Source organism: Notamacropus eugenii, chromosome 2, assembly GCF_028372415.1.
Source record: "Notamacropus eugenii isolate mMacEug1 chromosome 2, mMacEug1.pri_v2, whole genome shotgun sequence".
Lineage (NCBI taxonomy): Eukaryota > Metazoa > Chordata > Mammalia > Diprotodontia > Macropodidae > Notamacropus > Notamacropus eugenii.
This window is the reverse complement of record NC_092873.1, coordinates 89,370,220-89,589,440: the sequence shown is the minus strand read 5'-3', so window position 1 is coordinate 89,589,440 and position 219,221 is coordinate 89,370,220. Positions and strand designations below refer to the sequence as shown.

At 43.6% G+C, this 219,221-nt stretch overlaps 7 protein-coding genes, 1 long non-coding RNA gene and 3 pseudogenes across 32 annotated transcripts; 5 read left to right on the top strand and 6 right to left on the bottom strand.

Annotated features, from left to right (window-relative positions):
• Positions 1 to 32,133: 32,133 nt before the first annotated feature.
• On the bottom strand, positions 32,134 to 53,083 carry LOC140525953 (gametogenetin-binding protein 1-like). 4 transcript variants are annotated; one of them, XM_072641770.1, is made up of 7 exons: positions 52,443 to 53,083; positions 51,705 to 51,823; positions 51,153 to 51,247; positions 50,670 to 50,826; positions 35,521 to 35,660; positions 33,912 to 33,962; positions 32,134 to 32,471 (listed from the first exon to the last, which is right to left on the bottom strand). In XM_072641770.1, exons 1-7 carry the CDS (start codon positions 52,889 to 52,891, stop codon positions 32,421 to 32,423), a joined length of 1,062 nt encoding a protein of 353 aa, XP_072497871.1. In that variant the 5' UTR covers positions 52,892 to 53,083; the 3' UTR covers positions 32,134 to 32,420. The 4 variants fall into 4 exon arrangements, with proteins under 4 accessions (XP_072497871.1, XP_072497873.1, XP_072497874.1 ...); XM_072641772.1 differs by having other exon boundaries at positions 51,153 to 51,244; XM_072641773.1 differs by lacking the exon at positions 33,912 to 33,962.
• On the top strand, positions 37,571 to 37,971 carry LOC140523623 (small ribosomal subunit protein uS8-like; annotated as a pseudogene).
• BAK1 (BCL2 antagonist/killer 1) lies at positions 47,873 to 68,366 on the top strand. Of its 4 annotated transcripts, none has more exons than XM_072641778.1 (6): positions 47,873 to 47,967; positions 61,391 to 61,459; positions 62,661 to 62,796; positions 64,073 to 64,216; positions 66,234 to 66,414; positions 66,628 to 68,366. In XM_072641778.1, exons 1-6 carry the CDS (start codon positions 47,919 to 47,921, stop codon positions 66,730 to 66,732), a joined length of 684 nt encoding a protein of 227 aa, XP_072497879.1. In that variant the 5' UTR covers positions 47,873 to 47,918; the 3' UTR covers positions 66,733 to 68,366. The 4 variants fall into 4 exon arrangements, with proteins under 4 accessions (XP_072497879.1, XP_072497876.1, XP_072497877.1 ...); XM_072641775.1 differs by having other exon boundaries at positions 47,960 to 47,984; XM_072641776.1 differs by lacking the exon at positions 47,873 to 47,967 and adding an exon at positions 56,964 to 57,105.
• Positions 68,367 to 70,319: 1,953 nt separating this feature from the next.
• LOC140522758 (dnaJ homolog subfamily A member 1-like) lies at positions 70,320 to 114,980 on the bottom strand (annotated as a pseudogene).
• Positions 114,981 to 123,462: 8,482 nt separating this feature from the next.
• Positions 123,463 to 124,325, top strand: LOC140522757 (guanine nucleotide-binding protein G(I)/G(S)/G(T) subunit beta-2 pseudogene; annotated as a pseudogene).
• Positions 124,326 to 130,189: 5,864 nt separating this feature from the next.
• On the bottom strand, positions 130,190 to 136,603 carry ZBTB9 (zinc finger and BTB domain containing 9). 2 transcript variants are annotated; one of them, XM_072641768.1, is made up of 3 exons: positions 134,895 to 136,603; positions 133,939 to 134,407; positions 130,190 to 133,411 (listed from the first exon to the last, which is right to left on the bottom strand). In XM_072641768.1, exon 3 carries the CDS (start codon positions 133,380 to 133,382, stop codon positions 131,994 to 131,996), a length of 1,389 nt encoding a protein of 462 aa, XP_072497869.1. In that variant the 5' UTR covers positions 133,383 to 133,411; positions 133,939 to 134,407; positions 134,895 to 136,603; the 3' UTR covers positions 130,190 to 131,993. The 2 variants fall into 2 exon arrangements, with proteins under 2 accessions (XP_072497869.1, XP_072497870.1); XM_072641769.1 differs by lacking the exons at positions 133,939 to 134,407; positions 134,895 to 136,603 and adding an exon at positions 133,559 to 133,871.
• A 54-nt stretch (positions 136,604 to 136,657) lies between these two features.
• On the bottom strand, positions 136,658 to 169,098 carry SYNGAP1 (synaptic Ras GTPase activating protein 1). 12 transcript variants are annotated; one of them, XR_011974163.1, is made up of 20 exons: positions 168,796 to 169,096; positions 165,235 to 165,356; positions 162,892 to 162,997; positions 156,342 to 156,433; positions 155,829 to 155,950; positions 153,541 to 153,694; positions 153,259 to 153,357; positions 151,198 to 151,827; positions 150,863 to 151,007; positions 150,480 to 150,624; positions 148,896 to 149,132; positions 148,518 to 148,719; positions 148,096 to 148,274; positions 147,561 to 147,602; positions 146,095 to 147,175; positions 145,678 to 145,851; positions 143,489 to 143,700; positions 142,208 to 142,298; positions 141,214 to 141,293; positions 137,387 to 137,506 (listed from the first exon to the last, which is right to left on the bottom strand). XR_011974163.1 is itself a non-coding variant. In XM_072641744.1 (19 exons), exons 1-19 carry the CDS (start codon positions 168,860 to 168,862, stop codon positions 137,360 to 137,362), a joined length of 4,041 nt encoding a protein of 1,346 aa, XP_072497845.1. In that variant the 5' UTR covers positions 168,863 to 169,097; the 3' UTR covers positions 136,658 to 137,359. The 12 variants fall into 12 exon arrangements, 11 of the variants coding, with proteins under 11 accessions (XP_072497845.1, XP_072497855.1, XP_072497848.1 ...); XM_072641744.1 differs by lacking the exon at positions 141,214 to 141,293 and having other exon boundaries at positions 136,658 to 137,506; positions 143,489 to 143,694; positions 168,796 to 169,097; XM_072641754.1 differs by lacking the exon at positions 141,214 to 141,293 and having other exon boundaries at positions 136,658 to 137,506; positions 168,796 to 169,042.
• Positions 169,099 to 171,715: 2,617 nt separating this feature from the next.
• Positions 171,716 to 173,447, top strand: CUTA (cutA divalent cation tolerance homolog). Of its 3 annotated transcripts, none has more exons than XM_072641765.1 (7): positions 171,716 to 171,945; positions 172,182 to 172,298; positions 172,523 to 172,728; positions 172,848 to 172,907; positions 172,997 to 173,042; positions 173,137 to 173,186; positions 173,292 to 173,447. In XM_072641765.1, the coding sequence occupies exons 2-7, from the start codon at positions 172,257 to 172,259 to the stop codon at positions 173,392 to 173,394; spliced, it is 507 nt and encodes a 168-aa protein (XP_072497866.1). In that variant the 5' UTR covers positions 171,716 to 171,945; positions 172,182 to 172,256; the 3' UTR covers positions 173,395 to 173,447. The 3 variants fall into 3 exon arrangements, with proteins under 3 accessions (XP_072497866.1, XP_072497867.1, XP_072497865.1); XM_072641766.1 differs by having other exon boundaries at positions 171,733 to 172,034; XM_072641764.1 differs by lacking the exon at positions 171,716 to 171,945 and adding an exon at positions 172,025 to 172,152 and having other exon boundaries at positions 172,252 to 172,298.
• A 119-nt stretch (positions 173,448 to 173,566) lies between these two features.
• On the bottom strand, positions 173,567 to 179,584 carry PHF1 (PHD finger protein 1). 5 transcript variants are annotated; one of them, XM_072641763.1, is made up of 15 exons: positions 179,498 to 179,584; positions 177,818 to 177,991; positions 177,601 to 177,682; positions 177,386 to 177,481; positions 177,099 to 177,202; positions 176,813 to 176,961; positions 176,530 to 176,625; positions 176,301 to 176,369; positions 175,903 to 176,026; positions 175,742 to 175,809; positions 175,464 to 175,568; positions 175,163 to 175,355; positions 174,741 to 174,835; positions 174,419 to 174,499; positions 173,567 to 174,218 (listed from the first exon to the last, which is right to left on the bottom strand). In XM_072641763.1, exons 2-15 carry the CDS (start codon positions 177,974 to 177,976, stop codon positions 173,930 to 173,932), a joined length of 1,710 nt encoding a protein of 569 aa, XP_072497864.1. In that variant the 5' UTR covers positions 177,977 to 177,991; positions 179,498 to 179,584; the 3' UTR covers positions 173,567 to 173,929. The 5 variants fall into 5 exon arrangements, with proteins under 5 accessions (XP_072497864.1, XP_072497860.1, XP_072497862.1 ...); XM_072641759.1 differs by lacking the exon at positions 179,498 to 179,584 and adding an exon at positions 178,823 to 179,122; XM_072641761.1 differs by lacking the exon at positions 179,498 to 179,584 and adding an exon at positions 178,823 to 179,122 and having other exon boundaries at positions 174,419 to 174,496.
• Positions 179,585 to 180,110: 526 nt separating this feature from the next.
• On the bottom strand, positions 180,111 to 185,765 carry KIFC1 (kinesin family member C1). The gene is made up of 11 exons (XM_072641758.1): positions 185,677 to 185,765; positions 184,277 to 184,411; positions 183,887 to 183,986; positions 183,578 to 183,631; positions 183,278 to 183,334; positions 182,660 to 183,060; positions 181,447 to 182,214; positions 180,932 to 181,222; positions 180,764 to 180,837; positions 180,537 to 180,612; positions 180,111 to 180,292 (listed from the first exon to the last, which is right to left on the bottom strand). The coding sequence occupies exons 1-11, from the start codon at positions 185,719 to 185,721 to the stop codon at positions 180,248 to 180,250; spliced, it is 2,046 nt and encodes a 681-aa protein (XP_072497859.1). The 5' UTR covers positions 185,722 to 185,765; the 3' UTR covers positions 180,111 to 180,247.
• Positions 185,766 to 188,779: 3,014 nt separating this feature from the next.
• LOC140525951 (uncharacterized) lies at positions 188,780 to 190,290 on the top strand. The gene is made up of 2 exons (XR_011974167.1): positions 188,780 to 189,081; positions 189,385 to 190,290. It is a non-coding gene; the product is annotated as an uncharacterized lncRNA (long non-coding RNA).
• The last annotated feature ends 28,931 nt before the right edge of the window (positions 190,291 to 219,221 follow it).

The following is a 219,221-nucleotide window of genomic DNA, read 5'->3' as shown; positions in this document are numbered from 1 at the left end:
GCAGAATCTTCCAATTGCAGGGCCGCCCCAAGACTACTTCGAATGCACTCCCTTCTCCTTCTCCCAGTCCAGGACTGTCCCTCATCGTCCCCTGGGTAGGACGCGCTGGCCAGGCCCCCTGTAAATCACTTCATCCGGCAAAAACCTGAAAAGATCTTTTATTGCAAAATATAAAGTCCTCGGCTTGGGGTGTGGAAGGGAAATAGAGTAACAGGGTGGGTTTTGTTTTCTGCATTTTTTTTCCGCTTGGGATTCCTCTACACAAAGCAAAAGAATCCAACTTTCGAATCTGTTCAGTTTCTCCCTCTCCTTGGAGCCGGGTGAAAACTCTCCCTCTCTCCTAATTCCCCAGCTCCTCCCTCCGCCCCTGCTCCCCGCCCCCACTTACACACACACACACACACACACACACACACACACACACACACACACACACACACACACAAACACACACACACACACACACTCTCTCTCTCTCTCTCTCTCTCTCTCTCTCTCTCTCTCTCTCTCTCTCTCTCTCTCTCTCTCTCTCCCCCTCCCTCCCCCTTTCTTCTTCTCAGAAAACTACTTTTGCTCTTTAGTATTAATGTGCTGCAAACAATGACATGGGTATTGTGCTAAACCCATGCACTGCTAGGTTCTTGCCCTCCAGCATAGGAGGCAGAGCTGCTGTGTGAGAAAAGACACATTCTCGAACACGCGCGCGCGCGCGCACGGGTACTCGATCACTTACAAGTCGGTGCACCATGCACGAGTACCCGTCACTCTGTAGGGAGAGTTTACAATCACTTAGCTTTGTTTTCTGTACTTCGTTATTTATTTTCCTCTCTTATTTGACTTCCTGAGGCGAGGTAACTACTAGACCGGCGACTTTCTCCAAATTCACCTCTTCCTGCCCCTAGGGAGGCTTATTTACAGAGAAAAGGGGAGCCCTGGAGGAGGATTCTGAATGAGGAAGAGGATGGATGGAGGGGCTACCCCAGAGTTACTGGACAGCTTGGAAAGAAGCTCCCTTTCCAAAGGATAAAAGATGAAAGCAAGCGGCTGAGTTGGGGAAGGCCTTTAGAGGAGTGCCCTGCTGGACAAAGACTCAGTATTGGAAAGGACTTTAGATACCACCTACTCCCACCTCCTCATTGAGGCTGAGAAGTGGGAAATTATTTTCTATTGCTTTTGGTTCCAAAAAGTCAGTGGGAATCTGATACTAGAGCCCCCAGTTCAATGTCCTTCCACTCTGCCAAGTTGTTCCCAGGGCCTTCCTGTTCTAAATTTGAGATTCACAGGCTTGGGAGTTTGGGTACACTGCAGGCTCAGTTTTATTGAAGTAGATGGTAGTAAGACCACTTGACCTCCATGATACCGTATCAGAGGCTGGAAAACCTCTTCCAAAAAATATCTCCCTCATTGATTGTTGCTGTATTTGAATCCTTTTTCCAAATGTCTGCCTTAAGAGAACAACTTCAACTTTGGCAGCCAACCTAGGAGCAAGATCCTGCAGAAATGGCACAGTAGGTGACTTCTCAGATTAGGTGGAGCCTAAAAGGGGAGGATATAGGTAGGGCTTACTTCTTGGTTCTGGGTACCACTAGAGGTAGTTGGGTAGGAAGGGAAAGGGAGAGAAAGGAGAGTCTTGTTGGAGAAATGTAAAATTTTAAAATCAGTTTGGTTTTTTTTTTTTTTTAAGACAATGCAGTAGACCAGAAAAAGTGTTGATACTGGAGTCAGGAAATCTGAATTTGAATTCTTGCTCCTATACCAAATGTATCACCTTGAGACAGTGCGTCCCCTATGAAAATTTTTCTGATTCTCCCCTCCTCCATTCCAGCTAGACTTGATTCTTCTTTCTCTCCCAAGTCACTCATCCTTCTCCAATCAATCAACAAGTATTTCTTAAGAACCTTCTATGTGCCAGGCACTGTTCTAGACTTTGTCAATATAACAAATAAAACAACCCCTACTCAAAAGAAGCTTACATTCTAATGGGGTAAACCACAAGTACCTATATAACTATGCAGAATAAATACAAAGTCATTCAATACAAGGTAGTTTGGGAGGAGGAGTATTAGGTGATTAGAAAAAAAAAAGATGATTCTTAAGCTAAACCTTAAAGCTTTGGAGAGAGAGATTCTATGAGGCAGAAGTGAAGATGGAGGACTTTCTAGGCATGATGCAAGAGACTGAAATGGGAAGTAGGAACAAAGAGAAGGCCAGTTTTTCTGGATGGCAGTGTGGGAAGGAGAGTAATGTACAGTGATGCTGGAAAGATAGTTTGGAACTAGGTTGTAAAAAACATTAAAAGTTAAACAGAGGAGTTGATATTTCATCCTGGAATCAAAAGAGAACCACTAGAATTCAGACAATGGGGGAACACATGGTTATATCTGCACTTAAGGAAAATCACTTTGGCATTTGTGTGGAGGTTAGACTAGAATAGCGGACAGATTTGAGGCATGGAGCCCAGTTAGGAAGGCATTATAATAATTTAGGTAATAAAGTGATAATAGCCTGAACAAATGTGGTATTTGTATGAGGAGAAAGAGGGTTTGGATGTGAGAGATGTTATAAGGACAGAAATGGCAAGGTTTAGCAGCTGGTTCCATATATGGATGATATAAGGATGATACCAAAGTTGCAAATCTAGAAGACTGCAAGGGTGGTGGTGTCTTTGACAGAAACAGGGAAGTTGGTAAAGAAGAGTGACTCTGGAGGAAAAGATAGTAAGTTCTGTTTTGGACATGTTGAGTTCATGATGTCTTCTGGATATCTAGATTCTTTTTAAAGATATTTTAAATATATTTTTATTTATTTCATTAAATATTTCCTAACTACATGTAAAAAAAATTTTAACATTCATTTTTTAAAATGTTGCATTCCAAATCTTTCCCTACCCCTTGACAAGGCAAGCAATATAATAATGATTATGCAGGAGAATTTGTGCAAAACATATTTCCATATTAGTCGTGTTGCAACAGAAAACACAAAAAAAAAAAATAAGAAAAAAAAATTTTTTAAGTATGCTTCAGTTTGAAGCACCCAGAGGTCATCTGTTCTCTCTCTGGAGGTGGATAAAATTTTTCATCATAGAGTTGTCTTGGATTATCATCTTGAATAGAGTAGCTAAGTCTTTCACAGTTGACCACTGGACATCCAGTTTCAAATATCCAATAGTCAGTTGGTGATGCCAGATTAAAGTTCAGAATAGACTGAGACTAGAGATATAGATCTGTGCATCAGCAGCACAGAGATGTTAGTTACACCTAAGAGAGCAGATGCGGTTACAGAGAGACATAGAAAGATGAAAGAAAAGAGAAGAGAAAGAGAAGAGAAGGAAGCTTACATAGAGCTTTGAAGAACACTCATAGTTAGGGGACACGATATGGACCATGAACCAGCAAAAGAGACTGAAAAGGAGCAGTTAACCAGGTAAGAGGAAAACCAGGAGAGAGCAGTGTCACAAAAGCCCAGAGAGGAGAGAGTATCCAGGAGGAAGAGGTGGTCCACAGTATCAAACATAGTAGATAGATTGAGAAGGATGAAGATTGAAGTGGAAAAAAAAAAACAACAACCTGATTTGACATTAAGAGAAACTTGGTAACTTGGGAGAGAACAGTTTCAGTCAAGTGATGAGGTAGGAAGCCAGATTTCAAAGGTCTGATAAGTGAGTGAGACGAGAGGAAGTGGAGGCTGTGAGTAGACATAGCCTTTTTCTAGAAATTTGACTGTGAAAGGGAGGAGAAGATGGGACAATAGTAGGGTCTAGTTAAGGCTTTTGCTGTTTTTAGGATGAGGGAGATTTAGACATTTTTGAAGGCAGAAGGAAAAGAACCAGCAGATGGAGAAAAGGTGAAGATTAGAGAGGGGATAATTACAGTTGTAATCTGGAATTGAGAGATAAGGGAATTTTAGGGAGCATCAACATGGATGTTGAAGTCACTTCATATAAAAACAAGAGTTGGGGAGGAGAGGAAGGTGGTGAGCCAGGAGTTGAACTCCTTGAGAAAGGAGGGAAAGTAACTAGGGGGAGCCTATATTACAACAGCTCTCATGATCTGAATTGGGTATAAAATGTTTGACACTGGGAACATCAAAGGAGGACAGGTTTCTGAGTGAAAGCAATACAAAAGAAGTCTGAAAACAGCTATGGGGAGCAAATAGTTCTCCAGAACCTGATTTAAGACCAGTGTGGTGGGGGTTGTATGAGAAGGTGCAACCTATGATGGAGAGATGGAAATATAGTGTCATGGAAGACTGGAAAGGAGCCAGCCAGATCTTAGTAAGAGCTAGTAGACGGAAAGTTAGTAAGAGAAAGAGGACTAGGGTGAAGGGAAGTTTGTTCACAATGGAATGGGAATTCCTACAGTCAAAGTGGAAAGGATGAGTAGGGTTGCAGTAGGACCCAAGTAGGTTTGAGAAAGAGAGGGATGAGAGAACAGGAGGTGAAAGGTCAGGATTGTTTGCTCCACCGATATCTCTTTATCCCGTTCTAACTTGGGCTTTAGCTATTGATAGACCTGTCTCTCTACTGATTAAGACATAACAACTTGAGGACAGCTAGATGGTGCAGTAGATTGAGTGCTAGACCTGGAGTCAGGAAGAATCTTCTTCCTGAGTTCAGATCTGGTCTCAGACACTGTGTGACCCTAGACCAGTCACTTAACCCAGTTTGCCTAAGCGTCTTCATATGTAAAATAAGCTGGAGAAGGAAATGGCAAACCACTCCAGTATCTTTGCCAGAACCCCAAAGGGGGTCACAGAGGCATACATAATTGAACAACAACCAGAACAGACATACTATTACTTTTGAACTTTATATCTCCCTCAGCATCTACGTGGTATAACATCCATCATCGCCACTTGATAATACTTTATTTGTATAAATTGTAACAAGGAGAAATAGCAGAGGTGGAGAAAAGTAGATCAAGTGTAAGGAAACAAAGTTATTTGCCAAGTATCCACTACACATTGATTAGAGCTCTAGAAGCTAAGGAGTTTCTAAGTTTGAAGGACGTAGAAGAGAAATAGCTTCTACCTCCCCTTAAAGGCATGAGCTGGTTACAAGGAAAAGTCTCAGCATTTAGAAGTGTCCAAAAATGGAACAGGCTGCCTCCTGGAGGATTGATTTCCCCATCAATGAAGGTATCCAAACAGATGCTCTTTAGGAATGTAGAGGAAATTCATATTAAGGTAGGGGTTGAATTAGATGGTCTCTGAGGTCCTTTTCAGCTCTGAAGTTCTTTGACTGTGATTCTTTGAGTTAAAGGGCACCTCTGCTCATCAGCCCTACCTCCCCACTCATAAGAAAGGGACCATACCAGTATCCAGGACCAGCAATAAGCAAAGGGGGCAGGAGCTGGAGAACTCTTCACTCCCCACAGCTGCTTTCAGACTTTTTTCTTGCTGCTTTCACTCAAAAACCTGTCCCCCTTCAATGTTCACAGTGTCAAACATTTTACAGCCAGTTCAGATCACGAGAGCTGTTGTACTATAAGCCCCCTCAGGTCACTTTGCATATTCATTGTTATTGCTGCTGGGGGGGGGGGGGGTTGGAGGGAGCGATTCATAGAGGTGTCCAGAAAATCCAGATGCCTCCCCAACCTAGGGAAGTAGCAAAGGGCCCCAAAACATCATGTGTTGGCAAGGACAATGGACTTGGACATAGGAGAGAGTGGGTTTGAATTCCCACCACTGACGCAAAAGATTGTGTGACACTGGGCAAGTCCCTTGGCCTCAGAGAACTTCAAGTTCCTCAAATGGAGATGATATAAATCATTCACAGGATTATGGGGAAGATGAAATGAGATGATGTCTATTAAATGCTTTTCAACCCTTCAGTACTCATTGATGTGGGTATTACCTCCAACAGTGCAGATTGCAGCACTCTTATCATCTGGTCCAGGCTGTCCAGGAAATCCTACTGAACAAGCTGGAGGCCTTTCTTCACATCTCTTGACATTACATGGACTGCAGTGGAGCACTTAGTGGGCTCAGCGTCAGCTAGATGGTGTAGTAGACAGAATGCTAGACTCAGAGTCAGGAAGACGTGAGTTTTATATATTTCAAATTCATCTTTAAAGAACTTAAAACTAATAATGACTTTCTTCCTCCCTCTCCTCCAGAAGACCAGAGAGTCCCACAGACAAGTAACTTTATGCTTACTCCCTGAGGGAGTGATAATACAATCTCACATTTCTCTAGCACCTTGAAGTTTGCAATGTACTATGGTTATAACTGGAGGAGGAGAACAGGCAGGTCAATAGCCTTCAGGAAATTGCAAAGCCCCTTTAATGACCCCAAACTTCACTGAAAACCTAAAGTCCTTCCCTTTAATCTCAGTATTCTACTGGTAATGTATATGGTGGCTGACCATGGAACACAGTGATTAATAAACACTAATTAAGCACTGACTGTGTGCCAGTCTCTGTGCTGGGGAAACAAAAAAAGCCAAAAGAACTTCTACCCTCAAGGAGTCAGCAGTAATAAACAGGTAGGTTCAAGATAGGCATATACAGACTAGAAGGAAGTGAACCTTAGAGAGGAAAGTTCACATGACCAGGGAGGAACCAGTGTCCAGAGTATTAAAAATGAATTCGGACAGTGGAGAGGTGCATGGTGTGAGTAGGTTGCAACAACAGAAAATAAGGAATTTACAGCAAAAGATGTCATAAAGGAAATGGATGAGTGACAAAAGAGGGGCTGGTGGCATAGCAAGAAAGACAGTAAGTGGCTAGCCAAAATACTCCCCTGGCATCTTCACAGTGGCCCCCAGCACCACACCCCAGTTGTGTGAACTCCCTCCCCACGGCCAGCTCATGGGATAATATGAACCAAAGCCCCACCAGATTCATCATTAGAGGAAACATCCAAATGGCTGAGATTAGAGATCCATTTCAGTATGCCCAAAATAAGCCAATGAGGTGGCTGGGGTTATTATTATCCCCATTTTATGGATGGGGAAACTGAAGCTCAAGGAGATAAAGTGACTTGCCCAGGGTCACCCAGCTAGCAGGTGCTGCAGACAGAATCTGAACTCAGATCTTCCAGACTTCAAGTCTAGCACTTCTCACAGCACCAAGAAAAGACACACTGGCTTAGAAAGCCAGTCCCAGCCCCTTGGCATCACTGGGGTGAAGAGGGCTGTGAAGGCTGAGGGTGAGTTGTGGGAAGTGGCAGTTCTAAAGTGGCAGTCTTCTCTTTTTTTCCCACTTAATAGTATTTTATTTTTCCTAGTTACATGTAAAAAGTTTTCAACATTCACTTTTATAAGATTTTGAGTTCCAGCTTCTTTCTCCCTCCCTCCCTCCCTCCCTCCCTCCCTCTCCTTCCTCCTCCCCAAGAAGGCATGCAATCTGATATAGGCTGTACACGTACATTATATTAAACATATTTCCACATTAGTCATGTTGTGAAAGAAGAATCAGAACAAAAGGGAAAAAGTGGTCATCTTCTCATTCCTTCCTCATATCCTCCTTGTATTCTTCCTCTAACTCATTCTGAGTTTCATCTCATTGGTCAGGCTGTCTCTGCTTCCTTCCCCATTCATCCTTCCCTCCCCCCCCCTCCCACCTATAGGGCTATCCTGGTAATCCCCTTTGGGGTGCTCCTCCCTTTATCCCCAAGAGCCAGACACTTCTGTTGCTTGAAGCAAGCTATGAATGCCAAACTCTTTTTCCTCCCCTTCATGAGACACAGTGGGTAGAGCACTAGGTCAAATCCAGTCTCAGACACTTACTAGCTGTGTGATCCTGGGCAAGCCACTTAACCTTCTACTTCAGTTTCCTCAACTCGAAAAGTGGGCTAATAATAGCACCTACCTCCCAGGGTTGTTGTGAGAACCAAAGGAGATATTGGTAAAGTACAGTGTCTGGCATGTAGTAGGCACTTAATAAATGCTTTCCGTTCCTCTTTCCCTGGCTCAGCCTTGACCAGGCTGGAGTCATGGGAAGGCCAGAGCACCCAGTGACTCAGTGTAATAACAGCCAGCAGCAGTCATCCCCAGCCAGCACTGGTGGGTGGGGTCCAGCCCAGACCTCGGCCTTGGGCTCCCAAAGAATTCCTTCCTTATGCCATAAGAGACCTTGAGCTGGCAGGCAGGCAAATGCCCAGGCCCATAGACACCTCCTCTCAGCATGGTATTGTGGAAAGATCCCTGACTCTGCTGCTTATGACTTGGTTAACAGTGGGACAGTCACTTCCTTTTGAGCCTTCATTTCCTCACCTGTAAAATGAAGCTCCAAATCCAATAAGATACTTTCATCAGCTCAGGATCTATGCCTTTGATGGTTCCATTGGATGCCCTGCCCTCCCAGCTTGATTTTGATTTTTTTTCTTTTTCTAATTAAAGGGGCCATTCCTTGACTATTTCTTAAAAAGGCTTATTCACTGAATGGGCATTACTTCACTCTAAGTGAGTACCTGAAAAAGCCTAAAAGGGCCAGAGTCTCCTATTGCATCCTGGGCCATCTCCAGTCATCCTGATGAATATCTGGTCACTGGATCCAGATGGCTCTGGAGGAGAAGTGAGGCTGGTGACCTGCACAGCCCTTCCTCACTCAAAACAAAGTCAACTGCAAGTCATGTCATCATCGCCCTGATGTCATGATCCTCTTTGAAAACGAAGAACAAACACATCCAAAGACCAGCCTATTCCTCTAACCAGAGTTAACCAAGCCTGGGGAACTTTTTTCTTCCCCTTCATGAGATATAGTAGAGAGAGCACTGGGCATTGAGTCAAGAAGATCTGAGTAGAAACCCAACCTTAGACACTTACAAGCTGTGTGACCCTGGGCATGTTGCTTAACCTCTGCTTCCTCAGCTAGAAAGGGGGGATGATAATAGCACCTACCTCCCACAGTTGTGGTGAGGATCAAATGAGATATTCATTAAACCCTTAAGACTAGTTAGCCCTAATTAGTGTCTGGCACATAGTTGGTACTTATTAAAGGCTTTTGCCTTCCTTCCTTCTCTTCAGCACTTCCAGCTTTACTGTCTGATAGCTTATTATCAGAATTTCTCCCTCCACCAATGCCAGCTCATTTTGTGTGTATATATATATATATATATATGTATATATATATACACACAAAATGTATACACATGTACATATATGTGTATGTGTGTATACAGATACATATATGTGTATACATATATATGTGTGTGTATCTATGTGTATACATATATATGTGTGTCTATCTATGTGTATATACATATATATGTGTGTGTATATATATATATTTCCTTTTCTGGGAATATGGAAAATCTTTCTATAGTACTAATAACATCTGGTTTACATGCCACTTTAAAATATACTAAGTACTTTCCTCACAACATCACTATTAAATAGAAAAGGAATGAATATCAAATGGTAAAAATTCATGCACTTGTTCACAATAGAAATGGGGAAAGGCAAACAGAACAAACACATGCTTGTTTGGAGAGCAGTGATAAGGCTGCTGTCATCAAACATTCTTTGGTCCTCAGTTTTCCAGTCTGTAAAATAAGGAAATTGGACTAGATGAGCTCCAAAGTCCCAAGCGACAGTAACAAAATTATGAGATTTATGAAGCTTCTCTCCTAGCCTACGTCCTAATCCTCCCTCTATCAGTCTGTCTGTATTATCTTATACACACACACACACACACACACACACACACACACACACACACACACACCTTCCACAGTCTATTCTGAAGAGTTAATTCTGTACTTGATGAAGTCTAATAAAACTATCCCACCTTGCTGGTCTGAGATTTCTGGACTGAAGTGAATCTGCTATCTATGAATAATTTAGCAGGAAATAACCAAAATCCCTCACTCCCTTGCCCTCACAACCCTGTTCTTCCAGGATTATTCCAAAATGAAAGGAGAGGGAGTATAGAGGGGGGAGGAATATGAGATGCTACACCAAGAACCAGACTCAGTGACTGCCCTAAAAGATTATGACTGTGCCCCTCCCCCAGCAGGCTGGCCAGGGCACAGGCAATTCTGCAGGGACAGGGAGAGAGAGAAAGGGCTGCTGTTCCCTCTGGATCAGAAGAGACACTGAGGCCCTTGTCCTGGGGCAGAGTATAAGGGGAAGGCAACAGTTCCAGATAGAGGGGGAAGGGTTCCTGAGCAGATCTGCTCCTTTTCCCCATGGACCCCTTCCCTCCAAGAAAATTCCCCACCTGTCTATACACAATGATTCTCTAAAATATCCCCAAAGACTGAGTGTAAGGTTACATTTCAAAGGCCCAAACCCCAAGAGTCAAAAAGTGATCTCAGATTCTCTCAGCAAGGGGGAAACTGTTCTGTATGATAGGGATCTAGAGTCCCTGCCCTGAGGAGCCCCCTCAGGCTGATAGAGGAGACATAGTCTTTACCCCCAGAGAGTTTTCCAGTCTGATGTAGGAGATACAGTGCCTGCCCTTGACTGGGACAGCTCCAAGGCTGATGGGGGAGATAAGCTGTATCTACAAGAAGGAAAGGGAGAAGGGAAGGGAATGGGAACATTTTCAAAGAAATAGAAAAATAAGTTCCCAAGGCCCATATTGCTAACTGAAAGCGTAGATTGGAGTTGAGGGAGAAGGGGTGCCTGAAGAATGTGAGTTTAGACCTAGGTCTTTGCATTAGAGAGAGACCTACAGGAAATCACATGGGTTCTTTTGCTTGAAATCTCCTCTTCCTTGGCTTCCTTGGCTTCCTTCCAGATTCAACAAAAATGCCACCTTCTGCAAAGATCCCTTTTCTGATTTCTCTTAATGTCCTCCCTCTCTTGACTGTCCCTCCAAGAAGGTGGAGCATGCACAGCAACCACACCAGGTAAACCTTCTCTGAAAGGCCAAGGCCTCAAAGCCATTGGTGAGTTAGGGGAAATCGACCCCAAGCATGTGAAGACTTCTCCAGTAGAATGGGTGGACGAGAACAATTTGTTCCAGTGGCTGTGAAATCGGCTGAATCAGGAGCTGTGGAGGGCTTAGAGCTTGGTCAGATATCAAAGATGACAAGGTCATCCACTGAATCCTGGACCATCTGCAGTTGTCCTGACTCTTATCTTGCCACTGGAATTTGATAACTATGGAAGAGAGAGTGGGACTGACAATTTTGTGCAACTCTGCCTCACTTAAATCCAATTCATGTATGAAGACAACACCTTGTGGTGTTAACGGTCCTCTTTGAAGCAAAGAATGAACAACATTGTTTCCAATTGTTCCTGCACACATTTTGTTTGAACATGTTTGAATGTGGCTCCCCCAGTGAGACTGGAAGTTCCTCAAGGGCAAGGGGTGCTTTTGCCTTTCTTTTTAAAAAAAAATTCATCACTTAGTGCAATAACTGGTGTGTAGCAGCTGATTAATGAATGCTTCTTGAATTATTTTTGCCAGCTTTTTATCAGAGAATCTTAAAGTTAGAAAAGACATAAGAAGTCATCCAGTTCAACCTGTACCTGAACAAGAACCTTCTCTACAACATTCCTAACAAGAACATCTCATCCTTGTGCAGTTGATTTTTGGAACATATATTTAACATTTTACATTTATTTATATGAAATTAATTCTAATTAGATTTGGCTTGTTGCTCCAGCCTAAGCTACCTTTAGACCTCGATATTTGTCATTCAGCAAATTACCTTTCCATCACAGTTGAGTCTTGTCCCCAGATTTGATAAACATACCATCATGGTCTTCATCTAAATCACTGACAAAAAGTGTTGACTAGTACGGGGCTAACAAGAGGGCTCTGTGACCCTCCAGGGGAGACCTGCCTCTGGAGGATTTTGTTGTTCCCCCATTTACCATCATTCTTTGATTATGGTCATTCAGCCCGTTCTTAATCACTTTAATTTTATCATTGTCTTAGCCGTATCTCTCTGCCATGTCCACCTTAGCTCCACATTCTTTTCGTTGGCTACAAATCACATGTACAGACTATGGACCACAAGATACACAGGAAAAGATAATTACCAGTTGTAATGGGAGACTGGCCAGTGGCTCCCCAGAGAGGCAGTTATGGTGTAGTACATATGAAGCTGATCTTGAAGTGAAGACCTCTGACATCCACTGGTCTATATGCTGGGCACAACCTCTTGGTCCCTTAAGTAATTCTCAAAAATGAGTTACAGACCAGACGCTGATCTACTTGCAGAGACCCTTCCTCATTAGAAGTTCTCTGAACTAATGAAATCACAGATGAGGTTCAAAAATAATAGTAATGATAATAATAGCTAACATTGATAAGAATGTTTACTATATGCCAGGTGTTCTTTACAAATCTGATCTCATTTAATCCTCACAAAATCCCTGGGAGGTAGGTACTATTATTACCCTCATTTTACAAATGAGAAAACTGAGGCAAACAGGAAGGTTAAGTGACTTACCCAGAGTCATACAGCTAGAAAATATCCGAGGCCAGATTTGAACTCAGGAAGTCTTCCCAACTCCAGAACCAGTGCTCTGTGCACACTGAGGCATCTAGCTACCTCTTTAGAACTTAAAAGGATTTATTAAATCATTATTGTGGGCCCCTTTCCTTAAGGAGATTACAATCTAATGGGGAAAACAGCACACAAAGGGGAGCTGAAAAATGGGGGCAGGGAATAAAGGAAAAATGGTACTGAAGTCTGAAAAATCAGAAGCAGAGCCAGGAGACTGAAGCTTGGCCAACCTGGGGCTGTCTCCAAAATGGAGGCCATGGTGGGAATCCACCAATGGGAGAAGGGAACCAGCATGGTGGAAAGAGGTTCCAAGGTGAGAAGGTCTTAGGCACTGAGGGCAGTGAGAAGGCAGATGAATCATGGGTAAAAATGAGAAGTAGTAAGAAGAGCTAGGATTTGAAACCTGGTCCTCTGGATGGAATCTGGTGTTACTTCTGGGACACCTATCTGTCTCTCTTCCTATGTCACAGATGTCTGGGATTCAAGTCCCAATGGTGCTATACTTTCATGACCTTGGGCAAGTTACCTGATCCTCAGTTTCCTCATTTGTAAAATAGGGTGGGGAAAGGAGATACTTGTAGTATCAGTCTCACTGAGTTGTTGCAAAGAAAACTTTGTAAAACTTGAATAACTCTAGAAATATGAATGTTATAGAGTGTTGAAATGGTTCAAGGGAGAGAAATGTTTGATAGGGTCTGGTATCATCATTATAGGAAAGTCTAATAGAAGATACTCCATATGATCTGGCTCTGGGAAAGAAGGAATGGGAAGCACTCATCTAAGTGGGAGGGGGGAAAAGTAGGTTTTGGGACATTGTTCACGGGGATTAAGAGTTTGGTTCAATCATTTCCCTATTTCTTTCTTCCTCACTATTCCAAGTTTCCCTCACCTAGGATTTCCTGAATCTGACCTCAACCATAAAAAATTTAATATTAATTTGTTCTGCCAGGGTACCCTGGATCAGGATAAAAGTGGAACTTGCCCAGGATTTCAGGATTTCCCTGAAATCAAAGGCAGACCCACAGTATTCTCCACTGATTTCCTAGATAGGAGAAGAGAATGGTAGAATAGACAGATTAATCATTTCCTCTCTAACTAAGAAAAACTGTGTGGTTTATACATGGTCTCAGGGGTTTCCCCACCTCAACTTTGGTTCTCTCCTGACCTGACCTGGAGTTGAAGGAGGCTGATGAGAGACCACGATAGGGTATAGTTAGCCAAGAGGAAGAGTCATAAATTATACTTTTTGGAAAGACGTCATAGAATCATGGGCTCATGGGAAGGTGAATGGGTTTTTGAGAAGAAGGTAAGAGGAAAAAGAATTAAAGGGAAAAGTAGAGAGGGCCTTGGTTAGGGCCCCTTGGAGGAGCGGTCCATAATCTGAATGATTTGAGGAGCACTGGAAGGGTCTCTCCCAAGTATCTCCCCAGATGCTGCTTGAAATGCCACCATTAGCAGCTTGTTCCTTGGGTTAGACATTATCCTCTCCAACTGACTCCACTTTTAAATTAATAGTATTTCATCCATGCATACTACTTTGAAATTTAAAAATACTTTTCAGACAACAATCCTATAATGTAACACAAATCTTATTAACTATTTTACAAATGAGGAAATAGACTCCAAATCAGATGCCTTAAGAGATTCACCTAGAGGCAAACTGCTAGTGATCATTGGAGCTCTCCCTTTAATTCAACTCTTTTGATAGCAAGACTTTTCACACTGTGTCTGTAATACTCTGGGAAGGGATAACACATTAAGTTGTTAACATCCCAGCAGGTTCTACCAGAATCAACAATTCCAGAGTCACCAAGTCTCCAAAAACCAGCAAGTTCTTGCTGTGTTAGACAGGGGTCCTGTATCCAGGTCAAGGACTCCAAGGGGCCACAGAGGGAAAGGCCAGAAGACTCCTGAAACAGACACCAAGAGGTTAGCTTAGACAATTCCCACCCTCTATTGGAGGCTAGTGGACTTTCAGGTTCTTTTGTGAAGCCTACCTGTTATTGTTTTGAGTCATGTCTGATGCTTTGTGATCCCGATTGGGGTTTTCTTGGCAAAGATACTACAATGGTTTGCCATTTCCTTGTCCAGCTCATTTTACAGATGAAGAAACTGAGGCAGATAGGATAAAGTGATTTGTCCAGGGTGAACTTGTCCAGTTAGTGAAATGTCTGATGCCAAATTTGAACTCAGGAAGATGACTCTTCCTGACTTCAGACCTGGCACTCTGTGCACTATGGCACCACCTAGCTGCCATCCTAAATCCCCAGTTCCCTACACCACTCCCATCCCCAGTGTGACAGTGGTCAAAGGGAATGACTCATCCTGATGTGGGTAGGTGACCTGGGGCAAATCTCTCTTGTTGGCCTCATTTTCCTTTCCTATAAAAGGAAGGGGTTGGAATAAGAGAGCAAATTCACATCTAAGTTCTGCTACTTATAGCTACATTGTTGGTGGTGATCCTTCATTCTCTCTATCAGGGAGGTGATGCCATGACATGTAAATGAATTGGTTTTAATTGAGGGAGGGTTGTATAAAGTCACCAGCCTCACTTTGAGGTATCGAATAAATCCCTTTCCTTCTCTGAGCCTCAGTTTCTTTGTTCAAAGAAGGAATATGACTTAATGATATCTAAGAACATTGAATGTCTTGGACAGAACAAATTGGCAGAACAAATTAATATTAAATTTTTTATGGTTCGGGTCAGATTCAGGAAATCCTAGGTCAGGGAAACTTGGAATAGTGAGGAAGAAAGAAATAGGGAATGTCCACTAGCCTCCAATAGAGGGTGGGAATTGTCTAAGCTAACCTCCTGGTGTCTGTTTCAGGAGTCTTCTGGCCTTTCCCTCTGTGGCCCCTTGGAGTCCTTGACCTGGATGCAGAATCCCTGTCTAACACAGCAAGAACTTGCTGGTTTTTGGAGACTTGGTGACTCTGGAATTGTTGATTCTGGTAGAACCTGCTGGGATGTTAACAACTTAATGTGTTATCCCTTCCCAGAGTATTACAGACACAGTGTGAAAAGTCTTGCTATCAAAAGAGTTGAATTAAAGGGAGAGCTCTAATCATTGGCATCCAATGTCTTGGACACTGAATGTCTCAGAGACACGATAGATGGATTTCTGGGATAGAAGATGAGGGTAGAGAGATAGGAAGGTAGGGAGGTGGGCCAAGTGAAAAGAAATGGGAAACCAAGGATTTCAGCTACTTCCCAATCTTGCTAAAAGGAGCCAGAAGTAATTGAAGCACCATGACTCAATGGAAAGAGCACTGATGGTGGAGTTAGAAGACCTGAGTTCAAATCCTGCTTCTGAACCTTATTACCTGTCTGACCTTGAAGAGCAAAGTCCCTCACCTCACTAGGCTTCAGTTTTTTCATATGAGAAGGTTGAATTAGATGGTCTCTGGGGCCCCTTTCAGCACTTTCTGATGCCCTAAAATTTAGGAGACCCTTTTTTTCCTTACCTTGAATCATTTTTTAAAAATTTATTTTGTTTTTAATTTATGAAATAAAACAAGCATTTCTATAACATAACAGAATAAAAATGGCTGCCTATGAAACTGCAATGTATAACTCACTATTCCTTTTAAAATATTTAATAAAGTTATCATATAAATATAATTTTTCCTCTTTTTTCTTCCCCTCTCTCCTCTATCCCTAGAGATGGCTACCATTAGACACACACATATTTGTGTGTGTGTGTACATATATGTGTAAAAATCATTTTATATAACCTTTTATTTATCAGTTCTTTTTCTGGATGCAAATAATGTCTTCCTTCATAGATCCTTTGTAGTTAATTTGGGTATTTCCTTACCTTGAGTCCTGAAGAGTGATATGGAGTGACAGAAATGATTGGCAGAACTCAACAGTCAGTATTTACCAAAAATAATTTTTATTTCTACGGCACTTTAAGGTTCAAAAAGTACTTTCCTCGCTTAAAATTCTGGAGGAAGATAAGCAGTACAGTGTTAATTATTCCCATTTTACAGATAAAGAAACAGAGATAGAATTAATTTGTTAACCCAGGGTCTCGGAGTAATTCAGGTCTCCTGACTCCAAGTCCATATATACTGGACCACACTGCTTCTCATTAAACACCTACTATATGCCCTGGTTTATGAGCCAAGTGCTATGGAAAGAAGCCCAAGATGTTGGGAACCTGGTCCTTTTTGACAAGGTTTTGTCAACCTAATTGGAACAGAAAACATTGACACAGAAAAGGATAACCCAAGTGCATACTAAGTACCTTCAGTAAGGATGTGAGATATTTAATGCATTCCTTCTGAAAAAGAGAGGGGCAGCAAGCACCAGCCCTGGACCAGGAGGATCAAATTTGGACTTAGGCACTTACTAGTTTTGTGGTTCTGGGCAAATCATTTAAATCTGATCTCCTCAAAAACAAACAAACAAAAAGCTTACTTTAAAAAGAGACGGAAATCACTATGGGCTAGGAGAGGTATATGGCCCTGCCTGAGGTTGTGCCTGCTTGGTTTGGGAAAGGTCACTATGCCTTTGAAGTCAGAGACCAAAATGAATAGGAAGAGGCCCTAGGCAGCCTGGGCTGCCTCTCTGACCTGTATTTGGGCGAAGAGGGAGCCTATCAGAGACTGAAAGTGCTGGATGACCCTCCTAATGAGTGCCAGAGTCTCTCTGGAGGCCTTTGCTAGTCTCCATCTCTTCTCTCCACCCATCCTCGCCACTGCAGTGATGATCTTTCCTCCAGCTCCTCATTCCAGCACACCCTGGCCTGACCCTCCCTTGCCTCCTTCCTCCAAGCCCCACCTTTCTGTTCTCCCTTCTGTCTTTGAGTTCCCCAGAATTCTGCCTGGCTTTCTCTTCAACCCACACCCTGCTGCCACCCTCTTCCCTCTCTCCCCATTAGCCAGGGCAGGGTGAGAGCAGTAGGGGTGACATCCTTTCAGTCTTCCTCCCACCCAAACAGGGTGGGTCTGACTGTTAAGCAGCTATTGTAGGGCCCTGTCTTGCCTCTCCTCCCCCGGGAATGGATCTGATTGGTGGATCCACGAATCTGTTCCTGTATCTCCTGTGGGCGCTTGTCCTGAATACCAGAGTTGTCTCTAATTGCGGTAACCCTAATTCATTCATTTTTCATTGTATTTCGCATATGCTGAGTAAGGGCCTGCTGAACAGAATCCTGGACTCTGCATAGTGCATGCAGCAGGAAGGGTGGAAGGGGAAAAAATTCAGGTTGCCAACGATCTGATATATAGAGAGGGATAACATCAGAGGGTTATGGAGTTATTTTAAAGGAGGAGAGCTCTGAGGTATAGAGACAGCTGTAATGCTTTGCAAAGAGCACTACTCTTGGAGTCAGGAGACCCAGCTTCTAGTTTAAGTCACTGCCACTTAATAGGTATCAGTGTGATGATTAGCAGGTCACTCTACTTCGGAGCCTCAGTTTCCCTCTCTGTAAAATAAGGGTATCTGCCTTCTCTCTTTTACAAGATTTTTTTGGATGAACAAATGAAACCTGGGCTATAAAGCGCTCTGCCAAAACTCAGAGCATTGTATAAATGTGATCAATACTAATATTATTGCTGAAAGGCCGACCAAGTTCCCAGGAGGCCCAGTTCTGACCTCATTTCTGTTACTCAGTGTCCATGGTATAAGGGCTCAGAGAAGAAAAGAAAGGGATTGTAATGACAGGTTCCCAAACACTGGAAAACTCTTTCCCTTTCCAGTTGCTCATGCTCATGACCTTGCCTCTTTTCACCTGTTCTTCCTAGCCCAAATCAGGTGCCACCTCCTGATGCCTGCCTTCCCAGACAACTCCAGAACTCACTTAGACATTTTAGTGTTTGCTTACACGGTATTTGAATTTAGTGCTTTGGTGTTTGCTGTTCTCTTATTGTATGTGTGTGTCTAGTCTCCTAGCTTAGAGAAAGAGCTCTCTCCTTAGAGATGAAGTCTTTTTGTCCTTTTGGACGTCTTTTGCATCTTCTTTTTTAAGTGTACCTGTTTTCACATCTGCTAGAATGTATGTTTTCTTCATTTCTGTCTTTGTTTCCTTAGCCTACAGCACTTGACTGCCATATATCAGGGGCCAGCCTGCTCCTCTCTTGCCTGTGCTTCTCACTCTCCAGACTTCAGCTCCCATGCTCACCCTGGAACTTTTCTCCCCCTTCTGGCCCCTTTCTCTCATTAGTGAGTTCCTTCCAGGGGGCTGGGCTTCATTTTGGGAAATGGGTGCAGGTTGGGCATGTTCCATTCCCCTCCCAGCTGTGCTTCTGACTCTCTGGACTTTTATACCGCACCCCAAGCAGGTACCTTCTCTTTCCCCTCCCTTTCAGGTACTATCTTCCCTCCCACTTAGAATATAAGTTTCTTGAGGGTAGGGATTGGGGTTTTTTTGCTTGTATTTCTGTCGTCATTGTTACTGTTCAGTTGTGTCCAATTCTTCATGATCCCTTCTGGGGTTTTCCTAGCAAAGATACTGGAGTGGTTTGGCATTTCCCTCCCCAGCTCATTTTACAGATGAGAAAATTGAGGCAAACAGGGTTAAATGACTTGCCCAGGGTCATATAGCTACTGTCTAAGGCCAAGCAGAACCCAAGTTCTCCTGATTCCAAGCCCTTTCCTCTATCTGCTGTGCCACCTTGCTGCTCTAATAGGGACTCAACAAGTATTTCTTGATTTGAGTTGACTTAAAGTCTGTGTTTGACCCTGCAGGGTTTCATGACTTTAGAGAGGCCCGTGAGAGGGGAAAAAGGAGGAAAGGGAAGGGAAGGTAGAAGGGTCTTTCAGCAGATGGAAGAAACATGCCGTCACTCACTACTCAGAGCCCCCTCCTCTCTTCCCTGTCTCAATTCCTTAATCCCCAATTGTGTCCTGTGCAGATGGTTTAGAACCTGCTGGATAAGACAATTCCTGAACCTCAAAGAGGGAGGAGGGAGGATGAGTTGTTCAAGCAGGTGCTGGATGGTTGCTTGCCAATCAATTATGTTGTAGAAGGAAGTTTTGATCAAGCACATGTTGGATTAGATGACTTCTGAGATCCAGCTTAGTTCTGGAATTCTTAATTTCCATGGGAGGCCTCAAAGGGAGGAGAGGCTGAGCCTGGGCCTCAGTGCAAACATCTGCCCCAGAAACAAGAGAAGGAGAGAGGTTCTGAAAACAGACTCGAAGGAGTTTCTTTCTGCCTGATGGGCTGGCCTCTAAGGTTCACTCTAGGGCATAGGGCTGGGCCTAGCCAGCTGTTCCATTTGGAGGACTGATGGGAGAATCTGGAGCCACGGGCTGAGCCTTCAGTAGGGGGTGAGAGCCAAGTGTGCAGTTCAGTTCAGTTCAGCAAACATTTATTAATTTCCTACTGTATTCAAAACACGATGCCAAGTCTGAGAGCTGATAAAAAGTTTAAATAAATCAAGGTCCCTCCCTTCCTGGAGTCGAGGGGAGCGGGGGAGGTGGAATAAACAATATTCCATTATAAGTGAGTTACAGAAAGACAAAGCAAAGGGCTGGTGTGGGCCAGAGATTGTTACTAATAATGGGCATCAGGTAGAGCTTCATGGCATCTGAGCTGGACTTTAAAACATACAAAGAAGGGGAGGGAGGGCATCTCAGGCAGAGGGAGGTTGGAAAGCTCAGCATTTTTAAGAAATGTAAAATAGTTCCCCCACACTCCCATTTTCATGCTGTACCCCATGCCTGGAACAGTTCTCTCCTCATCTCCATCTGCTGGTCTCCCTGGCTTCCTTCAATTTCCCCTTGTGTGAGAGCCCTTTCCTACTCCCTTCACTGAAAGTGACTTCTGAGATCACCTTCCATCTCTGCTTGCCTATTGCCTCCCTCCTTTGAATGTGAGCTTCCTGAGGATGGGGAACCACAATTTGCCTTTTTTTTTTGCTTCCCTGTCACTTAGCACAATGCTTGGCACATAATAAGAGCTTAATAAATACCCTTGATCAGTCACTTGACCTCTGGTTGCCTCAGTTTCCTCAACTGTAAAATGAAGATAATATTAGCACCTACCGCAAAGAGTTGTTGTGAGGATCAAATATTTGTACAGCACTTAGCACAGTGCCTGGCATACAGTAGGTGCTGTATAAACGCTCTTCCTTTGCCTTCCCCCATACAGACCATCCTTCGCTAGGATGGGAAAATAAAGATCCAGAAAAGTTAAGTAACTTGCCCAAGGTCCCAAAGGTAGTAAGTGGTAGAGCTGGGATTTGAACTGAGGTCTTTTGAGTACGGACAGATTCATGCCAATAAACCTTGCCACTGGTAGGTCTTACCTCCCGTGGTCTACATATAAGAGGTGCTTACTAAATTTGTTGACAAGAATATGTGTGTGGGAGGAGAGGAGGAGGAGGAAAATGAGAACTAGCATTTTGTAGGCTTTAAGGTCTGTAAGGTGCTTTACATATCTTTTCTCACTTGAATGTATTTGTGAGCATGCCTGGGATATCTAGTTTGAACATGAGGATGCCATGCTGGCACTGAAAGGGTTATAATAGTGAATTAGAAAGAGCCCATTCAGTTCTGAATCGCTTGCTGGCCACCAGTTCCCTCCCCCAGGGGAAGCCAAGCTATTGAGTCCAAAGGAAAGAATACAGGAGCAGGGAGCTTAGATCAAGTGTGTACTAAGGCAAAAAGGAACAATTGGGAGCTGTGTGGAGCAGCTGGGGTGGAGGGCCAAGGTCACAGGGTCAGTACTGAGGGAAGGGGGAGGGACATTTGGCCCATGCTGCACTCTTCAGCAGTGGAAGCCGTTGCTAATGCCTTGGTGTTGGTCCTTTATCTCTTCAGGGGAGTTAAAGGCTGGAAGGAGGCCCACGCTTAGATGACTTCAATCAATCTACTAACAAGTACCTACTGGGTGCTAGGCATCGCGCTAGGCACCGGACATACAAAGATAAAAATGAAATAGGCCTGACCTCAAAAAGCTTACATTCTATAGGGGGAAACAACTTGCCTCCCTGTCTATAGCTGGATCCCTTCAGCGCCTGCTAAAGCCTGTGGACTCCATCTCAGAATGTTTTAAAGTGAAACAAATTCTATTAAAATATAGTTATCAAAGTATTTTTAAAAATAAGTTCATGGGAGCAGCTAGGTGGTATAATGAATTACACACTGTCCTGGGAGTCAGGAGGACCTGAGTTCAAATCCAGCCTCAGACACTTGATACTTACTAGCTGGGTGACCTTGGGCAAGTCACTTAACCCCAATTGCCTTGCCTTCCCCCTCCAAAAAAACCCAATAAGTTCATAGAGCCAAGGTTAAGAACCCCTAGAGAGAGATACCATGCTGTAGTGGATGAAGTGCTAGATGTGAAATTAGGTAGATTTGGGTTTGAATCCATTGGATTGTGAGCTCCTTGAGGGCAGGGGGTGTCTTTTGTCTCTTTTTGTATCCCCAGCACTTAGTATGGCATCTGGCATATTGCAGGCTCTTAATTAACATTTACTGGTTGATGGACTGATGGATCCCACCTCAGTTATATAGCTTCCGTGTGTCCAAGCCTAAGTTTCCTCATCTATTAAAGGGGGTGGTTGGACATGATGACTTCTAAGATCCCTTCTACCTCTAAGTATGATGTACGCAGTGTGTGTACATGTGTGTACATGTGTATGATTACCAGACTTGTGATTTTATCAAAATAGGCAGCTGTCAAAGAGGAAATTCCCTCCACCAAATTAAAGCATTACTCCCTCTACAATTTATAATCTTAAGAATGTTGCCTCAGGCACTGAGAGATTAAGGGATTTGTCGGTGTCGCAGGACCAATTTGTGTCAGAGGCAGGATTGGAACCCAGGTTTTCCTGACTCAAGCTCTTTCCTCTAAACCAAGCTGTCCCAAATGTACAAAATACAATAAATACACAAAATTAATAAAAGGTGATTTAAGGGATCAACACGAAGGGCCTAAACAATGATAAAACGCTTACATGTATCCCTATCATCATGAACAATGAGAGGGACTCTAATTAGACAGAAGGCATAAGAGTGGTTCTATCTACTGATGATCTTAAAAGAAGAATGGAAAGGAAGGGGAAGAAGAATGGAGAAGAAAGAGAGGAAGATTGGGGAAAATTATCTCACATAAGGCACATACAGAAGTCTGTATAAACAAGGAAGATGCAGTTTGGGAGGACAGTTAACCCTTGAACCTCAATCTCATCTGAACTGGTCAAAGGAGAAGAATACACACACACACACACACACACACACACACACACAGTTAGGTAAAGAAATATATTTCTCTTCACAGGGAAATAGGAAGGAAAGGGAGCAGGGAGAAGAGAGAATTGGAAGGAGGGGAGATTGAAAGATTAATACTAAGCAAAGCTTACTCAAAGAATGTACACAAATATTATAACTCTTTCTGTGATGGCAAAGAATTGGAAATTAAAAAGGTGCCCATCAATTGGGGGATGGCTAAACAAATTATGATTTATAAATGTGATGGAATACTATCGGTCTATAAGAAATGATCAAAGAGACAGTTCCAAAAAAGCAGACTGGGAAGAATGGTATGAATGGATGCAGAGTGAAGTGAGAGAAACCAGGTGTACAATCACTTACAATGGTAACACTCTAATAAAGACAGATAGTGAAAGCCCTGGGAATTCTGATCAGCATTGATTTCAGGGGACTAATACGTACTACCTATCTCTCCAGAGAAGTGAATGAATGTTGAGACATTTTTTGGAGGGACATGGCCAATGCAGAAATCCGTTTTGCTTGGCTATTGTGAAGGAAATGTATAAAACCTGTGTGCTTTGAGTTTGGGGGACATCTTCCCAGAAAGAAATGAAGCCTGCAGGGTGGTGCTGAAGCTATCTCAAATGCAAGTGTCCACTTAGGTCCCACATAGACATTCTAATGAAATTGACAAGAGACTTCCAACCCCACCAAGATGACTGCAGGAAAGCAAACCTTGGGGAGACACCAAGGTTACTCCAAAGTTAAGACAGTCTTCCCATCCCCACCCCCTAAATCACCTAAGGCTGAGCAGCCTCATCTGATAAGAGTTCTTTTGGTGCCTAACCTCAAGCTACACTCTATGAAGTGGCTATAGCCACCTGCCCATCTTTTGATGCTAATTAAACTTTTTATCTTCTAACTTTACTTTTTGTGATTTATTGATCCCAGTCTAGGGGACCTAGATATCAGCAATTAATCTGCAGGAGGCTGTCAGGATCTTTGGATTAAATAATCCCCCAACATTATAGATATTTGTAGCAGGAGGTCTTTATGTTTTTTTTAAATTGAGTGTGGTGGGAAGGAAAGAAGGTGGATTTTTGCTGATTGAAAAAAATTTTTTTTTTTTTTAGATGGGGTAAGCTCATTTATTTTACATTTCTTTTTTTTTGTTTGTTTCTTTTTTTTTTATTTTGTAATGTTTAACAATCACTGCCATACAATTGTGATTTTATCCCTCCCACCTACCCCCCACTCCCCCCCTCCCTCCCCACGACTGCATACAATTCTGTATAGATTCTACTGAAAAAAATTTTTTAAAAACTTTAAAAAGAGGTAATTTGAGGGTGAGGAAGGCACTAGCAGTTGGAGCAATCAGTAAAGGGCTCATGAATGATGTAGTGCTTGATCAGAGGTTTGGGGACACTGGGAATTCAAGTCAAACAATAAGCATTTATTAATTGACTACTAGTTCATTGAGCAGAGTAGTGACATGGTTAGTCCTGTACTTTAGGAATATTACTTTGGAATAAGTGTGGAGGGTGGTTTGTACAGGGGAGAGATTTGAGGCTGGGAGACCAATGAGCCAATCAATAAACATTTATTAAATGCCTACTATATGCCAGGCACTGTGCTAAGTGCTGGATCAATTAGGGGGCTGTTTCAGTAGTCCAGGTAAGAGGTGATAAGAGCCTGAACTAGGGTGGTGCCTGTGCAAGTGTGAACAGAAAGGAGAACATTTTTTAATTTTTAATTAATTGTATTTTTTCTCAATTACATGTAAAACATTTTTTTAACATTCATTTTTAAAATTTTGAGTTCCAAAATTGAGTTTGTCCCTCACTCCCTCTCTCCTTTTCCCCTCCTTAAGAAGGCAAGCAATTTAGCATAGATTATACAAGTAAAGTCATGCAAAATATATTTTCACATTAGCCATACTGCAAAAGAAATACAGACCTCCCGTCCCCCCCCCCAAAAAACAAGAAATATTTAAAAAATTAAAAATTCAGATTCCATCAGTTCTTTCTCTAGAGGTGGACAGCATTTTTCACCACAAGTCATTGTATTTATCAGAATAGCTAAGTCATACACAGTTGACCATTGATAAATATCTGGTCACTGGACCAGATGGCTCAGGAGGAGAAAGTGAGACTGGTGACCTTGCCCAGCCCTCCCTCACTCAAAACAAAGTCAACTGCAAGTCATATCATCATCTCCCTGATGTCCTGGTCCTCTTTGAGAATGAAGGACAAACACATCCAAAGACATCCAGTACTGTTATTACCATGTACAATGTTCTCCTGGTTCTCACTTCACTTAGCATCAGTTCATATAAATCTTCCCAGGTTATGTTTTTTTTTAAACTATTCAGCTCATCATTGCTTTTAGTACAATAGTATTCCATCACAATCATATATCACAACTTGTTCAGCCACCTAATTCGTGGGCATCTTCTAGATTTCCAATTATTTGCCACCACAAAAAGAGTTGCTATAAATATTTTTGTACAAATAGATACTTTTCCTTTTTTTTTTAAATCTGAGTACGGTACAGAACCGAGTAGTGGTATTGCTGGGTCAAAGGGTATACACAGTTTTATGGTCCTTTTAGCATAGTTCCAAATTGCTCCAAATAACAGAGTAGTTAGAAAGGGAGGAAGATTTGAAGGATGTTGTAGAGGTTAAGTTCTGGGGCTTTGTTCATGGAGACTTCTCTCCTTTACTTTCCTGTGGGGCCCAGCCCTGAGGTTAATACAATGTCAATTTTAGCTCTAAATTCAAACTTGGAAGAGTAATTCTTGGTGCTTTTACCTTCCAATACTCTGGTTTTCCTCTGATTTCATGGAATTATAAACAGGTAGTAGGACCTATAATTAGAAGGGGTCTTAGAGCAATGATGTCAGTCTCAAATAGAAATGGAGCTGGATACATAAGGATTCCTGCCAGCTGCTGCAATTCTGACTTAGAAAACCACATATCAATATTATCTATGTTCAACTGTATTTTTATTTCTTTTTAAGAATATTTCCTACAAATCTCACTTGGGAGTATTGAATATTTGATGTCCTCTGCCTTAGAGGACATCTACATTAACCCTATTCATTTACAGAGGAGAAAACTCAGCATCAGAGAAGTGAAGTGATTTAAAGTCCCACGGTTAATATAGTCAATATCTGAGGCAAGAGCCTTTCTCCTCTAGGGATCTTTCCAATAGGCCCATAAAATAGTCTTGTCCTTGCAAGACACAGGAGAAAAGAAGAAGAGTCTTGAAGACTGGGCGGCCCCAAGATCCAGAAGTCAATGCCTTTCCCTCTTGGCAGCAGCCACCGTGTAGACAGAAAAAGCAGGTCTGGCTGTTCCCCAGAAACCAAAGGGAATGACTTAGTGGTGACTCAGAGATTGGCAAAGACCAGCCTGATTGATAACCCAGTGTCCCACCCTCCCAGATCCTCTAGCATCAGGGGAGATGAGGATACATAGTGACCCCAAAGTCTTAGGGAAGTTTTAAGCTGCCTTAGACTTTGGTGATACCACATACGTATAGTGCATATATACATATTAATGTATATATTTTCATGTATATTTGCCTTAAATAATTTTTAATGATATTTCCTGTTTCTTATATCTTCATAGTTACCCCAAGTATCCTTCCCCCTCTGCTCCCAGAATTTGTTGTTGTATGACTCTTCATGAACCCATTTGGAATTTTCTTTGCAAAGATATTGGAGTGGTTTGGTATTTCTTTCTCCAGATCATTTTACAGATGAGGACACTGAGGCAAACAAGTTTGTGACTTGCCCAGTGGTATATGGCTAGTAAGTGTCTGAGGTCAGATTTGAGCTCTGGAAGATGAATCTTCCTGATTGCAGACCCAGTACTCTATCCACTGGGCTACCTATCTGCCCGCTATATAAAAAATAGCATTTTTTAAGAGAGGAAAGAAAATCAGCACAACTGAAAAAGGCCAAAAACTTGAGCTGTGTGTAACACTTGTGGACTTCTCACCTCCTCAAAGAAGTGAGGAGGGAGTGGGGGAAATCATGTATTAGTGTGAGTGTGTGTGTGTGTGTGTGTGTGTGTGTGTGTGGCAGGAGTGGTCAAGGGTTGGGATTGGTCTCTGTCCCTTCTTTATTAAGTCTCAGCTTCTCCTTTCTACTAGGTTGTTGCCAAGAATACAAATGCCCCTACCCTCTGCCTTCTTGTCCATCTCTACTGATGGTTCCTAAGCCTAGCCAAGCACATCCTGCCCCACACACCTGTAAGAGGAGGCAGCAAGCATTTTATCAGAGGAAGTGAACAGGATGTAAACTGGCCATGCTACCTGTGGTTGGCAAGCAGGAGGTCCCAGTGCAGACAGCACCATCATCCTGGCCTTGGGCAAGTGGGGATGAGAGGTATGAGAAATAAGTAGAAGAGAGCCATGTGGGTCCTTGTATAAAACCTAAAGGGTCTAGAAATGGTTGGAGTCTGGGTAAGGCATTGGATAACTGGGTATGCCCATCCTCAAGAACCCCTGTCTCTCCTAGCCACAATCCTGATGCTTTTCCTAGCTACTTGGTGTTCTATTTGTCTTGGGAGAAACATGGAGCCTCCTCTAATGTCCCCAAGGAGAAAGAGGGAAAAATCTAGGAGGTTAGGAAGTGTCTTGTAAGAGATAATGGAGGGGCAGTGAGGTGGTGCAGTGAATTGCACACTGGTCCCTGGAGTCAAGAGAATTTGACTGAGCTGTGTGACTCTGGGCAAGTCACTTAACTCTGATTGCCTCCAACAAAGACAGAGAGAGAGACAGAGAGAGAGAATGGAGTAAAAGGAGACAGGAAGTTGGAGGGGCAACCTAGCCCTAGAAAAAATTGTGAAGCCAGAGAAATTTGTCTTCATCCATTTCCATGTTACAGGCAGCCAGCCCTGTATGGTACCAACTCCAACTGTTCCCCTTAATCCAATGCCTTCCTTCAGTCCCAGAGCTTGGCACTACGATGCTCTACTTGCCCTCCTAAAATGTCTGTGTCCTGTATCTCAGTTCATCAGGATCAGGCTCTCTGGACTTTCAAGGTGATAAACCCATCCTCACTAACTAAGGGCTGGAGAGGACTCCACTGCTCCTTTTATCCCAGATTATATCAATATTAACAGAGCTGTAATTAAAAGAACACCTTCCATATAGTGATAAGACCTGGGTACAAGTGTGTACAACCATAGGGCAGGCCTCAAAGCCAATATAAAGCTGGGAAGAAAGGAGTTGAATCTCTTTCATTTGGACCCCAACGCCTTCATATTGACACTCTGCCTTCCACCCAGTTCCTTTAAGACTACTGCCTGATTTAGGGGTATAGGGTGGGATTTGACCTTTCACAAAAAGCTTCATTAAGGGGTTATAGAATCATGGAACGGGATCTCAGAAATCAACTAATCTAAATGGTACCTGAACAGGAAACACCCTTGCCCCCAACAAATAACTATTCAGCTTCTCATGAAAGACAAAGACATCCTCCCCTTCAAATGCAGCCATAGAGAATTCACTGCCCCACTGAAGCACTTTGGGGCTCTATCTGGAAGGTCACTGGGCCTTTCCAAGTGAACCAAGGGAAAACAAGCCCTTGGAAATCAAACTGGTTTTGAGGTGTGCAGTTTCTCACCTATGTATTCTAGATTACCCGTTCCCACTCACTAGGACCTCCTATTGTGGTCTTGTGTGGTCTACCCTAGAAGCACTCTATACCCCAGATCCAATTCCATCCCATCACAAAGTCCTGTGCTAGGTCTCTTTCCCCTCAGGGAGTTGGTTCTTGGCTCTAAGAGAATACAGCCTGCAGCTAATCTGATACACTAATCCTTGTTAATCTTTTAATGGCTAAACTCTCCTAGGTAATCCCTGTTTACAAAAGATAGATAGATAGATAGATAGATAGATAGATAGATAGATAGATAGATAGATAGATAGATAGATAGATAGATAGATGATAGATGGATGGATGGATGGATGGATGGATGGATGGATATAGTTATGGGTGGGGTGGGGGGAGGTTGGAGTAGCTCTCAATTTCTATTCCATTTTTATGTAAAAATGACTCTGCCAGATGTAGAAGGCCTACAAGTGTTGCCAGATGTAGAAGGCCTACAGGTGTGGGTTATATTTAACATCAGATAAATAGACATAAATATATGCATATATGAGGCTCAGTGTATAGAGTGCTGGGTCTGGAGTCAGGAAGACTTGAGTTCAAATGTGGCCTCAGACACTAACTAGCTATGTGACCCTGGGCAAGTCATTTAACCCTGTTTGCCTCAGTTTCCTAATCTGTAAAATCTGTTGGAGAAAGAAATGACAATATCTTTGCCAAGAAAACCCCATGGACAGTATTGATGTCCATGAGGTCATGAAAAGTTGGATACAACTAAACAACAATAGTTACGTGTATATATACACACATACATATATGCATATTAAATATACACATACATATATAATATATATAAGTATGTCTGACTGAATTTTTTCCTCTTATTCCTTTTTTTCTTTTCTTTCCTTAACAAATATTCTTTATTATATGGGATGGCTCTCTTGAAGGAAGAAAGATAAATAAGGGGATTCTAGGCAATGTAAACAAAAGATACCACTAAAAAGTGACTAAAAAATAAAGAGAGGAAAAAGAGAATTGATCTTATCAGATCAATTGCAAACTGGGTCTCTGCAACCTCAGAGAGGGGACAGAGCCGAAGGATCCCTAGAGATGTCCCTGCAAACTACGGCTGTTCTATTCCATTGCATTACCACCTTCATTTGTGAAACTTTCTGTTTTCCAAAGTGCTTTCATATCCATTACCTCAGCTTGATCTTGTCAGGCAGGCGGGACAGGTATGATTATTAACACTGCCTTTTGATTGTGAGGAAAGCAAGGCCCTGAGAGGGAAAGGAGTTTTCCCTAAGTCCCACAGCTAGCCCCTGGCAGCGTCGGGACAAGATTCTAAATCTCCTGATTTCCAGGCCAGTACTGGTCCCACTGCCCCATACTGACTGGTTCCAGTTCCACCTGGAAGGTCCCTGAAATCTCTATCTTCTTGCTCCCTCTTTATTATGAGTGGGAGAAATCAAAGCCCAGAGAAATGACCTAATTTATGGTTTGCCTCAAAGTGAGACCTGGTATCCTAGTGATGATAATAATAGCTAATATTCGTATAGAACCTACTGCGTGCCAGCACCGTGCTAAGTACTTTACAATTATTGTATTAAATCATTTGTGTCATCTCCATTTCACTGACAAGGAAACTGAGGCAAACAGAGTTTAAGTGACTTGGCTAGAGTCACACAGCTACTAAGTATCTGAGGTTGGATCTAAACTCGAGTTTTCTTGACCCTAAGCCCCGGGTTCCATCCACTGTACTACTGGCACCCCACGACTCTCTCATCTCAGCCCAGGGCCCACCCCTTTCTTAATGGCACTGCCATGAGCCAGTCTTGTACCTAAGAAAAGCCCAGGAGTCTGAGTGAGAGAAACAGAACTGTCGTTACCCCAGTTCCATGCATCTTCCAGCTATTCTAACAGGGGTTCTGGGCATGGCTATTCTCCACCTAATCCCTGCAACAGCCTGGGCAAGAGGAGCCTGAAGCCAGAACTGATCCAGGATGATAGAAAAATTCCTCTCTTCGGGGGGCATCTGTAGAAAATGAGTGGGTGGGAAAAGGGGGATTGGAAAGTCTAATCTTAGGAGTCCCTATATCCCCCTCTACCGGGCTCTTACCTCTCCCACCTCCAGCTTTCTCTTTCCAACAATGTTAGAATAATTAGCCAGCTAGGCAATTAAGGTGCAGCTCTGAGTCATCCTGGTCACGGGCTGGGAGATCCCAGGCCCAGTAGGGTAGGGCAGAGAGGGGAGTGGCCCCACTGACTAATGGTGATCCATCCGAATGTAATCATGCAGCCTTCTCCGTTGGCAGCTATGAACAACTGGGAACCATTACAGACAGAGGTTGTTGGCATAGTTTGTCAAGTCTTTTTCCTTCTCATCCAACAGAAAGAAACCATCCAGTCTCTTGAAAGTGAGGTTGGAAGAGGGGTGTGACTCTTCTACTCTGCCAGTGGGAATCTCTTTCCCCAACCCCTAATCAACTCATTTGTCCATCTCTGTTGACTCAGTAAAAACAGTCTCTCTCCCAAAGCAGAGGGCTGATGAATCTGTCAGGCCAGGGAAATGGCAGAAGAACCGGTATTCAGAGCTGGTCCAGACTAGAGTGAACCAAAGCATCATCTCACCAACAGAACAAACTACAACATTTCCTGGTGTCCAGGGTGGGAATGTTGTGGAGCAGAGGTGCTGCCCATCCTGGGATCACTCATAGGAGGAGGCTGGATGTAAATTCCCTGGATAAGGAGCTGGACTTGAAATTAGGAAGACCTAGGTTCAGATCCTTATCAAATATCTGTAAAGTTCATAGTGCTTAGCGTAGTGCTTGGCACATGACAGGCTCTTAATGTTCACTCGGGCACTTGTGTGACCCTTGTGTTAACCCCTCTATGCCTTCATTTACTTGTCTGTAAAGCAAGGGGGTTATCACTGATGTCTATGAATTTCCTGGTTCCTGGAGCGACTTCCCACCTTTCCTCTACCTGACTTAGGGAGAACATCCCATTCTTTTGAAGAAAACTGAGGCTCAGGGAAATCACAGAGCAGCCAACCAGGTTCCTTATTACAGAGATCCAGGAGAGGTCAAGGGGCTGAGGCCCTCTGGTCCTCCTCCTTGCCACTGGCTTAGATGTGTCATTCACATTCTAGGTCCATGGGCCTGAGTGAGACAATCCAGGACCTTCAGGAGACCAGCAGAAAGTCTCCACTTCCACCCTACAGAGGTACATCCTCCCCTGTAGCCCAATAATTCAGGGACCTCTCAGTCTCCTCACTTGGAACCCCTCATGGTGGGCAGGGGTCCTGAAAAATAGCCCCAGCCTAGTCTCCGGGGGCCCAGGGCGGTTTTCCTGGCTTTGTCTCAGTTCTGCCTGGGCAGGAACTTCCTGCTGGAGAATTCCCGGATCCTCCTGGCCCCACCTGTCTACTGTAACCAGAAGAAGCTGGGACTGTAACAGGATCCCCTATGGAGGGTCTGGGACACAACACCTTGGGGACAGGCTTCCCAGGGGACTGTCCTTGATGGTGGGTGAGGGATACCTTACTTGGCATTGTTTATTCTCAGAATCATGAAATTCTGGAGTTGGTAGGAACCTTAGAGGCCATCCATGGCAACCACTTCATATTTCAGATGGGAAGACTGACCTAGTAAATTACAGAGCTAGGACATGAATCTAGGTCTTTTTCCATTATTTCATCCAGCCTTCTTGCCACCCTTTCCCCCATATCCCTGCTCTTAGTTTCCAAATCTGCTTCTTTCCTGAGTTCTCACATTCCCAACCTGGGCTCTCTAAACTTTCTGAAGCCTTGACTACTCCCTTGAGGGCAAGATCAGGGGACAAGATGAATAAACTAAGCAAGAATTTCCCCATGGACCAGCCCTGTTTCAGGAGCCAAGAATGAGGTAAGGAGATCAGAAATTGAGAAGAGATGATATGCAAAGTCAATCTGGATTTTTAATAATACTGACTGAGTCTGCTCGATAAGGGGCACCTTCTGGGCACAAGGACTGGCAATATCAGTCATGTGCCCCAGATGGGAAGACAAACGGACCACGCCACCCAAGCCCATCACATAGACATGGGGAAACAGCCCAACCCACGACACCATCTTCATGGAAGTGCTAGATGGGGACAGGGACACCCTCTCCACCTTTTCATTCCTCCCCCATCTGAGGTGTCTGCAGAGGGAGAGAGCAGACTCAGTGGAACCATGACCAGGTCTCAGTCTGGGGGCCAATTTCCCATTTCATCCATCTCTTCCAGGAGCAGGTGCTGGTGGGAAAGAGAAAGAGGCAAAAAGACTGAAAACTCTCACCTTCCTCCCATGACCCAATTTCCCCATGGCCCTCCTACCAACTCCTCACTTCCCTTTACCTGCTTCTTCCAACCTAGTCCCCCCAAGCTATGTCTTCCCAGTTCTCCTCCCTGCCAATTCTAACCGCCAGCCCAACCTCCCTATTTTCCTGCTGCCTCTTGATTCCAAACCACCCAATTTTATGGAGAGAAATGGCTCCTCTCCCAGTCGTGTAGAAATCTGAATAGTAATAATAAAAACTGACGTTTATATATCAATTTAAAGTTAGCAAAGCACTTTCTACATGCTCTCATTTGAGCTGCACAGCCACCCTGTGAGTTAGAATAAGGGTTAGAAATAGAATTAAGGTTAGAAACAGGATCAACTAAATACGTTAGTTATTATTAGCCCTTTTACAGATGAAGAAACTTCATCAGCCAGATTAAGTGACTTACTCAAGGTAATATAACTTGTAAGCATCATAGACAGGATTCAAACCCTGGATTGAATTCCCCCATAATTCTCTAGCACACAGCAGATAGCCAATGGGGAAGACTTCTGCTGGGATATGAGGCACTGTGTGACTGACTCCTCACCTGCCCCATGCCCCATATCTTCACCTTAATTGCACTGACTCTCATCCTTACCTCATTACTGGAGTGGGGAGCCAAAGTAAGCACAGGGAGGGCAGGTTTATCCTGCCCTTGACACCCAGTATGCTTCTTCTGCCTTTAAAAGGGAAGCACATTCCTGTCCAAGGTCCCCAGTATGCTCCTGAAGCTGAGGACCTTCCTGCCCACCCCACTGCCTGGTATCTCTAAGGGTAGAAGGAGATGAGGACATCACACTTTTAAAAGTCTCCCAAGATGCCTCTGAGGTGGCCCAATCACCCAAAACCACTACTGTATTTATGTCAAGTTGGGCTTTTCCTCCATATTCATCTAGTACTTTTCATACTCAATTAATATCATATGAAGCCTGACCTCCCACCGGCTTAATAGGATTTGTTGAACCATGGCACTGATACTTAAACTGGTGGGGCTGAGGGAGAGTCACTCATAACAACGGAACTTTGCCCAAACACATACATTTGACTAGCACCAAAACGTTAGAGGAAAGCACTAACTCCTTAGGACTCAAGTCAGAGTCTTCTTCAGATGAATAAGGGTAAGAATGATTTTTAAAGGTGTAATCACCAAGATTGGGAAGGGAATTGGCACAAGGAGGAAGGGTCACAACAGAGCCATAACTAGAAATTTTTGGCCCTGGGTAGAAGTGTCAATCAACAGTGTAATTAATTTATAATGCAAAAATAATAAAATTGAGACAAATTCAGTTGAGGATGAATTAGCATTATAATAACCATACTTTGCACCCTTTAGACTTTGCTATCTGGAGATAAAGCCTTTGTTACCTACCCCTAGTTTCAGTTCTGAGTCATAGTCCAGCCCTGTGAATGATAGTGATATCTGGAGGTAGAGAGATTTATGGTTTGTGAGTAAATATGAGAGGCTGTATGTGTGTGTGTGTGTATGTGTGTGTGTGTGTGTGTGTGTGTGTGTGATTTTGAAACTTTTTGTGTAAGGTAAATGTGTATGAAACTCAATGTGAGTTGTTATTAGAAAACAATAGAATCACAGAACTTTAGCAGCGGAAAAGGTCTCATCTTGTCCAAATCACACATTTTACAAAGGAGTAAACTGAGGCCCCTGAGGAGAAAGGAGTGTTACCAATGTCATACAGCTAGTAAAAGCCTGATGAAAACCCTGGTCCCCTGTCTGTCAGCCCAGGACTTTTTCCATTACATTGCAGCTGCCTTCCCGAGAGAGCCTGATTGAAATCTAAAAACTCATCAACAGTGTGAACAAGATCAGTGGGGACTTAATCCCCAAAACTGGAATGGGAGGGCCCTTTTGACATTTTAAGGAGGTAATTTTAAGACAAATGAAAGAAGATTCTCCTTCACTTCACACACCTGTTATTAAATACAGGTAGCTCCCATTATGTCAAGGGTTTATATGCAGAAATAGATTTTTGTTGAATGAATGGATGGATGGATATTGAATGCAGTATTAATGAGCTTTAAAAAGTTTTGAACAGCATGGCACAGTGGACTGGTCAATGACAGTAAGACCTCAGTTAAAATCCTACCTCAGATGCTTACTAGCTAGTTGTATAAATCTGGGTAAGTCACTCAATGTCTCTGTGCCTCAGTTTCCTCACCTGTAAAATGAAGGGGTTGAACATCATAGCCTTTAAAGTATCTTTGATGTCTAAATTTAGGATCCTATGATTCTACACACAAGCACACACATGTGTATGTATGTATGAGTTTAAACTACAAATAACCTTTTAAGAGAAACTGAATTCCACCTAATCCTTAAGGTTGATATCAAGGGGGACAACCAAGATTTCCTGCAGATACTCCTTTGGGACAAGTCTGCCTCGTGGCAATTTCTATGATTTTTGTGTGGGAATATATGAAGGAGTGGAGTTTTCTAAGGCACAGGGCTTAGCACAGTGCCTGGCAAATAGTAGGTGCTTAATAAATATTTATTGACTTACTGAAATAAAGTGAAGTGAATTGGGTCACCCTCAGCTCAAAGAGTCAGAACTCCACCCCTCTACAGATCTTTGACCACCCACGAGTTGGTGTCTACAAATTCTGGTGGAATGAAAGGGGCTATCAGCTTATGTGTAAAAGTGTTTATGTGTTGGGAAGGATATAAGAGGATGCAAGGGCATGCCAGAGCAGGGCCCTTTGGAGATACAACAGGGGCCCTTCAAAAAAGAATTCTCCTCCCAGAATGATTGAGTAGCCAATAGAGAGAAAACAGGCCTCAGGAAGGAAGGGCTAGGCTGGAGGATAGCTGGTAAACCTTCCCTGCCTTGCCTAGAGCATCATCAGGTTGAACCAGAGGATCACCAAGTTTCCTTTCAGCTCTAATATTCTAGGATTCTGGGATTCCTGAAATCCTTGTTTCCTTGATGTCTAGAAGGCAACTAGGCCATTAGACAAAACCATACCTGGCCATCCACAATGCCTGCCTCTTCCAAGGTGACCTCAGGCTGGATCAGAAGTTCTCGACCTTCCTGACCACCTGTCTTCCAGAGCCTAGACTCTCTCTGAACTGCCAGAAGCTTCTTCAGCTCATTCTCCACAAAGCCTAGAGGAAAATGATCACCATCATGATCATTACCACCACCATCATTAAAGTCAACATCATCTTGTATTACTAGCCAAGATGACCATTCCAACAGAAGAGGGTTTACTCATGTTCTACGTACTGCTCCAACAAAGCTTAAAGTTTATACCAAACTGAATAATGATCCAGAAATTCATTGAGAAAGTATTGTTTACCCTAGAAGAGCCCAAAAAATCAGCTCCTACCCCAATGCAAGAGTTAATACACAGAGCTAACCCTATGGTAGTGGTGATGTTGGGGAGTAATCCTCCCAAAGAGGTAGTAACTTGTAGTGTTTAAGGTGGATAGATGAAATAACATTTGTTAAACATGTACTAGGGCAGCTAAGTGGTACAGTGGATACAGCACTGGGTTTGGAATCACAAAGACTTATCTTCACAAGTTCAAATCCAGCTTCAGACACTTATTACCTGTATGATCCTGGGCAAGTCACCTAACCCTGTCTACCTCAGTTCCTCATTTGTAAAATGAGCTGGAGAAGGAAATGGCAAAGCACCAGTATCTTTGTCAAGAAAACTCCAAGTTGCAAAGACTCTTCTCATGAACAGTTGGACACACAGAAACAATTTAACAACAAAGTATCTACTAAAACACTGTGTTAAGTGCTTTACAAATATTTCATTTGATCTTCACAGCAACCCTGGGAGGTAAATGCGCTCATATTCCTCATTTTACAGCTGATGAAACTGAGGCAGACAGGTTAAGTGACTTACTTGCCCACAAATCTAATAAGTGCCTGAGGTCAAATCTGAACTCAGTTCTTCCTGATTCTGAGTCCAGGTTGCCATCCACTGAGCGACCACTGGATAGCCAGAAAGTCCCAGAATGTGTACCTTGGAAACCCTAGGGAATTATAGTAGGAAGCAGCCAGAACCAGTACCATCTTACCTAGACAAATGTAGTGCTATAGTGCTCAGACATGAACAACATGTGTCCAGAGGTTCTGAGCTCCCTAACACTGTCCTGAGAAACCAGGAGATCCATCACTTGGAACCAGAAAGATCTAGGCTATATAACCCTGGGTAAGTAGAGGTTAGTGAAAGATACAAGGCATCCAGGGCAAGACCAAGCAGGGCATATCACAACACCCAAGAGTGTGGCAATGGATGGAACCTGGTCCTGCTGCAGGAACTAAAGCAGGAGAGATGAGTAATTAAAAAAAAAATCATTCAGTATCAAAAATTATTTCAGATCCAACTTCATAAAAACTGCAAGCAGTAATTCCAAGGAAAAAGTGGATTTTCTACAAAGACTAAACTGGAAGACGTGAAGCAAGAAATGAAAAAATTCTAAAGGAAAGAATGGGAAGGAGAATAAATAGTTTAGAACAAAAAATGGCTAATTTTACCTAAGAAATGGACTCCTTGAAAATTAAGTAGAGCAAATAGAAATCATTGACTCCATGAGCAAACAAGAAGTATTAGAACAATATCAAAAGACTGGGAAAACAAAAAAAATGCAAAATATTAGATATCCAAAAAACTGACCTAGAAAAAAAAGAGAGGAAATAATATTTACATACTGTCTCCCAAGTACTAGGCACTGTGCCAATAAGCACTTTACAAATGTTATCTCATTTGAGCTTCACAGCAATCCTGCATCGTAAATACTGTTGAAACCCCCTTTTTTACAATGGAGGAAACTAAGGCAAATAGAGGTTAAGTGACTTGTCCAGGGTCATGCAGTTAGTAAGTGTCTGAGGTTGGATTTGAACTCAGGAAGATGAGTCTTTCTGAATGCAGGCTCAGTATTCTACCCATTGTTTTATAGTAGATAGGTCAAGGAGAGCTTATTTAAGAATTATTGGGTCTGACCTTATCTCTCTGTACTCACCCATCCCACCCTTTTTCTGCGAAACATGTAGTGCTGCCACAATGGTACGCATGAATGTTCTGGCAAATGCTCTCAAAAACATCAACAATGCAGAAAATCAAGGAAAATACCAGGTTCTCATTAGGATGTGCTCTAAAGTAATTGTCAAATTCTTAACTGTGATGATGAAGCAAGGTTACACTGGCGAATTTGAGATCATTGACAATCACAGAGCAGGAAGGATTGTTGTGAACTTCTTGGGCAGATTGAACAAGTGTGTGGTGTAATCAGCCCCAGATTTGATGCTCAATTGAAAGATCTGGAAAAGTGGCAGAATAATGTGCTACCATCCTGTCAGTTTGGGTTTATTGTGCTTACAACCTCAGGACCATGCATCATGGACCATGAGGAAGCAAGATGAAAACACACAGGAGGAAAAATCCTGGGATTCTTTTTCTAAGGGTGTAAAACACACAAATAAAATGCTGTAATGGAAAAAAAAAATGATTGGGTCCCTTGAAAATTATGGTTAAAAAAAGTCTGGAAACTATATTTCAAGAAATCATAAATAAAAACTGCCAAGATCCATTAGAGACAGAGGGTGAAATAAAGATAGAGTCCATAAATCACTTTCTGAAAGGGAATCCAAAGAAAAACTTCCAGGAACATAATAGCTAAATCCAGACCTCCCACATCAAAGAAAAAAAAAAGGTACTGCAAGCATTCAGGAAGAAACACTTTGAGAACCAAGAACTCATAGTCTAGATCACACAAAACCTGAAGGCATCTACCAAACACCACAGGAGCTCTTGATATATAATATTCCAAAAGGCAAAAAAGATAGGCTTACAACAAAAAATAACTTGACCAACAAAGCTGAGTATAATCCTACGGGGGCAAACCCAAAAATAGATCTTTAATGGAATTGAGAACTTTCATATATTTCTGATGATAAGATCAGAGCTGAATAGAAACTTTGAAATACAAACACAAGAATCCAGAGAAACCTAGAAATGATAAATGTATTTGGTCAACTGGAGGAAGCTGTAAGATGATACAGTACTAACATTCTAATGAGAAATACATGCCCCCTCGAGAGCTTTAATATCTTCAAAAGATAGTGAGGGAGATAAATAAGAAAAACAGAGGTCCACATTAGGGAGGGGGGCATTGATTGATTCTATTCTGAGGGCTTAAGAGAGGAAAGAGAAGGAAGAAGAAAAACTATTGTGGACTGGTTTATTGGGGTATGTGAGGAGAGTGGAGGAATCATGGAGGAAAAAGCATTCATTCTTATCTGAAATAAAGGAGACCTGAATATTCATACTAATAATCTGGTGCAAGTATGTAAAAATATATCCAACCCAACATATAAACAAGCAGTGAGGGAAGAATGATTAAGATAGAGGATAATACAAAGGAGGGGAATAGCTGCAAACAAAAACAAGTTTACTGATCCTAAAGAAATAAAAGAGAAGAAAAAAGAAAAATAACTAGTGAGTAGCTTAAAACACTATTTAAACAATTAGGAAATGGTTGAACAAATTGTATGTGAATGTGATGAAATATTATTGTCTCATAAGAAATGATTGAAAAAGTTATTTCAGAGAGTCCTGGGTGATGTGAATTGATCTAGATCAAGTGAGCAGAATCAGGAGAATTTATTTACACCAGATTTCTACCAGATCAACAACATTGTGAAGAAAAACAGCTTTTAGAGACCAGAACTCTTAAATGCAATGAGCATGTCTCCAAAGGACCCAGTAAGCAGCATGATACCCACCTCCTCACTGAGGGATGAGGGACACAAAGCACACAGTGTATCCAAACATTTTTGGATATCGTCATGTATAAATTTCTTTTGTTTGACTATAATTATTTGTTGCAAAGGTTTATTTCACCTCTTTCTTACTCTTAGTTAAATGAAGGTGGAGGATCAGAGGGAAAAGGGAGATTAGCAATAGCTATGCAAAAAAAAAATCCATTGTAATTTTTTTATTAACTCAAAGGAAAAAATAAGAGGAAGTTCAGAAAGCAAAAAGTTCTTTTATATACTTTAAAAAAATACAGTGTGAAAGAGATTCATAGTTTTATATAGAATCTTCAGTGTTCTGATGTGTATTTCTTTTTTTGGTATTTAAATTCAGAATAATTTTTTAAATTAATATTTTAATTATAATATAATACTATTTTAAATTAATATTTTAATTTCAATATAATATTATATTATAATAATATCCTTTTAAAAACTATATAATATTGATGAAACATTGACCCCATCACTCTAAGGCAGCGATGGAAAAGTTAGCACTTTCACTCCACAAAAGAAGCTTGATAGATATTCTTAGCACTTAGATAAAAAACCTACAGAAATGCAGACATCATTTTCCTACATTATAAACAGTAAATAGTAAAAGCTGATAATATGAATGCACCACTGGATTTGTCAAATATAGTTCTGAAACAGTTAAGATCTAAGAGCAGATTCAAAATCTACCTAAGTGATGGACACATGAGCTCAGTCAACAATATATTAGCAAATATAAAGGAGATAACTTAAGACTCTGGATAGCTTTTGGAACTCAAGGGGTTCATGACGGCAATTCAGGACCAGGTCATTGCCATGTGAACCTACAAAGGGTCATCCTAAAGGAGTCTAGACTTAGTAATCAACGAACACTATTCAAAGAAACAGTGGGGCCTGAGAAACACACCCAAGTGTCTAGCTCTTCCCAGATACGTAGCAAAACATGACTTGGTGGCTAGAATTATACATCACAAGCTTGTTACACAGTTCACCGAACTTACATGATTCTTAGAAGAGATAGTGAGGCTGAAAGATTTTGTGCAATACTGCCCCACTTATGCCCATGATATCATCGGTCCTTTCAAAAATGAAGGACGAATCCCAAAGTACGTTTCTCAAGATATCTTGATATACTTAAACTAGATTATTCTTACAGACTCGCCTGTAATTACCTGGACATAATCATGATTCACAAAACATTTGTAATAGATATCACCACACTAAGTATTCAGAAATTCCAAGCTGCCCAGAACAAATAGCTCTTAGTATATAAACACCTGGTCAAGGAGATCAAAATCACATGGGAACAGGAGGAGATTACATATTACTCTTATTGTCTTGTCTGTTGATGGAACTAGACCAAGGATTCTTTCAATGAGCCTGCAGAGAATGAACTTAAAAGTCTAATGTTTGTATGCAACTAGAAAAAGTAGCTATTTTGCCCACTTTTACAAAATAAGTGCCTTTTTTTGAAATAGGAGTTTTCACCGTTATTCTGTGAAATACATCTCTGTGGATTCTTAGGTCCCATCATCTTCCATCCCACCTCTACCAAAATGATAGAGTGGAAAAAGGGTTGGACAGTCCTTTTTTTCCATTGGAGAGGACATGAGATTGTCCTTTCTATAGGACAAAGAATTTAAAAGAATAATAAGCAAGATAGCTGCTTGTTTTAGAATTGTTTCTATCAGAACCCCAGTGAGAAAGATGGGAAAAGTGTATAACAATTTAAAAAAGAAGGGAAAGATTGATAGCAATTACAGGTCAAAGACCATGCCATTAGAGTATCATACTGAATGTAATCAAAAGTGATTTACCTTTGAAGTGATAAAGCCAACAAAATGAAAAGATCGAAGAGTGGATTCCAAAAGTTTTCCCTTGGATGACATTAGCATGAAACTCAGCCAACAATATTTTAACAAAGAAGCATTGAAAAAATGGCTGAGTCATTTGGTGGATTTGATTATAGAAATGGAGAAGTTTATAATGGGCAACTCAGGACTAGGTCACTGTCACCAGAAACTAAAAAGGGGTTATTTTAAGGAGCCCAGACTTTGCAATCAGTACAGATAACCCAGGAAGGAAACAGTGGAGATTACACAACATATCACTGCAGTCTGTAAAAGGTTAACACCTGCCAAATACCTAGCAAGAAATGACCTGGTGGCTAGAGTTATACTTCAAAAGCTCACATTTCATGGAACCTGACAAATTCTCATGTTAGAAATACAACTCTCAAAATGACCTGTAGTTGTCGGCCAATAAAACAGATAAGAGCTTGACCATTATCACAGACTGAATTTCTTCCTGCAATCACTCGGACCTAGCATTGCTCCGTAAAAGCTTAAGAAGGTTTTTAATAGATATTACCATCCCCAATACTCATAATTTCCAAACTGGGTGGGATGAAAACTTTTCAAAATATGGAAGCTATAGAAAAAAATCCAAATCATGTGGAAAAAGGTTGGGATGTACACATTTTCCTTGTTATTCTGCTTGCTGATATGTGATGCTTTCAGTGAGAGCCTGACAGCTTACATCCTAAGTTTTGTGTAACTACAAAAAGGAGTTAATGTATCTACCTATCCAGTAGTCCATAGAAATATATAAGTGTATATATTTGTATGTGTATACACACACACATATATATAGAGAGACAGAGACACACACACATATATAGAGAGAGAGAGAGACACACACACATATATTTAATAATGAAAGTGACATAATGGTAGGATCATTTCTGTCTGAATTCCATTAAGAAAAGATGAGAATATAATAACAGTGGTACTCATAGCAACTTATATTTCTATAACACATTAAGGTTTACAAAGTGCTTTCCTCACAACAACTGTGTAAGAAAAATTATGTAAATACTGTCTCCATTTTATAGAGAACCTGAGACTTAGAAGATGTGATGTACCCTCAGTAATACTGGTGTTAGAACTAGAATTCAAACCCAGATTTCCACACTGTAGACTGGGCTCTTTTTTCCATTGTACCATGCTGGCAGGAGTGGGATGGGTTATGAGGGACCTCTTAGGACTCAATAGAGACAGATTGAAAACAATGGTGAGGAAAAGTAGAGACTATCAGACAGACACGGCCCACCCTCACCTCTCTTAAGTCTGTCCCTCAGGGTTCAGGGACGCCTTCCTCTGGCTCAGGTACTACTCCCATAAGATCCCTCAGTCTTGTACCCCCAGAAGTCTGGAGCTGGAGGGAGTTAATACAGCTAGAGAGTTGGTAATGATGCTGACATTAAGAGACATTTATCCCCTCTCTTTAAGCCAGCCATAGAGTTATCATTCTTGAATACCTGACCCCAAACCCCTCTCTGGTCTCCCCACTTTTATGCCACTCTCCATTCAAACTGTCCTAGGGAAACTTCCTCTAGCACAGAAGACTAGAACTGAGGAGGAACAGGATAAGGATGAAAGGCCAAACTGTCTGAGATCTTCCTCACAAGGAGTTTGGACCATTTGTGTCCATGCCATTGACAGCTGCTTCCTCCATTCCTGCCTAGCCCTAGTATGGAGCCATAGTTCTTGCCCATGATCTTTGACTTCTCCTAGAACAAGCCACCAAGCTATGTAAGCTTGCTCAAATCCCTAATGACCCCTTCTCCTTAGAGGTCTCATTGCTGTTTTCCGCCCCTCCCCCACCAATCAATCCACAAATAATTATGAGTGTGGTCATCAGAGAGTGAACTCAAGTCTATCACTTCCCCTCTCTGAAGCTGTCTCCCCAGCTGTAAAGTGGGTGGATTCAGATGTCTAACTAAGGTCCTGTGTCTTCTCTCGACCACACCCACTGAGGCAGAGGCTGCACAACTATGCAGACAGCAGTGTTCTCCCCTCTCTGGAACGTCAGGGTGCTTGTGATTGAGACCCCTTCTCACACACACATACACACTATGTTCCCATGCTCTCTCCTGCTTCACTGTACCAAAGTGCTCCAAAAGCCTTCAGAATTCAGTATAAAATAAGCTGCTATGCCCAGGGTCCCCAGGCAAACAGCCATTCTGAAACCTTGGCCCAGAGATCCGTGTGACCTCCAGGTCTGGCTTATGACTGCATTGCCTTGTCATGAGCACAAAGTCCTTGTTCTTGCCTGATTAGTGACCTTTGACTCCTCCAGGAATAAGCCAGCTAACTCAATCATTCCCAAAGTTTCCCTTGACGATTACAAAGCATGTAGGAAAACCAGAGGATGGGGCTCAATATATAGTGGATGAGATAGACCCTACGTTGTCCTTTCCCTGGCAGATCATATGTTCAGCAAAGGGATGGGAGGTTTTTGCAGGAGAAAGAAAATAGGACTTTCTTACCTCAACAATTCACACTCATCTGACCACCTCCTGTCCCCTCAGCTGGAGAGGGCTGGGTTAAGATTAGATGCGGAATAGCTCTAAATCACATTTCTAACCTAACCCTGGCCAATACAGCTACTTATTAAAGATTCCTTCAGATTTCAAAACACACACCTACAAATGAACGTCACACCTCATCTTGTCATCTGGTGACACCTTGTGGCAATGATGAGTATTGCCTGCCCCTATTCAGCTCTCAACCGGCAAAACACTAGAATCAGGGGTACAGGAAGATAGTATCTTAACTTGCCTGATTCTGTAGAACCTCCCCACTCATCAAAGGGTAAGTGGTATTCCTCAAAGGAGGACATACCAGAAAATGAGTAGAGTTTCTGATTTGCTTGAAATGATTCAGAGCGACAATTTTGAAAAATTTAGGGATTCTGATCACCCATGATTCCCAAGGATCAAACAGGTGCTCTTCTCTTGATATGTAGAAGTAGAGTGCAGGTTGAATACTTTTTTGGATGGCTAACTCAAGATTTTGCTTCTGCTTGACTTTTCATGTTCATAACAGGGTTTGGGTTTTTTTCTTGCTTTCTAAATGTTGAGAGAGGAAAGTAGGGAGAGAAAGAATGCTGACATAAAATAAAATAAAATAAAATTGAATCAAAAAAATAAAGTGCAGTTTCTTGTTTACCACCCATTTTGGGTGGGGATTGGTGAAAGCCTTAGGTGATCTGAATCATCCTGTCCAGGTGCATAAGAAAGATAAGATAAGGTTTTAGAATTGCATTAATATAGGGAATTCCCCCCATGAGGAAAGCCCCTCCACTAATGAAGGTTGGCACCTTTACTGCACTTTTAGCCTTAAGAGAGCTACCTAGAACAGTGAGAAGTTAAGTGACTTGCCCAGGGTCACACAGTTATCCTGTGTCAGGGGTAGGACATAAACTCTTCTCGGTTAGACCTCTATTCACCATACCTCGCTGCCTCTATAACAACGATAATTGAATACAAATTGAAGGATGTTTTTCAGTCCTCCAACAAGTCCCCTCAGGAGGAGAGGTGTGCGTCAAGATTTATATTTGTGGGGCGGAGCCAAGATGGCGGAGTAGAAAGACACACATACGCTAGCTCCGAACCCACAGCCCATAAAATATCTGTAAAAAAGAACTCCCAACAAATTCTGGAGCAGCAAAAGCCACAGAACAATGGAGCAGATGAGATTTCTGTTCCAGAGGGACCTGAAAACCTGACGCAAAAAGTCCGTCGCTCCCCGGACCGGAGCCGAGCCCAGCCCTGCCTTGGCCACGTGGCACTGAGAGGAGCAGATCTGAGCAGGCTTCAGGGACGGAAACTCCAGTGGCCGCGCATGTCCCTCCACCCACGGGCCCCAAAGGCTGGTGAGAGGGTTTTCTCAGCTTGCCGAGAGGGGAGTGGGGTGCCCCCATAACTCAGGCCCCCTGGGGAGGCAGCAGTGGAGGCAGGAGCAGACAGGGGCTCCCCAAGCAAGCAGAAGCCTGGATCCATTGTTGAAGGTCTCTGCATAAACCCCCTGAGGGAACTGAGTCCTGTGTGGCTGCCCTGCCCCCACCTGAACAGCTGAACTTAGTCTCACACTGAATAGCAGCTCCACCCCCACCAAAAGCCCTAAGGCTGGAAGCAGCATTTGAATCTCGGACCCCAAGCACTGGCTGGGCAGATCTGGAGGCCAAGTGGGTGTGAAAGAGAATACTCAGAAGTCAAGTCACTGGCTGGGAAAATGCCCAGAAAAGGGAAAAAAAATAAGACTATAGAAGGTTACTTTCTTGGTGAACAGGTATTTCCTCCCTTCCTTTCTGATGAGGAAGAACAATGCTTACCATCAGGGAAAGACACAGAAATCAAGGCTTCTGTGTCCCAGCCCACCCAATGGGCTCAGGCCATGGAAGAGCTCAAAAAGGATTTTGAAAATCAAGTTAGAGAGGTGGAGGAAAAACTGGGAAGAGAAATGAGAGAGATGCAGGTAAAGCATGAAAAGCAGGTCCACACCCTGCTAAAGGAGACCCCAAAAAATGCTGAAGAAAATAACACCTTGAAATATAGGTTAACTCAACTGGCAAAAGAGGTTCAAAAAGCCAATGAGGAGAAGAATGCTTTCAAAAGCACAAATAACCAAATGGAAAAGGAGATTCAAAAGCTCACTGAAGAAAACAGTTCTTTCAAAATTAGGATGGAAGAGATGGAGGCTAATGACTTTATGAGAAACCAAGAAATCACAAAACAAAACCAAAAGAATGAAAAAATGGAAGACAATGTGAAATATCTCATTGGAAAAACAACTGACCTGGAAGGAGAGACAACTTAAAAATTATGGGCCTACTTGAAAGCCATGATCAAAAAAAGAGCCTAGACATCATCTTTCATGAAATTATCAAGGAAAACTGCCCTGAGATTCTAGAACCAGAGGGCAAAATAAGTATTCAAGGAATCCACAGATCACCGCCTGAAAGAGATCCGAAAAGAGAAACTCCTAGGAACATTGTGGCCAAATTCCAGAGCTCCCAGGTCAAGGAGAAAATATTGCAAGCAGATAGAAAGAAACAATTCAAGTATTGTGGAAATACAATCAGGATAACACAAGATCTAGCAGCTTCTACATTAAGGGATCGAAGGGCGTGGAATATGATATTCCAGAAGTCAAAGAAACTAGGACTAAAACCAAGAGTCACCTACCCAGCAAAACTGAGTATAATACTTCAAGGGAAAAATTGGTCTTGCAATGAAATAGAGGACTTTCAAGCATTCTTGATGAAAAGACCAGAGCTGAAAAGAAAATTTGACTTTCAAACACAAAAATGAAGAGAAGCATGAAAAGGTAAACAGAAAGAGAAGTCATAAGGGACTTACTAAAGTTGAACTGTTTACATTCCTACATGGAAAGACAATATTTTTAACTCTTGAAACTTTTCAGTATCTGGGTACTGGGCGGGATTACACACACACACACATGCACATACACATGTACACACACATAGAGACAGAGTGCACAGAGTGAATTGAAGAGGATGGGATCATATCTTTAAAAAAATGAAATCAAGCTGTGAGAGAGAAATATATTGGGAGGAGAAAGGGAGAAATGGAATGGGGCAAATTATCTCTCATAAAAGAGGCAAGCAAAAGACTTTTTAGTGGAGGGAAAAAGAGGGGAGGTGAAAGAAAAACATGAAGTTTACTCTCATCACATTCCACTAAAGGAAGGAATAAAATGCACACTCATTTTGGTATGAAAACCTATCTTACAATACAGGAAAGTGGGGGATAAGGGGATAAGCAGGGTGGGGGGGATGATAGAAGGGAGGGCATGGGGAGGAGGGAGCAATTTGAGGTCAACACTCATGGGGAGGGACAGGATCAAAAGAGAGAATAGAAGTAATGGGGGACAGGATAAGATGGAGGGAAATATAGTTAGTCTTATACAACACGACCATTATGGAAGTCATTTTCAAAACTACACAGATTTGGCCTATATTGAATTGCTTGCCTTCCAAAGGGAAGGGGTGGGGAGGGAGGGAGGAAAAGAAGTTGGAACTCAAAGTTTTAGGAACAACTGTCGAGCACTGTTCTTGCTACTAGGAAACAAGAAATACAGGTAAAGGGGTATAGAAAGTTATCTGGCCCTACAAGACAAAAGAGAAGATGGAGACAAGGGCAGAGAGGGATGATAGAAGAGAGAGCAGATTGGTGATGGGGGCAATTAGAATGCTCAGTGTTTTGGGGTGGGGGGAGGGGACAAAAGGGGAGAAAATTTGGAACCCAAAATTTTATGAAAATGAATGTTAAAAGTTAAATAAAAAATAAACAAATAAAAAAAAAGATTTATATTTGTGCCTCTGACAAGGTCTCTCGAGAAGTTGAAGATTTTTCTATTCCTTAGAAAAACTCTGCTGGCCAGAGGTTGTCAAGAAATAGAAGCTGTGAGGACATTGGGGAGAACTGTGTCTCTGCAGACAGGGAAAACTGTGGAGTTTTTAACCCCTCTGCTTCTAAAGGTTGAGAAATATTGACTCCTTGTTCTAGCCAAGAAACAGATGAACAGGGCTACTAGACTTGGAAGCAAACATCTCGATGCTGCCTCTGCTGGTGGAGGAGAGAAGCTACAACAGAATAAGCCTTGACATGTTTTGGGGGACCGTTGGTAGGAACACAGAGACCGCAGGAGTATAATGCTTCCTTCCCACTCTCCACTCCCTGCCTTTTTCTTTTGCAGAAACCTGCTGGGAACATCAAGGAACTTCGGGAAACCATGCTTGGATTCCTTGGACGAGTGAGGTTCGCCCCCGAGAAAGCTTCCTGTGAGTTATGACCACTTGTAAGTGATTGGGAATGATTTCAGATCTTGGAAAAAGAATTCTTTCCTTTTTCTATTCCTCAAAGGTTCTGTACTATTTTCTTTTATTATGAACTGTGTACTCAGAAAAGGGAAGTGAGGTTCAGTATATGGGAGGGGGAGGTCATGCATACATTTTTCCAGGTTTCTCTTCTCAACAAGCCAGAGAACTAAAAAGTGTCTCAAACCTTATTCTGAATCTAATGCTGTTATGCATTGTTTAGCTACAGAAATGGCTTCATAATTGTTAAAGGACTGGAAGGAAGACATATGTTTACAAAGTGCCACTGGTGTGAAGGATGATCGCACTGAGCTGAAAGGATCCTAGATCTAGAAGGATCTTTGATGGCTATCTAGTTCACTCATTTTACAGATGAGAAAACTGAGGCCAAAGTATGGGAAGTGATTTGCCCAAAGGTAGTAAGCCTTGGAAAAGAGATTTGATCTCAGGGTCTTCTGGATTCCAGAACCAGTGTTTGTTTGTTTGTTTTCCCCACTGTACCATGTTGGCACTATGGAAAAAGACCCTGTGGGAAGATGTATATCTGGGGGGTCTGTAAACTTTAAAAAAAATTTTGATAATTATATTCCAATATAATCAGTTTCCTTTGTAATCCTTCTATTTTATGCATTTGAAATTATAATTCTGAGGAGTCCATAGAAGCTTCACCAGACTACCAGAGGGGTCCATCAGAGAGAGAGAAAAAAAGAAACACAGAGAGAAAGGCAGAAAGAGAGAAGAGAGAGACAGACATAAAAAGAGAGAGAGAGAGAGAGAGAGAGAGAGAGAGAGAGAGAGAGAGAGAGAGAGACAGAAAATAAGAACAAGAACTTTTGCTCTAGAGCCTTCCAAATTTCTGGAGATTGTGGGTGGGGGAGAGGAGCAATGAACGATCACCAAAATCCTTGTCTCAAGTTCTTGAGTTTTACACTAATCCTAGCAGTTTTCTTGGCTTGTCTTTCATCATCTGTCTTGACTTACAGTCACATCCATGCCAGACAGGTGTACAATTTGAATTGAAGAAGGGTCATTCCAACTATCCTGTATTTCTCTCCTTTGTACTTATTTAGAATATGAGCTCCTAGAGAGCAAGGACTATTTTTTCTTCTGTTTTTTCTTTTTATTACCAGAACAAAGCCTGGTGGCTTGGCTCATGGTAAGCACTTAACAAATTCTTGATTGGTTGGTTGGTGGGTTGATTGGAGAGATCCACCTCTTCAAGGACAGGCAAGTTGTATCAAATATGGACAGCCAATAGAGTGAAAGAGGACCCTCTTGACCCCTAGAGGGGCCAGGCTTCCAGAAATATGAGCACATGAGTCCTAGACAAAGACATCAAAACTGTACCCTGAAGGCCTAAGAGGAAGTTGCATTTCTACACACTGTTGCCTCAGAGAACTCTGAACTCTGCCTGGCATTTGCTAGAGACACTCAGAGGGTCTGCATTGGATGGGATGAAAATGTTAGGAAGGGAAACATCACCACCCCATCCCTCACAGCCCCAGGAATGTTTGGAGAGTGTGCTAAGTCACTCTGTGGGGAGTGCAGAGGATCTCCATGTCATGTTCCTACCTACCACCCAAGGTGAAGGAGTTTGGTTTGGGCATAGGGTAAGATGGAAGGAAACTGTGCATTCTCCAGGTTGTTGTCCATACGTTCCCTCAAACATCATCCATCCAAAGAGAGGGGAAATGCTCACTATAATAAGGCCTAGAGGTAGAAGGGAGCTTAGTAAGTCTGTGATTTTCCTTATCTTTGCCTAAGATGGGAAGAGGATAGCAGACTGGAAGACACCAATGATGGGAGTTGTTGATAAGTATCCTGGTGGTGAGAGAGAAAGAGACAGGCATAGGGCTAGCTAGGTGGGGAAGTGGAGAGAGCACCAGGCCTGGAGTGAGGAAGATTCCTTTTCCTAAGTTTGAATCTGACCTCAGATACTCAGTAGCTGTGTGACCCTGGGCAAGTCACTTAACCCTCTTTTCCTCAGTTTCCTCATCTGTAAAATAAGCTGGATGAAGGAAATGGCAAACCACTCCAGTATCCCCAAATGGGGTCACAAAGAGTCAACAAGTCAGTCAGAGAGGAAATTGGGGAAGAAGCAGATTTTCTTCATAGGCATCAACAAGTTGAAGAAAAAAGGTAGATAAAGCATCAAGGAACAATGGAAGGAATGTTGGATTTAGACTCAGAGGGCCTGGGTTCTAATCTCAGCCTCACCACCTACCACCTGGACCTCAGTTTCCTTATCTCTAAAGTGAAGGAGTTGCCCTTGCAAGTTTGACAGTTTATGATCTTAGTTCAATCTTGAGGTTTAACCTATGAAGAAAACTGAGGTTCAGAGAGGGAAAGTGACAATAGTAGTTAGCATTTGTACAGTATTTTAAGATTTGTGATATACTGTACAGTCTATTTGCAAAGGTTACGTAGCAAGGCAATATCAGAGCCAGGATTTGACCCTGGTGCTTTGACTTCCAATCCTGTCCTGCTATGTCATACTGTCACCACATGCCACATGGATGGAAAAGTGGGAGATGGAGAGGAGTCTCCTTGAGAGGGGGCTGGAGTCGTTAGGGAATTAGAGAATGTGTGAGAATGCCCTCTGTATCACTCCCTGCTGGTAGGATAAAGGAATCTCTGATGGGAAAGGAAAGGAGGAAGATACTTACCCACTGTGTCAGTAGATTTGAAAGTCTTGTGTAAGGGAGACTGAATAGTAGCAAAACCATGGACGCTGAGACTGAAAGAGCTGTCCTCTTCTTTCTCCCTTTCTTCTTGCTCCTCTACTTCTACATCCTCCTCATTTTCCTGATGGGCCAGACTTTCCTGTAGGGAGAACTGAGGGTATGGGTTCCAGGGGCCCTAAGCTGGAGATGGGAGAAGTCAGGTCCTAGGATTGTGAGTCATCAAGTAAATATGACAGCTCATAGGACAGGTCCCCCATACATGCAGGACAGAACAAAAGTACCCAGAGCTCAGCAAATGCTTGTTGACTAGACTATCAAAATCTGAGGCATAGGGGGAAATGACCTTTGACCTGGGACTCAAACCAAGTCTACTGAGGGGTCAAGGCAACTGTGTGAGTGAGCAGAGGGGAAGAGACGTTGTAAAGAGGGCATTTCCCTTTTGTGCCCTTTCATGGCCCCTCAGACCTTAGCTGTTGCTGGCTTCCGAAGCTGCTTGTACATGTTGAGAAGTCGATTCCATGGGGTTCCCTCAGCTTTTGCTGAGCTCAGTCTAAGGTCTTCTGTGGAGAGAAGTGCCCATCACAGCTGGACAGCTCCCAAGCCAGGGACTGAAGGAGGGAGTAGGGGATGTGGGATATAACAGGATAGGGACCAGAAGTCCTATATAAGTCCTACTTGGGAAAGAAAGGGGTCCTTTAAATTCAGCTACTACCTGTCTTTTTTTAAAAAATCATTTAGTTATCCCTCATTTTTCTACACAAAGCGTGCCCCTCTTCTAATCCACTGAGAGGACAGGAGTCCTATTATTTGCAGTCCTAGGAAATAGGAACAAGATTTATTTCTATAATTTGCCCACTGCTAGTTTTCTGCATCTTTTACCTCTTGGCATCAAATCTCCCCCCATCCTTAGGACTAGAGAGACAGCCAAGACTCCCCCCAAAATGGAAAAGCATACAGAGCAGAAACCTCTAGCCCTTATCTCTTCTCTCCCCCTCCCCACCAGCCATCCCTACTCACTCTGGAGTAGACACTCCTTCTCCTCCTCTGCTGTGAAGGCTTCTGGGCTGATCTCCAAGGACCCCATGGCCATGGGGAGGCTTTCATCATCCCCGCACATGGCTTGGGCAAAATGCCCCCTGATCCCAAAGCACAATTAGCCAACTGGGATGGAAGTGGGGATAGAGGATCATAATGAAAAGACAAGAGTGGAACGGATGAAGGGGAAAGAGCAGAGAAAGCATAAAACACATTCCCTTCTCCCACAGTTGTCCTGCTCCTGTTTAGGGATCCTTTGGTACAGGGATCAAAAGAATTCAAAATTCTCCTAGTGGGGGCCACGAGCACACAGTCCAACTGCACCCAGATTCCCACTTTGTCCATATCTGCCTCAAAGGTCTCTGGTCTTGTGGGGGGGGGGGGGCAGGTCTAAGCAGGGAGCTGAAAAGAGTGCTACACTCCCAGAAAAGGTCAAGAAAAATAAGGATGGTCATTTAAGTCAAGCTAGACCCAAGATGGACCCTTAACTCCTCAGAAACTGTCAATGACAAGCCGGGGAGACTGGACTTTCAGGGCTAGAGTTAGACAAGCTTCAGCAGACTCAGGAAACAAAGAGAAAACTGGAGGGGAAATGGAGAGGTTTAGATTAAATGGCAGAGTTGGTATCCCATTGATAACCAGTTGCCCAAGTTGCCTTGATCTTTAGATCTCATTTGTTCCTCTCAGACCACTCATCCTCAAATCCCCATTTTCCCTTACCTGCCCACAGTCCTCATATCTCCTGAGGCTTCTTCAGTTTCATCATCTTCCTCTTTTTCCCGTTGGTCAGTGGGTAGGTCCTGTCCTGCAACTGCCAGTGCCAGCTTCCCCTCAGGGCCCTGGACTCCATCCTCTTGGAGCTCAGATGGGGCATGGACACCAGAGTCCCCCATCCCCAGCCCTCCTGTGTCCATCTGGTGATAAGATCCTTTGGGTCCTGGCAGGTAGAGGGCATGAGACATCTTGGCCTGAAAGACCATCTCTTCCTGGCCAGGCCCCAAGGCATCTTCTGTGCCCATTAGTGGGATAACATCCTGTTCCCGGCCCCTGCCCAAGACCAGAGCTTGTTCAGGGTCCTGGTGACTGCTTTTACCCCCTACTAGGCTCCGGAAGAAACGAAGCACTGAGGAGCGACTGGAGCTGGGAGTTGCTGGGGCTGGGAGCTCCATCCCAGGTGGTAAAATGAGACAGTGGTTGAATCAAAGAGAAGAAGTAGAAGGAGTTGAAAGATGACTGGCTTCTGCCACACAGATCCAACTGCTTAAGAACTGGAGGGAGTTTTCAAATTTAAACCTCTAACTGGAACCTTCCAGAGATTCTAGAAGTTCCAAGGCATGAGAGTGGGGGAGGGGGGCAAGGATGAGAGGTTAGAGAGAGAGAGAGAAGATTGGAAAGATGAAGGGAGAAAGATAATTAGAGGAATGGAGGGACAGATAGATGATGGATGGAGAGATGGAGGAATAGATACAGACAGAAAGATGATGGATAGATAGATGATAGATTAATTGATGGTGGATAGATGAATAGGTAGATTGATGACAGACAAAGTCATGTAGTAGAAAGAACACTGGATTTGGGAACAGGAGACTGGGTTTGAATCCCATCCTTAATCCCTAACAACCTTGGATAAAATCATATCATTTCTTTGCACCACAGTTTTTCTATCTGTTACGTGGGAGGTACCACTATGACATTAGTACTAATTGTATCACATAGGTGTTATGAGGAAAAAGTTTTCGTAGAGTCATAGATTTCAGAGCTAGAAGATTATCTAGTCCAATCTCCTTATTTTACAGATAAGAAAACTGAAGCCTAGAGGAGAGTAACTTTTCCAAATCATACAGGCACTAAGTAATTGTTAGAATTTTAATTCAGATTCTTTTGTCTCCAAATTCAGTCTTCTTAAAACTTATTTTTAACTTTTTAATTTCAATTTTTAAAAATTTATTGTCTTTTTCCTACTATACTTCCCACTTAACAGATAGGAAAACTGAGGTGCAAAGAAAATGAAGTGATTTTATCCAAGGTCATTAGGGATTGTGGACAGGATTCAAACCCAGGTCTTCCGATTCCAGATCCAGTGTTCTTTCTACTACATGTCTCTGTCTATCATCTATTGATGAGTGCATCAGTCTGTCTACCCATTTAACCATAGGAGTTTTGCTATAACACAGACCCCCCCAGAACTTTTTTCGTTATCTGAAATGGAGAGAAAAATACTTGTATAGAGGTCAGAAAACACACTCCAAGGAGCAAATGTTGAATTTTTATGTTGGAGGACTCAAGGTTGAATCCATCTATCCTACTTATTAGTCAGTTGATGTGTCGGGCACTGTGCTAAGTGATGGGGGTACAAAGAAGCAAAAACACAGTCCTTGCCCTCAAGGAGCTCATATGCTAATGAGGGAGACACATGTAAAAAGTTGTACATATAAGACCTACTGAGTAGGAAGGAAATGCATTTAAGTATTTACCATGGACCAGGCATGGTGCTAAGTGCTTTTAAACATTCAGTCATTTCAGTTGTGTCCAACTCTTCATGACCCCCTGGGTCATCCCTTCTTCAGTTCATTTACAGATGAGGAAACTGAGGCAAACAGGGTAAAGTGACATGCCTAGGGCCACACAGCTACTAAATGTTCAAAGCTGGATTTGAACTCAGGAAGATGAGTGTTCCTGACTACACTCTGTGTCACACTGGCACTCTGTCACTTCACCATTTAGCTGCCCATGGAATATGTAGAAGGGAGTAAAGTGCAAGAAGACTGGAAAGGTAAGAAGGGGGCTAGGTTGCAAAGGGCTTTCTTTAAAAGCCAAACAGACAACTTTGTATGAAGGCAATGGGGAGTCACTGGAGTTTGTTGAAGAGAAGAGGTGACATTATCAGATCTGTACTTTAAGGAAATCTTTTTTGGCAGCAGAGTAGGGGATGGATTTAATGGGTGGTGGGGAACCTGCAGTCTTCTAGGTCCTTGGGTGCGGTCTTTTGACTGAGTCCAAGTTTTACAGAACAAATGTTTTATTAAGGGAATTTGTTTTGTGAAGTTTGGATTCAGTCAAAGGGCTGCCCTTGAGGACCTAAAGGACCACATGTGGCCTTGAGGCTGCAGGTTCCCTACCCTTGGATTAAAGTAAAGAGACATGAAGTAAGGAGGGCAACCAGAATACTATTCAGATAGTCTAGAATTAAAGTGACAAAGTCTGCAGATGGTGGCAGCTATGTGAGTGGAGAGAAGCGGACATATACAGCAGATATTGGGGAGGTAGAAATAAGACTTGGCAACAAACTGGATATGAAGAATGAGTGTGAGGAGTTGGGGGCAACTCAGAGATCGAATGCTTGAATGACTGGGAAAATGGTAGTGTTTTCAACAAAAATAGGGAAGTTAGGAAGAGTTAAATCATAGATCCATACCTCTTCCTCTTTGTGAATGTAATCTCTATCCCAAAGCCCATTGAGATAGGGCTTTCTCATTGGTGGAAATGATGCCTCTGCCCTAATGAGATGAGAGGGTTTAAGCTTTCACCAGTCTCTTTGAGTCCCACTTTGGGGACTCATCAAGCTTTAAGACTTGGAGTGTTGAGTTGCTTAAATCGCTCCTGGCTTCCAGTTCTAAAGGGGAGATGGAAGCGGTCAGCCCAGCTTCAAGCTCTTGAAGGAAAAGATTCTGGAAAGACATGAGAGGAGCAGGCATGAGAGAAGCTTGCTACCCTAGAGGCTTCAAGGACCCTCCCTCTTGGTTGAGTTCCTTCACTCTGTATCATCTGAGTATATATTCTACTATATACACCTTCTCTCATTTCTGTTCCTCTATATTTTGAATAAACAGGTTTCTTTGATATTTGCTACATGAGTTCATTGCAGAAACAGGAGTCAAGACTTGGATATAGAAATGGGGATTCCCTTTCCCCAAAAAAGGATCAAGTAATTAAAAGTTATATCAGACCTGATTATGTCTCCTAGATGAACAGTATTTAAGGGAGGATATAGATATGCATCTAGCCTGGCACCCCCTTTTTCTGAGAAAAACAGAGTGATAGCCCCCAACCTCTCCTGGCAGGAATGAAAGTCTCAAGATAGCCCTGCTTCCCTCTGAGCAGCACCAGGTCATGGTCCTCACCACAGGTGGGCCCTGCTACACATGGGGGCTCTTTCTCCTTACACCATCCATATGATCTGGGCAAAGTATTTAAAATTCTCCCATTTTCCTTGTTTGTAAAGTGATACCAAGAGGAAAACAGAAGAACAGATGAGTTCTCTAAGGTCCCCTCAGCTTCAGGAAGGCTATTATTGTCATAGTAACCATGAATTTAAGTGACTTGCCCAGGGTTATACAGTCAGTATGTGTGGGAAATGGGACTTAATTTAAACCCAGGTCACTCCTGGCTTTGAGGTCAGTTCTCTATCCACCATCCCAGCTTCCTCTACCTATCTCTCTCTCTCTCTCTCTCTCTCTCTCTCTCTCTCTCTCTCTCTCTCTCTCTCTGTCTCTCTTTTTAAAGAGGCAGTTAGAGTTAAGTCACAGGGTCACACAGCTAGTAACTGTCTGGAGGCTGGGTTTGAACTCAGGTCCTCCTGACTCCCGGGCCTGTGCCTGATCCACCTTGCCACCTAAGTAAAACACTTAATAAGCCTTAAAGCATTGTAGAAAATAAAGCACTATTCTTATTACTTTCTCCTACAAAATGATACCACACTTTATTACATAATGCATAATGAGGTCATATCTCATTTATTCATTTCATGCATTCTGAAATGAACTTTAAAGCAATATACGTGTTAGCTATTTTTTTTTAATTATTATTTTCCCTCCAAAACTGGGAGACAAGTACTCAGACTTCTGTCCCCCGCCAGCTCAGGCACAGCTCCGGCCCCTGGAGGAAGGTCAGTAGATAGTGCTGGATCTATTGACTGCCTGAAAGAAGAGGTTTGGAGATGGACTGGGCTGGGGGAGGCTAGGGCTGGGACAAGGAGAAGGGGCAGAAGGCAAAGTCAATCACATATTCCCTCTGCCGGCTTCTCTGACCGGACGGCCTGGGCTGGGAGCCAGGGGGAAGTGGGATGCCACTGCATGGTGGCTGGATGGGCCTTCAGCTCCCTCAGCACTGGGATAGCAGGCTGGAGGCTATCCCAGCAGCCGGACCAAGCCAGCCACCATCAGGGCCCAGCAGCTCTCCGAAAAGGGACCTCTAGAGGGAGCTCCCCAGCCTCCTGCTCAGCTCCGCCTCCGCTCTGCGATTGGATCGGGCTGAGCAGGAAAGAGCAGCGTCTAGGAGCAGGGGATGGCCTGACCCTTTGCCGCTTGCTGTTGCCGCTGCCGGTTCCTGGAAGCCGGGGCCTTAGGGTTTCTGTTCCTGGGGAAACAGGGGCAGCAGTCCCAGGGTGAGTCCCATCCCACCACCCCAATCCTTTGTGACTTGGGATACTAGGCACTGAACCGGGTCCCGTCCACACCCTGTCTGGGATCTCTGCTTAGTTGTAAGAGTTGGAGTGGAACGACCCCTTCCCAGGATATAGGGCTCACCCCTCCCTGGCCCAGGGAGAAGCTCTCCAGGGTGGGCCAGTGCAGCTGACCCCATGATTGTGCCTTTAGGACCCTGCCCACCAGCTATCCTCTGCCTGGGCTGTGGGTTGAGTGGGGGTTTCTTTGGGCAATCTGCCTGACTTTCATACCCCTCTGCCTCCAAACTTGGGGAACTCTGAGAGTTGAGGCCTCCTGGGTCTGTTGGATGGGGAGGCCAAGAAGAAGCAGGGGAGAAACGAGGTTCTTTTTCACAGAAGCCACAGAAAGTCCAGGTTAGTGGGGGCTGAGTACCCCTAGGTGGGCATCCCTCCCCTAATGTCACTTCCTAAGCTGCTCTGAATCCAAGGGAAAAGAAGTGTTGATGTTAAGTAGGGCCATTCTGAGACTCTGGGGCCAAGACGTCTCCTGGCCCCCAAAAGACACTCTTAAAAATCAGAACTAGGCCTAGAGTAGGAAAAAGGGTGGTGTTTCTAGGTACCCACTGAATCTGAAAATGCTCCTTTTGAATCAGCTCCATTGATGGAGTCCTGAGTCCTAGGGCCTTGAGAATGAAAGTATGTCATAGAATCCTGGGGAAACTCTCTGCTCCTCATGGGGTGTCAAATTTAGAGACCAGTAGATTGTGGAGGAGGAGAGAGCCTTATCAGAAGGTGTTTCAAACTTCTCTGAACAGAGTAGGGACGGGTGTGCCAGGCAAAGGTCTGTTTTAATGAGGCCTGACTCTGATATAACTCCCCTGATCTCAATATGCTTTCCAAATAAAATATGTTTCGTTTGGGTAGGTGAGGAAAGTGGTCATTGGAAGGGGAGAAAAACTAAGATTCCCAGACTCCTGGTCCCTTAAATTAGGGTACCTTAGGGAGTGAAACGAGAGGACTCCTAGGCAGTAGACAGAGCCCTGAGTATGATGTAAGAGGACCAGGGTTCAGATCCCAAGTCTATGACTACCTGGGTGCCCTTAGACAAATCCCTTAGATTCTATGGACCTCAGTTTCCTCATCTGTAAAAGGAAGAGTTTAGTTCCCAGCCAGCTCTGATTCTAAGACCCTAAGAAATAAGGACCCTCAGAAATTACAGTTTTCTTGGGTGGGTCCTGGGTCCCCCTATAGATTTGCCCTGGAGGATACAAGTAGGAGGGGATAGGTGAAGCTTTGGTGTAATGGAGGCTAGGGATGAAATAGAGCAAGCTGGGTCATAGAGCAAGGTATAGAGGAAAGACCTAAACTGAAAGTAAAGTGTCTCAATTTCAGGAAATTCTGTCCCTTCCCCCTTTGGGGTCCAGAGAGTAGGGTGCTAAAAGTCAGGGGGAGGGGGAAGAGGAAACACAGGATGAGTGGAGAGATGGTAAGCAGGAAGTTGACAAGGTGGTAGCACAGGTGCATGATGGGTGACATCAGCAGGCCAGGCAGGGTGGGGCAGCATGGGGAGAGCACAGAGAAGCATTTTAGAGGGGTTCTTCCCTTCACCCCATCTATAAGTCTTCCTTGCTCTGGAGAGAAGTTCTCTGATCTGGTTCCATGGGCTACTCTGTAGAGCAGAAACCCCTACCCTTTCATAAGCAGGTTGGTAAAGTGAGCCTGGGTTGTGGAGATGATATTTAGAGCTGGCAGAGGTGCCCTGAGGGCTGAAGGAAGAGGCACACAAACCCCAAGGTTGTTTGTCTTATGTCTTTAAGTCTAAAAGAAATGACTGGACTTGGAATCAGAGGGCCTGGGTTCTGGCTCCATCTAGTTAGGATACTTAGTGCTCATGGGATCCAGGGCATCTCTCCAAGACGCAGTTTCCTCATCCAAAAAAATGGGTGATTATATTTGCCCTGGTTTTTGCACGAATCGTTTGTGGAAACAAGCATTTGTGAACCATCAAGAGATGTAGATAAAGCAGAGTGATGGATTGGGAAGATCACTAAATTTGGAGTCGGGAGAACAGAACTGATTTCAAATCCTACCTTGCTATTATAGGCATCTTTGGACAAATCACTTTCCCTTTTGTGGGTCTCAATTTGTTGTTGGGGTTATATAGTCATTTCTGTCATGTCTGACTCCTTGTGACCCCATTTGGGGTTTTCTTGACAAAGATACTGGGGTGGTTTGCCATTTCCTTCTCCAACTGATTTGACAGACGAGGAAACTGAGTCAAACAGGGTTAAGTGACTTGCCTAGGGTCACACAGCTAGTAAGTGTCTGAGACCAGGTTTGCACCACCTAGCTGTCCCAATAATCCTGTGAGATAGGTGCTATTATTATTCTCATTTTACAGTTGAGGAAACTGAAGCAGACGGAGGTTAAGTGACTTGCCCAGGGTCACACAGCTAATGTGCCCAGATTTGAATTCAGGTAGATGAGTCTTCCTGACTCCAGGCCTGGCACTGTAACCACTCCACTACCTAGCTGCAAAATAGAGGACAGATGATCATTAAGGTTCCTTATAGAACCTATAATCTAAATATGAGCTATTGTTTATTATTTATTCATAATTAACCTTTTTGATTACAAGCATAGGATAAAAATGTGAACATGAGTAGGTCTGCTGGTCCCGAGCATACAGATAGAGGTGATAGGGTAGGTGTGTTTTATGCTAAGTGTTCATCTGTCTTCCCACCTTACCTTTACCCCAGAACCCCCTATCCAGGCCCCTACAGAGCAGTAAGATTTTGTAGGAAGGAAGGTTCCCATCTGCTTATTGGCTGTGTGACCTCGAGCAAGCTACATTAACCTCTTCTCCTAGCCTCAGGCTTTTCATCGTTAAATATATCATAATATATTTCATATCATAATAAATATATCACAATAAAATCATCATAATACCTGCCCTGTCAACTTTTCCAAGTTTTGGTGAGGATCTAGGGAGATATTGTATGTAAAAGGGCTTTGTTATCACTATAGGGGGGAGTTTGGAATTAGGGTTGTAATTTATCCAATCTACCCACCAGTGTCCCTTAAACTTGTTAGTAGTGAGATCTCCAACCCTGAGGATGCCAGTTTTTAGGGCGTCTGACGGAAGTAAATTAGAAACAAGAGTCATCCTTGGGTTACAAAGATCGATATGACATAGGCCCTACTCTCAAAGAACCTGTAATCAAGTTCAACATAATTGGATAAAAGACTTACACACTAATCAAGACAATTAGGTAACACAGACCTGAGTTCAAATCCTGCCTCAGGCACTAGCAAGTGGCTTAACCCATCTGCCTCAGTTTCCTCATCTGTAAAATGATTTAAATAATATTAGTATTATAATGTTTACAATGGTAATATTAAACAATATAGTAGATAACTTATAAATCTGCAAACTAGAAAATATAATACTAAATACTAGTAATCCTAATAATAGTGGTAATAGTAGGACTTACTTTTCAGGGTTGTTATGGGATAAAATAAGATGATATTTGTAAAGCTCTTTTGCAAACTTTAAAGCTGCTAGCTGTCATTATGATCAATAAAAAGGACAGAGGAATAAAGTACTAGGAGAGGGAACAGATTATTACAGTGGTCACTGACTTGGGGGAGGGGGTCAGAGAGAAGGGTGACCCAAGGCAGGATGTGGAGAAGGCCACAACAACATAATCATTAGTATACTGTTATTATCAGGCAAGTACCACACCCCTCCCCCAGCCCCAATTTAGGGACTGCAGCTTCTCTTTGCCCTTCCTTCTGTGCTTCCCCTCCTCCCCCACTGATGTTTACTGGGCTGGAGTGTGATCAAAGCCTTGGAAAGAGAGTTGGAATTTGAATCAGAGGAACTGGGTTCTGCTACTTATCACCTACATGACCATGGGCAAGTCCCAAGAAGTTAACTTCTCTGGGCTTGGAATAGATGACCTCTTAAGTGGGTCCCTTTCAGACCCAGATGTTTTGATCCTCTGCTTTTCCCCCAGCCAGCGTTCCTTCCCCTCCCCCACTACTGGTGGTCTTAATCAGGAGGTTCAGACAGGGGAGTCTGTCTATACAGGTGGTATTGGAGCCACAGATAGGTCTGGGCTAGGTTGGAGATCAGGGGTGCCTCATCTAACACTTTACCATGTGTGTGTGCAGATAGGGTGCAGAGAGTGAATAGTTACAAATCTCTGTACTAGGGACAGACACCTTTGCTCAACTTCATCCTTATTTTTTTCTCTCCTAACATCATCTTCCCCTTTCTCAGGCTGGCATCATCATTCATACATGGCTTCTAGGCAGGTGAGCCGGGTTCGAGCTCCCTCATCTACTGCAGGTAAGAGTATTCCCCTCCCATCCCCTAGTTCTAAGGAATACCTTCTGGGAAAGAAGAGAGAGTTGAGATAGAAGTTGGGGTGAGACGAGGGTGAAGACTGAGGGGGAGCCTGCTTCTCGGCTTTTTTTTAAACCTGCTTTGAGTGCTAATTCCTTAGCTTCAACTTACCGTCCTGTGATGGGGTTGTGGAGTTGGGAAGATGGAACTACAGGGTTTTATCTTTTTGCCCCTTCTATGAGGGGCCAGCACCATGCTGCTGTGAGTTCATCTATTTCATGCATTTCTGTGGTCTCTCGGAAGGGGAAACAATCAGTGGAGCTGGTTCTGGGTCAGAGTCCTGGGGATAAGGGAGGTAACTCTGGCTCTTCAGCATGGCTTCTCTGGAGAGGAACTGACTAGCTGAAGATGAGACAGAACAAACAAACTGACAAAGAAACAAGGAACTGAGAGGCAGCAAGCCACAGGGAAGATGCTCTCTAGATTTAGAGTTTAATCCCAGCTCTGCCACTTGCTGCATATGTGACCTTAGACAAATTCCTTCCTTGCCCTCTCAGAGCCTCAGTTTTCTGGTCTACATAGAGAGAGGGTTGGGACAAGTGCTCAGACACTTTGTGTTCTATATTTTATTGTGTTCTATATTGTGTTATTTGTATTTATTTGTGTTCTATATTGTACTCTAAAAGATAAAAGGATGGCTTTAGGCCCTTGTGGAAGGAATGTTGTTATTGTTGTGTTTGTTCTTCATTGCTGAAGAAGACCATGACATCAGAGAAATGATGACATGACTTGCACTTGACTTTGTTTTGAGTGAGGGAGGGCTGTGCAGGTCACCAGCCTCACTTTCTCCTCCTGAGCCATCTGGGTCCAGTGACCAGATATTCATCAGGATGACTGGAGATAGCCCAAGATGCAACAGGAGACCTTGGCCCCTTTAGGCCAAGATCTATTTGGTACTCACTTAGGGTGAGGTAACACCAATTCAGTGAACAGGCCTGTTTAAGAGGTAGTCAGGGGATGGCCCCTTTAATGAGGCAAAGAAAAATAACTAAATACGGCTGGGAGGGAAGCAGCAACAGTTACTATTGATGATCACTCTTAAGCCAGAAGGGACCAGAGGCTAGGGAATAAGGGTCACATCGGGGAGAGGAGGCCCCCTCTCCCACCTCCCACCTGACCCTAATACTGAGGGTTTGGTTCACAGAGGAACAGGTGGCCCAACAGACTGAAGATGTTTTCCGAAGCTATGTCTACTACCGCCATCAACAAGAGCAGGAAACTGAGGGAGAAGCTGCCCCTGCAGACCCAGAGATGGACACTCTGCCCCATGAGCTCAGCAGGTGAGGGAAGAAGAAGCACAGAAAAGCACTTGCACACATGTGTGCATACACATACATACACATGCACTCACATATGCACACATACACATTCAGTGATGAAATGGCCTTTCTCTAACTGTTAACTGAAGTTGTATGTTATTTTTACTGTATGAAAAGTAATTGTGATATGTATTATTAAATTGTATAGGTCAGCTGGGGGGCACAGTGGATAGAGGCACCAAGCATGGAGTCAGGAAGACTTGAGTTCAAATTTGACCTCAGACACTAGCTGTGTGACTCTGAGCAAATCACTTAACCCTGTTTGCCTCAGTTTTCTCATCTGTAAAATGATCTGGGGAAGGAAATGGCAAACCACTCAAGTATCTTTACCAAGAAAACCCCAGATGGGGTCACAAAGAGTTGGACATGACTGAAATGACTCGACAACAACATTATTAATCTGTAGGAGGGATTGTGGAGAAGTCACTAGAAAGGGACCATGTAGGAAAGAAGGCAGGGTAAACAGAGGTAAACAGGGTAAACAGAACTGATAGACTAACACTGGGAAAGGCATAAATGTTGCCTGATCCCAGAGTCACCCGGTAGATACAGAATGGGAGTAGAGAGAAGATGAACTCTGAAGCCAGAGAAGGGAGGGAGTTGATTTAGGGTACATGTAGACAAGTGGTCATAGGTATGGCCATCTTCAGGGATCATGGCAACTGGTCCCAGGCTGTCCCTAAGGTTCTTTTTCTGAAGACTGTGAATACTGTGATTTTAAGAAATTAGAGAAGAAAGCTTTTTATCAAGAAGAGCCTGCCCAGCCCAGAGACTAGCTTGGTGGCAACCATAGGGGAGGATGGGAAATATTTCTGAGGACCACTAGCTCAGGTAGACTAGAAATTGTAGACTGGTAGAAAGTGAAGAGAGCCTCCACCCTGGTGACCAGGGTTCTACTGGGAAAGCTTTTGCATGTCCTGTGTAGCATATTTCTTTGTACATATTCAGTCACATATACATATACCCCTTCTTTGAATTCTGCTCTTTCTCTTATACCTTTTTCATTCTTGCCCTCCTCATTCATGCAAAACTGTAACATCTCCTCTGCCATCAATCTCCTTCCCCTCCACCGCCAATTTCCAGAACCTTGTTCTCAAAATTTGAACTTCCAAAGTATTTATTTGCAAGGTCAAGTCCTCCGGTTTGGGTGTAGAATTATCCCCAAAGATGAGGAAACTAGGTGAGGACTCTTCTTGTGGCAATCCTGACCACCTCTGTTTTTCTGTTACCACTGCAGCACTGCTGAACAGGTTGGCCGACAGCTAGCCGTCATAGGGGATGACATCAGCCGTAGGTATGAGTCAGAAATGAATGATATGCTACTGCGTTTGCAGCCCACCGCAGAAAATGCCTACAAGTACTTCACTATGATCGCCTCCAGGTATCTGCCTCCCCCAGTTCCTCCAAGGTCACTTTCAAGTAACCTCTTCTTCCTTCCCTTTCTGTGCCCTGTCCAAGTGTCAGTGGCAACCTGTGTCCCTGTGCTGCTTCTGTGCTCTCCTGTTGCTGTGTAGCAACCCCCTCTTTGTAGTCCCAGCCCTTCTGCTGATGAGGGTATGAATGCCAATGTGCACCTGTCACCTGGGAACAGGAAGGGCTGTGTTCCTGGGAGGCTATAAAAAAATGCAAATCTGTTCCTCATAGGAATGTGGTGAGGAAAGCTCTTTGTAAGTCTTAAAAGCTGTATAGAAACGTGAGTAGAGATTGTTAGGAGGGGAAGGGTAGGTGGTCACTTCCTGTGATTGGCTCTATTTTGTCTTCTGTCTTCCCTGAAAAGCAGGGTAGTACAAAGGAAAGTACAGTGCTTGATGTCAGGAGACCTCAGTTTTCATTCGGACTCTGCCACTGACCATTTGTGCGACTTGGGGAAGTCATATCCTCTAATGCTCAGCTTTTTTGGAAGATTGGAAGGTTGGACTGGATGATTCCAATGGGATGATTGGATTCGTTCAGCTCTAAATCCCATGATCCTCTGAACAAGAGTTCCTTCCAGGACTTGTGGGCTAGGGATGGAGTAGGAGGGGATTGCTCTTAGCCTAGTCTCCCTTGTTCCTCAGCATGTGTTGGAAGAACAGTAGCAAGAGAGTTTCAACCCTAAAGACAACTGGCCCCAAAACCCCTCAATTCCCCAAAAATACAAATGAGGCATGAGAGCTGCTGTTATGCTGGATTCTTGGGTCAGGGTTAGCATTACAGTTATAGTTAGGACTAGGCTCATCTTCCTGAATTCAAATCTGGCCTCAGATACTTACCAATTCTTGACCCTGGGTAAGTCACTTCTGTTTGCCTCAGTTTCCTCATCTGTAAAATGAGTCGGAGAAGGAAATGGCAAACCACTCCAGTATCTTTGCCAAGAAAACCCCAAATGGGGTCATGAAGAGTTGGACACAACTGAAATGACTGGATAACAACAAAAGGGCTGCCTCATTCTTCTATTAGGGTTCAGTTTGTGGTTAATGTTAGGAACAGAAGATGTGTGTTAGCCTAGACTCCAGGAGTGGGCAGGGGATGTGTTGTTCAGGGGACTGAGGGTGAGCCATTCCTCATTCCCTGAGGTGTCCCCCTCATTCCTTTCTGAACTTCCCAGGACCTAACCTCCTCTTCTGTCCTCTTTCTCCCTGCTGTCCCTGCGGGATGTCAGGCTAGCAGTGGTTCCTCGGCTTGCAGGTAAATCCCCTTCCCCCTCCCCCTTGATGTTTCAGGCTCTCCTTCCTCCTCTCTTGCCCTCTCTGTTGGACACTCTGTGCTGGGAGGAGTAGCGGGAGTCATCAGTGAGCTAGAAATGACACACAGGTTGAATGGCAGTGGGTGAACAGGAGAGCATCCCCCGACACACGCAGCCTGGGAGGTGGTCCAGCTGTGCCCAGCTGTTGGCCCCTTTAGGGGACCAAGCCCAGATGGAATTCCTCCAGGAGATCCAGGCCCAGAGTTTTTCTCTATTAAAATGTAAATTCCTTGCAAGGAAGCATTCTTTCTTTCCTTGTATCTGAATCCAGGGTACTTGGTGAGTAACAAGCAATTGATAAATGCTTGATTGAGCTATGCGACTCCTCCTCAGACTAAGTGGGCTTGGATGAATGGGGTCTCTAGACTACCTCTGGCTGCACTCCCAAACGGTAAAGGGCTGCTGCACTGAGATCACACCCTTTTGGGGGACCTCTCAACAGTTATGGCTGTCCCACATGGTGGGCTGCTTGCAGTCTCCCCAAGTACTGACAGTCTCTCCCTAACCCCAGGGAGAAGCCTGGGTGGTTAAAGATATGTTCCCCACCTCTGCCCTTCAGGCTGCTGTGGCATACGCCTGGGCCTTCCTCCTCATCTCAGAGGGTCAGGGGGTAGGACTAGTGGGAAAGAGGTGAAAAAGAAGTCACTGACTTGAGGCTTTTTACTCCCCACAGACTATTTGAGAGCGGCATCAACTGGGGCCGAGTGGTGGCGTTGCTGGGCTTTGGCTACCGCTTGGCCCTACATGTTTATCAGAGGGGCCTGACTGGCTTCCTGGGACGCGTGGCTAGCTTTGTAGCCGACTTTATGCTACAACACTGCATCGCTCGATGGATTGCCCAGAATGGGGGCTGGGTGAGCCGGGGCACTAGGGGTAGGGATGGCCTGGGGGGATACAATAGTGCTGGGAAAAAGAGGGAAAGGGACTAGGAGGATGTTTCAGAAATCAGGGTAGAACTCAGGAGGTGGGCCCAGGGTGGGGGCCTATTGAATTCTCTCTCCATCCTCCCAGGTTGCCCCTCAGCCCACTAATCCTAGTATTCTGTGTGATGCCCATCTCATCCCTAGGTGGCAGCCCTGGACCAGTCCAACAACTCCATTTTGTACGTGATGACAGTCTTGGCTGTGGTTCTCTTGGGTCGATTTATTATCCGAAGATTCTTCCAACCCTGACTCCAGGAAAGGGAGGGCTTTCATGAAGACACAAGGCCTAAGTCTCTCCCATCATCCCTTTCCTCCTCCCGGACAAAAAGGATAGCCCAGTGCTACTATAACAAATAAGCTGGGAAGATGGTGGTCACTCCAGGCTTCTTGGCATATTTCTTACCTGGGAGCCAGGAGGTACAAGGTACCATACACTAGGCTTTCAGGGTGCTTTTAGACCCTTCTCTTTGGGATCCATCTCACTGGGTTAGAGAGGAGGCCACAGCTGTGTGAGTGCAGCCTCCTAAAAACATATACACTCACACATACATACACATAGATCCCAAAGATCTATGTGTGTATATGTGTATGTGTACGTATGTACATATATAAATATGATTCCAGAGATTCCTTTGTGTGCATACACACACACATACACACACACACACACACACACACACACACACGCATATCTCTGGGAAACCTCCAAAACAGAACTTTTAACTTCTTGATCCATTTGGAGGTTAAAATTACTTATCTCTGAAAAGAGTTTTTTTTTAATATTTTAGTTTTTTATCATTGCTTAGGTTGCCTTACCTTCCCCTTCTTTCCCCTGCTTCCCTTTCCCCTCCCCAAGACCTAGATGACTCTTGATGGTGGGGGCCTCATGTTAGCCAGTAGTTATCAAGTACAGATACTGATTGGACATACCCCTCCCACCAAGGGTTTGAAAAGCAGGATTAGATTATTAAAGTTGGAAGGGACCTTAGTGGCCATCTAGTCCAGCTTACTCATTTTAAAAAGTGGGGAAACTGAGACTTAGAGAAGGAAATTGATTTAGTCATGGTCTCATAGAGAGTTAGTGGCAGAACTTAGATGAGATTTATAGACTTGTTAAAATTGGAAAGCACCTTAGAGTCAGTTTAATTCAACTTCGTTTTACAGAGGGGGAAACTGAGGTATGGGAGAAGGGAAGTGACTGACTCCCATAGTAAGTTTAGTGTCAGAGCTGAGGACTTAGAAACCATCTAGTACAATCTCTTCATTTTACTCATGGGAAACTAGTCTCAGAAAGGCAACCTGAAGATGTTCCTTACCCTGCTTCCCCCAACTCTGATCTGGCTGTTCTTGTAACCAGCCATTTTCTCAGGATTCTTGGGCCTGTGGGGACTCTACCTTCCCTTACCTCCCAAAAAGGAGACCCCCCAGGGTCCAGCTTGCTTACTTGCTAAGCCTTCACCTAGCTTGCTCCAACCCTGTACTCATCATTGTTTTCTACCCTATTCCCCCATGTTGACCTTGACCCAAACCTTACTACTGCAATTCATTAGATTTTCTTGTACTTCCCTTCCTACCCCACCCCATCCTGGCCACAATAACCACTTAGGCCAAAGACTAGAAAGAACAGGGAGGGAGCTGAGCCCTGATCCTGTGTCTCTACATACCTGTGGATGGGGGATCTCTACAATAATATGCAATTTGTGGGGTACCCTTAAACCCTGAGACAAGAGCCAGATTGGCCCAGGGCATAGTGTAATACCTGGGGTGGGGGTAGGGGACACTGAAAACTCAGCCCTACCCCCTAGTGCTTCCAATTGCCTACCATATGGACAAATTTGAGGAGCACTGTAAGGGTATCTGATAATAAATGTGCAATCCTGCAATTCCTGCCTTGCCGATTTTATACACCTGTTTGAGCACCCCTGTAGGTTCTGTGCTGCCCTTTACCACCACCACCACCACCACCACCACCACTACCACCCCCATGAAGTTCATGAAGACCTCCTGGCAAAGATCCATGGGGGGATGTCCCTGGGTTGATGAGGCGCCAGTTCTTCCGACCACAAGTACATAAGTATTTGAGCTCCAGAGGGCATTAAAAATCACCTAGTCTAGCCCTTTTATTTGACAGAGAGAGAAATGAGACCCAAAGAGGATTTGTCTGGGAGCATGGAGACCATAAGGAACAGATGTGAAATTCAAATTCAAGTCTTGTGATGGGCAGTGTGGTGTAATTTCAAGAGCCCAGGATTTATAGTCAGAAGAAAGACCTGGATCCAGATCTTACTTCTATGCTTAGGACCTGTGAGACTCTTTCATGAAGGGGGAAACTGAGGTACAATATGACCTTCAATTCTTTCCTCTGTAAAATAAGGGGGTTGGAACATGGAATCTATGTTTCCTTCTCATTCTAAAAATCCTGACTATGAATCTAGGGCTTTTTATACTAAATCATATAAATTGTTCATTTCAACAAGACCACTAACTCACTAACTTAGCCGACAACCTTTTATCTGAATGAAGGGTAGAAAGGCACTACTCTAAATGAAAAACCAGGAGGGTCTTTCATATCTCATAGGAAATTCAAATAGGAGGGGACCTTACAGCTCATCTAGCTCAACCCATTCATTTTACAAAAGAAGAAACTGAGCCCCAAGATGGCAGATTAAGAGCCAGGGCTGGACCTTAATTGTCCAGGCTCCCAGTTCAAGATTCTCTTTTTCTCTATCTCACCACTAATTCTTCTTGTGGGACAGCTGAGTGGCACAGTGGATAAAGTGCTATGTATGAAGTCAGGAAGATTGATCTTCCCAAGTTCAAATCTGGTCTCTGACACTGTATAACCCTGGGCAAGTCACTTAATGCTGCTTGCCTGTTTTCTCATCTGTAAAATGGGCTGGAGAAAGAAATAGCAAGCCACTACTATATCTTTGCTAAGAAAACCTCAAATGGGTTTGAGAAGAGTCAGTCATGACTGAACAACAATTATTCATGCCCAAACAAAAGCTAACACTAAAAGTTAAGCCACAGGGCATGATGCACACAACATACTACAAGAACAACTGCCTCAGAAAGCCTAGCTCTGTCCTTTCAGCAATGACTGTCTAATGATCAGAGAGCTCTATCCCAGTAATTCTACTGTTGAGGTATGGGGTATTGGGGATCCCGAAATACCGACATGCCGGGTCCTGCTCAAATGAATTCAAAACAAGTCTTCTTAAAGTCAAAGAAAAACAAAGTTTATTAAAGATTTTCCATACTGGGTTGACCCTTAAGGAGCCTAAGTATTTGTAACGCTTATATTCACAAGCGGGCCAGATAGCATCTCAGCTAGACAGTCTGAGCTGGATTGAATCTGAGCACCTTCATGGAGGTGAGATGGAACTTAAATACAGAAAAAGACTGAGGAAAGCATCCAGGTGTCATCAGGTAGTCGGGAGTCCCAGGGGTGGTCTTGATAGATCAAACCCAGGGAAGATCTTGATGGGAGTGGCTGGTTATAGGATCAAAGGGAGGAATATCAAAAGAATGCTAAATAGAAGACAGGGAGTATCTGTCCTGGGAGAAATGGAAGGGGAATCCAAGGAGCTCCACCAAGGCCAGACTTTGGCAGGGGTGGGGGCTGGGCCCTTCAGACTAATGGGACAAAAGCCCTCCCCACCCAAAGGGAAAAGGTCTTGGCTTGAGCTTGTACCCCATCATTCCCCACTCAAACAGATAAGACCCAAATTCTTTTGTGGGAAGGGGCGAGAGTCTCAGTTTCTAAAATTGCTTCCTGCTGGCAAGGGGTGTAGAGCTGTCCCTGCCTCTCTGGGTCCTGTTCAAGGGGTCAGACTTCAGAACCTGGGCAGTGCCCGGTCGAGTGGGCTGGAGACCTTGGATTCAGTCAGAGGTTGGTATGTAGCCTGGGCTGTCATTTGGAAGTTGATGGTTCGGACCCTGGAGGAGACAAATACAACCAGGATGTTAAGCAAACAAGGACCAAACAGACACAAAAGGGTTGTAACCAGTAGAGGAATAAGAGTAGGGGGAAATAAGGAAAGAAGCCAGGATTCCCATGAAGAGGATGATTTGGGGGCACTGCAGTTATTACGGATTTCTTGCATCCATTGTGCCTTTTCCAAAATATGTTCAGTACAGATCTCTACCTGTCCAGAATTATTGATGTTTGCTAGAGCACACATACCTGCACTGGAGGCAAGCAGGTCATAGGTGCAAATAGGAAATGCTTCCTTGGAACCATTGGTACAGCTGGCCAATGTAAATTTCCGGATATATTTGTAAGCAAGGTGTTGAGATGGAAAAAGTAATCCTTAGAGGGGTAGCCAACATAAAAGAGGTAGCATAGACCTCTGAGGAAGTCGTATTGGGGAGGGGAACTTTTCACAAAGTCAACTTCCACCCTGCCTAATGAGTTTCCCAGTTTGACCAAGGAGTTCTCCTCCCACTTTCAAGGCCAAATGTATTTAAAGTGTCAGGGATGAGGAGAAAAAGGGTTAACACTATGATTGCCAATTCAAAAGGAAACAGTTTCATGAGAGAGAGAAGTAAAAAGAAAAAAAATATTTTCCCTGGAGGGGATTAAAGAAGACTATGGCAAGGTCAAAACGTAGAAGGGCATGTTTGATAGGGGAATTTTTTTCTGTCAGATATCCCCTTTCTTTCCAGATTCCTCCATGGGCATATAGAACATGGAAAACATATTTTGAGTAAGTAAAAACATCAACAGGCCTAAGGTCAGGTACTAAGGAATGGGTTAAGACTCCTAAAACCTGTCCTCTCCTTTCATCAACATACAGAGTGAAAGGTTTTCCTAGATTGGGTAGGGTTAGTGCTGGGGTGGTGGTCAAATTAGTTTTCAGAGTCTCAAAAGCTTTAACCTTGTCCAGACCAGTGCCCTGAGTAGGGTCATAAAGGGGTTTAGCAATAAAACCCAAATCAGGAATCCAGAGACTACAAAATCTAGCCATGCCTAAAAAGAGTGGAACTTGTTTCTTAGTGGTTGCAACAGGAATAGTGCTTTTGCTCTCAGAGGTTAAGGAGAGAGAGGTGGACATGAGTTCGTGGCCCAGATACTTTATGGACTGGCATGCCATCTGGACTTTATTCAAAGAGACCCTGTACCCTCCAGTGCCCAAGAAATTAAGGGCTTTACATGTACAAAAATATTTATAGCGGCACTTGTGGTAGCAAAAACTGGAAATCAAGAGGATGCCCATCAATTGGAGAATGACTGAATAAATTGTGGCATATGAATGTAATGGAATACTATTGTGCTTCAAGAAATGATGAATAGGAAGACTTCAGAGAGGCCTGGAAAAACTTATATGAACTGATGCTGAGTGAAAGGAGCAGAACCAGGAGAACTTTGTCCACAGCAGCAACCATAGAGTTCGAGGATTTTTTCTGGTAGACTTAGAACTTCATTGCAATGCAAGGACTTCAAAAATTCCCAATGGTCTTTTAAGGCAAAAATGCCTTCCACATCCAGAGAAAGAACTATGGAATTCAATTGCATAATGTAGTAGATAATTTTCTTTTGTATTACACTTTGGTTTGTTTTATGATTTCTCCCATTCATTTTAATTCTTCTATGTAACATGACTAAGGTGAAAATGTGTTTAATAGGAATGTATGCGTAGAACCTATATAAATTGTATGCCATCTCGGGGAGGGGTGGGGGACATAGGGGGCAAGGAGGGAGAAGGAGGGAAAAAAAATCTAAGTCATATGGTAGTGATTGTAGAACACAGAAAATAAATAAAATAATAATAAATAAATGAATGAATGAAAGAAAGTAAGGGCTTCTGTGGCAACAGCCAAAGATGCAGCCTGGATGGGGCTACAAATAAGGATATCATGCACATACTGAATTAAGCTACTGCCTGGTTAGTTTCAAGTCCCTTAAATCCCCTCCCAAAGCCTGGCCAAATAAATGAGGGTTACCTTGAAACTTTTGGTGCAAGACTATCCATGTTGGCTGATATGGACTTGATTCCCCAGGAAGAATACATTCAAAGACAAAAATAAATTGTGAGTATTCTCCATTAGGCTTTTTTGCAGGAAGGATTGCAGTGTTACATGGAGATGAACAAGGGACAAGGATTTTATACTTAAGGGAATTTTTCAGTTAAAGGTTGTAGTCCTTCACAGACCTCAGTCTTAATCAGATACTGGCCAAGTTGGGGGAACACTTTAGGGTCTGGGAGGCTAACAAGGGCAGGGGTGGCAGAAGTAGCTTGCCCTGGAATTTTCAGATCCCAAACAATTGGCTCAACTGTCTCCCACACTTTCAAGTAAGCATGGGGAGATCTGGTGAACAGAGGCAAAAGGGAGATTAGAGAAAATTCACTACCCAATTTCACCATCAGGTCCCTTCCCAATAAGGGGGCAGGGCCAGAGGAGGTCAAAAGGAAGGAGTGTTTAAATAACAGATCAAGTAGGCTGGGGAGGGGGTACATCTTCTCATACATTCCTTAGTTTCCCCTTCAATGCCTGGTCAAAGGGCAGGTAGAGTCAGAGTAATTGTTAAAGCAGAGGATTTAGCCATGTTAAAGTGGGTAACCTTACCTTCAGCCTTGTTTTTTGCCCCATGCTTGGTGAGAGAGGTGGAGAAAGTGGGAGCACTGCCAGCACCCAGGCTTTCCTGTTATTCTGAGTCTTGAGAAGATTAGAGGACAGGGTACTGGGGTGCAACTCCACCACTTTTCCAACCTGAGAGACAATTCTTCCTCCAATGTCCCTCTTGGTCACATGGACATGCTTCCATAGCCATAGGTTCCTGGGGTTCCCTCTGGCGGGGCACCCTGGAGGGGCAATCCTTGGACCAGTGACACTCCTTGTGACATCAAAAGCAGGTTTTCCCACTGCCCAAGTAGCCAGGCTTTCTCTAAAGGGGGGCCCTGGAGGGGTACTTCCTAGGTCTTTTCCTGGCCATGGCAGCAGCCAAGAATTGAACATTCTCCCAGTCTCTGGCCCTTCCCCTTTGTTCTCTTTCCTCTGGTGCAACAAGGTCTCTGTTGTTAAAGATTCCAAAGGCCATCTCCGGTAATTGGGCCTGAGGTGTTTGGGGTCCCATTGCCAATTTCTGCAGTTTCCTCCTAATATCTAGGGCAGACTGATTAATAAAATACATGCTAAGGATTGCTGCCCTTTCTGTGGAGTCAGGATCCAAATTTGGATGCTTTTTAATAGTTTCTACTAGCTGGTCTTGAAAAAGGGCAGAGTTTTCCTTTTCTCCCTGAGTAATTTCCCTAACTTTTTGAAAATTTATTTGTTTTTAAAATGCAGTTTTTAGGCCTTCTAACAGGCAAATTACCATACAGTCTCTCTTTCCTCTGTCCTCACTCTTTTGATAATTCCATCCTGGATCACTAGTGGGAACAGCAGCTGCTCCTGGGGGGGTATTTTGTGAGATCAGTGCTAGCCAGTCAATCCCCAAACTTTTGGGCGTGTTCCCATATAGTCCTCTTCTCCTCAATGGTACAGCAGGCAGAGAAAAAGATATGCAGATCATTCCAAGAAAGTTCAGATTGTAGGGGTATGTTGTCCTTATGACCCTCAGTAAACTTAGTGGGGTCTTCCGAGTATTTCCCCAGTTTCTCTTTAACCTGAATAAGGTCTGAGATGGAGAATGGGACATGAGGTGCTGTGGGGGCAGGGGCTTGGTCAGAGAGATAGGAAGTCCTGGTTTTCATGAGGAAGAGGCTGGGGAATGCTGACTGAACTGGATTAGGATATAAAGTCAAGGGATCAGGCTGACAGGGGGAAAGATCAACTGGTACCTGAGGAAGGGAAGGGGTCAGAGGAGGAGATACCTCAGAGAGTATGGGAGTGGGGCCTGAGGCCAGAGTGGATGTTGCCCCAGGGAGAAGGGCTGCAGAGGGAGGCACCTCAGCAAGATCCATGAAGGGGAATGGATCAGGAGTCACCAAGGGAGGAGGGGCCATGGGAGGAGATACAGGATAGGAGACTTGGAAGGTAAATGAGGCAGGAATCCAGGGGGGTTAGGGTAGAGGAAAAGGGAAGGGAAACCAAGGGAAAGAAGGGATAGCCAGAGTTGGGAGAGGTAAGGGAGTGATGGGAGGGGTTGGCGGAGATTGGGGTGGGGATAGGAATTGGGATGGCGGCAACGGAGCTAAGGGAAGAGGTGAGGCTGAGACACAAACGTCCAACTCACCCCCATTGTCTTTTTGTGGGACGACTCTGGCAGAGTCTTACAATCTTTTCTGAGAATGGGATCCTGAGAGTTTGACAAAGGCCATTATGTGGGGTATTTCTATCCATTTTTCCTTTTGGCAACAATATAATTCTAACTGTAAAAGAGTATTACATTGTAAGGTCCCAAAAATGGGCCATACTTCATGGTCCTCCAGGTGATACTGAGACCAAATTGTGTTGCAAAAGAACACCAACTTTTTCTTTTTAAGTTCTTTAAAGAAGCTAAATTTTTTCCAATTTTGTAAAAGACAACCCAAAAGTGAAATTTTGGGAATTGAAGAGGATTGACCCAATACAGGCATGGAGCTAGAAGTACCTCCCTCTGTAAAGGAGGACATGGGAGTAAGCCTTGAAAAAAACAGGAGGAAAAAAAAGTAACTGATGTTTCCCTAATTCCCTAGTGCCCAGGGAATTCAGAGAGTCAGGCACACACTTCCTGATCCTCTATGCTTTGGAACGTGTGCCCAGGTCCTCAGACTCAAACATAGCCACTGGACCAACAACCTGAGAGTGTCAGGCTGGGTGCAAGACAGCCTTCTAGCTGCCTGACCTACTGGAACCTGAGGTCAGGTTCGAAAATCCACTTCCAAAGTGCTTGGAGAGCAAGAAGAGGATAGGGAGAGAGGGAGGCTTACATACCTTCCAGTCTTGGCAGAAGAGCTTGAGAATAGCAGTTCTTCCCAGTCAGGGAACCAAAATGTTGAGGTATGGGGACCCTGAAATACCAACACTCTGGGTCCTGCTCAAATGAATTCAAAACAAGCCTTCTTAAAGCCAAAGAAAAACAAAGTTTATTAAAGATTTTCCATACTGGGTTGACTCTTAAGGAGCCTAAGAATTTGTAACGCTTGTATTCACAAATGGGCCAGATAGAATCTCAGCTAGACAGTTTGAGCTGGATTGAATCTGAGCACCTTCATGGAGGTGACGTGGAACTTAAATACAGAATATGACTGAGGGAAGCATCCCAAGTGTTGCCAGGCAGTCTGGGGTCCCAGGGATGGTCTTGATAGATCAAACCCAGGGAAGATCCTGATGGGAGTAGCTGGTTTTAGGATCAAAGGGAGGAATATCAAAAGAATGCTAAATAGAAGACAGGGAGTATCTGCCCTGGGAGAAATGGAAGGAGAATCCAAGAAGCCTCCCCCAAGGCCAGACTTTCCAGTGCCCTTCAGACAAATGTGACAAAAATCTTTCCAATCCAAGAGGAAAAGGTCTTGGCTTGGGTTTGTACCCCATCACCACTACACATCCACATTAAGATTTACAAAAATACTTTCCTAACAATCTTTGAGCAGCAAGCATTGCAAATTATGATTCCCATTTTCAGAAGAGGAAATAGAGGTGGCTGTCATAGAGTCACCTTAGACAACTATCATAGTTACCTGAAGTCTTTGACTCATGCTCTTCAACCAAAAGTCTCCAACTGATATACTTGTAGTGAGTTAAGACAAATGGAGTCCAGCACATCCATGTGAGCCAAGTCTAATTTCCACCCTCTATAAAGGAAAGTGAGCAGGTAGGTGGTGCAATGGATAGAGTGCTGGAGCTAGTCAGGGAGACTCATCTTCCTATGTTCATATCTGGCTTCAGGTTCTTACTAACTGCGTGACCCTGAGCAAGTCACTTAGCCCCGTTAGCCTCAGTTTCCTCATCTGTAAAATGAATTGGAGAAGAAAATGGCAAAACACTCTAGCATCTTTGCCAAGAAAGGAAGTCATGAAGAGTCTGACTGATTGCACAATAAAGGACAATAATAACAAAGGAAGGCATTGGGAGAAATTTGGTACTTTGCTCTCCAGTTGTGCAGTGAGGGGAGAGGAGAATGAAGGAGGTAGGGTCAGTCAAGGCTTGAGTTAGCAGCACCTAGGTGAGCTTAGAAGTGAAGCTTCCCCTGGGAGAAATGCCTTGTTCCAGGGAGTTGAAATCAGGCTGAGCATCAGATGCGAAGTGGAGATGAAGTATCAGATAAGGCAGTGACCTATAACAATGAAGGAAAACACCAGTAAACTCCTCTATTCAGTCCGGGATTGCACAAGAAGAATTTCAGAAGCTTGTAAACACTTGTGAGGTATTCTGAGCCTGAAGCTAGCAGGCTCCATGTCCAACTGTCTGAGTCTCTAGTTAGGTCCCGTTGTCACTATGTCAGATTTGCATGCATGGTGACTTGTATAGGGTTTAACCCTAACCAATGAGCACATACCTTGGGGCCCTCAAAGACAGCCAGTCCCCTAGAAAGGAAGTGCCTAGGGACATGGAAAAATTTAGTGCCAAGGCAATTGGGCCTGGAAGGGCATTCCAATAGTCATCGGCCTCACCTGGGGGTTGGGGAGACAAGGCAGTGTGGTGTCCTGGGCCTGTTCTTAAAAAACTGTGATCTCATATTCAGGTGAAGCCTGACAGGGCCTCAGCAGGGGACAGAGGCAAGTCCTGGTTGGTGATTGATTGCACAAGAAAAAGGAGACAGAGACAGGGGAAGATCAGCAGCTGTACTGGTCTAAAGGAGATAGAGGCAGAAGCCAGAGATTGTGGCAGAGCAGCAGCAAGAGTGTGGAGAGTGCTGAGGAGACAAGAGCGGGCAGGACCTGCCCACTTCCTCCAGGAGCTGGGGAAGGGATAGAGTCTGACTCTGGCACAAAGTCCCAACCACCAAGGCTGGAGATGTGAGTGTTGCCTCTGTGTGTGCTCTGGGACCCAGGCCTGCTGCAAAACTCTGTTCAGTTCCTACATAGCATGGGTCTCACCAAGTTCATATCCAGAAGCTACTGCCCCGTGAATCCTTATCTCAGCTTCTACTGGCCAGAATCCAGAAAGTTCTCCTGGCCTCCTCAGAAAATCAGTACTGGGCTGGCTATAACTCTCAACCTGGAACGCCAAGAATATTAGGGCTCTGGAAGCCCTTCTAGACCTTTCAAAGACACTGGCTTGTGAAGTTCTACTCTTATCACCACACTTCAATCCCCTCAAGGGTGAAAGGAGCCTTTGATGTCCACAGCTCTTTTTTAATACTTCAGAAGCCAATCAAATATCCTTGTCTATACGACTGGCCTCCTGAAACCAGTTACTCCTCCCTTTCTTCAAAGCACTTTGCTTACACATTATTGTGATTCTCTTGGAAACAAATTTCTTAGCATCTTGAAGAGGTTCTATGAGCTAAGAAAGCTAATGAGGCCTGATCACCATCATCATCACTAAGAGTCAGCCACTGTGCTAAGCATTTTGTAATTATTATCTCATTTGATCCTCACAACAACCCTGGAAGGTAGGTGCTATTATTATCCCCATTTTACAGATAAGAAAATTGAGGCAGGCAGAGGTTAAGTAATTTGCCCAGGGTCATGTTGTTAGTGTCTGGCTTTACATAGAAGATGAAATTTTAGCTAAGACTTGAAGGAAGCCAAAGATCCTTCTTCAGTGCCCAGAGACAGAGATGGAGAGAGGAGAGAGGGAAGGAAGACAGGGAAGGGAAATGGTAGAGGTAGCATGCACTTGAATGGGAACAGATTTAGTGAAGACTTCTCAGGAATGTGGAGCCTTCTCCCTGGAGTGGAGGAGACCTTGGATCCAGGTGTCCATTCCTCCAGAGTCGGGTGATTTCCATATAAAGGTATGTATTGCTTTAGGATCAATGATTCACTAACTCCTCAATGCCTAATGATGTGTATTTTCACGGGCTTTGTAACGTCCAGGAGTGGGAAATTTGAACTGGGTTTCAAAAGGGATTGGTTAGATTTCCCCAAAATGTAAGACCTTGCTTCTCAGCCAATGAGAATAATGGTCGGTGGTGGGAGGGAGATTTTCGTGTCAGGGTCTATATAAAAATGCCATTCTGCTTCTGTAAGCCACCTCTCTACTCCAGCTTTACTGGTGAAGGCACAGCCAGGTCTCTCATGAGGACCGAATAAAGGAGATTTTCTGTTTTTACTTTGAGATGCCTCTGAGTAGTCAATTTGAGTAGGGGTCTTACCATCCCATACACACTGATGGCCTTCCTTGCCACAAAAGAAAAAATTTCTGTTCCCCAAATATAACCAGTGTTTTCTGCACCTCTGATTCTTTGCCATTGTTTTTCCCCATGCCAGAATCTCTTCCCCCCTTCTCTTCCTCAAAGACCAGTTCAAATGCTACCTCCTCCATGAAGTCTTACCCTGTCCCTTTTATCAATAATATACCTTTAGATCTTTGTTTTGCCTCTTTTTGATGCCTAACCCATAGGAATTAGAATTATAAGTTCCTCAGAGGTTGTTTAAGTAATGCTCAATCTGGACAGTAATTTGCTCAGTTTCACAGTGTTAGTAAATGTCAGGATTAGTATTCAAACTCAGGTCTCCTGATTCTAAATCCAGTACTTTTTCCACTCTACCGCACTGTCTTTTTCTACTGAGTTCAATTCAACAAGTGTTCATTAAGCATCTCCTGTATACAGAGACCTCTGCTAGGTGCTGGGGAGATACAATAAGGAGTAAGACAGTCCTCATTGGAGCTTACAATATCAGTAGAAGAATATGTGTGTCTCTAGCTCTAGAATTATTTGTACAAGAACCTCTGGCAAGGGTTTGGGTGGCCACAAAACCCCTGAGATTTGCAGTTCTTCCTAGTGATAGAAAAGAGAAAACTAATGTGAGATCAGCTCTCTAAGAGGAAGATAGTGATAGTTCACTTAAGAGTTACCATGGGAAATTTGTTTGGAATTCTTTAGGAGAGGTGAAAGAAGTGGTGAAGTCATCCCATGGCAACAGCCATTGTTTGTCCCATCTATAGCTCCTTTTTCCAAGATCATGAAAGGTGACTTCTAAATGGACAAGCTGGAAGGTTTGTGACTGTGGGCACTCAATCTGGTCAAAGGAGAAGAGTAGAAAGTTGTGGCATGAGGGTACAAGAAGAGCCACATGAGAAAGAGAAGTGTTTATATTTTTCCAATTATGTGTAAAGACAATTTTTAGCATTCATTTTTACAAAATATTGAGTTCCAAATTTTTCTCCCTCTCTCCCCTCCCCTCTTCCTAAAATGGTAAGCAATTTGATATAGGTTATTCATGTGCTACCATGTAAAACAGATTTCTATATTAGTCACAGTTGTGAAAGAAGAAATAGACCAAAAGGGGAAAAAAAACCCATGAAAAAAATAAAATGAAAATAGTGTGCTTTGATCTACACTTAGACTCTATCAGTTCCTTCTCTGGATGTGAATAACATTTTTCATCATGAGTCATCTTGGATCATTGTATTGCTGAGAAGAGCTAAATCATTCATACTTGATCATCACACACTGTTGTTGTTACTGTGTACAGTGTTCTTCTGGTTTTGCTCTTTTCACTTTGCATCAGTTCATACAAGTCTAAGAAAACAGATCTTTCTTAATCCTATTAGAGAATTTTGATATGTAAAGAAATGGGGCATGGGGGTCAAAATAGGAACCATTTCATAACTACATTTCCAAGTGCAGAATTACTATGAACAAGGACCATAATAAATAAATCTGATTTGTAGACATGAGTCTGACAGTAACAGGATATTCTATTTGTTGTTGCAATGAGAGGAAAAGAGGAAGAAAATGACTCATTTCTTTCTAGCAGTGGTAATGGTAACGTGACGCTATGGTCTATTGGTGAGCAGAGTTGTCGTTCCTTTTCTTTGGTCTCTATTGCTTGTGTGGGTCAACCTACTCTTTCCCAGTTACCCCATTAACTCCTCCCATAGGTTGTGACTATTCTATTTATTCCCTCAGCTTTTCAACTCTGGAGGAATGGTTTTTCCTTCGAACCAGCTTCATAAAGATGGGAAGAGAAAGTGACCAAGGCCTAATTCTTTTTTTTTTCTTAATAGTATTTTATTTTTTCCAATTCCATGTAAAGATAGTTTTCAACATTCATCTTTGTAAGATTTTTGAGCTCCAAATTTTTCTCCCTCCCTCCCTTCCCTACTTCCTCCCAAGACAGCAAGCAATCTCATATAGCTTATACATGTACAATCATTTTTTCACATTAGTCATGTTGTGAAAGAAGACTCAGAACAAAAGGGAAAAAACAAAAACGGAAGTGAAAATAGTATGCTTTGATCAGCATTCAGATTCTATAGTTCTTTTTCTGGATGTGGTCAGCATTTTCCATCATGAGTTCCTTGGAATTGTCTTGGATCATTGCATTGCTGAGAATAGCCAAGTTTATCATAGTTGATCATCACACAGCGTTGCTGTTACTATATACAATGTTCTCCTGGTTCTGCTCACTTCACGCAGCATCAATTCATGTAAGTCTTTCCTGCTTTTTCTGAAATCCCCAAGGCCTAGTTCTCATACCAGTCTCAGCTCATCACAATTTTACTCAGTTAAAGTTGCTAACTCATTACCTAGAAAGCTCTTGGACTAGGTTTTTCCTCTTTATTCTGAGGAACTGTAAAATTGAATCATAAATTCTTTTCACAGTTCTGAGCCCTGGCCAGGGAACAGCCATGGTAAATTTTATCAAAATTGTAAAATCTCACTCCCTCTATCTTTGTCTCTGTCTCTCTCCCATTACTTTTTCTCTACTGCATTTGGATGATAAAAAACATAGATCAGGAAGGCAACAGGTAACCACATTTATCTTAGAAAATCACAGGTAAAGAGAAGGTGAGCAGGAATGGAAACATTATGGAAATAGAACTAATTTTGGGAACAGATTCTGAAAATGGAAAGGTAAAGAGGGAGGTGGGGAATGAGAAGTCATCAGTGCTGGCTCTGGGTGAAGTCACCAAGCAGAGACATTCATCCCTGTCCCTGGAATCTGGTATTGGTGACCTAATGGTTGCAGCTCCCCTCCCACTTTCATGGTTTCTGCCCTCTCATCCCTTTCTTGTCTGATGCTTACTGGGGCTGCTTCCTGACATACCACCTGCTCTGGTGCTCTGTCACGCTCTGATTCTCATTCCAGATCTGTACTCTCTTCTCCTTTCCTTTTTCTTGAAGATAGGATCACTAGCTTGTTATTCAAAATCAGGCCAGATCAGTCACCAGCTCTGGACAGCTTCTCTGGGGCCTGAGGAGGGGAATGCTGGGGATTTCCCTAGTTTCTCACCTCTAGCATCCTCTTAACACACTGAATAAATACTTGTTGAGCAGCAGCTGTATGTATGGCCCTCTGCTAGCTAGACCTGGGCCAGGATTCAAAGGAGTACCCTCAAGAATTGACTTGGTTCAAGCAGCATTTATTCATTGCTTTTGATGTTCAAAGATAGTACTTTGCGAGGTGCTTGGGGGATACAGAGATGAGCCAGACTGCATCTGATGTGATCTGGGCCCCCCAGAAACCCATAGCACCTAGACTCTACCCTTCCTTAACATGCTCAACCTTACACAATAGCTATTCATGTAATTGTGTCATTCCTCACTGCCAGATCCTAAATCCTAAATCTCGGTAAACAAGGCCACAGGGTACTGCGAAGAAAGAAAGAGCCAATTTCATGGAGGAGAAAAGTTGTAAATCATGTCACTCATGCTCAATAGCCTTCAATGGCTCCCTTTTTCTCCATGGAAAAAAAAGTCCAATTTTTAAGTCTGCCCAGTAAAGCTCTTTGTAATCTGGCTTTTGGCCTGAATCTTTCCCAGATCATACCTCCCCACCTCCAACCGCGCCCTCAACTCTGTGACACAGAATTTATTTTGGATATATCTTTACACGCACTTGTCATTTCCCAATAGGCCTAGACCCTGGCACATAGTAGGTATATAAAAATGCTTGTGTATTTGTATCTACCTAGCTTTATCTCTTATTATTTCCTTCCCATTCCAGATGAATTGGTCTACTCTCTGGCTTCCATTCTCCCCACCTTTTCTCATTTTCACAGCATTGAATCATTCAGCCTGATTCCTAGTTAGTTAACTGCTCCATTCCACCCTCTTCCTCCTCCTCCCCCCCACCCCCACCCCCATCCATAACCATAGAAGTCCCTCCATTCCTGCTATTCCTGCGCTACTTTTTTCCCCATCTCCAAGTTAAGTGATCTGTTCTACCCAGATTTCATAGGTTTTGCCAGGAACTCTCTTTGGCCTTGATGTTTACTTTCTATTACAGTAATTTGTGCATTTATCCCTCTTACCACCCCCATTAATCTAAGCATTCTTCCAGCATCTCACTATATCAAAGGACCCAATGCTGGGTCCTGCAGCCTACCTCCGGGTTAGATAATAGGATGGAATTGGGAGGAGGTGGAGAAGAAGGTGGGGGAGAGGCTGGGAAAGAAAGAACTACCGACCTAGTGACTGCCCCGGGTTGGGGCTGGGGGCTGGGGGTGGGAGAAGGGCAGGGCAGGGAGGTCTCCCTCCATTAAATGGAAGAGGCAGGAGGACAAGGATGGGATGGAATGGGGTGGGGAAGCGAGGCGCTTCCATGCTCAAGAATAGGGTCAAGTTCTCATGGCATCTAGTTTCTGCATTTTCAAAAGTATGAAAAGAGACGAATTCATTTGAGGGGCAACTAGGAGGTGAACCACTCAGGACGAGAAAGAAGTCCTACCCAGTCCTTGGGTGCCAAGAAACCCTGGCCTTGGGTGAAGGAGAGATGTGGTGTCTGGAAGGGCAGTCAATAACTTCCTCTGTGTCCTGGGGACATCACTTTTCTGGGCCTCAGATTGAACTCTGTAAAATGGGCTAGTTGGTGATCCTTTACACCTCTGGTATCATACGTTCTGTTCTTGCATCTTTTTTAACGAAGGTCTCGAACTTTCTTTTCAAATACATTATGAAAGTGCAACTAACTATTTTAAACTTCACACTTTTCTGTGCCACCTGGAAATAGAAGGAAAATGCAGAGAAGGGGGCGAAAATATGCCACAAAGGGAGGTTCCATTTATACAGAATATATACAAAGCCAATTCTGGGGCCAGGGTTGAAGGAAAGCTTAGAGTATATAGAACTTTTAATCACTTTTTGTCATTTTAGGAAGGGACTCCAAAGTCAATATCCAAGACTTGACCCCTTTCTGACCTAACACTGGTTCCACACAAAGTTAATAGGGGAACAGGAAAACCTATTCATCCAAATCAGAGAACATATACAAAGAAGAACTGTTATCAGATAATACCGAGTGAAGGAGCTGTCCCATGGAGATGGAGATGATTCAGGTCCATCAAGAGAAAGTGTCCTTGATCTCACCCAAGTGAAAACTCCTCAGAGCTCTTGAAAGCAAGCTGGGAATAAGGACATGATAGGGTCAGCCTCCTTCATCCTCTTTCTGGAAGCTGGAAGTTGGCTTGACCCTATGCTGAAAGACTTGGAGAGTCCTGAAGCAGTACTCCTGCTTTAAAGATTCCAAGGGGTGGGGGAGCAGGGGGCCAGTGCCTGACTGAGAACTGAAGTTCTGGCCTTTAGCCAACTCCATCTGCCCCCCCCCCCCCCCCCCCGCCCCGGCTCCACCAATAAGGAGAGTCTCATACTAATGAGCTTTGGGACAGGAATTATGTATATAGGTTGGAATTTGTCTTGAGCTTTGAAGGGAACTAGGTAGCAATGGATAGCACCTGGACCTGCAGTCAGGAAACCCTGAGTTCAAATTCAACTGCTATCACTTACTAGCTATGCCACTGTAGGCAAGTCATTTAGCCCTGTTTGCCTCAGTTTCCTCATCTGTCAAATCAACTGGAGAAGGAGATGGCAAACCACTTCAGTACCTTTGCTAAGAAAACACCAAATGGGGTCACAAAGAGTCAGACACGACTCAACAACAATAGTGTTCTGAATGAAACAAAGACTGATGGGAAATCAGTCCAGAACAGGGGTTCCTAACCTTTTATGTGGCATGAACCTCTTTTGGAATCCTGTGGACCCATTCTACTAATGATGTCTTTAAAAGCATAAAATAAAATATGTAAGATTGCAAAGGAACCAATTATATTGAAATGTTGCTGTTGTTCAGTCCAACTCTCCATGACCCCATGAACCACAGCACTCTAATGTGGTCCATAGGATTTTCCTGGCAAAGATACTGGACTTATTTGCCATTTTCTTCTCCAGTGGATTAAGGCAAACAGAGTCCCAGGGTCACACTGCTAAGTGTCCGAGGTCACATGTGAACTCAGATCTTCCTGACTCCAGACCCAGAGCTCTATCCACTCTGCCACCTACCTGCCCTAAATATACTGGAGTGATTTGTCATTTCTTTTAAATTGAAATACAGTTAACTAAGAAGTTTGTGTTTTTGTTTTGTAGTTCAAGAATGCCAAACCAAGAACCCCTGGTCTACCAAAATATATTGACATTAGATTGCGAAGAACTTTAAAAGCCAGAAGAGATTACATTTTATCCCAGATGCAAAGATATTATTGGAGCTTCCTGGTCAGGGGAACAATCTGGTCAGGCTTGGATTTGGCCTGTGTATGAAAATGCTAGCTGTTATTATTAAACGAGGAACAGCTTAACTACTCAAAACTCAATCACTTTGACCTTCATCTGGGTATATGAAAGTTCATGAAGTCGAAGCTGAGAGCCACCATCTGTGATATAAACCCCATAGGCAGAATTGAGACGTGCCTTTCTGAATATATCCTACAGGTCTCCAAATTAATGCCAGCATTATCGTTGACTTGATCAAAACTGAGTAGTGATTAGCATGACTGATCATGATGCTTTTGTAAGAACTGAGTTGATTACATTGATTTGGGGACTGTTATTGTATCATTGTATTAGTGGCAAGTAGGTGAATAGAGCTGGGCCAGGAGTCAGAAAGATTTAAATTCAATTCCAGCCTCAGACACTTAATAGCTGTGTGACCCTGGGCAAATCACTCAAGCTCTATTTGCCTCAGCTCCTCATCTGTAAAATGAGAACATAGTGGAGAAGGATGGCAAACCACTAAAACCCCACTGAGTCCATGGGGTCACATAGAGTAGGGCACAACTGAACAACAATTATATTCATGTATACATATGTGGCTGGAACAGGGGGCCCCAACTGAAAAAAAAATGCTGATGCCTTTGTTTGGATGTGTCTTGTCCATGTGGAAATTTTGTTCAATGCCCAGTATCATGGTAATGTCAAGATTCATTTCAATTCAACAAGCATTTTTTTACTTAAAAATTTTTTATTAATGTCTTTTATTTTTATGTCATTTTCATTTCTAAATTAATTCCCTCTCTTATCCCTTTCCATAGAGCCATCCCTTGTAATGAAGAATAAAAAAGAGGAAAAGAAACAGTTCAGTAAAATTAACCAAACGAAAACCAAATCTGACTGCATAGATGGTGATCCACATCTGTGGATCTTTGTACCTTTCTATAAGTAAAAAAAAGGAGGAAGAATGGGATGCATTTTCTCCTCTTATTCTGGGTCAAAGGACAACAAGCATTTTATTAAGGTTTTATTGTGTGTGGCTGCACTGTGCTCAGCTGAGGACATGGAAACAAAAACCAGTGAGTGCCACTCTCAAGAAGCTTACCTGGGAAGAGGGGACGGGACAGCAGAACATGAAGGTGGTAAGTAACACAAAAGGTGATATTTCAAATGGGCAGAAAACTAACAACTTTGGCTCTCTAGGAAGGCTCACATAAAAGGTGACTCTTAAGCAGAGCCTTGAAGGTCACCAAGAATTGCAACGAGTAGCAAGCAGTGAGGAGGGAGAGCATTGGCATGGCAGGAAAAGGAAGGAAAGGGACTAAGTGTATATTAAGCCTCTATTATGAGTCAGGAGTTGTGCTAAGTGCTTTACAGATATCATCTCATTTGAGAGAATGGGATGTGAGAGTTGGAAATATACAAACAGAAATTATAAGCAGAAATAACAAACAGAAAGACTGATAGGGCTTCCAATTGTCTGACCATAGACAGTACATATGTTGTTATCAGACAAAGAAGCACCAAAATCTGGGTTTTCAAAATGGGGGGGTGGGAGGGAGCTTCTTAAAATGGCCTCCCAGAGTCTCATCTGGCACAGGAACCTTCTTCCAAAAAATTGTTGTTGTTGTTGTGTTCGTCCTTCATTGCTGAAGAAGACCATGCCATCAGAGAAATGATGACATGACTTGCACTTGACTTTGTTTTGAGTGAGAGAGGGCCGTGCAGGTCACCAGCCTCACTTCTCCTCCAGAGCCATCTGGATCCAAAAAATAAGCCCCAAAGCAAAACCTCACCTTAGAGTATATATACTCTTTTCCTTGTGATCCAGTACCTCATTAGAAATTAACAAAAGATGTCTGAGGTCTATTAATGGTCGGGGAAGAGGTTTAACTCTTCCCCCTACCCACCGTTAATTTTATATTAACCTTAGAGGCACTTCAAGTATCCCCTTTCCTTAACACTCTTGCTTACTAGATGTGGAAACAATCAATTTTGTCCTTGCTCCTGATCAATCTACTTACCTATCACTATACCCACCATCCCTGTAACTTTTCAAACCCTTACCACTATTTATTCCCCTCTATATGTGACCTCCCCCATTACAATGTAAACTTCTTGGGGGCAGGGACTCTCTCAATCTCTCTCTCTCTCTCTCTCTCTCTCTCTCTCTCTCTCTCTCTCTCTCTCTCTCTCTCTCTCTCTCTATATATATATATATATATATATATATATATATATATATATATATATCTGTCTGTCTCTTTATCTCTCTGTCTCTGTCTCTCTGTCTCTCATTTGTTATAACTCAATATTGAATTATAACCTAGACCCCTAGACTTGTACCAGGGCATTGCAATGGGCATAGGAGTCAAATGGCAGCTTTGTTACCCACTACCCAGTTCAAGGTCACAGATCCAGAGGGGACCGAGAAGAGGATGCAGGCTTTCTGGGGAGGAAAAGGGAAGGGAATATATTCAGAAATAGAAATGATATAAAGAAAAATAAATAAAAATTAAATAAAAAATATTAAAACAAAAACAAAAAACTTCTGTTAAACTAAAACATTGACTATGTCTGAACACATATGCCTAATTCTGCATTTTTTTGCCAAGCATCCATATTCTAAAGTTATAATTAGTTACTGTGCATTGATGCATTGATCAGAGTTTTGAGATCTTGCAGTGTTTTGTTTTGTTTTTATATATGAGTGTCTCCCTCATGTCAATCATCCTCCTGGATCTGCTTTCTTCACTCTGTGTCAGTTCACACGAGTCTTCCCAAGTTTCTCCGAATTCCTCATAGTGCTTATTTCTTTTAGCATTGTCAACAAGCATTTATTAAGCACCCTCTTAGGTGATACCAGGCACATGCTAGGCACTATGTAATGATCCTTCATGACATTTATAGAGTATAATTTGTTCAGGTATACCCCACTCATTGGGTACCCACTTTCCTTCTAATTCTTTGTTACTACAAGAAAACAGTAGCACTTTCCTTTGAATAAATCAGCCACAGGTCTCAAACTTATTATATACCTCTCCTGTCATTCTGTGTCTTTTCCATATCAGCTCTAGAGTGTGCACTTGACCTGGGTACAAATTCATCAAGATAGGCTTTTATAACCATTGATTTAACAGGCTTTGGACACACTAACTGCCTCCTCATACCTCAGGCTGGATCAGACATAAGTCAGATATAAGAACTCTGTGGTAGAAAACCAACTTTTCTCAACTCGAACTCCTCAACCAGTAGCTTATCTTCAGAAGAGCTGTGTTACTCCCTGTGGGTCAATCCTTTCTCTTGGTCAATATCACTTTGACTAAATACTAGGCTTGCTGCCAGTAATTGTAGGCAATTTAGGCAGGAAAGATTGGCTCTGGGCTACAGAAACCACTTCCACATTTGGCCTGACTTCCCAAGGAAGCCCCAGACTCTTGGTTGTGCTTACATTAGTGACCCTGTGCTTTTTTATAGTAGTAACCCTGCCCCTTTTGTGTCACAGATTGACTTCATCTCCTCAGTGAAATCATCATGATTTCTGATGTATGGAATGTAAGGAACTGAGTTTTCATATTCTCACTGGCTCTCCATGGTCAATAATGTATGGTGAACCCATGAAGGAACACAAGAGCTACCCACTTTTTGCTTGTGGCGTGCCAGCTTAAGGTTTCTCGAGACATATATATTATAAGAAATGGATATTTCTCTCTTGTATTTAATAAATAATTATTGTATTAGGACCAAGGTTTTTTCCCTTTTCTTCTTCTTCATCCAAAAACGAAGCAGTGTGGGAAATCTCTCTTAGAGATTTACTCAAGCCAAGCTCTAATCAAACAGTAAAAGTAATTCTAAGTTTGAGCTAATGGATATATAGGAATATATCCATTGTTTACTCTGACAAGTCTAGAAAAATGTTGATTTTCCCTATTTTCAAGACAGGTATATGGAAATTGATGTCTTTTTGACCAATATTTGAGTGACCTAAGTCATGTACCCCAAGAACTTCATTTTAATATAGCCCACACTGGTCTTTGTGTTAACCAGTCCAAGTTGATTGTCACCCCTCAGGAGCACCTTCTCTTTGAAGGACTTATGAACTGTGACCCCACTGCCATTAGGGGTCTTTGTTCTAAGAGAAATGGTCAAATGACCATCCTTTTATTAATAATCTGCTGGTCTTATTTTTTTTTTTTAATGTTTAACAATCACTGCCATACAATTGAGATTTTATCCCCCCCCCACTTACCCCCCGCTACCCCCCTCCCTCCCCACGACTGCATACAATTCTGTATAGATTCTACATATACTTTCCTATTGAGTATATTTTCACTATAGTCATGCTATGTAGTCAGACTAAAATAAATGGTCTTATTAATAAAATGATTAAATTAACCAAAAACTATGTCTCTTGAACCTTTTTAAATGTCCCATATATATTTATATATATGTGTGTAAACACATACATATATATATGTACACATACATACACTATATATATATATGCCCACACATACACACATACATGTGTGTGTGTATATTTCAGTTCTTGTTGCCCATCAATGCTTAATATCAAGCTCCATACCCATAATCTTGAAATTTATTGACAGTATACTCCAAGGCCAAGAACCCCAACTAGTGAATGGGACTCTGTGTCTGTTGTTATTATATTGTATTTGCTAGTCTCCTACTACCAAATATAATGAGCTACTGGTAGTTCAGTTCCTGGTTTAAAATAAAAACAACAACCACCCTGATCCTAAACCTTCCAGGATGCTGTCAGTCTGTGACAAAAAGAGATTGTTTGCATCTGCAAAAGGTGGCCCCAGAGCATATGTGGTCCAACTAATTAAATCTTTTAAAGAGTCTAATCACTCTTCTCATTCTAATGATCTCCCAATACTTCACACCAGAGAGTCTAGGCCAAGTTTCCCTCTTCTACTCTGCTATCTATGGCTTTTCTCAGCTATAGATCCAAAAATTAGATCACTGAGAGGCTTTGCAACACCAAAAGATTTTAGGACTCTGATGGCAATGTCCTTCACAAAGTCCTTCTCCCAAGGAGGACGGGAAGATGTGACCAAATGGTGGACCAATTGGTAACAGTGTAATGAAACTCAACTAGATCTAGAAAATGTATCAGACTAATTCCTGATTGGGAAAATCTAGAAAAAGTCAGAGTCATTTTTTCCAGTTCAGGTCAGTGTAAGGAGACAGACACTGAGGATCGGTTGGGATAGGAATATACTAAGATGAGCACTCCAATAATCAGGGAAAGCTGTGCACCTGAGCAAGAGAAGCTCCAAGACACACATATGGGGCACCCCTAGACTCATATTAAGACATTGCAATAGAGATAGGTGCCAACTGGAAGCTTTGTTACTCACTGTCCAGGATCACAGATCCAAAGTGAGAAGAGGACCTGAGCAGGGAAGCACTGTTCCTGGGTAAGGAAGCCCTGAGTGATGTTTTGAGAAAGGAGGAAGTTCAAAAGCCAGTAGTAGAAATAGAAGCAGCAGTGTGGCTCAATTCCCAACCACAGGGCAGGGTCTTACTTCCAGCATCTACCCCAACCTTCAGAGGAATAACCATGAAAGTCATTTCATATTAAACGGGAATCCATAGTTCTGGCACTCTAAACCAACAGTGCTTTCCAACTGGTAGATAGGAGCTAAATCCAGTAGCAGCCTCCTCTTGCACAAACTCAAACCCAGGTCAGGAATTTCCAGAGCTCAGACTGACAGGGGTGGGAGTTGGGGGTTAACAATCAGATCAGGATTAGGATCTGGATCTGGTCACTTTGGAAGCCTTGAAAGCTTGTAGGTTCATAGCCTACCTTAACACTCCAGAAATGACAACACTCAATACCCCTAGGTCAAAGAAAAAACATTGCAAGCAGGAAGAAAGAAAGAATTTCAGTACCAAGGAGTCATACCATGGATCATATATTACCTTGTAGCCATTACTATAAAGAAGAGGAGAAGTTGGAACAAGAAATTCTAGAAGGCTATAGGCTTACAACCGAGAATAATTTACCCAGAAAAATTGAGTACAATGCTACAGGGAAGGAAATGGATCTTTAATGAAATAAAGGACTTTCAATCAATCAATATTTACTAAGTGCCTACTGTGTGCCAGGCACTATGTTAAGCACTGGGGATGCAAAAGGAGGCAAAAGACAGTGTTTATTTTCAAGGAATTTACTATCTAATAAGGGAGACAACATGCAAATGATACATACAAAGCAAGCTATATATGAGATAAATAGGAAATAATTAACAGAGAGAAGACATTAGAATGAAGAGGGGTTGGGAAAAGCTTCCTGGAGGAGGTGGGATTTTAGTTGAGATTTAAAGGAAGCTAAGGAGATTAGTAATCACAGCAGAGGAGGGGAGAGCATTCCAGGCATGGGGGACTTTCGAGCATTCCTGATGAATAGATAGAACTGCATAGAAACTTTGAAGCCCAAACACAAGAATTAAGAGAAACATAAAAAGGTAAACATAAATGAACAGTGAAAAAGGACCAAGGATAAACTACATTCAAATATGGGAAGATGTGTCCCCTCAGAACTCTATCATCAGAATTCATGGAGTCCAATCAGGCAAGGGAGTAATTCTGTTACATCTTGGTGATCTTAAGAAAAGAATGGAAAGAGAAGGGGGGAGGGGGCAGTGGTAAGAGTAGGGTGAGGAAGAAGTTTAAGGAAAATTATTTCATATAATCAGGGTGCACAAATAGACATCTATATAAAAAGGAGGAAGTTGGGGAAATGACTGATACTTGAAGGTCATTCTCATCTGAACTGGTCAAAAGAAGGAAGATGATGCACATACACACACACACAGACACATACATACCCACACTCAGGTATATATTTCACTCAACAGGAAAATAAAAGGGAAAAGGGAAAAGAGAGAAGGAAAAATTAGAGAGAGGGGCTATTAACGGAGGGATTAGTCCTAAGTAAAATAAACTCTCAGGATGTATAAAAATATTCTTCTTTTTGATGTGGCAAAGACTCAGAGGGTGTGCCTATAAATTGGAGAATGAATTAACAAGTTATAGTATATAAATATGATGTAATATTTACTGTGCTAAACTCTTATCAGGGGATTGATGATGAAACATGCTACCCACTTCCTGACAGAGAAGTAAAAGACTCAGAATGCATAATGAGACATTTTTTTTAAACAAGGCCAATGTGGAAATGTTTTAATGAGTTTTGTTTTTCTTATCTTCCTCATTGGGAGTAGGGGAGGGTGGAAGGGTATAAAGACAAAGATTGGTTGATCTTTAAAATAAAAAAAATATTTCCAGGTACTGTTAAACCCCAGAAACATCTCCAATTCCTGATAATTCTGCAAATATGATCAGGTAAAGAACACTTCTGTTTTCTCAGGCTCAGTATTCTCTTCTAAGATACTATGTGAATCATGTATAAAAGGGAAGGGGTGCTCCAATTAGTGTAAACAAAGGAGACCCAAAGGACTTCATTCAATCAATCAAATATTAAATAAAATTAATAATAAAATGTTAATAAAAATTAATCACCTTAAAAACTAGGTGTGGATAAGTTCTGGACACTTATACTGAATCAATCAATCAAAAATGAAAACTAGGTATGAACAATTCTTTGTCAATTTGAAAAGTACTTTGATTATTGGATGATAGTACAGGAAATATATTGGAAACTGGTTGAAGGAACTTGACCCTCCACTGGGCCTATTTATATTACATTAGACCAGTTTAAAGTAGAGCAGTCCAGCAGTATAATTCCTGCAAAAATTTTCTAGCTGAATAATCCAGCAGCGAATGGATCAAATTTTGATAGAAGGGATTGCCCTGGAGGGGAGGAGACAGGATTGAGTTTCATAGATCACGTGACAACTTTGTGAATTTTGAAAGATTTGAAGATTTGGACTTCTCATCACTGTCAAGAGTAGGGTCCTCATAATATCTGTGGTTGATGACAATGTCTGCACCAGTAGCTGAGATTGCCAAGGACAAATAAGATACGCTGAAGAAAGGATGCTCTAGGCTCCACAAGGGCATTGACCCTCAGAGCCCAGTAGAGAAGTACACCCAAGGGGAAACCTCCTGAGGTCTCCCCCAAGAGAGAAATGGACTTCCAGTAAGTAGGAGCCATGAATTATGCTTTCCACATGTGCTTTGGTCTGCCCTGGATCTTGGGTGTGTCAGAGTGTGCCCCCGATCTGGAAAAGAAAATTTTGTACTGTTCTTACTATAGTAACTTTCTAAAAGCTAATTAACTCTGGCTGGCTAAGTGATAACCAGTGGGAAGCACAATGGGTGAGGACTGATGAGCATCAGTGCTAGAATTCCCAGCCCCTCAGGGTCATCCCTAAAACTTGGAGGGGAGTAGGAATCAACAAACTCCCCTCTGGTGACCTTGCCTGCCCAGAATGAAGTGAGATTTGGGAGAGGGGATGGGGCTGTTACACATATATTTGACAGGAGTTTGACAGGATCAATTCTTGTCAATTGACAATTTTAGACCAGCAGCTTCTAGCTAATGGAATGCTGCCTTCTCCTTCTGTTCTTCTGACATCTTCATAATATAATGAAAACATATGTATAAGTAAACCAACACTCCGGGTCATTTAATGTCACCAACCACCTTTTCTAAGAATCACTAAAAAGTGTCAGGGTCTCTAGAAATCCCTTGAGTCAGAACTCAAATTGATAGAATCTCACTGAACAAATGAAGACTGTCTTCTTATCTTTCTCCACCTTGTAGGGAGCTGATGTTAGCCAGTATGCAAGGAACCTCCAGGGACTGTCACATGTTATTTCAGGTTCAAGCCTTCATACCTAAAAGAAATCCTGAATATGAGAAGTGTAGAAAAACTTTAAGTTATAACTCAGTTTTTATTTTCCGTCATAGTCTACCCAAGAGAGAAATGCTACGAATGTAAACAGTAGTAAAGCCTTTACTGGAAATACAGCTCATATTAGTCATTTCAGAATCCACAATGGGGAAACCTCATGAGAGGAAAGAATACGAGAAAGCCTTCACTAGAGAAATAGAGTCCTTATGGATAGATCAGCAGAGAATCCACATAGAGAGAAAACTATGAATGAAAGGCATGTGGGAAAGCCTCCAAGAGCAATACTGAGACCTTAATTAAGTGTCACAATTGTGAGAAAGCATTCAGATATGTACAGGTAATCTGCATCAGAGAATTCACTGTAGAAGAAAAGCCTTATGAACATGCTAAGAGTGAACCTCTTGAATTGACAACTTAACATATTGATAACCATATGAGAAGAAAAGCTTTTGAAATTATTTGTAATTATTGAGAAAAACTGTCAAAACAATCTTTCTTGTCACTGCTTTGCTCAAAAACTTCAATGGTTTCCTCTGGCCTACAGGATAACATCATTACCATCATCATCCTCAACAACAGCTAGCATTTCTATAGTTCTTTAAGGTTTGCAAAAGGCTTTACAGATATCTCACTTTACTTCACAATATCCCTGGAAAATTGGGTGTTATTGTAATCTCTGTTTTATAGATAAGGAAACTGAGGCAGATTAAGAGGTTAAGTGACTTGCCAAGGATCACACAGCAAATAAGTGTCTGAGGTCAGATTTGAACTCATGAAGATGAGTCTTCTTGACTTTAGGCTTAGCATTCTATCTACTGTATCCCCTACCTGCCACAGAATAGATACTGATCTATGATGGTAAAGGGAGTTTTCTTTTCAGGATTTTCCTCTGCAATGAAATTTCAAGTCTGACCCCGAAGTAAATATGACAGAATTCCAAGTTATAGCTGAAAAACCGTGGGGCTATAGCTTAGTGAGAAGCTAGGAAGGTCTGAAGATGGGAGTTCTGTTCTTAGATAAGTCACTAATTGTTCCATGACCTCAGACAAGTTACTTCCAGGCCTCAGCTTTTCCTTATGCTAAACAGAGTTAATTATATCAACCTTCCCTCCATCAAAGTGCAGCTGGGTAGATGAAACATCTGCGTGCTTGGACGTTTGCAAATTATTTCAAAGGATAACAGTACTATATTAGCATAAGGGCTTGGTATGATTGCATGGTAAAATACGAAGGTGTGTTTTTTTAGATTTATTTAGTTATGAGGGCTTATTTAGCATCGTTGTCCTTTATTTCTTCATCCTTGTTCGATGTTTCAGTTCTCTTTATATCAATTTATCGATCAATATTTATTAAACACTTACTATATATCAGGAAGTATTAGCAATACAAAGGGAGGCAAAAGACAGCCCCTGAGTTCGAGGTGCTTAAAATGTAATGTTTCAGTGTCAACCATCACTGAGTTCACAGAAAGACAAAATTAAGTTGCATGTGTATATTTACTTCTTTCAAAACTTGTGTCACATGCATATAGAAATATACATGGGAACTTATAAACCCAAGGATGCACAGACAAAAGAATATTTTATATCTTCAAAGAAATTCCCTCTCATCCCTCCCTCCCTTCATGGCTCAGAATGCCTATATCAGCTAAAATGATAGTCTCCATATATGTTAACCATAATATCAGAAAGGAATTTCTTAAGTGGATTGGTTTTAAATACAATAAGATAGGAAGAGGGTTAAAGGGTCAATTGAAATTACAGATTGAGGGTATCTGTGTTTCTTTTGTCATTAATGTGACATGATATAACATAACATAGTATATGTCTATAAAATACCAAGATAAGAAAAGCCCCATTATTCAAGATAGTGTCTGGTTCAAGGTGCCTTGTCTTTGGCTCCTGGACAGCTTCACCAGGCCTTGCAGTGGCTGACACGAGAAGGGGCATTTGGGGTTCACTCAGAGAGTAAAGCAAAGCATGTCTGTTATGCCAGAGTATTATGGTAGGTTAAGCTCAGAGCAGGCCAAGCTGTCTCTCCTGATTGACCAATTCATGTTTTAGATCTTTCTCAGGTCTTGGGGGTTCAAAATGGTTTGGGGAGGGGTCTACAGTATTCAGCTCATGCTATAATAGGAGATGGGCAACTAGGTGGGCAATGGATAGAGTTCTGGGCCTGAAGTAAGAAAGGTGCATCTTCCTGAATTCAAATCTGGCCTATGACACTTACTAGCTGTGTGACCCTAGGAAAGTCCCTTAATTCTATTTGTCTTGTTTCCTCAACTGTAAAATGACTTGGAGAAAGAAATGGGAAACCACTCCTATGGTTTCCTAAAAAAACCCTAAATGGGGTCACAAAGAGTTGGACATGGCTGAACAGCATCAGTTATAAGAGATATGAGCCATGAGAGAATGTTTGTAAAGTGCTTAGTACAATGGTGGGAACTTAGAAGGAACTTAATAAATTCTTGTTCCTTCCCCTTCTCCTCCCCCACTCCTCCTCTCCTTCCCCGCCCTCCCCCGCTTCACCCCCCCCCCCGCCCCGTACTCTTTTGCACAGGGTCAGTTGGACCATTCAGGCAACTTTCTCTCTTATGATAAAGATAATCCCTTCTTCCATCTTGGCCCTATCCTATCTAGAATCTGTTATTAAGCTCTTTGCTGCATAAAAGGAAAAAGAGTCACTCATTTCTTCAGGTTACTTTTCCAAAAATTCTGCCAAAGATTCAGAATAGGGGAACTAGGTGGCACAGGACCTGGAGTCAGGAGGACTTAAGTTCAAATGCAAGAGTTCAAATCTCACCTCAGACACTTCACACTCACTAGTTGTGTGACCTTGGGCAAGTCACTTAACCCCAATTGCCTCATCCTGGGTCATCTCCAGTCATCCTGATGAATATCTGGTCACTGGATTCAGATGGCTCAGAAGGAGAAAGTGAGGCTGGTGACCTGCACAGCCCTCCCTCACTCAAAGCAAAGTCAAGTGCAAGTCATGTCATTATTTATCTGATGGCATGGTCTTCTTCAGCAACCAAGGACAAACACACGTGTGCACACACACACACACACACAGATACTGTGTGTGACCCTGGGCAAGTCACATGATCCTGTTTGCCCCAGTTTTCTCACTTTTAAAATGAATTGAAGAATGAAATGACATACCACTCCAGCATCTTTGCCAAGAAATCCCCCAGATGGGATCAGTCAGTCATGACTGTAACAACCAAACAACAAAAGATACAGAATGAAATTAATATCCCATGATAACATTGACCTTAAATTTTATCCTAGTAATCAAGTCCTGTTGTCTTTAGTGCATAAACCCAGCTGTGGCCTAGATCTGAACCTAAACACTCAAGAAGCATTTATTAAGAGTTTACTATATGTTAGGCCCTGTGCTAAACACTGGGGATACAAAGAAAGGCAAAAGATAGTCCCCGCCCTTAAGAAGGTCATTGGCTAACAGGGAGAAAACATGCTAACAACACACAAATAAACTATGTACAGGATAAATCAGAAATAATCAACAGAAGGAAGGCACTAACACTGAATCTAGTCCCTTACTGGTCCAGGTTCAAGTCGTTTAGTTCTCTGAGAAGTAGAACTCTCTGTTAGAGTTTTCCTAGCTACTAAGAACACAGGTACCAGTTCTTTTATCTGTTCCCCAGTTCCTCGTTCTGCTGGTTTGTCATTATCAATTTAAAATCATAGAATTCTGTTGCAAAAAGAGAGAATCCTAATAATCTTATAAACTGATAGAATGAAAAGGAAATTTAGAAATTATCTAGTCTAGTGATTCCCAACCTGTGGGCCACACAAATCCCTGAGAGGCTCTAGAGTTATTTCAAGGGATCTTTGGTACCAAACATAGCTTATGTTTAATTACTAAATAGTAACTTGTTTCTCTTTTACCTAGGAACCCTGAGGGTCTCCCCCTCCCAGTCTGATTTTTTTTTATTTTTATTGAAGGGTCCATCCTCTGAGTAACTACTTAAAAAAGACTATTCATTGAATGGGTATATCTCACTCGAAGTGAAAATCTGATAAGACCTAAACCTAAAATGGTCAAGGTCCAGCCTTGCATCTTTGGCCATCTGAATATCCTGATGAATATCAGGCCACTGGACCCAGATGGCTCAGGAAAAGAAAGTGAGGTTGGAGACCTTGCACAGCCCTCCCTCACTCAAATCAAACTGCAAGTCATGTCATCATCTTGAAGTCATGGTCCTCTTCGAGAATGAAGGACAAACACAACAACATCAACTAGCTTACGTGAACAGAATAAATAACTCTTCATATTACATTTGATACTGTTTTTCAAAAGGAGGGAGATATTATTGTGATTCATTAAATTAAAGTTCACTTAAAATCAAGATTCAGAAACATCTTGACCAGCTAGAATGTTAGGGAAAATTAAAAAGAGAGAGAGAGAAAATTAATGAGGTTCAATAAATCAATCAGCAAATATTTATTGTGTCTGCATTTTTTTCCCAAGAACTATTTGCCAAATACTAGAGATACAGATAGAAAATTGAAACATTCCCTGACCTCACAGAATTTACATTCTTATAGGAGAATAGATAGCTAGAAATGAGACAGCTGGGTAGGGGGAAAAAGGGGGAGATGATGAATCGCCTTTTGGACATATTCTGTGAGAGGTGCCAGTGGGATACCAAGATGAAAATGTCCAGAAAACAGTTGGAAATGAAGGATATGAGCTCAAGAAAGATTGAATCTGTTTCGGAGGTTGTTGCATAAAGGTCATCACAGGAGCAATGAAAGTGAATGGGAAGTGAGAGTGTAGTAGGAAGTGAGAGGAGGGATGAGGACACAGCTATGGGAGACATCCATCCTTAGGAGAAGAATGGGTAAGCAAAGGGGACTAAAAGAAATTATCAAACAGGAAGAAAGAAACTACAAAGAGCAGTGTCACAGAAGCCAGGGGAGAAAACGATATTTAGAAGGAGGGTTAGTGGATTTAATTATGTATTTATTAATTTGGGTAAATTTGTTAATTTATATAAATTAATTAATCTGCATCTACTATGTATAAACAGGGGGCAGTTTATGCAGATGAAATCTGCTTTAGATGGATAACAAGAGCAGCCTTATACAGAAAAGGATCAGTCAGTCGAAAAGCATTTCGTAAGCATTTACTATGTGCCAGGCACTTTGCTAGGTGCTGGAATACAGACCCTGTCTTCAAATATTTTCACCTGAGAGACAATTTGCACATATATAGGTACGTATAAAACCCATACAATACAGATAGAAGATAATCCTGGAGGGAATGAGAGACCCTACTTAGGTCTCTTTTTTTTGGTTAAAGAAAAGCCTTATGTTCTTGAGACTGAGCTGAGGAGGGAATTTATTCCAGACATTGTGGACACCAGTGCAAAGGCAAGGAGGTGGGAGGTGGGGTGTACTGACTTAGAGTGGAATATCTAAAAAGAACAACATGCAGACCTAGAGTGTAAAAGACGAGGAGACAGGGTAAAAAGCTGGGGAGCTTTTTACAGATCAGCAGCCCAACCCATATCATGAGCTTGCTGCAGCCAACAGATCCATGACACCTGGGTGTTCGGCTCTGACTATCCTCCAGGGCACTGTTCAGGGGGGCTCTGGTTTGGTCTCTCCCTTTTAGATCACTTTTTTCCCCTCCCAGGTCCTCACTGTGCTGGAGAAGCTAGGGGATGGAACAGGCCCACATTTACTGTACACTCCTCCCCACTTCCTGGAATGGAGAAAATCTTGAGATGGAAACAATGGTGTGCTGGTAAATGTATAACAACAAGATTTCTAGGGAGAAGGGGAATGTGTATATAATATAACTTTAAGTTTAATCTGCATACATATATGGAAATATATTTTTCATATCTTTACAAGTGTAATCAATATTATATTGCTTGCCTGCTCAAGGAAGGGGAAGGGGTAGGAGGAAGGGAGAGAATTTGAAAGTCAGAATTTTAATAAATGAATGTCAAAATTTTTTAAGTGTAACTGGGAAATTTTAATAAAATATATAAAAATACATTTTAAAAAGTTTAATCTACATTATTAACATTTTCTACATCACTTTCTTCAATCTAGACAATTGAAAAAATAATAAATCAAGCCTGATTTGTAGAGTTTCCTGATTTCTGAGGTGTAAATTTGTTCACACTTAACAATCATCTCCAGGTCAGTTGGTTTGGGCTTATTCCAACATACTATGAGGCAGGAAGGATGAAGACTCATCTCTTGCAATTCCCAGTCAGATATCCCACACTGAGGGATGGAGGCAGGGCCTTATGAGACCCTATATCCCACTCCACCCCATCCTAACCTCCAAAGGCTATTCAGTGAGGCTCTTCTTCCCCCTCTCCTGACACCATATCTGACATCTTTTTCTCCCTAAATCCTCCAGGGTTACAGAGATGAGGTCTCATTCTCTACTCCAAATTCATGCTTCAGAGAAGGAGCCCCACCCTAATTTCAGAAGAGGTATATAGACCGGACCGAAACTCTCCTTCCTGGATGCCCCCCTCTCCTCTGGTAGTACCCTGGTTTTGTGCTTTCCTCTGGCCTTTGCTGCCCTCTAGTGTTGACATAGACATATACAAAAACGCAGAAGCTGGAAGAAACTACATATTCTAATTGCTTCGTTTTACAGATGAGGAAACTGAGGCCCTGAGAAGTGACTTGCTCAAGATTACCAGTCAAGTAAGTGGCAGAGCTAGGACTCACACCCAGGACACCTCACTCCAATTCCTTTTTTCTTTCCCCTGTACCATGCTTTAACCCTCTTTCTTCAAGCCACCTCCATCAGACTCTTCCTCCCTCTAACCCTCTATCCTTTTTCAACTATCATCACTATAATATATCTCCTAAATGCCCTTTGAACTCCTCAGCTTTCTTTCCCTAGACCCTATCCTCAGCCTTATTTGGAGGCTTTGGGGGTGAGATGGGACAAAGGGGTTTTTCAGGGTTAATGCCTCCCCAACTCTGAGTAAGGGTTGTTCAGCGGACATCCACCAAATCTCCCCACTGTTCAAGTCCATTCCATCCTATCTCATCCAATTATATTCCATAACCTTTCCATTCATAGAATTTCAGGTTAGAAAGCCAAAGTTCCTCTAATCCAACCCCTCACATTTGACAGATGAGGTCCAGAGGAGAGAGAGAGTGACTTTCCCCAGTTTATAAGCTAGTTATTCAAGGGTTCATGCCATTCCACATTCTACCATCATCCTATCTAGCCCATTCCATCCAGCTCATGATTTAGCTATGTAGGAAATTGTGTATTAGCTGTGAACTCATGGGAGTGTACTCTCCTTCCAGCATTGCAGATTGCCACATATTCATCCCTACCCATTCTGTGTGACTTTGATGTCTTCCTGTTAATCTGAAACAAGGGATCTATCCAGCATGCTAGAATCGCTCCTCTTGTTTTCTTGTCAGTTTCATGCATAGAAGAAGGAGCACCTGACTCTGAATTCCTTCCCTCCCTTTCTATAGCTGGATGATGTAATCACTGAAAGAGAAGGGCATACAACGTGGTATTGACATGCAAACAAAATGCAGAGACATGTACTTGTCATTCTTTTAAAGCAATGAAGAAGTTTTCTGATGGAATTGGAAGGGTAGATGAGCATTGGCTAGGAAAGGTTGGTCACACCCCCCTGGAGACAGTGGTGGGTTAGTAAGTATTTTAACTACTGATTTGCCCTCAAAAGAGGAAATAGGACACACTTTTAAGTTTAATCTGCATTATTGATATTTTCTCCACAACTTTCTTAAGTCTAGTAGACAATCAACAAGTTTTAGCATTTGTTAATTTCCCTCACGCTTAAAATTGAACAGTTGGCTCAGGGTTAGAACTGGCTCTAGTAAATCCTTTATAAGATTAAGCCTGCTAAGCCCAGTTCAGAAGTTTGAAGCAACTGTTTTAGAGACAAGCTTTATGGAGTGTGACTCTCTGCACTTTTACTAAAGAGCTTTCTCTCCTTCCCTGTGTTAACACTGCCTCTCCATCCCACCCAATCCCCATGGGCCATGCCATCCCGTAGCATAGCTGCTTGTCCAATGGGAGATACTGCTCCTAGTGGGAAGCAGAAACACACTCTTCAGGCAGACACAAACATAGAGAGGCAGCATTCAAGGTAATAAACAAGAATTAAGTCTGGCAGGAGGGAAACAAGTTGAATATAGATTTAAGAGAACTAACCCCAGGAATCAAGAATTGTGCTACAGAGAGGAGCAGTTTCAGGGTGCTCATCACTCATGAGAAATGCTGAGCCTCTGGGGTAGAAGGTGAAGTGTAGAGGCTCCACAAGATGAGATAGAACATTGGGCTTTGCAATACTGGAGGCATGAGTTGCTCTGGTCATCTTTATCAGTACATATATACCTCACCACCAGTATACTCTTAAGTTCATATACACTTTTCCCATTGATACTATGTGTATTTTGGGGAGAGTATTTGTTGTTCAGTTGTTTTCCATTCATGTCTGACTCTTGGTGACCCCTTTTGAGGTTTTTTTGACGAAGATACTAGAGGGGTTTGTCATTTCCTTCTCCAGTTCATTTTACAGATGAGGAAACTGAGGCAAACAGGGCTAAGTGACTTGTCCAAGGTCACACAGCAAGTAAGTGTTGGATTTGAACTCAGGAAAAGCTTCCTGACTCGTAGCTTGGCACTTTATCCACTGCCACTCCCTAGGGAGAGTATGTCTCAGGTTCATAGGGATAATGTTTTATGGTACTGCTCTTACTAACTATACCATCCTAGTTAATGCTTTTGCTGTGAGCTAACTGTCACTTGGCTATCTATTAAAGATAAGCCCACCTGTGAGAAATCCTGGGCTAAATTTTTATGAGTGGGGACCCACAGTGTATTCTTTGACCCTGGGGTTGAAGTTGTCCCTGCAGGGAACTCAGCATGCAATTCAAGTTGGGAATGGTAGACCTAGGAGGTGCACGTAGAAAACTCTGGAACATGAAGAGTCAGTCAGTAAACATTTGAGTTTCTGCAGTGTACTAGGTGTTGTGTTGAGTACTGGGAATGCAGATTAAAAAAGCAGTCCCTGCTCTCAAACACCTTACAATCCACACAGAAACAAGCTGAAAAGGGAGAGAGGAGAGTGCTGGGGGGAAAGAAGGAAAGATGCTCAGAATTCTAAAGGAGGGCAGCTAGGTGGGAAATGAAAAGATAGCTGTGCTCAGAACTCTCCTTAAATGGAAGTTTGGGGAGGAGCTCCCTGTTCCACCTTTCAATCAGAGAGGTATTTCCTTCATGTCATTTCTTCTATCATTCTTCATTTGTCATGCGTTGCAATTGTGTAACAAGTTGTCATGTGTTACAATTATGTAACATGTTTGCGCTTTTAAGCACAATAAAGTTTTATGACCATCTACAATATTTTGGACCAAATAATAATTAATAATAATAATATTTGCAAAGATTTCTGAGTATTATTTAAATTTTATTTTAAATTATTTTGAATTTTTAAAAAATCTTCCTTCTCTACCATCACTTTTTTCCTTATTTCTATAGATTGTGCCTGTCTACCTGTTGTGCCTATGTTCAAATGATCGATTTCAACTTAACTTCATTCAATTTACTTAACAATACTACAGAAAAATCAGCTGAATTAAAACATTTTACTTATTACAGTAACTATAATAATAGCTAACATTTATAGAATATCTACTGTGTGTCAGGCACTGTGGCAAGAGCTTTATAAACATTATCTCATTTGATCCTCAAAACAATCCTGAGAGGTAAGTGCTATTATTATCCCCATTTTACAGAAGAGGAAACTGAGGCAGAGAGGTTAAGTGATTTGCCCAAGAGTCACACAGATAGTCTCTGTGAACAAATAGGAACTCAGGGGTTCCTCTCTCCAGGTCCAGGCTCTATTCACTATACCACCTAGTTGTCCTATATACTATAGTGTGAGGTGCTAATTTTATCAGCTAATTTTATTATGACCTCCACTTATGTGTAAACCTCTTTGGCCCATATCTTATCATAGCATAGCGGGAACCCTATGTTATGTCAATGGAATACCTATTCTGATTTTTTTTTTTAGGCAATCAAGGTTAAGTGACTAGACCAGGGTAACACAGCTAATAAGTATTAGTCCAGATTTGAACTTAGGTCCTCCTGACTCCAGGCCCCATGCTCTATCCGCTTTGCCACCTAACGGTCCATATGCTTTTTGGTCAAGCTTTTGGGTCAATGCTTTTAGTCAAGCATCAAAACTCAGTCTAAGCCCCTGTATAAACACATCAAAACAAAAATACAAGTCATGAAAAAAATGCTCATTGGCTTCCTTACCATAAGGAAATAATTAATAATGTTAAACTGTCTTACACACTAAACATTTTATTGATTTTATTCATTAGCTTTTAAAATTACAATGATTGTTCAATACAGGTAGCTAGGTGACAAAGTGGATGGATCCCTGGGCTTGAAGCTTTCTGAATTCAAATCTGGCCTCAGATACTTACTAGCTGTGTGCCCCTGGGCAAGTCACTAGACCTTGTTTGTTTCAGTTCCTCATCTATAAAATGAACTGAAGAAGGAAATGGCAAACCACTCCAGAATCTTTGTCAAAAACACTCCAAAATAGAGTCATGAAGAATCAGACACGACTAAAACAACTGAACAAAAAAATAGTTAAATATCACACCAAAAACAATAGCAGGTAGTGAGTGTGTTAAAATGAGTGAAGTCCTACGTGAACTGATGCTGAGTGAAATTGGCAAAACCAGGAGGACACTGCATACGATAACAGCAACATTGTGTGATGAGCAACTTTGATAGACTTGGCTCTTCCCACCCGATGATCTAAGACCAATTCCAAAAGACTCATGATGGAAAATGCTGTTCACATCCAGAGAAAGAACTATGGAGTCTGAATGAAGATTGAAGCATATTATTTTCATTTTTGTTGTTTTTTTCTTTCTTGTGATTTTTCCCTTTTGTTCTGATTCTTCGTTCACAATATGACCAATGTGGAAATGTATTAATTATGATTGTATATGCATAGCCCATATCACATTGTTTGCCATCTTGGGGAGGGAGGAAGAGAAAGAAGGAGGAGAGAGGAATATTTGGAACTCACTATCTTATAAAAGTGAATGTTGAAAACTAAAATATATTTTTTTTTCAAAAGATGATTGAAGACCTAGGGTCACTACTGCATACAAAAGCCAGCATTACAATAATGAAGATGTTTGATGTTTGATGTAGAACACTACATCTAGCATTTGTTCATCATTCTTATGAGATTCTCCATCATGATGGCATTTTCCCTTTGGAGATGAATCAAAGTCTATCAGTTGTACTCCATCTATTTCTTCAGTCTCCTCTACTTTCTTTCTTTCAAGCAGTCACTTTTCCAACAAAGATAGCTTATCTGATGAAAGAAAGCCATTTTCTAGAAAGATTAAATTAAATTATTACAATCTCTTTCCCATAAGACTGGTGAAAAATTGACATGCTTTCATTCAGAGTATATTTGCTATCTTTATGTTTGACAATCTCACTAGGATGAGATGCAAGGACTATGGTTGCTATTGTCAAAAGCTGATATTAGCTTCTGAAAATCCTTCAACTAACTGGGTATCTATACTCACGAAAAAGTCCTCACCTCATTATATATATATATATATATATATATATATATATATATATATATATATATATATATATATATATGCATATATATGTATATATATATATATACATATAGCATTATCATTTTGATCTAAAACAATGATAAAATCGCCTGACTCCTGGTCATCATCACCATGAAATATTATCTTCTGAACATTTTTCATGCTTTTGTCAATAGAAACCTCCAGTGTTCTTTCTCCTAAACAATTTTCCTTCCATTGTAGCTTTTACATCTAGCTTAAGAGATGATTCATTGCTCATGCCCTTGGCATTCCATTCAAACTGATTGAATTTGCTGAACCATTCCAGGCCCTATAGGATGAATTTTCATTTGCATTCCAGTCCCTCCACAACTGGGCCAGCATCCTACAGCTCCTTTCTCATCAACTTGTCCTTCATCTTGATCACAATTTATATTCTTTTGCAAAGCCAGTTTTCAGGTTGCACCATTATATAAATTTTCTAGGGTCACCGACAATTGATGAACAACGTTTTTATCTCTCCATTCCCTTTGCATTCTTCTGTCTCCTCCACAAACATTTCAGAGATGTCTGTCAGAGAACCAAAGCAACCACTAGAACCATACTTTTTGACGGCTTGTTCTCCACATTTGTCATATAAGTCCCTTTTCTTTGCCTCAGAAAGCACTTCATAAGCTTGAGAAATCTATTTGAACTTTTCTCCTTCATTTGGATTCCTGTATGGGTGCTCTTTCCAGGCTAGAATCCTATATGCCTTTTTAAATTCTTCTTGTGAGGAATTGGGTTTTACCCCCAAAACATCATAATAAATCATTTCCTTCACCAATTTCTATAGTCAGGGAGCAACGCGGTTGTCAAAATGTCCACTTCTGGGGGTGTGAAAGGGGACTGCCCAGGAGTCCGTTGTTTGGAATGTTGGAGAGAAGGGAAAGAATAAGAAAATAATGCCATCATCTCAACACATGCACTACTTGCTATTGTTTTTATTGTAATATGCTACGATAGCTGAATTTTTAAAAGAAGAAAAGAGGAGGGGGGTGGAATGGAATAAGCTCATATGCAGGAATCTTGGATAGGCAGTGCTACCCTCTGCTTCTCAATGAGTATTCTGGAAAGTTCCTTGTCATTTCTTTTAGTATCCCAGGATGATGTTTATATGGACCTGGTTTCTTGAACCCTAAACGGTAGTTGAGTTCTCTTATGATTTCCTGTTTTATCAAAGGTTTTCAACATTTTCAATATTTTTGTCGTGAAGAGAAAATAGAGGTCAAATTAGAGTTGAGTAATTCTGCCTTCTCTTCCTTATCAATTAACATCATCCCACTCACCCTGAGCCTCAGTTTTGCCCCTTTTCTCATCCTTCTCTTTTCCCCACTATACCTTTAAAAAGCCTCACTGTTCTTAGCTTTTCTCATCAGACCTAGGTCACCCTGAGCTTTGGCATTCCTGACATTATCTTCATATAACTTTGCCATGCTTTTTGTTAGTCATCTATTCTGTGCCCTTGTTTTCATCTTCTGAACAAGCCCTTTAAAGCTCCAAACTGATTCATGAATGCTTTGTGCACTCATATTGATCTCTTTAGGTAATTGTTCCTCATTGAAATGCTTTCCCTTCGTGTCTTCAAAATTTTATTTTTGAGGACCTCTTATCTCTACAGAACTGACTTCCCTTACAGAATTTTTAGGCCCTGGCACAACACTTGTCCTTTCCCTGAAACCTCTGGAGTCTGTTGTCCTCAAATCAAATATGTAATGGACTACATTCTGCTTTTGATTCTACAAAGGAGTGGTGGCTTCTCCCCAAGGTTCAGTAATTTCTACTTCAGTCCCTTGAGGCTCTGTCCTGGGCCTTCCTCTTCCCTTTTGACACTCTTTCAGAGATATTATCAGTTTTCCTTCCTTCTTTCTCTTATCTATGCAGATAACTTACAAATTTATATATCCAACTCTGGTCTCTCTTCTGAACTTGAATTCTGAATCACCGACTGCCTGCTAAAAGGTCTCTCCAATTCAACATGTCTGAGATGGAACTAATTTTGTTTTCTTCAAAACTCATCATTTCCAAACCACGATTCTTCCAGTTAACCAGATTTGCATCCTTGAAGTCTTCCTTTTCCCTCACTCCCACATTCAATAAGTTGCCAAATATTATTGATTATTTCTCAATAAAAGACTAGAGGCAGCTAGGTAGTGCAGTAGATAGAAGGTTGGACTTGGAGTTGGGAAGGCCTGAGTTTGAATCCTGCTTCAGACACTTACTTAGTGTGCAATCCTGGGTAAGTTGATTTACCTCTCTCTGCCTCAGTTTCTCCATATGTAAAATGGGGATAATAATAACACCTACCTCACAGGGTTTTGTAAGGATAAATTGAAACAATAGCTGTAAAGTCCAGTAGACTAGCTATTGTTACTTGTCATCTCAGCATCACAACTATCCCCTTTTCCTCCCAAAGTATAAATATTCACACTGAAAATATAACAATTGGCACACATTGAACCAGTATGAGCTGGCTTCAGCATACCCTGTTATCACATCCTATGTGTAGCACACCATCCTGGATTCACTCACCAAATTCACATCACCACAGACAGACTGGGGCCCCAGAGGGTGACTGCTATTACTTTCAGGATTCTAGTGGTAGTCCTGTGGGTGGCTAATCTCCTAACACTAGCTTGTAAGCTCCTATCTGTACATGTCTTTTTAACAATCACCCAATAGACTCAGTTCTTTTAGCAAAGGCATCTATACAAACAACATTGCAATAACAATAGTTATAAAGCATTTCACCCAAAATTACAGGCACACTCTTCCACAAATATACACAGAGTTTATAGGGGGAGAGAAGAAATGAACCCAAAATACTGAGCTGGCAAAGTAACGTGTAGAGAAGACAGGTGGCCAGGCAATTCACAATTCCAGAACAACAAGACCCTGAAGTCCTTTCTTTTTCTTGAGGGTCCTCATAGAAATCCACTATAGGATACCATAGTATTAGAATTTGGACAAGTCACTCCACTGTTCACTGGTCTGGCTCCTCAAAGTACATAACATCTTGGCTGGATGGGTGGCTTAGCTGGGCTCCTTCCTGGTAGACTGCATCATCTTGGCCAGATAGGTCAGTTTGCTAGTGGATTGGATCACAAAGGTTCTTACTTATTGCTCTGGGTCCTTGACTCTCAGCAAAAGGTGCTAGAGTGTTAATAGTGTTGAGGAAGAAAAAAGAAAGACTACTTTCATCTTCCTAGGTAGATTTTACCAGTTGGTAAAACATCTTGGGGACACTTCCAGGTTCCAAAGGAAGTTGAGAAGCGTAGTCAGAGAAATAAATTACCTGGATGTCTTAGTGTGCCTAGATGATCTTGTCTTTGAAAAGACACTGGAAAAACCTGAGAAAAGATGCCAAAGTTAGTAGCTCATTTCAGGACAGCTGTTCCTTCAGTTACATGTGCTAAAGGAAAGAAACGCAAAGCCAAGGGTCAGTCAGAAACAAGATCCAGTCTTGGGCCCTTCGAAACCAACACATGTGCTTTCTGCCATACTTGAAGCCTCTATTGCTATGGAGTGGGGTAAGGGGTCAAGATTCCTTCCTCCCTCCTCACCCCCACTGGAAGTGTGAGGAAAAGTTCAAGGAGTCCCACCACTTTAAGAGACAGGAAAAGTGAGCACTAGCAGAAAGTGTCTCTCCTTTTTAGATTTACTAAGATGGAAGCTCTTCCTACTTACTGGCCATTTGTCTTAGGGATGGCCCCACCCCCCTATCATGGAGACCAAAGGACCACCCAGAAGCATCTAGTTTTGCTTGCCCTTCAGCAAGAAACATGTCATTGGAAGTGGTCTGATCATGGAGGCACTGGAAGAAACCAGGGTAAAAAGACCAGCTCTACTAGGAAGTGCCCCAGATAGAGCTGGAAATGGGGGGAGAATGGGCTGCCCTGGTTTTCCCATTACTGTATTTACTTATCTGTATGCAGACACACCCCCCAGCAGGAAGTAAATTCCTTGACAATAGGGACTGATTTATTTCTATTTATTTATAATTATTTATTTTTGTCTTTGGATCACCAGTACTTTCATATGGTAGGAACCTAATAAATATTTGTTGAATCTGAATTTTGTATTTAAAAGTAGTTGTATTAATTATTTAATGAGTGGAACCTAAAAAGAAAAAAAATGAAAAAAAAAATCCAACAGAGAAACCAAACACTGGAGAAAGAGACCAGTGCTGGTTCGGTGCAATCATGCCCAGAGAGGGGGCAGCCCATTCCTTAGAGAGTCCATTCTGCACTCCTGTGGCATGGCCAACAATCTCCAACTCTTGACTTTCCAACCTCTAGGGAGAAAGTGGGGGTTGGGGAATATTGTGTGTGTGTGTGTGTGTGTGTGTGTGTGTGTGTGTGTGTGTGTGTGTGTGTGTGTGAGAGAGAGAGAGAGAGAGAGAGAGAGAGAAGAAGACTGGTCTCAGGAGAGGAGCAAGCTGTTAGGACACTAGATAGGGAAGTAGGATGGCCATACAATCATGATATGTCATGGATGTAGCAGGCCAAAGGACCATCACTGAAGAAAAAAGAATATCTCTTTCAATATCGGTGACCTTCAGAAAAACTCTAATTGACCTACCCTGGTATAGGTCTACACCATATTCTTGATTCATTCAATAAATACTTATTGTGGCTAGTATGTTTAGGGCACTCCACTGTTACGAGGACAGTCCTGAGCTGGACGGAGAAACATACCTGGCACAATCACCTCAGGTACAAGTCCACAGGCACATTGGTGTGAGGAAAGATATGCTATTAAGCAGATTAGTTTGTGGACCTCTGCGTGTTGTTCCTTGGCCAACACCATATAAACACTATAGGGAAGGGATAGAAGAAAGCTGAGTTCTGGGAGCTTACTGTCTAGATAGGAAGACAAGATGTACAAGAGAAATAGAAGAGAAGCCACAAGTTGACCACAAGTTGAAAGAGGCAGAATCTTATTGTAGTGGACCAACCAGCAACTTTGACAAATTGACATCAATTTTATTTGCTTGATTTGCATCCAAAGGAGGGCAGTGGACAAAGAGAGATGATGTCAGATGTCAGAGATGTGCTAAATGCTGGGGATACATAATCGATCAACCAACATTTATTAAGTACCTAATATGTACCAGACATTGTACTAAGTACTAATAACAACAATAAGTGCTCATCAACTGACTGAATGGTTAAAAGAACTATATACATATATGTCTATATCTAATAGCTAGGACAGCCAGGAGGCACAGTGGATAAAGAGCTAGGCCTGGAAGACTCCTTTTCCTGAGTTCAAATCTGGCCTCAGACATTTACTAGCTTTGTGATCCTGGGCTAGTCACTTTACCCTATTTGCCTCAGTGTCCTCATCTGTAAAATGAGCTGTAGAAGGAAATGGCAAACCACTCCAGTATCTTTGCCCAAAAAAACCCCAAATGGGGTCACAGTGAGTTGAACACAACTCAAACAACTGAACAACAAAAAGTAATAGCTAAAAAAAAAAGTGATAGCTGTCATTTATGTAGTGATCTAAGGTTTACAAAGCATTTTTACATATGTTATCGTATTTGATACTCACAGCAACCTTATGCAATATTGCTTTTTTTACAGGTGAGGGAATTGAGACAGAGAGAGGTAAAGGCCCAGTACTATATCCACTGCACCACCTAGCTGCCCAGAATAAGAAGATAAAGGAAATAGAAAGAAAACAGAAACATCAAAGTGAAAACTCCCAGGAATATCATAGCTAAAATCCAGTTCTTCCAGGTCAAGGAAAAAACACAGCAAGTGATAATCATTTAATATCATTTTTGAACTTTAATAAGGGCCAGAACTTGAAATCAGAAGAAGAGCCTGAACCTAACAGCCTCTTTGTTCTCTGAAGTAAACTCAGAGAATATCTCTTCCTATGTCAACAAGGCCAGATGGGGCTGACTTAACTAACGTTCTTTATGACACCATTAGCCCAAGACACTATTAATAACTATCTTAATATTTTGTGGACATATACTATGTTATGGCATGTTAATGGTAAGGAAAACACAGATATCCTGGGTCATAATTTCAATTGAAACTTTGTCAGCTTTCTTATCTTATTGTATTTACAACTAATTCAATGAAGAAAATGCCTTTCTCATGGTATAGTTAAACACATATAGAGACCATAAATCTGAGGGACACAGACACGCTGGGATTGTCTCGAAACAGATTTAAGCCTGGTCATGCTTGTATCAGACAGTCAGAAGTTTCCTTCTGGCTCCATGATCATGTATCAGCTAGCTTTAAGGGAATAAACAATATGAATTTAGCCTGTTTGCCTCTTTTAACCAAACTTTCAGGTTGACACAAGCAATGACTGTTGAAAACACAGACATCCTGGAATTAAAATTTCAGTATTCTCTCTGGCACCTTTCTTATCTTATTATTTATGAATCTATCCTAATAGGAAATTCTTTTCTCCTATTACATTTAAACATATGGAAACTGACTGAGTTAGTTCAGTCGATTGTGAGCCAAGACATGAAGCCTAATTGCTTCTCTGAGTTAGGAAAGAATTGTGTCTGAGATAATGTATAGAAAGCACTTTGTGAATCATAAAGTGTACACACACACACACACACACACACACACACTCCACCCCAGATGTTTGAGTGGTACAGGCCTTGGCCTTGGAGTCAGTTCCCTATGTCCTGTACCACTTTGCTGCCCCCAGATAACTTCAGTATTTGTAGGAACATTGATTTAAGAGCTGTGAGAGAACTTAGAAGTTGTCTAGTCCAATCCCCAGGTTTTACAGATGAGGAAATTGTAGAGAGGGGAAGTGATTTGCCCAGGATTACTCAGGAAGTAAATGGCAGAGGCAGAATTGAAACCCAGATCCTCTGTGAAATTCCAGCTGTTAAGAAACCTTAATAGAAATGCAGTGAAGACAGGAAGGTGGGAGGAAGATCCTTCAAGTAGGATCAGGGCTATGAACTTTTCAAGCTATCAGCCAATCAATAAGCATTTTAAGGTACAAGGATTATGCAAAGACTGAGGATAAAAAGATAAAAATGAAACAATACCTACCTTCAAGTAACTTACATAAAATCAGAGGATATAACACATATTACACATAAGTAAATACAAAACAAATGGTGGAGCATTAATGGGGGATGGAGGGGGAGGTTGTGGGAGAAGAGAATCACAAGCCTTATTTTGCAGGTAGCCACTGAGCTGAGCTTTTATTCAGAGGCCTAGGTGCGTTCTAGGTTTGGGGAACATCCTGTACAAAAACACAGAGACTGGAGATGGAATGTCCTGCAGGAGGAAAAATAAGTAAATCATTTTGGCTGGAATGTAGAGTCCATAAGGGGGAATAAGGAAAGGTCATCTAGAATCAGATCATGACAGACATTAACTGCCAACTAAGGGAGCTAACAGGGTGGTTAGTGGTACCATATTGCATGGGGCACTGGGCCCAGAGTCAGGAAGACTCCTCTTCTTGAGTTCAAATTTGACCCCAGACATTGACTACCTGTGTGACCCTGGGCAAGTCACTTAACCCTGTTTGCCACCGTTTCCTCAACTGTAAAATGAGCTGGAGAATGAAATGGCAAAGCACTCCATCTCTGCCAAGAATACCCCAGATAGTGTCATGAAGAGTTAGATATAACTGAAAAATGGTAGTAACAACTAAAGGAACTTGTTATCTTACTCTAGAGTCATTGGAGGCTATTGAGCAGGGAAGTGACATCGTCAGAACTTCACTTTAAGAATACTCTTTGTTAAAGTGAGGAGAACCAGGTGAACACTGTACACAGTAATAGAAATATTGAAATGATAATCAACTATGAAAGACTTCTCTACTCTTATCAATACAGTGATCTATGACAATTGCAAAGAACTCATGATGAAAAATGCTCTCTATTTCCAGAGAGAAAACTGATGAACTCTGACTGCAGATTGAAACATTTTTAAATTTTTCTTTATTTTTCTTGCTCTTTTCGCAACATTAATGCGGAAATATGTTATGCATGATTTCATATGTATAATGGGTATCATATTTCTTGCCTTCTCAATGGGTAGAGGAGAGAGTAGAAGAAGGGAGAGAATTTAAAACTGAAAATAAATTTTTAAATAAAAAATATATCATTTTGGCATCTGTGTGGAAGATAGACTGGGGGGAGGGAGGGAGAGAAGCACAAGGCAGAGAGATCAGTTAGGAATCTATTGCTATAGTCCAGGTGAGAGATGACAAGGGCCTGAACCAAGATGGTGGCCACATAAGAGAGAAAGGAAAGAGCTGTGGAGGTATAACTGATGGAACCAGGCAAATGATTAGAAGTATAGGGCAAGGAGCAGCTAGGTAGCACAGTGGATAGAGCACCTGGAGTCAGGAGGACCTGAGTTCAAATCCAGCCTCAGACACTTATGGGCTATGAGATGGAGGGAGGGAGAGAGAGAGAGAGAGAGAGGGAGAGAGAGAGAGAGAGAGAGAGAGAGAGAGAGGAGAGTGATGGGGGAGAGCAGGGGTGGAGGGGGGGGAAGAGGAATGGAAAGGAGGAGGGTAAGTGAGGAAACAAGGATGACTCTGAGGCTGGGAACCTAGATGACTGGAAGGATGATGGTGTTATTGATTTGATTAGATAATACATACCAATAGACTAATGAGATAAAAGTCATGCCACTCAGAAAGGTGGCCAGCTTACTGAGGGTTGATGTTGAGTGACGCACACTACACATACTCTAGTTCTAAATGCTAATTAAAAGCAAATGCTGGTAACAACTCCCCTATAATGCCACATTATCAATCTTAAGATGCGTAAAGGCATTCTGGGAGTAGTGGATAGTCCATTTAGTCTTGTGTTCTATGTGTGCATATGTGGGCGAGTGGTTTGTGGGAGTGAGTGACTTTTACATCAATCTTAGACATCTCAAGTTTCCTCCAAGCTATGCAAATAATAACGTATATTTCTCTAGCATCTTATTGTCACAAATCACCCTTAGCTATATTATCTCCTTTGATCTTCACAACGACCCTGTGAGCCACATAGTGTCTGCATTATTATCTACATTTTATAGATGAAGCAACCAGGGCTTAAAACAGTTATATGACTTTGTCAAGGTTACCTGGAAATTGACACAACCTGGATTTAAATTCAGAAATTTCCACCACAAGTCCAGCACCCTTCCCACTATGAAGGGTCTTCCTACACATATCCCCAGTCCTTTTGTCTTCCTTCTAAACAAGAAGTTTCTATATTTAGTTCACATTTGGCACTAATGGCCTCCTCTCCAGCCCTCCACCCCCAAGTTCAGCATTTGCAGCTGGCCTAGCATCTCATGTAGGCAGAGATTCCCTCTGCCCTTAATTCAAGGTTTCCCAGTGAAACTTCATTTTTCTCACAGTTTTGACATAGGCAGAGCTGATGAGGGAAAGCTCTAGGAAAGACTTCCATGGTGCTTCCTGCATGGACATTGGGGTGGAAGGGTTAGGAACAGAAGGTAGTAACCAGGTGGAGAGAAGGCAAAAAGAACCATGACCAAGCCACATAAGAGCAATGGGTGATTGCAAAGAAGATGAGGTGTTAGCACTCTGTAGTCCTCACCAGTTAGACTAAAGGACGTATCAGCAAGGACCCCAGCACACACAGGAGGGCCTGCTATACATTTTCTTAGATCTGCTTTTCTAAAAGGAAAACAAATTTTGAGGGGTCAGCAATCTACTTTAATTACATTCACCAACCGAGAAAATGCAAGCAGAGAAATAAAAACCAACAGACAGGACTTCTGTCTTACCATAAGCAATACATACCTCACAGATCAACAGGCAGATCCAACTGTCTGACCATTACATATATACATAGTTATCAGACAGAGAAGTACCAATATCTGGGTTTTCAAAGCCGGGGTGGGGGGTGGGGCCCTCTCCTTAATGGCTACCCAGAGTCTCATCAGGCACATGAACTTTCTTCCAGAGTGTAAGCCCACAAAGCCAAACACTTTTCAGAGCTGGAGGGTGTCATGACCCTCCTTGACTCAGTGCCTCATTAACAATTAACAAAAGGTGTGGATCTTCTTATAAAACAAGAATCTTCTAATCAAGCTTCCCTTAATGGGCTCCACCTGAGGCCTATTAATGAGCAGGGAAGATCTTTAACTCCAATTATTACAAAGGAAAAAGAAACTTAGGAGGGAGAGAATGACAGATCCTAAGCTACAATCACCCATGCTATGAGTTTGAACTCTGACTTTTTCCTGCTATGTTAAGGGAAACAGAGAGGTAAAAGGTGAATTTGAATTTATACCCCTATAAAGATAGGAATTCTAGCTTGACAGCATTGGACAGAGGCTGGGACTGGAGTAAAGAAGACTCAGTTCAAATCCAGCCTCACAGACACTTGCTAGTTGTGTTACCCTGGGCAAGTCACTTAACCTCTGTTTGCCTCAGTTTATTCATCTGTAAAATGTAGATAATAGTAGTATCTACCTCCCGGAGTTGTTGTGAGAAACACATGAGATAATAACATTTGTAAATTTCTTAGTATAGGGTCTGGCACATTGTAGGTGCTTAATGAATACTTGTTCCCTCCTCCTCAACCTTTTCCTCCATGTTTGGGCTGAAGAAAAAATTTACTACCTGATAAAAATCCTTGTTACCTATCATCCTATTCTTATGTGACTTTACCTTTGCTTTTGAATTTATATGTCTTTTTAGAGTGTGACATACAGTTGTATTGTTAAGGGCTCTGGCTATGACTTTGAGGAGATGATAGCCCAAAACAGCATGCCCAGGCATTGATTCATCTGAATCATCTTAGGGGAGGAGGGACAAATAAAATACATCAAACCAATAAATGACTGACTCTGATAGATGTGTACTACATCTGGGATACATGTGATATATACATATGTATATATGTACTATATGAAGGACAAAACTCTAGGAATCTTGTTGATTTATATGTGTGTATATATAATAACATATTGCATATATTATATAATATATATTTTACATATTATATGATATTATATATACACACACACACAATAAAAGGAGAAATTTGGAACAGAGGATTGAGGTAGAAGGTAATGATGAGGGCTCAGGAAAGATAGAGGAACAACTGAGGAACCCCAAGTCTGGAGTTCTCTGAGTGGCCTATCTGGAAAAGAATCCGAGGACTCGAGCATTCTTGAGGTTAAGGTGGTAAAGATTTATTGCAATTCTCAGCAGGCAAGAGTTCTTAGGGAAACTGTGATTTGAATGGGGTGCAGGTAAAGTTTATATAGTATATTCTATAGTAAAAAATATGCCAAGTGTGATGACCAGGTGATTCAGGGTAAGATTAGGGAGTGGTTAAGGAGGTAAAGGAACATGCAGTCTTAGGGTCTACTACACAGGTATTTTACCCAGAGTTCATCAGGAGATAGCCCAAGGGAGGGCTACATGGAGGTGTGGTTTTAGGTCCGAAACATCACTAAGTGAACTAGTGGTCAGGACTGACCAAGTAATACCAGGCTGCTCTCATCAATGTCTTGTTGGACAAGATAAATGTAAGGGAGTATACTTCTGTCTAAGTCTAGGATACATATGATTGGTCAGTGAGTAGCAAATGTCTTTATGACCCAGTACACAGCCAGTTCAGCCAGTACACAGCTGGTTCAAACTAATAAATTCTGGATACTGTAGCAGGAAAAGAAATAATGGTTGTTGCTGGGGCAGGCTATTCTTGGATTGGGGAGAAACTGCCTGGAATGGTGTTTTAAGGTTAGGGAGAAATATGATTTTGAGAAAGAATTGTGATTTTAGAATTGGTGTCCAAGCACAGGTACCCAAGCACCCCATCAGTAATACCTATAATCCAGGGGTGTCAAAATCAAATAGAAAATAGGGCACTATGAACCTAGGAAATCACCTAGTAATATTATATATTCAATTATATTTTAATTTATTTTGTTAAATATTTCCCAATTACATTTTAATCTCATTGGGTCCACTTCGAGTTTGTAAACAACACAGGGACTGCTGCTCCCATATTTGACATCTGTACATAGCTCCTGCACTTTCTCCTCCCTTTCATTTTCATGAAAGATCCAAATAATCTGAAGCTTGGAGAGGGAAGGGGGTGGAACTGAGACCTACATAACTCTTGTGTGTTTCCTTTGGCAAAGCTCTCCATTAAGAGGGGTTTGGAATTGCAAGATATCCTTAAAGAATTTAAGCAGCATTTCCAAAGACTTTCTAACTCTGTTTCTGATAGAGGCTTGAAATACAGCTCTTACCCCTGCTGAGTAGAAGAAGATGCAAAGACAGATTAAATGCCTGCTCACACTACTTGGCTACCTCACTATTGTGTGCTCCAAAATATCTTGGCCCATGCAGGGATGGATTCTCCGGAGGGAAGAATTTGACCACAGTTACAGCGTTGGCAGAGACTTTCTTTTGGAGGAGAAAAACAGCTACAGGTTTTTCCCTAATTTGATACTGGGTGTGTAAAGAGTATACCTCACCCAAGAGATGAAGCTGAAGCCTCTGGAAACTTTGGTAACAGAGAGGTGGTAGAGTCCACTTTTCTTATGGAGAAGGAGTAGCATCTCATTTGCGGACTCAACCTGAAGCCAAAAGCTAGAAGCAGAGAAAAGCTTGACAGTGACAGGCCCAGCTGAGCAGTGATTAAGAAGTTAGTACCTAGCTGGGACCAGAGGACCAGCATGCTACTGCCTGGAAGAAACTCCACACCTGCAAGAGATCATATCACATGATACCAAAAGGGGACAGGACTGGCAGGAGTAACCTCATCACATCACCAGGAAACAGGCATCATGCATTGTCTCTCCATGTGTGTAGCCTGACCACATATTCTCTATGAGTATTCCCCTCTAAATATGCATCCTGGACACAAGAATTCCCTGCAATGTACCCCTTCTAATGTGTTCCTTGGCCACAATTCCTGCACATTTGCCCTAGGCATAAACCTTCTTGTTACTGATTATGCTTGTATTTGGGAATCTCTATTCATGAGGGAAATATTTTACTGCTACATTTCTTACTATGCTGCTTCATCACCATAGACTAATTGTTTCCCCTATCTAACTACTAATAGTAAATATATCAGTGGTGGCTTGTGAGATATGGTTTTGGGTGAATGTACAGAGTGCCTTGAACACCCCTGTGGTAGACAATTTCAAGTGAGAAGATTAAAATCTATTTACCTGGGCCATAGACAGATTTATTGGTACCCATGTAGAGTTAAAAATGATCAGTGAATCTTTGGAATGGTCAATGGACATACTTGTTCTTTTTCCTGGATCCTATCTTAAATCAACAGCTGATTTTTCTGATATTCTCCAATGTATATGCATATTCTATTCCACAATTAGCTTATATAGTCTATTTATCTGTAACACAGGTTACCTGCCAAGTTTAGGGCATTTTGCATAAGACTATCCAAACTGGCAGAGCGAGAATGCTGGTGGGACATCAAGTGCCTGCATGAGGGACAGATTTGGTGTGAAAGATTTGGAAAGGAGAAACATTCTTCATTTTTTCTTAGAATGAGATACTCTTCAACACGCTGAAGCTCTAAACATGCGTTTACTCATTATTCACTTTTACGATGGTCTTTTGTATGACCAGTGTTTGGCAGGAAGGGGCCAAGGTGGTAGGTGTAAGATTGGAGAAATCCTCCCCGCTCCCCTTTAAGGAACAATGACTAGGAAAACAGATTTTTTTTCTTTTAAACCAAGAGAGCTGGCAGCCTCTAATTTCAATTTGTGGAAGACCTAGATAAATATTTCTGGAATTCTGCCCATTCTTCAAAGAAGATGATTCTTACCTTGGGGGAGAGTAGGAAAAGGGTCAATGAGGCTGTCAGTTCTCTCCTCCTCTGAGAGAGGGGTACAGACTACACAAATCTATTTCTCCATTTAAATATTGCTGGCCAGGGGTACAATTTTGCTTCACAAAAAAGACAAGAAAAATAAATTAGTGAAAAAAAGTATGCTTCGATCTGCACTGAGTTCATCAGTTTTTCCTCTCATCTAGAAAGCATTTTTCATTGTAAATCCTTTGGAATTGCCTTAGATGATTGTATTGATTAGAGTAGCTAAGTTTTTTTATAATTAATTATCATTACAATAATGTTGTTGGTGTATAGAATGTTCTCCTGATTGTACCCACTTCATTTTGCATCAGTACATATAAGCCTTCTCGGGTTTTTCTGAGATCATCCCCCTCAGTTCTTACCTGACACTATTTTTCAAAGACTACACCACACTCTCATATTCATCTTCCTTTGCTTGCTCTCGCACCCATATTTTGTATACAGCTCTTTGGGCAGCTAGGTGGTGAAGTGAACAGAGCACCAGTGCAGGAGTCAGGAGGACCTGAGTTCAAATCTCATCTCAGACACTTGACACCCACTAGCTGTGTGACCTTGGGCAAGTCACTTAACCCCAACTGCCTCATCCTGGGTCATCTCCAGACATCCTGATGAATATCTGGTCACTGGATTCAGATGGCTCTGGAGGAGAAGTGAGGCTGGTGACCTGTACAGCCCTCCCTCACTCAAAACAAAGTCAAGTTCAAGTCATGTCATTATTTCTCTGATGGCACGGTCTTCTTCAGCAGCAAAGCACGAACACGTATACAGCTCTTAAAAATCTGTATCAGTTGGGGAGTTGCATATCCACATTGGTCTCATCAGATAACTCCTGTTTACCTAATTCTTATTGAATGATCAACTGTGAAAGACTTTTTCTTCCAACATGGCTAAAATGGAGCTATATTTTGCATGATCTCACATGTATAATTGTTATCACTTTTCTTGCCTTCTCAATGGGTGAGGTACGGGCTCGAAGGAGGGAGAGAATTTGGAATTCAAAAAATTTTAATGAATGTCAAAATAAAGTATAATTGTGAAAAAAAGAAAAAGTAGACTTGGTTTCTTTTTTTTAAGCTATATTGGGAAAAAGAGGATGATCACACAAAGGACTAATGCTTGGAATAGAAGAGACAATGTCTGACAGCAGATAGAAGGAAGAGTTGCTTAATTCTTATGTTGCTTCTGTAAGTTGGAGTCCTTATGAGACAGAGACCTTGTAGGTATGTGGTACCAGGAATCTTCTTAGTCATGCTGATGCGCACACAGGTCTGAATGTTTCACTGTTCAGTTTACTTGATGGTATATTCCCTTGCTAAGTCTCATTCAGAGTTCAAAAAGGCAGGCTAGGATAAGATCTGAATGTTAATAAATTTTTAGAAACTTGCTCTCCCTGACTCTGTCCCTGTCTGTCTCTCTCTTCTGGCTCAGACCCCCACCCAATTCTCCTGGAAAAATCTGGTTTCCTTTTGGGTTACCTTGCTTACTCTAAATTTCAAGCCATGTACACATTAGCAAATGAAGTCATGACTGTATACTTTTATAGTGACTCCAAAGAACGTAGACATCCTGTATGTGTCCGTCCTTCATTGTCAAAGAAGACCATGCTATCAGAGAAATAATACATGACTTGCACTTGACTTTGTTTTGAGTGAGGGAGAGCTGTACAGGTCACCAGCCTCACTTCTCCTCCAGAGCCATCTGAATCCAGTGACCAGATATTCATCAGGATGACTGGAGATGACCCAGGATGAGGCAATTGGGGCTAAGTGACTTGCCAAGAAATTCAAATAAGCATTCAAAGGAATGTGGCTTTGTAATTGAGGCTGCAGTGGCTACAGCAAAAGAGACAAATTACATATGTGTCTATGTGTACTATACAAATACGCATACACACATTCACACCTCTGCCCATTGGTCAGAAGGGAAACAGAAAGTGAGATTGTGGCAAAGGTAGAGGCTTCCTTAGGCTGTAGACTGGATTCTGGGCATCTCACTGACCATGCACACAATGTTTCCTGTTTTCCCTTCCTCTAGTTAGTTCCAGTCAATCTGCATCTTACTTGCATCTGGATCCATTCCCAGTTTCCTCCCTATTGCCAACTCAGTGGCTGTCAGAGGAGCAATGGTGGCAGGCTCTGTCTCTAGTCATCTCGCTTGGTCTGTCAGCGTGCAGTCCCAAAGCAGGGCTCTATTCTCGTCCTGCCTTTGGACAAGTGACTTTTCCATGGAAGTCTCTTTCAAGGTGGTGCAGTGAATACAGAACTGGTCCTCGAGTCAGGAAGAATCATCAAATACTTTTTAGTTGTGTGACCCTGGGCAAGTCACTTCACCCTGTTTGCTTCAGTTTCCTCATCTGGAGAAGGATATGGCAAACCACTCCAGTATCTTTGCAAAAACAAAAAACAAACCCCAAATGGGGTCACAAAGTGTTGGACATGGCTGAAATGACTAAACTAGCAACAACTCTTTCAAGACCCCAGGAAACCAGAAAGACCTGCAGCTTTCTGCTACAATGTCCTGCCTTTGGTTCTTATGTATTTCAAGAACACCATCTTTGAAGTCAGGATTATGCTTATGTTTTCTTTGCCAGGGAGAATGACCTTAGCATTGGAAAGGACAGAATTAAGATGTCTAATGGGGATATAGTACCAAGACAAGCAGGGAAATAAGAGTATACGTACTTGCTTTTGATGAATTCAAGTCACCTAACCCAGATAAACTTCATCCTTGGCACCAAAAGAATTGGCAGATATGATTGTGGAGCCACTACTGAAAGATCATGAAAATGGAAGAGGGATTGCAGGACTGAAGAAGGACAATTTTGTCACCCCAAAGGGAAGAAAACAGAGTCTATAAACTGTAGTGAGCTAGACTTTGCTTGCTGGGTAAAGTTGAAATTTAATCACTAAAGTAATAGTAAAAAACCTAGAAAAGGAAAGATGACAAAAAACAAGTAGGGCTTTATGGAAAATGACATACCTGGCTATTTCTTTCTTGACAGCAAACTAGTAGATCAAGGGAAGGGTGTAGACATAGTTTGTCTTGATTTTATCAAAGCATTTGATAAATTATCAGACTAGTTTTGTAGGAAAAGATGGAGAGATAGCCCTGGGCACTCTCCAAGTCTCAGTTTCTCTCTTGTGAAATGAGGAGGTTGGGCTAAATAACCTCGATGGTCGCTTCCAGTTCAAAATTGAGATCCTACATGAATTTAGAGGATAATAGAGTTTGATGGATTTGGAACTTTTTGGATGGTTAAGCTAAAAGAATGGTTATTAATGATTCAACATTATGTTGGCATGGACTTCTGCTCATTCCTAAACTGCTTTACATTTTTATCAATGACTTGGATAAAGGCATTGAGGGAGGGCATGCTCATAAAATTTGCAGATGATACAAAATTGAGAGGGATAGAAATATGGGATGGGAGAATCATTGTTAACAAGAAGTTGTATGCGTGTGTATTTTTCCTGTAAAAAAGATATGGTTTTAATGGACTGCAAGTTCAATTATTAGTCAATAGTATTATAGGGCAGTAAAAAAAAATTCCATCTTGGACTGGAAGGTCATAGCTGCCAGTAATAATGAGAGGGTAATCTTCTTTGACATCAGCCCTAGTCAGACAAAATCTAGGGTATTGTGTTCAATTTTGGGCACCAATTTTGAGAAAGGCCACCAGTGATAAATTGTAGGCAGCTAAGTGGTACAGTAGATAGAATACAGGAGTCAAGAAGTCTTGATTTCTAATCTGGCTTTGATAATGGCCAGCTGTGTGACTCTGGGCAAGTCACTTAAACTCTGCCTCATCTGTAAAGTGTGTATAAGAGCAATTCACAGGGTTGTTATGAGAATTAATAAATTAACATATGTAAAGAGTTTTCATGACATTGAGAGATCGATTTCTACAGATGCAGGACCCCTGGCCTCCCTCCCTACCAGGTCTTACCTCCCCACTGAATGTCCTCTGAATGGACTCTGAATGTCCTAGGGGCTTCAACCTCTGATTTAGCTCCCTCCCCAGATTTCCCTGAATGCCAAAGAGAGGTAGCCTCAGGAGCCTGCTTCTCTGCTGGCACCATGAATGAATTGGATCAGCTGAAACAGGAGGCAAAGCAGCTCTAGAGCCAGATTCCAGAAAACAAGCAAGGATTCAGCCCGCACTGAGATGACAAGTGGCCTAGACCCTGTTGGAAGAATTCAGATGAGAACACAATGGAACTGTGGGGTCACCTGACAAAAATCTATGCCATGTACTGGGGGACAGACTCAAGGCTGCTAAGATATCTGCTCCATCCACAATCTCATAACCCAATAGGGCAAAGTCAGGGTCAGCAGAGAGCTTCCAGTCCACACTAGGAATGTTGATTCCTAGATGACCACCAGATCATCATCAGCTGTGGAGACACAGCTTGTACCTTATGTGATATAGAAACAGCTCTGGATGTGCAGAGTTTCTTTTCATCTCTGGTGCTTCTGAGGTTTCCTTCAAATTGTGAGGTGTTTGGGACTCTATATACCAGCAAAATTTTCCAGGCCATGAATCGAACATCAGTGCTGTGACTTTCTTTCCAAATGGCTATGCTTTCACCAAGCACTCTATTGATACTACATGCCACCTTTTTGACCTTATGCCAGACCAAGAACTATTCGTGTACTCTCACAACAATTTTATCTATGGTATCATCTTTTGCCTTCTCCCAAAGTGACTGAACAGGTGTCCTTGATGGTCACAACAATGGTATTTACTGTCTTGGGGTGATGATGGGATGGCTTTGACCATCAGTTCCTGTGACTCCTTCAAGATCCCAAATACCTTCCATAGCTTTAATTTTTCAGGCCAGGAAGGAGTAGGGGGCTGTGCCCTACACTACAGGCCAGAAGCTGGCCAGAAAGTGGCTGGCAATACACATAAGCCAGGGACTGGGCCTCCTCTTCCTTAGGGTTCAGTTCTTCCCCTTAAGACGGGGATGCGATTGGGAGGAACCTCTACTCTCCTCCCTGTTACAAAGCCATGGTCAGGGCCAAGAGTGGGAAGCTTTAGGAAGTGGCTTTTAAAAACTGATTTAATTTTTTTTTTCCATAAAGGAACCAATTCCAATTCTGGTTTGTTTGGTTTTTTTTGAGGTCAAGCAAAGTAGAATCTTTTGCTGTTTTTGTTTTATTAAAAGTACCTCTGATTGGATAATGTGATTAAAGAAAATCTTCCCCACACATTGATGGGCCTACCCATTGAGGGAAGCTTGATTAGGGGAGTTGTTTTGTAGGAGGGTCCCAAGTACCTTCAGTTTTTTCTATTGAGGCACTGGGTCAGAAGGTCATGCCCTCTGCCTCTGAAAAGTGTATAAATATTCTGAGGGTGAGGTTTTACTTCGGGGCTTAGTTTTTAGAAGAAGGTTTGTGTGACAGATAAGAGACTCTGGGAAGCTGCTATGCAGCCCCCTGGCTTTGAAAACCCAGATGTTGGGGCTTCCCTCTCTGGTAACTATGTTCAGATAGTTGGACTTGTCTCTTGAACTGTAATGTATGTATTGATTATGGTCAGACAGAGAAAGCCATGTCTGTTGATCTTTAATTTCTCTGTATTTTCTCTAAGTTCAGGGTGCTGACTTTTTCCGCTGAACTAACTGAATGATCCATGTGCTTGATTAAAGTGATTGTTAACCCCTCAAAAGTTGCCTTTCCTTTTAGAGAAGCAGATCAAAGAACCTGTGATAGCAGGCTCCCCTGTGTATGTTGGAGTACTTACTGATACAGACGAGGAGGCTTTGCAAACCTTAAAGTGCTATATAAATGCTAGCCATAGAATGTCCAGAGAAGGGAAACTAGGGTGGTGAGGAACCTTGAGTCCAAGTCAGACAAAATCAAGATTAATGAGCAGAAGTTGCAAAGGGGCAAATTTAGGCTTGATGGCAGGAAAAACTTCCTACTAATTACAGTTGTCCAAAAATAGAGTTGCTTTAAAAGATAGTAAATTTTCATTGGCTGTCTTCCAGGTGAGACTAGATGACCACTTGTCACTTATTATATAGTAAGGATTCCTTTTTAGGTATGGATTAGACAAGTTGATCACTAAAGTCCCTTCCAGTTTTGAAGCTCTATAATTCTGTCTTTCTTTCCCCTAAAGACAAACACATGTTCATACCTCTTGGTCTTCGTTCATACTGTGCTTTTAAACCTGGAATGCCTACCTTTTTTTTCCTTTTACAAATTCCCATAGATCCTTTAAAACCCAACTTAAATGCTTCCTCCAAAATGAAGCTTTCCCTAATCCCCTATGGTAGTGACTTTCCTTCTCATACCTCAAATAGCTCTTTTCTAACATACTTTGATGCTGTTCTGTATTATTGTTATTTGTCTAAATGTGTCATACCATTACTGCTAGCTCCCTAAAAGCAGGAATAATTTCTTATCTAAGCTTTATATCTCATGGTGCCTTGTACATAGTAGGCTTCTAATAAAAAAAATTGGCATCTAAAATGAATTCAACTTTTAATAGTAGCTTTTTTTTTCAAATTTAGATTTTTCTTGATACTCTTTGTTTTTACATCACCTTTATTTCAGAATATACCCTTAGATCCTACCAAACCTACCAACCCATCTCTTATAATAAAGAACAAAGGTGAAAAAGAAAGGCAGTTCAGCAGAACTAACCAACACATCATCCAAGTCTGACAGTATATGAAATGTTTCACATACATAGTCTCCTATCTCTAAAAAGAAGGAAAGGAAATACATTTTTCATCTTTTCTTTAGGGCCAAGCGTGGCCATTATAATTACAATGGGTTTACACAATTTATATAATTGCTTTGGGTTTTTTTATTCTTTCCATTTAAATTGTTAGTCATTTTATATGCATTTTTGTAGTTCTGCTTACTTCACTCTGTAGCAGGTCTTAAGTCTTTCCATACTTCTCAGAATTCTACATATTTATTGTTTGTTAAGATACATTAATACTCACCTTCACTCCCTGACCATGTCCTCCTACACCCACCAGGATACTCAATCCAGAAACCAATTTCTGGAGGAATTTACCCGTGGATGCCTGAAACCCCTGCCCTGTGGTCCCACTATAATGATTGATGTTGCTCCAGTTACCCAATACATTTATGCCTGTGCTCCAGACACACTTCATCTCATTCTCAAGCCATTTCCTCTCCATCCAGCACGCTATCAGATCTTTTGTTCTTTTGTCTTTCAGTTCTGAAAACCTCCTCAATTCAACTCTGTCCTCTACAGCTTCACTCACCACCATCTATAAATTTCCAGACCAAAATATGCTTCCCTGAATACTACTCTCCTAAATGTGTTGTCTTTTCCTATTAGAATTTAAGTGTTACAAGGGAAGGGACTGTCTGTTTTTGTAGCTCTAGGACTTAGGACAGTGTTTGGCACAGAGTAACCACTTAATAAATGTTTTTTTCATTCATTCATTACTCTCACATGCCACAGTGTTTCAATGGACATCACTTGTAGGTTCTTTGCTACTACTAAAGAAAACTGCACTATCTTTTGATGCAGGTCTGGAAATGATCTTTTTCTTTCTTGGAACTGATTCATTCTAAATTAAGAAACCATTTGGGATCTGAAAAGCCAAGAAAGCGTGTTGTTTTTTTTTTTCTTCTGATCTATTGCGCAAAGAGGATCATCTTCTGATACCTTGCCAAGACCCTGGTGTTCCAATACAGCTTTGTTTGACTCTTCTTTCTCGGTAACTTTGCACCTGATTAGGATTGGGGGGAGGTATGTGTGAAACTAATAATTCAACTGAGCTGGGAATGGAGGTAGTGAGAAAAGACAAAAGGAGAGAGGAAAAAGGAGATTGAAGATGAATGTGAATGGTGACCTTCCCAGACCCCTAAACATACACAGTAATCTCTCTCCTATATCTGCTACACATCAGCTGGATAGAACTTCAAATCTGATTGGCTGAGGCAGGTTCATCTGCAGACCCTCAGACTCCAACCCATCTCTGCAGGAACAAAGTGGTCATAAGTCCAACTTATAGGCTCTGGAGACCCAACTTTAAGATGCAGTTTTAGTAACCAGTATCTGTAACAAGGCTTACCTCCCTCAACTTGATTTCCACTAGATGAAAAACCATTCTGAGATAGTAGCTTTACTGGAATACCCTGGATTTGGGGAGGTGTGATAGGAGAACCTTGGCTTGGAAAGTAACCTTGGGTGGTGATCTGCTGTTTCTTGATCTTAACATTCTTTCTCTACCAACTAATTAAACTGCTTTTATTACAATATAAGATCAAAGTGATTTTTAATGACTGATTTCCAATTGGTAGAATATGAACCAAAGGGTTTATTGAACCTTCTGCACCCTAGTAGACTCTCAGAATAATAAGAAAGTGGTTTGGGGGCAGGGATGTCGTGTCTCCATTAAATTGAGTTAATTGAGAGGTTGAAAGGACCTTAGAGATAAATTTAGGTGGCACAATGGATAGAGTGCTGGACATGGTAGTAAGGAAGACCCAAGTTCAATCCAGCCTCAGACACTAGATCAAATTACTTCATCTCTACTTCACTTTCTTCATCTGTAAAATGGAGATTATAATAGCACCTACCTCCTAAGGTTGTTATGAAGATCAAAGGAGATAATACTTGTAAGATGCTGTGCAAACCTTAAAGTGCTATATAAATGTTAGCTATTATTAGAAACCATTTCAACTGCCTCATTTTATGGATGAGAAAACTGAGGCCCAGAAGATAGTTTGCCGAAGGTCACATAGGTAGTAAGAAGCAAAAGCAAGAATTTAACCATGCCCTTCTGACTGCAAATCCAGGGTTCTTTCCACTATATCATATTGCCTTTACAATACCTTCAGCCTACAGGACAGTTGGTTCCAAAGTAGAACCCAAGATACACAGTTTAACTTGCCAATAGATTACCTGGCACTCTCCTCCCCCAACTCTGGTCAATTGAGTTGGGTTACTAAAGGTGAATAGAGGAGGAGAAGGGAAGGAGAGGATGAAACAGACATGTGGACATCCAAAAAAGATAAAAGGTAGGAAAGTAGTTCTTGGGGAAAGTGTGGAAAGGAGATGGAAGGGAGGAGAGGTATATGATTTGTCTTTGTCCTTAGTTCTCAAAGAGGACCATATCAAGATGATGACATGACTTGCAGTTCACTTTGATTTGAGTGAGGGAGGGCTGTGCAAGGTTACCAGCCTCACTTCCTCCTCCACAGCCAGGTATATTATGGTGATCAAGGAAAGATAAGGCTAAAGCCTTTCAGGAAATGCCCTAAAAGAGAGAGGTTCATTGAGACTTGGAGGCAGGAGGGGGAAGATGACTAGATAGGAAAACAAGTTGTGAAAAGGAGGGAGAAAGGGATCCCACCTCAGATCACCTCAGACTATAAACATCCAAGTCCAGATCACCACCAGCTAGTAACCCCCTTACTCACTCTCCCTTGACTCATACCAGGGCCTGGGATAGGGAAGGCTCACTGCTGCTCCCTGGTCCCATGCTCCTAGTAGCTAAAAGGAAGATGAAGACTGAATTAGCTACACAACCTAATAGTTTAATTTTTTTCATTCTGACCTGGGTAAAATAATCTACTTTTTCAAAAACCTCATTAGGAAAACAAAACACCTTCTTCTAATTAAACCCTTGGTCTATTTGTTGGAAAAAGAGCAGATGCCCTGATTTTTAAGGCCACTGTACAATCCACTCCATCTGTTGCCTCCCCTCCAACATGCATTGCTCATGTTGGTATCATTCTTTTGCAGTTCTGCAACCTGGGAGATGGCTAGTACCCAGGTTTTGCCTTAGTTGGTGTTATTGGGTTGCTTAGCTTGTATGCACATTCATTTGTTTTGGGAGGCTCTCGTGGGCCTGTTATAATGGAACTCCCTATTAACTGTTTTGTTCAAGGCTGAGAATCATAAACTCCGAGTTGGAAGAGATATTTGAGGCCATCTGGTTGGTTCAACCTGTACTTGTACAAGAATTCCCATTGCAGCATCCCTGATAAATGGTGTTCCAGGCTTTTTTAAAGATCTTACTTCATATATGAGGTGCTTACCTTCTGATACAGCTTATTGTGTTTTTGGACAGCTCTAAGTAGAAAATTAGGAAAACAGAAATAAACTTAAATAAAATCTCTCAATCTGTTTTTTCTCTTGACAAAATGTTATACTCCCTGTAGGGCCATACCTTTATTACCTTTAGGTATTGAAGATCTTAGTTTAGAAGTGTCAGATGAGGGAACTGCTTTAGAACTGTAACTGAGTTTTAGATGAAAAAGCCCTGCTGGGTTTGTGTAGCTTAAGCAGGCTATAAATTTGATTTTATATAGGTTTCATATACACAGCCTTACTTGGTCAGGTGTTTAGCTTTCAGGTTGTGTTTGCCCTCATCACCGCAGGGTACTGCTAGTATAAGGTTGGTTACTGCCTGAGCTGTAAACACTCAATTCTTACTCCCAGTGTGCCTAGCATATTAGTCAGGCTGTATCTTGAATCATGACATAAAGGCACTGGGAGGAAGTTGGGGCAAGGATCTCCATTTTAAAACCTCATTTTGTAAAGTAAATACCAATTATTTAATATTTAGTAAACCATTTTTTTCTTCTTAAAGTAGTCCTACATAGATCATCTGTGGAGCATTTTTCATTAATGGTGGTAAAGACTAACCCCAAACAAGTTATGGAAGAGCTGCAACATGTATCAGTGGAATACCCAACCTTGAGGAAAGCATGGATCTTTACATGTTCCAAAATTATCTTTTATCAAGGCATACCCAATACAAGAGACTGAAACGGATGGAAGAGCAAAGATGAACAGAATCTGTTGATGATCATCCAAATTATTTTATTCTTCTTCCCTCCACTAGATGATACAATGACCAAACGGACTGTATCTTTTGTGCTTTACTGGCCCTTGCTCACCTTCTGGTGAAGATACTAATATACTCAGTTTTCACTTTTTGAACCTGTCTTTACTCAGCTGAAGTGAGTGGTAGAAGGACTAGACAGAATTCTCACTTTATTCTCTTTACCCCCTCAGGCAGGGATTCTGGGACTCAATGTCAGACCAAGGAACTTGGTGATTCAGGTAATCCAGTGTGTCCCTACCCAAACTCTGCTGTGGAATGGCAGAATTTTCTAACACAGCTTCAGCATAAGGGTCTTCCAGGGGTCAGGGACTTGGAGAAATAGATAAAGGCAAGAAGAAGGAAGAACTCAGTTTTTTAAAGTTACAAATTTTAAGAATCCTTGTTAGCAAAAGGTTATATACTGGTAAAAAAAAATTTCTTTTTAAACTATAGACCCGTTTTTGTGAAACTGATCTAGTCCAATACCTTCATGTTACTGAGAAACAAATAGGTCCTGACTCCTATAAAGAGGAGACATTTTCCTAAGCATTCAGACAGCATCGCTGCAGTTGAAACACAGCAATGCACATACTCCCTACCTAAGGTGTGGAAAGGAAGCGGACACACCTATATCCTATCTCCAAGTCTAAACTATTTAACATCCTTAATCCCTCACACAACAGTTAGTCACCCCAAGTCTACTCTCATACCCCGACGCATGATGAAGTCATATCTACTAGTAAGGGTTCAGAAGTGTATTTATTTGAAGTAATAAAGCACCCTGATGCTTCGGTTATGTGGAGGTGGGGGTAGTGTTGTACACTGAGCCTGGGCACTTCTGTTACTTCTGTTAAGTCCCTTTTCAGGGCCAGCCCTGGGGTCTTTCTAAACATAGTCATCTCTACGTTCTGTATGAAGTGGTTCAGGTCTGGAAGAAAATGAGGTAAGTGTTCATGTCTTGGCTCAGTGGTTGTCACATTCCAGTCAATGTGATCACTTGTCATTGTAACTACATTCTCCCAGACTATTGGAATACGCATCAGTGTTACAGAAAATAAGCCTTGGGCAAATGGGTCACAGAGGAGATATCCTCAAACTAAGAATTACCAGGACCATGGGTGAGATGAGTGGAAACCAGTCCATCTCAGATATAAAAAAGTCTAGCTCCAAAAGTGGGTCACAGTAACAAAGGATCATGTAAACTGAACAGCGGAGAATCTGCTATAAAGCAAGAGTTGTACAAAGGCCTTGGTTATTCTGTCCAACAGAGGCTAAACTAGTGAGTAACACAACAGGTTCTGAATGCCTAAATTTAGTTCCTCAGATCGATTTAGAGTAGGAATAATTTAACTTCCAAAAAACTCAAGTTAAACATCTCTTTAAGACCACTCCTTTACTGTATGAATCCTTCCAACTAAAATTTGGCCTCCAGAGTGGGCACCCTTCTAAGGCAGAAGGTGCCCAGTTGGTGTGGCTTCTCAGGTGAGGGAAATCGTTCAGGAAAATATAATAAACAGGCATTCTGGTTTGCAAGAATCAATTTGCCTAGGGCCTGACTTAGATCATCTGCGAGGTGATCTAATTAAAGTGGATTTCCATACTTGTAAGGTTGAGGGCCACATCCTGGAATAAATAAAGCATACAAGTACCCAACTGTTAAGGCAGTCCTCCCTGCTAACACTTGCAGCTACAACTGATGGTCACTTTGAGCCTCCAACAAGAAGTTCATCATAAAGCTGTCCAATGACTTTGAGGGCAGTCCATATCCCAGGTAAGCCATCACTTGTATGTCCAATGAGCAGTGGCCCAGCCCTGGCCCTTGCAGAGCTCCCGGTGCCGAAGGAAACAGTCATGGACACGAAATCTTCGACCACAGTGGGGGCAGGCATGCAGGGCTCCGGCATGCGTCTTCATGTGTTCAGTCAGATGGTGCTTGAGTTTGAACCGTTTGTTACAGACACCACAACCAAAAGGCCTGAGACTAAAGGTCAGCATGATGTGGCGGTCCCGTTTTGGCTTCACGGCAAACCGCTTCCCACACAGGCAGCCAAAGCGCTTACCATCAGGGGGAGGCGCTCCCCCCAGCTTTACTGGCCCATGCACAGCTTGTCCTGTTCCTCCGGGTCCACCACCCCCTGACAAGATTTCATTCCCATGGAGATCTACCGGTTTCCACGAAGGGCCACCTCCACTGGAAGTTCCTCCTGCACTGGGGGGCAGCAGGAACCCAAGCTCCCCTCCTCCTGCTCCAGTGCCCCCACTAGGAAATCCTTCTGGGGATTCCTCCATTCCTCCCTCAGGCTGGGCCCCACCCCCAACTACTTCTTCCTCAGAGTCAAGCTTCTCTTGCTTAATGTAGAAGATTTTAGGGGGCAGTGGTGTAGGAGGGGTGGGAGCTTCAGCTGAGGCTCCTTCGCCATCCGGTAACCTGCGGGCAGCAGTAGACAGAGAAAGTGAATTGGGGGCCCGAGGACGCGGGGTCCCTGATGCCGCTTTTTGGGTCTGCGGGGTCTGAGGGGCAACTGGTAAGGTTCTTTGTTCCTCTCCCTCCTCCTCTTCCTCCTCCTCTTCTTCCACCTGAATCTGCAGCACCTCTCCCAGCTCACCCCCCACGGCTACAGCCGGGCTCTCCGCGGGGGGCTGGGGTGGGGCTGGGCGGGAACACCAGACCCCAGGGGAAGAGGAGGAAGAGAGCAGGAGCGTGTTGCTGGAGGTGCCTTCACACAGCTCCCGCAGGATCTCGGAGCACTGATCCACCACCTGCCACATCTGAAGGCCGCTGGCCACCAGGAGGTGGGCAGGGAGCGCGTCCAGGGGCAGGCGCAGGCGCCCCGAGTAGATGAGCTGCAGCAGCCCCTCGAAGGCATCGGCTTCGATCACGTTGGGCAGGGTGAGCCTCGGGGCATCCCCCAGGAGCAGCTTGTCGTGGAAGTAGGGGGAGGCTGCGGCCAGCACGGCCTTGTGGGCGCGCAGCTCCCGGCCCTGCACCTGGAGGGACACGTCGCAGAACTTCCCCTCCAAGCGGTGGCGGTTTAGGGCCTCCAGGAGAGACGAGCTGTGCTGGGGGAACTCGATCTGGATCGTCCTGGGGGCCGAGACCGGGCACGAGGGAGGCGGGGCGCACGCCGGGGAGGGGGGCACCGGGGCCAGAGAGGTAGGGGTATCCATGGTGTCCCGAGGGCAGGCCCAGGCGGCGGCTGTGGAGGAGGGCACGGACTCAGACACCCCGCCCCCCCCGGCCTCCCCCGGCCTCCCCCGGCTCCACCAAGAGTTGTCCAACTTTCCCAGCCCGGGCCCGTTTCTCCTCCCGTCCGCGGACCGCCCGCTTCCTGGGCGTGGCCTACCGCCTCCGACCCTGGCCTCGGACCCCGGCCTCGGCCTGTAACGCCCCGGCTGTCCCCAAGTCCTAGCAGGGGTGGGGAACCTGCGGCCCCAGGGGCCTTCTAAATCCCTGAGTGCGGCCTCTGGACCGAATCCAGATTTTACGGAACAAAATTTGGATTCGGTCCAAAAGCCGCACTCAAGGATTTAGAAGGCCTCCTGTGGCCTTGAAGTCGCAGGTTCCCCACCCCCCTCCCTAAAAGCCCGCCGACCCCGGAAGCGGGAGCCCCGCCCACGCCATCCCGTGCTCCCCCCGGGCTTTGCGGGGTTCTCCGCCGGCCCCTTCCCCGGCCTTCCGTTACCCGGAGCCGCGGAAGCCCTCCCCCCCGCCCCCCAGTTATACCTCCGGGCGGGGACTCGAGCTCTCCGCCAGCAGGGAACGCACCGCCACCTCCGCGCCCGAACACCAGCCTCAAGGCGATTGGGCGGGGCCTGGCACGGCCGCCAATCACAAGTCAGCGTTCGCAGCGAGTGTACAAGCCCTATTAGGATTGGCCGCCTTGCGGCCAAGAATTGGAAATTGAGGGGATGCCCGTGCGAGGGGAATGAGTGAGCTGGAGGTCTGGGAGGTCTAGGACTGCCCTGGACTACGGCTGCGCCTCAGGAAACGGTGCGCAGGCGGCTCCCCGGAAAAGCTGGCGGGCCCCAGGTGGCCTGGTGCGGCGTGCAGCCCCAGCCCCGCGCTGACCGCGCCTAGGCCTGGCCCTTCTCCGCGGCGGCGATGCAGGGCAGCGCCGAGACTCCTGACAGAGCCGGGGAGCCTGAATGCAGGAAGCGCGCTGGCCTGGGTTTTTCTTTCAGTTTTTCTCATTCTTCTTTCACAACATGGGAGGGGGGAGAGAAGAGGGAGGGGAAAAGTTGGAACTCAAAATCTTATAAAAATGTTGAAAACTATATATGCAATTGGAAAAATTAAACACTACTAAGTGGGGGAAAATAAAATTAAAAATTAGAAAATGAAGATTGGCCGCCACCAGGGTTTGACAAGCGTCCGGGGGGGAAAAGCACTGACTGCTCGTGACCATTTAAGAGAAGGGGCAGCAAGACAAGTTCTCGCCAAGTCAGAGGCAGGGTAGGGCTGGGACGGGTGTCCTCTGGGGGGCCACAAGTAGCGGAGAAACTCTGGCCCTACCGCCAAGTCTTGCATTCATCAACCTTGAAACAGCCGTAAGAAGAGTTACTGCTGTGGCTGATGTTTGCCCTGTCATTAACAGCAGAGGAACCTTGAGGAACGTCTTTACAAGGAGCTGCCAACACCAAGACGCGAAATGCTAGGAGTGCTACATGAGACATACAAACCGTCGTGTTTAGTCCTGTCCAGCTCTTGGTGACCCCATTTGGGGTTTTCTTGGCAAAGATACTGGAGCGGTTCGCCGTGTCCTTCTCCAGCTTATTTGACAGATGAGGAAACTGAGGCAAATGGGGTAAAACATTTGGCCTTGATTACGGTCATACAGGTATTGTGTCTGGGGCCAGATTTGAACTCAGGAAGATGAGTCTTCCTGACTCCAAGTCTGTCACTCTTTCCACTGCAACACCTAGCTGCCCTTAACCAACCAACGATAGAGAAAAAAACGTGGGGGTAATAAGTTTTTGAAAAATAAATTTATTGCAGCCCTTTATCCAAGTTATCAGTCAATCCTAGCCCCCTACCTCTTGGTCAGTCTGGCCACCCTCGGCACATGCCCTGGTATGTGTAGGGCGAAAACAAGGAGCTCCATGAGAGGTAAGGCAAGTTCCAAATTTAGGGCAGGGAGACAGCCTAAAAAGAGGCCCTTCTGGTTGAAAAGGGAGGGCCCTTCCCCCAGAGTGCCAGCCCTTAATAATTTTAAAATAAATCAGAGTAGTCAAGTCAGAGCAGAGCTTGTGACATCAGAGGGGAATAATGTAGTCAATGGCTCCCAGTCTTGCCCTCAATGAGGAGATCCCACTACTCCTATGGGAGGTTCCTGCATGGGTTGGGCAGGGAGAAAGTCAGGAGCACAGCAATAAAAGAACAATCTCCTTTTATTAAACATGATTTTCTGTTTCACCACACACTCCAGAAAAAAAGGAAATGGGGCTGGGAGTGGAGAAAAATAGGATGGGGAGGGAGGGACAGAGAAGGCTGTGAATGGAATTGGGGCATAGAACAAGAAAAAAAAATAACCAGAGGTAGGGCAAGTCTGCCACCCTTGGAAGGGTGGATGGGGAGCACGGAAGAGGGGAGGGCCAGGAAGCTTTGTACAGAGGAATCACCCCCCAGCCCACACACACACACACACACACCCTGGATATGTACAGTACAAACCCCAGATAATTACAACAGCCAAAGACGGGAGAGGAAACGGGCACTGAAGTGGGGCCTAAAGTTGGGGAGAGCAAAGGAGAGAAGGGCACAGGGGATAAAATTTCACATATTTACAACTTCTATATACTATAAATTCGGCCCCGGCTGGGTATGTGAGGAGAGTGGAATTGTGGGAGAACTGTCCATACAAAAGAATAATATGGGTAGATGGGGTAGGGCAGTAGGGCCAGGGCCCCAATACCAAACGAAAGAAGAAAAGAGCAAGGCAGGGAGAGGGGATGGCAGTCAGGGGAAGGGGATACCAAAGAGGGGGTGGTTCCCTCCTCCCCCATGGCCCACCTCCCCCAAACCTCATCCATCCTACCTTTTCCATCCCACCAAAGAGCTATGTACAGAGAGAAACACCGAAAAATTGTGGAGCTGGCGGTAAGAGAATGGGAGAGGGAGCAGCGGGGAGGGGAAGAGGGAAGCCCAGCCCTGTCCCACCTCCCAAGGGGACAGAGACACGGAAGGGGGCCCCCTACACCACCCCACTCTCGGGGGAGAGAGACATGGCTTTTCCTAGATTAAGTTCCCCCCTCCCCCTGGGAGTAGAGACCAAGGGGAGGGAGAGAGAGCAGGAGGGAGGGAGCAGGAGAGAATTAGGGGAGGCAGATAAATTGGTGTCCCCATAAACACACACCACCCTCGTAAACCCCAACCTCTCCCTGTTGCCTCATTTCTCCCACCCACCCACCCAACACACCAGGGGAGGCTGGGGCATAAGACCCCTCACCCCGCTCTGGGACCAGCCAAGAGCAGATCAGGTGTGGGAGGAAGGGGAGAAGACTCCCATCCCCCCTGCCCAACCCCTCCTTCCCTGCCCCTAGTGGCCCCCTCCTCCCCATCTAGGGTCAAGGTGGGAGGGAGTGAGTTTAAGAAGAATGGTGGAAGGAGAAGGAGTTTGTGCGTGCTGAGCCCCCCCAGGCGCTCCTGAGAAATCAAAGGGGAGTAGGGCCCCCATCTGGGGACCCCTCCCCATAACGAGGGGGGCAGGGGAGGCCAAAATGGGGGGACGGGGAGAGTTAGATTGTCGGCTCTGGTTACAGCTAAAAAATCACCCTGAAGTCGAGAGTTTGGAGGTGTCACACCCCCCAAGATGGGAGTGGGAACTGTCCCCCGGTGCTCAGGGGAGTGGGAATGAGGCAGAAAATGGGGATAGCACCCCAGAGTGGAAGGGAGATGTATGAGAGGTGAGGGCCCTCAAAGGAGTGCCCTGGGGAGACATACAGGAGGCATTGCCCCAGCAGAAAGGGAAGGAGAGTTTGAAGGTCCCCAGCCCCTTCCCCAGAAGAATGGAGGGTAGGGGTGGGAGTCATTCCCACAGAGAAGTCAGTCCTTTGGTCCCTCGGCGACATCTGGTCTCTGGCAGGCGGTGGTCCAGGGTTGGAGATGGTAGTGGTAGGGTTGAGAGATGTCAATGAGGCTGGGTGGACTAGTGGTCCGTGGTGTTTCGGAACTCGCCGTTCTCTGTGATCTGCAGCCGGGGCGGGGGTGGTGGGGGTGGGGGAGCCAGGCCATTCCAGGGGGGAGCCAGCGTCACACGCGGGTTTGCTGGACCCAGGGTGGGAAGCTGCCTCTCCTGCAAGACACCAAAGAGGGAGAGCGCGGACTTATTGAGACGCTTCAAGGGATCCTCATTTCTGTCCCCACCAACCAACCTTACCCAACAACCATGACTTCCACCCCAACCCCAGGACTCACCCTCTTGTTCCTCCCTCAGCCCAACCCATACATCACATTTCTCACCTTCATCAAAGAAGTTGCATCCTCTGGGGGTACAGAAAGGGGGAGAGGAAGGTATTATCCTTTCCTCCAGACCCACATCCCATTATACAAGTTGAGGGCACTTAAACTGAGGAGTCAAACCAAGAAACTAGCTCGAGGAATAAAGGACCCTATGAAATCTAGACACCTAGAAGGCACAGAATGACCTTTCTATAGAAGATCTAGATCTAGAGACCAGACAAAACTGAATTCAAATCCTACCTCAGACACTTACTAGCTATGTGACACTGGGCAAGTCATTTTATATCTAGGCCTGCCTCAGTTTCCTCATTTGTAAAACAGGACTAATAATAGCATCTACTTCCCAAGGTAGTTGTGAGAATTAAGATAATATTTGTAAAGCCCCTTTGCAAGCCTTAAAGTATTATGCAAATGCTAGTTATTTTCTAATCCTGCCTCCTCCACAACTAACCTAACCTTCTCTTCTCTCCTCACCTGAATACTCATATCTTTGCCTGAATACATTCTGAACTGCGGTAGGAATTTTGTGACTAGGAGCAGTATTGGGGGGCTATACAAAAAATCTCATTAATCTGGACCCCTACTGATTTAGAATTTGTGATAACATGAACAAAGAATGGACTGAAGTTTACTTTTTTCCATGAAGAAAGGGTGTACTGAGCAAATTAATGGCAGAAATGCAACTGCAGGGGAGACATTTAACCTATACAAAAGAACAAACTTTTCTTTCTTGCGTATTCATTAAATCAGATTTCCTAAGGGCCTCAATTAGGAAACACTGTTAGCTTAGTTCGTTATTGTATGTATTTTAAAATAAAAACTCCATTTCTTTTAAATACTCGATCATTCAGATGTCTTTTATTGAAGACCAGCCTTCCCCCAATTATAATATATTCCAAATTAGGGAGGTTTGCCCACGGGAAGAGAAGGTTTGAGGAGTACAGTCCTATTGAGAGGAAATGTTATTAAAATAATAGGAAAGAGTGGCTTTCTCCCCCTCATTCTTACATCAGAAATGACTAGGGGCCAGGGCAGTAACTCCTTCCCCTCCAATCTCTACTGTTCCAGAAATCTGAATAGGTCTCACCTTTTCTTAAGCCCATCTTTCCTTCAGTTATTCTGTTTAACCTTAAAAACGAAGAAGGGTAGAGGCTAGACATGTGATTTCACTGGTGTAGGGGAACTACGGGGTGAAGAACCTCTCCTTAGCTTACTAAGAGGTCAAGGAACTTACACAGAATCAAAGACAGTCAGTCAGGTGTTGGAGGCAGGACTCGAACCCAGGTCTTCCTGCCTTTGAGGCCTGCTCTCTAACTACACTGTCAGTCAAAGTGGGGGCACCTAACTCCCAGTCTTGCTCTTATCCTACTGCTTCTATTTCTTCTGTTGGAAAGGAATGAAAGAAGTATCTAAAATTCCTCTTCTCAGGCTTTTCCCTAATGCAAACACAAAACAATTCACTTTTAACAGCAAGAAAACAGAACCCTAGATAATCCAAACACTGTGGTCCAGAATAAACCTCAAATTATTTATGGCTGGCTTTGCAGAGTATGACTTGAAATATGAAGTTTATCTGACTACTCCCTGAGGAATCATAAAATTGAAGTGAAGGTATAATTTATCCCTCCTTCTACCCAGAGATCAGTTCCCCTTCCTCTACCCTAGGAGCAAATAGCTCACCTCTCACAAGGACACCAATCCCTCATCCTAAACTGAGTTGCCCTCTCTCTCAACTTGTGATGTGTCTAGCATACAGTTTTTGTATTTTTCTTGGAGAGTTGTCAGAAGAGAAGTGAATTTAGGGAATCCTGGGTGTGGGGAGTGGGGCAGGGAGGAAGGGAATTCAAACCCCATCTTTCCTCTGGAGATTCAGCTGGAAACAGCCTACAGGCATGCCCCCTATACACTTCCATACACCCAAATTTGGAAAGTAGATAAATTAGGTTATAATTTGATTATTCATTTTATAAACCATTACAAGTTTCCTTTAAATGTTGAGGTCCTATTTTGCATTTATTTATCAGGAACCATAACTGAGAGAAAAGGTGAGCTGACAGATAAAGTTAAAATAACAATTTAAGAACCTCACTCTCTATTGCAGAATAAGAAATAAAAATAAAATGTCTTAATAATTATCAGGAGGCCAGAAGTTAACAAGATAGGTTCCCACTAATTTTCATAGAATCACAGATTCAGAGCTGGAAAGCCATCTTAGAACTAAATGAACTTAGAAATTCATTTACTTTAACTCCCTTGTTTTATAGATGAGGAACCTGAAACCCAGAGTGGAGAAGCAACTTGCCCAAAATCACACAGGAAATTAAGCAGCAGAGATGGGTTTTAAACGCAGGTCCTCTGACTCCAGATCCATCACTCTTCTGTGGCTTTTTAGGTGCAGGACTCATTTGTCTCTTACACAAAGTCCACAGCCTAGGGAGTGGTGCACTGCAGGGCTACCAATCAGAAAAGGCAGCATGTGCTAGGCAAAAGTGGGAGGGGGTTTTTACATGGTTTTCAGGTTTTATCCATCAGGAATCTCTAGGAATGAGACTCCTGGATCTCATAAGGACATTTTTCCTGTCTACAAAGACAAGTCTATCTGAGTACTCCAGGATCTGTAAGTGATTTCATGTCCAGACATTTATCTGTATGTACAGCCCTTTCAAAACAACTTTTAGGAACGTTCTCAGAACTTCCCTTCCCCCTCAAGTCCCATTCATTCCTTCTTCTCTAGTCAGGATAATGCTCCAGTATTACTTGAACTCTCCCTGATTTAACTACTATTTCTAACACTCCACTTCCACTGGGAAATCAAGTCATAAGCCTCAGATGCCTTCCACCCCTCACACTGAAGAAAGGAAGGGAAGAGGAAAAACAGAGAAAGGAGAGGAAAGAAGTGAGGGAGAAAGAAAAAGGTCTGGAAAGAAACACATAGAAAAGGTAAAGAGAGAAAATTCCCCCACCCCTTACACACCTACCTGCTGCAATCGACATGGTCCCTATGACGAAGGAACCAGTAACCCATCAGCCCTAGCCTCAATAACATTCTTCCCTCCCATAACTTCCTAAGCTCAATATTTGCACTGGTGAAATGGGGGGTGACAGATGTCAATGGGGGAGGTAGAAGAGGAAAGGGAATTAGGTTCAAGGATAAGGTAATGAGGGAGGGGGGCTACCTTTATGTAGGGAAAGGGGATTCTCTCTAACGTAGGATGGTTTGTGTATGGAGTGGAGGAAAGATTACTGAATATGTCAAGCAAGTCTCTGTGGGATATGGGATTTCTGTAAATGCCATTAGAGAATTATCTCTGGGGAAGTGTTTTAGAACAATGATTGGATGTCTGGATATATCAAAGAGGAATCTGAAGGGTATCCTTGGTAATATCTCAGGAGGGATGAGTATCATGGGGAAAATTTTCTGTGGATGTAAATGAATCTGAAGAGAAGGCATCCTCTGTGTGTGGAGGGCAGGTCATTGTGTATGCTATCTGAGTGAGAGGGGTCTCTTGGGAGTGGAGGGAAGTGGGCTTCATGACCAACCTGCTGTGGTGCGGAGTCACCTCCCCCTGTGTCCTCCGCCAGTAGCCAAAGCGGAACCAGGAGAATTACCTGATGAGGAGCTGCAGGGGGAGAGAGTGGGGTCATGGGGTCAGGGATTAGGAATCTGAAGTGTTGAGCCTGAGGGGCAATGGGATCAGGGGTCAGACTGAAGTCAAGTGGGTGGAAAGATGTAAAGTCAAGGAGAAAAAGATAGCGATGGGATGAGGCCAAAAGGTCAAGATGAAGGTAGGGTCAGAGGGCTAATGGGGAAACTTAGGTCAAGGAGATGTGGTCCTGAATGCCAGGTGAGAGAAAAGGCTTAAAAATAAGGCCAGGGGAGGGGGTAGGGAGGTCAAAGAATTAAGATAGTAGAGTTAGCCAGTAATGAATGAGGACCAAGGGATGAAGGACACCAGGGTATATCAGTACATTCTCAGAAACTTTGGGAAAGGGGTATGATTATATTTAAAGACCACCTTAAGGGCAGCTGAAAGAGGATATAGACACTGGGAAAGATCAGATAGTCAGGGAAAAAGCATGAATCAATAGCCAAGCCAGAAGTCATGAGAGGGATTCTTACTCCCACCAAGAACTCCTCACTGATCCTAGCCTCCTTTGCTACATTCCCTCCTGTCACAGGGAATTACAGCTCCATAACCTTTCATCACAGAACAGCTGCTAGAAAGGAGAATTTTCTGCCTCTGGTGGGGACAGTAACTTCAGGGGCCTGAAGGAAGGCTCTGGGATGTAGAAAGGAGTAGGAAAGACAGGAAGGGTAAGAGTACTGACAGTGGATGGATGTTACTGGGAGTGACCAGGGCACAGACAATGGGATGAGAATGGGGTCACTGGAGGATTCAGTCATAGCACTGGGCACAGATGAAAGCGGGATGACTAGAGATTGGGATGGGTTCAGGTGGCACTGGGAGCACAAAGGACAGTGGGATGGATGGGGATGGGACACGGAGAAGATAAATGACATTGTAATTTCCACCTGAGCGTCGAGCAGCCTCTTCTTGGGCTCAGGCAGCGGTTCAGCCATGGCGGGGTGGTCCCGGCGCAGCTCCTCCTCCACCAGCATCAGCCTGAAGGGACGGGCTTCAGTGGGGTTAATGGGGGGCAGGGTGCTCAGATCCCACCCAGATAGGACTAACCCTCCCTCCTTCCCCAGAAACACCTACCCTCCCAAATATCTATCCTCCTCAAGAATAGTCAGAAACCATTTATTCAACCCTCTCCAGGAACTACAATTATCTGAAAACATTCTGCAACCATCTCCTAGTAGTTTCCTATAACTGGAAATAATCAAAAACCGGATGACTATTCATCTGGGATGTCATAATACTCAAATCAGGCAGAGTAAATTACTTCTTAGATCCCCTGTAACTTCTGATATGCTATGACCCCCCCCACTTACATGTCCCTTCTGATAACCACTTAACACTGCTGACTCACTGTAATTCCTTCCAGTAGCCTTCCTCTAGACCTAGGGTTACTCTATACTCACCCAGGATTCCCCTTAGGAATGTAATGACAACTCTTATCCCGGAAATCCCTTATTCTAAAGGCAGCTTCACTGCTCCCTGCCCCAAACGCCCTGTCCTGAGACATCTTTCCCCAACATCTCCATTGCCATGACACCCTACCCTTTGATGTACCCTCCAATCTCTTCCACCTTAGCTCCTATTACTTCTCTAGTCTAGTGAGAGTGCCCAAAGGTAGCTCTGGGGTTCATAGTGTTCTCTTTACTGAGAAGATCTTCTGGAATACTTGTTGAGGATGAGAAGTCATTGTTTGAAGTTTAGAAGTTCCTTTCTAAGAATGGACAGTCCACTACCCCCCAGAAATGGGAAAGGTGGGGTTTATGAAGTTTGAGAATCCTTGCTTAGGCTGAGAGAAGATAGTAATGACCAGGCTGGATAAGGGTGTTATCATCTGAAGTCTGCAGTCCCTTCCCAGGATACAGGGAAGTGGAGGCAGTAGAGATTAGGCAACAGTGGGGAATTTTCTAACCATTCAGAGGAAAGTTCCAAAATACTATAAGGGTTAGGGGTTGGGAAACATCTTTTTCCTGGGGGAATATTTATCCCTAGAAAAGGTTTTTTTTATTTATGCTTAGTAGTGCTCCCTTGGAAAAGAGAGGTAACTCATCTCTGGGTGCGAAAGACCTCTGGGCCTTGTGGGATGAACACAACTGTCTGTTCTCACAAGGGGCTAAGCCTAACTTGTCTTCCATCACACTGTCAACCCCCTCCCTTCCCAGGCCGCCCCTCACCTGCCAATGATGCTCTTGATCTGCGAGTCCTTCTCCACCTGCTGCTGCCTCAACCTCTTCTCACTCTGCTCCAGCCTTGCCTGATACTGCAGCAGAATCTTGCTGGTCTGTTCCTCCTGGGACAGCAGCCTTCGTTCATACTCCTCCAGTTTCCGGTTGGACATGTGCAGTCGCTCCTTCAGCGAATGGATCTCCTCCTCGTACTCCTTCACCTGCCCGCCGGGCACACCACCCCGCACTGTGAGGGATAGCTCTGACCCTGACCCAAACATGGACTCCTTTCCCCTCCCACTAAATCATTTAAACACTGTTACATTACATTTTGAAGAAAGTCCAAACCCACTGTTTTCAGTCCAGAAACTAAGCACACAAGGACCTCACTTCTTTAGCTGCCTGCTAAGTACACACATGCCCCTCCTCTCTCCTGTCGGAGGAAGATCCCAACCCACCCTGATGTCACACATCTAGGGAATGGAAATAGAAACCCAGTAATGCTCACACAGGTATACATACAGGAACATAAACATGTATACATACAGACACATACTCAGAGAAACAGAAATGTACTTTTACATATATTTGGAGTTTTAGAATCTTTTCATTTTAATTTAAGCCCCCTTCCCAGGAAGTAAAGTCAAAGACTATTCTCCCCCTTTCCTAACATGCCTCTCTGCCATAGGCCCAGAATACATGGAAGACAGGAAAGGGTAGGCCTATGTTTGACTCTCTTATCTGGGCTGTCTCCTTCCCTTGAGGTATCATGAATTAGGAGTCCAATATTTCTCCATTCAAAGCAGTATGTAGGGTCTCAGGCTAGGAAATGAAGAGTCCACTGACATAGGTCAGTGATTACAAAATTCCAAGTTGGAAAGAACTTTGTTCATCTGCCTGCCTTCATACCTAATCCATGACAGACTTTTCTCAATACTGAAAATCTTTCCTAATTATTCTCTCTCAAAGAGACCCTAGTTCGCTCTCCCCTCATCTCAGTTCTCCTTAACATCTAGCTGAAATCTTCTAGGTTACACTTTGACCTATTGACCTGTCTTTATTGAAAGGTATTAGAATTACAAACTGCTCCCTTGGAGATAAAGTCTCAGGGAAACCTTCCCTGATTAACACCTGTTCTTCCACTCCTGTCCCCCACTCTGCCTCAGCCCACAATCTTCCTTCCAGTTAATCTGCTTTCCTATGAAACCCTCCCAACCTCACTCTCCTGGGCTTGAAGTGGTCTTATTCCTGCAGGAGCCTTCCTGATTAGTCCTATCCAATCTTCAACATAATCCTCAACACCCCTCAGCCCTTCTTTAAAAAGCATTTCTGTCATCTATTGTGCATCAGCTCCACTGTCCATATGGAGCAGTAACACAGTATGGAACAAAATAATTCAAATATGTTGTATATTTTGAGTGCTTAAAAAAAATTGAGGGGTGGGGGAAATTTTCCTTCCCTGAGCACAAATTACTGAAATTTTGAGCATGTGGCATTAAGCCCAGGATTTAAAATTTTACTGTGGATAATCCATAAAATATATGACTTTCAAGATGAAAAAACAGAGTTGACTACATATTTTCAGTTGTTTACACCGATCACAAGTTTAAAGCTGAGGGAGACTCCAAAGGATAAGAAATCTAACTTTCTAATTTTACATATGAGGAAACTGAAGCATAGGTAAAATGACTTGTCTGTTGTCACACAGCTAATAAAGGTCAGAAGCAGAATCCAAATGAACCCAGGTCTACTTGAATTCAAGCCCAGTGCTTTCTCTACCACACTATGCTGCCTATATGTCCTTCCACATGGCTCTACCTTCCATCCTTGGGCACCTCACAAGTAGGATATCTGGGTCCCTTATCAGATTGAGAACTCCGTATGTGTGGAGACCATGCTTTACCCTCAGACAGGAAACTTCCCAAGAGTGAGAACTGTATCTCTTTAGTCTGGGAATATCCTGAAAGCAAAAGATTTATCTTTACTTCACTCCCAAAGTACCCAGCCCAGGACTCTATCTTCAGAGGTTACATATATCCTTGTCCTGCCTAAAAGTGATGACAGACCTCTGGTATGTATGGCAGGGTCCTGGAAGACAGCTGCAGCTAAGAGAGTACAGAACAAGAAATCCTGGTGGGAAGCTCAGGAAAGGGTCCACAGAGATAGAGAGAGGATCTGAGATGGGGGAGGAGGCGTACCCTATCCAGTCGGCTTTCATCCATGGACTTGGAGTACTCCTTCAGCTTGTACTCTTCACGTTCAATGTGTGCGCTCTCGATGTCAGCTGACAGATGGGGCATGTTGGAGACCCAAGCAACTGTCCGTTCTGAGGCTGGCATCGTGGGGTTCAGTGTGGATGGTGTCTGAGAGTGCTGGAGTGTGGCAGGGAGAACACAGAGGAAAGAAGATGGGAGAAACAAAAATATACATGGCAAAAGCAGCCCAGCTGATAATTAGGTGTGTCATTTCAAGCACAGTCTCAGACTCTCCAAATCACCTGCCCCTTTTCAAACCAAAACTCTCAGCTCCAACTCTCTTGTCTCAGTTCCTTCCTTCTCTCTTTCTTTCCTCCCATCCCCCATCTGACTCACCCAATCATCCTTTTGTCCCCTCACCTGTTTAGTGATGGAGGGCTTAAGCCCCCCACCCCCTCCTCCACCGCTGCTGCCCCCACTGCCCCCTCCTCCTCCTCCCTCCTTGCTGAGGCTCTGTTGCCGGGGACGGGCAGGGCCATAACTGGGCTCTGGTGACTGCAATAAGTTTCCACTAGATGGTCGGGGCTTCTGGGCAGCGCTGACTGTCAACTGCTGGGATTTGCCCCTCTGCAGTGGGGGTTGCTGTCCTCCTCCTCCGCCTCCTCCTCCAGAACCCCCTCCTCCGGGACCTGGAGGGGCAGGCCTCTGAGGGCCTATGGTGATCTGGGGTGGGGACAACATGTGCTGGAGGTTGTCTTGGAGTGAGAGCTGCCGTCGAGTGAAATCAGTGCCTGAAGGACCAAACTCATCACTGTAGCTGTGGCTATGCAGGATGGAGGCAGCAGGTGGCTTGGGAGCCCCAGAAGACAGATCCTCACTCTTGCTGTAGCCATGGAAAGGAGCAAAGGTATCCCCAGGGGGCTCCCCACCTCGGTGGTGGTGCTGGTGATGATGATGGTGGTGGTGATGAGAGGAGGGTGGAACATGGCCACCCCCTCCTCCATGGCCCCCTGGAGGGCCAGGACCATCAGCTGCCATGTGGAAGAGTGGGTTCTGGAAAGACAGTGGGATGCGCAACTGTTGAGCAGGAACACCATCGGTGGTGACACCCATCTGGCTCAGTCGAAGGCCAGCAGCTGTAATGGAGGAGCCACTGCCCTGTGAGAGGCGCCCAGCAGGTGCAGGCCGGAGCCCAAGGGCAGCAGTGAGGGAAGCCTGGCTGGAATGCAGAAGATCTCCAACAGCAGCCAAGTTGGAAACACTACTGCTATTGAGGCGACCTCCTGGTCCATCACCCTGTAGGTCCAGCATTGATACACTTTTGTTGACACTTAGCATCTTCTGTTCTGGCTCAGTGATGTCTGAGCTACTTGTGCAGTAGGCTGGGGAGGAGCGGGCCAAGGGTGGACGGCTCACGAAAAATAGGTCCTTACCCCCTCCTGGGGGTGGTGGTGGGGGCTTCTCCTTGGTTGGGGAGGGGAGGCGGGCCATATCCATGGAGCTATAAAAGACAGGGAGAAGGGCAGAGGAAAGATCAAGGCAGATGGTGAGGCCAGCGGTACCAGGATACAGCCCAACATGACCCAAGCAAGGATACTCATGGGGAGAAAAGGGGAAACCTAGGGAAAAGAAGTGGGGTTAGGGTAAGGGACACTAGGGAGAGGAGGATGAGGAACTAAAGGAAAGGACACTAGAAGGACAGAAATGGGGAGGGGATAGGGAAAATAAGGACCTGGGGGAGGGGACAATGGGAAGAGAAGGAGGAGAAGGCAGAACTGAGGGAGAGGAAAAGGAGCTGAGGGGTAGATATGGAGGAGATGAGGGGGTTTCAGAAGGAAGGAAAGAGGAAAGGAGAAGAGGGACAGGGGGAGGGGAGAGCCCCTCACCTGTTGAGGCCTCGAACCATGAAGGACTGAAGGTCGATGGAGCTGGAGAGAGATGGATAGAGGAATAGACACAGATGCAGAGAGGGAGAGAGGAATGAGCACAGATGCACAGAGGGAGAAAAAGGGATGAAGGGATGGCCATGTATGGACAGAAGGAAAATGATGGTAGAATGACAAGCACGAACGAACAGAGGGAAAGATAATCAGAAATAGACTGCTTATTCCTCCCTCCAGTTGGGGTTGATCCCACCCCTTGTCCCAGAACTCACAGTGTCACATCCTGTGCTTCTGTCATTAAGGATTTCTACCTATGAAGCTCTCTGTGTCAGTGAGTATCTTAGTCTTTGTCTCTTTTTCTCTACCACACAAAGTGGCTCTGCCAAGTACAGGAATCTGGGACCCAGGGAAGGGGTTCCCTCTCTCCTGGTTGTGCATATAGTCAGTACTTCAGGAAGGAGCTGGATTAGAAGGGAAGAGCCCCTGAAGGAGGGATCTTTAGAGGACAGGATGTGAACAAGAGCACTGAGGTTCTCACCTATTGAGGTCCCGCATCATGTAGCCCTGTAGCTCAGCAGATGGCCCACGAAGTACCATAGGCTTGGCCTGTAATCGCTCCCCTTGACGACTAGGCTGCCTTTGGATGTGAGGATTCCTCAGTGCCAAGCTTATATCATTCAAAAGGCGTGGCAGTGGGCCCAGCTTCAGGAGCGCCTCCTAAAAGGATAATGGGGAGAAGTTAACAAGTTTTAAGAGTGTCTCCAAGGTTGGGAAGGAGTATCTATGACCTTCATCAACTTTGGCAGTACCTTACAAATCAAGACATGGCTATTGGGGGTGGAGGGTGAGAGTGGGATTTAGAAGAAATCTATGCTTAAGGGTCAGGCAGTCTCTGGAATTAAAGGAGAATCTGAGGTAGCAAACGTCTCTGGAAGGAACATTAAGGGGAAGGTCTCTCACCTTGCTCAGCTGTGGCAACACTTCCCAGAGCAAGGCATGCAGTGTGGAGAGCTCACGACCCAGGTCAATGTATCCCTCGAAGCTGCTGCTATTGGTGAGTGTGTCCAGGTTGGAAATCTCATATAGGAACTGTTGCATGGATCCCCACTCTAACTCCAGGAATTCATTCATAAATGCTAGATATTCCTCCTTTGAGCCAAACCTGACCAGAAAGTCAAGAGTTGGGGGTTTACTCACATGCATACTCACACACTCCTGTGCTCTGCATCAGGGATTTTGTGGATGCAGAATCTGCCAGGATCTGGGTTTCCCCAATGGGTCCCTGATGGATCATGGTTTCTTTTTCCCTTCACACCCTCCCCATGGAGTGTCCCTCACTTGGTAAAGTTGGCCAGGTTTTGTATGACCTTGGCGATGAGGGTAAGGGTACGTGATGTCTGCTCATCAGGATACTCCTGCATAAGGCCAAAGAGGCTAGGGGACATAACAGCTGGGCACAGGAAACGTAGGAAAAGTGAGGCGCTGATCAGCCTGTCAGCAATATCCTCTCGTCCCCGCTCCGCACATCGAAGTCGCCATGATGCAAAGACTTCCTTCAGCTCCCTCGGGAACACACTGGGGGAGGGGAGGGAAGACAGAGAGAGAAAGAGAGAGAGAGACCGGGACTGAGTCCCAGAGACCCCTCAGGTCCCAAGGAACATGCTGAGGGGAGAAGACAGAATTAAGGGGAAAGACAGGAGGAGAGACAGGGAGGGAAGGGAGAAAGAGGGACAGGGTGCAGAAGAGAAAGAGAATAGGGTGGGAGAAAGATGGAAGAAAGAAATGGAAGTGAAAAGAACAAGAGGCATAGAGAGGTGGAGTAGGGAAGAGAGAGACAGAAGAATATATGAGATAAAGCCAGGGAGAAAATGGGGAGGACAGAAACACAGACACCAGGGGGAGACAAGGATGGAATAGAGATGGGGAGTCACTTAATAAGATACAAGGTGTTTAGACACCCAACTCTTTTGGATTACAAGGAAATAGGACAAGTAGTCTCAAATTTAATCTAGAAAGCCCTGAAACAAACCAGGGTTCATTCCTTCCCCCAACCCCTGTCCCATTCCATCAATTCCTCATATTCCATATTTGTAAAACCATACTCATCATCTCTTTTTCAACCCAACTCAGCTGCTTCTTCTCTTGATGTCCCAATTTCTGTTGATGGCACAATCATTCTCCTAATCACCCAAGGTTTAAACCCATAAATCTTTGATTCCCATATATTCCCTACAAGCAATCACCAAATCTCAGTTCTTCTCTCATAACCTCTCTTATATCTGTTCCTTCTTTTCCATTCATACTGACATCTCGTTAATTCAGGCCCCTATGGTTTTATGGATAGATTTTACAATAGCCTCTTAACTGGCTCTTACCGCCTCATGTCTTCCCATCCCACCTGAATCTATGCACCAAAGACAAACGCAGTGCTTTGTTCATGTCTTTATCCTGCTCAAAATTCCTCAGTATCTCCCTTTTACCAATTCAGTGAAGTTCAAACTCCTCTCCAGATAGTCAAGGCATTCCACATTCTGGCTCTAGCTCTAGCTTTCTTATCCCATCTTCCAGAACTCCTACGTGTTCCCTAACACTCCAGCCCAACAAGTTTATTTGCTATTTCCCAGACACGCCCCTTTGTCTTCACTACTGCCATTCTCTCTGCCTGGAGTGGTCACTCCATCCTCCAGTCTCCATTTATGGAAATCCCATCCACTCTTCAAAACCTACTTCCTTTATGAAACTTCTCTTGATCACCCTATCCAAGAAGTGCTTGGCTGCTTTGCTTCATAAGGTTTTCTATGAATCTAGACTAAATTCTTGGGGGCAGAGAGCATTTCTTATAGAACTTTGTTTCCTTCACTTGCTCAATAAATACGTGTCATATGAATTCTCCCCCACCCCCACCAATGTCCCAACTCTCACCAGTGGGAGTTGACCACCTTGCAGAGGGCCAACTCACAGCACATACGAAGATTGGCCTGGTGCTCAGCCAGACTGGATGCTGTGCACTTAATTGGGTCCACCTCACAGTTCTCCTCAGACTCATACAAAGCTCGGATGAACTCCCCTGTGAGATACACCACCAAAGGAAAGGTCACAATCTCTAAAGTAAGGATAGAGGAAAATTTCAAGGCTAGGTAGGTCAAGAAGTCAAGTGGGTCAGGGGCTGAGGTCCTAGAAGATCTGAGCTGGGAAAGATTATAATGAGAGGTTATAGTTGGGGGATTGGAGCTGTGAGAGATAAGGCTAGGTCTAGGACTAAGCAGGGATACTGTGAGCTAGGGTTCTGGAGGTAAGTGGCATACCAATGGCATCCTTGAGGTATTTCTGCCCAATCAATCTCAGATACTCTTCTATGGCTTTAGTAGCAAGTGTGTTCTCGCGGAATATGAGGTGCTCTCGCTCCAAGAACCGGTCCACCTCTGTCATGGCCATGTCAGAAAGGAAATCCTAAGTACCAAAAAAGGGCAAGGATCAGTGAAGAAATGATACAATCCCTGACCCACCCCTCACCCTAGCTCTGCAAAACGACACTGTGACATCCTTTCCCTTAGTACCAGCCTCTTCTCTTCTACTCTCCTCACTCCCAGTTGTCCTTAGAATTCCTCCCCTCCCCTCTCCATAGCTGTTCAGGCCTTACCTTGGCCTTTCCTGTACTCTGCAGAATGTGCACCAGGGCACAAGCCACTTCTTCTTTGCCTTTAACGCCCAGTGCAGGCTCTAGCACAGCACACAGCATTCGATAATGATTGGTGACATACTCAGCAAATTCCTTGTATAGCTCCATGGGTAGGATGCTCATCGTCTGATAGCGTGCTTTCAGCCGAACGGCAGGACAGCCTCCTTTGCCCTTGCCCCCTGAGCCACCTCCTGAACCTCCTCCCCCTCCAGAGCCACCTCCAGCACCCCCAGAGCCACCACTGCCTGCTGGCTGGCTGACAGGAAACCACTGCTCAGTGAAATGTCGGCCAGCCAAGCTGGCCACAGGCACAGACACCAGGCCCACATAGCCTGCTTTGTCCTTCTTGCGCTTTTTGTCCGAGTCACGGTAGAGGTGCAGCCGAAGTGAGCGCACCGCTGGTAAGTTGTTGAACTCAAAGTGTTCACCCCAGAACACTGTATCACCAGCAGCTGCCCGAGGCTTAGAGGTGGTTCGAGCATAGAGCATGTCATCCAGGCACAGTTCGCAATAATATCGCTTCTTGGGGGGCAGTTCCCGGGCCTCTATAATCCATAGCTTCAACACATTGTCCACACGTCGGCTGTTGTCCTGGAATGACAGCAGAGAAACATGAGATAAAGGAAAAGGGAATAAGAGGAAAAGATACCCAAAGAAAGAGAAAGGGTCAGGGAGCAAAATAAAGATAGCAAGACAGATTACAAAGCTAAGAGGAATAGTTAATATGCTAGAGGGCAGAATTAAGATTTAGAAAAGTTGGGACAGGCAGAAACCAATGAGTGTAACCAAAGAATTTAGTTGAGGCAAATGTAAAGAACTATGTTTAAAGTTTTAAAAATCAATTACATAAGTACAAGATAGGGGATCTCTGACTTAACAGCAATTAATGTTAAAAACAAACAAACAAACCAACCAACCCCTGGAGTTTTAGCTGGTCTGACTTCAAGAAGAGTCATGACTGTGACACAAGTACTAAAGAAACTAATATGATGTTAGCCAGGTTTCAGATTAAAGGAAGCACTGATCAAAATACTCCTGAAACACATTCAGTCTGGGTGACATCATTGACTAGAGCTTCAAGAGAAGGAGAGTGAAGAGTTGAGAAAGAGCGTCACATGATAAAACAGTTGGGGAACTCAGGATATTTAACCTGGAGAAAAAAAGACTTAAGACACAAACATTCGATTTTTGAGCTGGAAGGAGCCTTAGAGATCATTTAGTCCAACTTCCTCATTTTACAGATGAACAAACTGTGAGACCCAAAGAAGTGAATTGTCTCATCCAAGGTCACAGTTCTTGGTAGCAATAAGCTTGGGCCCCACGCCTCCTAACTGTCAGACCAATGCTCTTTTGATTACACTGTGCAGCATGCTGTCTTCAAAAATATGAAAGACTCATTTGAAAAGGAGTAGAATTACTAAGTTTGTTGTTCCAGATGGCAGGAAAAGGACCAGAGTATGAAAGTTACAAGGACACAGATTTTTTTTTTAATACAATGTAAGGGATGTAAGGATTTTAAAAATAATTATAATTGCCTTATAATAAATGTGTTAACATCAAAAGTAAGGAAATACCCACTACCAAGAGCAAGCAGAAGCTAGATGACCACTTGATGTGGTACAGAAGAAAGACCACTGGCTTTAGACTCAGGAACTCTGATTATCCACTACCTGTGTAATTGTGACAAATCATTTCATCACTTTGGGCCTCAGTTTCCTCATATGTAAAATAAAGGGTTTGGGCTAAATAACTTCTAAGATACCTTTCAGCTCTATATCTGTGGATTCTGTGTGATCCTATTTTTGTTACATTAGGAAGTTAAACTACAAGAACTCTGAAGTCTAAGAGTCCATAGTTAGGCAAAGGCTACAGGACTGATTAGGGGTGGGGAGAGGAAGAGAAGATGAGAAAAATGGAGGATCCAGAGAAAAATGATAGACTGTCCTCCATCCTCCCTGACTTTTCCTCTTCTCCTTGAGCTATTTCTCTCCCTAGTCCTCTTTCCAGCCTCCTTCTCAATACCTTGTTGGGCTTCACAGCCCTCTGCAGATTCTCGATCCATTTGTCCCTCTCAGCTGCAGAGCGACAGGCAAAACACTTAGTCCCTGATGATGTTGTCACCTAGAAGAGCACACAGGATAGACAGGTGAGATCTCATAGGCGGAGAACTCCTCCCCTAATCGCTTGCTCTTCTCCTCCCTTACCTTTCCTCAGCTTCCCCCCACTTTCTTTCCCTGATTCCCTCTAATGAAGCCCCTACCCCTTCTCCTCTGGTTCCCCTCCACAGCCCATCTTGTGGCCAACCTCAAAGCAGAACTCTTGGCCCAGGATAGAGCTGTGCACGGGCTTGATGATAGAGTCTTCATCCAAGTTGAGCTCCAAGGCCTCAGCCGCACTGCTAGGACTCAGCAAGGACTCATGGGAGTGGGACTCCTTAAAGCTTTGCATCAACCGGGCCCTGGATAGGCAGTGGGAAGAGGTACAGAACTGGAACACAGGTGGGTCTTTTTTTTTTTCAATTTTTCCCTCCCTTACCTCTTTACTCTTTTTCCCACTTAATGGTATTTTATTTTTTCAATTACATGTAAAGATAATTTTCAACATTCACTTTTGTAAGATTTTGAGTTCCAAATTTTCTCCCTCACTCCCTTCCCTCCCCTAAACCCAAGACAGCAAGCAATCTGATAAAGGTTATACATGTGCAAACTATATGGATCTTTTTTTTTTTCCAATTAACTCTCTCCCCATGAAGTTGAGGGCATGAGAGCCTTTCCATCTGCCTACACACACATTTCTTATATGGAGATATAGATACACACAGACAGGAATACAGACAGATATTGGTCTCAGTTTCATGCAGTCCTTGGGAGATGGGGGTGAGGAGGAAATTTCAGGGTAGAGGAAAGGTGAGACTTCTTGAGATGCTACAAAGGTGCCTACACATTGACAGACTTTGAAATTTTTTGAGGGGGTGTCCAAAATACACCATTAAATACATAATACTTTAAGTGCATAGCTGAACCTGTCAGAAAAGAGAACAGAATAAAATGTGATATAAGAAAATAGGGGATGAGGATGGACCAGAGATACTGTGTGATCACAGAGACAAGTTCTCAATTCAGGATGACCTTAAGAAGCAGAGAAATTGAGAAATGGGGTGCTAGGAAGATAGAGGAAACAGAGGAAGGAGACTGGCAAGTCAACATAAAAAGAGCAAAGAAGAACCCAGGGGTTCTTTTCTTGGGTGGAAATTAATTTGGAGGAGGAAAAATAGAGGAGAGAAAGAGAGGGATGGGAAGAAAGGATGAAAGGGAAGATGAGCAGATAAAAGGGAATAGAAAAAAAGACACAGGAAGGCAATTCAAAAAGGAGGAATGGGAAGAAAGAAGGAAGAAAAGAAAGATATAGGAGAGATGAATGTGTAAATAGAGATGGAGTCATAGAAGGGGAGGAAGGAGATGGGAGAGGAGAAGAGAGAAATGGAAAGATGGGAAAGAATCCTGTCCCAAGTTCCCCATGAGAATGGGAAATAATAAGAAGCCTTGAGATACTAGAGCACGGGGACTAGTGATGGAAGGGGAAGGAGTGGAGAGTCTTAGAGAAGAGGGAGGGGGGAACTCGGGTGTGGGAGCCTCCTTGAGACTATTTATAGCAGCCCCGTCATCTCGGGCTCTGGCTGCCGTCAGCACCACGCTCCCCCGGCCCCCCGCCCCCGCGGCCAGGAATACCATGCCCTCACCCCCCCACTGGCCCTAAATCCAGCTTTTTCAGCCTGAAAGGGGGGGGGGGAGAATATGACTCACCTTATCCCAATCTCTCTACCTGCCCAACCCTGGGGGTGGCTAGACATGGGGGAAGGGGAGGATAGGGCTCTCCCTAGGGGGTGGGGGGTGGGGAAGGAAACAGGGTGGGAAGAGAGACTCCAAGAAATGGAAACATACATTGGTAGATTATCCCCTCCCCGATACATGCCCTGTCCACGTATATATTTCTCCCTGGACTCAGTCCCTTCCCTGTTAACCTGTATTTTTCACTTCATCTCAGCTTGATTCCCTTCAATCTAAATGCTCCCCCAAAACACCTTAGCCTAGAACATCCTATCTACCGGATTCACCCTGTCCAGCCCTTTCTGTGACTTTTCTATCCCAGCTTCATTCTTTTCTGTCCCCATGTATATTCCCCACTAATTCACAGCCTCTCCCCCTCCCATTTTATCCACCTGTATATTACCAACACCCCAGTCCATCCCACCCACTACCCCATTTCAAACCTTCCTTCTATCAGCCTGTATGTTCTGCTTAGCCTTACCTCAGTCCTGAAACCTGTATATACAAGGTGGATTTAACATCATCTTTCCATCTGCCAATATATACTGCTCCCACCATTACTCAGATCATTGTCTACCTATGTAACCTAGCACCCCACTTTTTCTATGTATAAATAGCTATTCCTTTAGTATTTCCTCCATTTCTTCTGACCCATAGTAATCCTCCCCAATAACTATGAGCCTATTTTTTCTCAACCATTTGCCTCCACAGTCTGCTCCCCCCCCCAATATTATGTCCCTCTAGCTTGAACCCCAGCCACAGTACCGGTCATGGTCAGCGCTGCGGAATCGAGGCAGGATCTGTCGGAAGCTGCTAGTCCGGTCAAGTTTGGGCTGCGACTTTGTGCGTTTGATGGAGCTTTTCAGCCTCCGGCTCAGGAAGCCTTGCTGGGGGTGGGGTGAGGGATGCAGAGATTGGGATTGAAAGGGGAGGGAAGAGAAAGGCAAGGTCAGCAGTGCCCACCCACCTCAACAAGCAAGGAGAGATACCTTGGGAATAAACGGGTGGAAGCTAAGGGAAATCTTAGAGGGGAAACATCATGCCTGCTCACGGTTCCTATACACACATCAGCAAGAGAAGATGGGAAGGCTGGTCAAAGAAGCACGGGACAGAGCTGAAAAGAAGGGATATGTGGAGGAGGTGGGGACACAAGACAGACAGACAGACACACACTCCTCCCTACCCCCTTTCCCAGAAACCACGGATACCAGCTGAGACTGAGGGGGAGGGAGAGCCTAGCTGGGACCACATCTGGCAGGGGTGCAGTCATTCACTCACCGAGGGCCGGAAAGGGGCCGCGGGGGCGGCCTCCATGCTGTATTGCTTCCCTCCAGGGACACTCTTCCTCCTGGAGCGGCCCAGGTGGTATTCTGAAGGGGAGGTAGGAATGGGGGGGAGGAGGAGGACATAGGAAGGGGTAGAGATGTCACCCCATGTCTGTACCCTTTCCCCTAAATTCTCCCTTTCCCCCTCCCTCCACCCCAGCCTCACCTACCCCCCGGAAAGCAGCAGGAACAGCAGCGGTGATGGCAGCGAGAAGGTGGGGGTAAGGAGCTAGAGCCGGAGCCCCCAGACAAGGAAGGGGTGGGAGGCCCTATGCCCATCATTTTGGCTGGCAGTCAGTAGAGGGACATAGCTAGTGGGGTCAGAGAGACCCTAGGTAGTGAAATATATCTGCTGATTAGGGAGGCTGTCTCTCCGGTACCCTCCCTTCTACACCTTCAGGGGACATAGCTGGAGAACAGGTAGGTCAAATGTCAGTCCCCCTAGGCAGCTTGTCCCCCTCCAGCTGGGGACATCATCAACCTGCTCCTCCTTCCTGGGGTCCTTGCTTGTTCAGAGTGCCAGGACTGCTCCCCATGTCCCCCCTCCTTGGCCTGGGAAGGGGTGGGGGAGCTGTCACAGGGTTGTTGGGGTCCTAGTGAGGGTATGTGGGCTAGAGGAGGAAGTATAGAGATGAAAGAATCCTAAGAAAAGGGAGAAATGGTGGGGAATGGAATGGGTAGTGGGTAGAAGAGACTGATTCCACCTCTACTGCAGTAGCCAGGACTCTGGAGGGGGATGGGAAAAAAAGATGGACAAAGAAGGGGAAGGGTAGAAGAAAGTAAGGTTGGCTGGGGGAATATTGGGGCTCCCAAATAGGGGGAAGGGCAGAGGAGGTAGGTTGAATGCCGGCAAGATTCTGACCCCCAGGAGGTTAATGAAGGATGGTTTGGGGGGGATGGATGTTGAAGCTAATGAATCCCAGGGAATTTGGAGGGGCTGGGGTGGGGGTTGAGGGAATTCTGAGGGGCTTAAGGGGGGATGCTAAAGCTCCGGCTCCTGCTCCAGAATGGCTGCCCAGGCCCGGGCTCCCCCCACCCAGCCCCACAGTCACCACTGCAGCCAATGGGGGGGCAGGTGCTGCATCAGGGGCGGGGCCATCATCACCACGGCAACAAGAAGCTACAGGCTGAAAGGAGGGGGGGAGCAGGAAGAGCCGCTTGTTAACTCTGTGTATTCCAGAACAGGGAGAGGGGAGCCCAAAGGGTCGTCTCTATTTTCTTACAAAGATCTGCCTTTGTGGTTGAGAATTGGCCCAGACTGGGACATATAGCTTCCATGCACCTCTAAAACACCAGTGCAAGAGGCCAGCACTAACACAGTAACACCATGATGGGGGAACATACACTTGGCTCTTTGGGAACATATGTGTGTATCATGGGGACACAGTTAACTTTACAGGCACATGTGTGGGGAGAACATGGAAAATATGTGAGTATATATATATATACATATATATATTTATATATGTTTATCAGACCTACAGACAGCCTTGAGCACTGGAATATGGAAATACATGCTTAGACCCAGAAACATAGGTGACCATACACAACATGCTTAGACTCAGACACCCACATGCAAAGTGCTAGTGGGATATGTGCTTACTTGTGTGAATGCTATAACATGAGGAATGAATACTTAGCTCTTTAGCTACAAATGTGACCACCCTATAGGGAGACATGCAAATATCTGGCATGCAGATACACTGTAACATCCAACACATCCCCACAAATAGAATGTACACATGCCCCATTAACACTGCTGATACTCCACTCTGGCCCCATTTGTTTCTTCCTATCTCTTAATTCATATTTAATGTTCTAGAAGGGTCAGGAACAACTAGCAAATCCATTACTCTTCTGTTTATGCTTCAATTAAAACTTTTTTTAGTTTAACAGGTGCTAATTTGATTAAAGATCCAATAATCATTACTAAAAGAATGAATTGCATTCCATAAATGTTAGACTATCTAGGTCATTGGTGTTCTAAAATCAGCTCAGCCAATACTTTTATCTGAAACATTTCTAATCAAAACATAAAGTTTAACTTTAAACAAGTGAATATGTAGTTTTTGGAAATTAAGGATTATCAGAAGGATTCATTAATTTGCTAATATTTCAGGCATTAGAAAGGAATATATCCATATAAGGATCACCAGAAATACAGATCTGTGAACTCGAACAAACACTGGTCACAGGTACACATGCGGTTATAAATAGGCACCAAGAAAGAGACACAAAAAGGCATAAGGAAGATGGAACAGAAACACAGAGTTAAGAACAGGAATGCCAACTGAAAAAACCTATTACATGCATATGTATACATGCAGAACAAACCTGCTTATAAGCATACACAATTCCATGTCTCCACACCTCCTCTCTACACACAATGTACACACACACCACCTACACAGACTCGTAACACAGGCATTGTGCAGACACCCACACATATACACCCCATGTACACACAAGTACACTCACACACACAGAGCAAGCACCTGGGTTACCACTCTACCAGCCTCCTTAATCTTGTCATTACCTCAAAAGTTCTTTCCCCCTTCCAGTCCTCCAATCCCCAAGTCCTTAACCTTCCTTCTTCCTTTCTCTCCAGGCATCTCTTTGCTAATAAGCAACTCTGGTCGACTTTCCGGTGGAAGAGACAGAAAAGGGGCCAGGACAAGATGAACAATATACAGTTCATACTAGTCTGCCAGAAGTGGTAGGACTTTGGAGCGGGGAAAGGAGGAATAGGGTTATTGGGGACAAGATCTGTGCTGGGGACAGGAAAGGGAGGAGCTGACAGACCTGTACTGACAGTCACTGTTATGACAGGCTCCACACTAATACAGATTCCATTCCTGGAAGGCCTACACTAATCCAGTACTCCCCGTTGCTTCCCATAGGCCCAACAGGAAACAAATGACCATTTTCCTTCCTCACTTCCTTCACAGACCTCTTTCCCCTAAGAAGGCCCTGGGTCTTTTTTCCCTTCCTCTCAGCACTCTTTCATCCCTTATCACCAAAATTTAGTTTCGTATCTCAGGCTTTTCCTGAGATATTCCAACTCTAGTTCTAAACCAGCCTCCCCCATCACCATGCCTTCCTTTCTCCGCTCTTGTCTTCCTCCCCTTCCCCATCCTCCACTTTTCTCTATCTTCTTCCTTTCCAGCTCTCTTCTCCCTTCTTTCCATGATTTTCTCCCCAAGCTTTTCCTCCTCACCCTTCCTATCCAGATTTTCTTCTGCCCTCCTCAACTTGCTTTTCCATTTGCCAGGCCAGGGAAAGGGCAAGATCTTGGCTACTGTATCTATCACCCCGGGCCCAGGACGCTTCATATATAGAAAAGGAGCTTAGGCAACATGCTTGCACACTTAACCCACTGCCCCCACCTTCATCACCCTCTCGACACACTTGCCTGCATCCAGGCACACCCTGGACAACTGTGGCAGTGCTGGCTAACACTGGCTCATGCACACACACGATAAGCCCGTGACCTGGGACCTACACTGGAGACAAACACAGGGATGCATGTCCGTGCACGCGGGGTCAGCTGGACACGGAGAGGCCAGGGGCCCGGCCCCCACAGACATGCCCTGCACACGGGAGGAGGAGACGGTGACATCTCTTGCACACACACGGGTGAGACGAGTACACACGGGCATGAGCACACACCGAGGCAGCCGACACACTATCCCCTCCACCCTCAGCTGTCAGGACCTCCAAAGAGTCCCCCACGAGAGCTGACTCTGCCCCCCACAAGTGCCAAGTGATCCGACCCCAGCCCCCCAGAGAAAGCCCAGCACTCACCCCCCACCCCCGTTACCATAACTCCCCCCACTCGGAAGATGCAGCGAGAACATGCGGAGGGAGCAGCTGCCGCCGCCGCCGAGCGGCCTCCCGGCCTCCCCCTCCCCCCCGCGCGCCCACGCACACGCGCGCCCCCGCGTGCCCCTCCCCCCGAACGCCGCTTCTCCCAAACGCCACGCGCCCCCGCCCCGCCCGCACGCCCCAGCCCCGCCCTTACCTCGCACCGCCCCCCCCGCGGGGGGTCAGTAGGGGAGGAGGTAGAGGAAGAGGAGGAAGAAGGAACAGGGGGTCCCCGGAGGGGAGGAGGGGCCCCCCGCCCCGGTGGGGCGGGGGTGGGGGGCACGGAGGGCAAAGGGGCGGTCTGGCCGGGCTGGGCTCCGCTCGGCTGCCACGGCCCGGGATGGGGGCGGGGGCGCCGGGAAGGGCCACGGGGGGAACGGCCGCCGCGGGGACAGCCTCGGGTAACGGTTCCAAGCGCCGCCGCTCCCGCCGCTGCCGCCGTTGCCCGGGCCCCGCCGCCGTTGCTAGGCGACCGCTGCTGCCGTGGCCGCCTCTGTCACGAGCCCCGTCGCCCGGAGACGGCGCGAGAGAGTTAGGGGGAGGGGGGACCCCCAAAACGAACTAGGGACCCCCACACCTTTCCCCCAGCCGTAAGGACCCCCCCAACCACCGAGAGAAACGTGGGGCCACAGCTCCGCCCCAAGGAGGTGGAGTCCCCAAACAGTAACCTCCACGCCCTCAAAGGTCCTAGGAATTTCTCCCACCATGGCCTCCCTCCACCACGCTCGTGGGTGGACACTCCCCCACAGAAACCAGCCCCCCCTCAACGGACTCCCTCTTTCCCCAAGTATATTCCTATGTATGCTTGGATAGACACCCACTCATCCAGAGGACCTCCCCCATATACACACACACCTTTGGGTGGACACCCCCCATGGACCTTCCCTTGTAGAAAGACACCCTCCCAGTGGATGGTCCTCAGCCTTTCCCCTGTCCTGTCTCACACAGAAAGACTTTCCCCTAATGGGTGGACACACCCGCACCCACGGATCCATATATGAGGACAGTCTCCAACACAGCCCTTCCCCCATAAATCTCACAACACACACACACCTTTATGGATGTACACCCACCTCCACAAACACCTCCTAGAAAGACCAAGATCAGAGACCCCCAGGCCCTGAGGACATAGGGTAAGGAGAGGATCTGGGGTAAAGGAGGACTGAGGAGGGGTGGGGAGCAGGGGGACAAGGGCTTTATGGTTTACAGTGGATGATAGATGTAGAGTTCATACATACATGAAAATGATTCGTGTGTGGACATCTTGGACACACTGCACACGGCAGAATTCATACAGACATGCCACACACATCTACGACAAACACATCACATACTTAAGAGACATACATACAAGGGATATGCCATACACAGACTGCTGCCCACACATCCCAGATCCCTCAAAGCAGAGGCTTTGAAGGCATGTAGATAGATCCAAACCGGCTGGTTAGGGTCTCAAGGGCTGAGTCCAATGAGAGGAAGGGATAGGATAGTAAAAGGGCTAAGGGGCTGGCCGTGTGGGTTTTTTTTTAATGAAAGGGTCTAGGACGAACGGATCCTAGAGGGAGTGGGTACTGAGAGGGGAAAAAAGGTGACCACATAGCTGGATATTAAATGCCTGGGTCCTAGAAGTGGAAGGAGGTAGAGAGGGGTAGCGATGGAGATGGGGGGGGGCAGTTATGGAGGTGGGGGGTGGTTTCCGGGGGCTGAGGGCGTCTCTCTGCACCTTGGCGGCAGGATCTATGTTCTCTGCCTTCATCTCCCCTCACCGTTCCCATGGAAACCTTTTAAGCTAACTTCTCAGGAAGACAAAAATCTTTTTTTAAATGACTAAAGAGGGGGGTGGAGGGGGGAAGAGAGGGGGGAGAGGGAGGGAAAGAGACAGATGGAAAGAAGGAGAGAGTTGGAGAAACCGAGATAGAGGCAGAGGTACAGAGCGACAGTCATTCCGAGGCTCAGTTACAGAGATAGAAGGGTGATGAGTTGAGGAGACCTGAAGGAGAGCAAGATGAGAGAGAAAATAAAGGGAACAAATGGGGAGGGGGGGGAAGGTTAAGAAATATGGAAGAAGAATCGGGAAGAATAGGATATTGGAAGAAAAGTGTAAAAAGAAGTGAGAGAAAAGAGAGAATAGGTTGATTAATCCACAAACCAGTGGCCAGTTTGAGGAAGGGGGAGGGAAGGGACGACAGGACCAGAGGACTGAGAGGGAAGCAAAGAGAATGTGGATAAAAGGAGTAATGAAGGAACTAGGTCATTGTCAGTAGGGGAGCATTGATGACCAGAACCAAGGGGAGGTGGGGGGGAGGAAAGGATTTTCAGGACAGGAAGCATAAGATCTGGGGAGACTATTTTTATAAGCACCCGGAAGCCAGGCAAATCTCACAGTTAGGGTGGAAAAGGGAAGGTGGAGCTAAGACATGGGCCTTTTATCCCCCACCCCACCCCACCCCAAATCAAGAATACAGGTACCTTCCTTGAAGCGTAAGAGCCTTCTCTCCCTTGGCCCTCTCCCCAGGTCTAAGAAGCATCTTCCTCGGGCCACCCTCCCACTCATCCACACACCCAGATCCACCCTTTAGCCTTCTCTCACACAGTTCCCTCTCAGGGGCATGAGAGCTTTCTCTTCCAAAGCCCCATACCATGTTCGCCATGGGGCCGGCCCTCCACAGGCACAGAGACTGTTCGTCTCAGGAGTTTGTTTCGACTGGACTCACTCCTCCGGTCCCGGATCAGAAGGGGGTGTATCTATGGGATGGGGGATATGGTCAGATCTCTGTGGCCCACACTCCTCTTCCCCCACCAGGAAAATTATTAACATTTATCAAAGATGCCCAAAATGATGGGCCCTGTCTCACTCTCATATCCCTTCCTCCTGCCATGCCCTGTGTTTGTCTGTGGATGGGTAATTCCTCTGCTCTCCTTTATTCCTCACACCCACCCCCTCATTACTCTCCATCTCCCTCATTTCTTTCAATACACCCTAGAGCTTTCTCTTAAGCCTTTCTCAGCCCTTCTTCCAATTCATCTAGGATTTTATGTTCACCTGGTCCAGTTTCCCCTTGACCTTCAGCTTCCTTCGTCCTCTAATGTTCCCCCCCCCCAGCCCCCTTTACTGCCTGCCACGGGGGTGCAGAAGCTGCATTTATAATCAGGATCACAGCTTGTTTTCCTCCCACAGCCAGGCACTCGGCCAGACTGGGACCCAGCCCTTCCTTTCCCAAAGGCCCTGGTCACCTCTCCCCAGTTCCCCTCTACTTACCCACCTGGTTCCCCTCTAATACCTTCTAATCTCTTCCCCCAGACTCCATCATGTCTTCTTCTTATTATTCCCAGATCTCTCCCCAGATGTCCCCCATCAACTGTCTCCTACTTCTCCCTGACAGGTCCTTTCCTTCCGACAGCCCCAAGCCTGGGGCCCTTATTTCCATTATATTCCTCCTCAAACCCCCTTCCCTGATCATCTCTCCTCTCCACCACTAGAGGTCAGTGTCACTTCCCAGCTATCTCCCAATCTCCCGTAGACTCCCTGGTCACAGTATACACAGTTTCTCAATCCACTAACCCTCACCCCCAGTTCCCCTAACTCCCTCATCTACCCTCTTTTGGGTCACCCTAGGCAGACCCTGAGCTTCATGGGAATCCTTTGATATCTCTCCTGGCATTCTTCCTCTATCCACCCATTATCCTTTCTACTATCCTACCATCATCACTTTCCAGTTACATCTGGATCTCCTCTCCCTCACTGAAACAGGCTGGCTCAGCCTTTCCCACCACTGCTAATGCCCCCAGTTCTCTCACTTCAGCTCTCAGCCCTGATATCTATCAGTTATTCCACATGACCTGCTCACAACCCCTCAGCCCCCAAATCATCTTTTTCTTCCCCTTCACTCTTATTTCTTCTCCACTCAAGTCTCTGGCCCCTAAGTTTCCCTCTGGGTTCCCCTAGTTCTTCTTCATTCTCCTGTTATCCACCTCTTCCAGTTTTTTGAGTCTACTTTTCCTTGACCTCAGTAACTCTCCCAACTACCTCTGCCTTCTCTGGCTACCTAATTCACTGGCATTCTCTCTATTTACCTGATCTTTCAGACCCTTTTACTCTCTGTATTCCTTTGCTCCCCTCCATTCACCTAAATCATAAGACACCACCCCTCTCACTATCCTGTGCTCCACATTTGTCCCCACATTCCTCCAAATTGTTCATTCACCCCTCTGGTTTCCAAATCCTCTCTCCCCACCCTTTGGGCTTCCAAATCATCCCTGAACATCTGGTTACTCCCAATTCCCTGACTTCTAAGTCTCTTCCTCTTACTCTCATCTTCCCTTTTACCTCCCTGGTCTCACAATCTAGTCTCTACTACAGCCCTCATTTCTAGTCCCCTTAATAATAGGTCACCTTTGCTCCACAGCTACCCCTACTTCTTTGGTTGCCTGACTTATCTTGCCTCCATAATCCTACTATTCTACTTTGTTCTTCTATTCCTCTCCTAGCTCCCCTAATACCCTAAACCCAAAAAATTCTTCCTTTACATTCACCCTGATTTAACCCACCACTGTCCTCTCAAGTTCCCCCTTTCTGTTCCTTTCAGTCCTAAATACCCAGTCAACCAGAATTCCAGCCACCACCATTATTCTCCTCATTACTCTAACCCTCCTCCATCCCTCGCTGCAGCCCACCAGTCCTTCCTCATTCTACCTGGCATGTTATTTGCTCCTGATGGTGAAGAGATGAGATGTAAATGTTCACCTCTAAATAGGAGTCTCTTTCCTCCAACAGTGAGCAAAACATAGACAGACACTGTGCAGGTTGAACGTGCCCTCTCGCCTCTCTCCTGTCTCCTGCTTCATCCCTTCATCTTTCCCCCATCTTCATCTCTTCTTTCTTTGTTCTACACCTTACTGTCTTTCCCCTTTTAATCTGCATACTCTCTTTCCCTCCCATCTAAAGAAAGGTCCCCTGTGCAACCTCCCTTCCTCCCTCTCACCTCCTCCTCGTCCAGCATGAGCAGTTGATTCCCCGAGATGATGCAGAATCGGGGGTTCCAGCCAGGACGTTCATATGGCGAATGAACGTACTGGGTTCGGTGCATAGGGGGTCCCCGTACATCTGAGAAATAAAGAGAAGGGTCAAGGGGCCCCACATATCTGGGAGACAAATATGAAACAAGGGGAACTTTACACATTTAGAGGATAATAGCATTGTAGATAGATACAGAAGACAGGATTGGAAAGGAGACTACACATTTTGGGGGACACAAGGTGAACTTGAACATTTGGGAAAACAGGGAGCATGAAAGAGATTCTACACATCTAGGTAAATATGGGAAATAAGAATTTAGTGGGAGAAGGAATATACAAAGACTACCAGTATTTGAAAAGGGTAACTATACATCTGAGGGGAAAAACACAGAAGATGTTCTGGGGTGGGTAGTGAGAGGGATTGTGGAAAACAGACCCATTTGAATAAATGAAAAAATATTAAGTGCTTACTATGTGTAAAGCAATGTGCTAAGTTCTGGAGATAACAAACAAAAGAAGGGATTGCACATTTGGAATGAATATAGAATTATCAGAAATATATCTGGGAAGAGTGAAGATGGGGAAACACCTGGGGAGTACAGTGACATGGGGTGGGGGAAGGGTGCACATTTGGAAAGAGTGAAGGTGTCCCAAACAACTGGGTTGTGAAAACCAAACTTCTGGAAAAGGAAGGAGGGAGATACCTGTCAGTCTCAGGAGAGATGGAAGCCATCCCTTCCAAGGCCTCCTTAGCCTTCCCAGGTCCCTAGGGACAGTTTTGTTTCCTTGGGGAGTGGAAGGGAGGAGGGGGAAGCTCTTATCAGCAACTGGCCCAGGAGTTCAGGACCTTGTTTAGGGAAGGAGGAGAGATCAAATTGGCCTCTTAGCACCACCCTCAAAAACCAGTAACATGAACCCAGGGAACTGCCCCTGTCAATATCGGTGGTTCTTCCCTCCCAAATGATTGGAAAAGCAAGCCTCTAGCACAGAATATTCCCCTGGACACAGTGTGGAGAAATGGAAAAGGGAAGGAAAGGTAACAGGGATACCATATCTCATGAAAGAAAGTGGGGCTATATATATGGGGGTAGGACATCTGGAGAGAAATATCTGAGAATCTGAGAATCTCTACCTTATGCCCTGAGATGGTCCCCTGTCCCATTCTCCTAGCTTCATTGCTCCTCAAGTGCAACCCAGCCCCAACAAATTATGGCAAGGCAGTAGTAGTAATAATAAAATCAGCTAGCATTTACATACTGCTATGAGATTTACAAAGCAATTTAAATTATCTCATTTGAACCTTGAAACAACCCTGTGAAGTTTATATTGCAGTTATTGTCCCCATTTTACAGATGAAGAAATTGAGACTAAAACAGGTTAAGGAGACTGTGGGGGTATATCAGTGTGAGAAATCAGTCTGCAGGTATCAATGAAAAAAATGAGGCTATAGTGGTCAGACAGAAATCAGATCAGGGGCACCTGAGTGCTCTGAGGGTGTTAGAGGAGGAAAAGCAAGTTTGGGGGCCTCCATGGGGAAATAAAGCTGCAGGTATATGGGAGTGAAAAGAAGCAAGTTGTAAACTCCAAGGGATCGATATAGGGCATTCAGTCTGGTGATCTTTCCAAAATCTAATTTCCTTCATGGCTTCTTATTCACACACTCAAAAATGTTCCCCTATCCTCCAGCCTTTTAAGCTGGTGTCTCTGGATTAGAGGGTGGGTAGGTAGGAAACAAGAGATGACTCAGGGTCAGAGGCAAACCCTCCCCAACTACAGACATGGAACTGCTAAATACCTTAATACTAGCCACTCTCATCTACTAATACCTTAATACTTTCCAGAAATGAAAAACTCAGACAATCTGATATCAAAAACACGTTAATACTCCAGACAGTACAAATCCTAGTTTCTCCATAAACACTTCAGGACCCCAGGTGAGAAAACCTTACCATTCCACAGAGGGAGGGGCTAACTGCAGCAAAAGGGAGGAAAGTTAGACCTCAAGAAATACTTCCTCTTGGGAGAAGTGAGGGAAGGCAGGTAAACTCATATGCCTAATAGGGATTCCTATTTTTCTCCCATCATCTCTCTCCCCTCCCCTTCCCCATAGTCCCTGGCTGTGTGTCTAAGCTTGAAGCAGGAGCTTCTTTATTCTCCTTTATTTTAGTTGAAACAAATGTGTGTGTATGTGGGGGTTGGGGAGTGAAGTGAATGGTGCATCGATAAGGGGAAGGGTCTACAGTGGGGTAATCTCTTTGATTGCTCATATAGGATTCCTGTGCCCTTAATCTCATCTCCTTGTCTCACCCACCCACACCCCCAAGCCTACAAAATAACCTAAGGAGTCAGGAAGAGAGGAAAGGGGAATGGGATAAGGAATGGGCCATTAGAGGTGAGAGGAGGTAAAGTATAGCTAGGCCTTGGAGTAGAAGACTGGAGGAAGGTAGGAAAGGAACATGTTATGGACTGGGGGATATAAGATGGAGAGACAGAGATAGTAACTACCCCTTGGGAAAGAAATATCATGAGATGATAATTAGATATGGACCAGAGAAATAGATAAGCATGATAAGGGAAGAGGGTCAAGGGAAAGAAGAGGAGGGGATTAAGAGGATGGGACAGATATAAGGGAGACACCAGGTGGAGGAGGGATATAAGGAACGGACACCAGGAGAGGGGACAGATATAGGGGATGGACATAAAAGGGGACTAATATAAGGGATGTACACCATATGGGGGAGGGGGGACAGACATAAGTGATGGACACTAAGGGTGGGACAGGGACTGAATATAGGGAAGTGAAGGGAGGAGGGATATTGATGGTGAAATGGAAATAAGGTAGGACTCCAGTTCTATCTCATTGGTTAGGGACTTGGGGAGGAGGGGGAGGCCCAGTTCCCCACCTCCCAGTCTTACTTGCTCCCTCCCCCCCATCTGGCCCTCCCTCTGCCCTGGTCTTCCCCCTCCCCCAGCCCACCTTCGCTCCCCACTCTTTCCTCCCTCCATCTGGCCCCTCCATCCCTCCCTTTCCCCCTCCCCCTCCTCCATCTGGCCTCTTCTCTCCCTCCATCCTCCAGCCCTTTCTCCATCTACCTGGTTCTCACAGCCCTCTACCCCGTCATCATACTGTCCTCTCTTTTTTCTCCAGCCCTACCTTCCTATTTCCCCCCATCCTTCTTCCCTCTCCATCTCCATGTCCCTCCCCATATTCCTATATCTGTTCTCCCTTATACCTTTCCCTTATGTGTCTCTTCTAGTTCTTCATCCCCTTCATCTCATTTCTTCTCAATATTTCTTCCAGGGCCTGCTTCTCTTATTCCCCTAATCCCCTCATCGCTCCAGCCTCCATTTACACCCCCTTTCCCTATCCCCCTCCCCCCCACGCCAGGCTCTCCGGCCTCTCCTCCTCTTTCACCCTCTCTCCCCTTCGTTCCCCCTCACCCCAGGCCTCCTCTCTCCTCCGCCCCCTGCCCCTCCCCCTCTCCCCCTCCCCCTCCTGATCTTTTCCCCCTCCCCCCACCTCGTACCTCTGAAGGGGGCATAGGACATCGCGGGGATGCTCCCCCGATGGATGGAGGCTCGAGACCTGCTCATCAGGCCTGGGGGGGAGGGGGCAGGGGGGGGACAGGGGAGAAGGAGAAGAGAGAGAGGGGGAGAGAGAGAGAGAGAGGGGGAGAAGGAGGAGGAGGAGAGAGGAGGAGAGAGGAGCAGAGAGGAGCAGAGAGGAGGAGAGAGGAGGAGGAGGAGGAGAAAAGGAGCCAACAGCAGCGGCAGCAGCAGAGAGAGAGAGGGGGGCGGGGGAACAGAGAGGAGAGAGCAGGAGGAGGAGGAGATGCACTGCAGCCCCCACCCCTACCCAAAGAGAATCAAAGACAGGGACCCCTGACTCAGAAATGGAGATGCCAAATAAAGAGACCCCAGCCCCAGAGAGGGGGATGTCATACAAAGAGACCCCAGACCCAGAGAATGATAGATAAGAGAAACTTGAAGAAAGATAGGTAATCCAGATCTGGAGAGATATGTAAGATGGAGAGACCCCAGACTCAGAGGCAAAACTAAGGAGAGATCTCAGACCCAGTGAAAGAGATCTAAGAGACATCAGACGAGAGATATCAGAGACAGATCTCCAAAACTGAGACTCAGGACCTAGGAAGAGATCTGACTGCGAGAGATCTAAGAGATCAAGCCCCTCAGTTGCAAAGAAAAATTTCAGAGACAGGCATTCTAGACTCAAAACAGATTTCAGATTCAGGATGAGATGGGTTCCTCTGACACAGATTCCTCTCAACCAGGAGAGACCTTATTAACTCACTGAGATGCCTAACTCAAGAGAGACCCCAGACCCAAAGAGAGTTTTCAGAGAAAAAGACTTGAGACCAAGCAATATATTAGAGACCCCATCATTTGGGGATAGGAAGCTTCTCAGCTGCCTCCTCCACCTCATCTAACTTGGCCCCCTCTCTTCATTTTTGGGTCATGAGATGTGCCTGGGCCCCAGGGAAAGAATGTAGGGCAGTCCCTGGATCCATAGGGGACTGGGTAGGTTAGAGACCCAGAGCAGGGTGGGAAAGAGAGGGTAGCCTGAGTAGGTGGAGTTCAGGAAGGATAGGGTTGGAGGATATACTGAACCACCATATCACTCAAGTCTCCTTCATATATGATCTCTCCAATATCTTCCCCTTTCCACCAGTGTCCACAAAGTTATGGTCTAGCACAAATGCTACCATCTCTGTGCCTTCCCAACTCCCCGTGGTTCACAAAATTTACAAATATCAGAGCTAGAGAGAATCTTAGAGATTAGAGATAAGGAAACTGAGGCACATCGAGGTGGGTCTTGCTTGGTGACTCGTTCAAGGTCACATGCTTAATTTGTTGTTCAGTCATATCTGACTCTTCATGACCCCATGACAGTCTATGAGGTTCTCTTGGCAAAGACTCTGGAGTTGTTTGTCATTTCCTTCTCCAGTGGATTACTTTATGTCAGCTAGGGCCAACTACCACCACCATGACAAGGAAGTGATCTATAAGGCAAATAGTGGTTAGGTGACTTGCCTAGGAAGTGTCTTGAGGCTGAATTTTAACTTAGGTCTTCTTGGTTCTTTTGGCCCCAGGCCAAGTGCTCTATACCCTGGACCACCTAGCTGCCCCAAATGGCAAATAAATGGTTCTAATTCCAAACTAGACATTCTGACTCCAAGGCCAATGATTTCCATTTTCTTGAATTATGTAGTCTTAATCCCTCCTCTGCTTCTGTCACCTTACCTTATCTCACATTTATTTGTGTGCATCTTATTCCCCCCTATTAGATTTAAACTTTTTGAGTGCAGGAATATGCTTCTTCATCTTTCTGTCCATAGCATCCAACAGCATCAAAATTGGTGCTTAATATTTGTTGACCTTAATTTACTTGAGTTGAATCGTATTTATGACATACCCATCTCTTACTAGATGGTAAGCTCCTTAAAAGCAGTAAATATGAAGATGAGTATCTATATACATAGGTGCTACCAGTTGACACCATGCCAAGAAACCTTTTCACTATTCACTACATCATGTTGCCTCAATGTGCCATGCATATCATCCCCATAGCTAGCATTTATATGGTGATTTATAGTAATATCTCAGATATTATCAATATCTCATCTTACAGATGAGGAAACTGAGCCCAAGAGAAGTGATTTGCCCAAGTTCATATAGTAAATGTCGAGTAGAATTTGAAGTCTTCCTGACTCAAGGTGCTATCCACCAACCTCAGCTCATATTTAAGAGTTAAAGTGTTTTCCTCACAGCAACTCCGAGAGGTGAGTTGTACAAGTATTATCTTGTTATAGGTAAGGAAAGTGAGACTCAAAGAGGGTGATTGGTTCAAGATCACAATGACAAAGGCAGGATTCCGAACTCAAGTCTTTTGGGTCCAAGTCCAGTGTTCTTTTTATGTCTCCCACACATAAATTTAGGAATTTTTAAATGTTAGTCTTCATCTAATTCTGAAATTCTGGCTATACTGTGGAAGGGGGCATGAACCCCATTTCTCATCACTTTGTGTCACATCCAATTCGGTGATCCCCAAGAGTTCCAAATGATTCCAAAGCACTCCCTTTCCTCTCTTTTCCCCTCATATTCTCTCTGGACTTCTGCACTTCCCACTTGCCAACTGGGTTTCTCCGGGGTCACAACAACTTCGGGGCTCAACCCCTTCAGTTTACAGTCACAAAGGCCCTAGGTGCTGGACTGGATGGGATGCTACAGCCGTGTCTTCATCAAAGGTGGAAGTCCTGGCTCACTGTTCGGCTCCTCCTCACTCACCACGGTCTGGACAGTTTTATTAACTGTTGGTGGCAAAGGGAAGTCCCACCACCAAGTTGCACTCCATACTTAGTGTAAGGATGACTCCACACTCACCAGCCCGACACTGACGCAGGGATTGGGCGGAGTCTTCTGCCTACCGCTCCGCCCCAAACCCTTGTCACGTGCTATGGGGAACTGACTAAGGGTTGGCCGGCTTCCGTCTCGCGCGGAAGTCCTATTTTGGCTGCGAACAACGTCTAGCCCTCCCTCCCCTCCCCTTGGACTGTCCTCCTCGTCATTCTACAGCTTCCTACATCACGTGACGAGAGAAGACCGCAACGAGTCGAGTTCTTGGGCAAATGATTTTTAACGGTCATTCAGAGGCGGAGGTGGGGACGGCACGTGTCCATGGATCCAGCTCCTGATTGGCCAATCCTTCCCTTTCCCTCCCATCGCCCAGCTCCTCTAGAGGGCGGGGGTAAATCGAACACGCTGGACCTCTGGGATTGCGGGAGGGGGGGCGGTAAACTAGGAGCTTCCTTCGTCACGTGGTATGGTGAGGGTTCGGGCCTGCTTATCACGTGGTCGCCATACAGGTATGCTTCCCCTGATTTTTATGTGCCAGGCTCTGGGACAGTTTCCTCTCGCTCGGTGACGTGACCTTTGACCCCGACCCCCTCCCTTTGGCCGCCTAGGCTGCATGTTGGTGGGGCGGGGCCCCCAGGTCTGGCTCGGCGGAGTGGTGAGTGACGACCCCCTCCCCTTTCGGAAGATCCTTGAACCTGCCCACCCGGCCTCCAGATCCATCTTCTACCCTCCCCTCCCCTTCTGGGCAAGAGTCCGTGCCTCAGTGTCCTAGCTTAGGGTCTGGGCTCTGCATCCGGGATGACTGGCGGTGAGGAGGGGGAGGGCTGGGGCTGCGGAGCTGGGCTGGCCCTTTGATGGCGCCGCCTCCCCTCCCCCCAGGCCGCTTCGCTCCTGGCCTTCCTGTGCATGCACTCGCTGCTCGCCTGGTTCCCCCCCCTGCGGCTGCTCCCCCGAGCCCTCTCCATGACCGCTCGACCTCCCGAAGGCCCGGCCCCCGCCCCCACCGGCTCCGACTACGTCCCTGGCTCCGTCTCAGTGGTCTTTGTAACCTGCCCCAATGACAAGATCGCCAAGACTATTGCCAGGTTGGAGGAGGGGTCGGAGCGTGGGGTGGAGGGGCAGGCGAGAGCTTCTTGGGAGCCTTTGGGGTACAGGGCGTGGGAAGCAGTCTGCTCCGACCTGAGCGAGCTTCCCCGATTTCCAGGGCTGTGGTGGAGAAGCGACTGGCCGCCTGCGTCAATCTTGTACCCCAGATTACGTCTATGTAAGTCTTGGGAAGGGGTGTGCTGTTTCCTAGGGAGGGAGGGTGTGTATCTCCTCTCCCCATTAACTCATCCTTTTGTTGTCTTTCAGCTATGAATGGAAAGGAAAGATCGAGGAGGACAGTGAGGTGATGATGGTAAGAGCTCCCCCCTTCCAGCTCTTTCCTCCTAGGGTGTTTAGCTCCTGCTCCTCCTGTTCAGTTTCCTGATCTAGACCTCTCAATCCTTCAGATGATGAAGACTCAGACTGCCTTGGCACCGCCCTTGACAGAATTTATTCGGTGAGGACATCAAGATTAGTTTTCTGGTGGGAGTGGGCGATGATGTATTTTCAGGTGGATGAGGAAATACTGCTCAACTTTTGTTGACCTTTCCTCTTTCTCTAGTTCTGTTCACCCATACGAAGTGGTAGAAGTCATTACATTGCCTGTGCAACAGGGGAACCTTCCATACCTTCACTGGGTAAAAGATAGCACCACTCATCAGTGATGACTTCTCAGGCTAACTTCCACACACTTTCTCTAATAAATCCTGACCCCGTAGTGCTGCCTCTTGATCTTTTCCTTATTACATGTATTACTTGCTGTGAGTATTCATTGAGGGTATAGTAGTAAGCCCCAACCCATTTCCATCCATTTTTCCTCTATCAAGATAATTCAAGTTTCTGAAGGGTATATTTATCTTTATTTCCAACCATACAGAGCCCAGGATTCCCTGTTCTATCCCCCTCCCCTTCCCCTAAGGGGTTAAATAACTTTTAAAAATATAAAAAAAGCTGTAACAAAATATCACGGGAAATGGGAAAAAGGCTGTAGGGTCAGGAATCATGAAGGGGTGGCTGAGGAAGAAAGGGGCCTCTCCCCACCTGACTCCAGCCTGGGTGGTAGGGAAGGAGCCCCCCACCCCAGACCACGCCCCCAGGTACATCCCAGCTGCAGGTGAGGTCAGAAGTCAGGGTGTGAAAGTGCCAGTTGTATGTGTGTGAATAAGGGCTAGGGAGAGGAGGAGCAATCAGCTCCTCCTTTTAGAAGATGCCTCCTCCACCCCACTCCACAAGGTACTGCACAGAGCCATCAGGTCGAACCCTCCGAGCCAGCACACGGACAGGGTCTCCTCGGGACAGGTACCCAGCCCCTACCCGGGTTCCCACACCAGCTCCAGGAGATAAGCCACGACACAGAGGGGAAGGGCCCTGGGGAACTGATCTTCGGGAGGGAACAGGGGAGGGGCTTGGGGATGAAGATGATGTTGAGTTGGGAACACTCCTTGGGGAATCTGAAGGGAAACCAGCAACTTGAAGGTCCAGGGGTGACCTATGGGGAAAGAAAGGGTAAAAGCAGATTTATCCTACTTGAAATGGAGAAAATGGTTTTTGTTACAGAGGAAAACAATATTGGAATCACGGGTAGTTATATATTCAGGGATTTAAGTATATAGGAAGAGAAAAGGGAAGACACCAGAGAATTTGGGGGAAGGGGGAATCACAAGCACATAGGATGGGGGGGGTCCTCACCTGTCTGGGGGGTCTCCATCCCCAGGGGTTCCTGCAGTGCTGGCCGAGGGGTGGAAGGAGGCGAACATCCGGATGGGGCTGCTGGAGTTGTGTGGGGTGGGGTCACTTGGGTAGTATGGGACCCACATCCCCATAGCAGAATGAAGATTCAAAGGGAAGGTAGAGCCCAAACACTGCCCTCCTCCCAACCAATATGGATAGGTGAGGGAGCTGCTGAAAGTCTCCCCTGGACTATTGTCATCTATGGGGATGATGGGCGTGGTGTGTGCTTGGGGAGTTCACAGTTCCAGGGAGTGGTAATTGGGGAAGGGGGAAGACTTACCTGGGCAGGCAGCGGGCATCCGTGGGCCGGAAATTGTAGCCACTGCTGCCCTGGTAGCTCTGGTTAGGGCTGGGGGGCGGTGGAGACACTGAAGCCTGGAAAGAGGGTGAGGATGAGGATGGGAAGAGAAGTATTCTTAGAAGAGTGCTGAGACCCTCACATAACCAATTAACCTTTATTAACAATAATAACTGACATCTATGTTTTGGCATAATACTTTCAAATTAATTTTCATCTCATTTGAGCCTCACAGTAACCCTACTGTGGAAGTACTATAGCTATTATCATTATTTTACAGAAAAAGGACACTGAAGGTCATAGAAGTAAAGCGAGGCGCCTGAGGTCACACACTTAGCAAGTTCAAATCTTGACCCAAATCTACCATTTTCTAACTCCTTTCTAGTGCCCCATATCCCTTTTACCTGCAGCGCCCTCCGTAGACGTGCCCGCTCCCTCTGCTCCCTGGGTTCTGGCCGATCCCGACCCTCCTGGGGTTCCCCCAGCTCTTCTTCCTTCCCCTTTGGTGGTTTCTTCTTCCGAGGCTCTGGCTCCAGTCGCTGACGCTTCCCAAGGGGGCGTGAGACCCCCACCCCTGGGCCCTGCCCTGAAGGGAAGCTGTAAGAGGCCTCCTTACCCCCCCAGCCCCCTCCTGAACACCCCCAGAGGTACATTTTCCCCAGACAAATCCCAGAAAGGGCTCCCCACCCCCCCTGGGCCAGTGACCTGGTGTGTGCTCCATCTCCAGTGGGGGGTTCCACAGGGGGAGGAGTCCGAGCATGGAGCCCAAACAGACATTTCCGTTTCTTTATCTCTTTCCCAGAGATAAACCTAGGGGTAGAGGGAAAATAGCAGTGAGACAGAAAAGATACATTGGCCTGTCTCACTGCGCCTTCCAGAGATGAAACTTTCCTCCATTTTTGGCTAGAGTTTCCCTCAGTCTCTAACTATCTCATTTTGTTGACCCCAGGTATACTGCCCCACCCCATACCACCATCATTTACCGGTCTTTGTGGCTGTTGAGAGCAGAGAGAAGTTGAGAGGAACGCTCTCCCTTAGGGGTATCTGAGAGCTGAAGAAGGGTGAAGGTTAACAGCTGCAAATGAATCTTCTCCCAGTATTTCTTTCCCCTTGTCCCACTCAAATAGCATCCCCTCCCCCTCACCTCCCCCAGGAGTAAGCTGTCCCAGTTCTCTGAAGTGAATGGCAGGATCTCTCGGTCAAAGTCAAAATATTTCTTCTTACAGCAAACACTGAGGTGATAGAGGACAAGATGTGCAACATCCACCCTAGAGAAATGGAGGGCCATAGTTAGGTGGGTATAAGGAAGAAATGCCACCCTCTGTTCTTTTAATGCTGCTGTCTTTCCTGAGATTCAGTCCCAATTTATCCTGCCTTTTAGTGCCTCCATTGTTTTTTGCACATGGCCTCCCCCATTTGACTGGGAGTTCTATCTCCAGCCTTAAAGCTAGGCCTGGCCAGTAGGAGTTACTTGATGCATTTGTTGCCTTGAAGGCTGACAGTAGACAACGTGTCTCAGAGAATCCCCCTGGTCTAGCTTACCATCGAAGCTGAAGTCTCTTGACACTTTCGGGTCCCCCTCGGCAGACACAGCACTCAAACTCATAAAACCTGAAAATGAGCAGTGGATAAAGTAGTGGAGTAAAAGATATGGAAAGGAGAAAGGGCAGAGGGAAGCAAAAGGGTTGGGAATGGGGAAGAGAAGATGTACCTTGGATCATGGACAAACATTAAAGAATTAGCCCCTAACTCCCAGTGCCCTGCAGCTCACCTGTCGCCATACAAGAGGGGTTTGCTCAGACACTGAGTACATGCCTCGTGAAACCACTGGAGGCAACTCCGACATTGTAGCATCTTTAGGTTCCACCTGAGAGAGAGTACCAGGTGAGGCCTGCAGTTGTTCTGCCTCCACAACCCTATCATCTGCCATCACTTTCATTACTACAACTGGGTTCCCTTCCCCCAAATCTCTCCCTAGCACCTACCTTGACTCACTGGCATCACCCCCCCCTTCAGAAAGCCTCCCCATTCCTTCCCTTCTTTCTGTGACTCACTCCCCAGGGCCCCCGCAGTAACAGTAACTCTGCTGTCGGTTGCTCAGGTGTCCTGCATCCCAGTCCAGGCCCTTCAGTCCATATGGCAAAGACAGCTTCATCCCCAGCATTGCCCGTGCGTAAGGACCTTTCTTCAGGGCACCTCCCCTCTGCAGGGACAAACACATTGAGATAGTTTGGTGGTGAAGAAAGAGAAAAGTTAAGTGACAGCTTGGGGGTAGGGTGGAAGGTCAGTGTATAGAGAGAGGTGAGTGGTATCTACCATGGGGAGGAGTGATTTCGGTACCTTGGTAGCGATGGCAAAGACACACTGCCTGCAGACCCAAGGGGATGGGCCATCTCCTTCTCCAGGGGCTGGGGCTCTTGGAATGTGGCAATCCTGGTGATATGCTGGGGGGTGAGAAGAAGGATCATGGAGGGTTGAGGGTAAAGTATTGGGAAGAATGACTAGGGGGAAGAGGTTCAGGATTATAACAAGAAAAGGGTAAAGAAGGGAAATTATGGAAAAGAAATCATAGACTGTGAAGGTGTGGTTCCCCAATAGGCTGGGAGAGGTCAAATGTCATTCCTTACCATGTCGACATTTCTCACAGCTGACCAGCCGGTTCCCAGGGACCACAGACTCAGATCGACAGACGCAGCACAGGAGCTCTTCTCCAGGGAGGGCAGCTATGAAACAGAAAAGAGAGATAAGGACTGTAAGGCTCTAGCCCCATTATTCTTAAGAGCCAAGCTTCTGTCCCCCAGTCCCTGCTTCTTTTTAGGGACCAAGCTCCCTTGCATCTCACCAGGGCTAATGTCTTTCCATAGAACAAGAAACTGGGAGTCATCTTCAAACTGTACTAGACAGACCTCCCGAGCACTATCCACCTGGGAGAGAGAAAAGGAGGTGAATGCTGAGAAAGGGACATTTGATTTGAGTCAAGAGGATGGAAAGGGAATACTAAAGTTAATGTTTCAGGAGAAAAGTGGGGTTGAGGTTGAGGTCAGAGGTTTAGATCTCACCTTCTTGATAGTTCCCAGGTAAAGGAGTCCATCAGTCCATCTGGCCAGAACATCTTGTCCCTCCCAAAGCCGGGGTCTGGTACCTGGGGAAGGGGCTGGGGGAGTGGGCTCCCAGGGTTGGGGGGCAGCAGAGCGGCTCAGCCGGGAGGGCTGCGCCATTGCATCCTGGGGAGCCTGGTAGGACAAGGGGGGAAGAGTTACCTTCCCCACCCCCAACAGCAATCACCTCTTCCTGCTTGGCTCCCCCAAGGGGACTCAAAATATTCAAGATTCCAGCTTTCTCCTTGCTTCCCCAGTTCGATATCACAAAAGCCCATAGTCTTCTCTTTCAGACCCGCACTGAGGGGGTTTCTAAGATTCGAGGGAGAGGGAGCACAGACACCTGATTCTTAGTCTCCCACCCCCAAGATTCCTCCAGGGATTGGTTCTCTCAGGGAGTTTCTCTCTTGGTTCAAGGATTTTAAGAGGATGATGGATTGGAGAAAGAGGCCTCCCCTTAGGTCCTAGTCCCACCCCTACATCCTGGCTGGCTTCATCTTGGAATTTCCCTGTCCAGAGATGTCAGAGTTCAGACAACCTGCTTTTCGGGGGGAAGGGGGTCCTCAGTAATGAGATTCCCTCCGATCCATGCTGAAGAATCTTCCTATTCCTGGATTATCTTGAGTCCCACTCCAATCTGAGGTTCTCTAACCCAGGGGTGTGGGGGTGGGGCGGATAACTTCCCGTGTAGCTAGGGAGGGGGGCGTGTCCCGGTCCCAATCTCTACTCCCCGAGATGGGGCAAACCTGGAGGTGACGTGAGGCAGCCCCCTTGCAAAAGGGGGTCTCTGCATGCATGTGATTGGAAAGGCTGGGTGGGGGGAGACGAGAGGGTGGAGGGGAGCCAGAGAAGGACCCCTCCCCCACCTAGCGCCAACGCCTCTCCCGGGGGAGGGGGGCTCCCCCGCCTGGCCCCCCCCCCTCCCAGTACTCCTTCGGCCCCCCGCCCTCTCCGCCTCCTCCTTACCGGTGACAGCTGCGGCCGCCGGGGAGCTGGGGAGGGGGAGCCGTGGGGGGGCCGGGGCGGGGGTCGAGATGTCCAGGCGTCCGGGGGAGGGGGCAGACAGAGGCTGGGGGGGTCCCCGGGCCCGGCCCCTCGGTCCCGGCTGCTCTGGGGCGTATGACGCAGCAGCCAAAGCAGCGGCGGCGGCGGCGGCGGCGGCGGCGGCAGCAGCAGGAGGAGGGAGAGGAGGAGGGAGGGAGGGAGGGGAGGGACGGACTGACTGGGGGGGGGAGGCCTGGGAGGGAGGGAGGAGCTGGGGGGAGGGGGGCGGGAACCACCTCACCCCACCCCCTACGCCTCCCGGGCGGGCCACGCGGGGTGGGGTGGGGCCGGGTGCACGCCCTCCTCCCAGGACCCAGGCGCCGAGGCCGACGGGGAATCCCTCCGAGTGGCCCCGGCCCGCCCCCGGCGGCAGGGAATCCCTGCTCGGCTCCCGCCCCGGCCCCGCCCCCGCCGCGGCCTCCGCGCCTCGCGCCACAATCCGAAACTGCCCGGGAGCCGCCCCCACCAGCCCATTCCCGCACCTTTGGCCCCCCCGCGGCCCCTACCCCCCTCCCTCTAATTGCCCACCGGCCCCGCCCCCTTCCCCCCGGTTTTGCCCACCCAGCCTCCCCCGCCAAGGCGCATGCGCGGACCCACCTCCCTCCCCCAGCTTTCCGCTCCGCGCTGGCGCGCGGCACCTGCGGAGCTGGAGCGCCCCCCTCTCCCCGCCGGGCGGGGCCGTCGGGGCTGGCGCAGCGTTCCCTCGCTCTGCTTCCCCAGGCGCAGGAGGGCGGGAGGCGCGGGGCAGTAAGGAAGGAGGAGGGCCGGAGGGGAGCGGTCGGACAATTGCCGGGGCCGGGGGCGTTAACGCAGGCAGAGCCAATGGAAAGGAAACGGGGCGGGGCCCGGGCCGTTTGAATGGGGCGCTCCAGCGGGAGCGGGCGTTGAGTCATGCATCGTCCGAGCGGTCAGCCCGGCCCGCCGCGGCCCAGGCCGGAGCTGCCAGCCCCGAGCGCGCCGCGGACCTTCCGAGTGACGGACAGACGGGGACGGTGCCAAGGGCGGCACCAGGAGATCCCTGGCCAAATCGCTCGGCCCCTTACCCCAGCTTTCCAGAAAGAAACTTCCCGGGAAAGTGGTCGAAGAAAGCCATTTCTTAAGGGCCCTTTGCCTGCATTTCCAAATACATCCCTTCTTGGGCATCAGTTCTTAAAGAACAAGGGGAGGGCAATTCAGCAAAAGTAACCAACACATAAAATCACCGAGAACATGTGCTAAGATAATTTTATTTTGTGATACATGGTTATATTCACCTAGTTATATAAACTCAGTTACCACTCTAATTAAAAATATCCCCTTAAACATACATAAAAACCACATACACGCAGGACACCAAAGATGGCCCTTCTATTTCTTGTTGGCTCGAGCAGTGCCAATAACACACTGGTTTACCTGGGAGAGGAAAAGAAGAGATGCCTGTGTCAGCACCAGAACAATTCCTTTGGGATGGATACAACCCTTCCAGACCTCCTAAGGAAATCTGGAAGCAGGTATCCAGACACTCTAGCCCGGGGAAAGAGGAGAGCTATAGTGAGCCTAACTGGCAAACAGCAAAGGGGGAGGGGCACACCCTCAAAGAGCCAGGGACTGACAGGACAGAAGTGAAAAACAAAGGACCCATGGGAGATGTCTGTACCTTGGAGGCAAATCGCAGGGAGTTGAGGGACTCTGAGAAGTTTTCTTCCAATGGGGAGATATTCACAAACATAAGCCTGGGTGGGAGAAGGGGTTTAGCACAAAGGCAACATTCTCAAGACATTCCTCCGGCCCTGGTTCACACCTGTTAGTGTTGCTTAGAGCCAGTCTGCAAGTTTCTTCCATCCTTAACAAGCTAGTCTATCAGTTCCTATTCTTACTACTCACATTTTGGCACTGCCCCTTAGAGAATTCTGCAGCAGGTACGTGAGTTTGCTGTTCCGGTATGGCACATGCGACTCCTGGGTTGTGGGGGAGATGGAGGTTACAACGGGACAAGGCAGCATTTTAATATCTCAGAACAAACGGCTCGGCTGCAATCTCCCTTGCTCCTACCTTATTGCTCAGGGCCATGATGACAAGGCCCAGTGTAGAGAGGCTGCTGTTGATGGCTTGGGTCTCCTTCAGTCGTTCTCGATCTCCAGGGCCAGTGGACAAGCCAGGATCTAGTCTTTCACTCCCAGCCAGATCTATTAGGTTGAGAGAGGCTGTACAGTGTAAGTTCTGCCCCATGTGCTTCCCTGAAATCTGCAGCTGGAACACACTGTGGCTTCGCGATGACTGCTCGTTTTGTGCTGTTCGAGCCACTGCCCGATTCTGACGAGCCAGATGGAGCAGGGATTCCACCTGAATTGGGAGAGCGAGACTGCCATTGTCAATATCTTCTCAGTGAGCACACATATATTCTTTCCCCAACTCTTGGTTTTTGTAGAACATTCCCCCACTCCCAATACCTTGCACCTAATCTGACAACTTCCCACAGCCCCAAATCTTTCCTATAACCCCCCCACTTCCCAGTCTCCTCTCCTGTCCCTTGATCTTATCCCCTCTCTGTCTACCTCATTCCCTACCTCCTCTTCGCAGGAAACGGGGACATATTGGGCATTGGTGACAATAAGCTCCTTACTTCCAGGGCCAGCCAGTCGAATCTCATACTCAGTCCCCTGGCACTTTTGGGCCCCACCCACACAGGCCAACAGGTCCCTGATGGTTTCATTGTAGATCTCCACATAGCTAGCCACAAAGGTGTAGCTCCAGCCTTGGGCCTCCAGCTTCCGGGCTACTGAAAACAGATGCCTTACAGCTCTTGGGATCAGCCCCTCAACTTGCGGGTCTCCTCCTGGCCCTCCTTCCATCGTGAATGTCTTGCCACTGCCTGTCTGGCCATAGGCAAAGATGCACACAGGGTAACCATCCAGGGCTGACTGCACAAGCAGGGAGACTTCTTCAAACACTTCATTCTGTTTGCTCCCTGGTAGGAACACTCGGTCAAAGGAGAAGTCATAGCGGGCAGGAGCACTTGGTAACCCTCCTATGATGCTACATCGATCATCACTTGGCCGAGTAAGACTGAGTCGAGTGGAAGGCTCAGAGGCTCCATTAGACCCAGGAGGAAAAAGGATGAGGCCAGGAGGTGGTGTGGGCTCTCCAGGTAGAGCAGGGCGGACTCGACAAAAAACCCGAATGTTACCCTTGAGCTCTTGCAGCTGGTTGTGCAGATACCGCCGCTCCATCTCAAGACCATGCAGATGCTCTGTCCTTGTGGCCAACAAGTCTGCCTGGGCTGTGAAATCTGCCTGACTTTTGGCCAGAGCTGCCATTGATTCTTGGAGTTGTGCCTGGCATAGGTCAGAGAGGTAAGAGAGAAAGAGGGGTTAGAAAGTATGGAGGGAAGTATTAAGAGTGGACACTGTGAGAGGGAACAGAGTAACTGGTGAGATGAGAAGGAAGAATGAAGATGGGGTAAGGCACAACAGGAAAGGATATATAGATAGAATGGAAGAAAGGGAACAAGGAGAATATTACAGATGGCAAGAAAGAGGAGAGAAAACGAAATCAAAATCAAGCTACAAGAAACTGCATGAGGCAAGGGAAATTCCTTGAAAGACACAGCTCAAAAGTGAGGGAAGGGGCCTTCAGCTCAGATGAAAACTCTGAGAAGGGAGGACACACTCCAAGACACAAGTAAAAGGGAGAAGGTCAAACATCCCCCAGCGGAGGCTCAGCAAGAATTCCATGTGAACGCACACAGGACGATGCTTTGTCCACCCAAGCGTTACTCACCTCCTGTACCTCTAGCCGAGCAGCCAGATCCCTTCGTTCTTCTTGCAACTGTAACCGCTCTTCTTGCAATGACTGAACTAGGCCCTTCTGAGTATGCAGAAGTGCTTCCAGCTCCTGGACCTGAGCCCTCAACTTCCCCAGCTCCAGCTGGTCTTGCTTAGCTTGGGCCCGAGTCTCCGTCAGATCCCCAATCAACACCTTGTTCTCAGCCTCCAGAGTTTTGGCTTGTTGATCAGCTTGCCCAAACTGGCTCCTGAGTTCCTGGTTCTCCCTGGTTAGAACCTCAGTCTGTACCTGGCAGGCACTGAACTCCTTCCGTAAGTCACACAGTTGTCCCTTCACATCCCAGGCTGGACGCTTGCTAGATCCTTTCCTTGTTTTTGTAGGGGACATTCTTGATACTAGGTATGGGAAAGAGTAGCAAGGCGAATGAAAACTCTAGCTCCTTTCTCTTCTCCTTTCAGTGAGCAACAAACACCATTAACTCCCATTCCCTCCTTTTTATCTCACAGGGGAGACAGAAATGGGCTAATGGTTTTTGTAGAGCACTCAGTACAACTGCTATTCCCTCTGTAAGTGGTACATTGCCTAACCTGAGGGATTAGATTAGCCACTTACCAGGTTTTGGTGCAGAGACAGTAGAGACTGCAGAGACTGGCTTCCTATTCTTCACATCTGTACAAAGATAAGAGATAATAATTTCAATAACATCAATTAATTTGGAGCTGATAGTGACCGACTCTTTCATTTTACAGAGCAAACTATGGTCCAGAGGTTTACCTTGCCAAAGTTCACCTAAGACATAAGCTGCAGAGCTGAGATCAAGCTCAGATTCACAGGCAGCCAAATCCCTCCATCATTCTTCCCTTTCCAACTTGTGCTTGTTTCCCTGAGATCTAGCTACTGATGCCTACTCACCTGTGGTGGCCGTTGTAGTATGCCAAGGTCCTGTTTTTAGGGGAGCCTTCTGGGCTGCGAGGAGATAAGGAAGAAGGTGATAGGGAGCATCCTCAGGGCAGTTTCTATGCAGGAAAGAATATAAGAGCCAGCCTAGGGCTGACCTCTTATTCTGAAGAGATAATATACCCGTTCCTCTCAGACATGTTCATCTCCTATTGCACGTATAACCTAAGACAGAATTACTCTGGTCATGTAATTACATGAAATAGGAAAGATGAAACTCTGGATTCTTTTGTCATCTGTCAAACCTACAGGTATTTTATTTACCTGCTTCCTGTTTTTTTGCCCTGGGCATAGTGGCCACAGTGGAGACCCTGGGACGAGAGATGGCAATAGTTACTGCTGTTCCAGGACCTCGAATCCGCTTCTGAGGAAAGAGAAAGTAAAGTTTTCATGTACAACCTATATCAAATTGTTTACTGTACCATCTCAGAAAGGTGGAGGTGGGAGAGAGAGAGAAAACTTGGAACTCAAAATTAAAAAAAGAAAAGAATGTTGAATATTGTCTTTAACTGTGGAAAAAATAAATATATATATAAAGGATAGTTTTAGAGAACTTTTTCCCACCCACCCCCCTTGGGGCTCCCCACCCTTCTCAACTAATCCAGTTCTCTCTTCTCCCTGCCCAGGCTCTCACATATCTACAGTCCAACTCACCTTCTCCGGCTCAGGGGCATTCTCTTTATCTAGTCTTCTCTTTGTACCACGGCCTAGCATAGGCAATTGAGAAGATGAGGCCTTGTCCGGGGGCATCTTCAATTCCATGTTCCCCTTTTCCATCAGTGATAACTTCTATAAGAAAAAGGAAGCCACTCAGACCTCCTGGTTTCCCTGCCACTCCCACATTTCCTGACCGCCTCACATTTCTATTAACTACCTCCCTTTTGTTATCAGAAGCAAATATCTATTGAAAGCTTACTACACACACAGAACAACGTACTGGGTAACCTGCACATAAAAGTTATGAGAATCAGTTTTTCAAGAGCTTATGATTTACTTAAGGAATTGGGACAGATATATTAATGTATATTCTGGTATTCTTTCCTTCTTTATATTCTGTTCTCTCTAGATATCATAACACATACCTTCTCATCCTATATTAAATGAATAGTATAGACAAGAAGTGCTATAAGAGTTCAGAAGAATTATCAAACTTAAGGGTGCTTAAGAAAGGCCTAATGAAGGAAATAGGACTTGGGTTGGGCCTTGGAGGGCATTCCAGGTAAGGGGCAAATGTAGGAAGTAAAAAAAAAAAAAACCAAACCATTATACAGAAGAAATGAGTAAACCAGGTTGTTTAGAGCTGAGATACAGGGTAATAGCTTTAAATGAGATAGTCAAAGTATGATAAAAGCAGAATCTCCAGAGTTGGAAAATACTCGAGATCACATAGGCCAATCTAATACATGAACAGGAATTCCCTCTACAACATCCTTAGCAAGTGGTCCTCCACTCAACCATTTCAAGTGATGGGATGGATGATGAAAAACTACCTCCTTGGGCAGCCTGTTTTTGGGGTTTTTTTGGGGGTTTTTTTTTTTAATGTTTTAAGGGTTAGGAAAGTTTTTCCTTACACTAAGCCAAAATGAACTTTCTTTTATAATGTTTACCTACCACTTATTTCTGTCCTCTGGTGTTTAAAAAAAAAAAGAGTAATTCCTCTTCTGTGTAATAGTCCTTCACAAAGCAATAAGGGGTTATTAAATTAAGTCAGCTCTCATGTCTACCCCAAAGTCTTTTCCTCTTCAGGTTATACATTCCTGTTTCTTTCAACTAATCATTACATGGAATGGCCTCCAATATTTTCACCATCCTGGTTGCCCCATTCTGGGCAAACTTGAATTTGTCAATGCCCCTAAATGTAGCACTCCTAACTAGACACAAAACTCCAAACATAAGGCAGAATATATATGTGGAAGTAATGCTTAAAAGTGCAAAGGGAGATTCATGCTTGATATAAGACAAAACTTGGAGTAGCTAGGTGGTGCAGTTAGAGCACCAGTGCAGGAGTCAGGAGGACCTGAGTTCAAATCTCACCTCAGACACTTGACACTCACTAGCTGTGTGACTTTGGGCAAGTCACTTAACCCCAACTGCCTCATCCTGGGTCATCTCGAGTCATCCTGATGAATATCTGGTCACTGGATTCAGATGGCTCTGGAGGAGAAGTGAGGCTGGTGATCTGCACAGCCCTCCCTCACTCAAAACAAAGTCAAGTGCAAGTCATGTCATCATTTCTCTGATGGCATGGTCTTCTTCGGCAATGAAGGACGAACACACACATAAGACAAAACTTACTAACAATTTTAACTAAAATAGGCTGCCTTGGGTGGTAGATTTCCCATCATTATGGTTCTTGGAGCAAGGGCTTGATAGTAACAATTCCTGTTTAGGTATGGATTGGACAATATGGCCTCTGAGATCCCTTCCAATTAATTCACTTGTTCTTAATGTTGTACATATATTGATGCAGTCTAAATTCACATTAGTCTTTTTCTCCTGCAGTATTACATAGTAAATGCCATTGAACTGGCAGGCTGCTAAAATGCCTAGGCAGGTAGGATCCAGATCATAAGGAAGGCATTGAATATAAGGTTGAAGAGTTTGGGGTTTTATTCCACAGACAAAGGGAATCTACTAGAGGTTTTTGAGTAGAGGCCAATACTTACCAAAGAATATGCTAGGGAGGTTGTTAACAGTATCATGGATTAGAGGGAGTGAAGACTGTTAGGAACCAAGTATAATAATCTGGGTATAAAATGAATGGGCTAGACCTAGGGTTGTTAACAGTAGGAATGGAGAAGGGGAGGGAAACAGGCATATTCATTAAGCTCCTACTATACACTGAGACATGGTGCTAATTGATTTACACGTATCTCATTTGATTGGCTTTCTTCCTCCAAGGTCCCTTTCTGGATTCAGTCCTCATAGAAAAAGGACTATTGGTTGGGAAAAAGGTCACAGGGCAAGATGAATACATCACCCTATTACCTCAGAACAATGAAAAGAAAGATTAAGACCTTCTCAAAAATATTAACATAATCAACTTCTCATTCTTTGGGCAAAGTATAACTGAAACAATTTGGTAATCCATATATAAATGGTTTCTCCAAACCACCCAGCTTGCTTCAGTCCACAGCAGTGTGCTCAATGAAGGTTTCAATACAGCTCACATTCAAAGTGAATAGTAACAGGTTTATTTTGCATGTATATATAAAGTACTTTGTAGATGATAAAGTCTGCATTAGAAATGATACCGTTATAAAGGAGTTAGAGTTATTCTTCCAGCTAGAAATTCAGGACACAGTGACCCCACAATTCCCATTATCTTAAGTTGAAAAAGGATCTTTAAGAAACCCTGCATGGAGTCTTTCTCCTTTACATTTCAGAGGGTCTCTTCCAAACAGTATTTGTTGCTTGCTAAGGATATGATTGAAAGCTAGGATGAGAACAAGATTTTTAGAAGTCTAGAAACCATATTATACGAGTTCCAGTTGAAGTAGTTTGATGTAGTTTACCTGAAGAAAAGAAAGTGGGGAGATATGATAGTTTTCAAATATATGAAAAGTAGATTAGAGAAAAAAATTCTCTGCAAAAATTATGAGGCAGAATACAGTTTAAATAGGGAACAACTGAAGCTGTCCAACAATGAAATATGCTGTCACAGTTAAAACAGACTATGGACAATATTAGGGATCTCTCCAACGGACACCTGTGTTTCAATCGTACCACCTCATCTTCTCTACAACATAAATTAATCCCATGGGCTGAAACCGAGCTGTATTGTACTTAGGACACTTTGGTCTGGTAAAAGGGAAATTTGTGCTAGTATCATATATATGCTCATATGTTAACAGCCCCTCTCCCCCATTCTAAATCAGAGGGAAGGGAGCTAGCTCTACATTAGGAGCCAGAATACCTGGGTTCATGTCCTCACCCGGATATTTGTCGCTTGTAAGACCTCAGGCAAGTCACTTAACCACTATTTTCTCATTCATAAAATGAGAGCCTAGAGAAATTCTGAGGTCACTTCCAATTCTACATATGGGATCCAGTTTGTCAGGTGAGGTGCCCTCTTAAAGACCACAAAGGAGAACCTTTGACCTAGAACTGGAAAGGATCCTAGAGGCCACCTAGTTCAATTGCTTCAACAGAAGACAACAGGGAGTCCCAGAGGGTAAGTCACTGGCCTGACGTCATACTGGCTCACTGGCCGTCGGCAGAAAAGCAAGCCCCGGATCCACAAGGGAAGTCAACAAGCATTTATTAAGCGCCTGCTGCAAGCCGGCACCCGGGCATACCCTCCAGCCCCTTTTTAAATTAAAAACAAAAGTCATTCCTCCGATTCCAGTTTCAGCTCTTCTCCCAAAGGACAAGTGGAATGTTAGGGGACAGGAAAAGGCCGATCTTCCCTCACTACCAAGGACCCCGAGCGAGAGTACGTGTGCACCCTCACACACACGTCACGGGGGAGGCAATTTCTGCAGAGACCCGCCTGAGACACCTGGGGCCTGGCCGGCGGGGGAGGAGGGGAGAAGAAGGGGATGGGGATTTGGCCGGTCCCTGGCCAGGGCAGGCCTACGGCGAGGGCTCCCACGAGCCCCCGTGGACAAGCCTCCCCCCCAGTCCCGAGCCCGGGAGTCGCGAGTCGCGGGCCCATTCACTCACCAGCTGCTCCTATTCCGGTTCCGTCAAGACCCAAGGCGGGAGAAGGGAAGGTGCCGTAGGGGAGAGGGGGCGGGGCGAGGAGGATTCCCCCTCCTACCACCCAACAATACACATTCTAGGACCCCCAATTATATCTCCAAACATCCCAGCCTCCCGCACAATCCGCAGGCGTCGGCGCCACCTAACCCTTTTAAATTCAAATCCGCGACTCTCCAGCCAACCAAACCCCACCAGCAGCTTGTGGCCAATCACAGATCCCTCCTCTACCCCTGAACCAATCGCAACGTCTCTCCGGCCATCTCTCCCCGCCCCGCCTCGGTGGAGAACACGCCCCCTCGGCTTTCCCGGGGCGCTGGGTAGAGGGCCCTTCTATTTTCCGTTAGGAACCGCCCCTCCTCATTCTCTCTCCCTCTAGCTGCTCCGACTTCTCCCTCCCCCACTGCCGGCATCCGCGGGCTACCAAGCGCATGCGCAGACCTAAGAAGGGTCGGCTGGCCGGCCGGTGACGGGAGTAAAGTGTCGGCCCTATAAAGGTGGCCCACCCATCCCACCCCGCCTCGTGGGGCGGGGCATGACCGCGCGCTCCTCTGAGTGGAAACAATGAAAAGCATTAGCTCTAAGGTCCGAGTTAAGCCGATCTAGGTTTCCCAAGCACGGGGAGCGCCTGGTACTGACGCGTATCGTGTGCCCCCCGTCGTCAGAGGGCTGCCTACGGGTGCCGAGAGGGGAGTGACTTGCCCAAGGTCATAGGCCGGGGAGGCAGAACTTGACCTCCGCCCCATCAGAACCGGGAGGTAGGGTCTCTAGGCGCGGCCCTAACGGGATCTCTCTAAAACCAACGCGTTAGCGTCGGTGACGGGTGGGCGTGGTGACGTCACTGGCTCCTAGGCTGTTAGAGCCCTTCCGGTAGTTGTCTCACCCCGAGCCTTTCATTTCCTTTTTTTCCCCCAACATTCATTTTTAAAACAAGATTCTGAGTTCCGGATTTTTCTCCCTCCCCCTGCCCTTCTCCTTCCCTCCTCCTCTTCCGGCAAGCCAGCAGACGTGGGTTATCCGTGTGCAGCCGTGTTAAACGTGTTTTCTGTATGCCGCTTTAGGCAGGCTGTGAAAGAAGAGAGCGGACCGAAGGGAAAACAGCGGGAGAACGCCCCGTCCCGCGGCGATCTGCCTCCGTCTGGGCGTGGGCAGCGCGTCACCGCCCTTCCTCTTCATCCTCATCGTCGTTAACACGGGGCTAAGGGCTTTGCAGTCACCTCATTTTTATCCTCACAGCACCCCGGGAGGCAGGGGCGACCGTCATCACCCCCATTGTACAGATGAGGAAACTGAGGCAGGGTCACACGGGCGGTAAGGGGGCCATCCTGACTCCAGGCCCAGGCCCCCGCCACCTAGCTGCTGCCTTTTAGGAAGAAAGCCAAGACCCACAGAGAGTAGGTATTTAATGACTAATTACTGAATTTGCCCAACTGTCGCAGCCAGTTAGTGGCTGGAGGGCTACCGCTGGGTACAGTGGTGCTTTTTCTCAGGGTACTCATGTGCTGGGGAAAAAATACACATTCAAGTTTAATGTGCATTATTAACATTTACTTCATCACTTTCATAAGTCTAGACAATCAATAAAACAAATCAAATCCTAATTTGTAGACTTTGCTGATTTCTGGGGTTCAAATGCTCATCCTGAGAGTTTAACAATAGGCTGTCCCCATCCACCACTATGAGCTGGCTCCAGTACGCTCCTGGCTTTCCGGGATAACTGAGTCTGAAAATGTCATGTAGTCATTCATCTACTGGCTTATCCCTTCACAGCCCTGGCCCACTCCCAGCCCCCTACTCAAGTCACAACTTCCACCCTGATTCTTTGGGACAAGGGTCTAACTGCCTTTGAATCTCAGCTCAAGTCTACCCTGTCCCCAGTCAAACTGTCCTCTGTACTGCCATGGTCATGCTCATCTCAGATGTTTTAGTTACCTCTCTTAGTTGAATAAACAATACTAAAGTCCATGTTTCCTGACTTCCTTTCTGTATTGAGAATGCATTTTTGCTTATTGTTAATATAATTTTGCTTCTTAATGAGATTAAAGAGCTGCCCCACCCCTTAATGGGCCTACCCATTAAGGGAAGCTTGATTAGGGGAGACCCACACCTTTTGTTAATTTTCTAATGAGGCACTGGTTCTCTAGGGTTTTGATACTCTCTGGCTCTAAAAAGTGTGTAAAGACTCTGAGGGGTGGTTTTACTTTGGGGCTTAGTTTTTGAAAGAAGGTTTGTGTGCCAGATGAGACTGGTAAGCAGCTAAGCAGCCCCCCAGCTTTGAAAACCTAGGTGTTGGTGCTTCTCTCTATGGTAACTATGTATGTATGTAATGGTCAGACAGTTGGATCTGTCTGTTGATCTATGATGTATTGCTTATGTCAGATAGTTGGAAGCCATGTCTGTTGATTTTGATTTCTCTGTATTTTCTCTGAAGTTCAGGGTGCTGACTTTTTCCCCTGAACTAAGTGAATGATACATGTGCTTGACTAAAGTGATTGTTGACACCCCCCCCCCCCAAAGTTACCTGTCCTTTTAGAAAAGCAGATCTAAGAACCTGTGATAGCAGGCCCTCCTGGATGTCAGGGTGCTTGTTTTTACACCTTCCTTCTAGTGTTCTTTTCCAGTATATTTTGCTGCCTCCAATATTGAAGCCCAGGCTGAAATTGGTATTCTTAAGCTAATGGTACTAAAGGAGATCTTGATGTCTCCTGCTTTCTTGCATTCTGATTTGTTAAGCGCATCTCTACCCAGTGTGGTGACACAAGACCTTATGCATGTCAGGAGACTAATCAGGAGCCTAGCCTGATTTGGGTTCATCTTCCTATCAGTCATCAAAATATCTCTCAACATCAACTAAGGGACTTGGGAGCTTCCAACATCTCAAACTCACGAATTTGCCACTAAGGCAGGAATTCCCATCTCAGAATGATTGTTTGGTCACAAATGCTCAGGGGAAGAAGGAAAAGAGACAGCCAACATCTTGAGAGCCTGACTCAGGCTCACCTAGAGGAGCACATATTTTAGCTACCATATTTAATCAATAGCCATTGTTGCCAGAGGAGAGGGAAAGAAGAAATCTCCTGCTTCTCCTCCCCATGAGAAATCTCAGAGAAGACATTAAGCTACAGAGAGAAAGAAGAACCGAAGTTGCCTTTCCCTTTAAAGTCTACTGAATGGGAAGCTTTTCCAGTCTTAGTGGCCAATTCTCATCACCCTCTCATAGGTTGGGAAGAGAAAATCAGGAATTAAGGGACCATTAAGAGAATTGCTTCATCATTTCAAAGCACAAAGTCTTCAGTGCTAAGCCACATACATCACTGGAAGTAGCTAAGAGAGCTCAGCTCAATTCAGCTCTGGAAGTGTATTGTCTAATGTGGGAAGGGAAATGGGACTGATATACCTCCATTACACAGATCACTAGGCAACCTCTAGGAATCCAGCTGATAGATACAGGCTAGAAATGGGAGAAAGGGGAGACTTCACCCAGTTATCTACTGATATCTTAGGTCTCTGATCCCTAACCCTATACCTAAACTAGCCATGTTTCAAAAAATATTCTCCTCCATCCTCACACACTAGCTCTTGAAAATAAGGTATTTGTCAGCAAATATTTATATCTTATCTCCCCTACTAAAGTGTAAATTTTCATTCCTTTATTCATCCAGATACTTAATATATGTTCTCCTATCTTCCCTTGAGAGATTCTTCTCCCCAGAACTCTACCCATCCCCAGTCTAGGACTGTATTTGTATGCGTAGTTGTTAAGCTATTCAGTATCCAGCTCTTCCTGACCCTGTTTGACTGTACTGTCCATGGGGTTTTCTTGGCAAAGATAATGGAGTAGTTTGTCATTTTTGTCTCCAGTGGATTAAGGCAAGCAGAGGTTAAGTGATTTGCCCAAGGTCACACAGTAAGTGTCTGAGGCCTGATTTGGACTCTGGTCTTCCTGAATCTGGGCCCAACACTATCCAATGAGTCACCTAGCTGTCTCATATTTATACATAGAAGGATCTTGAGATTTGTTGAGATTGTTTGTTGAGATTTGCTTAATAATTTAATAATTTTGAATACAAAGGACTGTGAGGGAGATATAAGCGAGTATAAGGAAGGCATGGCCCCTGCACTCAAATTTATCTTATCTTGACATTTGTACTTGACTTAATTTTTTAAAAATTCCTTTCCATCTTTGCATTCAATCATATACATATTGGGTTACAGCATGATAAAAATGAGAAGCAGCTGTGATATAAGGAAAAGTGCATAGGACTGTCTCAGAAAACCTGGGGTTAAGTTCTGATTCTGATACTTTTCTGTGGCTAAGTCACTCACTCTCTCTGACAGTTTTCTCATTGTAATTCCTGGCCTACCTGCTTCAGAGAGTTGTGAGGAGGATTAAATGAGATAATTATGTGAAGGGCCTTGTGACAGTAAAAGAAATAGAATCTCAGAGATCAGATCTGGTCAAATGGTACCCTTCACCTGCCCAGTATGTGTGCTGGAAAGACTCCAGTGATCTCTCCCCAGCCCATGTGGGTTCTCTACTTCTGTGCATTCCCCAACTTTTGACTATAACATTTAGGAGAGGGGACCCCATGTGTTTGGGGGAATCTTGTCATTTTTTTTTTCTGTGCTTTGGTAAATGTCTTAATTCTGAAGTAGTGTTTATGCTGGATGGTATCCCGTTTGGGATGGTGAGGAAATGTATTTGATATAGTCTCCACCCTTTCAGAGTATGACTTTATTTAATTTTTACAACACATTGCAAAGTAGATGGGACAAATATCATCTCTAATGAGGTAACTCAGTGACTAGGTAGTATGTGGGATAGAAAATTGGGCCTAGAGTCAGGAATGTATGAGTTCAAATCCTGCCTCAGAAATTTATTAACTGTATGACCCAGAACAAGTCACTTAACTTCTCTCTGGCTTAGTTTCCTCAACAGTAAGCAGGGATAATAATAATATCACCTACTTTGAAGGTATATTGTGAGGAACAAATGAGATAATATTTCAAAGTGTTTAGCATAGTGCCTGATACATAGTAGAAATTTACTAATGTTTAATAACCATTAGATTATTATAGATAAGCAGCTCTTTTTTGTGGTGACAAAGAACCAGAAATTGGGGTGGGGGGCACCAATTGTTAAATGACTGGACAAATAATGGTATTCTGTTGTGGATGAAGTAGACAATTTCAAAGAAACCCGAGAAGGTTCATATGAACTGATGCAGTGAAGGGATGTTAAGTTCAAAATAATTAATGAAAATATTTAATGTGTATTTAACAAGTGCTTGTTTCCTTCCTCCTGTTTTATAACTGATAAAATTGAGACTGAGAGAGGTTGCCTAAATTAAGTGTTGGAAATATGGTGTATTGGAAAGACCTGCCAGGAGGCTGGGTTCAAATTCTAGCTTTGGCATTTACTTGCCATGTGACTTTAAATAAATCATTTCACTTTTCTAAGCCTCAGTTTTGTCTGCTGTAAAATGGGAATCATAATAATTGTACTACCAAACAGACTTGAGGTAAGGCATTTATTCACCTAACCATTATCCTTTTAAGCTCTTTCCCAAAATTGTCCCTCCCTTCCCACCCACTCGCATCCTTTTCTACATCTTCCCCTCTGATTTCTTGGCTCCCCTCAGCTACAAGTTCTAGGCTGTGAATCAGGCTGTCTAGGGCAGCCTGAAAGATTTTGAAAGATTTTTATTTTAAGCAAAACTATACTAGTGGGGGATCTCAAACTTCCCCTCTCTGAACTTGATAAATCTAACCTCAAAATAAACAAGAAAGAAGTTAAGGGGGTGAATAGAAGTCTGAATAAGGTAGATAAGATAGATCTCTGGAGAAAACTGAATGGGGATAGAAAGGAATATACTTTTTTTCTCAGCAACACATGGCACATATACAAAAATTGACGATGTACTAGGACATAAAAACCTCACAATCAAGTGCAAAAAAGGTGGAGATAGTCAATGCATCCTTCTCAAATTATAATGCACTAAAAATTCTATGTAATGAAAGGCCATGAAAAGTTAGACCAAAGATTAATTGAAAACTAATCTAATCCTAAAGAATGAGTGGGTTAAACATCAAATCACAGAAACAATCCATAACTTCATCCAAGAGAATGACAGTAATGAGACAACCTATCAAAACTTAAAAGATGCTTCAAAAGCAGTTCTTAAGGGAAGTTTTATATCATTGAACATCTACATTAATAATATAGAGAAAGAGGAGATCAATGAATTGAGCATGCAGTTCAAAAAGTTAGAAAAAGAAAAAATTGAAAATCTCCAACTAAACACCAAATTAGAAATACTGAAAACTAAAGGAGAGATTAATAAAATTGAAATTAAGGAAACTATTGAACTACTAAATACAACTAAGAGTTGATTTTATGAAAAAACCAATAAAATTGATAAATCGTTGGTCAATTTGATTTAAAAAAAGAAAGAAGAAAAACAAATTACCAATATCAAAAATGAAAAGGGTGAACTCACCTTCAATGAGGAGGAAATTAAAACAATAATTAGAAATTACTTTGCCCAACTGTATGTCCATAAATTTGACAATCTAAGTGAGATGAGTGAATATTTTTAAAAAGTATAAATTACCCAAGTTAATAGAAGAGGAAGTTGAATACTTAAATAGCCCCATCTCAGAAAAAGAAATTAAACAAATCATCAATGACGTCCCTAGGAAAAAATGTCCAGGGCCAGATGGATTTACAAGTGACTTCTTTCAAACATTTAATGAACAGTTAATTCCAATACTACATAGACTATTTGGGAAAATTGGTGAAGAAGGAGCCCTACCAAATTCTTTTTATGATACAAATATGGTTCTGATACCTAAACCAGGAAAGCCAAAACAGAGTAAGAAAATATTTATAGACAAATTTCTCTAATAAAAGTAGATGCAAAAAATTTTAAATAAGATATTAGCAAAAACAATACAGCAACTTATTACAAGAATAATACGTTATGATCAGGTAGGATTTGTACCATGAATGCAGGGTTGGTTCAGTCTTAGGAAAACTATAGCATTATTTATCATATCAACAACAAAACTAATAGAAACCTTATGACTATCTCAAAAGATGCAGAAAATTTTTTTGACAAAATACAACACCCATTTCTATTGAAAATACTGGAGAGCATAAGAACAAATGGAACTTTCCACAAAATAATAAGCAGTATCTACCTAAAACCACCAGCAAGCATTATATGTCATGGGGATACACTAGATGCATTTCCAATAAGATCAGGGGAGAAACAAGGATGTCCATTATCATCACTGTTATTCAACATGGTACTAGAAATGTTAGCTTTAGCAATAAGAGAAGAAAAAGAAATTGAAGGAATTAGAATAGGCAAAGAAGAAACTAAATGATCACTCTTTGCAGACAATATGATGATATATTTAGAGAATCATAGAAAATAAGTAAAAAACAACTTTGAAATAATAAACAACTTTGGCAAAGTTGCAGATTTCAAAATAAACTCACATAAATCATCTGCATTTCTATATATTGCTAACAAAACCCCACAGCAGGAGATAGGAAGAAAAATCCCATTTAAAGCTATGGTAGACAAAACAAACCCAGGGACTGTATAAACACAATTCCAAAACACTTTTCACACAAATAAAGTCAGTTCCAAATAAGTGGAAAAACATCAGTTGCTCATGGGTAGGCTGAGCTAATATAATAAAAATGACAATTCTAACTAAATTAATTTACTTTTTCAGGGTCATACCAATAAAACTATCAGAAAAACATTTTCTAGAGCTAGAAAAAAATAATATCAAAATTCATCTGAAAAAACAAAAGGTCCGGAATATCAAGGGAACTAATGAAAAGAAACGCTAGGGAAGGTGGCCTAGCCCTACCAGATCTCAAATTGTATTATAAAGCAGCAATCATCAAAACCACTTGATACTAGCTAAGAACTAGTGGGTTAGATTAGTGGAATAGGTTAGGTACTCAAGACACAGTAGTCAATGAATATAGCAATCTATTGCTTGATAAACCCAAGGACCCCAGCTTCTGGGATAAGAACTCAGCGTTTGACAAAAACTGCTGGGAAAACTGGATAACAATGTGGCAGAAACTAGGCATAGATAAACCAAAGCCTGACACTGTACACAAGAATAAAGTCCAAATGGATACATGATTTAGGTATAAAGGCTGATACTATAAACAAATTAGTGGAGCAAGGAATAGTGTATTTGTCAGATTTATAGAGAATGGAGAAATTTATGACTAAACAAGAGATAGAGAACATTATGAGCTGAAAAATGGATAATTTTTATTACATTAAATCTAAAGGTTTTTCCACAAACAAACCCAATGCAACCAAAATTAGCAGGAAAGCAGAAAACTGGGAAAGAATTTTTACAATTAGTGTCTGTGATATATGCCTCATTTGTAAAATATATAGAGAACTGTGTCAAATGTACAAGAGTACAAGTCACTCCCCAATTGATAAATGGTCAAAGGAAATGAACAGGCAGTTTTCAGAAGAAGAAATTAAAGTTATCTATAGTTATATGAGAAAAATGATCCAAATCACTATTATTAGAGAGATGCAAATCAAAATAACTCTGAGGTACTACATCACACTTATCAGATTGACTAACATGACAAAACAGGAAGATGATAAATGTTGGAGAAGATTTGGGAGAGTTGGAACACTAATTCACTGGTGAAGCTATGAGCTTATCCAACCATTCTGGAGAGCAGTTTGGAACTACGCCCAAAGGACTACAAAAATGTGCATACCCTTTGACTCAATAATATCACTTCTGGGACTCTATCCCAAAGAGATCATAAAAATGGGAAAGAGTCTCACATGTACAAAAATATTTATAGCAGCTCTCTTTGTGGTGGCCAAAAGCTAGCAGTCAATGGGATGCCCATCAACTGGGGAATGGCTGAATAAATTGTGGTATATGAATGTAATGGAATACTATTGTGCTATAAGAAATGATGAACAGGAAGGCTTAAGAGAGGCCTGAAAAGACTTATATGAACTGATGTGGTGTGAAAGGAGCAGAACCAGGAGAGCTTTGTACACAGCAACAACCACAGTGTGAGAGGAATTTTTCTGGTAGATTTAGTACTTCATTGCAATGCAAGAATTTAAAAATTTCCCAAGAGTCTCTTGAGGCAAAATGCCTTTCACATCCAGAGAAAGAACTATGGAATTGGATCGCAGAATGAAGCAGACCATTTTCTTTTGTATTATGTTTTGTTTTATTTTATGATTTCTCCCATTCATTTTAATTCTTCTATGCTGGAACCTATATAAAATTGTATGCCATCTTAGGGAGGGAGTGGGGAGGTAGAGGGGAAGGAAGGGGTTGAAGGGGAAAAAAAATCTAAGATATATGGAAGTGATTGTAGAACACTGAAAACAAAATAATAAAAAAAGAAACAATGAACAAGACCTCAGAGAGGCCTGGAAGGACTTATATAAGCTGATGCTGAATGAAAGGAGCAGAACCAGGAGAACACTGTACACAGTAACAACCACAGTGTGCAAGGAATTTTTCTGGTAGATTTAGCCCTTCACATCAATGCAAGGACCTAAAACATTCCCAAAGAACTTGAGGTAAAATGCCATCCACATCCAGAGAAAGAACTATGGAATTGGAATGCAGAATGAAGCAGAATATTTTCTCGTGTGCTGTTTTGTTTTGTTTGGGTTTTTCTCATGATTTCTGCCATTCATTTTAATTCTTCTATGCAACATGGCTAACATGAAAATGTGTTTAATAAGAATGTTTGTGTAGAACCCATATAAAATTGCATACCATCTTGGGGAGGGAGAAGGGATGGAAGGGGAGAAAATCTAAGTCTTATGGAAGTGATTGTAGAAAACTGAAAACAAATAAATTAATAATATTAAAATTTTTTAATTTTATTTTCAATGAAGATCTACCTTATCTCCTTCTCACTTACTCCCCTCCCCATAAGAAATCAAGAAAAATAAAAGCCCTGTTACAAACATGCATAGTCAAGTGAAACAAATATTCACATTGATCATGTCCCCCAAAATGTTTCAAACTCTGAGACCCTTGCCTCTCTATTAGGAGACAGATGTCCATGACATTTTATGATGTCTCTGGGATTGTATTGATCATCAATCATTAATTACCATCATATTGATAATCGGAGTTGGTGAGTCATTCAAACTTATTTGTTTTAAAGTATTTTTGTTATTATTCAAAATATTCTCCTGGCTCTGTTAACCATACTACATCAGTTCATACGAGCCTTCCCTGGTTTCTTTGAAATTGTCCACTTCATCATTTCTTATAGCACAATATTATACAATAACTTGCTCAGCCATTTCTCAATTCATATCCCGAACCACCCCATTTTCCAGCCCTCCCCCCCAGGCACACACGTACACACACACACACACACACGCACACAGCAGCTATGAATATTTTTTAAGATTAGTCCTTTACCTCTTTCTTTGATATATTTGGGGTATAGGCTTAGTATGTCGCTGAGTCAGAGGGGTTACGGAGTACAAATTGCTTTCCAGAATGGCTGGACCAATTCACATTTAAACCAACAAACTGTACATTAACGTACCTGCTTTTCCACAGCCACCCCAGCATATGTAATTTCTACTTTTAAAAAATCAATTTGCCAATTTGATGGATGTGAGGGGGAACAGCAGGGTAGTTTTAATTTGCATTTCTCTAAATATTAGCGATTTAATGATTTTTTTCCCCACATGGCTGTGTGCATCCTTCCTTGTTGAAGAAGACCATGCCATCAGAGAAATGATGACACGACTTGTACTTGACTTTGTTTTGAGTGAGGGAGGGCTGTGCAGATCACCAGCCTCACTTCTCCAGAGCCATCTCAATCCAGTGACCAGATATTCATCAGGATGACTGGAGATGACCCAGGATGAGGCAGTTGGGGTTAAGTGACTTGCCCAAGGTCACACAGCTAGTGAGTGTCAAGTGTCTGAGGCGAGATCTGAACTCAGGTCCTCCTGATTCCTGCACTGGTGCTCTATCCACTGCACCACTTAGCTGTCCCTCTTCCCCACACGGCTATTGTTAGCCTGGATTTTTTCCTCTGAAAGCTGTCAGTACGTAGTCATTGATCAATTGGGGTACAAGAGCTATTTGCATGGGTGAAAGGGGGTTGGGAAGAAGGCAGTGGTGATTAGAAGGCAGAAGTAGAAAAGTTCGGGAGAAGAGAGTGTGGCTGCAATGATCAGGAATTCGAAGGCATGAACCCGGGACAGGCGACAGAAACTTGGTGGAGAGAAGGGTTCAGAGAGAAGGGTTTGAGTGGTCCTCAACCTCGGGTCAAAACACTGAGGAACATGTGTGTATCATCTTCTGGGGCAGGCTTTTTCTTCATTGGCTCAGGGGTCCTTGCGTCCTTTCCATTTACTCAGGGAGAGGGCGGTCCACCCCGAGCCCCAATCCCGCTCCTCCCCAAAGGGTGGTCAAGGTGCGGGGAGACTTCTGCTCTTCTGCGAACTTTCAGCCTCTGTCCCTAGACTTCTTTCAGGGCCAAAGAAGGGAAACCTTCAGACCTCTGGGAGTCATGCGACTGCCTTTTCTGCATCCCACAACCCGGAGCCCTGATCTCTCTCAGGAGCTGCAGACTTCAGATTCACAGAATCTCCCCTGGACCGTCAGAACGTAACAATATTGAGAGTTAACACTTATATAGTGCTTCGTTTACCTTTCTACCCCCTTCCCCCAATCTTATTCGCACCCCCAGTCTAGATTGTACATGGTAAGATCCTAATTATGTTTAATGAATTCTGAACATAATCAAAGTCCTGTGAGGGAGTACTTTGCCCCGAAAACCACTTTTTGCACTTCATCTCATTTGACCCTGGCTAGTAATCTGTGATTTGCAGGACGCAGTGGGAAGAGCCCTTATTTTAGAAGCCGACAAGATCGGAGTTCCAATCCCAACTTGGCAGCTTACCTACCTTCTTTACCTTAGACAAATTCCATAACCTCTCCGTGTTGCATGTCCTTAAGGTCGCTTCCAACTCTGGATGTGTGATGGAAGATTTCATTGACTGCGTGGGAACTTACTCAACCAAGCAAACTGAAACCCGTTCATAATTTAGATAAACTTTAGGGTGTTACTTGAGTCTCTGAGACATAAAGTGACTTGACCAGGATAGATTATATGCTAAATTTCTCCTGATTCTAACAAAGGCAGTCTTTCCAGTATACCATGCTGATAGCCCCGCCTTTCGGATGACCCTAATTATGAGGAAGTTTTTCTTTATCAAGCTGAAATATTCCTATCACTTCCATTCATTGATCTAACTGCCCTCTGGCACCTGAGAACCCTACAGTATTGAAGATAGCTATCATGTGACCAGCTTCTGCCTACCATACGTGTCTCCTACAGATTAAATATCTCCATTTCCTTCAACCAATTTTTGTATAAAATATTATCTAGTTTCTTCATCATTGTGTTTACTGTCCTCTAGATTCTCTCCAGTTTGTCAAAATAAGAAATGAGGTGAGGAGATTAATATGGAACGACCAGACCCTTTAAAAAAGGTTTTTGTTTTATTTTGTCTTCACACCTCTTTTATTTCTGAATGTATTCCCCCTTTCCTTGCCTTTGTAACAAAGAATAAAAGAAAGGAGGGGGAAGCAGTTCAGTAAAACCAAATGTGTCAACAAAGTTTGACAGATGCAACTTTCCATGTACATTGTACCCCATCTCAGAATTTTCTTCTCTAGGGTCAAACTGGGTCATTATAATTACACAACATTCAGTTTGGGTGGACTTTTTATTCTTTTTAATTATATTATTGTAGTCATATATTTTTTTCTTTATGGTGCTTGCTACACAGTGTCAGTTCCTATGTCTTCCCATGCTTCCCTGAATTTTATTTTATTCATCATTTCTTATGACACAATAATAGTTCTTTGCATTTATGTGCTACAGTTTGGTTGAAAAATGAAAATGCAGAGATGAGAAGTTCATGAGTACAAACATTGCATATATTTTTAGATTTTTTCAATGTATTTATTGGTGCCACTGATTTTTTTTTCTTTTCTCCCACTTTTTTTTTCTTGGAAAAAATATACTCTGTTATATGGGTTGACTTTCTGGGAGAACTGATGGGGAGAGATACAAGAGGTAATTTAGGTGGTGTAAAAACAAAGCATATCAATAAAATTTTATTTTTTAAAAATAAAGTGAAAATGAAAGAGGAATCTCTACTTCTGACTCCCCTTTCCCTTCCATCTTGAAATGTGGGCATTATCAGTTTAGTACAGGCACTTTCTTTCTCCTTCTCCCTCTGGGTATCATTACCTGGTCCTCCTGACATCACTATTTTTTCTCACTGATAGTATCATTCAACCAATCTCTCTTACTCCAGTACCTCAGGATAAGAAGGTGCATGCATTAGGAAATGCAAAGAAGGAGTGCAAAGATCAGATTTTCCAGTGCCTTGTGGACTAGAAACAGGAGAGAGAACAGACAAAGTCCTGGGGTAGATGCAGAATATCCTAAACCAGGACTATTTCCTCAACTCTAACTTTTGGTTGCTATCAGACAAACTGAATTGAATATCTTAGAAAGGAGCTAACTTTATTATTATTTTAAATTTTTTTCCATTCATTTTAAACTTAAGTACAAAACAAGAAAGGAAAACATTGTCATATACAAAACAGAATATAAGAGGATTCAATATAAAACAATGAATTTCCATTTCAAGAAAACCTATATAATAAATACTACACATAGTTTTCAAAGCTACCCAGCTTTTCTTTGCTTCTTGGTAAGTTTTCTTTTGTTTTTTGCTGGGTACTTTTTACTTTATTTTTCCCTTTCCCCTAAAGAATGCTACAATTAAATGTGGATATATATATATGTATACACACTCATCACATATATGTAAGATGGTATGCATATTTTCATGTGTCTTCTCCTTCTCTGAAGATGGAAAGCACCTTCCTTTATGGGTCCAAGTCTTACCACATTTTTCTAAGTCTCATCATTTTGTATACCACAGCAGTATTCCAACAAAATGACATCCTATCTGAGAGATTGTCTATAAAATTTTTTTCCTCAATTGTCTGCATTGATTTTATTTATGCAAGAACATTATTATTTTTTTTTGAGGGATCTAATTTCTGGTATTCCCAGATTTATCTGGAAGGGGACTTAAACCAGTGAACAAGAGTAATTATTTGGTCTCTCTAAGATGTTAGACTGAGCCAAGTGAGACTCCAAAGGGAATCCAAAGGAAACAGGGAGGACCAGGGCCAAGAGGAGATAGTGCTGTAGGCTTCACCTAAAAATTCCGAACCTGTCAGGGAAATTCTAGTAAATGTTTGACAATTGGTGGGGGGTGGGAGTGGGGAGGAGAAAGGCAATGTACACAGACACACTTCTAAATTTAACTTGCATTATTAACGTTTCTCCATTACTTTTTTAAGTTTAGACAAAACAACAAATTAAGCCGTGATTTGTAGTTTGCTAATTTCTAAAGTGTAAATGCTCATACACAAAATTTAACAATCAGCTGTCAGTTACCAGCTATCTCTAGTACACGTCCAAATCCCAATCACACCGCAAGAACATCCTTATTGCTAGGGAAGTTGTTCCTTGCTCCTAGACTGGGATCTGAGTCCCACGTATTTCTTTTCTTTTCTTTATTTTGTATTTATTTAGCATTTTATTTTCCCCCAGTTACACATTAAAAAAAAACCTTTGAGTAACAAATCCCTCTTTCCTCCCTCCCCCCCCACCCGTGATAAGGCAAGCAATTCAATATAGGTTATACATGTGTAGTCATGCAAAACATTTCCATAATAATAACATTGTGAAAGGAAACAGACAAAAAAACTCAAGAAAAATAAAGTTTAAAAAAAATGCCTCGATCTATATGCGGACACCATCAGTTCTTTCTCTGGGGGCATTTTTCATCATAAGTCCTTCAGAGTTGTCTTGGATCACTGTACTGCTGAGAATAGCCAAGTCATTCACAGCTGACCATCTTAGAATTATTGCTGTTACTTTGTACACAGTACATTTCACTTTGCATCAGCCCCCACGTATTTATCTTTTTTTGGAGGGGTAATAAAAATGTTTTTGTTTAAAATGCTAACCTTCATTCTTGGTTGTTATCAGGAAAACAGAATTGAATATCTTAGAAGAGAGCGAACTTTATTATTATTTTTTGAGGGAGTTAATTTCTGATGTTCCCAGATTTATCTGGGAGGAGACAAAACACCACACATAAAGGGTTGTTGATAAGTCTCCAAAACTGAAACCATTCAATCTGCGTTCAGTTAATGCTGAGTTTAAACAACATTTACCAAATGCCAGCTTTTTTTCAGAAACTGTTGTTACATACCTGCCATTGAGGCCACTATCATCAGCTTGTCTCACTGGAACCTTGGAGACATTGCTTCTGGGTTCCCCACAATGTGTGTATGCATATATAGCTTTGTTGTTCAGTCATTTCAGTCTGACTCTTTGTGACCCCATTTGAGATTTTCTTGGCAAAGATCCTGGATATGTTTGTCATTTCCTTCTCCATCTCATTTTAAAGATGAGGAAACTGAGGCAAACAGGATTAAATGACTTGTCACGTAGCTGTGTCTGAGGCCTGATATGAATTAATAAAAATGAGTCTCCCTGATTCCTAGCCCAGGGCTCTATCCACAGCTCCACCTATTTGCCTTTATGCATTCACACACACATATACATACATATGTTATATATATATATATATATATATATATATGTGCACATACATACATAATCTCCTAGAATCAACTCAATATCAAAGTTAACGACCATACAATTTGTTAGCAACGCAATCGGTAAAACAAATACAAAAAAACCCAACTTTAAATCTTGTTTCAAATGACATCTCCTACAAAGGTTGTCTTAATAAACATGATGCATAATTATCTACAATAGTTGAGCTATGAGACAAATCACAGGCACAGCCACCTCTAACCATCACTGTAGCTGTATTCCATTTCTGGATAATGGTGCAACCGTTCAATTCACTCAACATAGGAAGCAATCTCTTCTCAAGAATTCCCTTCATCCTCTTCACAAGATAAAAGTTGAAGCAGTTCTGGTCCTAGAGAACAAGTGATGAATCTCACCTCCCTCTTTTCTAGACAGAGGATGGGTGTGCAATGTTGTGTATGCTATGTTCAGACATAGTTGCTGTGTTGTTTGATTTTACTTAACAGTTTTTCTTTGTTACAAGGGAGGATTCAATTTGTCTAAGGGAAGGTGTACTGGCAAGTGACTATGATGTAAAATCAAAAGGCATCAAAAGCTTTTTTTTAAAGGTGATATATGCATTAGTTTGAGAGACTGTCATCTGTTTTCTTTCTAGCTCCAATATACTAAAAAAAAAAAAAAAAAAGATTTCAACCAAATATTCCCTATAACAAAGGAATCAATTAGGAAGTCCCCCAAAACTTTGTTATGCATAAATATTTCCTGGACTGGCTGGTTGCCCAGGGTGGATAAAAATTTATTGTAGAAGCAAAGAAACTAAGACCTCAAATTGTAGTTAAATTAGAAACAAAGACACAAAACTTGAGCTTCATTGCATATGCACTAGTGTAGAGGAAAATAAAGTAATAAACCTGAATTAAGTATTTCCATAGAAAATTTTGTAACCATTTTCACATCTTGAGGACCATTAACATTATATATGTCTTATTTTGTTTACACTACAATGAGGTCTTTGAAAATGCTTTCTTGAAATAAACAGTTCTATCCTAATCTTTAACATTTTATGTAAGTGATAAACCAGAAATAACTGCCTAGATTACTCTGGAGAATATGTAAAAACTACCGATTCATGTTTGCTACTTGGAGCTCTCTCTGATTGCATGGTGTTAACTACGTCCATTTTGGAGACCACTCTCCTGCAACCTGCCCCAATGAAATTTTGATTCTAAATAGATCTAACCCTAACACAATGCAGAAATGTTTTGGGTGGTTTTTTGTTGTTGCTTTTTTGCTTACATAGTATGCTCCATTGGAAGAGGACACAGAAAGTAGTATTTGCCAGTGTCTCTCTCAAGCTGTTTAATAAAAGAAGTCTTAAAATGATAATAAAAAGAAAATTTAAAAATGGTAAAGAAGTTTCTATTATTTTATCAGATGAAATCATGACTGCCAGAATTTATAAGGAGCTGATACAAATCTACAAGGACAGTTAATATCTAGTCCCTATAGACAAATAAAAAGGTATGAAGAGAAAGTGTATAAAAGACAAAGCAGTTAATAAACAAAAAATGGTTCAGCCTCATTATAGTTAAAGTACACATTAAAGTGACCATGAAGCCACATTGTCCACACATCAATTTGACAAAAATAAATACAAATGGTAAAATGTGATGCTACTGGAGCTTTTAGAAGACTGGGTCAAATACTACTAGTGGCTACTGAAATTTAGTGCAATTTTTCTGAAAAACTATCTGGCAACACCCAATGGAGGCCATAAAACTGGGCATATCCTTTGACCTTATAATCTCCCTACTGGGGAAAATATATACTCAGGAAATAATGTAAAAGATGAAAATCCCAACTGATACAGAGTGCTTTTGCTGGTACTATGTAGACAGTAAAAAACTTGGAATAGTTTAAGTGCCCAATATAGCAATAAGAATTGGTTGAGGGGATTGTGATATATCAATATAATGGAGCATTGTATGGTAATAAAAATAATGATAACAACAAATAACATTTATGAAGTGCTTTAAGGTTTACAAAATATTTTTCAAATATTATGCCATTTTATCCTCACAACAACCGTAGGAGGAAGGTGCTAATATTCCCATTTTACAGATGAGGAAACCGAGGCAAACACACCTGATTGCCTCTAGAATGACAAATACAAGTAATGTAAAAAAATGGAAAGATCTATATGAAATATTGCAAAGTGAAAAAATAGCAGGATTTAGAGTACTTACAACCATATTACAACACACACATAAGTCATAAGGACTGGAAGGGGGGTATTTATTAGTAGCCCTTGACACCTACATATTTTTATTTATTTTTTTCTAAAACCTGGACTTACATGAACTGAATACACGTACCTTTTTTAACCTTACACTTTACTACAAATTTGATGAAACATAATCTCCCACCCCCACCAAATTGTAACAGAATGTGACCAAGAACTTGCATACTTTTCTCCAAAGATTATTTATCCCAGATGAACTTGGGACAGAGTACATAGGTAATGAAATTGACTTTCCAGAAGTCCATGCAGGGGGATGAAAAGATATTCACTTGGTCCTTGGACTTTTAAGGGAAAAAAAAAATCAATGAGCTTGGGGGAGATGGCAGCATGAATAATGGTGGTCACAATGGGGCTAGCAACTTTGTATGTAGTTAATCTAATGAGCAAAATGTTCAGAGAAGCAGAAAGAGTGCTGTTCAAGGTTTTTTGCCGTAAATTCAAGCAGGAGAATAAGTTCAGCCCTCAGCTGGTGTAGACTCATGAATATATGACAACACTCATCCCTACATCTAGTACTTTTCTCTTTCACTCGAAATGTGAAACAACCCCAGTGAAAACCCAACATAAGGAAAGGCAGGGAACCTATGATACTTGGAGCTTCTGTGATGCATGTGTTACTTGCATTTTAATAGATCTTAATTTGCTGTTAGACTGTTTACTAGAGTCATAAAACCCTTGTACAGGGGTTTTGATTGATATAATATGCTGGAAAGGAGTGAAAGCAGGAGGCAGAAAGGTGGTACAGTGGATAGAGCACTAGACTTGGAGTAAGGAATACCTGAATTCAAATCTAGCCTCAGACACTTACTAGTTGTGTGACCTGAGTGAGTCACTTAACCTTGTTTGCCTCAGTTTCCTCATCTGTAAAATGAGCTGGAGAAGGAAATGGCAAACCACTCCAGTATCTTTACTAAGAAAACCCCAAATGGGGTCACAAAAGGTCAGACATGACTGAACAACAATAAATGAAAGCACGGTGGTTAGCTGGATGGGGGCACAAGCTGTTAATTGAATGATTTATACATTTGAATTAAAAGGCTCTGAGAGTGATTTAGCAATGTGGGGCTGGTTATAGGACAATTTGATAGACATCTCTGTCCAGGGTCTTGATTGAGTGGAGAGGGCCACACAAACTACCATACCTCTTATCACATTAATGACCTACAAGCTCTTCTTTTTTAAAAAACATATATTTATTTTAAAATAGTTTTTCATTTTTAAATTGAGTTCCAAATACTCTTCCTCCCTCCCACTTCTCCCCACCCACCGAGAAGGCAAGCAAAATTATATCAATCACATGTGTGAAATCATGTAAAACACATTTCCATTTTAGCCATATTTTTTTAAAGAAAAATAAAGTGAGAAAATGATACTTCAATTTGCACTCAGAGTCCACCAGTTCCTTCTCTGGAGGTAGAAATACTTTTTTCATCCTTTGGAATTGACTTGAATTATTGTATTGATCAGAGTGGCCAAATCTTTCACAGATGGTGAATATTACAACATTGATCTCCAGCTCTTCTCACTTTGCATCAGTTCATATAAGCCTTGTCCTGTGTTTTTTTTTTTTTTTTTGCAACCAACCCCTTTGTCATTTCTTATAGCATGTATTGTACTTTGTCACAATCATATGTTACAATTTGTTCAGCCATTCCCCAATTAATCATCCTCTCAAATGTGAATTCTTGGCCATCACAAAAAGAGCTGCTATAAATATTCTTGTATAAATTGGCCCTTTTCTTTTTCCTTTGATGTCATTGGAGGTATAGACCTGGTAATGGTATTTTTGGGTCAAAGGGTGTGCAGTTTTATGGCCCTTTGGATAGATTTTGATTGAAACCATTCTGCATCAACAACTGTATAAGCAGTTTATTAGTATTTTTCCCTCATCTTCTCCAGCCATTTCTGATATGTGTGATGTAGTACCTCAGAGCTGTTTTAATTTGGATTTCTCTAATCAAGAGTGAGAGCATTTATTTTATATGATTATTGATAGCTTTGATTTCTTCTTCTGGAAGCTTCATATCCTTTGACCATTTATCAATTGGGAAATGGCTTTTATCTTTTGTAAATTTGATTCAGTTCCCTATATAAGTTGAGAAATTAGACCTTTATCAGAGAAACTTGCTGTAAAATTTTTTGAGATTACTTCACTTTCCATGGTACCTTTTAGTGAAAGGTAGTTGTCCTGATTATCTTTTAATTAGATCTATTTTTGCTTTCACTTTGTCTCAGCTCATGACTGCTCTTTTTGCCTTGTTTTACTTTAGTGAAATGTAATAGATTCAGCTCTAACACTATTTTAACTGTCTTTCTATTCCATATGTCTCTTGTGCACAACATACTGTTGGATTTTTGGTTTCCAATCCATTCTGCTATCCATTTCCTTTTTATGAATGAGTGCATCCCATTACTGTTTATGATTACTGTGCATTTTCCTCCATTCTACTTTTCTGTTTTTCCTTTTTTTTTATCCTTTCCTTCCTCAAAAATCTGTTTTATTTCTTACCATGGATTCCCTTAGTCCATCCTCCATTCTATTATCATACTTCCCCCCCCCATACATATCTCTTATTCCTTTCCCCTACTATTTCCCTAGTGGGTAAGATAGGTATCTATACCTATACCCAACTGAGTGTGTATATTCTCCTCTCTTTGAACAATTTCTGATGAGAGTAAAGTTCAAGCATTGTGGGCCACTCACCTCCCCAAATGACCCCTCCACATAAAAGCTCTCCCTTGTCTCTTTTACATGAGAAAATTTTCTCTATTCTATCTCTCCCTTTCTCCTTCTCCCAGTCCGTTCCTCTAACTCCTTCATTTTTTTAGATCATCTCATTATAATTGACTATACCCATGTTTTCTATGTGGATTCTTTCTAACTGTCCTATTAATGATAAAAGCTTTTATGAACTACATGTATTATCTTCCCATATAAGAATGTAAATAATTTAACTTTATTGAGTCTTTTATGATAATTCCTTCATGTTTACCTTTTTATGCTTCTCTTGAGGCTTGTGTTTGAATATCAAATTTTCTATTCAGCTCTGTTTTTTGAAAAATTTAATATTTTACTTTTCCCCAATTACATGTAAAAACTATTTTAAATTTTTTTCCCCAAATTTTGAGAGTTCCAAATTCTCTCTGTTCCTCACTCCCCTCCCCTCCTCATTGAGAAGACTGGCAATTGGTTATACATGTTTAATCATGCAAAACACATTTCCATGTAAGTCATGCTGTGAAAGAAAACACAGACAAACCCAACCCCCTCAAAAAAATTAAGAAAAAGCATCTTTGATCTGCATTCAGGCTCCACCAGTTCTTTCTCTGGAAACATACAGCACCTTTTATCATACGTCCTTCAGAATTGTCTTGGATCATTGTATTACTAAGGATAGCCAAATTATTCACAGTAAATCATCACACAATATTGTTACTGTGTACAATGTTATCCTGGTTCTACTCATTTCACTTTGCATCACTTCATGTAAATCTTTCCAGGTTTTTTTGAGAGCATCCTGCCCATCATTTCTTAGAGCTCGATTAATAAATATTGCATCACAGTCATATACAACTTGTTCAGCCAGTTCCCAATTGATAGACATCCTTTCAATTTCCAATTCTTTTGCACTGCTAAAAGAGTTGCTATAAATATTTTTGTATATACATATATACATGCACATATATTATCTCTTTGGGATACAGACTTCATAATGGTATTGCTGGATATACATGGTTTTACAGCCCTTTGGGCATAGTTCCAAAATGTTCTCCAGAATGGTTGAATCAGTGTACAACTTCACCAATAGTGTATTAATTATGCCACATCCCCTCCAACATTTATCATTTTTCTTTTCAGTTACATTAGCCAATCTGATAGGTGTGTGATGGTAGCTCAGAGTTGTTTTAATTTCCATTTCTCTAATCAATAGTGATTTAGAGTATTTTTTCATATAACTATAGATAGCTGAGTACTTTGTCTGAAAACTTCCTGTTCATATCCTTTAACCATTTATCAATTGAGGAATGGTTTTTATTTTTACAAATTTGACTCAATTTTCTATATATTTAAGAAATGAGGTCTTTATCAGAGAAACTTGCTATAAATTTTTCTCACAGTAATGATTACTATGTATTTTGCTCCAATCAATTTTCATCATTTATCCTACTCTCTCCTTTCATCCTATGCATTGTCAAAAGTGTCTTGCTTCTGACTTTAACCTCCCTCAATCTGCCCTCCCTTCTATTGTCCCCTCCTCCTGTTCTCTTGTCCCCTTCCCCTCCTACTTTCCTATATGGTAAGATACATTTTTACACCCAATTGAGTGTATAAGTTATTCCCTCTTTGAACAAATTTTGGTGAGAGTAAGGCTCAGCTGCTTCTACTTTCCACTCCCCTCCATTTTCCCCACCACTGTAAAGTCCCTTTTGGGCCTCTTTTACCCTGTTCTATCTCTCCCTTTCTCCATCTCTCAGTTCATTTTTCTTTCTCACCCCATAATTTTATTTTTTTTTAATCACCCTATCTTATTCAATTCACTTCTGTGCCCTCCATCTATGTATATTCCCTCTAACTGCCCTAATAATGAGAAAGTTCTTACGAGTTGCAAGTATCATTTTCCCATGTAAGAATATAAACAGTTTAACTTTACTAATTTCCTTATGATTTGTATTTCCTGTTTACCTTTTTATGCTTCTCTTGAGTCTTGTATTTGAAAGTCAAATTTTCTATTCAGCCTTGTCTTTTCCTCCCGAATGCTTGAGAGTCTTCAATTTCATTAAATGTTTACTTTTCCCCCCTGAAGGATGATACTCAGTTGTTCTGGGTAGGTTATTCTTGGTAAATTTTCCCAGTTGTCTTGCTCCACAAATATCGTATTCTGAGCCTCTCTGTTCCTTTAATATAGAAACTACTAAATCTCCTGTTATCCTGACTGTGGCTTCACAATATCTGAATTGTTTCTTTTTGCCTGCTTGCAACATTTTCTCCTTGATCTGGGAGGTCTGGAATTTGGTTATAATATTCCTGGGAATTTTCATTTTGGAATCTCTTTCAGGAGATGATCTGTGCTTCCTTTTGATTTCTATTTTACCCTCTGGTTCTAGAATATCTGAGCAATTCTCAACATAATCTCTTGAAAGATGACATCTAGGTTCTTTTTGATCATGGCTTTCAGGTAGTCCAATAATACTTAAATCATTTCTTCTGGATCTATTTTCTACATCAGTTGATTTTCCAATGAGATATTTCACATTTTCTTCAATGTTTTTCATTCTTTCATTATTGTTTCTTGAAGTCTTATGGAGTTATTAGCTTCTACTTGTCCAATTATACTTTTTAAGGAATTATTTTCTTCAGTGAATCTTTATCCCTCCTTTTCTATTTGGTTAATTTTACTTTTTAGGGATTTCTTCTCTTCAGTGAATTACTGCATATCTTTTCCCATTTGGTCAATTCTTCTTTTCAAGTCATTCTTCTCTCCATTGGATTTTTATGCCTCTTTTATCATTTGACCTATTCTGTTTTTTAAGGTGTTGTTTTCTTCAGATTTTTTTGTGTGCCTCCTCTACCAAGCTATTAACTCTTTTTCATGATTTTATTGTATCACTCTCATTTCTCTTTACAGTTTTTCTTCTGTTGCTCACTTGACTTTTAAAATCTTTTTTGAGCTCTTCTATGGCCTGAGACCAATTCATATTTTAATTTGAGCTTTGGATGTAGGAGTTTTGACTTTGTTGTCTTCTTCTGAGTTTGTGTTTTGATCTTCTTTGTCACCATAGTAACTTTCTATAGTCAGGATCTTTTTGTGCAATCTGATCATTTTCCAGACTATTTCTTGATTTTTAACTGTATACTAAAGTGAGGCTCTGCTTCTAGAGTGGAGAGAACATTGTTCCAAGGTTCTAGGTTTTTGCATAGGAGTTTTTAGAGGTAATTCTGGGAACCTGTTAAGTTTTTGTTTCTTCTAATGTGATATGATCTAGTGAGGGGTGTGTTTACTACTGTCCTGCACTGTCCACTAGTCTGTTAGCAACCACAAACACTATTCTCGACCCTGGAACTATGACCAGGATCCCTTCTCCACTGGGGCTGCAAGCTCTTCTGTGCTAGTGCTCCTCACTGCCCTGGATCTGAGACCCAGATCCAAGTATGGGCAATCCTGCCCCCAATGTCAGCAAAGGAACCTCTCTAATCTTCTGACCAGTTGCCTGACACCCTTACCATCTGTGAACTGAAAGGTCCAGAAACTGCTACTGATTCAGTTGTCCTAAAGGCCTGTTCCTGGTTTGCTGGGGCACAGCCTGTGCTAGACTGACCTTGGTACAATAGACATTTCCTGATGACCAAGTTGTCTTCAGGCTATTCACTTGGGAGTGCACTCCATTCTTTTTGGGGTTCTGCAACTCTAGAATTTGTTTTAGGGCATTATTTACAGGGGTTTGGGGGAGAGCTCAGGCTAGTCTCTGCCTTTTTTCTTCCATCTTGACTCTGCCTGCAGCTCTGGTTTTTTTTTTAATCAGGAATGCTTGAAAGTCCTCCATTTCATTGAATATCCATCCTCCTCCCCCCACCTCAAGGATTATCCTTAGTTTTACTGTATAGGTTATTCTTGATTGTAATCCTAGCTGCTTTGTACCCTCCCCCCCACCAATATTCCAAGACCCTCAGCTCCTTTAATGTAGAAGCTGCTAAATTTTGTTTGATCCTGACTGTGGTTCCATGATACTTGAATTATTTCTTTCTAGATGCTTATAGTAGTTTGTCCTTGACCTGGGAGCTCTGGAATTTGATTATAATATTCCTGGGAGTTTTCATTTTGGGATCTCTTTCAGTATGTGATTGGTAGATTTTTCAATTTCTATTTTACCCTCTGGATCTAAGATACTGGGGCAATTTTTCTTGATAATTTCTTGAAAGATGATGTATAGGTTCTTTCTTTTTTTTTATTTTTTAAATTAAATTATTTTATTTGTTTTCAGTGTTCAAGAATCACTTCCATATATCTTAGATTTTTTTTCTCCTCCCTCCCCTCATTCCCCTATCCCTTCCCACTCCCTCCCTGAGATGGCATACAATCTTATATAGGTTCTACATGTATGTTCCTATTAAATATATGTTGCATAGAAGAATTAAAATGAATGGGAGAAACCATAAAACAAAACAAAACAAAACATAATACAAAAGAAAATGGTCCTCTTCTATTTGCAATTCAATTCCATAGTTCTTTCTCTGGATATGGATGACATTTTTCCTCAAGAGTCCTTTGGGAATGTTTTAGGTCCTTGTATTGCTGGGAAGGGCTAACTCTATTAGAAACAGTTCTCGCACACTGTGGCTGTTGCTATGTGTAATGTTCTCTTGATTCTGCTCCTTTCACTCAGCATCAGTTCATATAAGTTTTTCCAGGCCTCTCTGAAGCTCATCATTTCTCATAGCACAATTGTATTCCTTTACATTCATATACCACAACTTGTTCAGCCATTCCTCAATTGGTGGGCATCCCCTTGATTTCCAGTTTTTGGCCACCACAGAGAGAGCTGCTATAAATATTTTTGTACATGTGAGACCCTTTCTCATTTATATGATCTCTTTGGGATAGAGTTCCAGAAGTGATATTGCTGGGTCAAAGGGTATGCATATTTTTATGCCCTTTGGGCATAGTTCCAAATTGCTCTCCAGAATGGTTGGATCAACTCCACCAACAATGAATTAGCGTCCCAACTCTTCCACATCTTCTCCAACATTTATCATTAGAGTCTTTCTTTAGTCATGACTTTCAGGTAGTACAGGTACTACAGATAGTACAATAATTCTTAAATTATCTCTCCTTGGTTTGTTTTCTAGGTCAGTTGTTTTTCCAATTAGATATTTTACATTTTCTTCTATTTTTTCATTCTTTTGACTTTGTTTTATTGTTTCTTGATGTCTTATGGAGTTATTAGCTTCCACTTGTCCCTAATTTTTAAGGAATTCTTTTCTTCCATGAATTTTTGTACCTCCTTTTTCATTTGGCTTACTCTTTTTTTATTTTAAAAAAGTAATTAATTTGTTTTCTGTTTTCAACAATCATTTTCATAAGTTTTGAATTTTCTCCCTCTCCCTCTCTTCTTCCTCCCCAAGATGGCATGCAGTCTTATATAGGTTCTACACATACATTCTTATTAAACACATTTTCACATTAGTCATGTTATATAGAAGAATTGAAATGAATGGGAGAAACCATGAGAAAAACTAAACCAAAATAAAACATAACACAAGAGAAAATAGTCTGCTTCATTCTGCATTCCAATTCCATAGTTCTTTCTCTGGAGGTGGATGGCATTTTGCCTCAAGAGTCCTTTGAGAGTGTCTTAGGTCCTTGCATTGCTGTGAAGGGCTAACTCTATTAGAAACAGTTCTCACACACTGTGGCTGTTGCTATGTATAATGTTCTCCTAATTCTGCTCCCTTTACTCAGCATCAGTTCATATAAGTCCTTCCAGGCCTCTCTGAAGTCTTCCTGTTCATCATTTCTCATAGTACAATAGTATTCCATTACATTTATATACCACAACTTATTCAGCCATTCTCCAGTTGATGGGCATTCCCTTGAATTCCAGGTCTTGGCCACCACAAAGAATGCTGCTATAAATATTTTTGTATATATGGGATCTTTTCCCATTTTTATGATCTCTTTAGGATAGACTCCTAGAAGCAATATTGCTGGGTTAAAGGGTATGCATATTGTTGTAGCCCTTTGGGCATAGTTCCAAATTGCTCTCCAGAATGGTTGGATTAGCTCACAGCTCCACCAATAATGAATTAGTATTCCAACTCTCCTATATCTTTATCATCTTCCTGTTTTGTCATGTTAACCAATCTGATAGGTGTCATGTGGTACCTTGGAGTTATTTTGATTTGCATCTCTCTAATCAATAGTGATTTGGAGCATTTTTTCATATGACTATAGATAGCTTTAATTTCTTCCTTTGAAAACTGCCTGTTCATATCCTTTGACCGTTTATCAATTGGAGAATGACTTGTATTCCTGTAAATTTGACTCAGCTCTCCATAGGTTTTAGAAATGAGGCCTAGAAGATGTTGGAGTAGAAAGATGCATATACCCTAGTGCTTCCCCCACAGTCCACAAAATACCTGTAAAAATGACTCTCAACAAATTCTAGAGCAGCAGAAGCCACAGAACAAAAGGGCAAAAGAAGTTTCCAGTGAAAGGTAACCTGGAAGGCCAACAGGAAAGGTCTATCTCATGGGACACTGAGTGGAGAGGAGCCCAGCCCTGGCCATGTGGCACTGGGAAGAACAGGACCTGAACAGACCTCTGGGGCAGAACTCCCAGCAGGGAGGGTGCCAGACCCTTCAACCCACAAGCAACAAAGAAAGCTCCAAAGGTCAGTGTGGGAGGGCTTTCCCAGCTGGGTGAGAGGGGAGTGGGGTCCCCCCAGCACTGGCCCCAGGTGGCAGCAGAGGCAGTGGCAGCAGCAGCAGCAGGTGGTGGGCGGCTATGGTGGTGGAGGAAGCAGCCTGGGTGCATTGTCCAAGCAGCTCAGCTTAAAGCCTCTGGGGGAATTGAGCAGCTGATCTGAACCTCAGCCCTTAGAGGTGGCCCTGCCTCCACCCAAAGCCCCTGGGGGAATTGAGCAGTTGATCTGAATCTCAGCCTTGAGCACAGTACTGGGGGGAGGAGGAACACTAGGACCCTCCTCTTGACAAAGGATTCAGAAGTCAAGTAACTGGCTGGGAAAATGCCCAGAAAAGGGAAAAAAAATAAGACCATAGAAGGTTACTTTCTTGGTGAACAGGTGTCTCCTTCCATCCTTTAGGATGAGGAAGAAGAGGGCATACTGTCAGAGGAAGTCAAGGCTTCTGCCCCCAGTACCTCCAAAATGAATATGAAATCGGTTCAAGCCATAGAAGAATTTGAAAAGCATGTCAGCAGCTTGCTAAGGGAAAACCAAAAAAATGCTGAGGAAAATATCACCTTTAAAAATAGGCTAACTCAATTGGAAAAAGAGGTCCAAAAAGTCAATGGAGAGAAGGAGGCTATAAAAAGCAGAATTAGCCAAGTGGAAAAGAAGGTTCAAAAGCTCACTGAACAAAATAGTTCCTTAAAAGAGAGGCTGGAGTTCAGGGAAGCTAATGACTATGAGATAAACCAAGAGGTCAAGAAACAAAACCAAAAGATTGAAAAAACAGAAGATAAGTGAAACATCTCATTGGAAAAACAACTGACCTGGAAAATAGATCCAGGAGAGACAATTTAAAAATTATGAAACTACCTGAAAGCCACAATCTAAAAAGAGCCTAGACATTATCTTTCATGAAATTATCAAGGAAAACTGCCCTGGTATTCTAGAACCAGAGGGCAAAATAAATATTGAAAGAATCTACAGATCACCTCCTGAAAGAGACTCAAAAAGAGAAACTCCTAGGAATATTGTGGCCAAATTTCAGAGTTCCCAGGTCAAGGAGAAAATATTGCAAGCAGCTAGAAAGAAACAATTCGAGTACTGTGGAAATACAATCAGGATAACACAGGATCCAGCAGCTTCTACATTAAAGGATCGAAGGGCTTGGAATAGGATATTCCAGAAGTCAAAGGAACTGGGGTTAAAACCAAGAATCACCTACTCAGTAAAACTGAGTATAATACTTCAAAAGAATAAATGGTAATTCAATGATATAGAGGACTCTCAAGCATTCATGATGAAAACACTAGAACTGAATAGAAAATCTGACTTTCAAACATAAGAATCAAAAGAAGCATGAAAAAGTAAAACAGGAAAGAGAAATCATAAAGGACTTTCTAAAGCTGAACTGTTTACATTCCTACATGGAAAGATAATATTTGTAACTCTTGAGATTTTTCTCAGTATTTGGATAGTTGGAGGGATTATACACACACACACACACACACACACACACACACACAGAAAGTACAGGTTGAGTTGAATCAGAAGAAATTATATCCATAAAAAAAATTAAATCAAATTAAGGGGTGAGAAAGAAAAATATTGGGAGGAGAAAGGGGGAAATTGAATGGGGCAGACTATCACTCATAAAAGAGATAAATCTTGTTCAATGGAGGAGAAAAGGGAGGAGGTAAGAGGGGAAAAGTGAAGCTTACTCTCTTCACACATGGCTTAAGGAGGGAATAACATGCTCACTAAATTTGGTATGAAAATCTATCTTACACTACAGGGAAGTAGGGGAGAAGGGGACAAGTGGGGTGAGGGGGATGATAGAAGGGAGGACAAATGGGAGAAGGGAGTAACTAGAAGTAAATACTTTTGGGAAGGGACAAGGTCAAATGAGAGAATAGAATAAAGGGGGGGACAGGGTAGGATGGAGGACAATATACAACATGACTATTATGGAAATCTTTTGCAAAACGACACATATATAGCCTGTATTGAATTGCTTGTCTTCTCAGTGGGGATGGGTAGGGAGGGAGGGAGAGAGAGAAGTTGGAATTCAAAGTAATAGAAACGAATGTTGAGAATTATTTTTGCATATAACTGGGAAATAAGAAATACAGGTAATGGGGTATAGAAATTTATCTTGCCCTACAAGAAAAGAGAGAAGATGGGGCTAAGGGAAGGGTGGGATGTGATAGAAGGGAGGATACATTGAGGGAAGGGGTAATCAGAATGCAAAGTATTATGGGGTGGGGGAAGGGGAGAGATGGGGAGAAAAATTGGAACTCAAAATTTTGTGGAAATGAATGTCAAAATCTAAAAATAAATAAATAAATAAAAATTTAAAAAAAAAAGAAATGAGGCCTACATCATAGATATTAATTGTAAAAATTCTTTCCCAGTTTTCTGCTTCCATCCTAATTTTGGTTGCATTGAGTTTGTTTGTGCAAAAACTTTTCAATGCAATGTAATCAAAATTATCCATTTTTTACTTCATCATGTTCTCTCTCTCTTGTTTGGTCAGAAATTTCTCCATTTTCCATAAATCTGACAAATACACTATCCCTTGCTCCCTTAATTTGTTTATAGTATCAGCCTTTATACATACCCATTTGGCCTTTATTCTTGTGTACAGTATCTGGGATTGCATTTGGCCTCTTCTTTTTAGAAACTCTTTTCTTCAGTGAATTTTTGTGCCTCTTTTATCACTAGGTCAATTCTATTTTAAAAAAATATTTTCTTTAGTATTTTTTTATACCAGTTACTAAGCTGTTAATTATCTTTTCATAATTTTTTTGCACCACTCTCATTTATTTTCCCAACTTTTCCTCTTTCAATCTTTTCTCTTGAACTCTTCTAGGAATTCTTATAGGACTTGGGTCCAATTAGCATTTTCTTTGAGGCTTAGTTTGTATCTGCTTTCACATTGTTGTCTTCTGAGCTTATATCTTGGTCTTTCTTGCCACTGTAGTAGCTTTTTATGGTCAAGTTATTTTTGTTGTTCATTTTTCAAGCCTATTTCTTGACTTTGATCTTTATGTTAAAGTTAAACTTGAGTTAAAGTTGAATGAGGAGGCACTGTCCCAAGCCTCAGTCTTTTTTTGTGCTGTTTCAGAGCTAGTTCAAAACTTGTTGGTACAAGTTTTTGGTGCTTCCCAGGTGGAGTGAACTGGGGAGAGGTGTGATCACTGCTCTCTTGGTCTTCACTTGGGTCCCCCGGAAGGGCTCCCACTCCCCTACAGCCACAAGCAGTAGTAACTCTCTCCATCTGGGAACTGTGAACAGTGTCCTTGCTCTCTTGTGACTTATTATAAATGCTCCTCCATGTTTTGGAATTGTGATCCAGAATTGCTTATGGGCAAATGAGTTACCAATTTTGCCTGTAATCTCCTTCTGACCAGTTGCCTACTCTCCCTACTCCCCCCCCCCCACCTTATTGTCTC

What these genes read in the sequence shown, in the direction of transcription:
- PHF1 (XM_072641763.1), bottom strand. Translation starts at nt 177,976, where the DNA reads ATGGCGCAGCCCTCCCGGCTGAGCCGCTCTGCTGCCCCCCAACCCTGG. An exon ending in TACTGCGGGGGCCCTGGGGA is followed by an intron (nt 176,626 to 176,812) that starts GTGAGTCACAGA and finishes ACTCTCTCTCAG; the next exon opens with GTGGAACCTAAAGATGCTAC. An exon ending in AAGAGACTTCAGCTTCGATG is followed by an intron (nt 176,027 to 176,300) that starts GTAAGCTAGACC and finishes CCATTTCTCTAG; the next exon opens with GGTGGATGTTGCACATCTTG.
- CUTA (XM_072641764.1), top strand. Translation starts at nt 172,110, where the DNA reads ATGGTGAGGGTTCGGGCCTGCTTATCACGTGGTCGCCATACAG. An exon ending in GTACCCCAGATTACGTCTAT is followed by an intron (nt 172,908 to 172,996) that starts GTAAGTCTTGGG and finishes GTTGTCTTTCAG; the next exon opens with CTATGAATGGAAAGGAAAGA. An exon ending in AGGACAGTGAGGTGATGATG is followed by an intron (nt 173,043 to 173,136) that starts GTAAGAGCTCCC and finishes TCAATCCTTCAG; the next exon opens with ATGATGAAGACTCAGACTGC.
- ZBTB9 (XM_072641768.1), bottom strand. Translation starts at nt 133,382, where the DNA reads ATGGATACCCCTACCTCTCTGGCCCCGGTGCCCCCCTCCCCGGCGTGC.
- SYNGAP1 (XM_072641754.1), bottom strand. Translation starts at nt 168,862, where the DNA reads ATGAGCAGGTCTCGAGCCTCCATCCATCGGGGGAGCATCCCCGCGATG. An exon ending in ATGGTTCGAGGCCTCAACAG is followed by an intron (nt 147,176 to 147,560) that starts GTGAGGGGCTCT and finishes TGTCTTTTATAG; the next exon opens with CTCCATGGATATGGCCCGCC. An exon ending in ATCAAGAGCATCATTGGCAG is followed by an intron (nt 142,299 to 143,488) that starts GTGAGGGGCGGC and finishes CCGTCCCTTCAG; the next exon opens with GCTGATGCTGGTGGAGGAGG.
- BAK1 (XM_072641777.1), top strand. Translation starts at nt 57,453, where the DNA reads ATGGGGAGGCCAAGAAGAAGCAGGGGAGAAACGAGGTTCTTTTTCACA. An exon ending in AGAAGCCACAGAAAGTCCAG is followed by an intron (nt 57,520 to 61,390) that starts GTTAGTGGGGGC and finishes CCCCTTTCTCAG; the next exon opens with GCTGGCATCATCATTCATAC. An exon ending in TTGCCCAGAATGGGGGCTGG is followed by an intron (nt 66,415 to 66,627) that starts GTGAGCCGGGGC and finishes TCTCATCCCTAG; the next exon opens with GTGGCAGCCCTGGACCAGTC.
- LOC140525953 (XM_072641770.1), bottom strand. Translation starts at nt 52,891, where the DNA reads ATGGAGCTCCCAGCCCCAGCAACTCCCAGCTCCAGTCGCTCCTCAGTG. An exon ending in GGAAGCCAGCAACAGCTAAG is followed by an intron (nt 50,827 to 51,152) that starts GTCTGAGGGGCC and finishes TTCTCCCTACAG; the next exon opens with GAAAGTCTGGCCCATCAGGA. An exon ending in CAGGCATTGTGGATGGCCAG is followed by an intron (nt 33,963 to 35,520) that starts GTATGGTTTTGT and finishes CTCTACCTCCAG; the next exon opens with ATATCACTATCATTCACAGG.
- KIFC1 (XM_072641758.1), bottom strand. Translation starts at nt 185,721, where the DNA reads ATGAGGCAGTTGGGGTTAAGTGACTTGCCCAAAGTCACACAGCTA. An exon ending in GGCAAAAAAACAGGAAGCAG is followed by an intron (nt 183,632 to 183,886) that starts GTAAATAAAATA and finishes ATCTCCTCGCAG; the next exon opens with CCCAGAAGGCTCCCCTAAAA. An exon ending in TCATGGCCCTGAGCAATAAG is followed by an intron (nt 180,838 to 180,931) that starts GTAGGAGCAAGG and finishes CCCACAACCCAG; the next exon opens with GAGTCGCATGTGCCATACCG.